The following is a 270,121-nucleotide window of genomic DNA, read 5'->3' on the forward strand; positions in this document are numbered from 1 at the left end:
CCACTTTATTAGTTTCCCTTTAGCAGCAAACCTAGGCACTCTTAAACAATGTTAATTTAATATATTAATTGAAAAATCAATCCAGGCAAATGGAAATTCGCTTAGTCAACAGGATTGCTGCACCCGGGGTATTTATATAGTGGGAACATTCCTATGGACTAATTACATTGATTTGTTGTGCTTTTATTTGCATAAAGTGGGGTAAAGGTCTTACTTTAAGTAAAATAGTTGGTGAAATCGTAACATGTAACAATTTTAAAGACATCATAACCGGAAACTGCAGAGGGTCCAGACCTGACACCCGAGTTAAAAACACTTCTATAGACACATACATCAACATTGAATGGTAAAACTGTCTATATATGACTTGTACACAGCCATCGGTGTCGGATTTATATGAGTTTTTGCGCCAAATTAGGTTGTTTTGTACGATTTTTCTAGTTTCTTGACGTGATCCTTTGAGTAAAGCATATCGAATTCGGTATTTTTGTAAAGCCCTTTTAACGTGCTCCAACCTTCTCTTTAAGTTATTTCTGATATATTGTATCAATAAAACTTAATCAACAAAAATATCACAAAAATATTTAAAAATATAGGTTTTTGCAAAATTACGAAAAATGCACTAACCATACAACAAAAGTGTAAATGTATGAAAGATAGCATGTAAACTTATCTTTCAAACAAAAAAAAGTTCATTCCGATCCGATACATGGTATGTAAAATATAGTTATTTTTAATATAGCCCTTTCCGCCATTTTGATGACGTCATAACCGGAAACTGCAGTGGGTGCAGAAGTGACACCCGAGTTGAAAACACTTATTTAGACACATACATCAACATTGAATGGTAAAACTGTCTATATAAGACTTGTGCACTGCCCTAGATGCCGGACTAATAGGCGTTTTTGCGCCAAAATAGGTGTTTTTATGAGATCTATCTAGTTTCCTGACGTAATATTTTAAGTAAAACATATCGAATTTGGTATTTTTGTAAAGCTTTTTAAATGTTCTACAACTTTTTCTATTGGTGGTTTTTGATATACTGTATCAATAAAACGTTACAAACAAAAATAACACAAAAATATTAAAAAATACAGGTTTTTGCAAAATTACGAAAAATTTACTAAACATACAACAAATGTGTAAATGTAAAACAGATAGCATTTAAACTCATCTTTCAAATAAAAAAAAGTTCATTCCGATCCGACAAATAGTTTGCGAAATATACGCTTTAAAAAAATCAATGGCCGCCATTTTGATTACGTCATAGCCGGAAAACGTGGGGGGTAGGAGGTAAACACCCAGGTTTTTTAAACTCCCTAGACATCAAACTAAAACGTTATGCAAGAATATTGAGTATACGCAAGTTTGCACACTAAAGTATAGCTAGCTGCAGGACTATATGTAGTTAATCTATCTTTCAAACAAAAAATCCAAAATTCTAATAAACTAGGATAATCAAAGAATCTAACCTAAAATTAACTTGGAAATAACTTTTACTTTATACGGCTTAGAATAACTACTTAAAGAAACGTATGGAAAGCTTAGGATTTTAAGTAAAGAAAATATACTACAATTTTTATCCGTTGACACAGGTTTGATTATCCCAAGGTTTAAAGATTTCCAAAGCAAATATTTTTTGTTTACTCCTTTGACGTACTTCTCAATGTTGTTTTCAACAACCGTTGAACAAGATTTCAACAAACATTAACTTATTTTTAAATTTTCCTAAAACTAACTTTGCACACAGCATCAAAATAAATCAAGATTTGCCTACAGAAGGTACCTAATACATCGAATTAATCAATAGCAACAATAGAATACAACAATACAAATGTTTACACGATTTTTAATGTTTCAATAATGTTTTACCCAGCCAAACAGCTGACTGAACAAATCGATCGAATATTTTGTGAAACTGTTTAATCAGCTTGGTATACTTTGGCAAACCCATAGATTGTATGAAAATATACATGTTTTGTATATTAATGTTCTACATTAATGTTGATAGCGGTTTTAAACAATAACTTAAGGGGCCAAGGGGGTTTTCAAATCGTGTTCCATCCATTGCAAGACACGGTTAAAAATACTGTACAATGAAGTAATTATTGTCTAGTATTGCTTTAGGCGAGATGATTTAGCAACAAACCATACATTAAACTACGTACATCAAATGGCAACGTGTCTACCTCGTGTAGATAGCGAAAGAATATTTCATATGCGTTGGATTTCGATTATTATCAAACTTATTAAATTTTGACAAATTATCTTTATTCGTAGAGAAGTTGGTACATATACAAGCTGACATTGTATGAGTGAGTCTAATTTTGTTGTTGTTCTATTGGTTACTTTGTTTGAAAAGTGGTTGTTGACGTAAATTTTTTAAGTCAATGAATACTGTATTATCTCTTCTATGGTTCGTTATTTTTTTCTTTGGAGGTATATTATTATTGTCCACTTTTGTCAATTCGAAAATAATCAGATGTAAGAAGATGGACACTGGAATATAAGAGATCGTTTACCATCTCACTGGTCTCGATTGTCAACGATTTTAATGACGTGAGTTTATTTTATTTTTTTTTATTTATTAGACCAACTAATATTGGTATTATTCAATTTTTACGTATTACCAACATGTTGTCGTAGGGTATAATTTTAACTGAAACATAATTATACTCGGGGAATTACAAAGATAAGTTTATAAATTAAGATTTGTATTTCAATAATTTTTCAATTCTACTCGAATTGTTAAACCATTCTGTCTAAAAACACACTATAAAACAACATATATTTAATTTTTGCAAGTATAACTCGCGAAGACCGTTGCAACTATTTCATCAGCTGATAGATTTATTGTTGTTCCGGAAATTTCTCGCGTTGCATCATGTGGAATTTCATCAGAACAATTTATTACCTCGATTCGTATAAAAATCAGCTGACTTTAACATTCTAATTCTTTCAAGTGTTAGCTTTCCGACACAAACCGCAAACCGCGCCGTGCTCTTAGATAGTTAAACACTTAGCTTTAGCTTTTCTTTACTTATATTGTGAAGATTGCTAGTCGTATTTTCGGCATTTTTGAGTGAAAAATCATCGAGTGAAAACCTTTTAAGCTTTTAACTTTCTCAAACTGGAGCAACGAACAAGATCAAAACTGGCGTCCGCTCTTCACACTAGAATCATGGGTGTTTTGGTAAGATTGTCAAATAAATGTAATACATTTTGTAGTAATTGCAATCATATATTTTATCATAATATGATCATAGTTCAACTGAAATTTCAATCATATTGCATCTGTATTCGTATGACTTGATGGATATAGTGCTCGCCTAACAATCAAAAGGTCGCCGGTTCAATACTGAGAAAAGTCAGCAGCGTTTTGATGGTTCGAAACTAGACCCAGCTGTTCCTGATTATTGGGCAAATAAATGATCGTGACTAATGAAACAGCTGATCTTAGTCAGTAACAAAGCTACACAGATCATCTCACTTCACTCTTATACACTCATTCTTCACTCATATTGGGAAAATACTCCTCTGGTGGCGTCCCCATCCCAATGATTGATAATTGAATTGATAACTGAGAGTGTTAGACTTTGAATTGGTAAACGATTCCCGATTGCCATTTTATGGTCCTTCCTCTCCTTGTGGATTGCCTAGTCTTTATAATATGAGTAAAGATGGACTTCAATAGCTGGAATACAACTAAATTAGCTATAGTTAGCGCTTTGTATTTAGTCTTGGGAAGAGGAGGTTTTCTTTTAGTTTAATTTATATTCTATTTAAAGAACAATTAACAAAAGTGCATTCTACAAAAGGAATACAACAGTTTGAATTATCTTTGGCGACCGGTTGGTTTTGGTGACCGGTTGTTTGTAGGCTATACGAATGAAAAATCTTTAACTTAAATTTGTTTTCTATGGTTTTTGGAAACAAAAATAATAGACTGATGAAGAGAATCTTGGAAATTTGGGATTTATTCAAACAAATGATTTAGAACTTTTAAAATGTCAGAAAAAGTATAAAGGGAAAGTTAAGGTTTTTAGCAAAATATATTAATACATCACAACAATGCAACTATGAAAACAGCTGATTTTGTGTGACTGAGTTGTAGCGATTTTATGGACACAACAAAATTACTTTGATAATACTAATTCTACCACATGAATTAAATATTTACTTAAGTCTGATTGTAAAACTTTTAAGGTTATGTTACAATAGTTTTAGAGGTTCCTGTTAATTTTTGTTTAATAACTCTGAATTATTTGAAAACACAAACGAAATTAATTCTTATCGGCTCTTTGACATTGGAATATATTACAAAATCGTTGTTAGTTCAAATTGAAAAATTACTTTCCGTAAATTTAATAACACGTACAATGCTGATCAAGAAGTTAAAAAATAATTGTGTTTCATTGTGAAACTCGACTTTACACTTTAAATAAAATAAAGTATTCAACCTAAACAACTCGTGAACTTAATTATGTAATTAACTTAAACTTTGTGAAATAAAAGGCACACAATAAATACGCCCTCTCAAGAATATAATTTATATTTGCATTGTTAATTTTTATCCAAACGACATGAAAAATGAAATGAAATAGACTCATGTTTTCTGCTATAAGGAACAGACAAAATAAATCCAACCAACAGAAAAAAATTAACATTTACAGAGTAACGACGCATATCTATGTCAAACAGTGGCTTTTTAGTATCTTTTAGTAGAAATGTCAATGCAAATTAAGATAAGATGGTCTAAATCGAAGCTGATCTCTAAGTTTCCAATATAGATACAGAGGTTATCGCTGGGTTAGCATTTACGTTAGATAGTTTTTCGATCTTACATAACCGAACACGAGTTGAATAACTGGACCCCTGCGAAGCTGATTATTTTTTTCTGGGGACAAAATCCTTACATATTATCATAGATTAAACATACTCCTAAGGGAGTATGTTTAATCTATGATATTATTCTGGGTCTTACCTGATTGATTTTACTTTAATTCGTTTACTGAGTATTTTAAAGTTATTGCAAAAGGGCTCCATAAAGAAACTTGGTTTTATATGAATGGTTTTTTATGAATTGGATTTTAATAATCTTTAATAGTGAGTATGGGGTACTAAAATATTTTCGAATGAGTAAAATAGTGTTATGGCGTATTTAATTTTTTTAGGAACCGCACTCACCGATTTTTAGTTGTAGAATGTGTGTTTTCTAGTTGTAACGTTGTCATTATTTGTGGATATTCTTCATGAATGAGGTCATAGATTTTACATACTGTATAAGTAAACATCTATTTTATATAAGTAATCATCTAACTGAAGCCTGCCTTGACATGATATAGTATGTCCGTTACGTTACGTTTTGGGTGTGATGATATTGGCTGAAACATAATTAATTGAATCATAGAGTTCATCAAACATAATCAAACATTACATTTTCCTTTACCCCATAAGGATAATTATAAGGATGACGTATAAGGATCATAAATACGAATGATAAGGATGATAAAGCAACAAGGGAGTGCATTTATTCCATGGGACAGAAAGACTATGCATTCCATCACGCAACTAAAACTAAATAAATACTAACAATACATAGGACGATCCAAGAAGAACGGATCCTACGGATGCCTAATCGTACCATCGTTCCGGTAGTCTTTGGCAATTACTCGATGTGAAAATTGTACATGTACAAAAGTTGACACCATTTTAAAATAAACGGTATCAGCATTCTGACACATACTTTCTCCCATAAGTTTGTCAACAACCTTTATCATGGGTAAGCGGTGAGAGTAAATATAAGGATATGGGATTTGTACAGTTTTGTTCAGAATTTAAAGGATTATAACATACTAAATTTTTAAAAAAATCTTTCTGGCCATTTTTAGAAAATCATTTTCTTCCGTTATTTTATGGGGTTTTATGAGAAATCCCCATTAAAAATCAAAATTCCTAAAAAAAACAATCAAAATTGTAAGGACCATAACTATGTTAAATCAAACCGGATTATTTTCTAAAATCCTACTTTTCGTTATTTTATGGGGGTTTTATGGGAAAATAACATAATTTACAACTACTTTTGAACCGTAATTGTTATAGAAATGGGATTTGATTTGTACCATTTTGTTCAGGATTTAAAGAGATGGCTAATTCGTTAAATCGCATCATCACTACATTAATCAATCATCAAACCTGTTGTAATATAATTTAAAACACAGCAAAATCAAAATAGGTACTTTATCCACTAAGTAAACCCATCATGATGTAAAAAAGTATACTGCACTAGTAAAATCATTTCGCAAGATTCAATTATTTCAATATTTCTCATAGCTTATATGCTGCTGTTGAATCATTTACAACTCTTATCAGTTATGATTTGAATATACTGTACAGTGAAAATAGTAATTTATCCTCAATAGGTGAATTTCAACCTACCTACATGAAAGATTACCCTGTGCTTGTGTCTTAGCAGACATTGTATTCCCTGGGTTACGAAGTTTTGTAGGTCTAGTGAATCATTTTTTATTGCGTAGCGTTTTTTTTAATGACTTAATAAAAAATATAGACCAAATTAGGTTATAAAAATCAAAAGGCTTAGAGCTATAGTAAAGGGATAAGCATTTAATCTGATCTATCGACGTCTCTTCCTACTCAACACAAAAGTATTAGGATATGAAAGTCAATAAAAAATTGAAAGAAATGTTCATCTGAACCTTTCGCCACAGTTAAAAAAATTGATCTGCAAGTCAAAATGCTGTATATATAAACACAATCAACCTATGCTAATTGGGCTACGGCACACGCCATGTGATTATGTCAAATGTCAACAAACAAAGCATCAACAATCAAATCAACCCCTTTCACCGCAAGCGACGTAGTGGTGGGGGGATCACTCACTGTTCACGTGCAAACGTCTCGACCAATCAGAGGAAAGTAGGAGGGGGAGACATGTGGAAGAAACTAAACAAACGTCACCGACGCCGACCGGGTCAGTTCAGTTCAGTTCAGTTTGAGTTCAGGATCGCTCTAGCTCAGAAGCGAACACGGCTTTCTCAATCAAATTGATTCCTGAAGATTACATTTTCAACAATATTGTTACTGATCCTATATCCCAGTTAGAGTTGTTCGTTATTCCTCAAGATCGCTTAGATTTGGTAATTATTTAGCTTTGCGAAAACCGGCCGATCAATACGTTCCAACCCTGACGTTTTACGATCAGCTGGTCCTTCGAGGCAGGCGCAAAGGAAACCAGGCCGAACATTCTAGAAGCGACGACAGCGCTGTGTATAGAAGATGGAGACAACTTCAGAACAGCTGGTCCCAGACACGATCACACCCTTGGCGTTGCAGCGATTGTGGGCGCGAAGATTGAACGGGTCTACGGTTCATGAGGAGAGCGACATCATTGCAGAATTGTTGGAAGATCGCGATGTTTTCCCTTCAGCACAATTTGAGGTATGTGGATCCCTGGTCCCTGGTTGGAAATTTCTTTTTTTGGGGGTGAAAATCGGATAAATAACGTAAAAGTTTTTTTTTATTACTAGCAGAGCACCCGTCCTTCGTACGGGGGTTGGCATATAAGTATAAAATGCTTATTGCAGTTAGTTATACTCAAGCTTTGCGTTTGCAATGGGGGGAGGACACAGTTTGATAAAATTTGGTTCATAAATTTACAGTATGATATAGTATAACACATCTACCATTGCCATAATGTTCTACCATTGCACCTAAACAATAGAAAAAAATAAATGATCAAACATTCGCACAATATTACAAATTATTCATTAAATTAAAAACTCAAACCTAACTGTAAACAATCCTACTTTGACTTTTTATTATTGTGAATAGAAATTTAATCGGATTTTAACATTAACTGGATTATTTTCAGTACACACTGTACTGAAAATATTTTTAAGGCAGCAAATATTTAAGCTCCAAGCGATTATGTCCAATCTGATGATGGATGAGTAGGTATAATCCTAGTTTTTACCTGAATTCGAATTCTGTATAACAGTAAAATGCCTGTTTATTTGCTATTTTTATAGATTTACCATGTTTTTGTGATCAGCTGTTCACATTAAATTTAAATCAAAAGTGTAGTTATCTCTACAGGATGTAAAATTAAACATCTGGTGATTCATTCTTACTGTGTTATCAGCTGGTTAATTAGCCAATAAGGGTTAATCATTTCATTTGAAACAGTCCTCATATGTTGCATTGTCAAACATATGATTAGTAAATGTAAATGGGAAACTAAAAGGAGGTGGGAAATGTTGTAGGAGATGTTATTTGGTTTAATTGTTAACATCAACAAAGATTACCAGTGTAAATCATATAGAAAACCTTTTCATTATTATTATCAGTTGTATGGTTTCCATATATAATTCTTTTCACATTTTCTTCAACAGGCTAACAACTAAAAGTGTTACTTAAAATGAAAGAAGGTGCAAATACTTTTGTTATATGGTACTCGTTTCTTTGAGGTGTTCATATCTGATTGCCACTGAAGGTATTTTTAACTAAACTTTGGTAAAAAATTCAAAATTTTGAATTTAAATCCTGAAAATTAGAATGAAAGATCCTGATTTTTAGTAACCAACAACAAATTTTCACAATGACTTATTTTATCAAGACAAATCTCATCGAAATTTTAAACACATTGGACATACATTTTAATGGTTTGCAACAGACACAAACATTTATCCAGTTAAAAAAAACCTCAACATTTCAGGAACAATTTAACACATTTGATTGTGCAAATGACCAAATACAATTTGACACACACATTTAAATTCACAGAAGGTTTATAATACAGTAATTTATGGCATCATTTTAATAAACACAAGATTTACAGCTATACATTTAAACATTACCTAATATAACTGAATTTTCACTATTTCTCATTGTAAGGAAAAAACTAATTTCAACAGCTAAAAATCCTTTAGAAACAAATCTAATTAAAACAAGCTGTAATTAAGATTAGTTAATCTTTAACTGTGCTTTAATTAACGAGTACCGTACCAGAACTACAAAAATTGTGGACATCACTGTAACTAATCTATTTGGCCATTGTTGGGCTACCCATATAATATTTTTTATGAAACTTTTTAAATGGTAATACACATTAGCGTTGAAACTAGTTTAACCTGCTGAACAAGGGAGAAAGGTAGATAATCGCAATACCAGGGGCAGAGTCGCGAAGTTGGCGCCACAACCAGAGGCGTAGTGGTCTGGGGTATATATAGAATTCCAGTTTTCTCCTTGAACTAATTATGCATGATGCATCCAATGCACTCTGGTACAGTTAATGTTGAGTGTCTCCTAGAGTATTTTGTCTAAGGACTCGGGGAGTTTCCTCAGAGATTTAGAACTATTTAGAAACATTTTGAAGTGAAAATAATATTATTTGGCACATGACAAAATATTTCCAAAGAAAAATTTATTTTAATATGGTAATGCAGGCTGCATAATTACTGGAAAATTGTTGTAGGTAAGTTAACTTACCTTAGTTATGTGCCTTGAAAGATTCATGGAGGTAAAACAGAATTCTAAACCTTGTATGGAATTCTTGAATGATTAATTTTTATTACCATGACCTTTTTGTTATAAAAGTGCAAACACTCTCATAACTGTCCTCATATCCTGGCATAGTTTAATAAAATTTCCATTTGGCTTTGTATTAGACTTTCAAAATCTGAAGTTATGTAATCATATCATGGTGTAACCTTTGTGAGTCTTTTGTGATTATACAAACAACTCCATGATCAAATCTCTTCAGTTTAACCTCTATTTAAATTTTTTGAACAATATTTAGAACAAAGGTGCCGGTTAGTAAATACTTTATAGCTTGATTCAATTAATTTCAACTATAATTTTTTAAGAATTACCGGTACATAATATTAGGTATTGTGATGATTGTAAATTGTGTATGTGCAAGTTGCAACATAAAAAAATCTAAACAACTAATGTATTTTTGACCCACATAACCTCTTTTTAAGTAAGAGATAAAAGCAAAGAAAGGTCTCTGGTCCATTGGGACAAAAAAATCAAAGAAAAAGTGGAACAAAGAAGTTATCCAAACCGGTTTTGAAGGGAAGGTCCTAATTCAAAGGATGAATAAAGGTGGCTTCCAAGGGCATTGCCCCAAGGTCAGGACTCCTAACAGAATACTGATAAGGTTGACCACCCTTGACTACAGACCCAGACAGTGCAGCCAGTGAATCATAGACTTTGAGGTTAGATTGACAAGACACACTCTTTATGAGGAGAAAGTACTGGAAGAATGCCATAGGAATTTGTTCAGTTTCAAAGCTTAGTGTAATATCTGCGAATTCGTAGTATTTTAAATATCAAACTAAGGCATTGCCTGTAAAAAGTGTATGTGTCTAATATTTTTTCCTCTCTTATTTTAGGGTCAACATTTGTGCTTTACTCTTGTGTTTTGCTTACAAAATTTATTTCTTGTGTATGAGCACATTATGGAGGCTTGGACAAAAATATTGAAAAGTAAAAAAACTGTAACATTGCGGGTTTGCTCAAACATGCGGCGCTCAACATAATATTTAGATACGTGATTTTTAGTAAGGATATCAGCAGGCTCACCTGAATGGGAAAGAGTCCAAACAGGCACAAGAAACACAAAACTCTACTTTATATACACAATATTTCACCATTACTGGCACCATTTTCAACTAAAGAAGAGAGAAACAAACAAAAATTGTAAACAAAAACATGTTTTTATATGAACTTTACATTTTAACATTAAAATCGCCTCCAGCTGATTCATAAGAAAAATAAATCTGGGAAAGTGGATATATTTAATCCATGGTTAATGTTAACACCAAAAATACATATCTCTACTATGGAAGACCGAAATTGCATAGTTGACAATTGTTTTTATAACTAGAGAAGGCAAGTATTAAAATTATTTAAATAATAAACTGATATCATTATTTAATTTAAAAGTTGGTTTTCAACAATATTTTTACAATATGATTTTCAATTAACAGAAAAAATAAGAAAAAGCTACAGGTCTGTTTCAGAGGGTTGAATTTGTTTTGGAAGAAAAATTAAGATTGGTTTGATTTTAAAATGTGTTAAAGTGTGCTATAAACTGTATTTATAAGCTAAGACCTAGTTGTTTATAATGTGCGTAAACTTTCGAAATGTACTGTGTTGCTAGTTTTTTTACTTGTTTCATTTCCAAGCATTTAATAACATCCTATTTTAAGATAACCATTCTTCTAATTAATTGGGTTTAACAGCATGTTGTTTTTTAACTGTATGTATTAGCATAGTAATTTAAATCCTTTAGAATTCACATTGTTTTTACCAAGTTCAAAACATATCGCTAAGGTAAAGTAGGAACAATATTGTACTGTATAGTTTCTGTTATTAGACAAGTTTCAGTGATTCAAGGGAAATTCAAACTCCACTTTACCTTAATCACCTTAGCAGAAATCTGTCAGCGAAGGTGAACTTCATTTAATAATTTCATGAAATTAAACACTTCCCATAATGTTAATTCTTCCTGTATCAGTAATCACTTTTAGAGCTATTTTGAATATTTAGTTTTTTAAACATCATATCCATTCTGAAATTTGTTATTTATTTATTATAAAAATGTTGTGCAGAACAGAACTTATGATTTCATTCAGTGATTGTAATACCAGTAGACCATGCCATTTCAATCTAGAGTAGAAGAGTAAAAGAGGAAAATAATTTTAAAGCATTTTACACTTTTCACTATAGAAATTAAATTGGAATATACAGTATTTAGAGATTTCATTTGAGAAATAATTTAAATAATCAGGCAATACAAAACTAAACTACCTTAATAAATGTTCTTGTCTTTATTACGTATGTAGCCTCACACACAGTGTTGGCAATTGACTAAATTAATAGTAGGGGGCATATACTGGAAGTCATGGGGTTATACGAATAAACATTAATTTATTTATCAATAAACCTGTCTAAAAGTTAGGGTGGTCTGTCCCCCCTAACAAAGACATAAGGCATGCAATTTATGATTTCTTTATTTTAAAGCCTACAGCAAGCTAAATCATTGTGTTTCACCAAACCAATTCCAAATGACACGGCCATTTATTGATCGCATACAAAATTAAATGCTTTTAGATTTATGAATATAATTACAATTTTCCATCACACCTTTCAATCTATCAAACATAGAATAATTTGGTACCAACAGTACCAGTGAAGTTATAGTATTAACACATTGTAAAACAACTAAAAAAATCTTGTAAAATGAAACAATGAAAGATGTCTCTCAATGGAGTTAACATAAAAATTGCAAATAGGAAATGAACATACCATCTGTTATCAGTGTAGTAATTGTTCATACTGTTATCATCAAGTGCAGTTGACTCGAGGTTAATTGTATCTGGAGGTTTGTTGTCAAACAATTACGAAAGAGATCTTTAACCATGCCATATCTACACAGAGCTAACACACAGCAGCTGTAATTGTTTGAAAGATAACCCATATTGGTCATGCATGTTTTGACTCACTAATGTGTATGCTCGTATGCTACCAACCACACAGCAGATTTAATTGTTTAGAAGATAACCATGTTTTACTTGCAATTATTGTGTGCTAACAACCACACAGCAGCTTTAATTGTTTAGAAGATAACCATGTTTTACTTGCAATTATTGTGTATGCTAACAACCACACAGCAGCTTTAATTGTTTAGAAGATAACCATGTTTTACTTGTGATTATTGTGTATGAAGATATCCATCTTTTTACTTGTGATTATTGTGTATGCTAACAACCACACAGCAGCTTTAATTGTTTAGAATATAACTTATTAAACATGTTTTTACTTGCAATCATTGTGTTCACAGTGTGTGTGATGTGTATATAGGGTACCATAACTTTGATTATTATTGATTGTTACATGTAGATCTAATTTGTTTAGAGTCGGGACCACGTAAGTTTGCAGTTGAGGGAGGAGCCTATTTACCATATGGGTTTGTATGAACCAATGAGAACCGTGCGGTGTTGCCAAATCTAATAATACCAGCTGATTTGAAAATATTGCTTAGTATATTTTATTAGTGCAATGTGGCAACGTTGCACTAGCCTTGTCTTGTGATTGGCTGCCACCAACTGCAAACTTACGTGGTCCCGACTCTAAATTACTTCAAGTTCTGGGAAAATGTACCATATGCAGGTTTAGCAATCGTCCTTCTTTGATCTTTACCTTAAAACATGCAACGCTGTCACCGTAAAAGCTATAATCTATTCTACATTGTTTTATGTCGATAGTTTACTGAAATCGGTCATTGATTGTTTATCAATGTTCTCCATGTGTTTGTTAATAGTTTGTCTAATGTTCTCCATTGATTGATTATTGATAGTTTTTGTTTACCAAGTTTCCCTTTATGTTCCAGAGTGATGAGACCGTGTCCAAGAGCAGAGCTTGCAGTCCGGCTCCCACCGGCTGCTTCCAGGACGCCTTCCTCTTCACGGAGCAGGTCAGTCAATATCTCACTCGGGGGAGGAGAGCTTAGAGTAAAAAATTTCCAAAAGGTTTTACCAGAGAAATTCTATACAAAAAAGTATCCTAATCTATTAGAACGTTATCTAACTTAAATCGTGGATTCTGGAATGAAAAAAATGTTATTTATACCACAGATAAGCATAATAATATTTTATTATTTTGTCTGTATACTGTCACGTCTTTTCTTCGATTCATCCTTACGAGGACATATCCTGTATAAACCGATAATTTTTTTAATTGTCATTCTCTTACCCTACCCCATCAAAAATGACAAGGAAAGATATTAAGTATTTTAATCATTTTAGTCCTTAATAACCCTGAAACACAGCAAAAAATAATCAATTTAAGAATTTAAAAAAGGTTTTTTGCAATTTCTAATATTTAAGACAAAGACTTGCTAAAGTAGAACAAACCCCTCAAGTCATGAGTATTTTAGAAATCAATGCTCCTGCAACACCTAATTAAAAACGAATTACTAAAGAAATGTTTAAATAAATCACTAACCATAATTCCAATACATTTATTTGAATTTATAAAGTAGGTAAAATTTGTTAGAAATGTATTAGAGTTTTTCAAAGAGGAATCAGTGTTGATTAAATGAAGTGATTGCAAATAGGTACCAAAGAAATTTTGTTTTACATTGTAATCATTCATAGCGAATTTATTTGCTCTACCAAACTCTTTTGCTACAAAACCAACTATTAAAAAATATTTCATCAAAATCTCAAACCCCTAAGAATGATAATTCGGTGATTTGCATAAATCCATTGATCAGTGTAAACACTCCAAAGGTTAGTTTGAGAAATGACTGTGCCAGAAGATGGTGCGAAACTGGGGGAGACGCCAAAGCTATAAATAGGATGCAATGTAAGGCAACCCGGAGTGACATGTGATTAAAGACTTGCTTAGACAGCAGACAACTGCGCAGCGGGGCGGGGCATGGGGGGGGGGGCAAGGGGGTACAGTCGAGGCGCCACATCGTGATTGCTTTGGCTTTCACCTCTAGTACACACAGAATATATTTCTTCACACTGAAATTTTTTGCAAAACTATAAATCAAAATTTCCGATAAAAATGGTTAATACAACACAATAACCTTTATATATATTCTGAAAATTTTAAAGTACTTCATAATTAACAGTACACATTCAAATGAAGCGAATCCCTCGTTTTGTCACCGTAGTCTTCACGATCTAATGTTAACTGAGATCCTTATACGATGGTAATAATTTTGTTATGCTTATAAAACATGATTGTTCTTCTAGAGGCTATGATAGATCACTGGTTTGTTTTTGAATAGCCATTCATATACTTTTGTCCATTTATTCAATCAAGTTAAAATGTTTAGATATAACTTTAAAAAAATGTTAATATTGTTACTTATTGTTTTTAAGAAGAAACAAGAATCAATGTTTGAAATTTAAAAATCAATCAATTAATGATTTAAGTGTACAGTTTAGGCGACAAGTCCTATGGTGGCGTAAATTTCAAAAACATAATTTTAAGGTATTCCAGGAGGCTAATTGTAATAAAATCTTTTAAACTCATGAAACTTATAATTCTGCTTGAAATAGTTAAAGGGGTTAACTTTTGTTTTGTAAATTTTTGGCACCAAATTTTGTAAACATTACACTCATTGGTTAATAAATTGTGCTCAATAAATAACTCTAACAGATGGAAAAGTCAGGTTTGCATAAATTACGCTAATTAGTGCTGATTTTGTAGCCAATAAGTAGGGTAGTTCTAAATGTTGTTGGGACAAGTTTGCATAAAGACGCTAATATTAGCTTTGTTAGTGCTGATTCGTGAATTTAGTGAGCAGCCTTCACATTGGCCGTGTGAAGCTATAATTGTTGGACTGAAAATACATTCTGCGCTAAGAGCTGCTTAAAATATTCTCTCACTCTTCACCAGTTATAGCACTAATGTGTATCTAATTCTGTTTACTGCCATTAAGGGTTTGGACTGTTTAACAAAAGGTAAAAAATTCCAAAGGCGTAGATATTTACAAAATAAAAAAATTAAAGAAAGAAACTTTTATAACTAGTTTACCTTTGACTATAGAAACTGTCAAAAAATAATCTATTTCAGACATATTAATTATGTATTCATATTCATAAAAAAATTTAACGGTGTGCCATACGTTTACAGTAATTAATTGCTTAATCTAAAGAAACCCAATAATAAACTCCCTGTAGTTAAAAACTATTTAGAAGAATACAGGTGAAATATTTATAGTCAAAGGATAAAGAATCATTGAACTAGATTTTTTTATGAAGCCATAAAAAGTTCATTCAAGCATTCAACAACACTACAAGATAAAGCGTAGAAAACTGATTCATTAGTCCAAGGACTTGTGATGCATTTTAGGAAGCCGCCAAGTTCTGATTGAGTCTCTGAAGCCTTTTTGAAACTAGCGAAACGAGCAAATGAAGCGTAACAAAGTGGTTGGAACCCTGGGGACTTTAATTAAAAATGGTAGCTTTATCGTACGTTAAAAAAGTATAGTATATAGTATGATTTTTGTTGTAAAAAGATTTGAATGATTAAAATTGTTGTGCTGTAAAACTGTTAAATTAAGAAAAAAATATTAGAATAATTGCATCCTTGTTTGTATAAACACAAATTATGTATGGGTAGCAAAAATTATAAAGAAACGACACCATAAAATTGTGCAGTCAATTAACTGAACCCCTACTCATAAAATCAGTTCCCCTTGGCAAAGGTAACCATTCACGCTAGTACATAATGTTCAAGCGACATTGAGTAGGTGTGCGTCTAACCTTCCCAAAATAAACCTCGTTGTACTTAGTGCAAAAGACTAATAGCTAACTTGCGCTGCCAAAAAATAAGTGCGCCAAACGTTAGTCTGGGTTCAAACGTAAACACAATGAGTTGCGTCGCCGTTCTTCTCATAAGAGCTGTACGTGCACTTTTGTTCACGTAGATAGTTTCCCTTTCCTTTAGTTGCTGGGATTGTCTAAGCTTACGGCTAATTTAGAAAAATCTAGTTTGAATACTAATGAACAGAATATTTTAATGGCTTTTTTAATGGTTCAGGCGTTTTATGAAGAATAATTCTTAAATATTAAGGTTAGAGAGTTTATTGTTAATATCTTTGTATTTACCTCATAGTCGTTTCTAGAGTTTTAACATGAATACACTATATTATGAGAAGTTTATAACTCAGAGAAAAGTCGTTACCAACCATTTGGTTATTCTAAATATGACCAAGAAAAAAGTTAAGAAACTGTAAGTGATTAGAAAGCAAAACCATTCCACAAATTAACTATGAATCAACTGATATTTTGAATGTTAAGTTTCTGGAAATATGATTCAATTTTACTCTACAAAACAAATTACCTCATACAGACTTTGATCATCGAGCATAAATTTTTTTTCTTGTTTCAAGTAGGTTTTATAAAACCAATTCTCTCTGTGTAGGACCAGAATGCAGAAGTGCCAGGACTCTGCTGTCTTGGGCCGGTTGCTGTCTGCAAGGCAGAACCGGCGCGGGTTGTGTTGGATGGAGCCAGCTTGAAGGACATCCCGGCGCTGTACCGTGTCCCGGCGCCGGCGCTCCATGAGCAGCTGGTCGTTGGAGTCTGGGTGGATCCCAGAGTCACCACCGGGTACAAGTACCGTGTCCGCCCTCTGGACCAACAGGTGCGTACGGGTTCAAGCCGTTTACTAAAATTTAAGTTTTGTTAGTAAAAAAAATATTGGAATCTTAGGAACAAGTTTTAAATTTGCCTCAGAATAAAGTTTAAGGATTGCGGTCGGAATAGTTGAGTCACATGAAATGCTTTGTTTATCCTGGCACGAGAAATGAAAAACTTTAAAAAAACAATGTTCTAAAATAGAATATTTCATTTTCAATTAACACTAACAGTGAAATATTCTAATATTTGTTTATTGATTTATTGTGCCAGGGTGAGCTCTTTACCATTGAGTTACACCTACTGTCCCAATCAAATTTGTAAAATCTTGAGTCTTTAGGACCATCAAATTCAAAAAGTAAAATTGTAGGTTTAATTTTCTTGTTAAGTTACATGAAACTTGCCAGGAATGCTAGTGTTTTTAGCCCTGTGTTCCTTTATAGATTAAGGCCAATTTCTATGTTGTATTGGGTACAGAACCCAAAAATTGGATTAAAGTTGAGCACCATACGTGTGACGAAACACTTGTTTCTTAGACACAACCATACAACCTAGATTTGATCTATGGATTCATCGAGTCTTGAATCCGTCTGAGTTAAGTTTTATGTTTTACAGAGAGGACACTACATGTTCGGAGGCCGAGCGCTCGCGTTGCAGAACATTGGTCGCGGCTACGCTCGTCGGTTTACTTTCCAACCTGATGAAGGCAAACTGAACGACAACGAGAACTACTTCTGGTCCGACTCTCGACCCGACGGGTTTGCGTTTGAGATCGAGGTTATCTCTCTCGGGGACAAGTTCACTGTGTTTGATGCGAACAACGTCGCCGTCGCCATCTTGGAAGTGGTGGATGCCAAGGTAATTGGATATACTTCGTCTTTATTTGATAAATGGTCAAGATAGTTGTAGGAAATAACTTCGTTGAAGTAATCCCAAAATGGATGTATTTCAAATTCTCGTTGGTTTTGTTTTCAAACATATGGTAACTTGGTAAAGTAATAATAACAAAAAATATTTGTATAAATATATATAATATTAGTAGGATACCGTACTATAAGACATAACCATCTTAGTAAAAAATAAGAGGTATATTCTTTAACAAATGTTGGTATTATTCTATTAATTTACATTTAACTATCAGACACCTTGAAATTGCAAAATGCAGCCACAGTTTAAGTAAATTTTTGCTGATTGCATAAACATCTCCAAAGTTTATAAAGATAAGGAATATGACGATTTAATCCAAGTTTGTTACTTTCTCTTGGACATTTGCATAAAATAAAACACTGTAAATATAAACATTTTGTGTCTCTTAGTAAGCATATGTAACAAAAGGAATTAAAAGTCCAGACAGTTTGCAAAACAAAGTACAAAAGAGACATTTCAGTATGGAGAGATAAATTTTTCGATTTGATTGTTGCAGACCTCCCAAGAAGAGTTGGACCACAAGGTTCTCAAAGACGGAACCATCCAGAAGATGGTGAGGGTTCGGCTGTTGGTCAAGGTGGAGTGGTTTGAAGACTGCGGAGCTGTTGTGGTTCCGGTAAGTTTATTTTACAGTTTATTGTTCTTAAAAGAGGAGCAATTGTTTTTATTTCAGTAAGATTCCTTTACAATATGTTGTTCTTGAAAGCAGACTAGTCATTTTAGACATAATAGTCATCAAAAGATAAATTTTTATATTTTAGCTTGTTAGTTTTAGTACATGTTTATTTTGTTTGTGGAAATAAAGCTACTTTGCTTCAATGGCTTCAAATTGAGCTTCCTATTGACAAAATTAATTGTCTTTAACCAGATTTATTTTTGAAAGACAAAACTATACTAAATCATCATCTATAAGAATTTTCAGTTACTTCAATAATATATTGAAAAAAACCCTTGTACATTAATTTTATAAACACAAAATATGTGTACAAAATTATATTAATGGTTCTAATTGCTGATGTCCACTTATACTTTTCATCTTCATTATTTGTTACAAAGTCCAAAAAAATCAATCATCCAGAAGTACAAACTTGAAATCATTGTGTATTTCGCATTAAAAAAAAATTAAATGACTTAAGCTAATCTATTCTACAGATGAGCGGAACTGCCACAGCTATTCGGGACAAGAAGGGAGGAGTTGCTCGGGTGACGGGTGTCTCCCGGGTGATGATCGGGTCCCACCCAAGGAAGGGTTTCACCCTGACACCCGGAATCAACAACAAGGAGAGATCCACTGTTGTTCACGGAGTCAGTATCGGAGACGTTCCTACGAGATACACTGTCTTCGGACTTCAGCCCTACGAGATGCCTGTCATTGGTGAGTTGACTTAATCAGTCTTATCAATAGTCCTGGATAGTATAACGATTCCGTTGATGTACATGGACCATTACAGTTTTGAAGTCAAACAACTACTAAGTGAATATTTTGAAGTGGTCTGACTAAATAATATCCCTTGGATATGAAATGCACAACTTCTGCATTTGACCCACGGTGTCAAATTGACTTTCTGAAAAAAAAACATAGCCTACAGATTACCATTTACAAGTATTTTGTATTGAAAGAACGTTGGAGTAACTTTTCTCAAAAGCGATATTAGTACAGCTGAAAAATTTACCTATAGCTCTGTTTAATGAAGTCAACTTGTTAAATTCCCTCTATTTCTCTATAACAAAGGCATATTACGAGTACATTATTTTGGTTTCCTTGATAATCTATTTCATGTCATATTTAAATTAACAACATTTCCTCAATTTACTTCCCATATACATTTTAACACTAATAACTTTCTCTCCCCACAGGAACATACATCGATCCTAGGATCATGCCTGGTTTCGAGTACCGCGTCCGCATGGCAGGACCTCCTCGCAAACACTTCTTCCAAGGCAGAGCGCTGAGGCTTGTCAGTGTTGGGGCAGGTTACGGAAAACGCATCACTTTCGCTCCTGACGTTCTCAACGAACCCGAGAACTACTTCTGGAGCGACACACACCCAGATGGTTTAGGCTTTGAGATTAGAGCGGTCCACGTAGGCCAGAGGTTCCACATCTCGGCCGGAGGTCTGTACCTCGGAGAAGCTCACGTGTTTAGAGCCGATGCCGCTCAGTACGAGGAGAAACAAGAAGTGGTGAGTGTCCTTTAGTCATCTGATAAAAAAATTGTGATAATGTAATAATGTAATTAGGTTTTAAGTATTGTTGTTGATATAGCAGGATTAACTGAATTGGAAAGAGAGTTTAATAAAGAATCATTAAATTGCAAACACTTTAAACTTATTTTGGTATTGATTGAACATAAATTTTGTTTGTTATGTACAGCAGCATTATTCTAGTTTTTTTTTTCACTTTTGTAACTATCTCCTTGTTACTATTATTTCACACTAGTTTTGTTTTCCATATTGTTTTATTGTAATGGCATTTTTAAAAGATTAATGAATATAACAGTTATTCACTTACTGCTCCATAATACAATATCAAATCAGCATTTCACATTAACTTGGTAATATTTAACTTGGACACCTTTTAACTCACAAAAAATTTCAGATCCGCCAAAAAGACGGCACGACCATCGTGAAGTATGTCCACGTCGATGTGACCTGCCACGTCAAGATGGATACGACACGCGCCGGTGTGCCCACCACATGCGATTCCCACACCATGCGAGTGTCTGGCACGGCAGTTGTGGCGCGCAGGCCACGCCAGTCTCGCGCAGACCTCCTTAGAGTAGAGAATATCGGTCTCGATTCTCAACTCAACTTACTTTTCGTCATCCAACAAGCCGAGCTGACCTTCCACCCTGTCTCTCGTTAATCGTTGTCCGAGAGCTTCTCGTAGCTGTTCAAGTCGATGTCTACCACTACGGCTGACTCAACCGTAATTGCAGTAAGATCGCGGAAATTACAAAAAATAAGACTGAATCGCTTTTGTTACGTTGAATCCTTTTGTTATGAAGTAAAAATATTTATTCTTTTATTTGGAAAATGTAACTTGTCGATAACCTCGATTGTTTCAATCTTGGGGCCTTACACCTTGGAGCTATTGCGAGTAATCAGTATTTTATAGTGGTAAGAGTTAAGCTGATGACAGTATTGATTTTTTTTCAGAATACTGTGGTAATGGGCTCAGCTTTTGATTTATGCTTAGATTTCGTTCCGTAATTGGACGACACTTTTACATTCAAGCTGGTATTGTATTGTTACTCGATTTCAGTGATTTCTACATTTTATTCCATATATACCTGATTTGTTAGTACACATAATACTGAATAAACTAATACCATACTGACGATTGTGTGATTTTTATCCTTTCACTTGCCAACTTTTACTTATTTATAGTAGAAGTTATGGGTAAAACACATGTACAATTATGACATTCACAGGTAATCAATCACCTTGTGGATTTATCTGTACTATCATTGTCATTGGCCACTGTTGACAACTTTAACATGGGGATGGAACGTCTACAGTCGAGACCACGAGAGTGCAGTTGATGGAGGAGCCTATTTACCACGTGACTTTGAAGGAGCCAATGATGACAGTGCAGTGTTGCCAAATCTAATAATACCAGCTACTTTGAAAATATTGTTTAGTATTTTAATTAGTGTCGTCTACAAGCGATATGGCAACGTCGCCCTAGTCTTGTCTTGTGATTGGTTGCCGCCAACTGCAGACTCTCGTGGTCCCAACTTTAGTTATATCATAGATAAAACATACTCCCTTAGATTTCTCATCCTTATGGAACAGCTGAAGACAATTTTATTGTTAGTTCTGTACGGTTTATGTAGAGGCCATGTTTTGTTTAGAATTTGTTTCCCGTTATTACAGTAATTTAAAACCTCGTTTAACCAAATAATACGATATAATCATAAACAATAACTTGTGCAAATCAAGAAATTAACCCTAAAATAATAGGATAAAATTTCGTTGACACTAGCGCCAATTGTCACCGTACATGAACTAGACATGAAAAACGTGCTTCAAAATTTACATTGCAATGGGATGAGAAGTCTACTTGTATTGGTTAGTCTATGGTTATATCAATAGTCAAAGCCAAAAATCAATACTAATACCTTCTCAAGTGAATAAATCAAATCAGCTGAATAAAAAGAAAGAAAAAAAATTACAGCCTGTTGTTTTTTTAGTCCCATGAAACTTTTTTTTAAACTTTAACTTTGATCACCATATTATTTTTACATTTTACACTAAAATGAGTGTTAGTCGTTATTTCCAATCTTCGTTGGACCAATATAGTTAGTTTCTTTTGGCGTTCATCCACTTTGTCAGATCATTATTTCTTAATTTATGAATTTAAAATAATTTCTCCTACTTGGTTGTTCTTCAAATCCTTAAATTTAGTTTTATGTGTAATTTTCCTATACTATGAGATCTGAAATCCACCTCAAAACGTGTGTTCTGTAGTTCTATAACTCTTTTTAATATTAATTGTTGGTTGTGTCTGTTTTTGCTTAGGTAAACCTCACTAAGGAACTAAAAAAATGTTTCTCTTCCGATTGTCAGGTTTTAATTTCTTATAGTGGGAGCGAATTCCGAAGTACCGTTTTCTACATAATTTTGGTTGAAATTACAATATCGATTAATCATCAAAATTTCCACCAACACTTATTAATGTGTTCACATTTTAATCCAAGCCCGAGTGGTACTTGAGTTTCTAATAATGTGTTAATCCTCGAATGACTACAAGTAATTAGCATTATGTTAAGTTGTTATTCATCATGAGAACTTCCGTGGTTGTACTTCTACTGTTGCTGACGCTTACGGCTTCTCAAGCCCAACGGAGCTGTTTGGCACACAATCAACCAGTAAGTTTTAAATATTTGAATTGTTATGCATTCCTAAAATTTACCTTTTCTATTCATTATTTTGCATTTATTTGTTATGCATATACTTTCCTGATAGCGAAAATCTCTAAATGACAGGTACAAAGTATGTGAGAAATATTAACTGTTGTTTTTCCTTATTTTTTACCAACCTTTCATTTTATTTTACTTACAACTATACTTGTAAACAAGGACTACTAAAAAAAAAACTTTAAGATTTGATTAACACATTTTCTACCGTTTAAGACAAACTGTGACTAAAACAATGGTTTGATCTATGTGGGTAATTCAGTTTTTTTAAACTAATTGTTGAAAAGCTTTCTAAAAAGAAACTTGCAAGGCTGCTTTTTTACCGATAAATAAATTTGTTTCCCAACTTGTACGGTTGAGGAAAAAATTCTAAATTAAAAAGAAATATTTTTTTACTCAATCAGTTTTTTTTTAATAAATGGACTTGTTGGTTTCACTCTAGGCAAGCTAGGCTTAATTTGGCAGAATTGAAATATAACCTCAAATGCTTGTCACCTACTGGTATTTGCAATAATTCAAAGACAGTTAAGTTCTTGTTGTTATTGTGTAAATACTTTTATACTTTTATTTTGAAATGGTGACCAAAACCATATGGGCTTATCAATGCAAGAAGCTACCACTAAGATATGTCCGATTGGTGTTTCAAAACTATTAAGAATGGTTATACATTTCAAGTTAAGATTTGTTAGTTGTTAAACTCTAATTGCAAAACGGTTACAGTGTACTGGTGACCCGCCGTGTTGTCATGGTTACGCCTGTATCCACCAGGATGCCGGATGGAAATGTGGCTACGCGCAAGACTCAAACAGGCTTACTTAGATGTAACCGGAAGAAAACAAAAAATCATTACCATTCATGCTGTAGATATTATGTAAGATGTAAATAAAAAAATAAAATTCCATAACAATGAATACATATTGCTTTGTTATTCTTATATTAAAACAGAACAATGAATTTATTAGTTTATAAGGACAAAATATGGATGCAAAAATTGCCCAAAACCCTTCCCCTTGTCATTCAGTCCCCTCAGGATTGTTTGATATTTCATACAAAGAAATTTTGGTTTACACATTATTGTATTGATACAAATAGAATCAACCTCAAAGAGTTTTTAGAGTGATATTATGAAGGCAAATACAAAATGTATTTGCAAAAAATGTACAGTGTGGGGTTGGATCTAGATCTTTCAAGGTTTATGCTTCCCCTAATATGGTGGCATAATTTTAATTAAATTGAATTATTTAATGTAACAGAATATAACAGTTACTCTGATTTTAGCAGATCACATAAAAGACATTTTTTATTTCCAAACACCTGGATTATCACACTTATGATTTTATTTAGGTATTTCTCACAAACTCACACAACTACGGGTTCTGTACATGGATTTATTGATACAAATACAAATTGTTATAATCTTAGATAGCTAGTTAAAACAATAAGTTATAGAAAACTTTCCATTGCAGTGTAATATCACCAAGATGGACGACCACCTTGTACCTCCCATCACAGCCTTCTACAACAATGAAGAACAAAAAACATTACAGTTTGTCAGCTGTTGTTTCAGATGTACAATTGAATCAGCTGTTTTTCTAGCTGTGCAGAAAGCTAAGAAATGGTCTCTTTTCAACCCAGGAACTGCCTGTTAATTTCCATGAAATTCCACCACATTTTGCCACAGTTAACATAGGCTATGCAATTTCAAAAAGGAATAAAAATATTATTGTTTAGAAAGTTATACTATATTGTATGGAATATAGCATGGAACTGTTACAGAACAATACCTGTCTCACAAGACAGTTCTATTAATTCACGCACATTTAAAAAAATATACATATATGAATTATTGTAAAAGTATGTAATTCACATGAATACAATGTTTTTTTTTTCTTACCAGAATCAGTCTTAGAGGAATATCTGTTATCCGTCTATCAGTTAACCATCGTAGTCTCGTTTTTGAGGTTGACAATCAGAGGATTTGCACTTTACTTAACATTACTTACTAGCATCAATTACACTCACCAAAAATTCACCGGGTACCCTGGGAGTTCATTTCGCCGCTTCCGCCAGCTCTCTCTCTACGATCTTGCGGTACTCGTCGAAGCCTCCCTCCACGCTGCGTACAGAGCCTTGCCCGCAAACCCACAATTCTCGACACACCATGCGAATCAACCTCTCGTCGTGAGACACAAGGATCACTCCTCCCTGCGACACACAAAGAATATCCTTTATCCTTGCAATAACGTTTCTACTTAATATTGCCTTACCAATGTAAACGCATGGGATGAATGAAAGCGTAATGAACTTAGCATTAGTAAACTCCAAGAATTTGTAATCTCAAACTCGATTTATAATTTAAAAATTGATTCTCAAATCACCAGAGGTATAGTTTTTATAACTTATCAATAGAATATAAGTTGATATTTTCAATCAATCCTAAACGAACTGATTTTTTAAAACAAAGAGTTCTTACCGTATACTTGTTGATAGCTTTGCCGAGTGCCTCAATTGTCTCAATGTCGAGATGGTTGGTAGGCTCGTCTAGCACTAGGAAGTTAGGTACGGCCATGCACATCCTGGCGAACGCCACCCGAGACTTCTGTCCTCCCGATAGACTGGCTACTGTTTGTAGTGCAAGATCGCCCGAGATGCCGAAGGAACCCAACTGTCGTCTGTACTCCTCTACTGACTTGCCTGGGGAGTAAAACAGCTGATTAGATGTAAATTTGTAATTTTCAGAGCCAGAAAAACTCAGTTGACACTGAGTCAAATGGAAAAGTTTAAAATTTATAGGTTAGGATAGGGCTACGGAAGGTAGGAATAGGAATTAATAAAAGAGTTATCACCAACCTCGGATCTATTGTCCGACTTGAGCGTAAATCTGAGTAATGAGAAAAAGGATTAACCATTAACCAGCCAGCTTAAGTTCAAATTATTGATTGTTCAAGTAGAAAGGGTGACAATATGTTCTAAATAGACCAGGAGGGACAATAGTAAAAGAAAAATGGTTCATGTAGAAATTGGATATCAAAAGTACATTAATATGACAGTTTCTTTTCCTTGTACCTAATGATGGTTATAAAAAAAAAAAAAACTAAAAGTTATACATAGTGCCTAGGAGCCGGCCGGGAGGGTAAAATATGAATCCAACATTTAACATTTCTAAATTTGGTTAAATTCGGTTGGAATTTGAAAATGTTTGGTTTAAATTAAGTTGATTGACCCAAAAATACTCTTTACCTGAAAATTCAAAGGGATTCCAATGGAAATGCAGCCAGGAAACTTGGAGTTTGCTGCAATGCAGGAAATGTGAATAGTCTTTCAGTAAATTAAACTCCAAGCAAGAAAGGTATATTTTATCATATACTGGCCTAATTTAATATATTACTCGCTTTTCCGTGGTTTAACCAATGAAATGACCTCATACTCCCTAGTGATGTATTTTTTCTGTCCATTAGTTGTTGAATAATTAGTACAAATTGAATAATTAGAAACAGTTTTTCATGGCCGTATATTTAATAGCAACACTGTTTAATCTATCATCCTAAATTGATAATCGTCCTCAGATAATTGGTCAAGGGTTCAGCATGTGGAAAATCACCCTGACTAATTAATTAGTAGCCTACATTTTGTTGACTTTATGTATCTTTCCAGAGAACTCATTAGAAACTAAAAATTTCTCCTCAGAATATACCTTAACCTTAAATTCTTTGTTGAAAAGGTATGTGGTTTTCATCCTACTTCCTACTAATATTATAAATGAGAAAGTTTGGATGTATGGATGTATGGATGTATGGATGTATGTTTGTGACAAGTGAACGCGAAAAATACTTGTCGGATTGGGCTGAAATTTGGCATGATGATAGCTCACATTCCCGATTAACATATAGGTATATTCTTATTTCAAAAATCCTTTCGGGCTCCCCCCCAGTGGCTCTGGAGTTTCCCATGTTAACCTTATGAGAAATGGAATTATTGAATCTTAACAGCTGTTTCAATTAAACGAGTTGGTTCTGTTCTATGATGTTCAATAGCATTAAAGTTACAAGGATTACCAACAGGGTGCAGCACTATTATTTCTTTTACATTTATGACAACAGCTAATTTGCAACCAAAAGGTGAGTTAGCGTAGCGAACGAGCTAACCTGAAGGCAAGTGAGCGTAGCGAACGAGCTCCAACCTAAAGGTGAGTGAGCGTAGCGAACAAACTTCAACCAGGACGTGATTGAGCCATGCGAACGAGATAATCTTGAAAATTAAGAAGTTAAACGGGGCAAAGCCCGCGGGTTACAGCTAGTTTATTAATATATTATTGATTAATTTTACAATGAAAAATAAAAGTCAAAAATATTTTAAAACTTGAAATTAATAGATGTGTAATAAAATATTTTATCTCTAAAATACTTTCTTTTTAACAAAAAATACATTAAGATACTAAATGTGTAAAAGAAGCAATTATATGTGTTACAAATGTGAAGCGCAATTCCTGGTTATCAATGAACGATAAAATTGTCAACAAACTTTTACAATTCAAAGCCATTGTGCAAAAGTTGTGTGATAAACTCAAAGAGAGGTAGAAACATAAATAAGTCAGCTGATATTTTTTTTTAAGTCTAATGAGCCGGTTTAGATTGGTCGATGGTTATGATTGGTCGATGGTTATGATTGGTCGTTGGTTATGATTGGTCGTTGGTTATGATTGGTCGTTGGTTATGATTGGTCGATTGTTATGATTGGTCGATGGTTATGATTGGTCGATGGTTATGATTGGTCGATGGTTATGATTGGTCGATGGTTGTGATTGGTCGAGGGTTGTGATTGGTCGATGGTTATGATTGGTCGATGGTTATGATTGGTCGATGCTTATGATTGGTCGATGGTTATGATTGGTTAATGGTTATGATTGGTCGATGGTTATGATTGGTTAATGGTTATGATTGGTCGATGCTTATGATTGGTTAATGGTTATGATTGGTCGATGGTTATGATTGGTCGATGGTTATGATTGGTCGATGCTTATGATTGGTTAATGGTTATGATTGGTCGATGCTTATGATTGGTTAATGGTTATGATTGGTCGATGCTTATGATTGGTTAATGGTTATGATTGGTCGATGCTTATGATTGGTCAATGGTTATGATTGGTCGATGGTTATAATTGGTCGATGGTTATGATTGGTCGATGCTTATGATTGGTCAATGGTTATGATTGGTCAATGGTTATGATTGGTCGATGGTTATGATTGGTCGATGGTTATGATTAGTCGATGGTTATGATTGGTCAATGGTTATGATTGGTCGATGGTTATGATTCGTCGATGGTTATAATTGGTTGATGGTTATGATTGGTCGATGGTTATGATTGGTCGATGGTTATGATTGGTCGATGGTTATGATTGGTCGATGGTTATGATTAGTCGATGGTTATGATTGGTCGATGGTTATGATTGGTCGATGCTTATGATTGGCGATGGTTATGATTGGTTGATGGTTATGATTGGTCGATGGTTATGATTGGTCAATGATTATGGGTCGATGCTTATGATTTGTCGATAGTTATGATTGGTCGATGGTTATGATTAGTCGATGGTTATGATTGCTCGATTGTTATGATTAGTCGATGGTTATGATTAGTAGACTAAGCACATCACTACTCACCAGGAAAGCTTGTCTGAAGTAGTTCCACGGACGTCGTGTTCATCTCCAGCTGGTCTACGTGATGTTGGCTGAAGTAGCCGAACTTGAGGTTACGGTGAACATGTCTGCTGCCACTCGTAGGACTGAGGATACCCATGATGATCTTGAGCAGGGTTGTCTTACCAGCACCGTTGTCTCCAACCTAAATAATGCACTTTATTTACATGTTCATGGACCAATGAACAATGAATACAAGTTATTTATTCCGTCTTTAAACAATGTGATTGATTTTGTCAACAATAGAATTCACCCTGATAAATAGTCTTATCTAATTAAGTAGTTGGATAAGAGGCAAAATGGCAGGCGTCTAATTTTCTAATTTTTAAGTTCAGTGAGGTCTCTATCCAAGAGTGATCTTATTTAAGTTTTTCAGACTTCTTAAAATAATATCACAAAAGGATAATAGTATCAAAGCTAGAGATTTAACTGTATTCAATTAAAATTGTAAACAAACTTAGAAAACAATAATCATCAGACATACACATTGCAAAATTATTAATAATAGGAATAGAATTTGAAATAAACTAACAGTTGGCCATGAAAAACAGTCATAAAACATTTTTATTTGGGTACTTTCTACAAACATAGGAAAATGAACACAGTTTTCTTCCGCAAATCGTGTTTGGGTAGACTGTATTACCGCCTACAGAGTCATCATTCTATACTCACCCTTCGCTTTTTTGGTTAAAATACAAAAGGCAAGGTATTCAACTTCACTGGCTAAATATATTACAAAATGTGTAAATGAAGGGTTACTTACAATACATATCCTAGACTCTAACGTGGCTCCTAAGTTGACATTGGCCAGGATTGGTCGACCCTGGACGTAGGAGAAGCTGACCTCGTTGAGCTGCAGGATCGGAGGCGACAACGACTCAACCTCGGGAAACTTTAACGTGACGTCCACTTCCTTCTCTATGGGCTTCAATTCGGGCCTGGGGAGAAACATGATTTTATTAGGGAAAACATTTTTTGAACCTTTTACGTTTATTCACCATCACGTTTTACCTTGAAATGTTCATCTACAAATTCCTTACTGAAGATCGGGTTACGTTAAGTTAGAACCAAAAGATAACTTTTGTTTACACCCAGCTGAATTAAGTTATGGTACATTAGGTTTGAACTAGGGATGGTCAAGTCTCGAAATTTCAGGAAATTTTCAGGAAATTTTAAATCTCGTTACACGAGACGAGATTTCTTTTTTTTATTGAGACGAGAATATAAAAAAAAATATATAAAAAAATAAAAACTCCTGCAGAAAGTCAATGCAATACCCGCAATACAGGAGCGTGTTGTAGTTGCGTTTCCTTTGCGAAGGCGTTCTTATTTAGTAAATATTACTTTAACTATTTTAATAATATTACTTTAATAACATTTGAGAAGTTTTGTTAAGTGTAAAAAGTGTGAGGAATGTTTTATTACTATAAAAAATCAAAACAAGTACCTAACTATTTTATAAAAATTAATATTGCTTTTATTTTATGATTTATTTTATTTTAGGATAAGTTTAACTCTATCCTGCCTGATATCACTATGTTTCCTAATCGTAGGCATTTTTAATAAGTTAGGCGTGATTAATAAAAAAATGTTATGCTGATGTTTTTAAATAAAAGATTGTAAATATTCTTGCCTATTATCATTATTTTTGTATTTAAACAGTCATCTAACAATGTTACAAAATCAGGTAAAAATCTTGAACGTGCATTTCTTGTTGTGTATGAGAAGGGAAATCCCGTCTCGATCTCGTCTCGAAATTTTATGAGAAATAAAACATCTTGTCTCGTCTCGTCTCGAACTAAAAATCCAATCTCGTCCATCCCTAGTTTGAAAACATAAGGGTACATTAAATTAGGTTAAGTTATACTAGGTTAGTTTTGTTAGGTTACAAATTAGATTGAGTTTAGTTTGGTTATACATTAAAAGATTAGGTAACCTAGCCTATCTGATCACTGAAGCACACTGTCACAGCTGTTAGGCCATCAAATACTCACAGCTTCTCCAGCATCTTGATCTTGCTCTGTACGCTTGACGCTCGGTTTGCGTTGTATCGGAATCGGTCGATGAACTCCTGTACGTGAGCCCTGTGTTGCTGTTGAGCCTCAAACTCTCGCTGTTGATTGCGGTGCTTTTCCGTTTTCGTCTTCTCAAAAACATCGTAGTTACCTCTGTACGGATCTATCCTCTGCAATTACGTAAGGCCAGGTCAATACAGAAAACCGTTCTGTTGTTCATCCAACTACGAGATCTGTGTCGACGAACAGTTTTTGAACTGTGGAAAGCAGTCCTTCCCTAAAAGCGTCTGTGTTATTTGATACTTAATTTTATTTGGTAAAAAATAACACCATACATAGTTATCATTTCTCCCTCAGTGTTACATTCCCCTATGGTAGTTATTGTGACTAACTATAGGCCATAGTTTACACAAATTTTCTTTTAGTTTGGCTTGATAAAAATTCTGCATTTGCAAGAAATTAATAACTGACTTTGGCACACCCTGTTCACCTGAACACCTGTTCATTAAGCTAGTTTCATTAATATTACAAAAAAACTGGCTGTATGGGCGCGAGGGTACTCTGACGATGAGCTTAGTTAGTTCCCCAAATTCGCCACATATGCTGCCACATTTAGCTCGGTGATTAGTGGGGTATAGTGTAGACTGCCTATTGACTGCAGAAGGTGATTTCCAAAGATAAATGTACAAATCTTACATATCAAAGTAAATAACATAACTATGAAACAGTTGCAGCAAGTAAATAGTGTTTAAGTACGTCACAATGACTTACTTTAAATGGATTAAAATTGTGTCTTAGTATTCTTAATTCTATTTTAAAGTGACAAGTTAATCACCATTTTTTTAATTCCAGGATGAAATTTATTTCAAGAATCTTCCTCAACATATTTATTAGGTACTCACAGATTTTTAATTTTGTAATGTCAGTGGTTCAGCCTCTGTTTGTACAAGAATTTGACAAAATGACCATTTTCAAGCCCCGCAAGTCAAAAATTTCTAATTCAATACCTTTAATCTAATGAAAATCTAATTTTGATAATTATTTTTTGACCAAACACCCTTAACGTGAGATGTATTGCAGTAATCAAAGGCTACCTGAGAATGTAGATGTAGGATATCCGTGGGGACGGTATCCAGGAAGTGCCTGTCGTGAGAGACTACCAGGAGAGTGGTAGGCCAGTTCTGGAGGTAGTTCTCTAGCCAGATGATGGCCTTGATGTCCAACATGTTGGTCGGCTCGTCCAGAAGTAGCAGGTCTGGCCTGAAGAAGAAATTTAAGAAATTATCTCAAGATTAGAAGATATTTTTCCAGGTCTCTTTTCTTCTCAAGTATATTTCTACAGTTTGTTAAGACTTAATTGATCACTACCTAGTTCTTTTTGGTGTTAAGTTACCACACATTTGGTATTCCACTGACATAGCAATTGCAATGTTCAAAACTCTAGAAATATGCTTACATTACATATACAAACAACATTGAAAAATGTTCAGTTTTGACTACTGTACATACTATAGGCTACAAGCTGTGTGGTCTTTCTTTTATAATTCTTCACTTCTTCAGCTTTTGTTGGCTTTTGTAGTAATATTGTTAGGTTTCAGCATTGACTTTTTTGCATACTGAAGAATATATCCCATCTTTATGAACGGATTCCAGCTGTCGCCATTTTTTATTAAAGAAGAACACAGTTGAGTCAGGCAGGCACATATTGCTCTTGTGTTTAATTATACAGTACTTTCTAACTTATTTGTTGTAACTGAGATAGTTTACGTGAATGAAGCTACAGCTTACAATATGTCACCCTATCAGGTTTACTTGGCTAAAAAGTCTGCGTATGCGACAGAAATCAGTAATTTACATCAACACAATCTGTTGGTGACTCACTTCAACTAGACGTAAAACTGGCAAAAACTTAAACAAGGAGACGTATTATTGTAAGAGAAGGTTTATACCTAGAGAACAGAGCTCGAGCGAGTGCCAGACGCATACGCCAACCACCACTGAACTCCTTGGTTTTCTTGAGCTGCATTTCCGCACTGAACCCGAGACCTGCCAAGATAACGGATGCTCTCGCCGGAGCTTTGTCTGCTTCCATGGACGTCAGCTGAGTGTACACTTCCGTCAGCTCCGAGGGTAGTGTTGGATCCGTGTTCCTACATACAGTCATCACATGTCAAATTACAACAGATGGATGCATTCAATGACGTGTTTTGTCATAACAGTTTACAATAAACATTTTTACAATAAAAATGTCAATGTCAAACTAATCTAGCAATTCCATTCAGTATTCAGGTTAAAGACTAGGGAAAATATAGATTTTGTGCAAACAGAAATATAGCCTTTTAAGCCTTAGAGACTCAAACAGATTTGATGACCTTGATAATTGAATTCAAATGTGTTACTCTAGTTCTAGTTATTGTGCCAACGTACACATTTATGTTGGTATACATATACAGATATTTTAATACTATTAATTTGAACATATGGTGTTTTCGGTCTCTGAGGACATAAAACAAACAAAAATCGATCCTGCGTCTTACAATGAGACCTACGGTAATAGCTTATTCCCTTTAGTGGAAAAGTTACTAAAAAGGTCAATATATAACTAATACATGTAATTCAGTATTCACTATTTCGCAGTATTCCCATTTCTACCATATAAGTTTTAACCTATTTTGTTATACTTAAATCATTTTACTTCCAGCTGTGACTTCTTGTTGATTATTTTCAACTGTGTTAATAATTATTCAAAATCTGGAAATTTAAAATGATCTATTTATAATAGTCTCTTGGACCTTATGACTTTCACAACTTAGTAAAGTCAACTCTATGCCTCAAGATGTTTATACTAGTTTTGTTGAAATAAATTCTTGATTTGATCTGACAATCCAAGAAACATCGCAAGAATTGTAATGATTCTGTTACCTAAAATATTGAAGCTCATGTTGGAAGTTTACTTAATACTTTACTTGACTTTAATTCTTTATTCCTTACCGGAATGCAGCCTAATTTTACAATGAAGGTGAAACATCTGACAGTTAATCTCATCTGACGATTCAGTCAACACCACAAAAACTGTACGGGTTCTGGAGGCCACAGTTAGTTTACTTACCCTGCGTTTATTTCCGCTGTGATCTCCTTCTCGCGCTGTAGCAGCCGTTCCCTAGCAAAGTCACACTGCAGGACGGACTCCAGCGCCGGAGTGTCGTCCCCCACCACCTCTTGCTCCACGTGCAGCACGGATATGTGAGCGGGTATCCGTAACTGACCACTGGACAAGCAAGTACATTTAGGTGTCACAAGTAATGGAAGTATTGAATATGTAATGAACCATATAACTGTGTTGAGTTTTACACAAATAGAGTTATAGACATAGATTTATATCTGCCAACACACCACAGTCCGTTTTTTAAGGCGAAGATGGTTGAAGGATAAATTAAAAGCATTGTTACTGAATACTGACTAAGATAAGTTGGTTTTAAGTCAGGACCATTTATTAAATGCCATATCGAATCGAGCATAGTTGCGATACCATTGTGAGGACCAACCACATTAAAAAACTTGTATGCATATAGCTCAAAATGAGGAATATCTCAAGTCAGCAAATTCTTTTCAAAATTTGTCTTAAGATTCTTTTTAACAGTAAACAATATCAAACTTACAAAAATTAGTAGAAGAATCAAGAATTTCACTTATAATAAAAAAACTACAATGGCAAATGAAATAAGTATATATTTGTTTTAAAAACATTCAAAACATATTGCTGGTATTTAGGTCACCAGTAGTTTAATCCTGAGAAAAGTGTTTATCTTTTAGATGGTTCAAAACTGGACCCAGCTGTACTTGATCATTGGGCTTGCAATGAATGACCCTGGCTAATGAAACAGCTGATCTTAGTCAGTAACAAAGCTACACAGATCGTTTCACTTCATACCACACTCATCCTTCACTCATATTTTGGTTAAAATACATATCTAGGTGACGTCTCATTTTGATCGCAATGATAATAGGCCTAACTGTGACTAACCCACAAAAAAGTTTATTTTACCTTTCAACTACTGCTAAAAATAACTGCTAACTAAAATCACAGGAACAATTTACAAAGTAATATTATTAGTTAGAAAAAGAGTTAATCTACAATAAACACATTGCATATAAGGTACATGAAAAATCAAAATCAAAATTGTGTCTAATTTACCTTGAAAGCATCCTAAGTAGCGTCGTTTTCCCTAGACCGTTCCTCCCACAGAGACCGTACCTTCGTCCAAACGCCAACACAACATCTGCTCCTTGTAATAAAACTCTGCAAACAATTTCATTTATTAAATATCTTGTGATTTTGATTTTTAGGACATCAGGTTTACGTGAAAGGTAAAAAGTCTACCTTGGTACAAGAAACAGGGCTTTTCGTTTGTACAGTATTCTCTCTGAAGAAGCCCTACACTAGAAGGAAAGGTCAGTTTCATTGTCATATCCCTAGTTATTCAATAAATAAATGTTTTCCAGTGCATTTATCAATACAAAATATACTAGGCCACCAAGTCGAGATACAATAGTCATTCTCTTTGTGTATGTATGAATCCATGGATTATCTAGGTTTAAACTAGTTGAACCAAATAACCTCCAACAAGCGTTGGAGAAATCTTACAATATTCTGACAGGAAATCAAAAGGGTGAGCGTAAAAACCAATCACAATCGGTTTCCTTACTTGGAACTAGACCAATGCCAGTTGTACAGCTATGAAAACTAAATTTGCATTACAGTAGCCTTAAGTATCAACTAACCTGTCACCATAGGCAATGTCAAAGTTCTCTATACGAATGTCCTGCGCACGGTTGTTCCCCTTAGCCTCTAGTTTCGCCTCTTTCTTGCTGGTTACCTGAGAAGCCGTCGCTGTTTGTAGCTGTACAGGAGCTGGGGGTGGTCTGTTATGTACCTGGACAGCCAAAAACCTCAACAGTTCTTCTAAAAACTATAGTTTCGATGTAGGTAGCCTCGTTGACAAATAATTCTGTCTTCCACAAAGGTAACAAAAATAACCTATACATTATATCGATTTTCAAACATAAGAATAGAAATAATAAAAACAATTCAAGAGGCAAATGATATGAACAAATGGCTAAGAAACTCTGAGGGGAAGGTCATTTGGTAAGAATAGAAAAGGACACGGTTAGCTTAAAAAAATTATGAGGAAACCTCATGAAGGTTTTGGGACATTCTTATCGAAAAGTAATATAAGAAATCAGAAGATCATAGAAATAGACAAGATGAAGGGAGCAACAAGTTTTTATTAGTTAGGCTAAACACCTTTTTGAGTGGTCTATTAGACGTGGTAGTCAAGTTCTGTTTAAGTATTAGATAGAAGTACTCATGATAAGTACTAGAAAGAAAGTTTAGGATTTTAAAAACTAAACAATTTTATAACTTTTAAAATTGGCTACCGGTATGCCAATCCATTTTATAGCACAAACCTCAAGAGAAATAAGCTAATTTTTTGACAGCTACTGGACGTAAATACGAGAAACATTTGACGTAAGGTAGAAAGTATAAAAGTCCTGTATTTGGAAAAACGAAAAAGCTTGCGAAAAATTGTAAGGTAAAAAGATAAAGTTCACTTACCAAATCGGCCCTTGCAGCTTGTTTTTGTTGAAGTTTGGCTTCAGCTTTCTCCAATTTTTTAGCATCCACTTTCTGAAAAAAGAAGATATTATAAAAGACTTTATTGAAATAAATTCAATTAAATACATTGGTGAGTCGGTGGCTCAGTTGGTAGCGTCGCGGACTTCGGGCCCAAGACAGTGGGTTCGGATCCTGGTCACTGCCACAAACTTTTATCAGTACAGTTCACCTTTGTACTGTTCCGGCTCACCCCTTGCTTTGCTGGATACGTTCCACGCGTAGTCTATGTGGACGGGCAAATGCAAGGTTAAAAGAGGCCGCTAATCTCTTTAAAAAAAAAATAAATAAATAAAAAAATAAAAAACATTCTAAAGCTCTGTTATAAGGTAACTATGCCTTTAAGAGTCCTTGGAGGCTAGCGGCCATCTTGGATAATTTCAAACAGCTGCTGAAGAGTTATTTATCGTACAAACCTTCATAATATTTGCAGGATAGTAATACTATTAAGTAGAAACTACTAACTATTAAATTAATTCAATATTTTAACAGGAAAAAACTGGGATTTTTGTAACAAGAAATAATTTAAATATTTCTACAATTAAGTTAGCCTACTGTAGCAAACTAACACAGAAAAACACAGAACACTATCACAGAAAACAACACAGAAAAAATATCTGACTTGTTTCATTACACGGCTATAAACAAAGCAAAGTGTATGTGTGTACAGTAATGCCAGTAGAACATTGTCCATACTTTCCAGTCTCAAAAAAAATATATAGACGAGATTATGTTTACTGTAGGCCTACATGTTTAGTGATTGTATGCTTTGAATTAGGAAACACAGTAGGTATTTTGGTATTATCCGGAGGCCACCCTCATACAGCGGGCTGTGGCGATTATGTTAGATTGGGTTATTATAAATATGTTTGTAAGACTTTCATCGTTTCATTATGAATCAAACAATACCAGTGATGAGTAATACTTTCACTCACCAAATCCCCTCCAAGTAGGCCAAGGTGAGGTCTTTGACCAGAGCGCGCGCATCACCTGTCACCGCCTGTATCTGGTGTGGCAGCTAGAGGCGGCGACGCATTCAACTCAATCCTTGCTGACATCGCTGCCTTCTGGGAGGCAGAACTCAAACTCAAATGCCAAGGCCACTAATTGTAATCATGTCAAATATGGACATTAAGTCCATTAGAGTGTGTTCTTTCCATTTATGATAACCCAACCTAGCATAACCGCCACAGCGCGCTGTATAAGGGTGGCCTTCTGATAATACCAAAGTACCACGCACAATTCAGTAAGAAGAAAACAAGAGCATGTCTACGAACCAGACCGTCATCACGTTGCATAACCCAGATGCTCTTGATCTCATCAACTTCAGTTTCAAGGTTGGCAGCCATTGAAGCTAGATGCACTGGTGCGTCTAATACTTTGTTGCTGGCCGTTCCATTAGGAATGGCCTTATCTCCTTTCATTAGACACATCAGCTTATTGCAGATATCCCTGTCAAAAAAAAACCGTAGCATAAAAAGATTATGATTAAATTACTTACAATAATTGTTACTAATGTTAACAGATCAATCAACAGAAATAACAGATTGTTAAGAGTCTCGGATTTCGGTGCGAGAAGAACGGATTTGATTCCAAAACACACAGGCCTATGGGTTTGGACCGCTATCCCTAAAAACAAAATTTCAATTCACTGTTAATTGTTTCTAGCCTAGTGTAAAATGTCACTGACATCAACGTTAAAAAGAGAGACAGTCTAGAAGAAAAAATGTTGCATAAATTGAGTTTAATAAATTTAGTTCATTTTAAGGTTAATCCATAATATTGTCACACTTCTAAAAAGTTAGTGTGAAATTTATTGGTAATTATTTAAATTGCACTTTTAAAACACATGTAGGCTATTAAAATATCTATCTAAAAGTATGCATAAATTTTACCAGTGATACACAAGAGCTGAGAAAAATTGTTTTTGAGAAACATGATTGCCGATTAATATATAGGATACTCTCAATATCTTGGTTAATACTTTACCTAATATCTTCCTCCGTTTTGTCACAAGCAACTTGATGGAGTAGGCCACCGATGGCTTCATAGACTTCTTCACTATCTTCAAAGTCTTCAGCGCCATTAGACAGTACTCCTAGTTGAATAATAACCAAAAAGTTGATTTAGCCAAGGCTTTAGTTAAACAGAAACTGTTTTGAGATTGTGGAATGGGATAGGTAAGTTACATAGCTTAATATATACCTTAATATATACTTTATATATATAGGTACCGGTACATAATATAACGTACTAACTTACTTGGCTAATATTTTAATACCTACTTTGTATGGTCGCCATTTAATAAGAAAGTATTAAGTATTAAGTTTAAATAGATTATATCAAGTTTAAAGTTTAATCCCACAAAAGTAGCGTACCGGTACCTAAAATGTTGGGTAAAACTTTGATAGGTTATCCAACTCTATCGTATATCAAACATAAAATATCGATTTGATCAATAAACAAAACATAGCCTATAAGTTAGTCCTCGCCATCCTAAGTTGAGGCAGCCCTAGCCCGCACTAGATATAGTGCGACCTTGGGCTGCCTCAACTTAGGGTGGCGAGGACTATAGCCAAAAACCAAACTTCAAACTTTAGATTGTAACAATTGATAACCACAATGGAGTCAGAGAACAAAGTTTTGCCAAACTTTGTAACAATATTAAGTAATTAAATTACTCATTATTCTTTAAACGCAGGCCTGTCCACTAGGCCTAGTTAACTATTATTTTACGATTAAGGCCTATATAGCCTAAGTTAATGCTGGTTGACCAAAAGTAATGTCATAAATAGGCCTACTTAAACTTCTGATCCTCTCAAAAGCTTAAGGGCGCGTTTTACTGTACCGTACCTAACTAAACTTTTAACTTGTGTTTCGTAGCTCTTGAAAAACTGAATTCAATCAAACGCCAAACATAAATAGATCAAACTTGGCTTAATCTTTGTATGGAAAAGTTAAAAATTATTTAAAAATCTTATATTAGGCCTCACATAATTTTATTACAGTGCACAAAAGACATAAAAAAAGTCAATTTAAATAAAGTTTACTTTACAATCTGTAAGTAAGTAACCTATCCGGGTTTGGCAATGATTCAAAAGATTTATTCACCATTCAGTACAAAAAAACAATTAGCTTGTCTCACGTCCCTAGCAATATCTTAAAATTTAGAAACAAAATCCAACAAAAATATAGCAATGTGGCTAAGGTATTATATAAAATCGCCAATGCCCCGTTCTATAGGTTAGGATAGTCCATAACTAACCTAGTGTAATAATTCAGATAGAAGGATTATGTTTGAAATAATCTTATATCCTAATCACATTACCTTCAACGTAGCCATAAAGGTCATCGTCTATTTTGGGAAATTCAGATTTAATTAGTTCCCCGAAATTCGACATTTTCATTTGAATGAAATTTAATCAACAACCGAGAAGTCAACAATTTGCTTGGCGTTGACAGACTTTGGAGGCAGCTGGCTGGCAGACATCAAGCACTCGGCCGACGGCCTCATCATCAAGCTATCAGCTGGCGGTAAATTCCCCTCCATTATAATAAAATCCCACCAGACTTTAAGGAAAATATTTCAAAGAGGCAAGTGGAAAATTATGTTGTTGAGTAAGTACACAATTTAGACGTTACAATTAATATCAATTTATTATATAATGAATTTAATCGTTGTTTTCAATAAACTCAATAGTAAGTTATAGTTCGGCCGCTTAGAAAACGACCTGCACGCTAATGCTAAACCAATGCTGGAGGAGGTCCTTTCTAAGCGGCCGAACTATAGTAAGTATTCAAGTAATAAGCTTATACCATCGATAAAACATACAAGGGAGTATGTTTTATCTATGCTTATACTTATTGGTAAAGTGTTGTATGTTCATGATAGGGTCGCCACGCTTAAAAATCGTAGTGTATGCAAGATATTGAATAAAAGCGTATAAATTACATGGGTTGTACTGCTTAGAGCGGATTTAAATCAGATTACTACTAACCATCTCTCTTCCATTCCCATGTTACATTTTACTTTCTCCCCCTATACATAGTTATGGAGAAAGTATTGTTTTCATCTAAAGTTTAGGAGTGATGTTTGTGTTTTTTGTTTGCGTATGTGACCACATCTGTAGCCGATTTTGATGGAATTTGGTATGTGGGTACTAATCCATATGGGTGTTTATTTTAATTTTAAAGGTGATCTTCCCATAACTAACGGAAAACCGAATTTTCTCTAAAATGACCCAAATGATTTTAATAACATTTTTTTAATGTTATAGATAGGCCCAGGCCCAATCAGAAGTTTCTTCAGCTCTGAACAAAATGGTCTAACCACCATTGCTGTAAAAATTACGGTTCAAATTACTTGTGTTATTAGAAAAAAAAATTTAAATAGCTGGAAATCTAATTTTTTTAAAGTTAGTTTTGATTGAAATTATTAATATGTTTATGGTCCTTATAATTCTAAACCAAATATGTAGTGCAACCCCCCATTGCTGATCAAAAGCTATTGTAACTGTTGTGATTTTTCCTTTAAAATATAAGTTACTCGTTACCAAAGGTCATTTACAAGCGAATGGGAGAAGGTATTTGCCAGATTGCTGATACAGTTTATTTTATCCAAAGATTGCAGCTTGTAGCATAGGTTTAATAGAATCTCTCATATATTGATCATCCTTGGAGCAGCTGAAGATGACTTGTCATTCTATGTTTGAGATATATAGCGGGCGTACTATTATGTGCTTGCTTAATGTATAAATTAATTTGAACATAATAGTGTCTTTGTTCTTAGGGACCTCAAAACAAAAAAGTAAGTTAAAAATTGAACTGGCCCAGGATTTACTATCAGACCTACCTTATTCCCTATAGGCTATGGGAAATTCACTAAAAATATATAGAACTACACAACTTACCAGCACATTTATCAATAGACATGGTTTAGCCCCTGAGCTGAATTTATGACTATAATTTAATTGTAAAATTACCTCATCACAGCTCCGTAGTTTTCGTATATATTACGGCCGTATTGGCATCAAAATGCCATCCTCCGTAATATATATGGAAACTACGGAGCTGTGACGAGGTAATTTTACAATTGTATTATAGCACATTTATTCTAATTTTATTTGCTCAAGTATTTCTTTAGCTTATTCAAATCTTTTCATAAACAAATGTGACATTATTAACATTGAGGATTCACAAAAACCATTGAAAAGCTATAGCCTGTCTGTAAGACCGCAAATGAAATTACAGTGGTTTGTAAAAAAATGTAGCGATCAGTGATGTAGATATTCATTTCTTACCACTTTCCAGAAGCTTTTGGTTCTCTTAGTCACATATTCTATCTATATATATAAAATCCAATGTATGTTTGTTTGTCCTTTATGGACTCCGAAACCGCTCCACAGATTGTAAGGAAACTTTCAGGCATTATTAAGCGTTATTCAAGGATGGTTTGTGTGAAGTTTGGTGCAGATCCATCAAAAGGGCTCCGCCCCAGTGGCTCTGAAGTTTCCCATGTTAACCTTACGAGTACTCGTATTTAAATGGAACTAACAAATCTTAACAGCTGGTTCAACTAAACAATTTGGTTCTGTGATGTTCAATAGCATTAAAAAGTTAATAGGTTTACCAACAGGGTGCAGCACTATTATTATTTTAAATTTATGACAACAGCTAATTTGCAACCAAAAGGTGAGTGAGCGTAACAAACAAACTTCAACCAGGACGTGATTGAGCCATGCGAACGAGCTCATCTTGAAAATGAACGAGCATTTGACATAAAACCCCATTAGGACAGGACGACGTCTGTCGGGCCAGCTAGTTCTGTAAAAGGAGACATGACTTAAAATGGCAGTTTGCCGAATGAGTGGAAGTGCAATGATGCTTCTTGGGGAAAAAGTTCTGCAGCTTAAATTGTATCAAAGAGTGATAATTTAGCCTAGATTGTATCATTTGTTTGGTGGCCTCTGTAAAACAAAACATCTATAATTTAATGTGGTCAGAAACACAAGTGAGTCAAACAATGGTAAGCCTGCAGAACAGCACAGAGTGTCAAGAGGATAAATAAAAATATATTCAAATTATGTAACAAAAAATTATTTATTTAATTAAATTAATGACTAATATCTTGGGCTCTCGTTTGGAGACTATGCTAAATATTAGCAAAAACTAAATATAAACATTTGGATTTGATCAACTCATTCTGCTATAAATTAGCTTCCATTATGTAAACTAAATGCAATGATTGTTTTATTAAGGTGTCTCAATAGCTATAGGGGTTCAATCAAATTGTACAAAATCATTGAAAATGGTTAAATTAAAAACACTGATTCAAAAATAATGCAACTGAAATTAAGTAAAGATACGTTCACAGATATTGGCTAGGTTAAGTCCATCTTCACACTATAGCTGGCATGACTTCAACACCTTTAAACTCTTTTGCTATTGCGATTCCAAGAAGGAAACACCCAAAGCTCTTGACCAGACTCCTAGAAAAAAAAACATGAGAAAATGTTAGCTAGATTAAAAAGCCACATGTCAATGTGTCTATTAGGGATGAGCATCGATAGTCGATGTTCTTGAAAAATCGATGTTTGATGTTTTTACATCTATGGTAGGTTACCTATGTTTTTGTTACATCGATGTTTTTTCCCAATTATTGAGCTATCAATGTTTTCCATTACTGGAGAGTACAAAAAGCAGATGCAAAACTGAAAAAAATGTAAAAACATTGATGTTTAAGTAAAAAACAAAACATCGATGTTTTCACAATGTTAATCATTGACTTATCGATGCTCATCCCTAGCTGTAGTGTCCATGTAACTTAAATTTTTTTTTTTAAATTTAAAACCCATTGCGTGTTTCTTTGCTTGGATGAATATTTTAAGTTGAATCAAATAATTTATTGAGCTATTGAACACAACAGATAATAATGTCAAATGGCCTTTTACGGCCCTGATGACAACAACATCGGTGCAAAATCATAAACATCACCCACACTCATATTGAATAAAGCTTTAACACGCTAAATATTAACAATGACGAATATTAAGGGCAAATTTTTGACTGCAACGATGGTCAACATAGTAATTAAAAATAGTAAAACATGACCAGCCGTGGTGTAGTGCAGCAGGAACAGCATTCCTACTCCTGCTTTATACAAAGAATCTATATATTGATTAGCGACCCAAATTGTTCTACAAAAATGGTTTGTTCCCACACTGGAAAAGATTTACAACTAACTTACGTTCACACTACTGATGGCTATTAACAAAATTTATTCTGTGGTACTGTTTTGTGAATAGCGCAGGCACCTTAGTATGCATCTGTGATGCTTATAACTTAGGCCTACTTAAACCAGCCTCCGGTCAATAGGTTGAAATAAAAATAATTTTGCAAAATTAGATCAAAGTATCCATAAAGAACCAAACCTAATTCAGTTAAGTTATCCTCCATAAATACTCAAAGGTAATTTAAAATTTCAGTTTGGAGAGTTTTTTCTGTCAACATAAAGTGCACATAACAGTACCCCACAAAATCCTGCTCCCATAGTCCAATCATGCTGATTCACAAACTAGTTTTAATTTAATGCAAGATTAAGTTGATTGTTTATAGAGAATTTTATAAAAATCCGAATTTACACGATTTTGACCTTTGAGGACATTAGAACAAATAATTAGTGACAATCTTTAATTGAGAAACTAAAAGATAAATATTGAACTAGCCAATCTTTTATTATAATGTAACCTTAGTTATGTTCGAGCCAGTCACAGAATACACACCTAAGTTACCTGCTAAGGTTGGTGTCTAAAGTTCTATTTTTACTTTATCTTTTTTGCTGACCAGGTTGGGCACTGTTTCTTAGCTTGTCTTCACACTAACTTACTATCGACTAAAAATATCAATTCAATTAGTAAGCCTTTAAAATTTGATTTTTCAATTAAAAGTAAGTTAATAATTAATATTATTATTAACTTAATTAAATCAATCTTAAAATAAAACTGTTAAAACAAACAAACTTGATTAAAAAACTTGAATGAAGGTCTACTAATCGAATCAATATTTTCAATCAATAGTAGCGTAGCTCAGTTAAGAAACTGTAAGTTAACCACCAGGTTGATGAGACGTAACAGTTGCTAGGCCTACAGCTAACCACAACGTAAGTCATTCCATTTAGTTAGTCTCTATTTCAAACAAATTTTGAGTAAGTATTCTACAGAATTTAACTTAGTAATTTTCAACTTAGTTTTTTTTTTGGTTATTCACCTATTTGTGGTTTGGACGAGCCCAAGTTCTAGTGGAAACAGCTAGTTCTTTACATTGTTATTACATTAGCCTATGTTTCCCCCACTATTTAATTGCGCAAAAACAGTCTGGAAGTTGCATAATTTAATGAGTCAGTTCATTGTAACCTAACCTTTACCAGTCCCAATCTAACCTTACTTCAAAACACTAAGAGTCACGAATCCGCATAAAACCCAACCTACCTTCCTCACATGCCTAAATAAGAACTGATTACATATTTGGTTTCAAAACTAATTGATTTAATTCCACATTAAGTTTAGTATACATTTAACAGCTGTTTGCTCTCCTCCTCGCTCTGTCCTCAGACCACGCCATAGTACCATCAGTGTAAGTTACCGCTCAATGAACTTTAGATTCATAATTTTAACCTTCATTTTACGGCCACTTAGGAATCTCTTCAACAACAACTGATTGCATTTTTGGATTCAGCGTGAGAAAAACTGTAAGTAACTTAGACATCTAAAAACTACACGATATCGCGTTGTGGACATATTAAATAATTGCCAGTAATTTAGATCAGAGAATCTGTCGGTGGCCCCGGTAGCTCACACCAGCTTACAATTTTTGGTAATTATTCCGTACAGGTGCCTCCAAACGAATTTTTAATTTTGATATCTCACTTTATAGTTTTTTACCTCCTGAATCCAAATATACCATTAATTTTCACCGCTGATGAATATTTCTCAAGATATCGCCGTAAAAACATACTTAACATTACAATAAACAAGGTAGGATGGATGACGTTACAAGTGGAATTTACTATGGGATGGGTTAAGTAAACCAACCAGCTGATTGTTTTCAATCATGGTCAAGCAAATGGAAGTGACAATTTTTATTAACTAACTCGATTCTGCAATATGAAAATCACCTGATTAAGTTACACTTTTCACTTTCTAAGACCAATAAGTTAAAAATGTATTATTGTTACCAGTATTTTATCCTTATTAATGATTTATTGATTTATATTTCGCCGTTTAGAAATTACACATTAAAATAGTGCTATTCTAACATAACCTAACCTAACCAAACCTCTAGAATGTCTAAGCAAACTCCTTTTGATGTCAGAAAAGGCATGTCAGGGTGATAGGTCGTGCTTTATGTGAATTGGTGACTGCATTAAGTCCTTTGAAGGTAGGTTAGATTAGGTAAGTTAAAGTTTATGTTATAATATATCGAGTTGTTAGTTTATGTCGTCTGCAGACTGTTTTTGTAAAATTAAAATCCTGAGAAAAACACTTCAAATTACTATTTCAAAAATGCTTGCATATAATTAAGTCAGTGCAAGCATTTATGAAATAGTAATTTGAAGTGTTTTTCTCAGGATTTTAGTTTTACAAAAACAGTCTGCAGACGACATAAACTAACAACTCGATACATTATAACCTAAACTTTACCTTCCTAATCTAACCTAACTTCAAAACACTTAACGCAGTCACCAATTCACATATAGCACGACCTACCACCCTGACATGCCTAAATTAGAACTACGAGTAATTAGTCCATTATTCCATCTATATCTCCATAATGTGTCGAAATTCCTATTGTAGTAAACATTAAGTTATTGACTATAGAATCACTTTATATGTTTCTACAAAGTTAAAGCACGGCCGCTAAAGGCGGCCGTGTCTACAACGATGTTATTATCTTTAGTCAACGATGGTATTCTTCTCATCAACCATGTTACTCTCTTCACTTAACTTGGAACTTGTGATGGCGACGGCGTAGCAGACAGAATAACACTTAGCTAGCACTACGCAACACGTATGAGTAGGTACGAATGAGTATTTTGTTTTGTATTTTATTTGTAGTGAAGTAAAATGTCGTCAATAGGCATATTGCCGGTGACAGAATCAGAGTGAGTTAATGAAGTTCAAAAGTTGTTACTTCCAGTTGTTCTTGTGTGTGGTTGAAAACAATCAGCTGTTAAGCACGGGTCACACTAGGCTGGCATCAGCGGCGAATTGAAAGAAGCCGCGACTGTCAGCTTAATGTGACCACAAAATTCGCAGCTGACACTGAGCTGACTCAGCCTGGATTGGTGAACCGGTGATGCTGGTGCCAGCAGCTGATCACCAGCGGCTGGCGTACAGCCTAGTGTGACCCGTGCTTAAGAGTTAACCTAAAGTTCATTCCACTTGTAAATGTCATCCATCCTATCTTGTTTATTGTAATGTTAGGTATGTTTTTACGGCGATATCTTGAGAAATATTCATCAGCGGGGAAAATTAATGGTATATTTGGATTCAGGAGGTAAAAAACTATAAAGTAAGATATCAAAATTAACCCTCCCAGTGTTACTTGACGAAAATTCGGCAAGCACCACACTTTGTATAGTGTTACTTGCCGATTTTTCGACAAGCAGACATCGTTTACGGCGAAGGCTCTATAACTGACTGAATCGGATTGAACTGGATCGAGTTAGGTATCGTTCTTTCCGTTATATTCTAAGCTGTCTCCAGATGTCTGTCTCTAAGCGCTATTCATTTTAGTTCTGAAAATATTGTAGCAGACAGCTGACGTGCGTGTATTTGTAAACAGCTAGGTTCCCCCGGACCGATGACTGATGTGTTTTATTACGTTTATCATTGTTTTAGTGTTAAAAATCAAAAGTAGTGATATACGTGGTGCATTATAAGAAGATTTAAGTGGTTTTGAAGTGCTGGTTGATGATCCTGAAGAAGTAGGTAGTGATATTGATGTAAATTATCAGCCAGATTCCTAGCTATGGTTAGGCTATGCATTCTTAGCTAAACGCTATGTACTGAAATCAGTTTTTTGCCCATAACTTATTTATTTGCAAATATACTTCCTTATATTATTATATATTTGTAATCCTCATAAAATTTAGAACAAAGTGGCTATTTTCAAATATTTATAGGCCTATAATTTATACAATTTCATTAGGCGCGAACTTATTTTTTTTTTGAAAATTTTCGAAATTATATTTTACCTAAAAAATTTTTTTTTTTTTTTTAATGTTCCTTATGTTTTATATATAATATTGAAGCCCATGATTTTCCAAACAAAATGGTATATAGAACATTAGAATTAACATTGTTTTAAGCTTCTCAGATCCGTTTTAATAAAACCTTGCAAATGCGCCAAAAATAGGTGGACATTAAGGCCTAAACTATGGACACTTGGAGGGTTAAAAATTCGTTTGGAGGCACCTGTACGGAATAAATACCCAATTTTTTTATTAATCTGGCAACAAATTTAACATGGGGATGGATAATGGAATGTCTAGTTACATCAATAGTGAACGATAGAAGACAATCATTTGATAAAATGCAATGTTAAACTAGGCCTAAATATTGTTAGCTTACAAAACCTTGCATAGATATTATAGATATTAAGATAGTTGAACCAGTACTACATTAATGCTATTCATTCATCACTGTGGTACCTAATTTACTTAGGGTAAAGGTATAACAGACTAAAACCTTACCATTTAAAGGGGTCATAATATAACGACTTCACAAAGCTGACGGAGGATGATCCAGCCATTTTCTTTGGTTTTTGAGGAGGTCTAGCCTATTTAAGAATTTAAATTATAAAACGACAATGCTTCAGCGCAGCGAAAAAAAACTTTTTTTACTTGTTATCTTCTATAACCTAAAACCTGAGCCCTAGTGAAGATGAATGATGATGATGAATCGGCCTAGTGTAGTGTACTCTGAAAGTCTGAAACTGAACTGAGATTGAGTGAGTGTCGAGTGAGTATACAGGATCTCAATCCAAATTCGATCCAATTCCAGTGTTCCTGATGTTCTTAAAGAAATTTTTTTCTGTTTTCTTTGCTAATATACCATGTAAAGTCTGATTCATCCCATGAGACTCCGAGGTTAACTTTCCTTTTTAAGCTTTTGATTATCTAATAAATTGACAAGTTTCCAAATTCTTAATTCTTGTTAACTTTTTCCAAACTGTACCTTATCCCTACTAATTGATATACACACTTATGTCTTTATAACAAATTGAAAATACTGTAGTGTATTAATAAACTTAATATTTATCTTAATTACTCGTAATTTTATGGTGATTAAGGAATATACATTTTTTAGATTAATACATTCTTATAAAATTAGTTTAAGTAAAATATTGAACAATCGTAAAGCATACGAGTGGTTTGAACTAAATTTTAGTGTGTATTTGAAAATTAATAACAAAGTGTTTTTGAGACGCATACAACTACAAAGGAATTAAATAAATATTATCTTAATTCCCGAAGATGTCTTATTATGGTTAGTTTATACTAACTCTAGGCCGCGGCCTTCAAAGTGGCAACGTCGCAAGTAGTGTTGTAACAGTTGTTTTATTTGGAGGCAGCTACGGTTTTTGTGTATTTTTTTAATGCGAAAGCTTAGTTACTGGGATATTACAAATTGACTCAAATTATGTTATAAATATTAACTGGCTGCGTGGCTGAATGGCTATAGTGCTCGCTTAGTAATCAAAAGTTTGCCGGTTCGTTCCAGAGAAAAGTCAGTAGCTTTATTTTGATGATTCGAAACTGGACCCAGCTTTTCCTGATCATTGGGCTTTAAATAAATTATTCTGTCTAATGAAACCATTGATAGTAGTTAGTAGTTACAAAGCTACACAGATCATCACACACCATTTTACACTCATCCTTCGCTCATATTTGGGTTAAAATACGCAAAAAGGCGGCCGTGGTATGGCCTGGCACTAAACAACACTACTTGTTACGTTGCCAATTATACCAGGCCGCAGCCTGGAGTTAAAGGTGGCCGTGTATATACACGATTTACTTTTCCTTCCACCATGGTATACACCCATAGATCAATAATAGGGGCAATGTTATTAAGTAGTAGTGATTATTCTATAATCAACAATACTAGTAAATTAGCAGTTGAGGTAGACTACATGAGAACCATTTTACCACACCTATCAGAATTTTTAGTTTGAGAAAAATTGAAAAATACTGATCAGGCAGCACAATTTTTATTTCAGCTGCAGTTATTTTAATAAGAACAAAATGAGAGCATTCTATTGGCTGAGGGAACACCATTAGCGCAATGAAACGGGTTGAAGCCATCGGCCTCGGTGGTCTAATGGATAGCGTGCCGGGCTACGAAACTTATGGTACCGGGTTCGAAACCCATCGGGTGCACAAACTTTTTGTCCAAGATTTTTGCATTATCAGCAAGTTTGGTTAGTTTTGTTAGGTTATAACAGTAAATTTTATAATTAAAACCTTATAAAATTAAATTTGAGCTATTTATAGTTTCATTTTATGAACAGAACCATTTTTTCGATTAGTAAACCTTTATTGAATTTTTTCATTATCAGCAAGTTTGGTTAGTTTGGTTAGGTTATGACAGTTTAATTTTAAAAAATTAAAAAAAATAAAATTTAATTTGGGGGACAGCTCACTTACTCTACAGATCATAGACTATACGAGCTTTTTAAATAATATTGAAGGTTCACTTGCACTACAGGCTCGTATACTATACGAGCCTATCGAAAATAAAAAATAAATGAAGAGGGTTCACTTACTCTACGAATCATTGTGCCTATGAGCCTCGTGTATTATATTTAAAAATACAGTAGGAAGGTTCGCTTACTCTACAGATCATAGTGACTATGAGCCAAGCTTACGAATTATTTGATAATTTAGGAATCGGCTCGTATAGTATACGAGCCAAAATAATGAATAATATAAATTATAGGAATAGGCTCGTATACTATACGAGCCTGCAGAAAAATATTAGATGGCTCACTTACTCTACAGTTCATTGGCACTATGATCCGTAGAGTAAGTGAACCCTCTTCAAAATATTAGATGGCTCACTTACTCTACGGCTCATTTAGCTACTCGTTGCGCGGTTTGCGTTCGTGAAACTTTAGGCGCTATGCCCGGATTCGACTGCTGCGACTGCCTACTAGTTGATGAAAATCTTTCATGGAACTCCCATGTTGACCATGTTGTCAGCAAAATCACATCTGGAATTTATGCAATTTATAGAATGTCTAAATTTTGTTCAACAGATATTTTGAAAAAGCTTTATTTTGCTTTCATTGAATCCGCAATATCATTTGGCATAAGTGTTTATGGTGGAACATCAAAGAAAAATTTGGACAGAATTTTAATTTTGCAGAAAAGAGCATTAAGACTAATGTTGAATTTAAACTGGGATGTTTCCGTACGTGATCATTTCTTAGCCATGGGTATAATGACTGTGTACGGCATTTATGTTTTCCATACCGTTCTTTTGACTAAAAATCTTTTGTCTGAAAGTATGTTACCTAAACTAGGGGATAATCACGAATATGGCACCCGGCATAGAAACAAAATTGCTGTTGATGCCCATAGATTGGAATTTTATAACAAAAAACCGTCATGTGCTGGAAGAAAATTTTTGGAAGGGCTTCCAGAGGGGTTGAGGAAAATTGATGATAGTAAAAAATTTAAATCACAGCTTAAAATATACTTAACAGAAAAAGTACTGTATAATTTTGATGAACTGTACAGCTGATATTATGTTGTAAGTTTAAGTAGTTTTAAGAATTTTGACGCCATTTACATACTTGTATGATTTATGAATAAAGTTATTTTCAATTCAATTCAATTCAATTCAATTCAATGACCTATTGACGTTTTCTGAAGATGGACTTATTTTCAAGTCCGAAACTATAGTAGTGTGATACTGAAGAAGGATCACTTGACGAAGCCAGGTAACTTAAACCATTTAGCTTAAAGTTATACAAGTTGGTTTCACACCAACATTTCATGCACATATGAAATCTATATAATTAATACGCGAACACGAAGTTTGTCGGTTGAATCCTCCACCATTTCTTAACCGATTTTATCCACTGACGTCTCATTGGAAAGAGCGTGTTGCGTAGATTTGCAAACTGGCCTAAATTTTTTGAAAAAGTCCCTTGGCCTCTGCCACAGTGGCTTTTTAAGTTCCCATGTTATCCTTTCGAAGAACATAATATTGTTTACATCAGCTGTTTAATTTAATTGTGTTCTTTGTTTTTCAATTCAACGAAACGCATTGGTTACATTAACTGATTTTGTGGAAATTAAATATCTATCTATATATTAATTACGAAAGCCGATTCTTTGCGTCAAAATTGTGGGCGACTGGGTAGTCGTAGAACGACGGGAGAGGGTTCAAATTAAAGGTCTCGATCCCGGAAAAATAGTGAAATTCCCCAAATTTTAACACAAAATTAGATAAAACCTTTGACTTAGTCAATAATATAACGTAAAATGTTCTCCATAAGAATAGCATTAGAAGCCATTTGTCTGTTGATTTTTGTTTACCTCAATACTATACAGTATACAATAGTATACAGCTGATCGTGATTCATCTAAGCCAGTAAGCAATATTACATTTGGATTTATTTAACTCATTTGCCAGTAAATTCTGCAATGTACTGTATACTATATAAAACCAGGGATGACGTTACCTACAATTGAGACTTTTGTCGTTATGTCTTAGAATGTTGAAATTAATTTTACTGTGCAATTTGCAAATTTGTGTATTTGTATGTAAATTAGCCAAGCGCATGAAATTTAGTAGAATCGTGGGAGATGGTTAAAATCAAAGTAAATGGAAGTAGAATGGCTGAAACATTTAAGATTTGGTTTCTTTAAACATATGTTCACGAAGTTTACAAAATTATTTTACTTTGGTTACATTTCTTCACATTAGTAGGTTATTGTTGTGCTGAAGGAATGTTTAACATGAAATAGCCCCATTGACTAAATAATCAACGATGCAAGATTAGTTAGAAAACTTCTGTTTTGTTTTTATTTCAAAACATATGTTGAAAATTTATTCAAAACTTTTGTTTTAAATTTCATAACATTTAATTTGACACGTAATTGTAGTGTTTAATCTATGATTTTATCGAGTGGAATAACCTTAAGGGGATCCAGGCTTCAGAAAATACATTTTTTAAATTTTTTATGTTTATCATTTTTTTAAGATATTTATTATATCAAATGGGCCTAAAAACTGTTATTTTATTTGTTGTAGCCACTCTATGTACCACAGTACCATTTTATGTATTTTTATGTATCATAACGTAACACATTTTTATTTTTGATATAACTCATAAAATAGTTGATCAATTTTGTTCAACTAGGTGTCTTTTTGTAGCTATGTACACTTACTGAAATCCTGGGTATTACTTTGTTTGTAGGATAATTAGTTTTTATTTTATAAAGGTTGAAAAACAAAAAAATTCTTATACTATATTTCAAATAAAAATTTTTTTATTATTTTAACTATTTGACTTATATTAATAATTATACCCAAAAGTTTGTAAATACTATAAAGAACATCTGGTAAAAATTTCAACATGATAGGACAAAAATTGGCTGAGATATATCAAATTTTCTGTTACAAAACACTAAAAACCACAACTTTCGGGGAATCGCGATCGAAGTCCTAGAAAATACTAAGACGCGCGCATGTAGTATCTGGGGAAAATATATTTTTTGTTATGAAAAACGTGTAGGATACCTATAAAACTTATATTTTCTTGTACATAAATAACCAAATAACAATAAAATACTATAAAAAAAAGAAGTGAATTTTGGCAATTTTTTCACTTTCTGAAGCCTGGATCCCCTTAACAGTTACTCTAGAGAATAACCTGGGAATAAAATTTGAAATAGGTTTGTACAGGCAATACATATATTCCTTTCATTAATTACTATAACAAATTCCAATGGGCGGAAAAATAAAATTGTTTGGAGTAGATTTTAACCAGGTATCTACTGTCTGTTGCTCCAAGGAAAAAAGGTTAAAATAATATAGCCCAACATGCATTGTATATATATACAATCTATATAGATAGTAAAGATAGAATATATAACAGTAAACCCTGGAGGTAGTTTCCGATTCTTTATGTTTCACTAACCAAAAATATGTACCTATATCAATGCTGATGAATTTGTTTTCTTGATTGGTTTCATTAACATGATAATGGAACCCTAACCAATGGCAAGTAATCAGTCGATGATTCGCTTTTTTAACTGTAGGCTAAATAAATAATATAAACGGTAAAATGTTTTCAAACAAAATTTACATCCATTGAATGAAAAATAATATACTATTAACATGACTATAGCTGATATGGCTTAGCTGTCGGCTATCTGTACATTGCATCATAACATCAGACAGCGCTGTGTTATTAACTTAAAAATTATAACGGATTAACAAATAAATACTTTACTATGGTCTTAACAAACTATGAACCCATTGAACGTTTAAATTGGCCTATTTTAAAGAGTGTATAAAATCAACCACAGCTTTAGGAGGAATACCACCACATAAGCTGACACAGAGAGTAGTTTATATTTTATGTTGATCAGAAACGAAACTATAATCAACTATAACTTATAGGGCAGCCTTTACACTAATTCAGTTGTGCCTTTACAAAAGGAGTAGAGCTATAATATTAGAAATAATAACTGGGCCAGGGTACTAATATGAGTACATGTAGTATTGTAGCACTGTATCGATTCTGACACATAGATAATTTTATTCTGAGTTTGTTTAAATATTACAATAGTTTGTTTTACATTTGAGCTTTTTAGGGACTTATGTCCCTACAAGCCACTAGTTTATCAATATAAAGCCCAAAGTACACATGAAATTTTGTGAAAACTACAAGTCATACCCCCATAAACCATATACTTAAAATGTTCGTCATGACGAGAAAACTAGCGCAAAACTATCCATTATTTCATAAACTGCCCTTAAAGGTCGTAATTGCTTTCCAAGGAAACATAGGAAAGTCATAGAACGCCACCAAGTAGCAGAAATCGAGATTTTTTAAAAATATTATCGTTATCATCCTATATAAAAGAAGAACACCTACAATACGAAGATTCCCACAAACAATGAACAAGGATGTTATCGGAAGTGCTACTATTTTGTAGGAAACACGGACTTAACTTTATGATGATTTGCAAAGGAAACCCCTCTAAGGCTGAATTAAACTGGTACGGCAAGGACATTATATATGTTTTCATAAAAGTCAAGTGATTTTAAAATAATATGACTACATCCAAGAAACCTTATTAAAACTTGCATTGAAGGATTCGCATTATTCACATTCAAGGGAAACAAAAACCCATCTGAACAACAGTAGGCCTTACAATTCTGCATATTTTCAGGTAAATATAACTTACGTTGTAACAGTAACTAGCCAAATTAATGCCAATTGAGGCAAATACAATTGTGACAGAGAGGTTATGCAGAAAATCAGGCAGTTCTTAAGTACCTATTGTAAACAAAATTGTATCTCTATAAAAAAATTACTGAAATTTGTACTGGTGACAATGGGTAGTACCATGCTGACTACGTTATCATTGACGAAGATCAACATGGACTACCTATGTGGCTATAAGTGGGAAATATTTGTAGAATACACTAAAAACCAGATCAGCTTTTGAAAAATGGTAAAATATTTACAAGAAATGTTTAGGCTATTATATGGAAATGTTAGGTACGTTCCATCTATGAGTTTAGTCTTTTAAACTCATCGGAAATTATTACTTTTATTCGTTTTTAAATAAGTTAATAATTGTTTTTAAATAACTACTTTACTTCTTTGCAATTGCTTGATTTAGAGCAACATGTACACTAGTCGTTAATTATACTAGCACATTTTTGACGTGAGATAATAGCACGTTTGAAAAACAATGCTAATGACATCAATACACACAGTAGGAATTTATTCGATAAGAAAACTCCTTAAACGATCTATTTTTAGCCTTTAAATACTACCCTGTGTACGCCACTATCTGCCCTGTATTTTGCTCATTTTCTTTACGCTGCCTCTACCCTAATCACTAATTCAACTGAACAAAGGAAAAATATGTGTGTTATAACATTTTGGATCTATGGTATTGCGTTTTAAACCATAATAAAAGCTAAAATACAATTTAAGAGTGTTACTGAGAGAAAGTCACGTGACCCTGTAATTTTTCTACCTTTTTTCTATCCCACCAACACATCTTACGCTAGTTCTAGCCCGTAACAGTTGAACACAATATTTCAGGCAAGTCCTAGATCGTACTAAGAAATAATGTACGGACAAAACTCTAATTTTATTTATATAGAAGATGTCTCGTGTTCACATAATCTCTCAGTGAACTGATAATTTGTCACTTAGTAATGCTATCATACTTCATTTAAATATTGATATCAGTAAACCAAACTATGAACATCGGTTTTTATATGTAATTGTTTTGGCAGAGCTTTGCTACTGCTAAAAAAAAGAAGTTTCCCTACTTCTATTTATTTCAAACTAATTAATAAAACAAATAATAAATAAACATGCCTTTATTTATCAAGCCGTTCTCTCAAATTAGTTGAGACAAAGTTTGACATTAAACATTTCGAATCCTCCATGTTAAACTTGGTGTGTAATAATATCAAATGTTAATAAAAATATCTTATGGTACTCCTTATATACTGTATAATACGTGAAGGTGATTTCTACGAAACACCACTCCTCCGTTAATAATGGATGGATTTTTAAAAACGATGTGTCAAAATGAATCGACATCATTCAGTTAGTCTATATAACTTTAAGTACTCGGACTACTTTTACAATCGGCACAGAAAACATACTACTATCTGATTGGACCGTTAATACCCTCTAACATTGAACCAAAGTATGCCCAACTTTATGTATACGACTTAAACACAGCTGTTACTTACAGAATGGGCCACAATCCGTGAAATGCGAACAACTGCAGATGCTTGATCTAAGTGAATCTATATAAGGCAAGCAGAAATCTATATATAAAGCCAAAAGTACCCATGAACTTTTGAGAAAACTACAAGTCACACCCCCATAAACCATAAACTTAAAATGTTCGTCATGACGAGAAAAACCTTGCGCAAAACTATCCATTATTTCATAAATCACCCTTTAAGGTCGTAATTTCTTTCCAAAGGGAACTTTCCTTATACATAATGTTAAAAAAAACCTCAGCTGTCCTTATTTGTATGTTATTCTTTCAATGTATTTCCTTATTAAAATCAGGTGTAATTATTTGTTTGTATTTCTGTATTCTGTTTTGTTTATTCAAGTTTAACTTAACCAATCAATAATTTTATTAATACTTATGAATTAAAACGGGGTGGGTGAAGCCCGTGGGTAACAGCTAGTATGCTTTAAAACCTTTTATCTCAGCTTATGTGCATCGCAGGGAAAATCTACGCATACTGTTAGAAAGATAGTTTCCTGTGGATGTGCAGAATGCCTTTATAAATTAAAATACAAAAATAAGCACAAAATTATAAGTGCTTCGCTCAATAATATAAATGGGGTATTTGCATTTTTGTGACGCTTAACATCACGCACAAACTGCGCCTCTGCGATGAAATCAAGCAGTAGTGAGTAGACAGACACAGCAAAAAACCGCCAACCGGGCGCTCGAAGGCTTGTACAATAGGAAACAATGCCATTGTTTGCGCTTCCGTTGGTAACGCAAATATTTAGAGCTCGATATACTAGGAGCAGCACACTACTATAGCAGGGTTTATTGAAATCGTATTGGTGGATCTTTTGCAGTTAAACACTTTACCTGCTCTGGTTTAAAAAAAAATGCTAAATTTTTATAATTTTTTAGTAGTGATTTCTATATGTCCGCTATTTTACCAGTGTAAAGCAGATTAATCTATGATTTTATATAAGAAAAAATATCTGTTTGTTGAGAAGGCACGTTGTAACTTCAAAGGGATGTATATCCGTTTTTGATTTTTCCTTCGTCTTGTCGCGTCAGTTCATATCGTACATATGTACTTCTGTGCCAATGAATAACCCTCTATCATAGTTTTGAGAAATTGGTTGTGGGGTTACTGTTAAAGCTAAAATTCATTGACATGGGGGATGTCAGTTAGTTGTCTCAGCCTTATACATAGGCTACATAAAGTTGTCAATTAATCTCTCTACGTAATGTTAGGGGCTTACTCGTTTATATGGTCATGTGGCTTCTTTTGCAACAAATGATGCAAATAAAATAGCAATGTGGCATTTCCAAAAAGCAAAATAAATACTGTAAATTGTTTGTTACGTAAATATTAATTTGTCTGTATACGTAACTAGCCAAATTAATGCCAATCTATCTATCAAATATGACAATATGTATAATTTTACACTACTTTTTAATGAAACAGTATGTATTTCTTGTAATTTCAAGAAATACATAATGGTAATTTGTAGGAAATGTTATTCTCTTTCAGAATATCACGCTCCACTTTGGTCGATTTCCTCGCCATTTCAAAGTTATTTGCAAAAACGTTAAGCAACCTCCAAATGTATAGTAGTGAGAAAATACTGAATTAAAGATGTTGTTCTTAAGCTTTGTACAATTAAATCTACAGTTCTACTGAACCGATTTTATTAATTAATAGGTCATTGGATAACCTAATTTGTGAATACACTGTATTTGCAAATAATTATGAAAGTACTGTTGAGGTTGCAAGCAAGATCGTTTGGATATAAATCGATGATAAAAATAGAGTTACGTATCATTGATTGCAGATAGGTAATTATCGTTGATTCGTGATTCAGCAGTGTGCTTTAGGTAGTCCGATCTCAATAAACAATACAGTAGCTCAAATAAATCTGCGGTACGTCCTTAGTTGGCCAAAATTATGAAAATCGGTCGGGTAGAAGAGCTAACCCGACTCGGAAAAGAAAAACCAATTATTTTTATAGATGGTAATAATTGGTTTACCAGTATGTATAATCTAATCATACGAAACATGTGTTAATAATTCAACAGCTTATTGTTATCTAATTAATTTTTCTTTGATTAAATTTTCTACATTCTAAACATTGTAATGTTATGTGCTTAAACTGTACCATCTATATAATTAATACGCTACATGAAACTTTGTCGGTTGAACTCCTCCGCCATTTCTTAACCGATTTTATCCATTGACGTCTCATTGAAAAGATCGTGTCGCGTAGATTTGCAAACTGGCCTTACATTTTTTTTAAAGACCCTTGGGCTCTGCCCCAGTGGCTTTGAAAGTTCCCATGTTATCCTTATGAAGAACATAATTGTTTACATTTTGATCAGCTGTATAATTTAATTGCTGTTATTTATTTTTCAATTCAATGAAACGCATTGAGTTCATTTATTTACTATTTGAGTCTGTGTAAACATAACCCATAAGACGGATCGTGTTAGTATGGTTGTATGTTGTTGTATTAATAGTCAAAGGTTGTATCTTAAATTTGTGTATTTATCGTTGTTTTTTTTTGTGTCGCTATGAAGGATCGGGTTAGCATGATTGTAACTAAAATTTTTGCATTTATCGTTGTTTTGTGTAGCTATAATTTGTTTATTTGTCGTTTTTTATCTTTTAAATGCCACCGACACGACGACAACGAAACATAGACAGGAGGCGTAATCGTGATAACGACCGCAGCTACAGAACAGTGGCGCGTAAAAGGCTTAACTCATCACAGTCAGCACCTGACCCTGGACAATCTCAACTATTAGGTTACAAATGCACCCCAAAACGACTTTTCGTTCTCAATTGATCCCCTATCAATGACCTGTGTTGCTTGTACAGCGAGGCATTTTGAGAAGGAGAAAACCGGCCGTAATGCTTTAGGTTTATCAATAACAAAGATAAACATGGACAACCTTATATGGCTATTTACACAGAAAATATTAGTATGTTTTCTGTGCTATAAGTCAAGAAATGATTGTCGAAAACATTAAAAAGCAACTCCAGGGTATGAAATATGATGCAATATTTACAGGAAACGTTGATAAATGTTATATAAATCGTGAATAGCTTTTTTTGTTACACGTTGATAATCTTTGAGTTGACTCTTTTAAACTCATTTTAAATATGACTGTTATTCGTTTTGAAATAACTCCTGTATTACTTTGCAATTGCTCGAATTCGAGCAACATGTGCACTAGTTAATATTAGTGAGTAAAGTGGTGTATGGATTTCATAACCATTATTTTACTAGAGACCGTTGTGTTTAACCATAACGGGCACTGTTGCTAGTAGATCTATAAAGCAGTTCCTTTGCTTCCTTCATTAGATATAAAATATGGACTAACAAGATTGGGTAACATTTAATTGCGAAGCATTCGTTTTGGCTTGAAACTGTCAGATATTGTATTTGCGAAGGTTTATATGTATTCCTATACAGTAATAGTTTTCCCAGCATATCTGGAAAAGTGCACACTAAATATGGAAACCAACTCCTGTTCTGAATTTAAGAAATTTCTACTAAGATTCCCGTACGTAGAATGGGCACCAGCTACCTAATTCCAAATCAACTAATTATTATTTATTATTTAATTATCGTCTTCAAATTAAGTGATGGTTGCTCTTAAAATAATAAATTTAACATAAGCAAATCCATATATCTATACTTATTTAATACGCAAGCAGGTTTTTTGTGACAATTACTCCTCAGAAACTACTGAACCGATTGACATGTTTTTGGTGTCATTGGAAAGACCGTAACGTGAAGTTGTGCAGGAAACTTTCTTTTAGGGAAATAATTAGAGAGTGAGGCCCTGGAGCCCTTTAAAGTTTCGTATTTCTCCATAAGATTAACATGGTAATAAACACAAAAAACCACCATGCTCATGTAGGGTGTGTTTTGTTGACATTGTTATGCAACTCCAACTGTTGTCAGAAATTAAAAGTGAGAAAAAGAAAATATGTGAATTGAAAACAGTCAATAAGTTTGCTAATTTAACAGTTTACTACAAACATTTACTGACTTTGTTGAAATGAAATATCTAGAGTCGATTTGCAAACTATGTAAACATAGGAAAGTAGTAAAACACCACCAAGGAGTAGAAATAGAAATAATGTTTTTTTTTCGTTTATAATCGTTATTATAGACAACCTAATGCGGCTATGAGTAAGTCTATTTGTAGAAAACTCTAAAAAACAAGATCATCTTTTGAAAAATGATAAGATATTTACAAGAAATGTTGATTATATCGACCTGTTATGTACATATTGAGTATTTCCATAATCTTTGAGTCGAATCTTTTAAAGTCATCAGAAATTATGAATGTTATTCGTTTTAAAATAACGCCTGTAATACTTAGCAATTGCTCGAATTCGAGCAAGAGGGACACTAGTACTTATTTAATACGCAAGCAGGATTTTTGTGACAATTACTCCTCCGAAACTACTGAACCGATTGACATGTTTTTGGTCTCATTGGAAAGAGCGTAACGTGAAGTTGTGCAGGAGACTTTCATTTTAGGGGAATAATACCTTTTTATTGTTATCTTGCAAATACTGTCATGGCATCCACTTAACCCATAAGGCCCATGTTAAATTTCTAAAAGTTTAAATTCACATAGGGAAAACCCCCGTGGTCCGATTTGTTCCATTTCAGATTTATACCTTCCCGTGGTTGGGTACTATGACTGTGCTAAATTTCATGCAGATCGCTTCAGCCGTTCATGAGGAGTATTTGTAAAACTAAAGCAGGAGTGTAGTATAAGAGCTTCGCTCCGTTCAAAAAGGTAAACAAAAGTTGTAACATGTGTTTACAAATAAATCATCTAAACTAGCACATTGCAAAATAGAGAACAAAAGGGGAGAACAATCGGATTGATACCGTTGAGCATTATTTGCTACAAAATGTATAACCAATAAGGATTATGCACCATTGGCTTTTGATGATACAAGTAGACATTTTTCATTTACGTGAACCAGACGTACAATTTACTTTGAATACTGCACATAGGGATTCCAAATTATGTGAACCAAATATATCATTAACTTTGGATACAGCAATTAGACATTACATTAACGTGAACCAGATGCATTATTGACTTTAGATACTGGAAGTATAGATATCCCATTTACAAGAAACAGAGACATTGACTTTGATACTACAAGTAGACATCCGATTTACGTGAACCAAATGTATCATTAACTTTGGATAGGTACTGCAAGTAGACATTCCATTAACTTGAACCAGACGTGCCATTGACTTTAGATACTGCAAGTAGACATGTAATTTATGAGAACCAGATGAACCATCGACTTTAAATACTGCAAGTATACATTTCATTTGCGTGAACCAAATGTGCCATTGACATTAGATACTTCAAGTAGACATTTAATTTATTAGAACCGGATAGACCATTGACTTCGGATACTGTAAGAAGACATCCCCTTTACATATAACACATTTGGGTTCTGCAAGTAGACATTCCATTATTTATGTGAATCATACGTACCATTGACTTAGGATTCGTTAAGGAGACATCTCATTACGTGAACCAAATGTACCATTGACTTTGGATACTGCAAGTAGACATTCCATTATTTATGTGAATCATACGTACCATTGACTTAGGATTCGTTAAGGAGACATCTCATTACGTGAACCAAATGTACCATTGACTTTGGATACTGCAAGTAGACATTCCATTTACTTGAACCAAAATGTGCCATTTGCATTGGATACATCAATAGACATTTAATTTATAAAAAACAGAAAGACCATTGGATTTAGATAGGTACTGCAAGTATACATCTCATTAACGTGAACCAATTGTACCATTGACTTGGGATACTGCAAGTAGACTAGACATCCCGTTTACGTGATATAAATGCACCATTGACACTGGATACTGCAAAGAGACATCTCATTTACGTTAACCAAAAGGAGCATTGACTTTGGATACTGTAAGTATACTTCCCATTTACGTATAACAAATGTAGCATTACCTTTGGGTTCTGCAAGTAGACATTCCATTGTTTATGTGAACCAAACGTACCACTGAATAAGAGGATTCAACCAGGAGATGTCTCAATTACGTGAACTAGATTTAGCATTGACTTTGGATACAGCAAGTAGACATTCCATTTACAGATAACAGACGTAGCATTGACTTAAAAAATTATTAATATACTTGCTCCGCTCAATATTGCAAGCATACAACTGCATTGCACACCTAGTATATATAGATGATGATGATGATGATATTTTGTTCTGCATCATCTGATGTTTTGCAATATAACGATCAATTACGAAATCTTTGGAAAATCTGAATACTACAATAACTCTTAAAATAATTTCTTATCGAATTATCTTATATCTATTGTACGTGTTGGTACAATAGATATAATTGTACTGAGATATAATTACCAGGATTACTATATATTTAGCTAAGTAAATTCCCTCACCTCATCACATCAGTAAGCCTCTCTATGAGTGATTTTGATCTTTTTAAACCATGGATCTTTCATATAACGTAACACACTAAAGAAATTTACACAGTTAGTTCTTGAGGGTGTAAAACTCTCTAGCCTCTACTCCTCTGTAGAGGTAAAAGAAACTTACGAAAACCTTGACCAAACAAAATTTACTTCAAAGGGGGGAATGTAACTAGGGTAGAGTACTCACTAGGTGGAGGACCTCTAGGATCGTGGAATAAGTGAACACCAGTTCCAGTATAATAATTATGATTTAATAAAAATAACTAAATGTGCACACATAAAATAAGTACATAAAATGAAGATAATTGTTATACAGTGATATTATTATTATTCAGAATAGAAAAATTACAAATAAAATTGAAATAATATAAATGACTATTTAGAGCCTATTTTGTTTTTATACTCTGTTTCTTGTATAAGGATATTTAAAGAAAATTTCCCTTAACACTTAAATTGTATTTAAAATTTCTTTATACAAAATGATAAGAAATAAAATATTTCCCTTGAGACTTAAATGTTATTAGTTATATGAATCGTAAACACTTAAAACATTCTAAGCTAAATTAAACCCAATATTTACATACAAGTTAGTTCATCCCTCTGATAATATATATTAACTAAACATACATTTAAAATACGTGCTTACGTGGTTAACACCCTAATTTTCAATTATTTACTCATATTTGAAATTGCCTCTATTATTATATACACGTCTATATTAATAGTCTAACTAACAGGTTTATTTATTTGGATTCGTTTTGAATCCTGTTTTATTCAAACTTCAAAATTGCTCTTGTTTAGGTTGACCCCTTTTAGTTTAATTGAGGGATGAAGTTTATAGGAATTTTAAAGTAACTCTACTTCGTCTGCCCTATTTTTATATATTTACTTTATCTTTCTTATAGTTTATTTATTTCATTTATATATAGATTTTGTTATATCTTATGGAGTTTCTCCTTAACATTTAAGTTGTGCACGCTACCAATTGAGTGAAGATATTTGGACATACCACAAGACGAGGCAGTTGGGCAACGATTGGAAGGTTCCCCGGGGCGTTCCTTTGGTCACAGAAAACGTACTACTATGACCTACTACTACGTACCTATAACCCTATGGTTATAGTAGTACGTTTTCTGTGCTTTGGTGCGGGCGTAGACTCCGGGGTTGTTCGCTCGAGACTCAAGGGTTGATCCAAGCGTAGTCCTTCCTCTCGTCGTCGGTCGCTCGTCCTATGGGCCGTCCTCTTCGGGTTGCTTTGGTCCTTGGTAGCGTGGTAGTGTAGTGGTGCCTTTGGTCTTGAAGAATAGCCGTGGTTGTGTCCTCGTGATCTTGAGTCTGGTCGGGATCTTAATAGGTGCTTCAAACTACCCTGTTAAGTCACTGTCCCTACTCGATCCGGGACTCCCGACGGTTTCTTCTTTGAAGTGCTACTTCTTGAGACCTCTCCAAGACTGATTAACACTTTTCTTCCCCAAGACCTCCTTTCCCCTCCTGGATTATCGGTTCTTCCCCCCGATGTCTTCGGGAAACGCCTACCCTCCAATCATCGGTGGAATATCTTCGATCATCGTCCTCATTGGCTTCTCCCCTCATGACCAGCCTCCAGATGGCGTGGTGCTGACCGTAAGTAAAATTATATCTTTATGCATGTAAAATTTCTCGGAATCGATGGGAACAATATTGTTTCTCGTCGATTGTTCCCATCGGTTACAATTTCTTCTACGATGCATTCCAGATCGAAATTCAATCTATGCCTGGCTTGTTCTCAGCCAGGTCTTTGCCCATGAGAACGTGACTTGAACTTGAGATCTTGCGATCATCTTTACTTTTCATTCCTATGAGGGGTCAGCGAACGTTTTGTATTGTTCATGAGTATGTAAAGAAAATGATTTAATAATTTAAATTTTTAATTTCCATATGTTTATAAGGGCATTTAACAACCGCGCAATTAATAAGTACTGTAAACCATATTACTGTAAAAGGCCGGTCTTTGTCACAAAAACATACTTCTTTGTATAAGGATTGTTATGTAAATGCAGTTGTCATCGTAATTTACAATTATTGATCTGTCTAAGTGTTATTTTTTCAATAAATGTAAATATCTTGTTTGGTAAACAAAGGATGTAATTGAATCTGTAAGTTAAGACAAGTATGCGAAAACTACAGTTTTCCATTAGCTCAAGCCTAAATTATATTGTATGTAATGTAGCTTGTTATATTTCGTTATTTTTGTCACGTAAAAACATTTAAATTCTGTATGATGTATAAACATAAAAAAATTTAACAACAAATTCATTTGAAAGTAAAGTTTAGACATTGGTACGGTCGACATTGGTACATTATCATTGGCGAAAATGCACATGCACATTAACATTAATGCGGCTATGTTCAGTTCAGTTCAGTTCAAAAATCTTTATTCACATAAAAAACATTTTTTTATACAAATATTCAACCATGTGTTGTAAAACACGTGTGGTTGAAAAACTTAACACTGTCTTGAGTAGGTTCATTTTATTTTAACTGTCTTTTTTATGTTTAACTTTAAATTCACTGTCACTGATACCTTATATCTAATTAGATTTTTCTCAAACACTTATGGTTCATCCCTTCACTGGCTATTCACTCTTACATACTATTTTATATTTACAAATCGTTTAACGGTATATGCTACATTCGATAATTAATTATTTCACTTTGTTTGATTGAGTTATTCTTTATCAATTCCTTTAATTTATTTTTATATAATTCAATTTTCAAATCCTGCATATTTTTGAGTACTCTAAAATTAAAGTTAAAACATTTTACTACTTTATGGTAACACTGTAACCTGCTTGTGTCTTTCATAACAGGTGGTATCATAAGCATACCCTCAGTATAGTTTCTCGTACTCCTATTAATAACAACTGTTTGAAATAAACTAGTAAACTTTTTATCCTACTAATATTATAAATGAGAAAGTTTGGATGTATGGATGTATGGATGGATGTATGGATGTATGTTTGTGACAAGTGAACGCGAAAAATACTGGTCGGATTGGGCTGAAATTTGGCATGATGATAGCTCACATTCCCGATTAACATATAGGCATATTCTTAGTTCAAAAATCCTTTCGGGCTCCGCCCCAGTGGCTCTGGAGTTTCCCATGTTAACCTTATGAGAAATGGAATTATTGAATCTTAACAGCTGTTTCAATTAAACAAGTTGGTTCTGTTCTATGATGTTCAATGGCATTAAAGTTACAAGGATTACCAACAGGGTGCAGCACTATTATTTCTTTTACATTTATGACAACAGCTAATTTGCAACCAAAAGGTGAGTGAGAGTAGCGAACGAACTTCAACCTGGAGGCGAGTTAGCGTAGCGAACGAGCTAACCTGAAGGCAAGTGAGTGCAGCGAACGAGCTCCAACCTAAAGGTGAGTGAGCGTAGCGAACAAACTTCAACCAGGACGTGATTGAGCCATGCGAACGAGATAATCTTGAAAATTAAGAAGTTAAACGGGACAGAGCCCGCGGGTTACAGCTATTTGAATATAAATATATCTTCTCTAGCTGCATTACGTCCAAGTACTGAAACAGTGGTGCAGCTGAGTCAAATTTCTTTACACCACAAATAGTTTTTAATGTAAGCTTTTGCATTATTACAATTGGTTTAAGTATTGTTGAAAACGTCCCTCCCCAATGAATTAAACCATACTTAAGAGTAGATTCAAACCAGGATAAATAGCGTTCTAAGAAGTTTAGGAGTAATAAACTGTCTCAAATGAAAGAAATTATAGTTAATTTTTCTACGTTTTTTACATAGTTGATTAACATGTGTATGCCATTTTAAATCTGAATCTATATGAAGGCCAAGATACTTGACCGAATCAACAAAATTTATTTTTGTACAGCAACAATCACGAAAACAAGTAACTAAATGACAACGTAGATCGATCTCTTCTTTCAACGACTCTGTCAAATGAGGTTTGTAAGTAAATATCATTGCATTAGATTTAAAAGTATTGACGATTAATTTGTTTCTTATCACCCAATTTGATATTACGTCCAAATCATTATTAATTTTCATCCTCAGTAAATCATAATTGTTAGCACTGCATACTAAAGATGTATCATCAGCAAAAGCATATATCTTCGATTTTAAATCCATTGATAACATGTCATTAATATAAATTGTGAATAAAATTGGTCCAAGCACTCCCCCTTAAGGGACGCCAAGCCTTTGAGAACATACATCTGAGTAAACGTTTTTTATCTTAACCATCCGTTTTCTTTCATTTAAAAAAGTCTCAAACCACTTAAAACTATTTCCCTGAATTCCATATAACTTTAGTTTATGTAATAATATGTCTTGATTAACTGAGTGAAATGCCTTAGTAAAGTCAAGATAAACTCCTATTGTTGGTTTACGCTCATCAACATGATTAACTATCTCGCTTATATGTCTTTCAACTGCTAGGTCAGTATTTTTACCTTTCATGAACCCAAATTGATTATTTGAAAATAAATTGTTATCTGAAAAATATTTAACTAATTGGCTTTTCACACAAGTTTCTAACAGCTTAGCAAAGGTATTTAAAAGTGATCGATCGGTAATTATTCATTTGCAATGGATCAGCTGCCTTATATACTGGAACAATGAGTGCTGTTTTTAGACTAGAAGGAAAGTAACCTAGCTTTATACATAAATTTAAAATGTGACGTAATATTGGGACAAAAATCTTAACATTTTCTTTTATAGTATTTATGGAAATACCATCAAAGCCAACAGACTGTTTATTTGGTTTGCTTAAGATTAAACTTTCTAATTCTACCTCAGTAATTTCAGATAAACGTAACCTTGAGCTGCACGCTAGACCGATATCCGGCATGGCGGGGAATCCCGGCCCATACAATTCTCTAATCAGCTTATCCGGCATACCAGTAAAATTGTTATTGAATGAGTCAGCAACTATTTTTTCATTACCCTCAACCTGTACAATTTCATCATCTATATTAATCGATGTTAGTTCATTTTTTGACTTTCTCATAATAGATTTGCATATATTCCAATAAGACTTTGATGCAGCCCTTTACTGCTTCAATTTTAGATGAGTAATAATTAATTTTTTCCCGTCTTTTCAAATTAGAACATTCTCTAGAGAGTTCTTTATATCTATTAAACAAATGTATGTCATAGTGCTTTTTCAATCGAGAGTGAAGTCTGTTTTTTCATTTATCTTTTTAATTAGTGTGTCCGATATCCATGGAGTTCGATGCCTATTTTTACTGTTAATAGGCCTTAAAAAACTTGATTGCTCAATACATTTATTATAAATATCGTAAAAAACTGTTAGAGATTTATCAACATCCTCACAATCAAACACTGGCATCCAGCTCACTTCAGCCAACCTTCTTTTTAAAATTGAATGATCTACAGCCTTGACAAACTCCTCTTTCAAAGCACTATCACAACTTGTTACGCAATTTACATTAACTCCAGCATGATCAGTAAAGTCATAGTTTTCTAAATTACTATGAAAAATTAAATTAGTCTTACTTCTGATGAATACATGGTCTAAACACTTTACCCAATTTTCTCTCCCCCAAGTTGGCTCATTTATAAACGACTCAAAACCAAATGAGTTCATTATACTTAAATAATCAATGACACTGTTATTTTGTTCTAAAATGCATAAATTTATATCTCCTAACATAATAGCTGTGTTTTTACAATTACTCAAAATACGTTGCAAATCATTGCGGAAAAAATAAAAATCATATTTATAGTTTCTATACAAAGCTATTAAGTCAATTTCAAAAGGTTTATCATTTATGGTAAAAACTAATGTCAGTTTAATTAATTCAACTTCACGTGACTGAAAGCGTTCATAATTTAAAGTTAAATGATTAGAAATATAAATTACCACTCCACCAGTCTATGTGTATAAGTTGAGACACGTTTGTAGAAAACACTAAAAAGGCAATCTTCTAAACAATTTTAAAATATTTACAACTTTAATTATATAGAAATGTTCATAACACAGTAAGTAATTCCATTAGTTGCATAAGCTTTTACGTGAGTCTTTTTAATTAATTGAAAATTAAGTCTGTAATAACTCTTAAAATAGCTCCTGTACCGGTACTTGATAATTGCTTGATTTCTAGCAACGAGTACACAAGTTAAAAATTCAACAATGCATTAACATAACAAGCTCTCTTTCACGCTGCAAGACTAGTAAACGGCAGAAGTAAGGCAGAACGGCAGAACTGCGGTATTGGTTTACCATACACGCCTGCAACGATGCGCTGCAAACCGCGCGACGAGTAGCTAAATGAACCGTAGAGTAAGTGAGCCTTCTAATATTTGTAGAGGGTTCACTTACTCTACAGATCATTGTGCCAATGAACTGTAGAGTAAGTGAGCCGTCTTCTATTTGTGTAATAGTTATCATGAAATAGGCTCGTATAGTATACGAGCCTACTCCTGTAATTTATTTAAATTCAGTATTTTGGCTCGTATACTATACGAGCTTATTCCTGAATTATTCAAGAATTCATACGCTTGGCTCATAGGCACAATGATCTGTAGAGTAAGTGAACCCTCTTAATTTATTTGATATTTTTGATCGGCTCGTATAGTATACGAGCCTGTAGTGCAAGTGAACCTTCAATATTATTTACGAAGCTCGTATAGACTATGATTTGTAGAGTAAGTGAGCCATGTGTTTTAAGAATTACATATTTGGAGGCTCATTGTGTCAATGATTCGTAGAGTAAGTGAACCCTAACCTTAATTTGGGGCGTTTATAGTTTTATTTTATGAACAGAACTATTTTTTCTATTAGTAAACCATTATTCAATTTTTTCATTATCAGCAAGTTTGGTTAGTTAGGTTAGGTTATGACAGTTTAATTAAACAATTAATTATATATTTTTTTTAGTTTTAGGCCTATAATAATTTTTTTTGAAAATTTCTAATTTTTAAACTCTTATTTTGTCCGTATAAAAAAACTGCAGCTGAAATAAAAATCGTGCGATTAGGCAGGCAAGCGGAGGGAAAACTAAAACAAACAAACAACAAACACATCACTAAACACAATCGACCAATTAATTAATCGCAACTCGCAACACAACACAAACTGGACTGGAAATTTGGTTGGTGGTTAGGAATACTACTCACAATTTAATTTATGTTTTATAATTTACCTAATTTATGTTTCACGTGGTAGTCAATTTTACTATGGTGTAGGCCTAAATGAAAAGTTGCAAAATCAACTGTTTACCTTGAAGTAAGTTACATGAACTGGACAATTAATTCATACTAGATAGCCTCTAGGCCTAGGCCTAGCATACTAACATACAGTAAAAAATCTATTTAGTTAAGATCCTTTGGTTCTTACACAGATGGAGTAGAATGTCAAGTTGAAGGATGAGTAAGAGGGGGAATGTTTTAGCTTCTCTCTAGTTTTAATCTGTATTTAGGGCCTAGGCCTACATGGGAGTGAAATGTCCAATAATCTAACCTAACTTAACCCAACCCAACCCAACCTTAACTCAATAATTAAATCACATTTTATGCCAGAAAAGGCATGTGAGGAAAATAGGTTGGACTTTATGTGGATTCGTGACTGTATTAAGCTTAAGTGTTTTGAATTAACCCTCCGAGTGTCCCTTGTTTTGGCTTTAATGTCTACCTATTTTTTGCTCATTTGCAAGGTTTTATTAAAACGGATCTGAGAAGCTTGAAAACAATGTTAATTATACTGTTCTATATAACATTTTGTTTGGAAAATCACGGGCTTCAATATTATACATAGAACATAAGGAACATTAAATTCAAAAAAATTTTTAGGTAAAAAAAATAGGCTATTTGAAAATTTTCAAAAAAAAAATAAGTTTGCGCTCAATGAAATTGTATAAATTATAGGCCTATAAATATTTGAAAATAGCCACTTTGTTCTAAATTTTATGAGGATTACAAATATATAATTATATAAGGAAGTAGATTTGCAAATAAATAAGTTATGGGCAAAAAACAGATTTCAGTACATAGCGTTTAGCTAAGAATGCATAGCCTAACCATAGCTAGGATTCTGGCTGATAATTTACATCAATATCACTACCTACTTCTTCAGGATCATCAACCAGCCCTTCAAAATCACTTAAATCTTCTTATAATGCACCACGTATATCACTACTTTTGATTTTTAACACTAAAACACTGATAAACGTAACAAAACACATCAGTCATCGGTCCGAGGATAACCAAGCTGTTTACAAATACGCACGTCAGCTGTCTGCTAAAATATTTTTGGAACTAAAATGAATAGCGCTTAGAGACAGACCTCCGGAGAAAGCTCTGAATCTGTAAAATAAAACGATACCTAACTCGATCCAGTTCAATCCGATTTTGTCAGTCATAGAGCCTTCGCCGTAAACAGTGTTTGTGAGTCGCTGCAGCGACAAATAACACTCGGAGGGTTAACTTAGGTAGGTAAGTTAAAGGTTAGGCTATATAGAAACAACTCATTAATTTATACTAGGCCGTAGGTTTACTTGTTTGTACCAAATTTCATCAAAATCGGATCATTTTTGCTTGAGTTATCGTGCTAACGGACATATATATATATATAAATATATATATACTGTTATACCTATATATATTTATACATGAATTTGAACGGATGGTGTTTTTGGCCTCTAAGGACCTCAAAATGAAAAATTAAATCTGTCGCGGGTCCAGGTCTTACCATGAGTAGGCTACTACGGTAATAGCTTATTCCCTAGCCTAATGGAAAATTGGCTAAAATACACCAAAAATTCAATAATATTGAAAATACACTTCTAGTCATGATCACTTACCGGTAACTTTAAAGTTACTATTTGTTTAAAAGCTCGAACATCACATGGCTAGGTCTATTTTCAGGTTATGGATCTTACAAATAAATCTACTGCTGAAATCATTCAACGACTGGAAGATTCTTTGACGGATTGTGATGCGTTACAGTGTTTACTGAAACCACTACTCATATCCTTTCAAAACCTATTAAAAATAGTTTTATAATTTTTAGGTGCTACTGGTAAGTTATAGTTTTTGTTTTCTTTATATATTTGAAGTTGTAGCTTCCATTAAAGACTTTTATAAAATGCATTCATCTTAAACTGTGCTACAGTATAAGAAGGTACCTGTGTAAGCATTGCATAAGTTTTCTCCTAAATTATTTGACATGTTTTTAATCATTAAAAATACCTGGAGACACTAAAACGTGACTAGCTTAACTTAGAAGGTATTTAACTTAGGGTGAAATCCAAGATCAATAAGACTAAATATAAAGCTAAACAAGTTATTTAAAATAAGGTCATCATGTCCAATAGCATTCTGTAATGTTCAAATGAATTGGGTTGTTACATAAGTAACTTATTGAGTACTTTTCCCTTGGATTAAACTCAGGATATCTTATTCTTTAGGTTTTTGTGGTTGTATATTATATATAGTTTTTGGCTAGTATAATTGTATAAGAGTTTCCTTAACCTGACAATACAACAGCTTGCAAGGCGGAGGGGTTGATGAACTACTTCCTCATGCGATTTCGCAGATTTATAGATCAGGGGTGCAAGTTTTACCTGCGGATGAAGTAGATAGCACGCTTTTGGTACAATTCCTACCGATAACAAAGAATTTCCTGTCTAAGGTTTGTACTAAGTTACCAACAGCAGTTGCTTTCATATACTTTTACTTGTACTAGCTATCATGTACTTATACAATCGTGCACTTTTCCAAGTTCATTATCATCAGTTGGGCTTTAGTGTCCCAGTTGTGCTAAAAAGCCTCTTACAATCATTGTTTTTTTTCCCTTTGGTGCCAGAAAAAGATGGTAATGTTTATGATAAACATCCTCCAATGGCGAATCTCCCAAATTTGAGAGTTGTCTGTAAATTAAGGTCTCCTAGCTGTGGTTCAAATCCGGAACCAAAGTCGATTTTTTACTTTGCCAACTACAATTCTAGCTTGTTCCCACACTTATACAATGATTTAATCTCACCTTAGTCAAGTGGTAAACTTTTGTGAGAGAAAATTGACGCTACCACCAACTATCAATCGTGTTCTGTGATTAAGTTTCTGTTGGAAGGAGGTTAATACTTGTTGAAATCTGTTACCATTTGACTATAATTGTTAAATACAAAAAGTATGTAGATGTTTAAAATTAGCATGCCTAAGAGGCTTAGCGAGTTCTCAGAAGGCCATAGCCTACAAATTTGCTCATCAGGGCTGGCAACAAGTGTTCATCAGTTTCCATTACGACAGAGATTAAATTTGTGGAAACTTTGCATACTGATCGGATTGTTTAAGAATTCCAGGACTTATCCCGTGACATTATCCCGTACATTATCCCGTGACAGTGATTTTGAGACGTCTCATATCAGTTTGGGAATCTCTAATGCTCAGTAATACCACGATCTGCATGCAAAAGTCCTCCAACTTTAATAACTGCCTCATATACGAGACTGATGAACGACTTAGTCAGCGTAACCGATTGACCATCTCACTCTTTGCATCCCTTGCGCACATTTTCTTTGTCCAAAGACTATTCTTTGACTTCAGTCTCGATTGATTGAGACCAGAAAGATCTAATCATAGAACGTAATACTTGTCAGAATTGTAAATTTACCTTCACGTTTTTGAATACTATTGTCAAGACTAATCGTCCTTAATGGGTGAGAAGTGGCTAAAATCGTAATGGATGAAGTAAAGAATTTATTACAGATTTCAACTAACTCTCTTCGCTACGACAGGAGCATGATGGAGACCTTAATGTAAGGACGACCCTCTTACATTAATGGTTTGAGAATTTGATTGGCCTCATAGAGTGTGTAAGGGGTATTTTTGGAGTATTGCTTAATTATTGTGAATGGTTAGATCCAAGAGGACATTAAATCCTAGTTGTATTTGGTATCGGAAGTGATCTTTTATCAACTTTAGAGACAATGTTTTATCAACTTCAATCTAAAAATTCTCTCAGATGACGCCAGATTTTATTTTAAAATGAAAAACAGTTTTGATTAGGTATCATAACAATCTACTAAAGCAATTATTTTGTTTGGATTAATATAATTAGCCTATACCCTATACTATAGGCTATTGTTTAACAATTTGTCTTGTTTTGTTTTTAGAAACTAAACATGAACCATCGGATGATTGACGAAGCAGATATTTTTGAAGACGACTCTTTGATACCAAATGTACTGAAGAACATTGAGGTTTGTATAAAGGAATTCCCCTATAGGGAAGTAGACAAAAAAATGTACTAGACTATCATTAGCAAAATGTACGTTACTTGAAAAAACAATCAATGGGAAAATAATTCTACCAAATACGTCTGTTGTCATTTTTAATCATATGATCATTTCCTTGTCATTCTATTTTTTCGATTTCCCCCAGTTATAAATATAATTTTCTTAAGTTTAAAAAACTAGCCTACAAAACTCATAAATTCAGTTTGGGTATGGCAATTTTTTTACTTTTGCAAGTTGGGAAGCATTGGTTACAAACTGACAGTGCAATTAGTAAATGGTGATCATGTTTCCTTCAGCAGCACCACAAAAAAGTTTTGGTAATAATTCTTCATAGATTGAAGCTGCTTTCTTTTCAGAGCTGTTGTACCTCCCCAAGTGTTGATTGTGTTAAATAATTTACTTAGTCCTGAGCACTATAATTTTTCCAAGTGCATTCCAACATCACCAGTCCAGGGCCTTTCTCTTCTATTCCCTGGACTGAGTCTTTTCTTCTTCACTGAGTCCAGATCGGGATCCATCGCCGCAACTCTTTCTCGCTTATTGGGGGTGGTGGTGGGGGAGGATTCCGGGTGACGAACCACCAAGTCGTTACAGCGCCTAAACCAAACATTAAGTTTTTTACCTTGAACATTGCAAATTGATCTGTTTCTGTCAAATGTTCAAAAGAAAATGATTTTGTTTCTAGGAGACAGAAATAGTTGAATTTGTTGTCTCCATGGAACCAAAACTAACCTTGTGTTAAAAGGTGGTTTGGATCCAGTAGTAGGTTGCTGTATTGTATTTGGTTATAGTTTTTACTGGATCTTTCAATATTATAAACTATTTTTTAATATTTTATTTTATATATGGATTTTTTTATACAGTAAACTAATCTGTTAAGATAGATGTACTCTTTTACATACCTTGCTTGGATTGTTATGATTTTTTCTTAGCCTGCAAATGATGAGTTTAAGTTGAATTGTAGACCTGATACTGGAATTATTTACTGAAATATTTTCTAAATTCAACAATAAGTGTTTGGAATGATTTTAAATTTTTTAAAAGACATTTTGAGGTCAGAAAATGAACCAGTATCAAACAGTTCTTTGATCTAAAAAAATGTATACTATTTACTTTGTGGATTTTTGAGATTTTTCTGGTCAGGCATTACTTCAAAGTCAGTTTTTTAATCACTTAAAAGTATGGTAAAGTAGGCTATTCACTCAAGTAAACGTTTGACAAATGAAATTTGAAATCCTTAAAGTTGACTAACAATATTTTGGGGCGTTTAAGCTATGATAATGGCAATTATTGTCGATTGATTGACTGTTACGGCAAAACCGTTCGTGTAGGAAACAACAACTGAACCACTTAATTTAACCAGAGGAGACAATTTACCGTGGATCACAGGCCCAAAGAGCCAGCTTTGATGATTAATAATATTAATTGAAACAAACTACAAAAATAGATTGTCTTGAGGCAGTAATTACTAATCAGACAACTGGACACAACGTGAACATAGTATTGAGCAAATTATTGATATTAAAAGGTGACACTGGAAAATACATTAAAGTAGTTGATAGGTGATATCTGAAACTAATTATTTACTGAAATAATTTAGTCTAACACCATACCTCTCAAGGGGCCTTACCCTCATGTCCCAGCAACTTATGCAGCCATGTTCCTGCCCTGGTGACGACACGGCAACCCGGGAGTCGCTCGCTTCTAATGTGCCCGCTCTTTGATGAGCACTTTGTCTTTGAAACAGTGTCTACAAATATTATCAAATTGAATCTGAATATTTTTTGTTTTAGATATGCATTCAAGTGTTAAGCGACATGGATAATATGTTGGCTTATCTAATAAGTTTTGACCAACTGTCTGGTTCTGATTTTCCAAGTGCTCCGAAGAACGTAGCCGAAGTCGTTTACTTGGTTTTCAGCCATTGTCAGAAAAGGTGAGCAATCAATGAACAAAATTGGTTATATTTTTAAGATATTTTTTTTACTTTTATGCTAGCGACCATTAACTGTTTTGGCTTAAAATCAACTAAGAGCAATATCAGAGTTCATGTATGAAGAATTAACAAGAATATTTACACTCAGTTCCTTAAAATATTAACTTTATAAAAATTATTATGTCTTTGTAGTACACCTAATCACGAAAACTTATTTAAGAATTCGGGCAAGTAGATAAAAGTCATTGGTTATTACGAATTATTTTAAAAATTGTTTAATAGGCCCTAAGTGAATTTGTACAAAGAAATCATGACAGGATAATTGAAATTGCGTTTTTTTTCAGCAAAACCGAGTACAAAGATGTGTTTTCTACTGTGAGAAGCGAGCTGATGTCTTTGTTTCAACATTGTTACCAAGTGCAGGTTAAACTGTTCACTTTACTGAATGAAAAACTTGTCTTCAACTGTGCGTTTGAAGAGGAAATTCAATCGCTAGTAGAGAGTAAGTGTTTAAGCTAGCATGTAATTTCTTAAGTAATAAGTTTTAAAAGATTTTAACACAGTTTATCTTCAAATATTCTTTAGTCATAAGAAGTTTTATCCTAGCCTATTACATTTGAACTCCTTAAAAACTCTCCTTTTTTAAGAAAGAAAGCCACAAACAGGCCCAAAACTTGATGCGTTTGTACTGTGGTATATATTTTATTTTAGATCAATACATACATACATGGTTTATTTATTGCTTCAAGGCCATGTGAATTATACATAAATATTAGTAAGTTTAGAATTAGAATATAGTTTAATTATTGACAATTTATCCATTACATTGTTGATCAATACCTACCTTAAATTCATATTCCGGTTTTTTTTTTTTCATTTATTCATACACCTAATAATTGATCTATCGTCAATTTAATATGTTTAGTGAACTCTTGGATTGTGAGCCAAGCTTAAGGGGTTTGCAACAAAATAAATAGTTAATTAATACTAACGATTTTCATAGTTAATACTAATATTTATGTCCTTTTGACATTTTCGGTCATAGGCAATTGAGAATTAAGAATCATTAGGTGGGTCTCTAGGTGGGTTGAGTTTTTAAACTGTGTCATTTGTAACACAAAAAAAAATTGATACACTATTGGTAGCACAGCACCTCTCTTTAATCTTTCAATAATACAAATCTATGTATTGTTACAGTTATTGACACGTTAAACTTAATGTCAGAAGTGGTGGCCGAGCTCGACACAATGAGTCTGGTCGCTCACTGGAAGGGGTTTGCTCAGCTGACGCAGACGTATTCGGCCCATCTTTGCTCCAGGCTTGATGTCTCCCGGCCAATCATCTATCTCTCGGCCAACATTGCTCATCAATTAGACAACCTAAAAGTCTACGTAAATGCTGGTTAGTAAGCCGTTAGCTGACATTGAGTTGAAAAATTATTGAAAAACATATTCAGTCGAACATCTATAAGACATTTCAGGGGGTAGGGAAAAAATTTGTATTATCGAGGTATTCTTAATAAAGAGGTTAATTTTATCGAGGTTTAAAACTGCCATTATTCGTATGAAGTTTTCTCCTCTGCTCAGGCACGTGCCAAACAATGACTGAAGAAGGAAGAGGGATGGGTGGGGGTTTCATGTTGAGACAAGCTTCTGTTTGTTTTGAAAACTACGTACTATGAAGGTTAAGATAATGAGAAATTTGTTTTATAGAGGTTGATTTCGTCTTGTAGAGGTTTTGTGCTAAGAATATTCGTTGCATATGGGTTAATTAGTCCAGCCCAGTTAATATATCACAAATAAGTTTGTCTTATGGAGGTTTTGAACCTAATTACTATTTTATATAGAGGTGTTTTTAGCATTGACCTTTTTGAAAGTTTCAAGGGGATTAAAATTTAAAAAACAATGTCGTATAGAGGAATTTGTTTTACCGAGGGTCGTACAAACAAGGTTCGACTCTACATAAGGGTGAATTGAGTAAGGTGTCCAGTATACATTATTTTTAATTGTTTCAAAATGGCTCTTTTTGTGATTTTTTTAATATCCAGGATTTATTTTTCAAAGTGCAAATATCTCTCCCATTTAAATTTCACATTCCTTATGAGCTAAGCTTTAATTTGATGTTCAATATGACAATATTATGACAAAACCAAATATAAAAAAAAACAATAACCGGTGAATAGCCGAAACTAAACAATTTCAAATAGCATATAATTTTACAGGTATTGCGATTTCAAGCAGCTTACAAATCTAATTGTTATCCATAACTCTTTTAGTTTTTGAGTTATCAACTTAAACGATCTTCCCCCATAATACATGGGTTAATTGTGTACAATTCCATTCTTACCTCTTTAGGACTTTTGACGCAGGATGTTACATTACCATGCATTTTAAATGTCGCGTTTACTATTTCACGCTTTTCATCACTTGAAACTTAAACTCTAATTTCAAATTGCAACAGAGTTCGATTTAAAGGTTAATAATACTTTGTGTAAGTGAATTCAATGTTTTTCAGATAAAAAGGTTGTCCTAAGGGCTTTGAAAATCTCCAGTTTGCAGTTAAAGGTTCTGATCAAACTGTGTGAACAATACAAGCATCATTTGGGCGACTGTCACTCTCAGCTGTTGTCTTGTCTTATCTCACTCACCAGGTTGGCTTGTTTTGAAATTTTTATTTGTGATTAAGATATTTTACGTATTTTTGAAGAAAATTAAGAATGAGGTTTTGTTACATATTGCATGCACATTAGTTGACAATCACATTAAGTTACAATTTAAATAACTGTTCATCTGTGTGAAGTTTCCAAGGCAATTTTTGAACTGGAAGAGATATCTAAAAAATCGCCAAATGTTAGGTTAGGTTTGAAAAAAAGTAACCTCTCCATTACAAACATAAGCTAACCAAACCAACATGTCTCTAATTCATTTTTGGCTTAAAATACCTATTGGTTGCCATTTAAATGAAAAGTATTAAAAGTATAAACAATCATTGAGCAAGCAGACCGTAAAAAATTAAACAGTGACCATACCATCTAAAACCGGAAATGTGACTTAACAATAAGAATGTTGAAACTCATGAATGGCATATTACCAGTAACATGCCTATGATAAGTGAAGTGTAGGCCTACTTAACAAGAGCACTTATTAATGTTCTATGTATTTTTTTTTACTTTTTTTAAATTTATTTTCTAAGTTCTAGCCTGGAACTGTTCTTACAGATTATTTAAGTTTAGTCCTAGAGGGTCGCGGCATTATCACATAGATAAAATCCTTAGTGATTGGCGGGATTTGAACCTGAGACCTTTGGAACTCATGCCTTACGCTCTACCACTAGACCTAATATATATTGTAAGTATTGTCCAAATAATAATTTATTTATTCTTTCGTACAGCCGCACCCAGCAGTCTCTGAGCGTGGAAGGGTTGACAGAAGATATTGCTGCTCAAGTTACAACACATCTATCAGCAGGAGCAGCCCCCCTACTCTCTCACCTTTTGGCCGACCCGGTGTTCGTCAAGGTATGTGGCTATTTAGCCAAGTATATTTATAGGTTAGCCCATTGACAACGACTTACGTTTGTATTGCGTGACAGCATTTTGCAAGCTGTCTTGACTTTGGTTGTATGAGTGTGGAAAAAAATATTTTTGTATAGAGGAAACTCACTTATGGGACGTGCGCTTTCAGCTCTAAAATGTTGTGCCGGAAATATACTTTTGTCAGGTAAGGAAGAGCCTGAGCGGCAAGCACTGTGCGGATATTTCTATTGCACAGGGCACAGGGTCTTCCTCCGCCGTGAGCATTGTAGTACATGAGGGCGAGGGGCGTGTTGTTGAACTTTTCCCTAGACACCAGCAACTAGTGCTAGGTAGATATCACTTAGGTGTACCATTGAATGGTTCCTCTGTACCTTACCTCTGTTTTTTTTTAACTATTCACATAGGCTATATGTTTCAGAACTATCTTCAACATGCTGATGAGCTGCAGTCTGGCACAGTTGCAACAAAGTTCGGCTTCTGCAATCTGACGAGCATGATTCTGAAGAAGTTCACCAATCCAGCCTCAGCCGACGATGAAGCTAAAGTGCTTTGGATCAAATCAACGATGCCACTTGTTGAAACTACCTTCAAAATACTCAATACTTGTGAGTATGATTGGATTTTGTGCAGTTTAGGTCAGAAAGAGGATGTGATTCGCTGAATTTATTAATTTGCTACTTCTTCCGGTCGGTCTTTGACTTCTGTCAAAGCATGACGAGTTAATATCCTGCCAAACACTAGTGGCTCTTAGCAATGAGATATTGAACTGATCCAGTAGTATAACCCCACTCTAAGCTGCAGTCATCTTGTAGAAATCTAAAATGGCCAGTCCCTCTGGGGAGGTTATAGGCTATCGGGGGTTTCTTCCAAATCAGGTAACACCCTCCAAAAAGCTTAAAATTTATATTTAGTTGGGGTGAAATTGTTTTGTAGATGATTATGATTTCTTATTCTTTGTTTTTGTCCTAACAATTTTTATTGATTCATGATTTTATAGATTCACGAAGTGGTAGTTTTTGGAATGCAATTACAGTACAGTAGAACGTCGATTATCCGAAGCCCGGTCATCCGAAACGTCGGTTAACCGAAAGGAAGAAAGAAGCAAAAATCAATAAAATCGCGCGCCAATCACGACTGGCCGTAGCGCTACGCCGCCGCACGGCTGCTAAGTGGTGAAAGTCTAAATATAGCTCAAAGGTCTGACCCTCCCCCTTCCCCCCAAACCCCTACTTCATTCAGTGTTACGCCCGCTCCCTTCGAGGTCATTGCACAACCCCTCCCTCCCTTCTATTGTTTTTCATTGCCAGTCACCAGTCACTAGTCAGTCGCCGGCGACTGCTTTGAGTTGACATATTCTGTTGTAACAGCTAAAAAAATAGGTTAGGACAACTACCTCTTGCTTATTTCTACAATGTAAAAATATTTGTATTACTGTAGAATCTACAGTAGTAAATATTATCCAGTATTTCACATAAACACAAGTTACATTTTAACAAATATTGATTTTTTACCATTTTAAACCAAACTCAACTCGAAACTGCCGAGTTAAAAAATAAGCTCGAGTTTTAAGGCCGTACTCGACTCGAATTTTAAATCTCAAGTACTCGCACATCTCTATAATTAATCAAATTTATATTATTGTACAGTATCCACAGACGCGAAATCGGCAAATCGCCGCCGGCCGCTATCCCTTCCCGTCATTTCCCGTTCCCCGTATTTTTTCCGTCAACGACCGATTATCCGAAAAATCAGTTATCCGAACAACCCCAATCCCCAATTAATTCGGATAATCGACGTTCTACTGTAGAACCTCTTTAATCCGAACCCCCGTAATCCGAACGTCCACTAATCCGAACCCCTCATTGCTGTACTCTATACACAGTACAGCAGTTCTTTATTGTATACTGTATTTAATGTACAGTACTGTTTATTCACCATGTTTACTACTGTATTAAATAAACACTGTATTTTAATTTATAAAACATTTTTTTCACTTTTCCCAAAATAATTTAGATCAATTTTAGCCATGTTTTAGCTATTGTTATGTAAAAACAACAATATGTTCTGTAATCCGAACTATTCACTAGTCCGAACTACCCCTGGTTCCAATTAGTTCGGATTAAAGAGGTTCTACTGTACCTTAGGTTACGTTGTTTTGAAGCTTTTTGATTTTGCAGAATGTTCTTTAATTAATTTCTTATATTTTACTACGGAGTGTGGCATCTTTTTTTAAGAACTTGCTACACTCCCTGAATATTTATGCATTCTTCAAAAACAAAGGCTTCAAAACAAAGTAACTTAAAATAATATTTCTAGTTCTTGCCTCTGGTAAAATAAGTAAAAGTAAAATTACTGTATTTTCTTTTTAGCGGATTTCCTATGTTGGGAATAAGCTATTAGGCCTCCATAGGTATCATGGTAAGGCCTATTTCGATCAAACTTGCAAAATGAATTTGATTTTATACTTAGCTATGATCATTTTACTAAAAAAACACGTTATTACCCTCCCTGTAAGACCAAACCTAACTACTCGTGAAATATAGTGGTATTTAAATAGGGAATTTAATCTGACTTGTTGAAGAAAATATTTAAGTGAAAATCCAATCAGGCATATGGGAATTTGCTTAGTCTGCAGGTTTGCTGTGACGGAGGTATCTTATAAAAATATTAAGTCACCATGTGTTTTCAGGTGAAGATGTGTTTTTCTCGTATGAGGAAGACGTGTACCAGACGCTACTGACTCACACCGCAGCATTCATCATTGCTACAACTTCCGTCGAAATGTTTTCTGACTTGGAGTCTATGCTGGTCAAACATCTGCTTCAACCATCCTTGTGGCCGGCTTTCTTTACCTCCGACTTGTTATGTCTCATCGCGAGGTTAGTATTGACCTCTCATAACTCTTTGCATTCAGTTGGCCAACCGTACTAGCCACGTTGACAAAAACAGCGTTTATTATAGATTTAGAGTTTGTCTCTACATATCACCCCTCAGTGGACGTTAAAAAATCGTGCCAGTGCTGCTAGCCTTTGAGCATTTGATGGTTTTACTTTGGCCCGTACCACTAGCAATTCGAATGACAGGAACAACCATAAATTTATGAGAGCAGCAGTGAAAAAGACAGCAACCTAAACTGATTAAGACAGTCTCTATGTGGAAAGGGTTAACTAACACAGATTGCTAAGAAAAACCTTACAAGCTGCAATCAATGAATTATTAGATTTTTTATAAAAGGAAATGACTATTGTTCTAGTTGTTTTATTGCCAAAATCTAGCCTTCTCTAATTTAAGGCCGCGTTGGTGTGTGGCAAAGTTGCACCTGGCCTATTGCCACAGTAATAACAGTAAAAACAAACAAGTAAACATAAATACTGTGTAGACGCTCTAATGAGTTAGAGCAACAGCTGTTTCAGTGGCTGAGACTGCGGTGTTGCCAAACTTTGGTCTTGCCAAGGCCTTGAGTTAGTGGTGGCTATGAAACTATGCTTACAATGTCTACAATGTTTGGATTAATCTGAAGGTCGCTGGTTCGATTCCAAGCGAGATTGTTACCGGACCCAGATGCCATTTTTCATTGGCCTAACTAACAGATGATATCTAACAGAAATTTCGACGTTAGATAGTAGTAACAAGAGTAGGGTTTGGACCGTTCCCTTCTGGATAACACAAAAAAAGTATCACACCAAGTAAATGGCCAGAAAATTTTAAAATGAATATCAATTATAAAATCTGTAAAACAGTAAAACACACTGTCTACCATATAAATAGTTAAAAACCTTACATAACCTACTCATTTTATGTTCTTCTTATGTACCTATTAGCTCAATCTTTATCTGGCTTTGGATCAACATTTTTAAAACCAACAAAATACTAAAGAGTGATTTTTTTTACTCGTCCCATTTTTCTGTTTGTTTGCAGGGTAGGTTCAGACAAGTTATGCCTCCAGTTGGTATCACTGTTGAGAGATTTGTGCTCGTGTTGGCCAACCTGGGACAGATGTCGGCCTGAGTGGTGTTACGTCACCTGGACAACGAGTCGCCTCACTCAGTTTCTCGCTGAAGATGATCGTAAAAGCTTCTCGTCACAGCTACCACACGTGACTGGAATTGCAACTGACTTGAACAACCTGCTCAACAAACCGTTTAGTAATGAATCTATCCAGCTGTATAATGCATTGGTGAGTTTAATTTCCCCCTGTTTTATTTCTATTTTTAAGGCTTTTTCCTGCTCTTCCGTGGGGAAACTTAACATTTTATATTAAAAATTACAAAAACGTAAAGAATTTAATTTATGCAATTTTTGGTGTCTAACACCTACTATAAATAATTCACAAATCACATTTCTTCACTTGACTTGTTTCAGACGAACAATTTGACCACTCTAAGAGACCACATAGACTTGTATCCTGATGTTGGAGCTACACTAGCTCAGCCTATCTGCCAGATGTGGAGTCACATGATGTTTCCAGAAGATCTCGAGAGTTCTGAGACTTGTGATTGGTTCTCTTCTCTCTTTTCTCTGTTGGTTTCCGTCTCATCTCACGTTGTCGTCAGTCTTGATACATCTCAGATTGTGAATGTAAGGAAACAGTTTTTTTAGATTCCAGTTTAAAAAAAATTAAACTTACTACAAAACAAATGTATTAAAAAAAAAACCAAAAAAGACACTACTTTAGTCTACATTATTGATTATAGTTTGTTATTCGGTAGGTATGAATTATTGTCTTTTTAATAGGTCGGTTTGTCCGGCCAATCAGTTATCAAGCCAGTCAGGGCTTGGTCCCGTGGTGGCCGGATACAACGGGGTTCTACTACACAAACTGTGTTAGACTCCAATGACGATAAGGTAATTTTAATCTCAAACAAAATCATAACCAATTATTTTCGTTTACCGTAGTATACGTTTTATCTAACTTTTATTTTTTCCAGATCCTCAATGTTTTGGACGACCTTTGTTCGTCATCCACCATTTTCAAGTGTGGTTCTTGCACATTTTTGAGAAGCCTCGCCAGCAAACTCCTCCCCAGTGATTCTAACCAGAATCTCGTTTACAACGAAATATCATCTCTATTTGTCAAGTTGTTGTTGGACAGTAACCCTTTAGTGAAACAATTCGCTTTAGAAACCTTTTCCTATTTTGCCTATGTAACCAAACATGAAGAAATAGTCGCTTTGACTGTGGCCAAAGACGTAAAGCTGCAAAACATCATTGCCCAGTATTTAGAGGGTATTCCGATCGTAAAGTCTGATACTGAACTTCTCAAGTATCTTAGTAGTATAAAAGTTCCTTTTGTTCATAAGTGTAGAATTAATAATTCCAACATTGAGAAAGATAATGTAGAACTCAATCCGAGTAAAAAGTTCAAAAGTTCTGAGAATGTATTAGTTTCCGTGTTGGAGAAGATTGAAAAAGATTTAAGTGCAATCGAAGAGTTCAAAAAGTGCTCAGAAGAAACACGTAGGTTAGTTTTAGGTTGTATTGCTAAAAGGTTGGACGAGATGGTGTAAATGTTTTTAATCTTTTAGATGTATAGTTGTATATATTACATTTTAAGAACAACATTGTTTTAATACAAAATGTATAAGAGCTTGTGTTGTTTTTCTTCCTGACTTTGATTGTCTTTTTTAAACTTCTCACATTTGATTGAGAATCGAAATTGGTCTTAGGGAGTATGAGAGATAATCTTTTTAAAAATATGACTGAGCTACCATAACAATGTGTAGCCAACTTATAAAAAAAAAAATTAAAACTAAATATTTTACAAAAATCTTTTTAAGAAGAACACTTTAATCATTGGTTTTAAGCATTCCAGTAGTCATTTAAATTTTAGAGTTACAATTTGATTTTAAATTAAGACAATGAGGATTAAGTTTAAATCGTGTAGAGCAGAAATTAAGTTGCTAGTAAAAACTGCATTGTGTATGGAAACATTTTTTGTGCATTGGCGTTAGACCAATACAATATTAAAATTTCTAATGAAATGCTTGTAAATGTGGATATGTGATGATAATTATCACTTTTTAAGGAACAGTCCAAAAAACTTAGTTTTTGTAAGCAGAATGAAATCACTGAAAGGGTATTCCATTTACGTCTTGAACAACTTCTAATTCAGTTAAAACAATTAGATTATAAGGAAAACAGACAACTGATGAATTTGGAGATAAGGAAATTGCTAAAGAATTTGGACTTTCCTCCCAGTTCTGATTGGTATAACCAAAAGTTAGTTTGTTGTGTCCCTTTTTGTAGCATCAACACACAGTTCTAGTCAGAAAGTGAGTGAATTGGCACAGCGTAACAACTCTTTAAGAAAGGTTTGTACTCTTGCTTTTTAAGTTACTTTTCTGCCCTGGTAATTCTTTTTTTTTACTGTGTTTCTTTAATATTGTAAATTAGTAAAATAAGGAGTAGACAAATACCAATGTGGATCTCCATTCCACATTGCACGTTGTTTTTATCTCTCTGTTTTTCTTATGCTATATCAGTTTGTTTATCACCGAGTGAAATTAATCATTAATTAATTTATGAGGTCAAGGTTGGAAGAAATTTTAACCTAGAATCAAAAGCACAGCCATGTCTTGTAATACAGTATTTTGAATTGTTGTCAATAAAAGTTTATGGATGTACAGGATGTGTGTATGACAAGGCTTAAAGTATTTGTTAACCATATCAGAATAAGAATCGGAGACAATAACAACTTTATATATTACATACTCCCTCTCCTACCACAAATACAATTAGGTAGTAAAAGTAAACCAAATTTAGGCTCTTTCGAGAAGCCTTAGACACAAAATATTAAAAATTAAGTTTCTCATGGCAGTTAATATTCTAAAATCATCTTTGGTTAACTTAAAAAAGTAAAAAGCGTTGATAATGCAAAAATTATGTGGATAATTTAAAATAATAAAAATTATACAGATTTACGGCGTAAAAACTATACAGATGTGTACTTTTGTTAGTGTTATCATTTAAATATTTATGTAGTAGCATCTTAACAATAAAAGGCACTGAAACAACAAACAATGTCAATATTGAAAATGATTATACTCGCCAAATAATTATCTGAAGTTTGCCTGTAGCTGACAAATTGTCAGTGCAATAGCATTTGATGGTCTAAAAGTAGATCAGCTGTCTTCGAACATTGGTCTTTTGATGACTCTTTCTGAAATGTTTAGAAAGTTAGCAAACTCAACACAAATCAGTAATTTATACCTGCACAATCTGCTTAGTTATACTATTTTGTACATCAATTTTAATTATAAAACTGGCAAAAAATTTAGCATTGGAATCACATGCCTATCAATAATTAAATTTATAAAGGAATGAGAAGCCTTGTATAGCTTTTTCACCGATTAAGTTCGGCTATTTTTTAGTCTGGACTATTCATTAAAAGCTAAGCATAATTGAGCCCAGTTTCAAATCATCATAGATACATTTTTGTCTTCAACCACTCTTGAGTTCTATAAGTATATAATAACTTATTTACAGATCAACCTTTGCACGATGGACTCAATCAACTTTGTAGTGCTAAGCTTCGTGGCAGCAGGTCTCTGCTATGAAGTTCGGCCCGTAACTTATCAACCTGGAAGCGTTTCACAACTTGAAACCGACAATCCATCTACGACACCTTACTCAGGCAGCCAAGTTGAAGACTGTAACTGTGTTCCGTACTATCTTTGCAGCGATGAACAGATCAAAGAAGCTGAGATACGAGAAGGAACTGGAGACATTAAGTAAGTCATGTAAACCAGTTGAGTATGGATAAATCAATCTTTGCCTATCCGAGCCTCCATATTATCCAATCCTCACTTTGGACGATAGATTACTAGAAATCGCATGCCGTAGTGGTCCCAGAATACCCCTTTTGCCCGCACCAGCCCTGTTTCTATTAGACAGGGGCGGCCAAAAGGGGAATTCAAATCCATTTGTAATTGGTGGGATTTGAATCCTGGACCTCAGGACCTTTTTTCAGGCCCTACATTTTCTTGAGAAGTAAAAACATCAACTGTAGTTTCCAAGCAGAAAACTCAATACAATTAGTAATAATTTAAAATATGCACTTCATCACTTATAAAACCACTATGATAACCCTTCTAATTCTGCAAACGAAGTTGAAAACTGCTAAAAATATGTTACTTATTCTAGGTTTCCAAACGACCAGTGTGAAAATGAATATGAGATTTGTTGCGAACTAGAGGTAATGAAACCAGTAAACAATCTTCTCAACATCTCAACTGCTGTGGGAAACAGTTCCAATAATAATAGCAGTGAGGTAAAAACAACGCGTTATTTAAGTCCATATGAAAGCTAAGTTTAGTGTGTCAAGTACTACCCTATTTCAGAGGTGCCCATTCCTTAAGGTTGGGAGTGCTAATCTCCATTTAATACTTTGATCTTTTTATCACTCCTCCCCATAACTTAGCCAACCCTTTCCACACCGAAAAAATTTCAACGATTTACTTTAGTCGTAAAAAACAGCTTACTGACAATATTAAACGTTTATTAGGAACATCCGTTTCCCAATACGTACTGAATTAAGGGGACAACTAAACGATGGTAGTCATCTATCTCCCACATCATAATGTCGTCATGACAACGATATGTGGTTTCTTGGCCCTATACAGACATTTCCCACAATCGCGGCAACATTTTAACATAGTCTTGGTTGCAAAGACTTCACGTAGTCACTTCCCGTGGTATAAATCTAATCTAACGCTCAACCGATGAGCATCTCATGTCTGAAGAGACTGTTTAGCCATTGATCAATCCAACAGCACTATCATCACTGATAAACAGAAAACAGTAGCATAGTAGTTTTACGTAGTGTAGTATTCCAGATTGCAGCAAGTGTCAGGTAAAGTTGTTGTTAATATTTGATAGGTTATCAAAGCAATGCTTGATATTTTACTTATGACGTCTGATTTGAATTTGCCTTAAGAAAGATCTAAACTTCAAATATAAAGGACAATATGGCGTCTTGTAAGTATAAACTTGTGCATTAATACTTACAACTAATAAGACATAGCTTTGAAGCTGAGTGATTACAGTGCTCGCCTTACAATCAAAAGGTTGTCGGTTCGATCCTGAGAAAAGATAGTAGCTTTTTGATGGTTTGAAACTGAGCCCAGCTGTCCTTGATCGTTTAATAAAAATGATTCTAAACAATGAAACAGCTGATCCTAGTCAGTAATAAAGCTACAAAAGGCATCTCACATCATCCTTTACTAAGGGGTGCCCATTTGGTTTTTTGAAAAAGATTTTATGACAGAAAAAATTGACCAGAAAATTACAAAAAAGAATTTTTCAGAATCATACACCACTCTCTTTACTCACATTTGGGTTAAATACGCACCTAGGTGGCGTCCTCATATCTATTAGCAATGTAAGGTAATTAAATACCGTATTATTTTCAGAACAACAGAAAAGTGTGAAGGAATTGATGTGTGCTGCAAAACTATCAACGGAAATAACATTGCTTTACCTGTTCAGAACACAACTATGTAATTGATGTATAAGCATACTTAGCTTATGTGTAATTTGTATAACTAATTATTAAATGTACAAATTATTAATAATGTTATGTGTATATTGTGTTACGTGTGTATATACTATTTTATCACTCATTAATAAAATTTGTATCTTTGTCATTGTACCAGCTTTGCTACTTTGTAGTTATTGCCCTAGTTCATGTTAATCTACTTGTGTGTTCTATTCATAAAGTTTTACTTCTATTTTAGAATTACTGTGATATAAAGATACATTCATTAATAATAGACACGTTTTAGCCTACTACCTTCTCTATCCAATAGTCAATGCTACTACTTTGTAACAAATTATTTTTAAACAACTGATCACACATCTAACTATTTTAGAAAAAAATATTCCTCGGTAAAAGTTGTAACGTAGTCTACTTTAAAAATATTTCAACAGTAGTTTATTTTTCAGATCAATATTATAGACCATATATTATTGGTGAGTTGGTGGTTCAGTTGGTAGCGTTATGGGCAAGGGTAAGAGTAACTATATTTTCTGGGGAAATCACCAAAGGTGAAGACGAAAACACATTAGAAACAGCAAGCTTTTTACAGCATTGTACCAATTAGTTTGGATCTAAAAGAACCCTAACATATAATTTTTTGTTATTTTACAAGTTTTTATGGGCAAATCAACATTAAAAAATCTAATTTTCCTGGAGATATTATAGATTTGTACCCACATACCAATAGGAGTAGTCTGTAGCTCTGTACATATCCACAAATACATACACACACGCAAACTCAAAACTTTTGATGGAAAGAATACTTTGTCCATGTACCATGAATTTTCTTATAGGGGGTTGAAGTAAAAAAAAAACATAAGAATTGGTTATCTTCATCTGGTACTAAAGATTAGTAAATCTATAAGAGCTGGTTTCTGTTTAAGCTATGGTATGAGTCTCCAAAATATGGAAACTGCATCATATTTGAAGTGGTTTCCCCACTTAAAGCCAAGCCATTTAAATATTTAAATACCTTAATTTATCCACATTACCTGTTTACTTATTTGGAACACTATATTGATTATTGTTATTCAAAGCCAATAAATACATTATGCATTTGCCACAAATGATTCACCACATAACTGATTGACTTTAACATGTCAACAGATCTTAGATAGATGTGTCTATGTACACTAAGTACTTAAACACAACAATTAGATTAATGGCTGGGCCTACTAATAGTAACCTACAGAAAGGGAATGAGGAAAATACTGAATTAATGAGATATATTTTGAACTGATCAACACTCAACAGTCGATTCTTGCACTCTATCAGTTGCCCTTTGGTTTTTATTGTCCATACCATCACCATGGTATTAGTATTACTCCGCTGCACTTCAGAATTCAACCAAACAACACAAAAGTAAACACTGAAATGCCTTCCTTACAGGTTACGTTCTTGTCAAATCAAGTCTGCAACACTGACTTAAAATTAAAATTAATAGATCAGCTGTTGCACTGTTCGCGTTCATTGTTGCCGGGTGTTTTAAAAACAACAATGTCAAATATTAATTTGACTTGTAAAGTAACCTATTTTAACGAATATAATAAAATTCGCCTTCCAGTACTTTTGAATACCTGAAATTGTACTTTAAACGCTGTAGGGAACATCGTAAACATTTATAATACGGTAAATAAGTATAGATAATATTTTAGATTTTACAACAACGGGCGATTTCGTTAAGTTGCATCAGTCATCAATCAATCGAGAACAATAGTATATTTCGTACCTAGGGCCGAAAATGAGAGTTTGGTGACTCGAGATAGTTTTTAAGTTCGAGAGGAAGTCTAGTACTTAAAACGATCGAAAGCTGCAAAACCATTTTGGTCCGTGGTACGAACGCTATTTTTCACCACACCCTATCACCACTATTCATAATGCTCAGTACCAGTCAATACAACTACACCCTAAAGAAAGGGATTCTGCACATCTACAGGAAAATATCTTTCTACCAGTATGCGTAGATTTTCCCTACGATGCACACGAGCTGGGAGGTATTAATGTTTTAAGAACTCTGATTTTCAGCATTTGCCCATTTATTTTACGTGCGCTAGTATTTGTTTACACTTAATCTACTGTTTAGATCAGCTGTTCTCATTGTTTAACAATAATGTGGACAGAATTATGCGTTACCTAGTTTCTAGTTTTGATGTGTTTTAGCTTGTACTACAGTACTTGATTGTTTACTCCGGCTCTTGATCCAATTATTCCCGTCCTCGGGTTCGCCTCGCACGTGAAATTTGATGTTTTGTTCGGGTTTGCCTCACACAAGAGCGCGCACCAGAAAATGCCACTTTCAGTACTACAACTGTAATTAATTTTAGGCCTATTATTCCGATAGTGTACCGCGGTACTCTTCCATTTTTAAGGTACGGTAAGTAGGACAAATTCAATGCACATTTCGTGCGCAAAAGCATCTTTATTACTCAAACTATCAACAAAATACTACTAAGTAACTAACTAAAATACTAAAATGCAGTACAGTGTCAGTTTGCACACTAGTTACACAAATAGCTAAAATGTGCATAGTGACCGTACATGATAACGGTAACCCCGTAGATGATAACTAGTTCAAAAAAACAATTTTAACGAAGACATTGTAGCTATAGTCTGTATAATGGAACCTGTCTCCGGATCCTCCATCTACCTGGGACTGACACGGGCCTTAACCCTTTATCCAACCCCAGGTCCGGGGACAGGTTCCATCATACAGACTATATGGCTATTGGATTACTTCTTTAGGTGTCATTGTCATGGACACTCTAGACAAACTTCAGGTTCGAAAACTTCCGCCATATTGGTGTAACCCAATAAGTTTTTGCATCCAATAAAAAGCTAGATGTTGACCTTGGGGCCAATATTTGGTGTTTCACCAAATACTGTACATAAGAACACTGAGATGGGGTTTTATTGTGTATTTACGCAAGTGGCATTTATTAATGTTTTATTACCTTTTTGTAAGAGGTCCAAATCCTGGTCTTTATACTATCCATCGACCTGTTGTTCTCCCAATGCTTACCACATACGTCATTATTCATGAAATACTAATACAGTAATCTGTTTGGAGAATACAACATCTATGAAATAACGAACAGCTGTTGGGTTAAAGATTATTTTTTCTAGCTGTCACTGGATGTTTACATTAAATGTTGTTTACAAATACTGCAACCATTTGCGACCACATTTTGTAAGAAAATCCAAAACCAAGTGAGATTAAAAACGTTGTGCCATACATAACGGATTTAATTAATTGCAAGTGCAATAATAATGTGTAACTGTAAATTAAATAGCATTTCTAGCCATCATTCAGGTCTTAACCGGAGATTCTCTGTGTGTGTGTGTGTGTGTATCAAACTGTAGTTGAGTTTTGATAACCGGAAAAAAGACCCTGAAACATTGCTGTATACGGAGCTTTTCATGCATACCTGGAAAAATGCAAACTAAATATGCAAACCAACTGCAGTTCTGATTATAAGAAGGTTTCGACTGACTACATGATCCTTCCGTAGAACGGGTACACAGCTAGTCCATATATAAATCCCAAAGTACCCATGAACTTTTGAGAAAACTACAAGTCACACCCCCATAAACCCGGAAATCACATACTTAAAATGTTCGTCATGACGACAAACCTTGCGCAAAACTGTCCATTATTTCATAAATTGCCCTTTAAGTTCGTAATTCCTTTCCATATACCTAAGGCTAAAAATACCTCAGCTGTACTTATTTTTTGTTATTCTTTCCATGTATTACCTTATTGAAATCGTGTTATTATTCGTTTGTATTTCTGTATTCTGTTTTGTTTATTTCATCTTAACTTAACCAATCGATAGTTTTATTAATACCTTATGAAGTCAAACGGGGTGAAGCCCGTGGGTAACAGCTAGTTACAATTAATAATGGCTTTTAATAGAAAATAAATCTGGCAATTAAGGGAATATTGTAGTGAAAATCCAACCATTCACCCAGTCTACAGATTTGCGTCGGTATATTTTGCTTCTACAGGCAAACCTACAATACAAGCAACATCAATTAAAGCAACTCTGGAAAAAATCCTAAGTCCTAAAATCCTAAAGTGGCCTAAAATAAACGGAACCACTGCATCCTAATGGGCCAATGCGATACAGAAATTAGGAAGAGGAAGCTGGTATAAACACAGATGTAGTTAAAGGATCTCAAGGCTTGTGGTGGGGTAAAAAACTATCAGTTTCAGCGCTTGTCTTCACTCAGTCAGCTTCTGGTCGGTGCGAAGCGAGGAAGAGAAGAAGAATATACCTCTCTCCCTTACACCTGTCACTAACACGTGAGTTTAGTTATTTTAAAAATATACAGTATATATATATATTTATATTTTTTCGTATTGGTAATTTGGACTTTATATAGTCATTGTATACAGGTAAAATATTTATTTTAATTAGGCACAGTTCTTTTGAGGTTATACAATTTGTACTGGTATTTTTATTTTGTCTACATTAGAAATACTGTTAAAAAACAAAGACATAACTAAAGTATTAAAAATGTAATAAACTTATAAATTTTCTACTAGTAAAAATCCTGATGGGTAATAGCAATTCGAACAATAAAAATAGTGGAATCCAAGAAACATGAACGATATTAGCTTATTATTATTAATATAATATTTTTAACGGCAGTAGAACATGATTTTGTACGGAGATACTTAATTAATTGTTTTGAGTTAAAATATCTTATATTTGTAAACAGTGCTATAGTTAAATTTTGTAATATGATTATTCAATTTTGTTGATACAGTTTTTTCTTTAAAACACGTAAAAACATATATACCGATATTTCTAGTTTTCGCTAGTCTTTTACTAGTTCAAACATACATAGAACATACACATGTACATACATATAAGTTAAATCCTACAATACATTACTTTTTTGGATTTTATTCAGAACTTTACCAGAAGATGTTCCACAAACAGCTGTAAGTAAACTATGACGTTGTCAACCATGTAGACAACAATGTATATCAGCTGATCGGGAATAAAAAGAAACAGGGCTGCCAAATTATTAGCTTGTTTTGCACCTTAACGCATGTCTACTAGTAGTTTTGGTTACGTTTTTATAAAATTAAACCACTGTACAACGCGTTTTGTGTGGATTGTACTGCATTCATAAACAAAATGACGCTCTTAATTAAATAGTAAGAGAAATAACTATCAGTGGGTATAAGCATTGAAAGGGGATAGAAAAGTCCACAATAAAAGCTCAAACTCCCTAAACACGAAGTTCTTTAGAAGATTGTATGACTTTCCTGACTGATGTGCTTCAATAGGTTTGACTATTTAAAACATTATGTATAGTGTTAACTCTTGGCAGGAATTTAATTTGTATTTTTTTACTAATTTTGTAGCCTCCAGAACTGCTGAATTATAAAAGTTATCAAGGTTAAACTACGTGTTTTTACGTGTTATCAATACGGCTCAAGCAATCCCTGTTTTTAGTACAATTAATATGCATACATTTTGGGAGTGGGAATATATGAGTGATACCATAAGCTGGTCTTCAAAAACACGAAACATCATCTTCGCAGGTTAAAGTTAACTATTGCATATGTTGATCGAATTCGAGCAATTACAAAGTATTTCAGGCGTTATTTCAAAACGAATAACAGTCATAATTTCCGACGACTTAAAAGAGTCAACTCAAAGATAATGTAATCAATCACTCCACTCCAGTTATCGAAACTGAAAACGAACGCTCCTGTGTGTGTATCATGAACAGCTGTAATAATTAATACAAATTATTCGTCTGTAGTCAACGGTTTAATTAAACAAAATCTGTTCTTCATAAGAAATACATTGGGATTTTGATGGCCTATGGGGCAAAGCCCGAGGACTTTTATTACAGGAATTTGTGAAAGGGGCGTATACACCAAAAATACTTAATTTTGACACATCGTTTGTAAAAAATCCGTCCATTATTAACGGAGGAGTAGTGTTTCGTAGAAATCGCCTTCACGTATTATATATAAGGTTTGCCGTAGTAACAGTTTTTTAATTTTCATAGATCCTCATGAGCAACAATGGTTAAAAGAAATACGTAACAGACAACTTTATGTGCCAAACATGATAAAATCATCATTCGGAACAATTCTATGCGTTATTTAACTTCTTTGACTTATAAATCAGGTAAATTAAAAGTCAAATATTGATAAAATCACAGAATTTGAAATCCCCGACTTCAGATTGATTCCATTATTTGAAAAAGGGAGTGAATATTCAACACGAGTCAACTTTTTTCACCCAAGGTTGATTTTTGCATTTATTTTCGCATTTTTGAAATCAAATGCAGACAGAAAAAGTAGTCAGCTTAGGGTGATCAAGGGTTTTCTTCAATCCAAAAACGTGAACCCAGTTTCAATCTCGTGCTGGAAAAGAATAAAAAGTTCTTTAGAATAAAATCAATTCCTAAAAAGGCATAAACATCCGACACGACTTTTGACAATTTAAAGCACAATGTAAATTGTGTTATTTGTTTCCTTAATAACGTGGGAAATTTAAATTTCCTTTTTTTGGAATCCTCCAATAGGCTATATTCAATTATTTGTTTTAAGCTCTACAAAATGGTTTAGATAGGAATTGGAAAATTTTATGTTTTGAGGATGATAATTGGGAAACCCCTATTTTCATCCCATAAACCCTCGTTTCCACAGTCCGATCAAATATTTGAACGGATGGCATTTTCGGCCTCTAGGGACATCAAAACGAAAAAGTAAATCGGTCTCGGATCCAGCTTTTACAATGATACCTACAAATACCATATTCTTTGGGAAATTCGCTAAAAGAATATTTTTTAAGTGACAAAATAAAACCGTAATTAATAACAGTGGAAATCATTAACCTTTATTCCACTTTTGGACCTGCAGACTGGAACTTCCGCATTTCGTCCTAATCCAGGAAACCCTATTTAGATGTATTTGCTTCGGGAGGATAATTTCCGAAAGATTGGACAAACAACTCATTATCACACCAGGACCATGTGTTTATAGTCGTTGGGTGTTGGACATTAATGCGGGGCGTTTGAGGCGGTACAGTCGGGGGCAAACATACTGTAGTGTCAACTCCGTCAACTTGGCCTGTCAAGTGTAAACTATCCCTGTCAACTTTGATTCTCAACCACTGTCAACTACCAGCGTGAGTCAACAGAGGGATTCGTCCATAAACTTGAGGTATTGATTTAATTTGATTTTACCAAAGTTGGTTATGCATTTAAAAACACTCAGTGGTCGAAAACTCAGCAAAAAATTTGACTTTTTTATTTTAACTCCACGCTATAGACATGTGATTGAAATTTCTTCCATTTGTTTTGATTTTCAGTATATATTTCGTTGTTTCGTCACCAACATGGCAACCCATAAGACCCATGTTATTTTTTTTGTTTTAAATGAATTGTTTGTGCTTATATTGAGCCTATTTTAATGTATAAAGTATTCTGCACATCTACAGGAAAATATATTTCTAACAGTATGCGTCGATTTTTTCTTCGATGCACACGAGCTGAGAAAAAAGGTTTTCAAAAAACATGCCTATTAATCTATAGGATTTTGGTATAGTAGGTTAGTAGATTTTTCTATTTGTCGTAGCCGTGTATTTATTTTATTCTAAGTTGTCTCTTTATCTCCTTTCGTTGGCTTTTCCAACGGAATTCTATGTCTTTACGGTATGAGTGAATTTCGACTTCTTGTGTACTTAACTTTTTTTAAAGCTACAAACGTAAATACATTGTATTTAAAATTATTTCCCAATTTCAGAGGTAAAGTAAATTAATTGTTTTTAATAGAGGATTATAGCTTTAGTTAACAACTACAAGAATCTTACATAGGGGGTTTTAAAGATTATCGTTTGTAAATTTTAGAAAACTAATTTATAAGTTAGACCTGCGAGGGTGTCAAATAAAACATCAAGGGCGGTTTATACTTCAAAACCCCAACAACGACACCCAAACATTAATTTATCCCTTACCGTAACATGTTTAAGCTTAAGGAATCAGTTTATTTTTGCAATCTTACATGCCAAATTCAATTTCGAAAGGGGTTATCTTCGGGGACTCAAATTTAATGTTCATTTAAGATAATTTCTCAGATATTTTCAGTTTGCAAGCTATATTTATCTTAGTGTGTTGAAGATAATAAACTCAGTAGTTTATGTTTCACACCTAAATTTAATATATGACTAGAAGTTAATAAATTCGAACAAGGGGTTGGGGAGCGTGGCTTTTGTCCTGATGTTTTGGTTTTAAATCATGCTATAATGAGTTAATTTTACTTACTAAATTAATTGAATGTGTTAATCACTTTTGACTGCGGCAATTCCTGGGCTCTAGTCTAAGGTTCTAGGAAAAAACAAGACAGTTCTTTTAAGCTGTAATTGGTTATTATTGGAGAAATAAATGACACTATTAAAAGTCATAAAACGCATAAAAATACCGATAGTTTATATACAAAATCTAGTTCCTGAGGCCTTCGCAACATGGTGAAAATGCAGAAGAGATTAGAATCAAGAATCAAGAATTTTTGTTTCCATAAAATGCAGTTACATTACTGGAAAACGTCAGTACAACTACAGCTAAAATAAAAACTGAAATAAGAAAATGGTACAAGGTTTCTTATCAATATAAAGAATTAAATCCCTGAAACTCTCCATGCCGAGAAAAAAAAACAGCACACAATACTCGGTTAAAAAACTAAAATAAACTACTTACGTATTCTTCTTTCAGATCAAAAAATTCTTTATTTTTGTACAAAAGGTTTGCCAAAAGGAGCCCCTCAACCCCTTTTCTGAATTTTGGGTCTGGCAGGTTCCGAGCTACAAAAGGAAGTTTATTAAAAAACTTATAACTAAGAATATCATTCAACATCTGAACTTTACTTAATCTAACATGTGGTAAATTGAGATCATTTTTCCTACGTGTATTATAGGGATGGATGTCGCCTCTCAGCTCAAGAGAATCCCATTCCTTCTTGATTTTGATCAAAGACTGAAAAATATATTTTAAATGTGGTTTAATACTTACGGAACAGCTGAAACCAATTTTATTGTTGTACGTCGCACTGTTGAGATCGTTTTTGTTTACAATTTGTTTCTTGTTATTTTAGTAATTTTTAACCTCGTTTGGCTAAATAAAATAATCTGATCATAAACAATAACTCGTCCCCTAGTTATATGACCAAACAGTAAATCACAAAATCATTAAATTACCCCTAAAATAATACAAACAAAATCTTGTCGGCACCAGCGATCAGTGTCACGGGAAATGAACTAGACACAAAAACGAGCTTCAAAATTTACAATGGGATGAGAAATCTACTTGTTTTGGTTAGTCTATGGTCTTAGTAACAAAATACCACAATGTATCCATGCATAAAATATCATAATTTATGTTTTCAACTTCTTAAAATGCCATCGAAAGATAATATGTAATTTTCTTCAAAATGTCACCTTCCCTTTAAAAGTATTTAAATTAATTTGGAAAGACTCCCCAAATTCAACAGGAATTTTAATTATTTGTTTTCGTAAATTAACTATCCAGATAGTTTGTTGTTCATAGGGTTAAGTGTTTGAAGATACCGTACGTCAAATCAGACCGTTTGCTAATCGCAACCGTTTTAAGTGTGCCATGAATGAATAGGCAGTTTCCTAAATTTATCAGTTAAAAACAAAAATAATCAAGCCTTTCCCCAAAACCTTTACGTCAGCTGAAATTACATTGTTGTTCAGCAATGTATTTTGACACTCAGGGAAACCTAAACGCTTATCTTTTTATTTTTACTTGATCTGGGACATCACAAACGTGCGCAAAACAGCTGATTTTAGAAAGAGTAAACATAACTATTAGTTGGGTATTGGCGACAACATGTCAACAAATTGTAGTTTACGTGAATTTGTAGAACATCCCAAATTACGTACATCAATTAAGTTATAAATTTGATGGATTTAGATGTGGGAAATATCTTAAGGGTTGGCACGACTGTCGGTAACACCTTTGACTGTAAATCAGTCAATTACAAGGCGAAATTAATGGAAATCATGTCTTTCCTAAGGTTCCTTCTTAGCTTCGAATCGTTTTTGTTTACATTAAGCTATAAATGGGTTAAGTTTATTAATATTATTATTTTATTTTACTCTGAACACAAGACGTAATAGGCTCTATGATTTGCTTACACAATAGTTTTTACTATTTTAATTTATTTAAACTAGCTGTTACCCACGGGCTTCATCCCGTTTTACTTCATAAGTGTCAATAAAACTATTGGTTGGTTAAGTTAACATGAAATTAACAAAATACAGTAAAACAAACAAATAATCGCACCTGATTTTAATAAGGTTGAAAGAATACACAAACAAATAAGTACAGCTGAGGTAATTTTAACATTAGGTATATGAAAAGTTCCCTTTAGAAAGGAATTACGACCTTAGAGGGCAATTTATGAAATAATGGATAATTTTGCGCAAGGTTTCTCGTCATGACGAACATTTTAAGTATATGGTTTATGGGGGTGTGACTTGTAGTTTTCTTAAAAGTTCATGGGTACTTTTGGCGTTATATATAGATAATCTAGAAATTTTCTTTTATGGCAAAACATGCTGCGATTCGTAAAAATGCATTTACTTTCGCTATAATTTTAACAATTTGAATTAGGTAAATAAACATGTATATTTAAAAAGACGCAACATGCAATTTGTAAACTCTATAAACGTCTTATGTTGGTTTAGATACTATAATTATTTAGTTCAAAATAAATGTTTAATAAAACAAATACCGTAGAAATTTAATCAGAGTAAATTTATTCCAAGCTCATTGTAAAAAAAAAATAATAAATAATCAGGAAATATTAGTTTAAAGTAAAAGTCAATGGTCAAATGCGAACACCGGATGTACCAAAATCGGCAACATCCATTTGCTACTTACCTGCGCAACTGGTTTCCGCTTCGGTCAAGTTCAAGTTCAATAAACAACTGGTCCTGTCCTTGAACACATTCCTGAACGAATTGGTTGCGTTTCGTTAATTGCTAAACTAAGTAGTGCAGAAGGTTCAATCATGTTTACATTTACATTTCTGAGAAGTCTTTGCGTTCGACTTCTGTTGAGGTTTCCGTACAAATCCTGCATTGCGTTTTTGAAAATGAAATCTTGAACGATTCACAACGAACGACACACATCGTTACAAACGAAAGGTAAACAAAATTGAATCATTTGCAAGTCTTTCAGAAAACAGCTGTTTCCTAAGTAAAGGTAGTCAATTAGTCATTGTGAAGTGTGTTGTGCAATTGAAAATAACTTATGTTTGTAAACACACTGTCAGATACATTTAGTAGTAAGCAGCTGACACTTGGAAAGGACACCTGCTGATCTTCATACTTACTTGTAGTTTATAGTAGTTTCCGTCCGTAGTCCAGAGGCAGGAATTGAACAGGTCAATAGGGTAACAATAATAATAATAAAAAAAAAAATAACTTAAAAATAACATTCCAGGCCAAAGGGTTTTGTGAAATTTAGTAAATCTTCCATATCATAGAAACCATTTTTGGTCAGTAAAGATTTTATTTCTGTTTTGAATTTTGAGATTTTTGGATGTTTTGGCAGTGCCTGGAAAAGTTTTAATCCGGAATTGTGGGGTTTTTGTTCAAACAATTTTAGTCTGTGTTGTTGAGCATGAAAGAGATTGACATGATTTGACGTTCTCCTACAAATTATACTGGCCACAGGCTGAGTTTTAGTCATCTATTAGAATTTGGGTGAATCCTAAATGCGTATTTAAACCCAAATGTGAGGGAGAAGTGTGTGTAAGAATGAAATGATCTGTGTAGCTTTATTACTGACTAAAATCAGCTGTTTTCATTAGCCAGGATCATTACCCAATGATTGGGGACAGCTGAGTGCCATGGTGGAAGGAAAAAACATAGGTGTGCTATTCCCACATATTCTGACGTCACTCGGATGGCTGAGTGCAGTTTCAAAACACCAAAAAGCTACCGACTATTTTCAGGATCGATATGTCAACCTTTATTTATGTCACCCACTGATTTCGTTATAGTAATTCATTTAGTTATGAATACTTTTCAAAGCACATGTCACTCTCAAATGTCCAAAATACAAAATAAAAATCTACCTCTGTAAGATGTATTGCCTCCTCTTGACACTGGTCCAGTGATCGTCGTAATGTCCTAGACGTGATTTGATGGTAGAATCACGTTTTACACGTAACAGTTCCGATCACGTCGCTACAATCAAGGGTTTCTGATGTTCTTTAAATGCCGTAACATAGTAAACATTGGAACAGTTATGTCTTTGAGGGGAATCGTACCGCAGTGCTTTGTAAACTGTTGGAATGTGAAGCGATTTGGCCGATTGTGGTTTTGGGTTTGTGGGTGAGACCATAGAGAATAAATGTGTTTTTAGATTAAGTAAGGTATTAAGCAATAATTAAACGTTTTAACTTTTACGATTCACTAAGAATTTAGCACTTAATTTTGATGTTGGTACTATAAAAGCCGATAACCTTGATTTAGGTACCTAAGCTTATACGGTAATAGTCTACTAACAAGTGTTATTATATTGAACAACAATGTATTCCACAAAAAAATAGTTAAAAAAGCAGATTAAATTACCAACTTCATTAAAACATTACATTTATCTTCAGCTGTTTTAATTTTTTTCACAACACCAAACATAGAACCGCCACCATGTCGATACGATAAATAAGGTTGACGGATAAAAAGTTAATCAAACCTTGAGGTTTCTGGCAACAAAAGAAATAGTGCCATGTAAATCAGAGCGGATGGATACTAATAAGTCAGGAACTGTTTACTCAGCAAAAAGTAAACCTGTTACTCCCACGACCTCCAGATTCAGTTCTTATAGACCAAATAATACATCCAGCGTTAAGTGTAAGGTTTGACATAATGCCAACAAATAGAGGAACCTCCTTGAGATAGGCTTAAGCCCACAGTTGGAGTTGTATTTCTTATATTTAATTCTACAAGTCACACCCTCTAGTATATGAGTTAACTATGGAAAGCCTCCAGTAATAAGTCATCAATACCCCCGCCGCAGCTAACCTGCAGACTAAGCGAATTTCCATTTGCCTGATTGAATTTACACTAAAATGTCTACTCATTTATTCCCTATTTAAATAGAATTAGTTTTTTTAACAAGTACTTAGGTTTGCTGCATCAGGGAGGGTAAAAACAGTTTTTTTTTGTAAAATGTTAATAGTTAGTAAGAAATAAAAACATTTTCCAAATTTGATCAAAATATGTTTATAAACAAGCAAACTAAAACAGTTTACTTATTCTCCATAAGAATAACATGGGAATTTTAAATTTACAATTTTTTGGAATTTTCTCCGTAACCATTAGGCGCATAATAACGCTTCAATATACTAAATTATTTGTTTTTTAAGCTCTACAAAATGGTTTGGAAAGAAATTGCTATATTTTATGTTTTTTGGGTCAAAAACGGGAAAAACCTATTTTTACCCCATAAAACCCCCCTTAAACCCCCGTTCCCATAGTCCGATCATGCTGGTTCGCGAACTCGTTCGAATAAATGTAGGTTTACACGTTTATACAAAATTTCATCTAAATCGGATAATTTTTGCTCGAGTTATCGTGCTAACGGACTATATAAATATATATATATATATAAATATATATATATATATATATATATATATATATATATATATATATAGATGAATTTGAACGGATGGTGTTTTTGGCCTCTAGGAACCTCAAAACGAAAAAAAATCGGTCCCGCGTCCAGGTCTTACCATGAGTACTACGGTAATTGCTTATTCCCTATATGGGAAATTCGCTAAAAAGTATCTTTGTATTTTATTATGCTATGTTAGATGAAATTCAATTTATTTGACAAGTGAATAGTGAGTATGAGTGATGACAGTTGGGTAACTAAGACAATTTGTCATTAGGTTGCCAATAAATAATACTGTCTAACAAAAAATCGATGTCAGATGGTAAAAGACCAAATTTTGGACGATTCTCTTAGCATAAAACTACTACTATTGAGAAATTGGTTGGTCAATTATTATAGACAGTCTAAACGTACTATGATCAAGGGCAGCTGGGTCAAGTTTCGTGCAATCAAAAACTAACTGGCCTTTCTTAGGATCGAACCGGCGACCTATTGATTACTGCAGGCAAGCATTGTATCCATTCAGCTACTACTTAAGCAAAATAACCACTGAAGAAACAACTAGGTCCAACAAATAGTTACACAAATCATTAGACACTGACCCTTTTGAAGATTCAAATTTGTATACGATCAAGAGAGTTCAAGTTCTAGAACTTATTTTGAAATTTATTCAGACCAGTCACAAACACAGAGCCTTTCAATAGACCTCAATAGTTTTCCACAGAATGAGGTAAAACCAGATAACCTTGCTTCAGCGTTGCCATGGCGACCACGACAGTTTCAAAATCCAAAGTTCGTGCGAGCGCGGAGAATGCTATTTGAAATTACATCACTCGCTTCCTAGGAAGTGGCTGCGATACGAACAAATGCAGCAAGTAAACAGAAGTAAAAATCTGAAACTCCAATTATATTTCATTCTTCTGCATTAATTGTTTATGTTTTCATTCAATAAAGACACGTATTGCGTACAGTCTTGGAAGAAAGAACGATATTATAACACACTCAGGACTATATTCAGAAAGAATATCTGCACGGCAGAGTCTTCAAAATGGCCTGATGAAAATCAAGGAGATATTTATTTTGCCAGTTAGTTAGTTCAAAGTTATATTATTGATCTATATCCATAACATTGGGGGTTTTTGTTCATGTAAACAGTTTTGGAGGATTAAAAATTAAAAATAACTTTATCTAAGGGGCGAAGCTAGGACTTGCAAGTCATCTCCTTAACCCCTAAAACATAATCAGACCAATTCATTTTAACATAAAATACAAGTAACAGATTAGAAAAATTATGAAATTAATATTGCTAAGCCAAAACGTGTAGGCCTACGTATTCTTACACTATATAAAATGTAGTGTATTGAATCTTAGTGGTTATCGGACTTCGATGTGAGAGGGTTCGTTTCCGTGATATCCAAAAACATTTTTGGTTTGGATGATTTTTCCTTTAAAGCATTTGAGATGCCAATATCGTAGACACTGACAAAGAAAAACATACTTATGTACTTATAATTATAAAGCCATGAATTAACAAAGTAGATATATTTTTATACAGGTCTGACAACCATTAAGTAAAAATTTCGTTAAATAAAGCATTTAGGTACCGTATTTTTGTATTTTATTATTAATCCGTTAGGTTTGCTTCTTGAAACATAAGAATGAAATATCTGCGCTGAATCATAGTTGGTTTTATAACAGGTTAAAATTTACGTTATAGTAATTGTGTTTCATGATAAATTCACAAAATTGCATAATTGACCTAATTAAATCGCAAACCCATTATTTGCAGACAATAGCAAAAGAAACAAACAATTAAGTAAATCATTAAACAAACCGACAAGCTAGGAGCTGGAACGTGAAACCAGTTTTCCATCAACAACCAACTCCGTCCTTCAATCTGAACTTCCGATGCTCCAGATTAGAATATGACGCGATATTTCCTACCTCAATCCAAAGTATCCATTTTTACGAAAAGGTTTTTATGGTTTTTATACTTATTTCAACAAGTGACTTTGAGTGCCATCTTCAACTTTATTTTCATTATCAGAGGTTTGAGTAATAAGTTGGGGCATCTGATTGTTGATAGTTGATTTTTTCAAACTAGACTCTAGCCTGAGATTTTTTTTACATTACTTCAGACTAGGCCTTGTGGTTGCTGTACTATCACTTAGACAAACATCCATTGGTGTTTGGCGGGATTCGAACCTGAGACCTCGGGTACGGAAGCCTTGCGCTCTACCATTAGACCAGCTCCTTTGAGCGTTGAATATCCACAAGTAACCAAAAATGATGAAACAAATAAAAAAATATTTGAATGTGATTTGGTCTTAAATGTTACTTATAAGTCTATATGACAAGATTCTAAATAAAGAGTACATATTATCCACCGATATGACATTCTTACATTCTTGAATATTCTTTTAACGTACCAACGTCATTCAACAAAGTTTTTGATCTTCCAAGCTTAGAACATTTTCTTTCAATGGTTAATCCATGTTACCATTGTCCTTCGTTAACACTTAGCCCAAGGTCAACCACTCCAAATCTACAAGTTGCGTATTTACGTAAAAGACAAAGTCAAAAGTCCTTGAGAAAGTATTAGCTTTTTGTTTAGGGTTTTTATACTAAACTAAATCCTGCAGTTCAAATATCTGTTTTGGCAAAATTCCCTATAGGGATTAAGATTGCTCCCTTCGAAAATCGAAGAAATTTAATTGAAAGATATTGTATATTTTGAGGTTTATCTTTCTTACGTCTTGTTCTTTTTTTCTTAGTTTTTGCCACATTTGTATGGTCGCCATTTCAATAAAAGAATTAAAGTATTTACCACAAAAGCCAGAATGATAAGCAGGGGAGAAATATTCACTAGGTATTTTGGCAGTCAATAATAAATCAATAATTAATTGCCCAATAGTTACCAATGATCGTGTCGGCTTGGCCAATTGTATATCGTTTTTATAAACACCCTGCTTAACATTTTTGACGGTAAACCTGTCGGTTGACAAATACCTTATTATGCATTAAACAATTTAGTTGAGAATTATTAGGGATTATTTTAAAATTTTATCAACAATGGTTTAATTTAATCCTTTATTGAGTAGGCCTACATCCATTTAACCAACCTAACACTTATTTACTGTTTTACCACTTATACCCATGTTTAATGGTAGCGTAATCAAGGGATGAAAATATAATCTGAAGGTCATCATGTTTTTCTTCCGGGCTGCATCTTTGGAATGTATGAAATGTTAGAATGCAATTGAAAATGCGTTGCTAACCTGTTATGGTAATACTGTATACTAACAGTAGGCGATGTTGCATAAGGAAAGAATGTTGATTTTATTTCAATGATACAAGAAGTACACGAATAACTTAATCATCTAACGTAATCTGTAGATGGACGATAATTTTCTTCTACAAGTTTAACGTTTTGTTTTAAATTTGAGTCAGGGCCGTAAAACAAGAATAATATATGTTTTCAGTGAAAAAATGTTTTCCTGTCATATTATTTTTCTCTTATGTTATTGTAATTTTATTTTATACAATGCCAATTTATAATTAGTGACTTTATTTCCTTCACCTACGATCGTTTTTTAACTAGCCTTTTCAGTTCAGTTCTTAGAATTGAAAATGTTCTCTTAACAGTATTGTTTACCTACTTTACAGCATTGTTTTGTTTACGGTACAAGCCTGGACCAATGAGGTTCAAGGATTAAGAGAAAATAAGTAAAATTTTAATTCGTTTAACGTCAACTTATCAGCTGTTGGTATTGTACAATGAGAACAACGAGTCGTTGCATCAAAATCAGTGGCAATAAGTGGTTGAAAACGAAAACAACCCTTCATGTCGTAATGAGAAGTGATTGTTATAAAAAAAAAAAAAAAAAAAAAAAAAACTGTCGTAGGGTAAGTAGTGTACACAACTCGAGTAATTAGCCCTTGAGACACTCGTAGAAGTTTTAAAAGCACTCGCCAAGGCTCTTACCTTAAATTTGCGTAAACTACTATTTTCATATATTCATATTGTTTTAACAGTTTTTTTACCATGTTTAAACCGTAAAAAGTGTTTGATACACTGTTTCCATATTAACTAAATCTTTCAGTTTGAACGGGTGAAAATGTTGCTCATGTAAACAGAGTTTGTTCTAATTAATATTCATTTGTAGTTTATGTTGCAGATTTTTATATCTGGAAAATTTGTTTCAGATTGTAATACGAAGCTCCAAAATGGATATGATGACGGAAAACGTCACTTTCAACGAAACTTTTCCTCATTTGAAGGCCCTCATCTATGAAGGTAATTATTGTAATAAGCTGTTATAGTTATATTATTGAATTATTCTAATGTGTATAAAATATACTAGCTAAGAGTTTGGAAGCAGTTCATCTTTATTCTCAACAGTACAAATGTTTTAAGTACCATGGTAAAATAAAAGTTGCTATAGGAGGTAAAAGATCGTGTCTAAAGTTTTCACGAACGCTATCCCACTTGTATATTCAAATATAAATTCTGTAAACTGTTATAGGCGACCCCACATTATTATTTAAACAAAGGAGTACAAGTATTGTTAAACCATGGTTACTTTCCAAATTGTAGAAATTCGTGACTTTGTAGAAATCACAACGTACACTTTCCTTTACAACATTTTCTATCTAGTTATTTTTATTTTGCTGGCTTAAGTAAGAATATATTTAAAAAAAAATAAATAAAGTACATATTTTAAACTACTTTTTGCCCTAATGTGTTGTAAGTTAACTATAGAGTCAGTAATAAACAATAAATAGAAAACTACAATAAAACTCTCCAGTATATTTACCGTATTATGAATACAATGACACAATATTTACTTTACTATGTTTAAAGTTCATTTTTATGGCGAGTTGACGTTTTTCGAGAAATTATTGCATCAAAACCAGTAAAAACCAAAGTTTTTATGACGTTTCAAGATCTGGGATCTGATTCTGTCATCAGGTGAAAAAGTAATTAAAATAACAAGAATAGTTCTCAACACACAATCAAAGCTGGAAAACAATTCAAAACCTGTCACACAGAGAACAGTAAAAGTCAATGTTTAAAGGCGTTTGTATTTAATGAATTGATTATTATTTTGATCGACAACTAAAGTGTAAAGTGTACTATAGGTAGGTACACACACAGTATTAAAACATGACTAGAATAGTCTATAAACCAAACAGAAGAAGGATAAACACAATTAATAACCACAATTTTACTATTAGTCCAGCTTATGCTGCAGTTTATGTACAATAATTATTTCCAGCTTTGGCTGAATTTACTAACTATCTTATTTATCACCTGAATACGGGATCAGATATCAGATTACAGGTCCCGAAACGTAATTAAAATTGGGTTTTCAATCGTGATGGATAAAGATATACACAATTTCAGCAAACACTCTCGGTCGATGACGTAATATTTCAAAATGATGTCACCACACCAGGTGTTATGACACGTCGTGATAAAACTGTCACTGACACACAACAATCAACAGACCGCGAAAACTCATTAAAAATGCTCAAATGGCTCAATTAAACCCGCTAAATCCCAGTCTGGGAAAAGTACGCTACATCGTGTCACTCGTGTCACAGAGTATCCTTGACTTAGCCTTGGCTGGTGTGATGTCGTGGTACTTTACAGTGTAAAGCCATTTAGCCAACTTTGTAGTGTAAAAATATGTATTACATTGATCTCACTGTTTGGCTTACATGTGTCTTGCATCATATTGTTGGGCTTTAAAACTCTGCAGTTGGGCAGTTTCGAAGCATTAAAATCATTCTCCCCATTCTACAACACCCTTTTCACTTGCATTTGTTTCCAGGTTGTATTTTATAATTTTACATTTGATCAAGTATATTCAAAGTACGTTGCGATCTCACTGAAGAGGTTATATGATTACTGTAATTTACACCCTTAACAAAATGAAGTCCCCCTAAATGTCAGGCAAAATACATATGTTCAGAGACACTTTCATTGCTAAAGATATACAGTAATAGTTACAGTGTACTTATAACATGAGGTTTCTGTTTCGATCCTGACAAAGTCAGTAGCTTTTGATTGCTCAATTAGGCCCAGCTGTGCTTGATATTGAGCTTTCAATAAATAGTCCTCTATATATTATCGTAGTCAGTAACAAGCTAAAGATTACCTCACCCTATTCTACACCAAATTGCTTTCATTTTTACAGTAAAATACACCTAGGTTATTATTTTGATTCGTCACCTCAAAATAATAATCATAAATAGTGAATGTATCTGATAGGTGAGCGTTTGTTGCACTTACCTAACAAATTGGAATCAGTTGGTTAGGAAATAAGGAAATTTGGTGAAGCACACTTCTTTTGCTAATTCTCATCTTAATTAAACTACACGAACACAAACACACCCTGGTGTTGATGACGTAATTTACCTAACACATGTTAAACATTTCTTCATGCAGACAACAAGCTCACATTTTGTGAATATAATGCACTCCATCGGTTCAAAGTACGGTTACGTCATGGGGGTGCTTCAGGGCATGCTATTAGGAGGTTTTACGTACGCTACGATTTGAAGTAGTGAGTATTGTATTAGCCTATCATTCTCCTCGGGCCAGCTATTAGTTATCTGAGTTTTAAAATGATCTTTGGTACGATTGTGTTCAAAAAGTAATGTTCAGTTCCATTAAAACTCTATGTAAAGGATGTTTACTGAATCGTGATTATCATTACATAACAATTTCGTAGTACAGTGCTAATGACTTCAAACTTGGGACTTCAAGCTTGACGTCGGTGTTCAAATCCTTCCAATTACCAACGCATTTTTGCTATGTGACAATGCTTTGATTCTGCGATTCAGAGCCTAAAAGTACGTCTGATAAAGGAAATAGTTTCCTCAGAGGATTTATTTGTTTTAAAATCATTAAAAAATATATCTACGAGACATAACAAATACGTAGCGTTAAGAATTGGTACTTGAAAAGATTGGAAGAGTTTTTGACATGTTCTAGATTGCAAGAAGAGAAAATCAATTTGAATTGGTGAAGTAATTTAATTCAATTCAATGTTTTATAACTTTGTTTTTCAGCACACGTTTTATACAGCTGAATGCAAATTAATGGCGAGTGTGAAATTGAGTGAGATGATCCGTGTAGCTTTGTTTGTTATTGTTAGGACCAACTTTTTTCTTGACCAGGACCATTTACTTAAAGCCCAATTATCAAGGAGAACTGGGCCCAGTTTCGAACCATCAAAGAGTTTCTTTACACAGGATCGAACCGGCGACCTTTTGACTACCAGGCGAGTGCACCACTCAGCTACAAGTTGAGCTACGGTTCACGTATATGTTTCTACTTACTTCACGTAATCGTTACTCTATGTATCATGCACTATGTCTGATGTCTACTTTTCCTGTGTAGATGCTATGGTAGACTCCTGGATGCTGATGTCCAGCCCAGTGTCCATAGTCGGTCTTGTGGCCGCCTACCTCGGTTTCGTCCTCTACCTCGGACCCAAGATGATGGAGACCAGGAAACCTTACGACCTCAAAATAGCCATGATGCCGTATAACCTCATTCAGGTCGTGTGGAACTTCTACCTAGTTGCTATGGTGAGTAAAATGTATTTATTTATTTATTTACGGCAAACCCCATTTTACATTGTACATTGCAATTTTTTTACAGATGGCCAAAGGTAAAGAAATATGACGTAATAATAACATGCGTGTGACCATTAAAGCTATCTACTACCCACACTACCTACACTTAGAATTAACGAAACAAAGTTGAGAAAATAAATATATGATAAATATAACAGCAAGTGCCAATAATGACTAGTTACACACGCAGAAACAATAATAACAATAAATATTAACAAAGTAGAGATTAACAATAAGCAAACCCAAAATTTTGAAACACTACAAAATAAATACATAGTAAGCATGCAAAAAACAGCAAATTTACAGAAGAGAACAATGTGCAAAAGGTACGGTAAACTCTCAAAAAACCTTAACAATAAAGGTAACAACAAGATAGACCATAAAAATTAAGGTTAGATTTTCCCTGCTATGCACACAAGCTGAGAAAAAGGGTTTTAAAGAAACATGCTTGCTTATTAATATATAGATAGCGCAAGTTTTTTTTTAATTATTTACTTAAAAAGTTGGTGTTAAGTCGTATCGTATCCTTCGACAAACGAAGGCCTCGTAGACCAAGGTCAAACTGTAATTTATGTTTCTGGCTAGAATTAAATATGAATCTCTTCCGAATGAATAACTCTGTAGAAAATATATATGATGCATGAATTTATTTCCGAGATACTCATACAAGATTTATTAGATTTAAGAGTTATTGTATATACATTGTTGATTAATTCTTGAAAAATACCACGCACCCCTGCATTGTAAATGGACATTATAAACATATATTTTTGCTGTCTTTAAAAATAATATTTTTTGTTTCAGCTCTTTACAACAGACGGTGCTTTGTCCTACCTATTGAAACATTATTGTCAACCCCTGGATATGCGGCTTAACCCTCTTAGACTTGTGGTGAGTTAATTATGTTATATTTTCGACGATTCGAACACCAGCAACCCCTGTAAACAGTCTCACCTCCCTGGAATCACGTAGTTTTTACTAAGCAGTTTAAACAAGGTTTGGAGGATTAAATGGTTTTGGTTAAGTTTAGTTTTTGAGCTTATAGTTTTCCAACTAAGACTTAGTTGGAAAAATCGTTCAAATTATTTATTCTAAAATAATTGTTTTTATTCTCGTAAATGAGGTAAAAATGAATAGGTGATGTGTTGCTGTCGTCCTCATTATATTTTAACAATAATCTATCAGCTGTTTTGTTTCTATTGTTGCATTGTTTGTTTACATATATGATAACACTAATTATTACATTTAACACATTTGAACACCGGACAGTTGTACATAATTGTCTATATAGCCGGGTGGTTTTAGTAATCGCCTTCATGTCTGAAGTTTGGTTAGATCCTAAGCAATGTCAATTTTGGACCCTAATTTGCCATTTTTCATTGTTCTATTTATATTTAATTAACAGTGCTACCTAACAAAAGGTAGATTTTAAAAACTAGAATATGGTTCGGATATTTAGGCCTACTTTAAAAGAAAAACTTATCCTCCACTCAGACCAATTAAAGATATAGTTGCACTCGAAACGTGTGGACCTAGTATTGGAAAGTAACAGGTATTTCTTCGACGCTGCGACTTGTAGCAGTTACTCCTTCGATGAAGCAATCCAGTCAGAATTTCCATCGTCTTTGACCTTGAAGTAAAGTTCTAGAAGACCAGAACAATGACCTCCCGAACTGGAAACTGGAATCTCGGTCAATTTTCGCGCTCAATCAATATCTCATCAATATCAAGTTCAAATACAGCAGCTCGATTAAGGACGAAGCGTTTGTAGTTGACAAAATAATATTAATCTGATCAAAATGTTTATGTGATAAATAATAAAAAAAGATAAACATGTTATATTATTATTATTATTGACGGGTATGGTTTTGGGAAAATTTAGAAAACAATATTTATTCTGTTCTGCCCATTACTGCGCTCAGGAGGGTCAACCAATAACATAAATTTCTGTAAAATATCTTGGCCTATTAATAACCAAGTGAGAATAACTTTACATCCTGCTAAATATCTCTAGTGTAATTTTTTATTAGTTAAAAAGCGCAGTTTAACAATTCCACAATATATTTTGAAGCACGTGAAACTGAGTAATAAAATGGACCTACTTAAAAAATATACATTTTTACAAACGATGTGTCATAATGAAGTATTGTTTGTGTAGATGCCCCCTTTCACTAATTCCTGTAATAAAAGTCCTCGGGTTTTGCCCCACAGGCCATCAAAATCCCAATGTATTTCTTATGGATAAAAGATTTTGTTTACTTAAACGGACGAATAATTTTTATTAATTACCGGTACAGTTGTTCATAGTAAACACATGATACACACAAGAGCGTTCATTTTCAGTTTCGATAACTGGAGTGGAGTGATTGATTAGGTACATTATCTTTGAGTTGACTCCTTTAAGTCATCGGAAATAATGACTGTTAATCGTTTTGAAATAACGCCTGTAATACTTTGCAATTGCTCGAACTCGAGCAACAGGTGCACTAGTTAATTATAATTTGAAGAGCTTTCTAATATTTGTCCCCGTAAACTGTTTTGACGTCTTAAAACGGTTTACACGACTCCTAAATATCCAGTCTATACGCTCTACGCTCTAATCTAATTACAGTATTATGGAACTATCGTTAGCATGCGCTAACGTTATATTTGGTCTAAAACTGCTTCATTTGGAAAGTTTTAGCACGATAAATGCCCTTAGTTTTGACTAAAATGACATTTTACATAATTGGTCTCATTTTCTGTTCAGGCCTATTTGATTTTGAAAATCCGATAGTACGGTATCTGAAATAAACTTTCCACAACGTTTGCTACGTCCAGCCTAAGCAAAATTTTCATATGTCCATATAGTTAAAGACAATTCAAATATAGATTTGTAAGGTTAATTTTGTTCGATTAAAATAGTTTATTGATTTTGATCTTTATAGTCTTATCTATTTGACTAAATCAATAACTTAAATTAGAGTTAAAATCGAGCTACTTATTAATTTCTTAATCACTGTATTTTAAAGTAATTTTTATATCAATGGTGAAACAATAAAATATGTTCGTACAATTGTAACGATGCTTTTAATTAATATCGTAAAATGGTTTGTAATCTAATAAACCATAAATCTTGCAGATAACCATAAATTTGGATTTGATAATAATAACAACAAACAATAGTATAATTATTATCATAATAAATTATAACAACCAAAAGTGTATATAACAGTTCCCATCTTAAATGATCCACAAATTAATTTCCCTATATAAATTGATTATCTCATGTACAGTTATTAGGAAGTAACCTTAATTAATTTTCAAATAGAATCGATTTTTCAATGACCAGAAAGCGCTCTTCGAACCTCATAGAGTTATATCACGGTTATATGATAGGTTCCGTTTAAGGGTGACTAGATTCGGGTCAGACCCATTCCCTTGACTATATTAAGGACTGGAGACGGAATAAAAAGGTACGTAACCTATCATATCAATTGTACATCAGTCCTGTGGCCCATCTATATAAATAAAATTAGAGTTTTGTCTGTACATTGCTTAGAATAATGAACTTTTTGGTTATTTTTACATTTCATAGGTCAGAGAAACCGAATCAAACCTTATCTCAATTTCTGTCTGTCTGTCTGTCTGTCTGTCTGTCTGTCTATCTGTCATTATCTTGGTAACGCTAAAATACGCACTTTATTACAACTACTCCTCAATAACTATAGCACTGTCCCGCCTGAAACTTATTTTCCAAATACTATACATATATGAGATGGTTTTAGACGTATTTCATCGAATATGAGACAGTTAGATATTTAACAGTAAACCCTTGAAAATCAAGTTTTTGTCGATTTTTGACGTGGAATTTCTGGAAGAATGTTGCTTTGTTTACAACTAATCATATGCACATGGTTTTAATTGAAATACAATCTTAATTTTGACATTGGCATACAGCTGTGATTAGAAAACGTTAGCCTATTTGAACTCAAGGTTAACCATAGCCTTATCGATTCACACAACTTAAAAACCATACGAAATGTATACTATATTATATAACTGAACACCAGTTCTGCTAATTATAACAATGGGTTTTGTACATTTCATCCATTACCGTACAAATAATTAAAATAATAATACATTAATTGGTTAGAAGTAAATTTAATTCAAATTACAGATTCAATACAAAGTATTCAATATAAAAGTTAAACATTTTAGATAACAAAATTACGATCAGCTGATTGTTATTCTTTAATATCTGTGCGCTACTAACCAGCAAACAAACTTGACCAGTTTATTATTGTTCATTACTCTTTACACCAAAATAAAAGTTATAATAGTTAATAATGTCCTAAATTATTTCACGTTTATAAATAAAAGAAAATCTACTCTTCTTTTAATTTATTTTTTTTTGAGGTAATGTTTTTAAAAAAGTTCATATTCCCATATGAATTTGCATCAATCAGATGTTTCATACTGTACAGTAGAGATATTCGTTGACATAGTGTCAAACACAAATTAAATTTGTTTACAACTAAACATATGGACAATATTTTTGTTGCTTTAGTTGAGAGGTTACAAGTTAATCTTTAATACATTATTTGTTGAAATATTTTCTATTGTTTCTAAATAAATATGTCCTGAAGAGTATGCCTCGCAAGAGAAAAAGCAATTTGGGTAGAAAAACAAATAATGCCAAGAGACAAAAATTGTGTGTATCCACGGAATCAGTTGATTATGATGATTCGGACTCTGATGATGGTGTACATAGCAATAATGAGTCGACAATTTTAAGTTCCGTTGTGGTTGAAGATTATGCACGACCTTCAACCAGTCGAGAGCGTGTCGCCCTATTTAGGTCTCAGCAGAATGAAAAAGAACGTGAAAGCAGGCGAGACACTGAACGTTTAAGATTTAGCCAAAGAATACAAAATGAGACGGAAGAGGAGCGAGAAGCTCGACGGAACAGGGACCGAATACGGCACGTCCAGAGAAAAGAAAATGAGACAGAAGAGGAGCGAGATGCACGTCGGTGCAGCAACCGAATACAGCAAGTTCAGAAGAGGGGAAACGAGACAGAGGTTGAGCGAGAAGCACGTCGGAACAGTGACCGAATACTACACGTTCGGGGGAGGGAAAACGAAACAGAGGAGGAGCAAGAAGCACGTCGGGAGAGTGACCGAATACTACATGTTCAGAGGAGGGAAAACGAGACAGATGAGAAGCGAGAAGCACGTCGGAACAGTGACCGAATAATACACGTAAGGAAGAGGGAAAATGAAACAGAGGAGGAGCAAGAAGCACGTCGGGAGAGTGACCGAAAACTACATGTTCAGAGGAGGGAAAACGAGACAGATGAGGAGCGAGAAGCACGTCGGAACAGTGACCGAATACGACACGTACGGAAGAGGGAAAACGAAACAGAGGAGGAGCAAGAAGCACGTCGGAACAATGACCGAATATTACACGTCCAGAGAAGGGAAAACGAAACAGAGGAGGAGCAAGAAGCACGTCGGGAGAGTGACCGAATACTACATGTTCAAAGGAGGGAAAACGAGACAGTGGAGGAGGGAGGAGCACGTCGAAACAGTGACCGAATCCTACACGTTCGCAGGAGGGAAAATGAAACAAGAGAAGAGAGAGAAAGTAGGCAAGAACGAGATAGAGTTCGGCAAAACCAACGTAGGAATAATGAAACTCCTGAAGAGCGGGAAGCTAGACATATAATCGACAATGATAGGTACCGTCGCACTGTTGAAGAGCAAACTCTACTTTTGCATGACGAGGCGACCCGAGTGGAGGAACTTCGAGCAAGCCAGGACATTGCTGACAGAAATGCCCGTGTTGCCGCTGATTCTGAAAGACATAGGGTGAACAGAGTCGTTGAGAGCGACGCAGAAAGACAAACTAGGATCGCGCGGGAAAGAACTCGGCATGTCGAAAGAAATTTAACAGAATGGCGAGACACACACAACAGTGGATTCCAATATGATCCTTTTACACGTTACAGTGAAGCTGCCAATATTGGAGATTTTGATAAAGTTTGTAGGTTTTGTCACGCTTTGAGTTGGTCAAAGGAACCACGTGGAATATGTTGTGCTTCTGGTAAAGTGTCCATACCGTCTATTTTGGAAGCACCTGAGCCGCTACGTACATGGATATCGGACGAATCACCTCAATCGCGAAATTTTCTTAGACATATCAGGGCCTACAATAGTGCGTTCCAAATGACTTCTTTTGGAGGTAATGAAATCCGTGAAGGACCATATATGCCTACATTTAAGGTTCAAGGACAAGTGTACCATTTGATCGGCTCTCTTTTGCCACCCCCTGGACTTCCGCCGTCTTACCTTCAGATTTACTTTGTTGGGGATGACCAAGTCCAGCTTCAAAGAAGGCAAAGTTTATTTCAAGACCTTGATCATGACATGTTGGCCGCTTTGCAAAACATGCTTCAGAATAATAACGCCTACTTGCTCAGCTTCAAAACTACTTTAGAAACATTTCCTGTAGATTCACCTGATTTCAAAATTGTTATTAGAGCCGACAGACGCCCTGCAGGGGACCACCCAGGTAGATACAATGAACCAACAGTCAATGAGGTTGCTATTTTGATGATTGGGGATCCAAGTGACCATCGAGACATCATTTTAAATTCAAGAGAACAGGGTTTGAAACGAATATATGAAACCCACCGATCTTATGATGCCCTACAATATCCCCTTATGTTTTGTAGAGGCGAAGATGGATATAGTTTCAATTTATATCGTGTAAACCCGGTTACTAAACAACCAACCACAAAGAAAACTAGCTCACGAGAGTTTTACGCCTATCGCATTATGGTTAGAGAAGGTGAAGCAAATCACATTCATAAATTCAAACAGCTTTTGAACCAGTACTTGGTGGACATGTACGCTAAAGTTGAGAGTGAAAGGCTGCTGTATCTTCGTACGCACCAAAAGGAACTGAGAGCAGAGAATTACATACACCTTCAAGACGCTTTAAGACGAGACGACAACGTAGAAGAAATGGGGCAAAAGATAATTTTACCTGCCACCTTCACTGGAGGTCCTAGATATATGCATTCTCGCACACAGGACGCCTTTTGCTATGTTCGGAAGTTTGGTCGTCCAGAACTTTTCATAACAATGACAACAAATCCAAAATGGATAGAAATCACGAGTGTAATTGGAGAAAGGCAGTCTGCTCACGACCGGTATGATGTGGTATCACGAGTTTTTCATTTGAAGCTTAACTGTATGATTGCTGTTCTTATGAAAGGCCAGATTTATGGCTCAGTTCGCTGCTACATGTACTCTGTTGAATGGCAGAAACGTGGTCTTCCACACGCTCATATCCTGATTTGGCTTGAAGAATCCATTCCTCCAAATAGAATAGATCAAGTCATTTCTGCAGAGCTTCCAAATCCTGAAACTGATCCTGAACTTGCAGATATAGTCAAGACTCACATGCTGCACGGACCATGCGGAGCTTTTAATGTGCGACAGCGCAAGCTTCCCTGTATGAAGGATGGTCACTGTAGCAAAAGATACCCTAGACCATTTGTCAATGAAACGGCAACAGGAGACAATGGATACCCAACATACAGAAGGCGCTCCCCAGATGATGGAGGCCATCATGTCCTAATCAGAGTAGGTAACGATGAAATCCCTATGGACAACCGATGGGTAGTACCTTACTCGCCTGTATTGTCCCGAACATTTCTAACACATGTTAACGTTGAGTACTGTAGCAGTGTAAAATCTATAAAGTACATCTGCAAGTACATAAACAAGGGCAGTGACCAGGCCACATTTGCAGTAAGTAATGACACAGACGAAATTAAAATGTACCAAAGTGGTCGGTATATATGCACATCTGAGGCGGTATAGAGAATTTTATCATTTCCTATACATGAGAGGTTTCCCGCTGTGTTGCATTTAGAGGTCCACCTTCCAAATGAGCAAAGAGTATATTTCCAGCCAGGCAATGTTCGGGAAAGAATGGACCAAAGTACAACTCTTTTGGCCTTCTTCAATCTCTGCCAGACGGACGCCTTTTCAAGAACCCTCCTCTACAACGAGTTGCCCTATTATTACACATACTCTAAACAAAGAGGTTGGTCCAGGAGGCGGAGAGGACAACCAGTACCAGGACATCCTGACGTGAGACAAGATCCGTGCATCGGTAGGGTGTACACTGTCCATCCAAGCTGCAGTGAGCGTTACCATCTCCGACTCCTCCTACACACTGTTCGAGGTCCAACATCTTTTGAGGATCTCAAGACTGTTGATGGTGTGCTCCATCCAAATTTCCAATCCGCATGCCGTGCCCTTGGTTTACTAGAGGATGATGCGTGCTGGGAGGGCACTCTTGCAGAAGCTGCTGTTTCTGACAGTCCCACCAAGTTGAGGGATCTCTTCAGTGTCTTATTAGTATTTTGCAATGTGAGCAACCCTCTTGAGCTCTGGATCAGATTCAGAGATTCCCTCTCAGAGGACTTTTTGAGATCTGCACATCAAGTCGACATTAACACCACCTTTGAAAACAATCCTATCATATATGACCAGTGCCTAGCAAGCATTCAAGAGACAATCACTCGCATGGGAGGACTTGGGCTCGAAAGCTACAACTTACCAGTACCAGCCATAGATGTCAATCAGTTAAACCATGATTATATCAGAGAGACAAGTTACGACCATCCCGAACTCATTAGGTTTATTGAACAGTGTACGCCAACTCTCAATGAGGAGCAGCGCCAAGTGTATGAGCAAGTTTTGACGAGCATAAATGGACAAAGAAACAAGATGTTTTTTCTTGATGCTCCTGGAGGTACTGGAAAGACCTACCTCATAAAGCTGATTCTCGCAAAGGTTAGATCAAACAGTAAGATTGCTCTTGCTGTGGCCTCTTCTGGCATTGCAGCAACCCTTCTGCCAGGTGGAAGAACTGCCCATTCCATGTTCAAAATCCCAATAAATGTAGAGCATATGGACATCCCGATTTGTTCTATATCGAAGAGCGCTCCCATGGCACGAGTTCTACAAGCAGCCTCCTTAATAGTCTGGGACGAGTGTACGATGTCCAATAAACTGACAATCGAGGCCCTCGACAGAACACTCAAAGATATGAGGAACAGTAATAAGATCATGGGTGGAGTGACGGTATTGTTCTCTGGTGACTTCCGCCAAACTCTGCCAGTTGTAGTGAGAGGCACAAGGGCGGATGAAATTAACGCCTCTATGAAAAGATCTACCCTATGGCCAATAATGAACAAACTGGCGTTAACAAAGAACATGCGGGCCAATATTGGAAATGAGGTGGAAGAATTCTCCAATGTTCTGTTAAAGTTGGGAGATGGAAAGCTGGGTAACGTTGATGGAACTATCGATATACCACCTTCTCTTGGTGTTATTGTTCAAACCCAAGATGAACTCATCGAGAAAGTCTATCCAGGAATTGAAGACCTCCCAAACAAGAGCAGTGCCTGGTTATGCAATAGGGCTATTCTCACTCCAAAAAATGAAGTTTCAACAAAGATAAATAAGAAAGTGATGTCCCTATTCCTAAGCGAGGACAAGACATATTTGTCGGTGAACACAGTTCTAAGAAATGATGACGCAGTGCACTACCCGGCAGAGTTTCTTGACTCGGTGACAGCACCTGGACTACCCGCCCACGAACTTAATCTTAAAATTGGTATTCCCGTTATGCTTCTAAGAAATTTAAACCCTCCTAAATTATGCAATGGGACTCGGCTTCGAATTCGAAGTCTCCAGCGAAATGTCATAGAAGCCGAAATTCTAACAGGCTGTGGTGCGGGAGAAGTGGTGTTTGTCCCCCGGATCCCCCTCATCCCAAGCAACTATCCCTTTGAGTTTAAGCGCCTGCAATTTCCCTTAAATCCATGTTTTTCCATGACGATCAACAAATCGCAAGGTCAGACACTGTCAACAGCAGGGATTGAACTAGGTGACGCGCAATGTTTTTCACACGGACAGCTGTACGTGGCGTGCAGCCGAGTGCGATCGCCAACCAACCTTTACATACATGCCCCAGGCGGTCGAACCACTAATATAGTATATGAAGAGGCATTAAGTTAGGCAACCTTTTAATTTTTTGTGTTTTTTGTTTTTCTTCACTATTTAATATTTATTTTCAATGTATGTCATTTGTTGTTTTTGAAATTTTGATATTGTAATTTCGCTGTGACAAATGTTAAGCGCTTCAACTCTGCTATCTTTGCCAACTTTGTTATTTAAAACTTTCGAATATTTTTTAAGATTTAAGTTTTTTAATGTATTTTTATGTACTAAATTATGTTAAAATAAATTAATCATTGTTATTACAAAAAGTTTGTAACCTTATTCTTGAATAAACCCGTACGAAGAACGGGTACTCACAGCTAGTTTCATAATAAAGTACAAACTAATATTATTAGTAAATCAGCTGATCGCCCAATGCAAATCTAATGGAAATTACAAGTTACAAGTTGTAACTTGTAACTTGTAGTTTATTATGAAATGGGCCCCTGGTGGCAATAATGTTAAAATAATAGAGTAACGCAAATACTAGAAAATTACTAGGCTACTTCTAGATCAATTTCTGTATTAAAACGTCTATATGCGAATCAAATCAGCATTATTTCTAGAGAAAGGCTGAGATTCTATTTGAGACGCAAAAGGAAGTCAACTGTTGTAGCTAGGAGCTGAGGGGGCGGGGCCCGTACGTTCTAGAAGGTACTTAATAAACGATCGGTTTAGAAATTGTGAGTAGTGACCCGCCTACGAAATAACACAATCGTCCATACTACGCCACAACATACGTGATGCTTATTGCTGAAATAATCGAAGGGTTTAAAAGTGTTTTTAAAATATCGTAGTACGGTTTTTGGGGATAAGATAAGCTGTAAAATGTTTTTTACTGCTGTGTAAATATTTTTACTGTCGGTGAAAATAATGTCAGAAATTACAGTGTTTACAGAAACAAATGAAACATGAATTATATTTATGTTCTTTCCTGGGTTATACTTACGAATATAAGAACAGAAACTGTATGGATCTTAAACATAAGCTAATGGCGTCACTGGCCCGAAAGTAAACATGATTTTACTAATGTTCAAATGGAGCTGTCAATACTGTTACTATTCAATGAAATGGCGACCATACAAAGTAGGTATTTTGCCAAGTATGAATGGAGATGAGTGTAGGATGAGTGGCGCGATCTTGTATAGTCTTGTTAGTGACTAAGGCCGACATTCCTTAGACACAGCTGTTAATTAATAGCCCATACAGCTAATGGCAACTAAGGGACCTACAGTTTATAGTGGAATCCGAACCATAATTTTCCTTGGTTTTTACGAATTGGTCTAATTATCAGGATAGTACTGCGGATAGTCGTAGTACTCACTCGTGCGGACGTAATCCACACCAGGGAGTATCGCATCCACAGTGTATTCCTATAAATATCCACAATATGTCCAAACCAGCTTTTACTGCTATATATAGTCATTTCCATTTGGGTCAGTTACGTCATTTGATTATGTTTATGATCCATACCGTTATAACAATAACGTGTCTGTTATAATATTCATTGGATTAAATTTTGTTACAAATTATGTTGTACTCCATCTAGAAATGTTATTTGTAAAAAAGTACAAAGGTTAATTATAACAGAATCGACTACAATTCTGGTAAAAAATCTAAAGATACGAATTTCAAATAACATGATACACTTGTTTTAAAACACAACAAGAAAATAAAATTAATAGTGATAAATCATTTTAATTTCTCATAATTACAGTATTACAGGGGCACCAGCAAAAGACCGGTTTCACTCAGATATTCCCTTTGAGTTTTAGCTCATTAGGCACATCCAAGATCCCTCAGCCGTCAATAAGTATCAGACCCATCCAACACTTGGCCTTATATTGGGACGGTGGAACTCATCTTCATAGCGAGAACCTAATTGTTTCTCTTCGAGTTAATGAAAACATACGTTTCCTACATTGTTTGATTTGTTAAATTCCAATTATTGATCACATTTTCTTAACCTCTGTAGGACTAGTTAGAATGGTAGACGTTTATTTCATATTCTTCATTCTTAAACGCACCTAAATATTCAATCTACGCTACCGACACTTAGTTCTAACGAAATCTGCTAGGTCGTGTTGCTGAACAAAGTGCAGTTACAGAACAATAGGAATAAGCGGGTAGTTTAAAATAGCAAGTACAGTAGCTCTGACGATAGATAAAGCAATTGACTTAAAACAGTATTACTATGTTTGAATCTATAAACACGCACTATTATTTTGATATTAATAAATATATTTTTTTTTTATTTATCCATTTTTCCAATTATTTAGACCAAATAAAACCTACTCAGTTAATGTATGATATATGATTTCAGACACAATTGTGTGCTAGGCCTATGAAAATGTTAGTTTTATTCAAAACTAATTAATCCCACCGATGAATCTACACTTAGAGATAAGCAAAAGTGTTACTGGTAACCTAAAAGAAAAATAGTTAGTAAAAACTGCAAATAAAGACTCCGAATACTCAAAGATGTGTTTTGCCATAAATCAAGTTTCAAAGGCTGAATTAAGGGATACTTGATGCTCTTGAGTCTAGATTTATACGACTACGAGTGTGAAGAGGTTAGTTTTAAACTGAAACACAATAACTATATGTATAAATAAAAATCATGTTAGTATAAAACCATTAATTTTTTAACTATAAACAACCTATAAAAACATGGTAGACGTCCCCATTTCATTCACAATTTAATTAACAATCATTTCCATACAAAGATTAATCATTATTGAAAATATCTATCTACTTATATATAATTCAGTTTAAAAAATCTCTGTACAACTACATCTAGAGTTCTACTGGACCGATTTTATTAATTAATGGAAAGCTTAATTCGTGTAAGAATAATCTAAGAAATGCAGCACAGTGTTAATTCAGTTTTCTTTTTGGTATATAAAATCGTCCAGGCTCTCTCGCTTTTTTTCCATTGTAATATACTTACGCAAACCCAAATTCAAATTGTAAATATTTCATTTCAACCAAGTCAGTAAATGTAGCAAACTGTTAAGTTAGCAAACTTATTGCCAGTTTACAATTAACATATGTTCTTCTTCTCACTTTTAATTTCTGACAACAGCTGGAGTTTCATAACAATGTTTGTTTCCCATGTTAAGCTCATAGATAAATATTAAATACAAAACTTAAAGGGCCTCAGGGGCTCACTCTCTAATTATTTCCCTAAAAAGAAAGTTTCCTGCACAGCTTCACGTTACGCTCTTTCCAATGATACCAAATACATGTCAATCGGTTCAGTAGTTTCGGAGTAGTAATTGTCACAAAAAAACTGTTTGTGTATTAAAAGTACCTATATATAGAATTCATTTATAAGTAAACTGGATGCATTTGAACATTTTATATCATGTTTTGGGCTGTGTCAGGCTTAATATTTTACAAAGTAAAAGCTTCATAACGATTTTGTGTAGCCTTAATTCCAAAAGTCTACAAACTGTGCTACCTTTTTATTCACTAGCTGTTACTGTCCCAATCATACCGTGTTACAAGATTTGTTATGCATTTGACCTTACATTTTCGTACACAATTACACGCTAAACGCTCCACACCCACGGCTTGATCCAAGCTTGATGCATTATGGATGCAATTTAAATACGTAACAACCGTACCGCATACATTTGCGTGTGTATTTGTCTATGATTGTATTGTTTGTATTTCCGTTTACGTGGGTAACTTCGAATGAAGGACCAGGGATTGACCTTGAACCTAACTCCTTTTGAGGACTTTTCTGTTTTAAATTAGAAATATGGTGGTCATAGGTGGTTTTTGCTTATAAGTTTGTAAACTATTAAAAAAACTTACGACCCACTCCAGCTTAACCGATGTCACATCAAAAAAGCTTCCAATTTTACAATAGGAAGAGATGTCGGCTGCAGTATCTAAAGTCAATGACTTTACTTACATTATTTAGTCAGGATATAACAAATAATTTTCTTTTGTTTCAGCTATGCAATGCAATGTGGCACTACACAGTGTTGAAAATCATGGACCTTGCCGACACTGTAAGTATCAAATTGTTTTTTATAAATAAATGTGTCCACTTAAAATGCATACTATAGTTTGGCCGCTAGGAAAACGACCTATGCGCTAATGCTAAACCAATGCTGGAGGAGGTCGCTTTCTAAGCGGCCGAACTATAATATGATAATCTAAATAAAAATCCCTGAAGTTCTTTTCTAATGTTAACATTATTAATTTTTTGACTGGAGGAAATTGAACAAATTTTCTAAATAGAATATAATTTTAAATTTATGTTTTTCATGTTTTTACTTTTAGAAGACTATCATAGAGAATCATAGCACATGCACATGAGTAACAAGATTCAATCTCTCACTGATTTAAATGGCAGCAAAAATTACAACTTTTGTTTTGTAGATAAGGTTTATACATCCATGTAGATATTATTATATTCCAACCAACAGTACAGATTGTTAAATTCTAACGTTGTGTGATCTTTTGGGTTGATCGCTTCTATAATGTTCCCTATTAAAAATTAAAATTGACGCTCTAGTAAGTAAATCACAGAACACACTTATACCCTGAACTTATCTGACACGCTAGAGCTCTATGATTAAATCCAGCCATAATGGCTGGTAAATTTGGTAAAGGATTTACCAAAGGCTTTTTCATACATTTTATGATGTCACACACGATTGATCCGTCTCAAAGAGTAAGTTCCAGACTAATCTTCTGTGTCATAAAATAATGTGAATGTTGGACTTTATAAATCAATTCCCAAACTTTCCACACGCTGTAGTAGTCTTTGTTGTGTGCTTAACATTTTAACATTCTTGTCCCCCAGGTATTCTTTGTGCTGAGGAAGAAGCAGGATCATGTAACGTTCCTGCACGTTTACCACCACTCAGCTATGGCGCTGTTCTCTTGGGCAACTCTCAAATATCTCCGAGGTAACATAAGAAATCTTCTTTATCATAACAAAGATCTTCAAGAAGTTTTACTGAACTCATTTATCACAAGACTTTTATATTCTAGCATTGCAAATGCAATGCAGGAAGTATGGATATGGTTATAGTGTTGAAGATTGGCCAAGGATTGGGTTTTGAAGTGGTTAGCATCTCATACTTAAATTTCAGAGGCGCAATTTGGCAGGTTCTGAAACAAAAGGTTTTGACTGCTGAATTCCCCTCCCCCCCCCAAAAAAAGTTGGCTTCAACTGCACCACAGTTGTGCCAAATTGATCTGAATTAATCTTTATTTCATTTTAAAATTTCTGAAAAGAGTTTAGAGATATTGTTGAGTATTGTGTTAAAATATGTTCTGAAAATAGAAAATGAGTGAAAACTTTACTCACATCTTTTGATACTTGAAAGTGAAATATTTTTAAAAAATCTTATAAAATGCCCTATACATCTTACAAGATAATCTTTCTGGATGATCAAGACTATTTTAAGTTCTAACTTTGTCTGGATAGTTATTTAAAGAGCCTTAGCTGGGGGGAGTTAATGAGTGGATTTAATGTAATCAGAAATAAACCAGAATAAAACAATCCTGAGAAAATGCAGTACCTTATGGGTTGAAACTAGACCCAGTTGTACTTTATTGGGCTTTAAATAGTCTTGGTTTAAGAAACAGCTGATGCTAGTCATTTACAAAGCTATCATCTCATCCATTTTCAATTCAATTCATCCTTAAAAACTTCGCCTTAAAATAAGTGCACTGGTAGAATGATGGTATTAGACATGTGAGAAACTAATATCTAATCTATTTTCGTAGGAGAGCAAGCAGTTCTGCTAGGCTTCATGAATGCTTTGGTTCATGTTGTCATGTATACTTACTACTTCCTAGCTGCTCTCGGAGAGAGAGTACGCAGATACCTGTGGTGGAAACGCTACCTCACCACCATGCAGATCGTAAGTATAACGTCTGTGCAAACGTTTTCAGAATGTTGAAAAAATCACAGGCCATTGAAAGATTGATTCCCTAAAAGATTTAAAAGCTGAACTAAAAGTTTCACACAAAATATTTTATTCTCTGGGAAATCCCTAACCTTGGTCAAATGAAAATCGAGTATAAAACGTTATAAAGCAAGATATAAGCCAGAGTTACAAAAAAAAAAAAAAAAAAAACAAAAAAAAAACTTGGAGCTTTGAGACATTGTATGTGAGTTCATTTAGATCTTAAATGATTTTTTCAAAGTAGTAATTATAGCGTATAGTCAATGTTAGTGGCTCCACAGAGAAGTAAGGTAGGGAGGAAATTTGCTTATGGGACGACTCGGAACTTTATATGTCGTATCGGAAATATAATTGTGACGAGAAAGGAAGAGTCCGGGTGTCGAACACTGAGCGGAAATTCCTATCACATAGGGCACAGGGTCTTCCTCCACCTTGAGTGCTGTAGTACATGAGAAGGTGTTGGATATTGCCCTAGACACCAACTACTTGAGCTAGACACCACTGAAATATACCATAATTTTTCCTCTGTACCTTACTTCTCTGTGGCGTCTCGGGCTTCTGTGCAGGAAATCTCTGCATGTAGCATCCACAATCATTTGGATTGGAACTTTCTCTTAGAATTTCTTCTACTGATGATTTAAAAATACATTTTATAGCCAATATTCAGCAGTATTCCCTACTATTTAGTTTTTACCACAATTTTTAACATTCTTTTGGTCTCCAGGGCCAATTTATCATCGGCGTGTTGTATCTCTCCACGTTGATCCTGATGAGATGCGATCTTCCCAGACTCTTCACATACATCTGGGCCTCACAGATCCTAGTGTTCCTCGCTCTCTTCATCAACTTCTACATCAAGACGTATACCAGCAGGCCACGGACGACGGTGAAGAACAAGAAGCAATAGAGGAGGTCGTTACCAAAAGGCTTTAACTTTGTAAAGTACTCGAGAAAGGAGTGTGACAAAATACTCTTGTAAAAATGTAAAGATGTGTTGTTTTTCAGTTTGTCGATTGCACGTCAAAGGGGGGGGTGTAAGCAGCAAACCTAAGTACTCGTTAAATCTAATGGTATTTAAATTGGGGAGTAAAATATTTATTGTTTATTTTAGTAAAAATTCAATAGGACAGATTTAAATTTGCTTAGAATGCAGGTTTGCTGCAGCGGGGGTATTTCAGATTGCTGCTACAGCTAGTCATGATACTAAATATTATCTTTGACTATGTTAGTACAACTTCAGTATCTAATAGCATTGACTTGTTGTATTAATAGTCAAAGCTAATAGTCAAGGATATTATATTACGTACCTCCATAAAAAAAAACATTCTCATGTGGTTTTTATAGTGTTTGAGGTACTGTAAAAGCTCCTTTTAAATGTGTGAGCAAATTGTGCTGTAAACCCCCTTATTCTGTCAAAATTGCTTGTCATGTCATTTCGTGTTCATCGTCATGTGCCACATCCCTAAGTGGTCAATAATGTATATTTATTGATAAAAATAAGTTGAAAAGTTGTTAACTTAGTTTTATACTGTGATTAGAATATTTATATCTTAGGGTTAACTGCCTTTTTGTTTTATGTATTATATTATACGTATTACTTTAGTTATAATAAAACATTATTTATTTTAATTTATTTCTAATTCCCTTTTGTAATTTTCGTTCTTTAAAAGTCTAAAGCCGTTATCAAATAAAACAGCAAAAAATAAGACTACGACGGTGGCGTCGTCCTGTACAGTAATCCAACTACTTTACGAATTGTGGATATTTATAGGCATGCACTCATTGCACGGTGGATGCAATACTCCCTGGTGTGGATTAACGTCAGCACTAGTGAGTACTACGACTATCAGCAGTACTATCCTGATAATTAGGTTAAATACCACGAATACTAGAAAAATATTTTTCTAGTATTCGTGGTTAATACCAAGGCAAAAATGTGGTTCAGATTCCACTATAAACTCTAGGTCCCTTAGTTGCCATTATATAGTTTAGTGACTTTCTACAGCAATTTTTAACGCCTAAAACTGTCTCCAATTCTAAAAAAAAACTCCCATTTAACCTGTTGTTTGTCATAAGCAGGTAGACATTTACAAATTTTAACTATGACAATTGCCTTCATAAATTTATAACCATACTGTAGGCTACGGCCGTCGGCCATATCCTCCTAAACACCATTTGGTACTTTCTTCAGCCCCTTGTAGCCCCCTCCCCTTGGAACCACCACTGGGTCAGGTCATGACTGAACTGTCTCTAACAGATTTAAGCACTTTCATTGAAATACTTATTGAAATACCCAATTCCCATTCTTATTTCTAAAATGTTGATATAGCTGCATATGTAAAATATTACAGGATGATAAATCTGTTTTGTTTGAGAAAAGTATTTTTGTTGAACCTGTATAGTTTTATTACCTCTTAAATAGATCAGATTTATTAATAGAATTAATTATTATATAAAATATGAATGGTTACTGCAAAACATAATAAAACATCAAATATAATCCTCCGTTGGGTGGTTTCTATTCTATAATTTAACTTGCACTTTTTAAACCCAGTGTTAATTTTTACTACTAAATTTTGGGATTTCGGGTGATGGGGGGGGGGGGTTGACCGCCTAACCCCCCCTGGCTACGGCTTTGAGAGGGAGTGACTTTGTGTCCTTGTCAAGATGGTTTTATAGCCTAATGCCAGGGACTGGATGCACGATTTTTATTTCAACTGCAGTTTTTTAATACGGACAAAATGAGAGTTTAAAAATTAGAAATTAAAAAAAAATTATTATAGGCCTAAAACTAAAAAAAATATATAATTATTTTTTTAATTAAACTGTCATAACCTAACTTAACTAACCAAACTTGCTGATACTGACAAAACTGAATGAAGGTTTACTAATAGAAAACATATTTCTGTTCATAAGATAAAACTATAAATGCCTCAAATTAAATTTTATATTTTTTAATTATAAAATTAAACTGTCATAACCTAACCAAACTAACCAAACTTGCTGATAATGAAAAAATTGAATGAAGGTTTACTAATCGAAAAAAATAGTTCTGTCCATAAAATAAAACTATAAATAGCTCAAATTCAATTTTATAATGTTTTAATTATAAAATTTAACTGTTATAACCTAACAAAACTAACCAAACTTGCTGATAATGCAAAAATCTTAGACAAAAAGTTTGTGCCCCCAATGAGTTTCGAACCTGGTACCTCAAGATTCGTAGCCCGGCACGCTTACCACTGGACTACCGAGAACGATGGCTTCGTATTGTTTCATTGCGCTAATGGTGTTCCCTCAGCAAATAGAATGCTCTCATTTTAGCGAATTTCCCATATAGGGAATAAGCTATTACCGTAGTACTCATGGTAAGACCTGGACCCGGGACCGATTTTTTTTTCGTTTTGAGGTCCCTAGAGGCCAAAAACACCATCCGTTCAAATTCATATATATATATATATATATATATATATATATATATATATATATATTTATATATATATGTGTCCGTTAGCGCGATAACTCGAGCAAAAATGATCCGATTTTGATTAAATTTGGTACAAACGTGTAAACCTACGTTTATTCGAACGAGTTCGCGAACCAGCATGATCGGACCATGGGAACGGGGGTTTATGGGGGGTTTTATGGGGTAAAAATGGGTTTTTCCCATTTTTGACCCAAAAAACATCAAATTTTGCAATTTCTTTTTAAACTATTTTGTAGAGTTTAAAAAAACAAATAATTTAGTATATTGAAGCGTTATAATGCGCCTAATGGTTACGGAGAAAATTCCAAAAAATTGCAAATTTAAAATTCCCATGTTATTCTTATGGAGAATAAGTAAACTGTTGTAGTTTGCTTGTTTATTAACATATTTTGCCCAAATTTGGAACATGTTTTTATTTCTTACTAACAATTAACATTTTACATAAAAAACACTTTTACCCTCCCTGTTGCAGCAAACCTAAGTATGTTAAACTGATTCTATTTAAATAGGGATAAATGTGATATTTTTAAGGAGACATTTTAGTGTAAATCCAATCAGGCAAATGGAAATTCGCTTAGTCTGCAGGTTTGCTGCGGCGGGGGTATTATTGTTATTAAAATAACTGCAGCTGAAATAAAAATTGTGCGGACTGCACAGCAGTATTTTTTTCAGTCTGCAGAAAAGGGGTGTTAACAATTTCTCCTCTTCTTGTATTGTGATTGTGAAGTTGGTTTCTACAGCTGAGGTTGTCTATGTTTTCCTTAACATGTACCAGACAGTTGGAAATTAATTTAGGCTACTGTAAACAGTCATCACTCCCAAGTCACGGAACAGTGGTCTACAATGTTCATGCCTTGCGCTAGACGTTATGGCCCTAATAGCAGCCTCTTGAGTTTTCAGAATATTCTTTGTCTCCGAAGCGTGTCCCCAGACGATGACACCGTAGCTCACTGTGGCAGAGGCCATAATAGGCTAATTTTAAGTAGGTGTCTGACTAAGTTTTTTAGATTCCTTAGGAGGAAAACCTTTCTGGAAAGTCTGGCATCTAACTCATCACCTATGTGTTTATCCCATAGGTAATGTTCTATGATAATCATTTTTACAATCAATAAAGTATTTTATTCGTCACATATAGAATACTAAAAAAAATTAGCGAAGGGTTGCCGGGGTGACACCTTGTCGCTGGCGTGCGTTGTGGCGTGTAGACGACAGCGTACCACATGGACACAGAAAACATACATAGTAGATCTGATAGTAGTATGTTTTCTGTGCACATGGAGCTGAACCACGGCCGCCTGCTGAACCCACCACTTCTGATAACATCCTGGGGCCTGTTTCATAATAAACTAAGCTGTAACTTGTAATTTGTAATTTCCATTATATTTGCATTGGGCAATCAGCTGATTTTACTAATAATATTAGTTTGTAGATTATTATGAAATAGGCCCCTGGTGGCGGGTTGTCGTGGTCGTGTTGCAAGTTGTCGGAATTGCAGGTGGTGGGTTGTCTTTTGTCACATCAGACCGATACATCAATCGAAACATGCCTTTTGCAGGAGAAATGTTGTACATTTACATTGTTATAGAAACCACTCATCAATTAAGTGTATCTAGAAGTATTAACTTAATAATACTAAAGATTGTACAATTAACATTGATTATATTAACTGTATGTCGTATTGTAAATGGCATTTCCGGGGAATAAATAAATAAATAAACATGAAGGGGGCGGGTTGTGGTGGTGTCACCTTTGCGGTGACCGGGTGACCTAATTATTTTAAGAGCGAGCAACATCTGAGCAACCTTTAAATTGTTGTTCTAAGTCTGTGCAAAAAAAACAAATTATTCACTTGGGCATTAGCATTGACTTTAAAACACTAGTGAGACTTGAGACGCCTTGAGATTATATAACTATAGTGTTATATAGTCGATGGCATTAGGGAGAAGTATAACCAGTGCCTTGGTGCTAGGAAAAAGTGTTCACGAAAGAAAAATCATAGACTAAATAAAGTTGGCTGTTGGCTAGTTAAATGCCAAAGTCATAACAAAGCAGTAGAACCTAAAAAAAATCATACCGCCATTTGAACTAACCAACCCTAACCCAACCTTACAAACAAAAACAATACAATAAAGATACCTGGAATTAGAAAGAAACTAGAAAAAAAAGAGAAGAGATACAGGATACAGGTACAGAGAAACCAACAAACATCACAACTCACATCACATGCACAAGCCATCGCATTGTCTTGTCAAACAAAAAGGCTCGAAACCGGTCTGAAGTAAGCAAAAAGGTAAATTATACTTAAATAATTGTATGTTATTATTTTAGTTTTAACAAAACAACTTAACATAAATTTGATTTTTGTGGTGAGGTAGTTTCTAATAACAAGAATAATAGGCCTAACCTAAACGTTATAGGCTACCTACATATGGTTACATATTTTATAACAAGTTAAAAATTCGGTGTCTTTACCTAAATAATGCTGGGCATGGGTACAGTTTCTTAACTGGGCTATGCTAATATTGATTGAAACTAACGATTCGATAAGTAAACCTTAATGAGATTTTTTCACCATCAGCAAGTTTGGTTGGTTAGGTTAGGTTATGATAGTTTAATTTTACAATAGATATATTTAAAAATAACTTATTGATTATTAATCAATATTTTCAATTCGATAGTTTCAATTGATATTAGCATAGCCCAGTTAACACGTTCGTGGCGGCATGGGAGCGATCGCTCCCATACGGAACCTTAATGCCATCCTGATGGGTGCGATTGCTCCCAAGCTGCAATGCGGTACGATATGATTTTATTTTTAAGCCAGGATTAGAGCTAGAAACTTGAAACCTCACACAGCACTGCTCAATAGTAGGCTATACTGTATTTTGTTGTGGTGTAGGTTGGTAGTAAATTTCCCCGTAAAATCCCCGTTTGGCAATTTTAAAATCTACTTTTTGTACCGTCTTTTTCCCTCCATTTGGCAATACAACTCCAATGGGACCGGCTACGTTCCACGCAGAGCTGCTATCTGTGGATGTTTAGCGAACTACGTCGACTCTCGTTGAAAAGCAGGATATCCTCGCACGTTATTTATTTATTGATGGCAAAATCGCCATTTGTACAATCAATTACATGGACAATAACAATTTGTGGATCAATAAATACTATTAACATGCTATAAGATTTACATCTTGCTATTTGGTTGTGCTTTATGAGTACATGCTAACACCACTAAACACTAATGATTCGCAACTGAGTAATGAAAAATGAAAAACAAATATATATTCTATGAACAAACAACATCGGCAAACAAAAGAGAGAAAAAAAAAACATGCAATGGTCTTAAAATTATTGAACTAACATTAACAGCCTGCTTCACTAAATACAGGATCAAAAAGGAAAATATAAAAATTTGAATATTTGACAGTGCAATAAAATATAAAAACTTAACAATAACAAGTATGAACAATGAGAGTGTGACAATGATTGATTTGTGACTTAAGTGCTAATGGTGAATGTAACAACATTGGGAGGAACATGAACCGAGATGAAAGGTTATCAAAAATGAATTGAAAATTTAACAGTGCAATTATAAATTATTAAAGAAAACTTAACAATAACAAGAAGGCAAAAAAAGGTGATCTTTTGACAATGATTGGACTACAATAAAAAGATGGCTTATATAATGAAACTAGGAGAACATGCGGTAATGGAGGAAAACAAGTGGTTGAAGAGCACGACACTAACCCCAGTTATTTGCTATTCGTCAGACCGAAATTGGAAAGCCAATCACACGCGGCAATCGGGTTTGTTCGGCGCTGCGCCGCACTGGGGATACGCCCGCCATTTGACGTGCCGCCGCGAACGTGTTAAGAAACTGTACCTCTGAGCATTTTGTAATTGTAAAAATAAGTTAGGCCAGGCCTCGATACAAATTTATGTAGAAAAGTTTCTAAGGTAAACCCTTCTAGCCCCACATAACTTATTTTTCATTGTTCAAGTCAACTTCCACATAAAGCCTCTGTTTCTTTTTAAGCAGGCCTCTACCACCAAGCTTTCCAGATAACTTAGCCTATTTGTGAACTTCTCATGAGTTGTCTTTTCTAAAGCAAAGCCACGGCAAAAGAATTGTGGCAACACCGCAATCCCGGCCATACCGAGGGACAGCTATAGCACTAATTTATATGGAGCATTTGCACAGTACTAATGTTAAACACTGTTATTATCATGGCGAGTGCAAAGTTGCCACATTGTTGGGGTTGCACACTGTGACCGAGACAGTATTCAAACTCTTGATATATCTCCTGGCTGGGCAGAAAACATCTTAACCTTATTTATCAGATCCAATTGCGTAAAGCATTAAGTTAGTGTCATTGGTCAACTCAAAGTTGGTCATGTACCGGTAACGGTGGTTCTAAATTTCAAGGGTATCAAGTTGCAGCACATGCAATAGGCCTAGTTTTTGGAACTGATGTTTCATCCGATAATATATCGTACTCTGTGGAACGTACTCTAGTTTTAAGCCGAGTTGGTACAGTTGCAACTCTGCTTGGTATTTTTGCAACATGTCCACTTTTTGACATGTCCATATGCATGTACTGTAAGTGTCTAATGGAATAAAACATTGATTCCTGATTCTTGTACAGGCATATAGATGCGACAAAAGTTTCTCAACTGTATATTTCAGCCTTGGAGCTCAAGGGTTCAGCCATGTATTTTCTTCCGATTGAAATAGTTTCTTCTCCATCCTACACCAAATAGTTTCCCTTAGGATAGGCGCACACAAGCGATTATTTTGTGGCGATTATTTTACCGGCCAGTCTGTGCATCATGTATAAAGTGGAAGCGTGCACACAGGAGATAAAAAATTGTGATGCAGATTTGTAGGCGAAACGATTGTCGGCCGGAAATCTGTACCGTAACGTACAGGTTGTTACCTGTCCTCGCACACTGTCAAATAAAAAATTGGCCAGTCACTTGTTGTTCTTCACAGGAGTCAGTGAACTTCAGTGTGAGTTATCTGTCGTCATGTGTGTCAGTGTATCGTATTCTTTGCTATTTTTTCTTGTTTTTTACAGTACCATGACAGTGACAGATTTTGATACAGAACTGTTTATAACTGAAATAGAAAAAGGCCAAAGCTGAACAGTAAAAATTTGAAAGAATATAGTGAAAAAAATTTGATGGAAAAGTTGTGCAATGAACTTTGTGTCATGTCACAGTTTATAAAACTGTCCATTTAAAAAAGTCTCTGACTTACTATTGGATGAACCCCAATATTTACATTGTCTTCTTTTTTTCTTTGATCTAATTAGAAGAGCACAAACATAGGTTAATTTAACAAAGTTCATTTTAGGACAGCTTAACACACTCAAAAATCAATTTTTCTTTTTGACAAAAAAATCGCCACAAGTGCGCCTAGACATAAATTAAGGGCGATTTATTTTTGGCCAATTTTTTAATTGACCGATCAAAACATTTACCATGCGCTAGCTTAGCCTTAATAACCTCAGAGAAGTATTCTGTTGGTTAAGAATTAAGATCAATTTTTGCTGTGAGATCAACTTTGTCACATCTGGGAGTTGTGATTCAGTCCAATTTGTATTGCAATTTTTCAAAAGTAACACTGAGCCTTGCAAGTTTTGCCCTGCACTTAATCTTCACTGAAGCTACATTGTTGTAAATTGCATGTCTTTCCTAAAAATTGATTTTAAAATGTGTCCAATGTAGCCTTTTATAGACCGTCAATGTTCTTTCAGGCATGATTTCTTTGGAAGTATCTAACTCAATTTGTATACGGTACAACTTTATAAGTACAAATGTCTTTTAAGTTTAACTACTCTGGTGATGAGTGGCTCTGACTAACTAGGGCGATTTGTCAACTGTTTTGAATAAAGTCTATGTCTGTGACGTCGTTGGACCCTACAGATCGTGGAAGCCTTTTAGTTAATTTATCAAAATTTATTTTTTAGATGTTGGCTTGTACTTCAATATGTTGTTTGTGCAACTATTACATCCATATTTTAAGCAAAATTCTTGTTTCTGGCCCCTGGACTATATTGTTACGACGATAATAGGTTTTTGACGTACCTCCATCAAATAGTCCAATGATTAATATTGCTCATCAGCTTACATGTTTTGTTGCGAAGACAACATTTTCAAAGCTTGCAACTCGTCAAAAACACATTTAAAACACAGACGACACGAACACAAAAAACATTCAAATGGTACGAATACACAATAAACATTTAGATAGTGCTATCATGATACTGATTTGGTCCGATGTGGCGCGGGGTTGGTAGCAGACTCTTTGAGGTGATTATTGAAGTAGACAATGACTGAGGAAAGGTTTTTTTTTTGTTTTAGACGCAAATAATGGCAGAACCAGGACCAGACGGATTATACAGTGTGTGTGTGCAAAATGCTGAAGACTGTTCGGATGATGAGGTAAGCTAAGGAATAATGGAATAAATATATATTTCTCGATAGGCTAGATTAAATTAATTAAAGTCTAGATTTAAACTAACCAATGTTGCAATAAAATATATATATTTTTTAAATATTAGTAGACACCTAAAATAATAAACAGACCCTAATTTGGTTAAGATTAACTTTTTGGTTTTATCAAAGCAAACTAAAAATCTCGTATGCATAATTTTTGTGATAAATATGTGGGCAATTTTTTATTTACCTACAGCTCTGCACATCCAATATTTCTTAGAATCACATTAGATTTGTTACATCCCCTTATAACTTGGCTTTTAAAGGTGTTTACTGGTTTGATTTTAATATGTAAATAATTCTTCATCCCAAACTCATTTAATATAGCTAGTGGAAGGAAACCAAACTAATGCCCATTGTAGCGGTACCGAGCTCAAACTCCATAGAGACTCTGTGGCCCTAACATAGGCTAAGTTGAAAAAAATTCAATCCAAATAATAGGCACAACAGACATGACTGTGGACAACAATCAAATCAAATTAGTCAATGAAGATTGGTGTCATATATTGTTCCATTGCTATATTGTTGGGGTGTGTTGCTTTGTTCTACAGCAGACTACAATGTGTAGTAAGGTGTCAATTTTTAAAATAAATTTGAATTGATATAATATTTAACTATATATAATGAAACAAATTATTTTCAGCTCCATGAAATATTCGAGGAGTTTGGTTGTGTTGCGAGACTCCATAGAGTAAACGCCTTAGTTTTTGTGCGCTACTCTACTGCTGATGAAGCTAATAACTGTGTAGAGTCAATGAGAAACCAGCAACGGTTCAGAGTAAACTATGGGAAAAAGAAGAGGAACGATGGAAATTATGGAAGGTAGGATTAGCCATTTAAAATTTTCCTCAAATGAGCATAAACATTTCCATACATGCCATTTTAATATGCCATACAGTAGACTCCCTCTTATCTGGACACTTTTTAACCGTACTACGCTCGGAGGAAGTGACATCTCTTTAACCGGCAATTTTTATCAGCACATCAGTATATCCGGAGTAAATTAAATTCCATTTTTTAGCCCCTGAACAGCTTAGTATAGACTAAAATAAAACATAGGCCTACCTCGTCTTGCAGTTCAAATAGTGTGTTTTTGTTAATCCACTACATCAGTACCGTCAGTGCCGTGATCGGGTTGCAATAAGTGTTGTAGGCCTACATGAAAATGTTTTGTTCGTGCGTGTTAAATGTATATACAGTTTTATGTGTAAATGTAAATTTCTACAACTTGACAAGTCCAATTCGGATGGTATAAAGTTTCAAAGTTTCTGTGTACCACTTGAAAATGCCAACATGGCGAAACATGTAGTGGATTAACAAAAACACACTGTTTGAACTGCAAGACGAGGTATGTTTTATTTTAGTCTATCCGGAGTAGATCGGCAGGAAGTGGGTGGTACTGAAACGACTGTTCTCGTGGGTTAGATTCGAGACCAGTGATGACATGTTTAAATACAATATCTTACGTAATTTAACCATTATTGGCTTACACAGTATGCATTTAAATGGTCCGTTTTAACGAGTTTTTGGGGAAGTCAATTTAACCGGAAAAACCGTTATCCGGACTGACCTCGGTCCCGAGGAGTCCGGATTTAAGAGACAGTCTACTGTACATTATATGGCTATGTGTTTTCTGTAATTTGACGCTAGGATTAAAAAATACCCCCGCCGCAGCAAACCTGCAGACTAAGCGAATTTCCATTGGCTGATTGGATTTACACTAAAATATCTCCTTAAAAATATCAGATTTATTCCCTACCTATTTAAATATAGCCTAATTAGTTTAACAAGTTTAAACCTCGGGTCCAGGTCTTACCATGAGACCTGCGGTAATAGCTTATTCCCTATATGGAAAATTCACTAATATTCAGTGCCGGATTTAGGGTACTTGCGGCCCTAGGCCAAATTACTTGCGCGGCCCCCCCTGTGGTGGAAATTCCTTGCGATCGCGGAAGTAATAGTGAATATCTCCTGTGAATCAAGGGGACATCATCATCAATACCGGTGATCATGGATGAAATCGTGGACATCTCTCCTAAACCAAGTCAAAGCCATCATAGGTATCCGTGACCACGGCAAAATCGTAAACATCCTCCGCGGGCTGCAAAAAAGGGACATCGTCCTCGACACTCGTGACTGCGGCGAAATCATGATCATATCCGCGACCGCAGTAAAATCGTGAACATCTCCCGCGGGCTGCAATCACGGGGACATCATCATCAACACTTGCGATCGTGGCAACGTTTTGTTAAAAACTTCTCCCGTGGACTGCGATCATGAGGACATCATCATTGTCTCCAACAGCCGTGCCGAAATCGGAAACGTCCCCTCGGGAAGCCATCATAGGGACATCCTCATGACACCTTTAGCTGTGGCGAAATCGTTAACATCTCCCGTGAGCCACAATCACAGGGACATCATCATCGACACTCGCGACCGTGGCAGAATCGTAAATATTTCCCGCGATGCAGCAATCACGGGGACATCATCATTGACACTTGTGATCGCGGCAAAGTCGTGTTAAAAACATCTCCCGTGGACAGCGATCATGAGGACTTCATCATTGTTACCCACGGCCGCGGTGAAATCGTTAACATCTCCCGTGAGTCGCAATCACAGGGACATCATCATCAACACTCGCGGCCGCGGTAAATCATGAACATCTGCCTCGGGCCGCAATCACGGGGACATCATCATCGATACTTGCGACCGCGGCGAAATCGTGAACATCTCCTTGCGGGTCGCAATCACGGGGACATGATCATCGACACTCGTGACAGCGGCTAATTATTGAACGTCTTCCGCGGGCTGCGATCCTGAGGACACATCACCGTCGGATGCGGCTAAATCGTGAGCATATCCCTTGGTTTACGGAGACATCATTATGGTCATCTTTGATCGCGGTAAATTAGTGGTTTAAATTAAATTATTTTTTTATCTAAAAAAAGTTTTTCTCTATCCTCTGCGGCCCCCTCTTGCTTAGTGGTAAATCCATTCATGGCTAATATTCCCTATATGGGAAATTCGCTAAAAGTGTGAATTTAGCAAAACATAATGTACAAAACAATGTGAAATATGTGTGCAAAGTGTTTTTAGCGAATTTCCCATATAGGGAATAAGCTATTACCGTAGGTCTCATGGTAAGACCTAGACCCGGGACCGATTTACTTTTTCGTTTTGAGGTCCCCAGAGGGCAAAAACACCATCCGTTCAAATTCATATATATATATATATTTATCTATATAAATAAAATTAGAGTTTTGTCTGTACATTGCTTAGAATAATGAACTTTTTGGTTATTTTTACATTTCATAGGTCAGAGAAACCGAATCAAACCTTATCTCAATTTCTGTCTGTCTGTCTGTCTGTCTGTCTGTCTGTCTATCTGTCATTCTCTTGGTAACGCTAAAATACGCACTTTATTACAACTACTCCTCAATAACTATAGCACTGTCCCGCCTGAAACTTATTTTCCAAATACTATACATATATGAGATGGTTTTAGACGTATTTCATCGAATATGAGACAGTTAGATATTTAACAGTAAACCCTTGAAAATCAAGTTTTTGTCGATTTTTGACGTGGAATTTCTGGAAGCCCATGTTAACCTTATGAGAAATGAAATTATTGAATCTTAACAGCTGTTTCAATTAAACAAGTTGGTTCTGTTCTGTGATGTTCAATAGCATTAAAGTTACAAGGATTACCAACAGGGTGCAGCACTAGCACTATTATTTCTTTTACATTTATGACAACAGCTAATTTGCAACCTGGAGGCGAGTGAGCGTAGCGAACGAGCTAACCTGAAGGCAAGTGAGCGTAGCGAACGAGCTAACCTGAAGGAAAGTGAGCGCAGCGAACGAGCTCCAACATACAGGTGAGTGAGCGTAGCGAACGAACTTCAACCAGGACGTGATTGAGCCATGCAAACGAGATCAGATAGTAAAAATAAAAGTAAGCCTACCGTTATAGGATCGACCGGCAGACACAGAGGTAATTTAACCTTTTATTGATTGTCATACCGATCCGGAACAACAAAAAACAACATAAAATGAAGCTATGTATAATAGTTTGGCCAGCATATCTTAAAATATGCAAACCAACTGCTGTTCGTTATATAAGAAGGTTTCAACTGAATATTATAAGATCCCCGTGCGTAGAACGGGTACACAGCTAGTATACATATATATTTATATATAAAAGCATTATTAAAAACTAAGTACCCTTTTTTTAGTTCATTTTATTTAAAATATAAAATGAATTAAAAAAAGGGTACTTAGTTTTTAATAATGCTTTTATATATCAAAATAGTAGCCCTAATCACTACAGTTTTCTTAATATTTATATATATATATTTATATATGTGTCCGTTAGCGCGATAACTCGAGCAAAATTGATCCGATTTTGATGAAATTTGGCACAAACGTGTAAACCTACGTTTATTCGAACGAGTTCGCGAACCAGCATAATCGGACCATGGGATCAGGGGTTTATGGGGGGTTTTATGGGGTAAAAATGGGTTTTTCTCATTTTTGACCCTAAAAACTTTAAATTTCTAAATTTCTCTCTAGACCATTTTGAAGAGCTTTAAAAAAACAAATAATTTAGTATATTGAAGTGTTTTTGAATGTTCATTGACTACGGAGAAAATTAAAAAAAATGTAAATTTAAAATTCCCATGTTATTCTTATGGAGAATAAATAAACTGTTCTAGTTTGCTTGTTTATGGATATATTTTAATCAAATTTGGCAATTTGGTTTATTTCATACTAAGCTATCAATATTTCAATTGAAAAAACACACCTCAACATCTTCCCCGTAGCAGCAAACCTAACTACTCACTAAAATTAATGTTATTTAAATAGGAAATAAATCTGAAAATTTATAGGGAATATTTTAGTAGAAATCAAGCCGGGTAAATGGAAATTCGCTTAGTATGCAGGTTTGCTGCGACGGGGGTATTTTTACTCATTACATTTTTTTTTATTTAACAGCAATTTTCCCATAAGTTTGATGAGTATTTATTCTACATTGTAGTGCTTCCAGGCTTTCCGAAGCTCTCCGGGCAGTAAAGTTTTGTTGAATGGTGTCAGGTTACTCGTAAGGTTGCAAATTATTGTAATGGCTATGATAGCTATCATGCATTCTAGGCAGTTCCCTTTGTGAATTCTCTCGTAAAATCTAGATTAATCAGAGTTCCACATCATGTGGATTGTGCCTTGGGCATTAACAGATAAAAAATGAATGGTGCCACCTGTTTGCAATTACGTGCTAACTCCAGTTAGTTATAAGGATGACATCTCATTGTCCTCTAGTCATAAATCATAAACCTCTTTGGAGGTGTGTTTGTAATCAGCTGTTATGCTTATTTCTTTTCTTGTTTACGATTTTCATTGTTATTTTGTTGCCAAAGTAGTATTTCATAAGGCTCACTGTTAAAAATCATTGACTTTCAATTAAAATTTTTTTACGTAGGCCTAATTAGATTTTTTTGGCAGTTTTAACTGCATGAAACATGTTTTAAGGCTAGAAATAATTGATTTTTTACATCATATGAAGGAAATGGTCTTTGTGCAAAGAAGCATACATACGGGCAAACATTGCTCATATTAAGAGTATAGAACTAGATTTTACGTTTATAATTTATTAATTTCCTGATGAAGAACTCCGATCCTGTTTGTCTCGGTTCCACTCAGACAAAATGTTGTGAGAGACAAAGTGAATGGAAATAAGTGTAATATGTAGTAATCTCCTTCACTACTAGCCTGCACTGTCAATGGAAATGTCCAATCAGCTGTTACACAGAAGTGATTATTGCAGCTGTTTCTTGCTAGAACATTGGTTAAATAGGTTGTGTTTGGCTAAACTATTATCAACTCTTCTGGAATTAGTTTTTGAAGAGTTGGGAGGTAAAGGAGGACTTCCCAATTTCCAATATATGAATACTGGTTTGTCTAAAGTGCATACAGGATCAGTATTTACTGTATTGTTTCTAACAGTTCCTTCCATAGCAATCCACAGAAAGGGTTTCTTCACTAGGCAAATGTTATTTTTGTTTTGCTTGAGCATGCTTAGAGTTTAAGAAAATGATATGAACATTAAGTTGTTGGACAAAATATTTATTCTTGAGCATTTGCTTTAAATTTTGTACGAAAAGTATCTCTATCTAGATGATTGATACATAAACATGGATAAAACATACTCCCTTAGTAGATTTGTCATCCTTATGGATCAGCTGGAGACAATTTTATTGTTAGTTCTGTCCGGTGCCCCCTTGATCGTGTATTTGTTTCTTTCGGTTACGGTATTTCACTTATTTTGAACCTCGTTTGGCTAAATAATCTTAACAATAACAATAAATTTTCCTGTAAAACACTTTTTGTTAACAATAAAATTCTTACTTTTCCGTCCATCTGTATCTTCAACAAAACTGTATTGTTTTTGTTAAGAAAAATATTGACCTTTTTACAAAATCTGTCTCACCCTATCTCCTATGGTTTGAGAAGCCAGTCCGATTTAGACATAGCAAAACACAAAACCGCTTTTTTAAAATCATTTATTTTACAATGGCATTAAACTCTTCAATGCACTGTCCACTCCCCTGAAGATGGAAAATAGTGTGGACAAATTTGGCAAAGGGGTTAAGAGTTTTCTTTTGTTTGTCACGCTGTTGTTACAGTGTTGATTGTTGAAGACTTTTTAAGAGAACAATGACCTTAAGTTTTTAAATTGTATCTATAAGAAAATATCGTTTTGATTTGTTTAAGATGATTTTGTCAACGCTAATTATGCAGTTTGTAACAACAGTCAAAAATAAAGATATTTCAGTTTGAGTTTACAATTTTAAATAAATAACGTTACAATATTAAATAAATTCCCTAAAACATCAATAAAACATACTATGAAAACACAAAATCCTATGTAAGTCATTTTCTTCTTTACATTTGATACAAATAGCATTACAATATTTTACTTAAATTCATCGAAACATCACCAACTACTTACAGATAACCCCATTTTCGTACGGTTGTGAACAAAATTGTACTATGAGGGTGTAAACCATAAAAAAATTATGAGTAAAAAAAAATCCAAGTTGTTCAGTTTGTACTTTTTATACTAAAATTTCCAAAGTGTTTTGCGCCAACTCCCGCAATGCTGTTTTAGCACTAACACAGCTCGCTATTTCAGTTATCGGAAAGAGCATTCTCAGTCAAAGAAACAAAATTTATGATTACTGTAATATTGCCTGTCACAATTATTCAATTTCTATATATTACTGATTAAATAATCCGAAAATTAAAAACTAATCCTTAAACCTACAATTTATCAATAACATCTTAAAAATAGTGATATGTCGATAACAAAATTTGTCGAATCTCTGTACAGACACCTGAAAAATAGATTCTTCATAGAGATAATTTCAATTGTACAAAATTTTCTGTAAGGTTTACTACACCAACCCCTGTCTTTGTGTACTTTCATATAGTATGTAATTTTGGAGCTATGGGTTGTTTTTCAAGTGACCTGCAGAAATTTCAATAATTTCAAAATTTTCATGTAGCCAATTTAAGTTTTAAGCCCTTCTAAACACATTAAATAAATACCACGTTAAAGGTAAATGAAGATATTACAAAAAATATAAAAATAAAACTTTCTAGAAGTGTGCCATTTTGAAATTTTTGGTCAAGCCAAACTCGAGGTTATATCGTTATCATCTAACACTGTCGTAGAGACACCATCATAATTTTGTGTGATAACTGAAAAATCCTGAATATCCTTCAGTAACAGAAACATCACCACTGTCTTCCGTGGTTGTGACAAAATCCTGATATTTTTCAGCGGTAACAGAATCATTATACAGGGTTAGGCAAAAGTCTGGAACCCCCCAGTTAACTTTTTAATGCTTTGCAGTAGGAAAACCAAACTCAGCACACATTTACAACACAAGAAATTTAAATTTTTCATTAAAGTTACAACCTTGCCCCAGCCCCCGAAACGGGGTATTTTGGTGGCAGCCCCAAATTTTCAAATGTAAACACCCCTCATTTTAAAGTGTTTATCAAGAGAAATTGAATGGCGCAAACCAGAGGTCCTTATCGCACCCCTAATCAAAATGGCAGCCATTTTAATATAAGATGAGTAAGCAAGATAAAGTCTGGACACCCCCACTTCTGGAAAGTCTGGAAAATACCCCATTTTGGGGGCCGGGGCAAAGTTGTAACTTTGATGAAAAAGTGAAATTTCTTATGTTGTAAATATGTGCCGAGTTTGGTTTTCCTACTGCAATGCGTTAAAAAGTTAACTGGGGGGTTCCAGACTATTGCCTAACTCTGTAATCCTCTCCCACGATCACAGTAAAGTTATCATCTTCCTCGATCGTAGTTTAATTTCCTGGGGTCGTCATCGTCAAGCTATATTTTTTGGACATAATCATCATCGTTTCCCGCGGTCACGGAAACGTTATCGTCTGCTCCCGCGGTCACGGAAACGTTATCATCGTCTCCCGCAGTCACGGAAACGTTATCGTCTGCTCCCGCGGTCACGGAAACGCTATCATCGTCTCCCGCGGTCACGGAAACGTTATCGTCTGCTCCCGCAGTCACGGAAACGTTATCATCGTCTCCCGCAGTCACGGAAACGCCATCGGCATGTGCGATCGCAGCAAATTGAAAATTCCCGGTAAAATACGAAATTCACACATAATTCCCGGGTTTCCCGGTTCAAAAAAATCACACATAATTCCCGTTTTCCCGGTCGGTGGACATCCTGATTATGGCCAACTGTTTTTATGCAAACAAATGTTAACTTGAATAATCAATGAATAGTCCTCATCTTAAATAATTGATTGATTGATTGATCGTTGCGGGTAAACAAGATGCGAGTGCACTGGCGCAGGGCGTCAGACTTTTAGTATTCGTGGGCGTCAGCAGGCCGCGGCCTGGTAGAATTGGCAACGTCGCAAGTGGTGTTGTTCCGTGACAGACGTCCCATACGATAGCATGGCAGACAGGTGACATCAGCCCATTAATTCTCACTTTATTGATTTAAATTTAAATTTATAAACATAAATTTATCAAAATATTGAAAATAAAACATACAGAATTGAAAACCGAAACAATACGAATTAAAAATCTGTACATTTTAAGCGGATACAATATTACCTTAGTCCAGTATCCAATCTTTTGTAAATACACAAATACCATTAGCTGCTTCCAAACAAAACAGCTGTTACAACACCACTTGCGACGTTGCCAGTTCGTAGGCCACGACCACTGAAGTTAAAGGCGGCCGTGGCGTCAGACGGCAATCTCGACAGTGCTGTTGCCATGTGGTTTTGGGGAAGCCAGAGGCGGTGGAGTGTCGTATACGCAAACACATCCAAACAAACTAACACTTGACTTTTTACTCTCTGTTACTTCTGGCCCCCACCCTATCTATCACATAATATTTTGACGAGTTTTGTTTGACATTGGAACAAACAGTACGTTTTTTTTCTATATAAATAATCATTAGACAAATATATAGTTTAACGTCTAGGCGTTTAGTCGATCAGATAAAGTTCAATTCAATTAACTCCCCTTTCAAATCTCAGTTCACAACCAAACCAAGTTTTAAGTAATCGGATTGGGTTCAGGAGTTAGGACTGCGGTGAATCAAAACAAGTGAGTGATAAAAAAATACTAAAAAAAAAAATCATCAGTTCCGGCGTTCCGCATAGCTTTACTTTTTTGCTCTCACTTCCGGTTCCGGTTTTTAATCATTTATGTTCAGTCAGTTCAGTTTCAGTTCGTTTGTTGTTGTCTGACTGAACCCTGAACTAGAATAAATTCAAGACAAGATTGGTAAAGCATAAATAAAGCGTTGGTGTTATTGCATTAACCTACATTTAACTTAAGTTTGTGTATCTTTTTGGAGTGTTTGATTTTTATTTCCAATTAGGCCTATTATTGGTACCGCTACACGATTGCTGAAAGCAATTCATTGATAAACTTGCAGGTAATATTATCACTTACTTGTTACAAACTAGGTCTAACCGTGTTTTTGGAATATCGCATTTTAGGTTTTATCACAACAGATACCCTAGGGTTAAGGTGATAAGCCTAATTAAATCAGACTGATAAGGCCTACATGCAGCAACATGCTGTTGTGCAATTCTTCAGAAGTGATAAGGGACAAACATTTAAGTTAAATTTAGACGGCCTACCCAGGATGTAAAAAGAATCTCACCATTAAATTTTTATGATTACAATTAGACTTGGACACCTTATGGTAGGCCTAAGACTAACTACTTATTTACACTTGAACATTATCTTATTTTAAAGTAAAATAATAGGCTATGGTAGGTTGGTCATATGTTACATAAGTTAACTTAAGTTAAAGGCTAAGTTAACAGACTTATTTTTATTGGAAACTAGCTGTACCCGCGGGCTTTGCCCCGTTTTACTTCATAAGTGAGCGTGAGCTAGTTCGCATGGCTCAATCACGTCCTGGTTGAAGTTCGTTCGCTACGCTCACTCTGGAGCTCATTCGCTGCGCTCACTTGCCTTCAAGTTAGCCCGTTCGCTACGCTAACTCGCCTCCAGGTTGAAGTTTGTTCGCTACGCTCACTCAGCTGTACCCGCGGGCTTTGCCCCGTTTTACTTCATAAGTGAGCTCGTTCGCATGGCTCAATCACGTCCTGGTTGAAGTTCGTTTGCTACGCTCACTCACCTTTAAGTTGGAGCTCGTTAGCTGCGCTCACTTGCCTTCAGGTTAGGTCGTTCGCTACGCTAACTCGCCTCCAGGGTGAAATTCCGTTAGCTACGCTCCCTCACCTTTTGGTTGCAAATTAGCTGCTGTCATAAATTGAAAAAAAATAATAGTGCTGCACCCTGTTGGTAATCCTTGTAAGTTTTTAACCCTCCGAGTGTTATTTGTCGCTGCAGCGACTCACAAACACTGTTTACGGCGAAGGCTCTATGACTGACAAAATCGGATTGAACTGGATCGAGTTAGGTATCGTTTTATTTTACAGATTCAGAGCTTTCTCCGGAGGTCTGTCTCTAAGCGCTATTCATTTTAGTTCCGAAAATATTGTAGCAGGCAGCTGACGTGCGTATTTGTAAACAGCTTGGTTATCCTCGGACCGATGACTGATGTGTTTTATTACGTTTATCATTGTTTTAGTGTTAAAAATCAAAAGTAGTGATAAGTTATACGTGGTGCATTACAAGAAGATTTTAAGTGATTTTGAAGGGCTGGTTGATGATCCTGAAGAAGTAGGTACCGGTAGTGATATTGATGTAAATTATCAGCCAGATTCCTAGCTATGGTTAGGCTATGCATTCTTAGCTAAACGCTATGTACTGAAATCTGTTTTTTGCCCATAACTTATTTATTTGCAGATCTACTTCCTTATATTATTATATATTTGTAATCCTCATAAAATTTAGAACAAAGTGGCTATTTTCAAATATTTATAGGCCTATAATTTATACAATTTCATTGAGCGGGAACTTATTTTTTTTTGGAAATTTTCCAAAATATTTTTTTTACCTAAAAAATTTTTTGGAAACAAATGTTCCTTATGTTCTATGTATAATATTGAAGCCCATGATTTTCCAAACAAAATGGTATATAGAAAAGTATAATTAACATTGTTTTCAAGCTTCTCAGATCCGTTTTTATAAAACCTTGCAAATGAGCAAAAAATAGGCAGACATTAAGGCCAAAACAAGGGACACTCGGAGGGTTAATGCTTTTGCATATCATAGAACCAACTTTTTAGTTGAAACAGCTGACTAAATTCTTTAATTCCCTTTTAATATGAATACTCATAAGGTTAACATGGGGAACTATAGAGCCACTGGGGCGGAGCCCGAAAGGATTTTTGAGATAAGAATATGCCTATATGTTAATCGGGAATGTGAGCTATCATCATGCCAAATTTCAGCAAAATCCGTCCAGTGGTTAATGCGTTTACTTGTCACAAACATACATCCATACATCCAAACTTTCTCATTTATAATATTAGTAGGATTAGCCTAGGCTTCATTATAATCGTAAGGACTAAGTTAAGTTAGATACTAAGTTAGCTGACTTTGGGCCTACCCCATTGATTTTTAAAGTTACCGTCAGCTGTGCTGTGGTTACCATAGGTTCTGGCGCACACCGCTGGAAGCACCGTGTATAGTTACGTCATATATATATAACTTGGCTAGGCCTAACCTATTTTTAAACGTACTTAATTTAGTAGCCTAAATGAGATACATTTCTCTGGGTACGTTAGGTGTAAGTTGGCTCTGGAGAGTGGGAATTTTTGACAGGACTTTTCTCCCTAATCTTTGCATTTCACCTATTTTTAGGGAAGGCCTTAGACATGCCAGACCTTGTAACTTACACCCTCTATTTTTGGGGCGAGGAATTCAATTGAACCATCACCGTACCTCTATAGACCCCCTTATTTTAGTTTTAAGGGGGGGGGGGGAAATGCCCCCCTAACTTAATAAAATTTGGAATGTAAAATTGGCCCCAAAAATAGGGGGTGTACGAGGTTTGGAATGTTTTACCCCAAAAATGGTAAGTAGGAAATAGGAAATAACCAGAATTAGGGAGAAAGTCCCTGTCAAAAATGCCCACCCCCTGGAGCCAAACAGCTACGGTACCGGATTCTGTTAGACTTAACTTGAAGTTAGGCTAGCCTACATGCTAAGTATAGGCCTAATGGGCTTCTAACATTATAAAAATTGTAAGGGTTCAACCGGAACAAACTCTGGTAAAGTGAAACTGTATGCCTGAACAAAAGCAGCCCAGTTAGGCCCTTCATGTAGGCCTAACCAAGACCACTGAATGTTTTGCATTAATTTTGACTTTGGACTAGGGGCTATTTTAACAAGTTAGGCTAGTATTTTTTTTTTTTTTTTTTTTTTTTGCAGCCTAAGCTAGTTTGATCTAAGTACTCCCTTCAATGAGCAATAGGTTCTACCAATGAGCCAGGAATGAATTTTGGCCTTGAGACTGTTGTTATCCAGGCATTTTATTCCAGCTGGCAGCCTATTGAACATCTTGAGGTCGATCAGCTTTGAGGGCACGATGAAAGACATTAACTTAACTACTACCGAAAAGGTCTTAGTCACTAAGAATTGACGATAAGATCGCGCCAATTATCCCACACTCTATCTCCATTCATACTTGGCTTAAAATGCCTACTTTGTATTATTGCCATTTCATTGAAAAGTATTAAAGGGGGTAGGCAAGGCTATCACATCTGCAATTTATTGAGCACAATTACATTTAATACCATAGACATCTGGGCTAAGTGAGTTCTTAAAAGATTTGATGACCGTCATTAGATGAGATAACATGTCTCCATTTGGTGAACCAATTGTTTGCATTAAATGCTTCCCCAAAGTTCAGATAGTAATTACTATCAACTAATGGTGTAGAATTAACAATCCGATCCACTTCTCCGAAAATGAACTGCTTGAAGACATCTGGACTGGACTCACTGGTCACTTCATAATTGTGCGGGCCTTACTAGTCCTAATTACAATGTCCCAAGCTGCCTTACATTTGTTTGGAGCCTGTTGGATTCGTTTAGTATTAGCCTGCCTTTTTGTATGATCATATTGCTGCCTATTAAATTCTCTGCTCTCGCAGAGTACAATATCTTATTACGTCCACAGCAGACTTGTGTACCCTTCATGCAAAGTCACAACAGATTTCCTTGTATTGTAGGCCTATGGTAAATACTTACAGGATATGTTACGAGATTTTGGCATTTAATAAATACCAAAGCCCCCAGCTATGTTTTTCAGTTTTAGCTAAATTCCCATGGGGGGATAGCTAGTTTTTGATAGGCCCCCCCCCCTATTATAGGTCTCATGGTAAGACCAATACCCGGGACCGATTAACTTTTTGGTTTTGATGTAGGCCTATCCAGGTCGCCGGTTCGATCCTGAGAAAAGTCAGTAGCTTTTTGATGGCTCGAAACTGGACCCAGCTGTTCCTGATCATTGGGCTTTATAAATAAATGATCCTGACTAATGAAACCGCTCATCTTCGTCAGTAACAAAGCTACACGGGTCATCACACACCATTCTACACTCATCCTTCACTCATATTTGGGTTAAAATACGCACCTAGGTGGTGTCCCCATCTCAATAATTGATAATTGGCCATAAATACCAACCGTTCAAATCCATATAGGCTACAGTATATACAAGGAAAATCTACGTTTATGGACAAAGCTTTTAAATGCTTTTATGTCACAAAGATTCATGTGAGAGGTTGGCTGCTGACAAACAATTTGGGATTTAGCCTAATTTCACAGGTTCACCTAGTCATAATCAGACCTGGACTGGTCAGAACGCCAGCATAAAAGTTGATGTCTTGTTAGAAGTTATTCTGCGTTTGTGAAAGGCTGTCTTAACTGGTATTTTATCTAAGTAGCCTAACTTATGTTTGGCCTATTAATTTTACAGTATTCTAATTATTGTTGTGTTCTCTCAGACATGTGCAACGAGGCTCATATCAGCAATACTCTAATGGGTATGTTCAAAATAATTCATGCGTAAAAAGTGTTGCAACTTTTGCTTGTACAGTTCACTCCCGATTATTCGAGCCTCGGTTATAATCCCCTGAGGTTCTTATGCCTTGTCATAGGGCACTCTTGTTATCTGAGGTCGTTATAGACCTAAATAAGTTATATATCTTTAATTTTTAGTCGGAAACAATAATTAATTACTTTATTATGGTAGATTCCAATCTAAACAATCTCTGTGTTATCAGAGATCTTGGTAAATGAGGTAGTCTCTGTCTCAACAACCTCGGTTAATTGGGAGTGTTCTGTTCTGTGAGTGTTCAGAGCTTTTTATTTCTTCTCAGCACCATTTTTTTTTTATTTATTATTAATGCGTAAAGTTATTTACTGTTTTGCTTTAATGGCTGTTGTATAGTCTGTTAATAGCTAGTTATATTTCCTATCGTACACAAAAGCACCACTGTCACACGCTTGGTTAGTTTATCTAGTGATGCAGCTTTGTAATGTAAGAAAAGCAATTTCACATGTTGCATGGTATCCGTCACAAATTACATCACTAAAAATACATTGCATAACTAAACTAATACCCATTACATGAATGACTAATAATTATCATAAAATCAATGATTAAATGGATCCAGAAACCCAGAGCAGCCAAACACGCTTCCTGTTCACTGGTATTAAGGAACTCGCCCACAATGTAAATTTTGTTGACAGGGCTGTATTTAGCACTTTGGCGTCTGTAGGCCTAAACATCTGCCCCTTAGTCTGGCTTAGGTTACTTAAGGCTGCTCGGGATTTCTTTTGAGCCAACCTGTACAGTTCTCTGCCCTGAGTGTTGTCCTGGCATGGGTTGAGGCTGCATTTAAGTTTGGAAAACTTAACTACTTTCAGGAGATACAGGCAAGGGTAAGTAGACCCAACACCCTGAAGGTGGCACTACAAGACTCATCCGCTCATTGCTTCAAGACGGAACACCCCTTGGAAGTCCATTTTTGCATATTCACCCCCACATACCATGGGTTTTATTTTAACTGTACATCTTGTATTGTGGATTAGGCCCCCTAACTATTTATTTTATTATAAATAATTCTTACAACAAATTTTAGTTGGATAGAGTCAAGTGATTTCTGAATAAACCAGATCCAACCTAAATTAACTTCACAAAATATTAAATATCAAAATCAAGCAGGACTGACCTACTCTTAGTTCTTATTGACATTGTGTAGGCCTAAGTGTAATGCTGGTGCAGAAAAAATGTAAACACTCAAATTACTGCAAACAAGAACTACCTAAAGTTTTACGAGTAAGTAAGTTTTACAGTTGTGCTCCATGTAGGCTGCATGTGTTGTCTTTGGTTCCACTATTATTGTTATATATTATTACCTATAAGTTGTCATATGGCTTGATTTATGTTTTAACCATCTCACCCACTCCAACCTTGTTTATTTACAACTGGAACACATTTTATTAGCCAATCACCCCCCTCTCCAAAACTTCTCTACCCCACCAAACAGTTTTTGTTTTTTTTTTTCTTTCTTGTTGGTTCTTCTACCAAAATTGAACATTTTTATTGAAACTGGATTTTAATGTGTTAACTTTGTAAAAACATTTAGTTTAGTAATTCTAGTAAGGTGCCTATAAGTAGCTGTCAATAATTTTTGTTATTTAGAGACCAGGATACTGACGCACCTAAATCAAGGTTCGGAGAGATGAACAGGAACGACAGCGGGAGCGGGTTTGGCAGGAGACCCAACAACTTCAACCAGCAGAGACCAGACCGCAGAAATGATGGCGGCGGAGACGGAGGTTTTGCTGGTGCGAGTAGGCCTTCAGCTAGAAGACCTCCTAAACTGGTACCATGTAAGGACATCTTTTTTTGGTGTATGGTACCATAGTAGACTAACAAACACAAGTAGACTTCTCATCCCAATGTAAATTTTGAAGCTTGTTTTTCGTGTCTAGTTCATGTACGGTGGGTGACATTAGGCGCTAGTGTCGACGAAATTCTGTTTCTAGTATTTTAAGGTTGATTTCATGATAGAGCTTTAATGTTTGGTGATATAACTAGGGGACAAATTATTTTTTAAGATTAGATTTAATGACTGAAATAACAACAAATTGTAAACAAAACTCAACCTCTACAGTGCACCGTACAGAACTAACAATAAAATTGGCTTCAGCTGTTCCATAAGGATGAGAAATCTACTAAGGGAGTATGTTTTATCTTTTATCTTTGGCGGTACTGATATTAGATGTTAGAAATCATTATCTGCTACCGATAAATAAACAATTAATATATTTTGTAAAATTCTAATTCTGTTTTAAATACTCCCTGGTGTGGATTAAAGTTTGCACTAGTGAGTACTACTATCCGTAGTACTATCCTGCTAATTAGACCTATGTGTTAATATCAAGGTGAAAATGGGCTATTAATTAACAGCTGTGTCTAAGGAATAAGTTGGCCTTAGTCACTAACAAGGCTACAAAATTGTGCCACTCATCCTATACTCATCTCCATTCATCCTTGGCTTGAAATACCTACTTTGTATGGTCGCAATTTCATTGAAAAGTATAAAAATACTCACGAACGTGTTTCAGTCCCAGCACCACAGCCTGCTGAAAATGCTCCTCCCACATCAGCGAAGGTAGCAGTAATCGGGAACCATCACCCTAAGTTCGGTCAGAACAACATCTATGATCTTTGCAAGTTGGCGAAAGTTAACCCGCTACATGTAGCCATGAAAAACTATGATAGGCCACCGTACCCAAAGCTGTGAGTATAAGTCGCTAAACAAATTATGATTGAGAATATTTCAGTTTGTACTGCATCTTATAACTGGTTAAAATTTAAGTTTTTCAACGTACATTAGAACATGGCTGGTTTTTATACAGTACTAGTGCACCTGTTGCTCTATTTCGAGCAACTGCATTGTATTAGGCATACAGCATTATTTCAATACGAATAACGGTCATAATTTCCGATGACTTAAAAGAGACAACTCAAAGATAATGTATCAATCACTCCACTCCAGTTATCAAATATGAAAACGAACACTCTTGTGTTTATCATGTGTTTACTATGAACAGCTGTTTTAGTATGCAATTAATACAAATTATTTGTCTGTTTATGTAAACAGAATATTTTCTTTATAAAAAATACATTGAGATTTTGGTGACCTGTGGGGCAAAGCCCGAGGACTTTTATTACAGGAATTGGTGAAAGGGGGCGTCTACACAAAAAATACTTAATTTTGACTCATTGTTTGTAAAGATCCGTCCAATATTAATGGAGGAGTAGTGTTTTGTAGAAATTACCTTCACGTATTATATATATAAGGATAACCTCAATAACAAGTCCCTCGTGGGAGCCTCATTAGTAAATGGGCCAAATGTTTAAGATTTGTTAGGAGTGCAAGGAAGATGAAAATCCCTCACAAGTAAGCGGAAGAGGGCACAAATCTCTAAATATAAATAAATATCTAAATATATAACCAAATATAATTTTATTTGTCATGAGTGCATTGCAAACATTTGTTGCAGGCATTTCGCTGTGGTGTACGTAAGGAACCAAGAAGAGGTCGATAACATAGTCAGCTCACTAAAAGGCTTACAACTGAATGGTTATACGCTGATTGTGGGATCAGCAGACGAGTTGTTGGAAGAAGGAAAATTGTTAAAACGAAGTAATTAAGTCATAAGTACAAAAAAACTGATGGTGTTTTCCCAGTTTTCGGTTTTCGTAAATACCAAACAGGGTTCCTAATCAAACAAAGTGATTGTTTCAAAGTATGATGTTTCAAATTAGAATATACACCTTGATTTGAAAATGCATTTGTTAAAATCAGATTCCTTTGCAAAAATATGTAGGTATTAGTGATGGTCGAAAACCAGAAATCTCGAATCTCAAAACGTAAACGCAAAACTTGTTTGCTTAGCTTTTACAAAAGCCGAAGTTACAAAAAATACAGGTAATCATTAAATTTACAGGCAATAACTAAATTTTAATTATGTAATCAAAACTGAAAGAGATTGACTCCTTACCCTGACATAATAACATATAAATGTGACTGATAAACTTGCAACCCAAAACAACATATTTTTTAAAAAACAACCAACATACAAATAAATTAAAATCCTGACACCAACATAAACATGCAAATTAAATCAATTAAAACATTTAGTGGTCAATATTTCTTTGTGTTTCTGTCTAGTTAATATTGTTATGAAACTGAATTGTATGTCATTCCAGTTATAGTATTTAAAATGCCTTTTGAAGTTCAGAATATAATTAACTTGTTTCATTACTGTGGTGATCTGTTTGCTCTATTGCTACCATCTTGCGTGAAAATACTGCCAAAATCCTCAATTTCAAAACTTTTGATTGAATCTCGAAACTGAAACTTTTCCAAAGTTTTTATGGTTTTGAGATTTGAGATTCGGTTTTGACACATCACTTAGTAGGTATTCTGCTTTCACAACTTGCCTACTTCAATGATTGTACAAGTGTTCTCTCGTTGTTTGTTATTACTTATTGTAAGATAATTTAGTGTTATTTTTAAGAACTGAGTAATATTAGCCCTTATTGCAGTATTTTTAGGTTTCTACCTCTATAAAAGTAAGGTATATTTGATTTATTTGACTAAACTCTGTTAAACTACAAAGTTAACAAACTCTTTTTAAGTAAAATTACTTCTTGTATATCTTAAATTTTCATTTCATATGGTCATTTAAATATTAAACTGTATTAGTGATGAAAGAAACCATCGATTTAAGTTACAGGTGCAGTTTTGAATTTTTATAGAATAGTGAAAATAGATTAAACTGTTTTTTGCCGTTTAAGAAAAAACATTATCTATGGATGATATAAGCTACAGGTGCTGATGTGTGTTTTATAACAGTGTTAAACTTTTCCCTGTTAAATATAAAATTTTCTACGTTTATTTACTCTTGTGTTTCAATGTTTCCCTCCTTTTAATTTTTTTTTGTTCAAAATTTGATTACCAAGTAAAAAAAATCATAATATTCACCAAAAATAGTTAGACGACAAAAATATTCACCTCATTAGTTGGAGGACGGTTATCAGTTTCATCTAAACAGAAATGGGTGACACTACACAGTTGGTATACAAAGCTGCATAAAACATTTCACTTCATTCTACACCCACCCTTCAATCGTGTTCAGGTTTAACACGCTCAGTTGCGCTTCCATCCCCTCATCTCAATTTGAAAACAAACCTTAAACACAAAATAAATATCACAAAGTCAATTTGATTAGCAATTTTTTTTATTTATAATGGTTAAAGTACCTGCATTCAGTAATCCAAACTGCTGCTTGTGGCAACTAGTTTCGGTTCAGGTAGGAACCATCTTCAGGCCCTACAAGGTGTCGTTCAGGTTATTTAACTCTGTATATGAAAGTCGTCATTGATAATAAAAGTACATAAAAAACACACTAACCCCCACATTGATAGACAAACGTTTCACATTGAAAAACAACTGAGTACTCAGGGACAATTTCCTGCATTTTACTGTCTAAGGTCGGCACCACACTATCCCGTATGGCACGGGATGTGTTTTTACCGCATTGACTTTACCTTGTCACACCATCCTGCTCTACCGCAATATACTTCGAGCAGCAATTAGTGGATCCCGTCGACACACTACAACTGCAACAATGTGACCGCTCCCTAAAAACCAATGCGTTTGAATCATCCCGCCAAACGGGTGCCGTTTAACCGGACCGGCGAAATGGGATAGTGTGGCGCCGGCCTAAAACTTTGTGATTGTTTATTTGGCCATTATTTTTTTCAATTTCTAATTTGATATAATACATCTGTAACTAGGCCTTTTGATGAAACTAGACATTCCATCCCCATGTTAAAGTTGTCACCAGTTGATCTAAATGGACATAGTGCAGTGAGCCAACGATGGATTGCACTTGTTAGAACTTGTGTGAGATTATAAGAACTTTTATGATATTATATATATATATATTATAACTAAAAAAAATTATTCTGATACATTAAGAAATATTTAAAGATTTCTCCTTAGCAAAATTGTTGTGTTCCTTCTAACTTAAAATCCTTACTACTACTCGCTCTTCTCATTGTTTTAAATAAATTAAAAATATAAAACACCTGTTAATAAAAAACAAAAACTAACAAATTAAAATTATGATATCTGGTGTTGATAAATCTTGAATGAGTGCTATAGAAACAAATGAATTTCCAACAGTGCTATTGAAAATTACTGATTTTTTTATCATAGTTGAAATGATAAGATGACTAGGCCTACTTATTGAGTTAAAATTATAGAATCCTTTATGTTGGGCCAACTTTATCATTAACAAAAAATAATGTATTAGTGAATTTTTAACTCTGGTGCAATCTGTGACCCGCTCACAAAACTAAGTATTATTTTTTGATAAAAAAAAACACTGTGACAGCTTGGATGTATAATTCAATATCCTAGAGTCAATGAATAAAATAAATGTGTAATAATAATCATAACATCTGCCATTAGTCAAATGGCCTCTTAAAAAGAAGCAGTTTCCATCATAGACAATTCATACTTTTATTTCCTTGTCTAATTGTTTCTCAACTTTTTACACATTGAGCAGCAAAAATGTTTCACCGTGAGTGTAAGGGCAGCCAGTTATCAAGGCTCTTATATATACACATCGCTATCAGTTGTAAATCACACTATTGCAATTATCTGCGGAAATGAAATACCAGGCTAGTCGGCCAGGTTCTGTCCCAATAACTATGTGGTTCTGATTAGTTTAAAACTTTATCATGATTAAACGTGCTGTGATAATGATATATGCTTTCTTATCGATAGTTTTACTGGTAAGCTCTTCGTAATAGGTGATTTAGTGGGTGATTTTTTAAATCATAGATTAGTGGACCGCTTGATTTTGGCGGAGGGTTTTTTAAAGGATTAACAGGACTTCCGATAAGTGGTAAAATTTGTATTTCTGTAATCTAATGTTTGAGGAAAATGTCTCTAAATTAAAATGTCCATCATTAGGATTTTTTACAGCTAGCGTTTTTTTGCTTTAGTTGTGGGCGATTTCTGTTGAAGAACACATCAATCAAGAAATGTTTTTGGGTTAAGAGAAAGGTTTTGGTTAAAAGAAAGAAGAATATTTGGGAATTGGGTGCTGAAATAGTGACGTATACATTACCCAAAACATCCGACTCAACCATTTTCTTTTTTTTTCTGACACCAAATCTTCTTTAATTATTTCAGAAATTACCTTACCTAGACACCGAACTGTAAATATATTTTATACATTTTAGAATTAGTTCAATACACCTTGGCAAAAATTTAATGCTACGCATCCTCCCGTCCTAGTCCTAATTTTTAACTTTAGATAAATAATTGAAAATGTAACAATGCTCTTGAAGACAAAGAAATTCTGCTATCAGTAAAGCTACACATAATTTTAAATGTTTCTTATATTTGGATAAAGATAAACACCTGCAGAATTAACTTAATTTCTGCTGAATAACACGTTGATGCTAACACTAATAACGACCAAACACAGCTTGTCATGTATTGTAAATATTATTATCGATTTTTAAAAGTGGACCCGTGTGCAAATTGTGCAGCTGGATATTGCTCAAAATTCATAAATAACAACTAGGGGACCTGTGCGCTATTGAGCAGTTTAATATAGTCCAAACTGAATCAAGTGCCCATGTCCATTTAATTTGCCTTTTCAAGGCATTCTACTCTACTTAAAAAAAAGAACTAGGAGTAGCAAAACAATCTCTTAATTGGTTTACGTCATATCTCACTGAAAGATCTCAATACCTAGGAATCACTTGCCGAATTACAATAGAATTATTAAATCATGCTCAACATATAAACCAATAGTTTTAGGAGGGCTCAACAAAAAGATGTAAAAATGTGTATTTTTAGATGGACTTCATTTTGTATATTTAGCTTTTTCCTGTATCTCTAATAATAAAGTCACTATAGCCAAAAATATAGAAATATGCCGCCATTTTCCTATATGGCGGCCGTAGCACAGCTTCAATTTTAGGGGACTTTTAGTATGTTCAAAAGGAAGGTAAACCCAACATTTGTACCAAATTCACCGGTTGTGCTAATTTTTTTTAGGTTTATGGAATTTTTGCTTATTTTTACTGCACTACTAGGAAATTACCTTTTTTTGTATCATAAGCTTTAAAATGACACCTCAATTAATGAAGATCGGTTTAGTAGGACAGCTAGAAAAGGGATGTAACAGAGAAAACCTTTTTTGTTTTAAGTATAATTATAGAATATTGTTTGTAAATTATTTTTCATTACAGCAAATACACTTGTCAGAATCCACAGCTGACCCCGATGCTCTACCGGACCCCGACCCAGATCCAGCGTTCCGGTTGATCCAGTTAGGGAACGGACCAGTACTGTCTAGGATACTATCCGGAGTGTTAGCTCTGGTATTGAACCTGGTGATCGGGTTGGTACTACTGCTGCTCAGGACGCTCGGTTTGATCAACATTGATGTCGACAAATGCCTCAAATGTTTTACATGCGGCCTTAACATTTGGGATGGATGCTGTTTTTAAGACAAGCTTGGTATGTTTATACGAGTATTTATGCTAAATATATATTTTAAGTACACATTTTTGTTATATTTATATCCTATATGTTGTTTAAGTTTGACTAAGCAAGTTCATTTAAAGGTTTAATAAAAACTAAATTAAAGATAAAAGTTCATGATTCTGTACATATTTACAAATAATTATTAACAATAAATGTGGACTATTTTTTAATTTTTTTTTGTAGATGGCCCTATAATGTATGTCTGGGATACCAATGTATGTAATTATCAGGATACCAATAGTATTTTTAGCCAATTCATTTCATATTTAGAACCGTTTTTTAGCCTTAAATGTTCAAAAGGATTGGAGTTACATGTGTTGCATTTTGGTTTGAAGAAAAATATTTCAAATTGTAGTCTGCTATCAAGCTGATGAAATTTTATACTTTCTCAAATAACTCAATACATTAAACATTAAACAACCCAACCAACTATTACATGTTCTTATGCAACAAGGAAGAAACAATATACACCATATACTTGTAAATATTTACACATTTTTATTATAAAAACATGAATCAACGCATCCATACATTGTCATAATAAAGCCTAAGGATATAATAAATAACTCTTACCTTGGACCCCCTAAACTATTCGTTCTTTACAAAAATGTCTATGCTACACATTCACTTCATACACTCTTTAGAGCACTGTAAAGCCAACTTGAGTCTAGAGAAAATGCAATCCTTATAAATAACTTAAAGCAATAAAAATTTGGTTTTGATTAATAAATGTCTGTCACAGCCAGATTTTGTTGAGTATTCTTTGTGTTGAAGATACTTAATTTCACTAAGATTAGTAGAAATAAACTGCATGTCTACATTAATTGACAGTATTGAATATAAAAAAAATATTGTAAGAAATTACCGTTTTAAGGAAAAAATTAACTATTTTCTAAAATTTTACAGAATTGAACTTTCCAGTAAATTGAGTTTTTAAGTATCTTGAACACTTTGAACTGTGAACATCCTAGTTTTATTTGGATAGTCTACTAGTCAGACATAAACCTTTAACATAGATTTAATTGAAATAAAACAAATTGAATTACAATTAACAAGCGTTGTCTGCTGCATGTGTAATTTTATTATAACTTGAGTAACAACTTTAATATAAAGGATAAAAGAGACAGAATTTTGGATGTAAATTTACAAGCATGGGTAAAATTTGTGTTTAGAATCATAATATCAAGTGACAAAACAAATTATTTGTGGTAGGCTTGTTTATGGTTTCGTTAGAATAAAAATAAGTCAGTATTCTGTTTTTCCCTGATTAACACTTAGCGTTAAAAATTCCAACCAGTGTTTTGTCAACCGTGTAAATAGAATACAACCCACAACGATGAGTAATAAATTTAAATCGGTATTTTAGTTCATAAAAGCTTTAATATTGGTCCGTTCACAACTGGCACAATACCTTCTTTACCATATTAGTGTGAACACCAAAGTAATGGGTGCAGCAGATAATGCTCTTAATTCAAACTGACACTACCGACACAGTTTAACCAAAAATCAACAATTTTTAAACTGCAAACAAAACAAGGCCGAACAAAACATCACATTCTATTTTGAGACTAAATACTTGAACACATGTTATTCACTATACTTAAGATATACGAGTTCTTATACAATCGTAAGAAACCGAAGCTCAAAACCAGATTGGAAATATTTGTTCAAATCGGAACGTGCAAGGTAAGTATATAGAGTAAGGTAAAAATATTCCATACTGCTAGATAAAAGCTTAAACGACCGAGAGATTTAAAAAATTACAAAGTAACTATAAAACGCTAGGATGACAAGATGCAAGCGACAGCTTGAAAATGCTACAAAGTAATAATAAATAATACTAAATACGTAACTATAGGTTATACATGTGATTGTACATGTTTGATAACGTATTTGAAAAATACAAGGCAGAAGAATTTTATTGTAACTTAATAATGAGTAGAATACATTACTTGATTCAGTAACCTCAAGATCGGTAAATTCAGAGGCCATTTTAGGAATAAATAACTGTACAGAAAATCAAACAATGTCTATTGTTTTAAAATTAACAATGGCATAGGTAAAAATGTAAGTAATAAACACTAGTTTCTTAGGAGGAAAGAGCACTGAGCTTACATTAAAGAGGAAAACATTAAGAAAGAGGTAGATATTTGTCACATCCTAAAAATAGTTTTCAACCAGAGATAGCTCTCAAAACAATCACAATACTATACTTGATATGTTGGAATTTCCAAGAGGCTTCATAAAGTATGAAGCCTTCCAATATTTTAGTCCATTACTGACTTCTCTATGAACTCCCTGAGATAAATATTATGTACAAACTGTAGTGAACTTTTTGTGTCCTAACAAATGCCTGAATCCCATTTCTCAATGGTCAATCTGGTTTCTTGTTGGAAAAACTTTGAATCTTATATGAGTTAGAACTAAAACAGACATACAACAAACAATTTAAATTTGCAAAATACTACAAGTTAACGTCAAATTCTTCTGCCTTGCATATTCAATGTACTTTGGGCCGAAGCCCCGGCAACAAACAAGAGTAAAAAAAGAAACAGGCACGTTTGTGTGACGTTACTGTCCACCAAACTCGAGTCCCAACTCGGCAGAACACAATCCACTCACTTTTCTTTACAAAATCGTGCATTTTAATTTCTTCCGCTTGCTCTTGTCCTTGCCTTTGCCGTTGCTCAATTTGTTGTCTTCCATTTTTCTCGATCTGATTTCCCTCATCAGATCGAAAAACACCTGGAACAAGTTACCAGTGGTTGTATTAAAAGGCACAACCAGTACAACAACTAAATAGAAATCAAACATGTCATGTAGTCACTATATCATCAGTAGGAGCTTAAGTTTTTGAAACAACCTTTAGTTAAATGAACGAGGTGTAATCTAGGCTAGGAAATGAGCGAGTCAAAAAGTAATTTATGCCCAAATGGAAAGACTATATTGTTTTCTAACTGCACTATTTGTATAGCTAATAAATTCATTAAACAAAAAATATTTTACATTGTTTACCTTTATGAACAATTCTCTTAATAGTTTCTAGATGTGTAGTTTTTCTGTTAAATATGAACACTAATATTGCTATTTTGATGCACTATGTATTAATCCACCAACACATAATATAGTAATTAATCATTAAAATTACTGAAATATTTTTATTTCCTAATTTATTCTTATGTAAATAAATAAGAGGTAACATGAAAAGTAAAAAAAAAAAAAAAAAAACTATAGGCATACGGGGATATTTTTGTTTGTTGAATCTTTTTTCATCAGCAAAATCAGTGAACAAATTTTTAATTCATAAAGGGTTCTGCCTATATGTGGTCTGTAGTTTTCGCGTTGCAATAGACCCCTGAACTCAATAAACAAAAAATTACCTTATAGGCCTAAGATTAGAATAAGGGTTCAAATACACTGGGTAATTTATTTTTGTTTTGACAAATGCTATAATTTATCATTTTGCTATAGTTTATTTTTGTATCGAAATCAGTTACCTTTTGCGACCCTTAGTACAATCAACTAATTTTTATCTTATAAAAAGATAGGGCATTTGCCAGGAATTATTAAGGAAATTGACAGGAAAGCAGGCTTACCTTTAAATAAGTCCATAGAGACACATAAAACATCACAAAATTAAAAGTAGAAATTTTCGTGGTCACTGACCACTTTTTCAACCACTGGAGATTGGAGAAAAAACTTTTTCTCCAATCTCCAGTGGAAAATTTCAACTAATTTTTAGTGATATCTGTTATTCTGCAGTAAAATTTAAGCGATTCCTGTGGCTCCTGTTAAAACAATTTACACTGAAAAAAGGTTATGAATTAGCAAGTTTTACTGCTAAAAAAGTGCTACCTTGTCCACGTTGTCTCTAGTCTTGGCCGAGGTTTCCACATAAGGCACCCCCCACTCCTGCGCTCTGCCTAGTGCGTCCTGCAGCGAAACTTTCCTCTTCTCGTCCAAATCCCCCTTGTTGCCAACCAACAGGAATGGAATATTCTCATCGTTCTTCACGCGGAGAATCTGCTCTCTGAAATATTTATGTTAAGGTTAGAATTACAGTAATTAGAAAAGATGAAAAATTTCTAATTACCGGTAATGACCTGGTTTTCTTCCCATCATATTACAAGAAAGTGTAAGTTAAAGACTAGAATTTGAGAATAACAATTTAGGATCATATAATCAGTTTAAGAGAAACCCACAATCATTATTGGTAGTTTGATGTAGGCCTAACTAAAACGTTTCCAGCTAACTTCAGGCTAAGATTTGATGACGTTTTGGAACTTTTTGAAACTAACGTTTTGAGAGACTAGCTGAAAATCAGCTGTTAACGTTTTGTAACTGAAAGATAAGCTGAAAATCAGCTGTAAACTAAATTTGATAATGCTTTACCTGAATTCTTGTGTAGCTTGAAAGCTCTCATCTTCTGTGATTGAGAACACACACAAAAATCCTTCCCCACTTCTGAAATAGTTATCTCTGAAACAAAGACATTACATTGAATCAAAAACCTAATGTTAGAGCTTCATGTTAGGTTTTGGTGTGCCCACTCTAAAGCACTTTTATTTAGTTATCAAGAGTTTCCAACCAAACTAAAAACTATCAGCATGTTTGTGTTATTCTAACAACTAATATTTCCATCTAGATTTACAACATTTTTACATACTTATTTACTAATATATACACTAAAACGACCGTTCATAAAAAAACCTTCAGCACTTTTAAAACAAAAGTAACGAACAATTGGTTGAGGCATTAACCTTGAACAGCACAAACAAAGGCATCTGTTTCTTGTTCGTTATTGGTAAACAAATTGTACTGTTTATACCACCAGATGTTTGTTTGAAACTCATTCATACCAACATTAAACATTGTACTTTTTTGAAACACTGCTGAAGTTGTTCAGTTTTAAAGGGAGTGGTTAAATATTTGATTATGATAATCATTGAGATTATTTATACCTAATCTAAAATTATTGGCATTAGAAATTAGGCAATACCAAGAAATATTACAGATCTGACTTACTTGTCAACTTCTCAGAAACAGGCTTAGTATCTGAGTACCATGGACTTATTTGACAACTTAAAACTTACCGTTTGAATCATGGTATTATCTAAACAAACTTCTACGTTACTTTTAAAATTTGAATGAGAGTTTAAATAGCGTATTGAAGGGCATTTGTCTACCTTGGATGTTTATGAAAACCACCTAAATGTTGGACATATGCGATGTAAATTCGCTAAAAACTGAGACATGGTTAAATCTGTAAATTTAGGATAATTTACATAGGTATATTGACAAAATAGGCAAAAATTAAGAAACAAGAGCCAAGGTGCAAAGGGTCTATAATAAAAACTTTTTTACAACATTTAACATCATTCATTTAAACTTCCTCCTCAAATTAGACTAAAAACATACAAAAATTATTGATCATATCCAAACACTTTGACATTGGACAGAGATGCTTAACTGGGTATCCTAGCGATTAGAGAGCTTGTTATCTAATGGGAAAGTAGGTTTAACAATCAGTTTTCATGGTTTGTTGGGTAATCATTGAATTATCAGTTAGATGCAGTCTAACAACTGTTCTTATTAGTTGGAATAAATTACAAACTACTCTCTTGCGAAAAAGCTAAAATACCTAAAGCATAAAATACTGCTAACTTTTATTCTTTTAACAAAAAAATTTTAAGGTACCTTTTTACTATATCCTCTTAAAAATATTAAAAACTTTTTAAAAGTTTCCAATCGTCTATAACCCATAAGTAGGGCTATTTAGCCAATTTAAAAACAGCAGGCTACACTCAACGATAATACTTGCAATTTGGGCCAGATCTCTATTTATTGGCTGAATGCCAAAGACTCAACTATCCAATTCACATTTAACATTGTAACAGATTAGCCTACATTGTTTCTTCTTGGTTTGGACAATCTTAACGGCCGCATTCAAACCAAATGCTTCCGTCTTATACAAATGGTTTGCTTTAACCGTTTTCTTAGCTAAAAACTGTTTAATAAAATCAAATACAGTAATAGTCAAGTTTTATTTTCTTTTAATGTATATAATTTAAATGGTTTTTGTATTTTCATCCAAGTGGGAAAGCCAATAGGCTAATAGTATAGAAAAAGGAAATAAATAGGAGCTCTCAAACTACATTTTAAATAATTACGTTAACCTTTTGGTCAATTCCTAGGACAAACCAGCTGTATTTGAGTTAAATTTTTTCAAGTAAAAATGTATAGTCCAGTCAAGGAATGAGGTGTAGAGTGCGTGAGCAGGTAACTAAGCGATTCCTTCAGAAACTTGTTCAGGGGGCTTAGGGTGTTAACATACCAAAAGTCCTGACTCCTAGGTAGTGAGCCAGGGGGTGGAGAGGGGAAAAAGGTACGCATTTTGGGTTTTTTTTATTATATCTCAAAAACTATCAACTTTTTGTATACTATAGTAAATTATAAAATTGAAGAAGATTAAATTTTCTACAAGAAAAGTATATAGTGTGTTTATTTTGGTTCAACAGATTACGAGTTATAACTTATTTAATTGATATCTTATTAAAATCTCCTTCCATAAGAAATACATGTAAATTAGTATGCGAAATGGGGCGAATCCTATCCGCCCAAAGGAAATATAAATGATATTCTGGAAATCTTGACAAAATTTCCAGTAATTTGACACTTTAATCATTAAAATTGATCCAAAATTAAAGCGAGGGCGAGGTAACAAAATGTCGAGTTTTTTTATTGGAAATATAAAAAAAAAAACCTTAAATCATCCCATTTTTAAACGCTCACCCTCGCTTTAATTTTTGACAAAATTTCATGATTAAAGTGTCAAATTACTGGAAATTTTGTCAAGATTTCCAGAATATCATTTATATTTCCTTTGGGCGGATAGGATTCGCCCCATTTCGCATACTAATTTACATGTATTTCTTATGGAAGGAGATTTTAAAAAGATATCAATTAAATAAGTTATAACTCGTAATCTGTTGAACCAAAATAAACACATTATATACTTTTCTTGTAGAAAATTTAATCTTCTTCAATTTTATAATTTACTATAGTATACAAAAAGTTGATAGTTTTCGAGATATAATCAAAAAACCTAAAATGCGTACCTTTTTCCCCCCTCCACCCCCTGGCTCACCACCTAGGAGTCAGGACTTTTGGTATGTTAACACCCTAAGCCCCCTGAACAAGTTTCTGAAGGAATCGCTTAGTTACCTGCTCACGAATAATGAAACTTTTGTGATTTTACCTAATTAAATATCATAGTTACTCTCATTGCTTACCCATGATAAAGGTTGTTGACAAGCTAATGGGAGAAAGTATGTGTCAGATTGCTAATACCGTTTATTTATTTATTTCATAGCTTTGACAATGTCTATTGCACAATTGGATGTAAAAGGATTCTTATTCTTAAAACTATTAATATCACCACCTATTTGTTCTTGATTGCTGGTGATATTAATAGTTTTAAGAATAAGAATCCTTTTACATCCAGTAAAAAAAATCTTTTTTCCTTGTTTAAAAACTGAATCTATTCAGTTTTTAAACAAGGAGGCCCTTAAAATCTTTTGATTGAACCATTAATCTAACTGAGTTTTTTAATGACTACACCAAATTTTGTTGGAATAACAATTAGTTTCAACCCGGCATTACCTGATGGCGGCGTAGTCCTCCTGGCCGGCAGTATCTAGAATGTCAATCTGCACCTCTTCTCCGTCCAGAACTACTTTTTTTCTGTACGAGTCAGCTTTGGTTGGCTCGTAGTCCTCAACAAACTGAAAACAAGCAGTTAATCTAACACAAATTGTCTACTAATTCATCAAAAAAGGAAGACAGTTTTGTTTGTAATACAAGTCAAAATTTACTAAACACTCAATGTGAGATTGATTAAACTGTAAAAAATATATTTGAGCAAGATTCTTAGTAAAATGTAACATCTTTAAATAAGATAGGCCTATATCAAAAACAAACCTTTTTCAATTTTAGCTTGCAACTTTTAAAACTCACATTTCAACATAAAAATGCTGAATATAATTATTTGTTAAAAAACCTCTATTATTACTAAAAATATAATACTAGAGGTTATTAATACGTATAATACTAGGCTTAAGTGTATTCTGTCCAGCCTAAGTTTATGCAGAATAAAACCACATCAAAATTTTCTGGTTTAAATAAACTTTTTCTAACAATTAATATAAAAAGAGATACAAAATAAAGAAACCAAAATACTAAAATACATAATTTTTCAGCTTTTTAACATGAACAAGATTCAAAGATTTTTTCACAATGATTGAAAAAATGAAAATCTTAGTGTTAAGCCTAGTCTTAAGTTGAGTCATAATTGCACTACAACAAGTCACGTTGATTCACCAATGACAAATGGTATCAGCTGACAGCCAATGAGTTATGACTCATTCGCTTGTGGATAGGTTTACCATCAATCTCAAAATACAAGGAGGTTTGTTTAGATCCTTATTTTTATGTCCACACTATAATTTTCTTTTAAGAATTCAGTAAAGAATAAACTTTGACATAAGATACATTATAATCTGTTAGTTTATATTTAGGCAGGAATTTAAAAAACAACAGAATGAATCTAGAAAGCCGACACAATCACAGGAAAACATTCTTCACAAGATTATTTCAAGGCTGGAAGAGTTGTTGACAACATATTCCTTCTAATGCCTAGTCTACCTTCCTTCTAATACTAGGAACTTGAAATTGAGACTTTCCAATTTAATATATTTACCCAGTCAAGTATCGCCTTTTGTTTTGACACAACAGAGAAAATATTACTACTTTAATTTTAGTACACCTATCAGTTTCCCTTGTACCATTGGGTATATTAATTTATAATTCTTTTTAAAATTTACACTTAAACTTAAAAATGAAACTACTTGTTCAACATTGTATTGCAGCATAACATTTGTAAAATTAAGCAGGCAAATAACACGTAAGCCATGAAAAGCTTTACAGTTAAAACAGTTGGAGTGAAGAGCCCAACATCGAATAGGTTATAATAGCCTACTTGGTTTGTTATCCTAATTGAAATTAAATGAAATGTTTATTTGCCATGCACAGAATTTACATTAATAATTGTGACACATCACCAGAAAACATATGACACATTCGGGTTTTTTTTTACATAAACACATCATATTATACATTTGATTTATTAGTACATACAGTAAGTAGACTCCCTCTTATCCGGACACCTTTTAACCGGACATCGGTTTAACCGGACTACATTCGGCGGAAATGACATCTCTTTAACCGGACAATTTTTATCAGCACATTGGTTTAACCGGACTAGATCAGCAGGAAGTGGGCGGTACTGAAACGACTATTCTCATGGGAAAGAATTGAGACCAGGGATCACGTGTCTAAGTACAATGCTGTCCTAAATTTAAGTTGAATATCACAGTAAACGGTCTGTTTTAACGAGTTTTTGGGGACGTCGGTTTATCCGGACTGGCCTCGGTCCCGAGGAGTCCGGATAAGAGGGAGTCTACTGTAATTAGTAATTGAACTAAAAAATGAGGTCAGAAGTTAATAATGAAGAATTTATTACACACTGAAAGGGGTGTAGCTCAAGATTATTTGAATGCACATTAAATTTATTTGGTCCCTGCGCTATTAATCCATGTAACAAACCAAACAAAAAGTCGCAAACAAGAAAAAAATATTTTTGTGGAAAAATTAACATGGCATTTGAAAATTTTTAATGTGATAGCCTATTTTATATCTTTAGTTCAGGAATGATAATTTAAAGGACATTAGATAGTTCAGGCACACCATGTATAATTCCTTTACAACACAGGACAGATTCCATTTGAACACTTAAAAATTCAAATGAGCAACAGAAAGAGTCACACACTTCAGTGAAGCTATTCACCATTGTCTTCTAGCCTTGGGTATTCAACACACCCAGCTGACTTTGGTAATCAAAAATCGTTTTTGGTTGGTCGATAAAGTAGGTTAAAATTACACTTCATGATGTTCAAACTAACAATTTTGTCCTAGCAAACCATATTTTTTAAATGAAAGCAATTTTGACCTATTTCCAGGTTTTTTTGTTTTGTTTTAAGTTACTTAAGCATGTAAAAGAAGCTTAGTGGTATTATATTGTGGAATTTAAAAAGTACTGTAGTTAATTTATTGATAGGTGACAGCTAGATGTCAACAGTAAATTTACAATTACTAGGTGGGGCATACCATGTTTTTGATAAAATGTTCATCAAAGGCACTTAGTTTTAAACTAAAACCACGTGTGCTTATTTAAGATTATAGTGATTTAGAACAAATGGTATTTTTTGTTTTGTTTCACTAAGCTCAATTCAACAGTGGAATATTGTATCCTGTAGATTAATAAAGACTTTACAAGATTAAATCTCGAAAGCTGATGATGGTGGTTTTAAGTTACTGACTCTAAAACTAATTAACTAGGCTAATGATATTATTAGTTATTTAAGCGTAACAAATCAAGCTTAGTAGAAAAAGATAGTATGGAATAGTTTGTGAGATAGAAAAGAAGATAAATTGTCAAAACAAACCTAAACGAGGGTGATAGCTACTATTAGACTATTTCTAAACTATTAGTTCTGTCGTTTAAAAATTTTTATTATGATGCCTTTGAAATCGTACTGGACTTAGGTGTTTACCAATAAGACTGCATAGCTACTTTACAATAAGATACCTTAATAATTAGGAAACTATTTTACTGATGACAGATAATTTTTAAGGAACTGGATAGTCAAAATGCTAACGACAGTACATTGTCTCTAATTTAATTTTTACAGAAATCAACCTAGGCCTAATAGCTAATAGCTGTTACCCTAGTGCGTCACCCCGTTTTACTTCATAAGTATTAATAAAACTATTGATTGGTCAAGTTAAGCTGAAATAAACAAACCAGAATACAGTAGCCTAATAAAAACAAATAACTGTTAAAATGGAAACTGCTTCAGACACACATTAAGTTGAAACAAAACATGTTGTGTCTAGAAATTATGTGTCTCATTCATCAGTTTAACTTTCAATTAAAGAGTAAGAATATCAAATATATCAACCAACTAACCTCATCGTACATGAATTGTAGAGTAAGTGCAGATTTGCCAACACCTCCACTTCCCACCATGATCACCTTGTGAAGGGCTGGTTGTGTGCTTGGCTTCTTTGACATCTTTGAACCTGCAATAGATCAAGTAATAAATTACACTTTTTTTAATGTCAATTAGCTTAGGTACCTACTAAAATTCTAGAACCAATTTGCGGCAGACGTGGTGAATTGGTACTTTCGTATTAAGGCCACATTATTTTAGAGGGAATTGTTTACCGGAGACCAATATTAACTACATAATTGGAAAGAACATAGGTACTTTAATTGACTTACTGTCCAAATTTGACATGATTGCGATTAGTGGCCTTTGGGTTCTTCCTCCCAGAAGGCAACGATGTCGGCGAGGATTGAGTTGAATGCGTCGCCGCAACTATAGCTGCCACATGTACTCCAGCAAGTAGGTATACAGTGCGCTGCGGCGGAAATGTTAGGTTGCGTTATAATAAATATCTTTGTAGGACTTTCCTCGTTTTGTTATGAACCAAACGAAACCAGATGAGTCATAACTCAGGACACTGACGCAGATATACAGGCAGTGATGGATGATGTGTGCGCTCCGGTCAACAACCTGTCCTTGGCCTACTTGGAGGGGATTTGTTGGGCAAAAGTATGACTCATCTCATCTGGTATCGTTTCGATTCACGAAACGAGGAAAGCTCTACAAACATATTTATGATAACCCAACCTAACATAATCTCCGCAGCGTGCTGTATAAGAGCGGCCTCCATATACTACGTAAGTACCTATATATAATAAAGCTGTTGGGGTTACAACTGCAGATTTAATCATTAAACTGTTTAACGATATCATGAGAAAACTTAAGGGAAATTTCTATATCTTGGTAGAAAGATTATTTGAATAGCCTATTAATGAGTTTAAATGCTTTACTCTCAGCCACACAAGGAATAATGAGAAACTTGTAGCTTTCTATTGGATTCAAGACAACGAACATGAGTGCTCACGGGGCATTTCTAGTTAAGCTACATCTGGTTATAGTTCAAGCGACAATGTTGTACGTAGTCAAAGTACTAGAAGACAAAAACCTACCAGCTCCAAAAGGGTGAAAAAAGGGACTAAAGGGGAGGTTATTTCACATTTGGATAGATAAACTAACAACTGGATTGTAAGTTCTACAAACCAATAAGAAAATATCGATATAGACCAATTTGTATATACCAAGGCAAAAATGTGGTTCGGATTCCACTATTAACTGTAGGTCCCTTAGTTGCCATTAGCTGTATGGGCTATTAATTAATAGCTGTGTCTAAGGAATGTCGGCCTTAGTCACTAACAAGACTAGGGCCTATAGTCCTCGCCACCCTAAGTTGAGGCAGCCAAAGGCCGCTCTAGATATACGCCAAGCGGCCTTGGGCTGCCTCAACTTAGGGTGGCGAGGACTATACACAAGATCGAGTCACTCATCCTACACTCATCTCCATTCATACTTTGCCTTAAAATACCTACTTTGTATGGTCGCCATTTAATAAGGAAGAAAGAAAGAAAGAAAGAAATACTAAGTTAGTTACTGATAGCCTACTGGGCTGGTTTTCAAATTAACTGGATATTTTACAGATGAAGATCTAAACTCAAGCCTAGAGTTAACTTAAAAGGGGTATCAGGAACATCAGGCCGAGTGCAATTTTCTGAGAATAAGTTATTAGGATTACATTATTGTTATTTATATGCACGTTTATGTTCATCTTTAGGTTTTATTACATCAGTTACCGCTCTTATGATCTATATAATAGTAGTAATGCAGTAGCATTCTGGTTAGGTGCCCATTGAACTGGTGGCAAGGCAAAAGAGGCGTTGCCACTTATGACTGCAAGAGCCACTCCCTAAACAAAAACGAAATAGATCCAAGCTAACCACCAATTTATTATATTTTAAATAAGGGTGAATCAAACTTTGATGAGATAAATATCATACATACCTTATGTAAAATATCTCAAAATACAAGCTACAAACACTTTTCAACTAGCAGAACGCCAGAACAACTGGCCAACCAATAAACAAAATTTGTCACTAATAAACAGGGTGGCCACTCACTCCGCAAAGTTATAAGAAAATCGGCCTTCTAAGCATTGAGTAGATACGTATGTTTCAACGCTGTAGTTATAGTTTAAGCTTAAAATAATTATTCGCACATAGAGTTAGATTTATTGTAATAAAATCTTCCCAGGATTTCCAATTATCGGAGCCATATCGGATGAGAACCAAATTCTGGTGTTTGCAAACTTGATGTTTTGCTTTCACTTATTCAATGTAAATAATTATCCTTTTGATTTATTTATTTTATACGCGGCAATACACATTGACGAAAATGCATTTCGCTTAGTTTTACAATATTTGGATACTACAAAAATACCCCAAATTCTCAATTTGTTTTAATCTTTCTTTACTTTATTTACATAGATAAATAGTGACATAGGGTATATTTTAAACCAGTTAGCAACAACATCAAACAACGTAGTAATATTCGCAGTTATGAGATAATTTAAAAGTTAAGTTATGTGATTTTGAAGTTATTACCATGCAAACATGGAAACATGTAAGGGAAACTATCATAGACGGGAGTAATACATTTTATTATATGCTATTACCCTCATTATAAGCTACAAGATATTTTGTAGCAACTACATGGATAAATTTTATTTAGGCCGTAAAGCATATGTATTTGGACACATTATAATGAAAAAAATACATTCACAACAACAAAAACAAAACAATAAAAATACCTAACTAACCTACAAACAAATAAGTTGGATGGACACTACATTAATTTATTTAATTTGTCGTTTATTTTCAAAGAAGAAATATTTTTGGATAACCATAAGCTAAGCCACCAACTCTGGAAAGAAATAATGACTGTTACATTATTATAATCCTGCTTAACCGTGAAAATGGATGTTTTCCTAAGCAAAGTCTTTCTTTCATTGGAAACATTTTTACAGAAGGTAAGTAATAATTTATTATTATTATTTACCGGGGCGAGAGAGATGTGTATTTTACTTATCAATGTCAAAATATGTTGTCCATCTACATTCCTAATTAGCTGCTATTTTAAGTTAGTGTAGTTTCTAGCTGCTGTAGGATTCATAGACCCTGCACAGAAGGGCCAACAAATGATTGAATTTGGGGTTTATTAATAGCAGGTTAATTAATAGCAGAGCTACACAAGGTCAAATTAGGCTACCATTCAAGTGATACAGGAAGCTATACCAAAGGTATACAAGTTCCAGCTGCCAAGTACGGCCGAATCCCGAGAAAAGTTGGGAGATTTAAAGTAGTGGGGTTGGCCCTGTAAAGAGAAATACCGTATTGGTAATTTTTGCCCTAAACACACTTAGAGGTAGCTTAGACTTTTATAAGCGGTATTTCAAACAAGCTTGATTTAAAATATCAAACTTAAATAAGTTATGGCCTACATGGATTATATCAAACTTAAATATCAATCGTTATTTCTGTATAGGCCTAGGCCTAATGATCGATACCTAATAATAAAACATGGGTATGTTAGCCTATACCTATAGATGAATATTTATAAAATTAACAATATTGTTTCGTTTGCAAAATGTCGTTAGCCTAAGTGAAACTTTTGGAAATTAAATTAAATTAGGCTACCTTAAAAGACGATATTATTTGTGTTAAAATACCGGTACCTCCAAGAACTGGAATTGATTCCCAAACAATCTAATTGCGATATTTGCTTAGATGCTATGAAAGTGATAACTTAATTAAAGGAACTTTCATGCATTTCGTTAATGCAACAAAGTGTGTTGTACCATGAATGTGAATGTAGGGGAATCAAATCAAATGTAGGCCTAAATAAATTCAAGGTTTTTTCGTGTTAGTTTCTTTATAATTATAACCCACGATATAAAATAACAAAAAACTTAAAGTGATTGATGTATCGATATATTTAATTTTGATATTTTCATTCGGTTGTTTGGGATGCCGCTTATGAAAGTCTACCCCACACTTAGTTAAGAGAAAATATCAGATTTTTTTCTTATGCAATTAAAACATGTGTATCTGGGGTAATGTATGTGGCACTAGAACTGCCGTTTCTTCATAAGGAGATATTCTGTTCTGGAAAGCGCAGATTTGGTTCAAACTGTTAAAGATATCCTGGACATGGACTTCTTGTAGGCAATGATTTAAGTAACTAATCAGGCGTAGGCAATTTAAATATGTTTTACTTTATTATAACATTATTATTTTAAAACTAAATATTTTCTTTGTTTCAGACAACAACATTGAACATATTTGAAGCATTAATATTTAACTATAAGATAAAAATAAATTCAGTAGAACAATGTTCGCCACAGTTTGTTGGTTTTGTCGTTGATTTATGCAACGAGTTACAGGTAAATTATTTCACCTATATGATTGAGATTTATTTACCAAAAAAACTAAGAACAAATTATTTAAATCAGAGATAGGTCTTCCTAAAAAGGTCTTAAAGCTCTCATGTTTATATGTTTAGTTTCAAACCTATGCAATAAGGTGGGTAGAATTTAACTAAACTATTGGAGGTTGAAATGGAAGTAGCGTGTAACAATCAGTTGCTATGTGTTTATTTATTTATTTATAACTTAAGTTTATTTTAGCAAAATAAATATTTATCTCTTGTGATAGAGTTTCTTTATGGTAAGTTAGTTGTGTTGAGACTAATATTTATTGTACCACTTCCAGTTGAGTCTACGGGATTGTGTTGTCGAAGTGACTGACAAGCAAGATGTCATAAATCCTTCGGACACAACCTTCTGTGAGTTGCCCGATAATACCGATATAGCACCCGCTGAGTTTGTCACCTTCGCTACCACAACTACTACTGACCTAGGTATGTTTTCCTTTTGAAATAACCTATGTTTTCAAAACCATTATGCCATTATCACTGATTAATTTAAACTCTTTTGAAACATACTGAGTTTTTTTATACAAGCATATCCAAGCATATCTTTGCAATTTTTAACATTGAAAATTTTTTTTGTAAATAGCTCATTTCAGAATTGACGATTCATTTTACATGAATTTTTAACAAACTTTTCAGAGCCAAACACAGAAGAAGGCTTTGTCCCAAAAGAGATTGAAGCTGTAGTGGAAGAACCGCTACCCATCGTCGTAGACGTTGAAAAACAAAAGGTCCACACTTGTGAATTTTGCAACAGGTAAATTTTTAAAAGTTTATTTTGTGTTAGTTTTTGCAAGAACAGACAAATAGGTTACTAAAAGTTATGCCTACATGTAAACTATTGTAGATATTGAATAAGAATGATTTGATATTTTTGTAAGTCATTTTTAGTTAATTTAGATCGTGAAAAGTTGGATGCATTGCACGACGTCCAAGTGCCACGACGTCCAATAATATTTTTTCAGTGCCACGACGTCCAAAACATAATTTTTGAGTTGTTGCACGACGTCCAAGTGCCACGACGTCCAAAAGTACAGTAACTGCCAAAAATATAGTCTTTCTACAAGCTTTGGACGTCATGGCACTTGGACGTCGTGAAACAGCGCACTATAGAATTGTAAAAAAGTAACATTTGCACGACATCCAAAGTCGCAGCCAGTTGCACGACGTCCAAGTGCCACGACGTCCAATAAATATTTGACTGTTGCACGACGTCCAATATAGCTCAGCGCTGTTGCACGACGTCCAAGCTCCTTCATGATGACCGGTTACGATGACCGGCTACTTGCCGAACAGTGTTCTCTCGTGTAAAATGCTTATGGAACCTTTATTAGTTATATATACATGGGTATATGTTCTTGTTCAGAAATATATATACTATGAATATTTGTACCATTAATTGAAACATCATAAAGTAAAAAAAAAACATAAAAGAAAAAAATAAACAAGGCAACAGTTGGAAAACTATAAGGTTTACATGGTTTGAAAAATGATGACATTTTGTTAACAACCGATAAACTTCATTATGTTTGGAGTAACCTTTTAAATACTTATTTTTTCAAGATTAGATGAATGTACATTGATCAACATGATCTCTGAAAACTATTTTTTATACCCTCATTTTAATTTTTACTAGTATAAAGAATAGAATGCCTTTTTCGAACTGTTTTTTAGGCTTCAATTAAATGTTCTTATGTCGCAAATATGTTTATTAATAGTATTCACTTTTAACATTGACTTAATTTTATTTCAATAAATTTTGTGTTTGTGTTTTGCTACACCATTGCAACAAAAAAAACCCAAAATTTAAATTTATTTAATTTAAATTGCAACCAATGAGAATATCATATAAATAAGTGGTACACAGGTTTTTTTGTTTCCCCAACTCTAAAATACAACGCACATGAATTGAAAATGTTATAGGTTTTAATAGTACTGTAGCAAATCGAATATCAATAAAGTTAACTTATAACAATAAATTTACATATTCCTAGATTATAATTGAATGTGTTTACGAAGGAACACCACAGCCTCAAAATTCAACATTGCAGTATATTTACTCAAGATTTATTGTTTTCATATAGCACAGTTGATGTTGCCAACTAGCGTGGGAGCGGAAGTCCTGATAAAGGCTGGTTCTCGGAAAAGTAATAAACTTGTAGTTTGAATGAAACATTTTTTTATTTTGTACAGGATTCATGGGATCCTCAGCATAAAGTACAAACCACATACAAACTACAAAATGTGTGTCGAAGGTCTGATTAGACCTTCAGCAACTGATCCGTTTTTTACCTTCCTTTAATTTATTCTTTTTCATGTTGTGCTTCATGTAACATACATAGACTAGAGGGCCGCTCATGCCCTTGACAAATAAATTAAAATTTTCACACAAATACAAATCAATATCGTCATTAGACAAGAATTAAGAAATACAATTTATAAACAAAACCTACCACGGCATATTCTTGAACAAGTATGCCTACAAACCTACGATAAGCATGTTTGTTATTATTATACTTAACCTACAAATGCTATGACTTAGGGCATACCTGCTTTCCTAGATAAAATATCCGAACTAATTGCGAGTGCAACGTGAACTTAGAAAAAGACTAGTAAGAATTTACAACTGTGAATTTCTCAGAATTGATTGACAGTTCAGACGAACCTATGGCCACAGACTACGGAAACCTACAGTATTATTGTATTAGTATACTGTATTTGTATTATTGTGTTACTAGCAGAGTACCTGTCCTTCGTACGGGATTGGCATATAAGTATAAATGCTTATTACAGTTATGGGAGAGGACACGATTTAAAAAAAATGGTCTTTTAATTTATACGGTATCCTATAGTGTAGCACACATCTACCATAGTCCTGATGTTCTACCACTGTACCTAAACCATGGAAAAAGTAAAGTTCTCATTGTGTACCACACCTTTTTTTTGCTAGTTGGTTCAAATTAGCTGTGGTCATTAATGCAAACAAACAACATAATAGTGCTGCACCCTGTTTGGCAAGCCTTATAACTTTTTAATGCTTTTTAATATCATAGAACCAACTTGTACAGTTGAAACGGCTGACAAAATTCTTTAATTTCTTTTAATATGAATACTCATAAGGTTAACATGAGAAAGTCCAGAGCCAGAGCCACCGGGGCGGAGACTGAAAGAATTTTTGAGGTAAGAATATGTTAATCGGGGATGTCATCTATCATCATACCAAATTTCAACCTTGTCGGTTTAGTATTTTTCGCGTTTGCTTGTCACAAACATCCATCCATCCATCCATACATCCATACATCCATGGTTTGCACTGTAAACAAAAAGCTATCACAATAGTTCCAAGCCGACAAATAGAAAAATAGGAAAATATAAATAAATATGGAAAATAGGGTAATTTTCTAACATATTTTAGTGAAATTATATAATCAGGCAAATGGAAATTCAGTCTACAGATTTGCTGTGGCAGGGGGATTATATTACGGTTTACACAAAAATAAATAAAAACATAAACCTCATAACACTCAGGAAAAGGGCCTAGGTTGATAGGGCAACGATTATAGAATCTTAATTATTTCCTATATCCATGATGAATGATTTCTTTTAAAACGAATTATTCCCAGTAAAATATTATTACAGCATTCCACAAAAATAGAACAGACTCAGTATGATAGATCATAAACATAAACAAATGAAGTATCTGAAAGAATCATATACTAATTAAATTACATTAACATATGGTTTGACAAATAATGTTTTCATCACTCCTTAACGAAAGTAACTATTTTCGACAACAGCTGACATCAATGAAAGTAGTCGTTTCCCAAGCTCTAATTTAGGGCGAGGGAAAATCGATCAGCTGATTTTCCCTCGCTCTAAATTTACTTTCCCTCGCTCTCAATTAGTTATCCATTTACTCACTACGCGCGCTAGTGTTTTGTTACGATATAATTTAATGATTTGAATCAGCTGTATGTATAGTCAAAAGTTCTTTTATTGTTTTATTTTACTATTTATCCAAATTCATTGAAAAAATACGTAAGTTTCTTTTAGAGTATTTACTTTTATTTTTTAGTTCTAAAATTAATCGAAAATATACGTACGTATCCTTTTAGAAGATTTAATTTTATTTTGATGCTAATCAAATTAATTGAGAAATAAATTAGTTGTAATATTTCTGAGGTCTGCTATTCTGTGTTTGTGTATTTTTGCGTCGTGATGAAAAGTACCGTTCATAACTCGTACCGAAAGTTATTATCCGGCACTTGCTCCAACAAATTATTGTTGCGGCAACTTGCTTGTTGTTATTCCCGTCCTCGGCTTCGCCTCGTACGTGAAAATAGCTCTCACTCGGCTTCGCCTCGCACGTGAAATTGGGGTTCCCTGTGTTCGGCTTCGCCTCACACAAAAACTTGAGCGCGCCCCGGAAAATGCCACTTTCGGTCCTAGTAATGAAATATACTATTACATTCGGGCTAGTAACATCATTATTTTAAATTTATAATCCTTACCCTCTCTGTTCTAATATTCGTGCATTATTTAATATGTTTGAACCAGCTGTGTGGAATTGTGAAATCAAAATTAATTTGACAGTTAGTTCTGGTTGTTTACATTTATTAATTTAAATTAGGTGAACCGACATATTGGCCCTCTGATCGTAAAAAAATACCAGACCTTCTTGATTTTTTCGTTACGAATGGTGTATCCCGAGATTGTGTGACAATCGAGCAATCTCTGGACCTTTCCTCAGACCACTCACCTGTAATTTTAACGATCGCTTCAACTGTTATATTCAAACCTATTCCTCCACATTTATGTAACAAAAACACAGATTGGAATTATTTTCGTGAATTAATGGATCAAAATTTAAAGATTTCTGTGTGTTTGAAGAGCGAAGAAAATTTGAATCTTGCTGTTGAACATTTCAACAAAACAGTTCAAGACTCCGCTTGGAGAGCAACTCCGGAATAAGCTATCCAATTGAAATTAATAGGAAAATTGCCGAAAAACGCCGACTCCGTAGAATATGACAAAACTCTAGAGATCAGACGGATAAAAGAAATCTAAACAGGGCTACTCAACAACTAAAAAGGTTACTGTTTAAATTAAACAATGACAGATTTCAAGATTTCACATCAAAATTTTCTCCATCTGAAGCTAGTGACTACTCCCTTTGGAAAGTTACAAAAACTTAAAACGTCCACAAATTTGCATTCCACCTATTCTAAAAGAAGACGGTTCTTGGGCCAAAAACAACATCGAGAAAGCAGATGTCTTTGCTTCATACTTCAAAGAATAATATAAATTCAAACGTTGAACAAGAAATTTTGGAATTCCTCGATTCTCCAAATCAACTTGATTTACCGATAAAATAGTTTACACCATCCGAAGTAGCTAAAGTAATAAAAGACGATTTAAACGGCAAAAAAGCCCCCGGTTATGATCTGATAACAGGTAAAGTGTTGAAAGAGCTGCCTAGAAAAGGAATAGTATTCCTTACAGTACTTTTCAATGCAGTTTTTTGCCTCGAATACTTCCCACTGTATTGGAAGGTATCACAAATTTTGTTATTCCGAAACCTGGTAAACCTTTAAATCAAGCATCCTCGTATCGGCCTACATCTCTTCTTCCCGTGGTTTCAAAAGTTTTTGAAAAACTTTTTTTTAAAAGACTCCAAATTATAATTGACGAAAAAGAATTGTTGCCTTCTCATCAGTTTGGATTCCGCCGAAAGCATTCCACCATTGAGCAAGTGCATAGAATAGTGAATGTAATCAAGGAAGATCTTGAAAATAAACGTTTTTGTTCATCTGCTTTTTGGACGTAGCCCAGGCGTTTGATAAAGTCTGACACACAGGACTATTGTTCAAAATTAAAACTTTGTTGCCCCATACACACTATGGAGTGTTGAAATCGTATTTTACCTACGACCGTTTTTTAAAGTAGCCATTTCAGTCCAGTTCTTAGAATTGAAAAGTTTCACTTTACAGCTGTTTACTTTCATATCCGCATAGTTTCATTTCATATTCGCATAGTTTTCTCATATCCACACAGGTAACGGACCAATGAGGTTCAAGTATTGAGAGAAAAGAATTAAAATTGTAATGCTTCGAACGTCAACTAATCAGCTGATCAGCTGATCAGTTGACCAATTTAATTGTTGTTCCGACTTGTTCATGTTGATACTCGCGTATTCTTAATTACTGTAAGTTGGTGGAAGTCCAAAAATAAATTAAATATTTGCTGAATTGTACCTGATACAATATTATTTATGGTAAGAATGCTGCTAGCAATGTAATATTTAACGAAGTTTAACAAACACGTAATTACAGGAAATCAGCTGATTATACAACAAGTCGTTGCATCACTTTCAGTGGCAATGACAATACACGAAAACATAACCTCTCTAAAAAGTTATCATTAGTGATTGTTAGTAATTAAATCCAGATTGATAGTAATTAAAAAACGGTCGTAGGTAAAGTAGTGTACGCAACTCGCGTTAATAGTCTTTACGACACTCGTAGAAGCTTTTAAGGCACTCGCCAAGGCTCGTGCCTTAAATTTTCTACTCGTGTCGTAAAGACTCACTTAACGCAATCGTTGCGTAAACTACTATTACCAAACGCTTTTTTCAAATTAAATATCAAGATGTAGTTACAGATGTGCATGAAATTGAATCAGTTGTACCACAAGGCAGTGTTTTCGGACCTATTTTGTATATTTTGTTCACGTATGACCTTCCAAGTACTCAGGGTATTACAGTTGCAACATTTGCAGACGACACTGTTTTTTTGTCATCAAATCAGGATCCTATTCTAGCATCATCAAACCTTCAGGCTGCGTTAGACGATTTGTCTCAGTGGCTACAGAATTGGAAAATTAAAGTAAATGAAAAAAATCCGTTCTAAGTTACATTTACTATGTCTACAAGAACTTGCCCCCCAGTAACATTGAATAATGTGATGCTTCCACAATCCAACGAAGTTAAGTAACTTGGTATGCATCTCGACAGACGGCTTACATGGCATTCACACATTTGGAACAAACGACTTCATTTAAATTTTAAAACAAACAAACTAAATTGGCTTATTGGTCGAAATTCAAAATTATCTGTTGAAAATAAATTACTTTTATACAAAATTAATTGAAACCTATTTGGACCTACGGTATCCAACTCTGGGGAACCACTTCAAACTCGAACATAGAAATAGTTCAACGATTTCAATCTAAAACACTAAGAAAGATTTTACAAGCCTCTTGGTTTGTCACAAATAAAGTTATTCATCAAGATACAAAATTTCCCTATGTTAGAGAAGAAATAAAAAAACGAAGTGAAAAATATCAAAGAAAATTATAAATCCATCCAAATTTCCTGGCAGTTAACCTCCTCGATAATAGTGGAGCTAAAGCTCTTTTGAGCTGATAGGCTCAAAAGAGTTAATTCAATAGACCTTCCAAATCGTTTTTAGTTAAATTTTTTAAAATTTTTTGTATGTTAGTACACTTGATGGAGTGTATCTAACCCATGTTAAAATGGTCATGAAATTTACTTATTGTTCTAGTATAGAATAGATTGTAAATAAATACTTGTTAAAAAAAAATTAAATTTTGTAGGTTTGCTCTTGTTACCATGGATACCATCAATCAATATTTTAAAATCTCTCACCTCAAATTTTTGAAAGCCCACGGGGCAGAGCCCTAGGACAATAACGAAGAGGGAATAGTTGTATAATATATATCCTCGGAGCTGTAGCTTCATTTGCGTGCAATTTGAGCCCAGTCGGTTCAGTACTTTTTGAGATTATCTCATACAAACACACATACACACAGACACCACCTCTTCTTTATAATAGTATAGATAGATAGATAGATAGATTACTATTATAGTATTACTAGCTGTAACCCGCGGGCTTTGCCCCGTTTAACTTCTTAATTTTCAAGATTATCTCGTTCGCATGGCTCAATCACGTCCTGGTTGAAGTTTGTTCGCTACGCTCACTCACCTTTAGGTTGGAGCTCGTTCGCTGCGCTTACTTGCCTTCAGGTTAGCTCGTTCGCTACGCTAACTCGCCTCCAAGTTGAAGTTCGTTCGCTACGCTTACTCACCTTTTGGTTGCAAATTAGCTGTTGTCAGAAATGTAAAAGAAATAATAGTGCTGCACCCTGTTGGTAATCCTTGTAACTTTAATGCTATTGAACATCTTAGAACAGAACCAACTTGTTTAATTGAAACAGCTATTAAGATTCAATAATTCCATTTCTCATAAGGTTAACATGGGAAACTCCAGAGCCACTGGGGCGGAGCCCGAAAGGATTTTTGAAATAAGAATATGCCTATATGTTAATCGGGAATGTGAGCTATCATCATGTCAAATTTCAGCCCAATCCGACCAGTATTTTTCACGTTCACTTGTCACAAACATACATCCATACATACATCCAAACTTTCTCATTTATAATATTATAGTAGGATATATTGTCTATGCTATGGCTAAAATACGTTTTTATTACTGCATCAGCTGGACACTCTCTGAATATCTGCTTCAACCATTTGTTGTCAAACATTGATCTCGTAAAATAGTGAAATTATTTTTCGTATACACTAATAGAGCAAGGTTTGTACTAAAAGAAAACCTTCTTTTAGTTTAAAAAATACATGTTTCACAGGAAACAATTTTAACCATTGTAGTAACACCATTATAGCTTAAAAAGTTGATAAGTGATAGTTCACATAATATTTAGCACATTTGACGGATAAACCTTTTTTGAATTCGTCATATTATGAGTGTATGAAAATTCATATATCTGTGTATCAATATCTACTTATCTCATTTCTGTTCAATGGAAGTTATGCAATTTCAACGATACCGGTACTTAAATAGGAAGTCTTACAGCTGTTATAAAACTGTGCATACATTTTATCTTACGAGTAAATTCGCTACCAAATTGATATAGTACGACAATTAATTCTACCCTACTGCAGTACTTAGAAATCTACCACTACTCACATTAAACTTACCATATTTACTTTTGGGCTAGTGATTAATTTATTGTATTAATCATACAATATAGTGAATAGTGTAGTCATTTATTTATCTCTTTTCTATGACATAGCTCTATTTTGTAGAAATCAATTATGCAATCATAACAACAGAAATACTGCATCATTACATTTTACGGTGACATAGTATTTATTTTACATATAAAAAATTTAAGCTAATGCAATAATTAGTTCAATTAGAACCATTGAATATTAAATAATTTAAACATTAATCGAAGACGAAGCGGTTGACAACTTTCAAACAGTTGACTAGGCCTAGTTGCCTTCAATAATTGCAATGCGAACTGTATGCACTGAGGTCGGCAAAGAGTGTTCACAGTGTGCAGGCACTTTGGACGTCGTGGCACTTGGACGTCATGCAACAGTCAAATATTGATTGGACGTCGTGGCACTTGGACGTCGTGCAACTGGCAGAGGCTTTGGACGTGGTGCAAATGATACTTTTTTACAATCCTATAGTGCGCTGTTTCACGACGTCCAAGTGCCACGACGTCCAAAGCTTGTAGAAAGACTATATTTTTGGCAGTTACTGTACTTTTGGACGTCGTGGCACTTGGACGTCGTGCAACAACTCAAAAATTATGTTTTGGACGTCGTGGCACTGAAAAAATATTATTGGACGTCGTGGCACTTGGACGTCGTGCAACACTCCCGAAAAGTTGGGCTATTATTAAGTTAAAAGCTTTATTGGTTCTAAATACAAATTTATTTTGTAAAATGTATTTGTATCTTATATATTTGCAATCTAACAAAAGTTTTGACGTTAGATAGGCCTAGTACTTAACAAGACCAAGGTTTGGGCGATCCCTCATGAAAAGCGTAAGAAAATGTCAAAAAGTATTTATACTGAATCAATGACAAATTACATCTTGAGCAGAATCCCTACGGTACTGCTTGAAATGTCTCAAATCAAAGGTGAGCATAGCTACGTATAGACAGTTAAACTGTAACTTTCGTTATTTCTTTCTTAATCAGGAAGTACAGGACCAATGAGAAACTGTTGAGACACGTATGCAAGTCTGCGCCTGTGCTTGATTGTCAGGACGACGAGTTGGAAGACGATCCAGAACCTTCAGACCTACCACAGGTTTGTTGGTGTTGTAATTTTCAATTCCCTTCCGCATTCTTAGAGCATTGATTAACGTTTCTCAAAACTCGATTGAAGGAATGAAATATGTCTCCTTCCTCTATGAATCTTGGAGCCTGTTTTTTCCCCAAAGGGGGAAAAATATTGTTTGATGCCTTTAAAAATGCTATAGTAGGCAAGCCAAAAAAATTTTACCATCAATTTGTTACTATTCTACCTTTTAACAACTAATTTAGTAGATGCAGACCTTATCTCTTGGTACATTAGCCAACATTGTAGCCTTTTTGCACCCTTCAGAGTCTGTCAATATTCAGATATGCCACAAACTGTGCATCATGCTGGTGAAATCTGCAGGCAAGTGTCTGTCCAATACCATGGCTTTCTGTAACCTCAGTTAGTTATGTCATTGACTTTCTAACATGAGAATATTTTACCCAATCATGTGAGACAGAGACAAAAGATTGAGCTTGTTTTTCTTGAGATTTGGAGATCCCTACCCATCTCTGGTGTTCCTCATGATCCCATAAAATGACCACATGCATCACTACTATTTATTATAAGTTAGTTATTTTTGTTTTCAGATATCACATAGACCTGAGTCGAGCACGGATTTGTTCGTTTGCGCCGTTTGTTTTGCCAGTTTCTCTCAACAAGATCTGTTCGACCAACACACACACACAGACGAATCTCTGGTAAGAGTGAAGTGAGAAGAGAAAGTTGTGCCTAGTAAAATTGTGTAAAACATTTGTTTGTTAAATTTACAATTCTTCAGTGTTAGTTTTACATTTACTAGGCTCCTCAGGTTTCTTTTTGATGTTTGGTGAACAATGCAATCATTTAGGAAATCAAGGAATAATAACACTGCAGTTCTCTAACCAAGGATAGAAATTAATCAGTTGGATTTTCCACTGCAGTACATATATACAACTGAAGACTAAGATAGTTTTAGTTTACTGGTTTAGGTATTTTAACATTGATTGTTCTCTATTTGATTTGTCTAATTCATCTCCTCTGACATATCATGGATTATCAAAATTTTCAACCTACATTCAATTTAATATTTGCAAATAGTAAAAATTCAACAGATTTTTTCACTGACAGAAGAATATTTATTGTAAATTTCATTTTTTTATACTGAACATTAAAAACGTATCTATTAAGTGTTGTGAATTTTTTTGTGCACCAGGAACTGTTTTTATTAGGTATTATTTATCCATTCCTTATCGCTTATATTTCTAAGCTAACTTTTTTCAAAAACCATCTCAATTGTGAACTTTGATGTTTTTTAGGGAGTGGAGTTGCTGACGGACGTGTCAAGGCTACAGGCACAGCGCAAGTTCACGTGTGGCGTGTGTAGTGAGGTTTACCGCAGCTTGGCGCGCATCTCATACCATGTCGCTCATTGTAGTCAAGGCCCCTACCATTGCGAGCTGTGCCCATACATGGCACATACCAAGCAGCTGCTTAACCGGCACAAGAAGAAACAACACAAGTCAGTAGACTAACTGTAGTCTGGTTTTGTAAACGATAGACAATATTATTACTACAAACTTGGTCTTCTAGTAGAGTGTTAATTTTTTTATGTAGCCTGAATTACAAGTATAGAGTATTCACACTGTTTAGGATCAAAACAAGTTGATAAGTTGACAACCCTGTTTCTTTTACTTCATTACTGGTCAGCTGATGTGAATTGTTGCATTTTTGTCTACACAGTTTAGTGAAGTTTAAAATTTGTTGTAAATAAGATTCAACATGGTTTCCTTTAAAATGCAACATATTTTTAGATTGATTAAAGCATGTATATGGAAACTATAATCATTGTATTATCGGATTAATTTCATGTAGTTATACGTTTAATGTGTTCTTCTGCAATATACAATCTTTGAGCTTGTAAAAATACGATGTTGAGTCAATTGACAAGAAATTCCTTATAAAACTTAACCATGTTAATATCAATTCAACCACTTTGTAGTTTTATGCATCCTTTGTTGCCTGATGGCTCCATATAGGATCGGAAACTAGTTTGCTTGCCAATTTTAATGGGTTGCCTAATAGCAGGTATTCAAACAGCTTTAATATTATTCAGAAATTTGGTAGCTAACATCAACAATTAACATACTGATGTAACCTCTTCTCGATATTTTTCTCTGTTTTACCCCTATCATTTCCAGACCGATTTTCCCTCAGAGGGATCGCCGGAAGACATATTAAACTCACAGTCAAAAGTCAAATAAAATGAACTCTAATTTTTCTCTCCAGGGGTGTGGAGAGTTTCTTCTGCACAGAGTGCGGACTAGGCTTCAAGTTGCGCACTTCACTACAGAAACATCTGGTAAACAGACACGAGAGTGTACAAGATCACTTCCCCTGCGACGCAGACGGCTGCGGACTCGTGTTCAGTAAGAAGGTGCAACTGACCAATCATAGGATAGAAGTGCACGGCGCACAGCGCAAGTTCTTATGCCAGGTGAGAGACGAATGATAAGATTCATACTGTAGGGTACAAGTAAAACAGTTGATTATTTATTTACATGTTTAATGTTAAGGCATGGATATAAAAGAGATATCCAGAAAGTAAATTATTGTTTTGTCTGTAAAAGAAAGGAGCGAGTTGCGGTAGTGGCTATAAAATTGTCGAAATGGCTGAACAAATGTTCACGATAAAAAGTATAGTGGAAGATTGAGCATAGTGGCTGCGAACTTTGTTAAAATAGTCAGAGAAAACCATGAGTTAACAATAACAGAACTGTCTCGTAGGTTTTAAGGATTTTGTTGATAGCAGACTTGCCGGAGTGGAATAGAGTCCAATCGAACACAAAAAACACAAAATACTTATACTAGAACTATACACAAAAGTCAGATAATTTCACTGTCACTGACAGCATTTTCAACCAAAGAGGGTGTGAGTTGCATATTTGCTAGATTATTTTATTTATGACAAAACCAAAGGTTATCAGAGGTTATGGCAAATGATTTGATAATAAGGCATCTTAAGCCCTGGAACTAAAGTAATCGGGAACTACTATATGGATTGATGATGGTAAAGGTAATGTAACTCATTTATTTTGCATAGGGAATTCTACCGTATCTCAACCTATTGATGTTTTGGATATTCCTGATCAACAAATTCAGCAAACTGAAGTTTACATATTCACAGTCTTAGTCAACTTCGTGGTAGAGGTCTAAATGCGAGTGGAAACCCATACCCTATGTTTTATGCTAATATACATTAACATATATTTGAGTACCTAGTAAAATATTTTGACGGAAGCGAGCTGTTTTAGTGGTAGGGCGGACTTTGGTCATTGAGGTCCCAGGTTCAAATCCCACCAATCACCAATGGATTTATAAATGATAGTGCTGCAATCCTCTAGCCCTTGAAGCAATGTGTAAAGCAGTTCCAGTTCCGGACTAGAGCCTTTATGTGCTTTAATGTACTTTGTCAGACAATCGTTGATTAAAGTTGTAAGACTACTAGTGACTACTTCTAGAAAGGTGCGTTTTACTCATTATTCGTCATCACCCATCGGAGCTATAAAAGTTAATTTTAAATATAAAATATTTACTCAGTATATTGTTTAATGATTACAAATATACATTACAGGTTTGTGGTAACAAATTCATGACCCAAGACAGTCTTTCAAGCCACCTCGAGTGCCACTCAAACAAGAGAAGATTCGAGTGCCAATATTGCGCGAAACTTTTTAACACCAAGGAAAAACTCACACTCCACGTCCGCACTCATACAGGTATGTATTTCCTATATGTATTATTAGTGAACATAAAAGTAGTTGTAAACTTAAAAGTTAGTGTTTCTACGTTGAATCACTAGGTTGCAAGAATACAGCCTAGTTGTTGATGGTTGACTATTATAGTTTACATTGTTACGTTGATGACATTTTTGGTGACATGAACTATTTCAAATCCTTTATACCTGTACTTAATAATAGAAAATAAAAACTTCCTAAAGGGTTTTATATGCATTTAAAGAATTGAATGATGTGCTACTTTTCTAACTCCCCATCATTTTAGTTAAAAACTTCAGATAATGTAAACTTATAGCTATTCTAATTAGTGACACACCAAGGATTCTGGTTTGAGTCGAAACTCCTAAGTATTCAAGTATCATTGGAAAAAAAAATTACTATTTGAATTTACCATAGATTAAACAAACTCCCTTATTGGTTTCCATATCATCCTTAAGGATCAACTTAAGAAAATTTAAGGGTAGTTCTATTCAGTTAATTTAGAGAGTGCTTTGTTTCTTATCATTTAACTAACATTGAAACTATTTTAAGTTATTAGCACTCTATGTGTACTCTATATTGCTAATCATATAGTGTTAATAAAAGAGACAAGCATCAAATTGTTAAATCTAGGCTACCTGAAAATATGAGAAAAAACATTGACACCACTAGCACACTTAGTGGTCACCAAAATAAAACACTCATAAAAACATTCAGATTTTACGATGATAAATCTACTTAGACCAATTAAAGTCAATTTATTTATGCAAAATTAATTTCGCTTCTAGGTGAAAAGCCTTACGTCTGCGACAGAAGCGCTTGTAGCAAATCTTTCATTTCCAAGTCCAAACTTGTGGAGCACATACAGCGGCACAACGGGGAGAAAAGGCACAAATGCTCAGTTTGTGGCAAACAATACGCTAACAAGCCGGACCTACGAGCACACATGCGCAAGCTGCATGGGGAACACAAGCAGACGACGGACGTGTACACTCAACAGCTGGTACCTTCACTACAGCTGTTTCCTGTTAGTGTGCCACAGAATATGGTCATTACTAGTTTTGAGACAGTGGTTACGATATAGTCCTTGGTGAGTACAGTATGTTCCATGTGTTTTGTTGAGGTATTTGAGTGTACTATGCTAGTAAAGGTCCAAATCAGAAATTTAAAATCTCAAAACTGAAACCAAAACTTAACATTATTGGATATGGCACAACATTTTGAGAGCGGAAAGGAGAAAGGAAATGAATAGTTTTGTATCTAGATCACCATTAAAGATAAAAAAAGGAGGCTTTTGGCATATTTTCTTTTAAATAATGAGGAAAAAAAATATCTGCGGTTTCTGTTCTGGGTTTTTAATCTCAAAACTTGCTAATTGAATCTTGAAACAAAACCGATACTTTTTTCAAAATTGTGGTAGTTTTGAGATTTGGTTTTGACACATCGCTACCTTTCATGTTAATTTGGTAAGCTAATTTTGAGTTGTCTAAGCCATTGGCATTTTAACCAATAAAAATCTAGCTGCCTTTTAAAAATAAAATTATTTTAAGAACAGGTTTTAAGATTTCTGTTACTATGAAATGTTACTTTTTATAAGTAATTTATATAATTAGGCATACTTGCCAGAGCACCTGTGCTTATAAATTTTAAACTCAAGTTAATAAGGGAACATGTATGAAATATCTATCTATATATTAATAGGCAAGCATGTTTCTTTAAAACCTTTTTTCTCAGCTCGTGTGCATCGTAGGGAAAATCTACGCATACCGTTAGAAAGCTATTTTCCTGTAGGTGTGCAGAATCCCTTTATAAATTTAAATAGGCTCAAAGATAAGCGCAAAAAATGAGTTTAAAAATTTGAAAAAATTTACATGGATCTTATGCGTTGCCATGCTGGTGACGAAATAACAACGAAATATAAACAGAAAATCAAAACAAATGGAAGAAACTCCAATCACATGTTTTATTTACAGTGTGGGGTGAAACATAAGTGAGTGTAGGAACATATAGGTATAAGTGAGTACATTACATATTTTTGGTCGAGTTTCGACCACTGGACATTACTCGTCTTTATTTATAACGCTACAACATGTAACCTTCAATTACCTAACCTAGACAATAGACAATAGACAATTTTCTTTATTTGTGATTTCTTTAAGAAATACAATGGCGTCAGAAAGATTCAGAATGTTTAACATTTAGATTGTTTTAACAGTTTACATTTTCTTTTGTGTTGAAAGTTCATCACCTAATCATTCACCTAACCAATCCTTTAAGATAAATATTGTAAGGAGGAATATAATAGAATAATATAGATTCTCAATTATCAGACTTAAACTGGCCTCACAGCATATTTAAGCAGAAAGGTTCAATATCAAAAAATATTTTTGTTTAATTAGACCAATTGTAAACATGTTAAAAATCATTAAGTTAATTCGGGTTTCCTGTGTACAATCTATTCAAAGCAAAATATAATATAACACACACTACACAGAGAAGTAAAATACAAAGGAAACTTGCTTATGGGACGACCTTGCTTACAGCTCTGGTATGTTGTACTGGAAATATACTTGTGATGAGCAAGGAGGAGTATGAGCAGCGAGCATTGTGCAGAAATTCCTTTTACACAGGGCACAGGGTCTTCCTCCATCTTGAGCGTTGTTGTACGTGAGGGGGTATTGGACTGTGCCCTAGACACCAGCGACTAGTGCTAGACACCTCTTAAGTGTGCTATTGAATGTTTCTTTCTGTACTTTACTTCTCTGTAGATAAAACGATACTCAACTGCAATTCTGCGTTTTCCAAATGCTTGGGGTCGCAAAGGGATGCAGGTATGAGGGTTGACGGACTGTTAATGTGAAAAATAATTTGAAAGTACAGTCAAGTGCAAAAGTCTGAAGTCTAGCTTATATCTATGAGTAGGCCTACTGACAGGTGCGGCAAAAAAGTCTCAATGTATACACTATGGTGTATAGTCTTATCACAATGAAATATAACACAATTTAACAGTACTAGGTCGTTCTTAGGGAGGGTCATATAGCACAGAAGGTTGTATAATCGAGACTATGGACGTCATGGTCTATATTTTAAGACTGCTATAGTGCAACTTTGTGTGTACCTTATTAGTATTTCAAATTTTTCATGTTTTACAGTTTTCATACTCAATGTTATTAAATTTTTAAATATTTATGAATAAGTTGTGCAAAAAAGAATCTTATATAATAAAAAAATTTGGGTTTTCTTTTCCGAGTTCATTTGGCTCTTCTACTCGACCAATTTTCATGATTAATGTCTCAAATTGAAGGTATGCAAGCACAGATTTGCCATCAAGCATCGGCATATATTTATCTATAACCCCCCCTCGGCTTGTATGTAAATGAAATTTGCCCCCCATGTATTTCTTATGGGAGATAAATTTGGTTTCTTTTCCCCGAGTTCATTTGGCTCTTCTACCAGACCGATTTTCATGATTGACGTCTCAAATTGAAGGTATTCATGCTCAGACTTCCCATCAAGCATCGGCATATATTTGTCTATAATCCCACTTGGCTTTTACGTAAACGAAATTTGCTCCCCATGTATTTCTTATGGGAGTTAAATTTGGTTTCTTTTCCCCGAGTTCATTTGGCTCTTCTACTCGACCAATTTTCATGATTAAGGTCTCAAATTGAAGGTATGCACGCACAGATTTGCCATCAAGCATCGGCATATATTTATCTATAACCCCCCTGTAAATGAAATTTGCCCCCCCATACATTTCTTATGGGAGTTAAATTTGGTTTTTCTTTTCCGAGTTCGTTTGGCTCTTCTACCCGACCGATTTTCATGATTGAGGTCCAAAATTGAAGGTATGCACACAATCATTTCACATCAAGCATCGGCATATATTTACCTTCTGCATTACTCGACCTAAAAAGATAATTTGATTCATTTTCGAATTCTTAATTAAATTCAAAATGTATTTTACCAGTTATAATTATATAATCCTATGTTTTGTTCTAATTCAGTGAAAATTAGTTATTCAAATCGGACGATTTTCAAGCAAACGTAAGGTGAACAACCAACATAAAACTATGATTAAAAATCAATAGCTCCAGTATAAAGGCCTTTTCACACCGGCGTACTGGACGTACTGTACGTTTGGTACGGCCAGTTCGTACAGTACGCGGTCCTTTCACACCGCACAGAAACTTCCAAAACGTACACTTGTTCGTTTGCAGTCAGACAAGTAACACTGGCTGAGCACGTGGTTTTGGTGTGACCACTGCGCATGCGCGAGCTCGCGTACGCCTCGTACGATTTAGAAAAATCGCTCTCCGAGCGATTCTCACAAATCCATCGCGTACGTACTGTACGTACAGTACGTTCTGTACGCGCGGTGTGAACGAGCCCATATGATAACATGGACAGCGATTTGTTGAAAAAAAAACGTACCAAACGTACAGTACGTCCAGTACGCCGGTGTGAAAAGGCCTTAAGTTAATGGTTTTTTATATGTTTTAAACTCAAAATTATCAGTAAATTATAGATTCAAATAATTTGAGCTATTGATAGTTTTAATCAGTTAAGCTCAAGATACTGTATTACTCAATCAATAATCATAAATTTGATTATTTCTCGGATATTATATTTATATATTTATTTTAACGCTGCGGAGCAGCATGGGTCCTCTAGTTAAGTTTGAATGTGTAAATTTGAATTTGTATTTTTATAATAAAAACTTATGTACCATAATAATTCTAAGTGTATTGTTTCATCCTTTACATAATTCCTTAAAATTAATTACAATGCATTTAGCTAAAAACTGATACAAAAAGAAAGATCGTTACCAGGAAAACCTCATGTTGTAATTTAATTTCTTTCAGCCAAGTCACATTAGGCATTCAGTTCTTTGCAAACTGAATTTATCTTCTCTGTTGAATTCTGGTTTAATTGTACTTTTGGCTTCTTATATTACTTGAATTCAGTGTAAAATAATTATTACAATATAATGAACATAAGATGGTCTGCAATGCGATACATACTTGACAAATGCCTGTGGAGAGATATTCCTCTTGATTTTCCCTACGCTTATTGGAGGAGGTAGGCATGAAATAATAAATTACAAGTGTTTATGATTTTATCCCCTTGTACCCTTTGAAGAAGTAAAAAAATTGAGTGATTGTAACATTTAATGTGTAGCAATTGCCTCCTCTACAGACAAAAGCAGCAGGCGTTGTAGGCTGCAGTGAGACAAAAGTGACAACGTCTGTCTCAGCCTACTAAAACAGCTGTTGTACTAATTCATAATGGAGCGTCTGCGCAATATGTTTTGACATTTGTTTTTACTTTTATTGTCATGGCAATAGGTGAGCCAACGTAACATTGCCACTCGCCAACTAGAGGAGGCTATGGAATACCTCCAATAGCTAATCTAATCTTAGCAATCGATAATCATATGAATTTTCTCAGTTTAACTTAATAATTTGGAAACAATTGTTAAATTGTACACAAATAAACTTGTATGTATACGCTTCCATTGAGGTGTAGGTGTCTCTAATCTAACTAAAATGTTTTTTTAGTACTCCAACATTTTACTCCACTAACATTACGCTTTACAAAGCATATCTTCACCTTCACAACTTCCACACTACTGCAATCTGAAACTGGAAAAGTGGGAAATCAAACGACACATCTGTTTTTAAATTTTTTTGAAAATGAAATATAATTTGCTTTATAATAACGAACAAATATAATTAGTCGTCATAGTGTTAAACCACAATGCATGTTCGCATTGGATTAACTTTACTTAAAATCTACCTATTTGTATTAATATTAATCAAGTATGACTTGCCCCTCTGGCCAATAAAAACATTCTCACACTTACAGAACGAACAAACGGTTGAACGATACGATCGCTGTTGGTACTGGCAGTGGAGATTAGCATGGGCGTCGCTACCTCGTACGAAGTCCGTTCGTCCGCCAAGCTGTCCCGCACCAGACCCGTGAACCCGCAGTCACCCGCCAATATCGCCGTAGTCGAGGGATATAGAACTTATTGTTGTACGCTTTGAACGTGGTTCAAAAACTAGTTCATTGGAAAATTTTTGCCGATCTTTAGAATATTAAAAAACTATCGCCGATGACTATGCGGTCCACTGTTCTGGTACGTCTGAATACAAATTTAGAAAGAGAATAATATATTACATGAGCCCAGCGCGGGCCGAGTCGAGTAACAACTAAAACACTTGTCAACCACAACGAAAAAACACGGTTGAGCTTCACATTCGGTCCGACACACTGTAACAAAACTATTTTACATGTGGTTCAAAACTCATCATGAGCAAGAGAACTTAACAACAGGTAAATAGAGTACTTTAGGATAACATAATTAATTCAACAAAATGTATTACGCATTTTCTAATAATTTACAATAATTTCTACACATCTTTCACGGGAAAACATCTCAATTTTTAGTGGTGTTTTTTAGTGTACATTTTGATTTTTATAGAACTAAAATCATGAATGATTTATAAACTTTAAGTTTAGTTTTTATCATTTAATTGAACTATTTAAGTATTAAATAATTGCCAGGTAAAGCTTAAAAATAACAGTAAAAACATTATTTAATTGCAAATCATTGGAATATTGATTTGTGGACATTATTCTGGTACTCTATATTCATTTTAACTTGCATTAACACAAAATCTCTTCTATCTTTAATGCAATATAGTAAATACAAATTAATCATATATTTGTTAATTTACTGCACAGAAAACCAATATTTAGCTTTAGAATATAAAAAACTTCACACAGCTGAAATAAAACGATCAAGTTGAATTCCCAAGATGTTTTCCCTCAGTCTGCTGTACAGACAACATTAACAGATGGCCGTAGCTGGCCGTCCACACAAATAAACTTACGACTTCTATAAATATTTACAGAACATTTCAATAAAGGTGCCCAAGATCTGAGCGATTGTCAGATTATGAGACTTATTACACTGTTTTGAGCTTAACAATTTACAGGCCTTAATGTAAAATAACACCATCTGTAAACCAAGTGTAAACCTTTATTTGATAAAGTACTTTAGGTAAAACTTAACAAATCGAAACATGGCTCAATACCATCACAATCTGTTTATTGATGCTGTCGAATCAACGGAAACTCCATAGATCACTGAACGAAACGTCGTAAAAGCCCGCATTCATACATGCATTCACGCCATACAGAAATTATAACCGGGGTATTGTAATTCTTTCGGGGATCTCATAATAAACCCGTAATTTCCAAGAGCTAACTTTCACAATGAAATTCAGCGGAAGCTAAAGGCTGTTGGTTCTACTTTTATAAGATGTTTGAGGTAATCGGTAAAATGAATGTCGGGTCTTGAGTGAAGCGCCTGCGCTCACACTTGCAATAGTATGATGGACAGCTAAGAATGTTTGAAAATTTACCGTTTTTCGCATCGTTCTTCATGTTTCAATATTAATTTGGTCTATTGCATTTATTGGGTGATTTTGAATCGACTAGTATAGCAAAGGTTATCTCGAATACTCTGAAAGTAGCTAAATTAGTTACTGTTTCGGCTTGCCATTGCTCTATAATTCTATAGAGCTGGCAAATTAAAATTCAGTTGAATTTATAAATTTTATTTGCTTTTGTTCACAAATTGAACAAGTTGTTAATCATTGGACTCTTTAATTTTAAGAGTGTACTTATATCTTTTGTCTTTTTTACAATTTTGGAAAACATCTTGTTTGTTGCACAAATAGATTAAAACAAAGTAAAACTTATTAGTGTGCAATAGATTGAATACACTTATTTCTGTAAAAATAGTTTTGACACTTTTTCTAGTTTATTTATCAAAATATTGTTTGTGAAAGGAACTGAATATTAACAATTGCATGTCATAAAGTCTCAAAATCCTTCTTTTTTGCTGCCAAACCTCTTTCAAAGTGTTAATACGCTTTAATAAGTTTTACAATTGTCTATTATACTAGTTTACAAAATCTGCTCTAATTATGATAAAATCAACCTTTTACTGAATTATTTTACAGGCTGACTTACTGAATCTGTGATATATAATACATATGATTACGTTTTGCTTTCCCACACCTTAAGCTTGATTTTGAAACTTCTTATTTACACTTTAACAGAAACCCTATTCGATACATTTGTACTTATTAACTCTTCGTCAGATAACATTTTACCATTGCAGTCAATGTGGACAAACAGAACATTAACATATAAAACGTTTTAAAATCACTTTTGCTTAACACTGTACCAAATACTATACATATTTATATTTTAATAAAACTATTAATACATCGAAGTTGCATAGTCTTGGCACAAAAGTAATTTGGCACGAATAGCGTAAAGTAGGAAAATGATTGAGCTATAACATCCAGTCACTCACACGAAATTAAATGAAGCTGGTGACACTTCAACCTCTTCACTACACAAGACGATATCAACATTTATAAATTGAGTCCTTCCGTACGCTAACTAGGTTATTATTTTAGAGCACTATCAAACAAATTCACGTTAACACTCAATTTTTGTGCTTTAAGACTTGTTCTATGCTATTCCATGACTTGTTGGAAAGGTAATGGTGGAAATAATTTGAAATCGATCACAACCAAGTATCTGCCATGTAATCCAGTAAACAATGCTTATAAATAATTCAAATGGTTCGTCTGAGTGATGCTTTTAAAAAGTACTATTATCGCAGCTTTAAAATTATTTCAGTGATAGACTTTTAAGTAAACAATGATTTTACTATTTTAAATCACACATTTTGTTTTAGCACCACCTGAAAGTTTACAAACAGAACATTTTTATGTAATCATTATTTGAGTTACCTTATTTCACAAGAGATGTATGTAGGAATCAGTTTTATAACAATGTACAGTATAACTAATTTAGTTTTTTATCAATTCATATTTTTAAGTTTTATCAGCTTAGTTCGTCGATTCTTTAAATTACAATTCAACATTTGTTGCATAATTTGATAGGGAAAATTTCATAAGAATCCTTGGGGTCTTATACAACTCAAAACCTTATGACTACATACATGGCTACGTTTAGTTTGCTGAAGATAATTTTGTACATTGCGGTCTTATAGAACCAATACAAAATTTTAATACTGTAGCTTACACAGATTTCCATATAATTTGTGTATTGTTCGTAGTACAGTAATGGATGTAATTTTATGATGATGAAAATTTTACAAGAAAGTTTACACCAAAGAACAGGGTTACTTGGGATGATAAATGATACGAGTAAAAAAATATTACAAAAACTAAAAAATGCTCACAACTGCAATATACGGCAGTGTTAAATGTTTGAGCCTACTTACTTGTTTTAGAATGATTCGCCTTCAATGCTCGTAAGTTTGTGGGAAGGAGACCTCTTCTTATGATATGACTTTGGCATTTCAAGGTCAATAAAATACGGAATTGAGACAATGAGTCGGAAAAAATAATCTCAAATGGATATGAAAATCAGCTGACTTGCTAGAAGTATTTTGAGTTATGGGGGTGATTTACTAGGTTTGGATTTGATATGGGTTGACTTACTTTTGTGTGATTTACTGTATTTTATAGGGGCAATGCTATACAGAATAAGCGAAAACTGTTAAGAAAAAAATTTTTTAGGAAAATAAATCTTTCTCAACAGTTTGTAAAGTTAGCTAGCATTTTTAATTGGTTATTTGAAGAATACTGCTCTTGTTCCAACACAAATGTCAAACATAATTCAAAGTTAAAATAACTGAAATGTAGGTCTGGTTATTTTTAAATACAACAAAATCTGTAAACTTTGTTTGCCGAGAATCATGCAGATAACTTTTTTGTTAAGTTGTTGAGTTGAGGTTTAATTCCGAACTAAGAGGAAATATCACTTGTATTTGTATGTAGTTGTTTTATGGTAACTTTTTAGAAATGCAAACACATTTTTTGATATGTATGGATTATTTAGACTGTGACCTGTTTTACCTGATAACGTTAAAGATAAAACATATCACTCTTCAACCAACCCATCTACAGTATTATTGAAATAAAAAAAACTATATTTATTAAATTGGATTAAAACTTTTTGGTTTTACATTTTTGATCTTTCAGTTTCTCATTTCAGGTGGGTATTTTGTACTTAAATTGCGAAGCTGAACATTTTTGCACTATTCTCAATCAAACATTTAGTTTGCTCAAATTATAGTGCCAATTTAAATTGTTATGTGTAGTTAAAGGTAAGATAAACTATTTAAATTTTACATTTTTTCCTTAGTAGTGTCAATGATATTTAAAAAATGTTTCTCAGTAGTGTCTGATATTAAAATAACATTTCTTCTATCATACAAAATCTAATTGGATATTTATACAATATTTTAGTTCAAAATTTTTTTCTGTGATAGTAGAATCAATGTCTTAGTTAAAGTGGTGGATATTTTTATCAAATTACTTCTTATGATGTTTTAAGTACCTGTTGAAATAATTGTAAATTCTAACAGCAAATAAAAGTACAAAATTCTATAGAAAACACTAGTAATGGTTTGGCACACGCCTCACAGCCATAGGCCTTGACCAAGCTATTCAGAAGAACTCTCCACCCCAGTAGAGCACAACCTTAATACTGATTACCAACTAATTATCAACGTATAATAAAACAACTATTTATAGTATACTATTGCTCAAATGTATCTAAAGTTGTAATAAATGGAGGAGAGTTGTAAAAACACAGTCGACTCACTAAATGGAAAAAGGTGAATAATGGAAAGTCCCAGCGGTGGAGACGGTGGACACTGCACAACCAACGCCCATAGTAGTTCTGCCGTAAAAATATTGAGTTTACATAACCGCGTCACTCGGAGGTTCGAGTCGTACACGCACGATAACAACGAAACGTTTTTATACACGACGCACGTAATTAAAAAAACTAGTATACAGTGGAGTTTTTGGTTTAAAACACGTGATTGCCTTCGTTCATCTAGTTTAGGGAGTACGGTAACGGGGTGTGGAAGAAATACGCGGGCGTTTCACCACCGAGTAACACAATAAATTTTCAACAGGGGTTATGAGCACCCTTTAGACACTAAAAATCTATAAAAATCCTATGTTTTAATATATTAAACCACTGGAAATTTAACTTTGTTATTTAAACAAACTAAACTAAACACGCCGCCTAGTTACAGTCTGTCGTCCTCTTCCTCCTCCTCCTCGACATCCTCTCGTGTTTCCTCTGACTCCTCCTTGTACCCAGGGTGTTCGGAGATGGCGTAGTAGTTACCATTGTAGATGACGCCCAACTCTCGAAGAACGTCCCCTCGGATCGTCGCTTTGATCGTCCAGTTGTAGCAATCGTCGCTCTCACTCTCTCTGTCCAACCTCTCCACGTCGAGGATTTTGGAACTCAACCTTTCCAATATTATACCGATATCTTTAATCGTCAGGTGTCTCTTCTGATCTACCGACAGCTGGTCTATCAAAAGTAAAAACTTCTCGGTGGTGACAGCTTCGTCTTCTACGACAGTGTTTTCCGTTTCGGACTCGGAACTCTCGTGGTCGACGGGGGCATGTCGGTGACCGCCCTCGACATCTAAAAAACGAACATGACCTTTAGGCACTCCGGCAGCCCTGCGCGAGCCGTCTGACATAGACGACGGGTGCTGTTGGGGCGACGTTGACAGCGAGTCTTGAATCGGGGAGGTCGCCACCGACTTGTGCACCGCGATCTTGCGTCCCTCCTCATGCAGCGCGCAGCAATGGAAGTCGCACTCGCTGTTGTTGTTGTTAGGGGAGCCACTCCTAGAGACGGAGGGCTGGTGAGCGTGGTTGGCGCACTCCGGTGTGTGGACGTGGATCGTCGAGCTCTCGAACGACGACCCTTGCTTGGTGAGGCGCGGGTGGTGGTAGGAACTGGACGCGGAAATGTCGTCGTGGTTGATGACCGTGATCTGCGGACTGGCCGTGTAGCGAGGCGGATACACATCGTTGATCAGCGTCTCCTTCTTCCCGCTCGAGTCCACACTCGTCTGTATCACCAGACTAGATTGTTTCTTGGGTGTCGCTGTCCCGCTCGACGCTGCCGTTCCTGGCTCGCTCCTGCTACTGCCTTGCTGCCGCTGGTCCCAATGTAGGACGACCGTGACTCGACCTTTGTTGTCCATGATCTTCCAAGAGGGAGTTTCATTCTGCAGTTCAAGCGCATGTATTGTTTCACATACGATCTTCGGGATCGCTGAGATTGCTAAAACAGAAAAAAGGTGTGTCAGAAAAGTGCTTGAAAAGTAAGATAAGCTTAGAAAAGTAATACTGGTAAGTGTGATATTCTCAAGATTCTGTTGTACATGAGTGTGTTACAATCCTATTAAATCAAATCCAATAGGCTCTAGATAACAATTTTAGCACGAAGGGTCAATCAAATCTATTAAGTACACTACCCAGACTGTTTTAAGCCTCAATACACCAAGAGGAATCAAATTTCAATTATTAAGCTGATCGCAGTGAATATCCAGACTCACACAAAAAGATCTTTCACCTGTACACACCATTCATTAGAACAGATAAATAATTTCTTATTTAGAACATAGTGCATGTTATATAACCAAAAGTAAATAAAAATATGTCTAGTAAAAAAATAGTGAAAAAAATATTTAGAATCATACTGTTTTAATTAGACGGTATACATGAAAGATGGTAGGATGTGGTGATTGGTGTTGATTGGCGCTAATTAAAATCGATCATTACTTATTTGTGTAAAGATTGTGTCAATTATAATGGCATGAAGGGATGAGGGAAACTTTCCCAACAAAATGGAGAGTCACACCACTAGATGCTAGTAATTAAATTAATCCGACAGCAATTAATTGTTGAGTACAAAATAACAAAAGCGACGGTGGAGGGAGAAGGGTTCTTGTGTGCATGCGTATCCCTCTTGCAACTCTATTGACACAATTAGACGTACCTGTACGTATGACGTCCACACCAGTCGGATACCAGCGCTCGCCTTGCCGCAACAGCAGAATCACAGTGTTGTTGGGGAGAGTGCGGAAATACTCCCCATCCTCAACCTGTGTACCGTCCGACTCTAGCACTAGTCTCACTGGCTCATTGGGAGGAACGTTCAGCTTCTCTTTACCTGTCAAACATTCCATTGTTATAAGGAAGACTCATTATTTGGTTGGAATTGAAATTTTCTTAAAGTTAACCTTTGAACCAAAGATGATTAGTCACTTACGCTACCCCCAAAATTGGAGTTCCATAGATGCTCCTGTAGCTCTAATATGCTGTGGCGATTCAAAAGCGGCAACACCGTGGCCACGGCCTATGTGCCTGATCATTGGGCTTTAAATAAATGATCCGGACTGATGATGCAGCTAATCTTAGTCAGTAAGCTACACAGATCGCCTACATCATCCTACACTCATCCTTCACCCATTTGGGTTCAAATACGCACCTAGGTGGCATCCCCATCTCAGTAATTGATGATAGATATGAAAATAGCGGTAGAGAAGATTTCACATTCACTATCACAGCATCAAAATTCAAGGGAAATATCATTCTAGGCTGCAGCTCTCCATAGTTAATTCAACTATGAGCTTTTTTCTAATTTGGCTGGTCCACAATACAGGGTGATTGATATAAGTGTGCCAGCCGTTTTATTCGAAAACTATAAGAGATATCAAAAAAAGTTAAATGGTAAGTGCCTTGGATTTTTCATTTAAAAAATTATAGTCAAGTCGAAAAGATTATTTTAGCCGCCATTTTTCCAATATGGCCGCCAACCTTGATTTTTCTTACGGAACACCCTGTATTTTATTATGTATTCTGGTAGAAAAATTAATTTTAAGACGATTTTATTCTTGTGATTTTTTTCATAAACCTAACCGTTTCAAAGATAATAATGGTTTAAGTTGTGAAATTTTGAATTGTTTTCTAACAAAACAGCTGGCATGCTTGCTTAGGCCTTTATCGAAACTCTTTCTCATGCAGAAATTTCAAAACTTTAACCATTATTATCTTTGAAACGGTTAGGTTTATGAAAAAAATCACAAGAATAAAATCATCTTAAAATTACTTTTTCTACCAGTATACATAATAAAATACAGGGTGTTCCGTAAGAAAAATCAAAGTTGGCGGCCATATTGGAAAAATGGCGGCTAAAATAATTTTTTTGACTTGACTACAATTTTTTAAATAAAAAATCCAAGGCACTTACCATTTAACTTTTTTCGATATCTCTTATAGTTTTCGAATAAAACGGCTGGCACACTTATATCAATCACCCTGTATAGAAGTAATGCCTACTTCAATGTCCAAAAGTCAATGGTTTAGGCTTTAATTATTTTTATCCTCTTTGTCGCTTATGTGTTTCTTATTATTTTGTCAGCTGTTCTAGTACAACCTTCTTTATTTGTCAGCTGTTCTAGTACAACCTTCTTTATTTGTCAGCTGTTCTAGTACAACAATAACTTGAAGAAACATTGGAAACAGTTAATGTTTGTGATGGATTTATTTTCTGAATTAATTAAACATACATAAAAGATGATTTTTTAAATTGAGATGGAAATATTTTTTGGAAAATTTGAAATTATTATAACATTATAACACACTTTACTGCCTATACATTTTTTACTGTATGTTAAAATTTTGTTCACTAGGGATGTGTCCTCATTTGATACAAGTTCATTCTCTGGTGTATCTTATGTTAACTTTTAAAACTGTTGGTCCAGTATGAATTAATTTTATTTTGAGGTTATATCATTGCCATCCAGAAATATCAGCTGTTATCAATCTCGATTACATCAGGTGTTTGCTTTGCATTGAGAATCTGTTTGCATTTTTAAGTTGAGAATGTTGTGAATGAATGAGAGTTGAGTTGTCCAGGCTTAGCTACACCTCTCATAATGTATGTCCCAATTAGTAAATATAAAATAGAGATAATGAAGGAAAGTTACCTCGAAATTCAAGATCTTTAAGACTGTTGACTACCAAACTTTTCCTTATGTTTCTCCAACTGTCCCATATCTTGAAGGGCCTCTTTCCTCTAGGATCCTGAAATAAGAAAAATGTAAATTTAGCAAAATCATTAACCGTGGGCTTAGTTGCTATGAGTTGTATAGGCTATATTATGAATTTGAACAAATCGTTTTTTTTGGCCCCCGGGGACATAAAGTAAATCGGTCCCCAACAGTCCAGGTCTTACCATGAGACCTACAGTTTTTCCCTATATATGCAAAAACTCTTTAAACCAGCTAGAACAAGATTAAAGGTAAAAAGTAAAAAATATGGGTTTTAGCATCTACATTTTATAAATAAAACTGTTTTAAATGTGAAACTTGAAGATGATTAACACACAATGATAGGTACTGTAGGCCCACAGTTTTCTGTTGCACTGTTTGCTTGAATTCGTTAAATTATACATAATTTATTTGATATACAAACCAAGCAATGTATATGTTACCTTACTTCCAATATTTACAAAACGGGACCTGAATGGCATCCTGATGTACAGGAACATCAAAATAATATGAACCTAATATTAGAAAAATATAAACAACTAACCTATAACTTTGAGCAGGTAATTGTTTGGAGAAATTAATAGTTTAGTTTTTAGAATGTTCCCAAATGTGAGTACCTATTTTATACATAAACTGTTCGTCTTTAAGAACTATATACTGGATGGGTTTTTTATTTCCGAGCACTGGTAACCCTGGGTGTTTCAGTCCCCAATTCCGGCCAATTTCAGCACATAATAACACCACAACCTCAAAACCTGGGTCATTCTAGTAGGCTAAGATAAGTTAGCTTGACCTAATCCATTCTATCGACATGTTTTTAAAACAACCCAAATTACAAGTACCAAGACACATTGTTAAAGTAAAAGAAAAGTTGAGTTGGCAGTCCTGTATCTACTTCGCCGATCAGCTGATTTACTTCGCCGATTGTTGCTTCATTTACTACAGGTTCAGTGCCACAGGGAGTTTATTGTAAGACTTGACATGGTGTTTTCGCAAGCTCAAAGAGTATGCATATGACATATACATTGTATTGTAAGCCTACGTTTTAGGACGAGAATTTTTAACTTTGTCAAATATCTGGTGTCCGTCAGTTTTACCAATGTAGGATAAATAATTGCAATACATGTTTTTGCATCAGTTATATTTTAATATAGTGGTCAGGTACGATTTTTCGAACATCTACTCTTGCAAAGATTCAAAAACATAAGATGAAAGGTGTAATAATGTTTAATTGAGATTTTAACCTTATCTGTCAAACGAAAACATAAAAAATGTAATTAACAACACTTACGCACATTGTTTGCCAAAACAGTAGACAAATTTAAAAAAATAAATCGACTACTTAGTGTTATAAAAATATGTCCAAATTACACATTATAGGATGTTCAATAAATAATAAGTAACACATTTTAAATGCTGTTCATACCTGAAGAACGCAAATCGAAGAGGGAAAAAGAGACGCTTGCAAATGAACCAGCACCGCTAGCATACCGCTCTACACTGACACTGACTACTGAGCTTGTATCTGACGTGCTACCCTTCAAAAGGGCAAAATATCCCACGTACTGTCGTGAAAATCCCTCTTTATCCCACACCGTGCCTTTTGAAATCCCAATTCGTCCCAAACCTTCCAAAAAACCACCTTTATGTCATAACTATTTTTCTACTTTACACAAGCTGCTAAAACTGGATTTTTCAACATCATCTCAAATTTATCTCGCTGTCACCGAAAATCCCATTTTAGGCTAAAATTCCCACAATATCTGTGGTCCCACGCTGTGAACTTTGACCTCCCACCTACATCCCCTCCCCCTATTTTGCCCACTCTCTCCCCCACTCAAACACGGATATTCGAATACTTTTGATTTATAGAGGTCATATAAGTGTAGGTAGCCGTCAGACATTTTAATTGGCCGGACCAGTGGGCTTAACAGTGGGATTTTTGAATGGCCTTTAACTTGTCAATAAAGGTTAAGAGTATCGCTCGAACGGTTCAAATCGTGAATATATGAAGGTTTATGAAATTCTGCGGATGCGCTGGGTCTTTGGGTAAAGAGCTCCTCGTAAAGCTAAAGACGTTTTAAGCTGTTTTTTTTTTTTTTGCTGTCCTTGGTCATTAGGCTTTTAATCAAATTATTTAAATGATATTTATAGAGATTAGGTCATTCAAGTTTAAATCTACTCGTGTAAATTTAATTCCACGAACAAATTTATATCGCTGTTACAAAGATTCGAATATAATTTATTTCTATTTACTTGTATCCACGAATACTAGAACAGACACGAGACCATTAACCTATGATGTTACTGGCCCACAAGTAATCATTTATTGCTTTTTGGAACTGTCTAAACCATGTTTATGCTAACGATCACGAGCCACAACAAGGCCACGGTGTTGGTGTGTGGCAACGTCGCACCGGCCTACTGCCATGGTAATGGCAGTAAGGCAGTACAGTAATAATAAACGTGTAAACGTCGACATTGCGCATACTCCACTAATTAGAGCAACAGCTGTTTGTTCAGGCCGGGGCGGCGGTGTTGCCACTTTTGTCTCACCACGTCCTCCGTATTAAGCTGGCCATTCACGAGAGCTCCAAACGGAGCGGCGCCAAATGGAGCCGCTCCGTTTGGACTATCCGTTTTTTGGGGTGACATTCACGAGCACGCCATCGCTCCGCGCCAGATTGTTTGCAATATAATAATATATGTTAATATATTATATGCACTATATGTTATATAAAATGTTATATGTTAATATATAATATTGCTATATATTAACAATTCACTAGTTATATAAATTTTGTTTTTTTGTGTTTCCTCACTTTAAAGTAATACGTCAAAAACAAGAGAAATAAATTAATAATAATTTATATTTTATTATATCGTGGGACGTCTTCAGAATTATAGCCAAGTATGTAAATGAATAAACGAATAGTCACAAGTAAAACATCTTTATTTATTCAGAGAGAACGTATAATGTATAAAAATGGAACACAACATGAGACTGGGTTCACCAGCATATAAAAGTAGAAAAATCATCAATTGATTATTTGTAGATGCACAAATAGATGTACTGTAACGGATAACATTACGTAGGACTCCTAACAATGACGACTACAATTTATATAAATGTTATAGTACCTGGCCTACACAAAAACTAATATAAGTGAAATAATACTGTACTGAATAATATTAAAGAAATAGATAGTAAATGGTCATCTAAATCAAAAATGTAACAGAAATATAAATAGACAATTAATTCATAATACTACTTCAAAAGCAACCAATACTAAATTTTGAAGCCACATTTTAACAGCTGTTCTGTTTGTTAGGTATGTTCGTACCTGGGCTAGTGTTTGGTGCTAGTGTACCTTCTTCCATTTATACTTAGTTCGAGTGCAGTGCTCCCAAGCCCTATCTGGTATGAACACACATATTATCAGAACCGCTGTTGAAAACTGGTTTCAAAATTTAGTACTGGTTGGCTTATCTATTTGTGCATCTATAATCAATTATTGTAGACATAAAGACACAATTATTGATAGTCGTACTGCTCAATCGTATGAACTGCATTCAAATACGCTTCCATAACAGGGTTGGAAGGGTTCAAAGTAGAGGGTGTTGGTGCTGGTTGTTTGGAAACAGCTGGAGTAAAAACAGGAACTGGGTCATTCACGATTCTAGAGGTCACAGACAAGGTGTTTGTTTCAGCCAAAAAAATAGCATCATTTATCATTTTCTGGCAATAGCACGCCATTTCTTTTGCCTGGTTTCGTTTGTTCTTATCATGATAGTGGGGATCAGTCACCTTCCACAAACAGGTATGCTCCTTGTACAGCTCTATCACTTCCACGACAAACTCGCGATTTGAAGACATCGTCATATATAATACTATATAATCAATTAGCCTACAACGGGCCACCCGAGATAAGCCGACGACAAACAAAAAATGGCAATTCCTTGCATGCAATTCAACACTCCATCGCTCCAACCTCTCCGTGAATGGGAAAACCCGACGGGGTGTCAGATTGGCGCGGCGCGATGGCGTGTCGGGTTTCCCCATTCACGAAGAAATGGAGCGATGGAGTGTTGGCGCGGCGGGATGGATTTTGGTCGAGTTGGATTTCCAAACGCTCCGACCGCGCCAAAATATCTGGTTGGATTTCCCCATTCACGATGCGATTTTTGCATCGCTCCACGCCAAATGGACGAATGGAGCTCTCGTGAATGGCCAGCTTTAGAGAAGGCCATGGACACGTCCTTGTCTTTTATAATAATTCATTGTTCATTTATTTATTTTGGTAACAACCGTTTACAATAATGTCTTAAATTGGGGACCGAGCTTTGCTCGGGGGAAATCATTAGTTTACTCTGAGGGCAGTCTTAGTATTGCAGATACATTAATCCATTCCCATACACTCCACACTGCTCGCCTTTACTACTTCCTTCACCACTTCCTACGTCGTGGGCCTGTTTCTTTCCCTTCTCATAGCATTTTATGATTGCAGAGATACATTAATCTAACTGACACAGACGGTTCACACACTCTGCAATGCCAGCCTTTACTACTTCCTTCACCACTTCCTACGTCGTGGACCTGTTTTTTCCCTTCTCATAGCATTTTATGATTGCAGAGATACATTAATCTAACTGACACAGACGGTTCACACACTCTGCAATGCCAGCCTTTACTACTTCCTTCACCACTTCCTACGTCGTGGACCTGTTTTTTCCCTTCTCATAGCATTTTATGATTGCAGAGATACATTAATCTAACTGACACAGACGGTTCACACACTCTGCAATGCCAGCCTTTACTACTTCCTTCACCACTTCCTACGTCGTGGACCTGTTTTCCTCTCTTTCCATAGCATTTTAGGATTGCAGATACATTAATCTAATTTCCACAAACAGTTCCCACACTCCGCACTGCTAGCCTTTACTACTTCCTTCATCATTTCCTACGCCGTGGACCTGTTTCCTTCCCCCAGAGACTGCTCTCAGAGTAAACTAACGATTTTCCCCGAGCATTTAATTATTGCAGATACAGTACATTAATCTAACTGCCATAGACGGTTCCCACACTCTGCAATGCTAACCTTTACTACTACCTACACCACTTCCTACGTTTTGGACCTCTTCCTCTCCCTTCCCATGGTATTTTAGATACGTTAATCCAACTGCCACAGACGCTTCCCACATTCCGCACTGCTAGCCTTTACTACAATGTATACAGTAATCTTCAGTGTAATCTTTGCTTAATAGATACAACTGAAGTTTTCCCTTTGTACTGTATTTTGTAATTTACTATTTTACTGTGGATGGCTTATTATACTACACATGTTACAAGTATTTTGTTTACCTTGTCCTTGTTATTTTGTTCAACCAACATAGCAACCCGTAAGGCCAATGTTAAAAAATTTAGACTTTAATTCTCATTTTTCTACGTTATTATATTTTCACCCCACTATGATGTTTTTGGCTGTATTACATAGGTTAATTGGTGGCTGAAAGTTACGTTTTGCTGGCCATGCCAGCTGTCATCGTAATTTGGGGACCGAGCAGGTTTTTACAGGCCGGGGCCGCAAAATCAGCTGTCCGCTTACTTACTTAGAACATGAATGCATTTAAAATACACAATCAAAATCCATAGCATTGCAATAGAATTGTGTTATTGTCACCGTTGCCTAGCAACTATTTATTTTTATTTTTGCTGATTCCTCAAATTATTTCATCACATAACCTTAAAGTTGTAGTTGTGTTGACTATCAGTGTGCATTATTATAGTGGTGAATAGTGGTAATAGGGTATAGTGTGGTGAAAAATAGCGTTCGTACCACGGACCGAAATGGTTTTACAGCTCTCGATCGATTTAAGTTCTCGACTTCGTCTCGAACTTAAAAACTATCTCGAGCCGGCAAAACCTCATTTTCGGCCCTAGGTACGAAATATACTATTTTGTTGGCAGTTCTAACTGCAGTAAACACGTTTTTAGGCCAGAAATAAACTATTTACAACACTTGAAGAAAATCGTCTAAGCCGTAAGGAAAAAATAGGCTTATGGCTTTACATTAGGCGTTGTAAATTAAATATTTGTTGTAATAGTATATTTCGTACCGAGGGCCGAAATTGAGGTTTTGCCGGCTCGAGATAGTTTTTAAGTTCGAGACGAAGTCGAGAACTTAAAACGATCGAGAGCTGCAAAACCATTTCGGTCCGTGGTACGAACTGTATTTTTCACCACACTATACCCTATTACCACTTACTATTCACTACAATAATAATGCAAACTGATAGTAAACACAACTACAACTTTAAGGTTATGCGAAGAAATTATTTGAGGAATCAGCAAATATAATAATAAATAGTTGCTAGGCAGCGGTGACAATAAAACAATTCTATTGCAATGCTATGGATACTGTTTGGGTATTTAATATGCATTCATGTTTTGAGGAATAAGCGTGCAGCTGATTTTGCGGCCCTAGGGATGTAAAAACCTGCTCGGTCCAAAATAACGATGACAGCTGGTATGGCCAGCAAAACGTAGGTAACTTTCAGCCACCAATTATGTAAAACAGCTAAAAAAATCATAGTGTGTTGAAAATATATGTATTTTCGATTCGTCGACAATACATTTAGCTTAAAAGGTTAGAAAAATTAATTTCTGCGCTTCTCTCGTATGTAGGTATATGTTTACTATTTGTTCTTGAAACGTTCTCAAAAATTGTGTTTAGTAAAACATTCATTTAGCTACCACTTTATAAAAAAAAATAGCCCCGACACAGCAAACCTGCAGAATAAGCGAATATCCGTTAGCCTGATTGAATTTTCACTCAAATATTCCCTTAAAAATATCAATAGCTTATAATTTTAAGCTATTAATATTTTAGTATAAAATAAACTAATATTCCAAGTTTGATCAAAATAAATCAATAAACAAGCAAACTACAACAATTTACTTATTCCATAAGAATAGTATGTGAATTTTAAATTTTACAATTTACAAACTTATATTTACCAATTTGAGGTTGTGTTTACGAAAAAAGATGGTGATCCACTGTCGCGATTCAAATAATAACCGAAGGGGTTTTCAAAAGGAGATTTAACAGTTTATTTAGGCAATATTAACATCCCATTGTAAATTTTGAAGGTCGTTTTTCGTGTCTAATTCATGTTGGTGACACTAATCGCTAGTGACAACGATATTTTGTTTCTATTATTTTAGCGGTAATTTCATGATTTGTGCTTTACTCTTTAGCTATATAACTAGTTATTAACGAGGTTTTAAATGACTGAAATAACAAGAAACAAATTGTAAACAAAACACGACTTCTACCGTACACCGGACGGAACTTACAATAAACTTGTCTTCGGCTGATCCATAAGGATGAGAAATATAATAAGAAAGTATGTTTTATCCATGATAACACTCTACTAACTGAGTGGGATGAATTAGCGCAAACCTTGAATGTAACCGTCAATTTCGATGGGTTTCGCCTATTTTTGATTAAAAAACTAACTATACCTAATCGCAAATTTGGGGATATATGTCTTTAACCAAAGACAAATAAAAAAATAATGTTAAATGAAGGTCCATGACTCATTTTAAATTTGTCATATTTTATTTAGTGCTTAATAAAATTAAAGCCAAACATTTAATAAGTAATTTGAGACCAGAAGAACTTTGTGATGTATTACCAACCCGAGATATAAATCTTTTAATAAGAACTGATTTCTTAAACGTTAAATTTATTATTGTGATAGGGTTAGAAGCTCGTCTCCGATTTAAATTTAATTTTCACTTACAGGTTATATTCCTAGACTGCGATTTAAGGAACGTTACCGATGTAGACTGCAATTTAAGGAACGTTACATTTCTAGACTGTAATTTAAGGACCGTTACATATCTAGACTGCGATCTAAGGAACGTTACATATCTAGACTGCAATTTAAGGATAAGGAACGTTACAAATCTAGACTGCAATTTAAGGAACGTTACATATCTAGACTGCAATTTAAGGAACGTTACATATCTAGACTGCACTTTAACGAACGTTACATATCTATACTGCAATTTAAGGAACGTTACATATCTATACTGCAATTTAACGAACGTTACATATCTATACTGCAATTTAAGGAACGTTACATAATTAGACTGCAATTTAACGAACGTTACATATCTATACTGCAATTTAACGAACGTTACATATCTATACTGCAATTTAACGAACGTTACATTTCTATACTGCAATTTAAGGAACGTTACATATCTAGACTGCACTTTAACGAACGTTACATATCTAGACTGCACTTTAACGAACGTTACATATCTATACTGCAATTTAACGAACGTTACATATCTATACTGCAATTTAACGAACGTTACATATCTATACTGCAATTTAAGGAACGTTACATATCTAGACTGCACTTTAACGAACGTTACATATCTAGACTGCACTTTAACGAACGTTACATATCTAGACTGCACTTTAAGGAACGTTACATATCTATACTGCAATTTAACGAACGTTACATATCTATACTGCAATTTAAGGAACGTTACATATCTAGACTGCACTTTAACGAACGTTACATATCTAGACTGCACTTTAAGGAACGTTACAGATCTATTAATTTCTATCAGCCAATTAATGGACGTGTCAGTAGTTTGAAGCCATTTAAGGACCTTTACAAAGCTGTCATTTAAGAATTGATATAGAAGAACACGAACATTGGAAGGGTGTATACACACATATCATTGACCTGCTCAGTGGACCAAATAAATGTGTACAGCTAGCATTGCGAGTGTACACGGATATCATTTAAGAATTAATGATAGCTTCGGAGGTACCGTACACAACTAATCCTGTAATTTAAATATATCTTCAGGGCTACAACGACTTTAAAGTCAGTACTGTATCTTATAGACGAAAATAGTAATGTTTTTTAAGAATCCTTGCAGAGATGTGCAACAGCCGTTTAAGCATGAACTAAAGGTACACAGATAGGCCTGACATTTCAGATAACTTTTCTTAACCTCTTTCAAGCATTTTGCAGATATCAACTACTGTGATATCATTTCAGGATCTAAATATATAGATAAAAAAAAGAAACACATCTTTTGAGTTAAGTGGATATGGTGATATTATCGGTCTTAAATTCCGTTCTGTGCGATCTTGTCGTTTTATGTAATTGAATATCTAAAACAAAATCAGGATGTTTCAAAACACGAGTTAAGGACAAATAATTTAAGTTAGCAAATGATTTAGGTTATACATAAAAAAATACATATCTACGGATATATCTATTTTTAAATTTTAATTTTCCCATAAAAGCTATAGGCCTACAACATTTTGTTTGGGGTGGAAATAAGAAAAACGTTTATTACGAAAGACAGCGTTTTGGGGTAGATACACGCTTTAAGGATTTGAAAAAGGAAGTTGATCTCTCACTGAAAATTTCGGCTGATTCAGTGCAATCATCTATCAAATCTTATACAGGAAAATCTTACAAAAACTGTCAACTTGGATTATTATAAAAATAGTAGTGTTTTCAATACGGTAGTGATACGTCTTCAATACCCAACTGAAGTTCATTACAACTTGGAAGTTTCGATCTAAAATTAAAACTGTCCAAGAAAACATTACCACAATCAAACTGATCGGAAACCCCAAGGTTTTTCCCCTTTTCTTATCAAGACCGAAATAAAAATTCGCCAATTGCATACAAGAAAAGTATGAATCCTGTATTATATCCGAAACCCTACACAACAAAAACTCATTTAAAAATTTCCGCTTTCCAACAACAAAATGTTTTAGAGTTTAATTTTCAACGTACTCCTAGCAAACCTAAACATTTCGTAAAATTCAATTCGTAAAAAATTATCCTATTTAAATATAACACCGCAACCTATCGACATTTCCTTAGCGAAGTAAAAACGAATTACCAATACTAACGAACACTGTCTGGAAAAACCGAAGAAGTAAAATAGACGAATATGAAAGCAGTCTGAGCTGTGAGGTTACAAATATGGCGGCTCTGCGACTCCCTTTTGGCAGGAAATTATCTTCCTTTCGCTTTTGACTGGAAAGATTTTCTGGTCGAAACCAAATCGCTGGGAAGCCAATGGGGCGAAGCCCGAGTACCCTGGAACACCTGGTCCACACAGAGTCTCATTCAGTATTTATCTGGTTGTGGTAAATATTTGACCTGTTTTGTACGGAAGTAGGTCAGCCTAATGGCACAGCGGGCTCGTCCATTCGCTTATTTTTATGGCACATTCTTGAATAGATCCACTCCTATATCGATATTTATTTGTAGTATCGTATCGACGTGTTAAATTGTAGTGAAATTAAAATTGCTTACGTTTCCATGTGTGTTTATGCAGTAATTTAAAGTGTTACTTAAAATAAATAGAAAATTAAAGGAGTAAATTTGGTATGATTTAAAAAAGTATACCTAATAAAAATTATAAATAAAAATTTAATAATTTAAATAATATACTTTTTAAATTGATTACCCTTCTAATGGTTTAAACACGTTATACGTTTACGGGGTTTTAAGCCCTTTAAATCCCGTATTGTGGTAAAATACATTATAAATTGTACACACGTTTTTGTAAGGAACCCCGTAGATATGGGTATCAGACCAGGAGGATACAAGGTGCAGGATACACAACACTGCGGTTCCACAGGTTCACGGGTTCACCTACCTCTCTTGCCATCACTCCATAATCTTGGGATCCATCCTAGACTGCGCTAGAGACACTGAATGAGGCAAAGCCCCGGACTGACACTCGCGACAGAAGACATATCCAGAACACTCATAGGTCCGCCCCACCTCGGGCCCCGGACTCCGCGGTGGTCCGCTTCCTCGTCGCCATCCTTGGTCACCTCCCCGAGCCTCGACGTGACACCCCGGGCCTCGCCCCCGCGGTTATCCGTGAAAATCCAGAGATTTGCTCGGAGCTGGGTGTAGAACGGCTACGGCGCGCGCCACTGTCGTGGATCGATCGCCACAACCGCCCCTCCGCCCACACGCGCTAATACGGTATATCGTATCGCATCGTATCGCATCGGGTCGCGAGGTCGGAGGTGTGGGGTATCGATTACGAAGGGGTGGGCGAAAAGTGAAGACGTGCGGTTATTTGTTAGACAACATACTCACCTGTTGTTTTGAAAAACACTAGCGTCCTAATTATTTTTTACTGGCGATACATAAGTTTTCAGTCAATGCACATTGCACAGTGTCAGTGCGGGAAAGTACAGTGAGCAGAGCGAGCTAGTAGAGTGCGGGACTTCGGCCGCATAGGTCCAGGGCTCAAATCTCGAAAATCCCCAATGGATATCTAAGTGTTATTACCGTGACCCTCTAGACCTATCCTGAAGTAATGCGAACAGTTTCGAACTATAGCCTAGTGTCAGGATGTGTGGTGACAGAGAAAACCGTTAGTAATATTACTCTCAACTGAACAATGAAATGAATGACTGAGATACTTTGTGCTTTGTACGGATTTTTGTATTACTGACTATACCCCGTTCACAAAACTTATGCGGTTTAAGGGGAAGTGATTTCTTCCCCTTCTAAGGCTAAAAAATGTGATGATGGAACCCATGAAACCTTTCCCTTAAACCGACTAAAGTTTGTGAATGGACTTTAGATCAGTTTATGCATACTGGTACTATTAATTACGTATAATAAAGATGACAATGAAGAATTCAATCCTACGCAGCCGTTGATCTGGTACAAAGGTTTTGTATGGGATTTTGAAAGAGATCGCCGGTGCAAATCTATTCATCACATGTTAATCCATTTTTTGTTTTCTGCGTCAATGATTTCAGTCCACTGCTAGTTGCAGGTCTTGCAGTTTGAAAACTTCGTCCATTGATGAAATCAGTAATCCAAAATAAACAGATTCCTTGGTTATTTACATTGGCTGTTAAAAGTTACAATAAAATACTTTGAAAACTTAACAAAAGAATTTAGAAGAAGTTTTAGTTTTAAATTCAAGAATATGCTTACATTATTGTAAACCCTACTAACTTTTTTTAAATTTATACACCTACCTGTAATTTATTATATTACACATTAGGAAGAAAGATTAAATAACTAAAATTGTTCCATATGATGATTTTAATTTATTTTCAAAACATTATATTACCCTTAAGCGCAATTTAGTAGATACGGACTATGACTGATAGTTATTTTATCGATATCGAAACATCCTATCACGATATCCCGATGCGATATATCGCATCACCACCACTCTCAAACACAAACACACACACATACGCACACGCACACAGTCCTCCACTGGTGACTATATCGTGTTCACCACTCCGTTTATACACTATTGTGGAGGCAGCGTAAGTTGATTCATGTCCTACCCGTAGTCAGTGCGGTCCTACTATGACAGACGCACCATTTCGTCACGGTCAAGTTAAGGGATTTTGGGTAAATATTCCGATAAAATGATCTATTTACCAAATCAGAGTCAAGTTTACAAGGTGTATTTGATTTTGGGAAAGTGTAAAATTCCGATTTCGAATCGATACTTGAGATTCTTGGGTATTTTTGGAAAGCGTATTTTTATGGAAGTAACTTGTTACAGTGAGAAATTAACTAGACGAGCGGTGGTTTACTAATAGGTCGTTAGATTTCGTCAAGTTAGAAGGAATAAAAATTAAAAGATCAATTTTTTTTTTCAAAAAATACATATACCGTACCGTACAGAATCAATGTTCGAGTTTGTGTTCAGCATATTCCTGAGGATCTTAAGTATAGGGTTAAATGAGTGGTTTTAGTGTCTAACAAAGTTCATATTTAACTATTATTTGCTTTCGTGTATCTTTATGCACTTGCTGGTAAAATAATCATTAACTATAGCAAGGTGTACAATGAATAGTGAGCAACATTTTGGTTAAAAAACTAAAACTCTAATTTTCGCGGCACCAAATCCCACTCACTGCTCATGATCATAATATAGTGCTGGTTTGCGGACTCATTCAAATTATAATAATTTTACAAGAGTTAAAATTGTAAATCTGGGAAGTCTAAAATCACAATAAGTGGTGTCAGGCTAATACATTGAAATCACTTGAATACCATAATGATACCATCACACATCAACATCTCTAATAAGTTATACAAATTGTATTAAAAATAGTCTTTCCTGATATTTTGTCTAAGAAAACTATCGTTGCAAACATAATACATTAAATGTATGTCTGAAGCATCGAAAAATCAGAAAAAGAATTAAAATTAATGGCGTCTGTATTTATAGGAAGATTTATAACAATGGTTTTTATGCCTTTACGTAACACATTTTGGGTAGAGAAACAATAGATTCAACCAACACAAATTCAAAATATGTAAACCATTCAACAACTATACGAAGGTACAAACACAGTTTTCTGTATTGCAGTATTTACTGTATTGTAACACTAAATACAGTATTGTCTACGTCATGAGTAGTTGTATTGCTGCGTAGTTATTGCAGGCGGCACGGCCTGTAGCTATATCACGTCAGAGGGTTTGCAGGCGTTGTGCTTGGTGCAAGACCCCACTACACTCATAGACAAAAAGAATTGCTACACTGTAGTGGGGTCTTGCTTGGTAGCTGGTATAGTTTTTACGGTTATGTAAGAATTCAATTATATTAAAGAATTTGTAACGATTTTTGACCGGTTTAGGGCGATGATTGGTCAATATTTTTATTATAGCGCTAAATAATAAACTATAATAACACTAACTCATTATAAAACAGAAATAAATATTTAAAAGAGAAAATATGTAAGCCAAAATACATTTAATTGTAAAAGACTAAGGAATTAATTACCCTCGACATAACATCGGATTTTGATTGGTTAATTAGTAAACAGTTTGTGTAAATAATTCAATTTTTTATGGTGTTTTAAAGTATAAAATCTGGAATTATGTATTAAGTTCAATATGAATTATTGTTCTTCCAGAGTACCCGTCCTTCATACGGGCATAGAAGTATAAAATTCTTATTGCAGTTACTCATGCAATGGGAGAGGACACGGTTTGAGAACATTTTTTGGTTGGTTATTTGAATTTACCGTATACTGTGTATTTTACCAGTGCACCTAAACAATAGACAAAATTAAATTATGAAACATTTGCACAACATCACAAATTATTTCAAAAATATTACTGAAAACATTAACATAACTGTAAACAATCCTACTTTGATAGTTCTCATTGTGTATCACAGCTTTTTGTTGCTGCAATGAATTGTATTCATTGGTAGCTGTTGTCATAAATGCAAAATAAATTGTATCAGCAATCCGACACATACTTTCAGATTTATTGTTATTTCATGGGAAAATAACATAAGTTACAATAACTTTTGAACCGTAATTTGTACATAAATGGGATTTGTACCAATTTGTTTGGAATTCAAAGGACTATAATACTAAACTTTTGTCAAAATCGTTCAGGCCGTTTTTGAGAAAATCTGATTTTTCCGTTACTTTATGGGAAAATTACCATTAAAAATAAAAATTTCAAAATGCTTTCACATTATAATATTTAATAGTAGAATAGTGGGTCCAAATGTGTATTTTTGTGGTAATATGGTGTAATTGTGGATTGTGATTTATAAAATTAGTTGTTTCAAATTCATACCACTTTTGTTGTACGTTGATCAGCTAGTTTTAACAAATATTTTACTTTGTAACTTTTGTATTATTTTTTAAGATCTTGACACTTCTAAAATCACGCCTTTACCAAATAAAATGTTGCCCAGTAGCCTATAAAGAAAACAGAATATTAAAGGAATAATCAATAACCGTGGTACTTTGCTTATGGCCAATGTGTTTAAAATAGCACACTTTATAACTCTCGATTGAAAAGATTTTTATCCTATTTTGATTTCGTCACCCATCCGTCACAAATTACAGATTGAAGCAAACTTAAGTTGCCACATTAAAACTAAAAAAAAATAATGTGTAAAATAAAAATAAATTAGAACACAAATTCACACCCTCTTTACTAGTTGTCAAATACTACAAATTAGCGAAATTAAGTTATCTTAGTGCTAACTTCTGTATTTTGCACAATCTTATCAATTGTTAGTGAAAAAGTTAAAGGAAAAAGTTTATAAATTAATTTTTCAAGCTAAATTTACTTTTACTTTCAACAGAAACAATTTATTACTGAACACATACCACTTTTCTGTTCTCCTCTATTGCTTACTTTATTGTGTCGATTCTTCTTATGAAAAATGGACTCTGAGCAAATTTCTCAATAGAAAAGAAGCTATTACCGTAGGTGGCACAATAAGACCTACACCCGGGACCAATTTCTTGATCTTTTTGATGTCCGCAGAGGCTAAACACACTATTTGTTAAAAATTTATATACATATGTGTGTAAACAACTCGGGTAATTTTGGTCCGATTTTGATGACACTTGACATGAATGTGAAAGGCTCATCACGAGGGACACCATAGATTGAGTGTTCAATTCCTGTCTTAGGTCTGGTGGGAAGCTCGCCATGAGTCCATCTCTCTGTTGATTAAAGTATTAAAGTAGTAGACCTAGGTGGGAGAGGCCCAAATAAAATACACTATGGTGGCACAGGGGTAAATTCCTTGAAAATTACACATATTATCAGGTATTTGGTGCTTGACTTATTCTTACTTTGGGTGTGTCCATTAAAAACATGATTTTAAAATATATTTGTTTACTTTAATATAAGGGGTACAAAAAACATGATTTGATCAATCAATAATTCATACAAATAGTCATGGTTCGATCAATGAACAGTCCATACAAATAGACATGATTTGATCAATCAATAATTCATACAAATAGGCATGATTTGATCAATGAATAATCCATACAAATAGGCATGATTTGATCAATGAATAATCCATACAAATAGACATGATTTGATCAATGAATGATCCATACAAATAGGCATGATTTGATCAATGAATAATCCATACAAATAGGCATGATTTGATCAATGAATAATCCATACAAATAGGCATGATTTGATCAATGAATAATCCATACAAATAGACATGATTTGATCAATGAATGATCCATACAAATAGGCATGATTTGATTAACACGTTCGCTGCTACGGACGTTCCGGAACGTCAGCCGGGCCACGGCGCCAGGAGCTAAGAACGTTCCAGAACGTCACCGTTCATTGTTGTTTAACGTTGCTATGGATAAGCCAGCACGTCACAAGCGTTCTATATTTCTTTGCAGCTCGTACGGACGTACTTTTCTGACAATAAAAAATATAGTTTCCCAAATCACCACCAGGGTCGTTTGGAACAGGGCTTTGTTTTACCTCTTTCCTGCTAGATAGCGACACTACTTTACTGACTGTAACCTGGATAGTGCTGCTATCTATCAGAATCACTTAGTACTATATCCAAAGCCAGTTTTATTGCAGAACATTGCCATCCAGTATAACTACTGTTGTTTTTACTGTAATTCAGTGTATCGGTGGCAATGTCACGCAGCGGCCGAGCGTTAGTTCAGCAACTGGCGCCGTCCCGGCATCTAGCGCTCAGCAGCGAACGTGTTAATGAATAATCAATACAAATAGGCATGATTTGATCAATGAATAATCCATACAAATAGGCATGATTTGATCAATGACTAATCCATACAAATAGGCTTCATTGGATTGATGAAAAACCCATACAAATAGGCTTATTTTGATTAAAATTATTCGATTAATGAATCATGGTTTAAAAAAGTTTGACAATCCTGGCTCCATCACAAAAGGTAAAGACTTGCAATGAAGAAAATTGTTTCAGCTGTATTCAAATCTGCGCAAAAACCATAAAATACACAAACACACACCAATTTAAATGGTAAAATAAAAACAACATTTAAAAATTTATTAACATCAATTTATTTACAATATAATAAAATATACATTCTATATCACGATGGTATATTCTATACATAAATACAACACTTTGTGGTTCGGTCTCGCTCAAGAGTACCGAGATGTTATTGCATTTATTTATAAGGTTATTGTACTACTTACGATTAGGCAGTAACAATTTGTCAATATCTTACTCCTTACAGATTAAGGGCTATCAGCTCATGATGTGAACGAACAACTGATGGTGTTAACGAACAACTCATGGCGTGAACGAACAACTAAGTACAAAGAAATACAACACAGAGTGACCCATATACCCTATGGATTAATTTTTAGTATAATTTTCATGTAAATAAGAACATCAATTTACTAAAGCAAGGCACAAATCTTACATAACACATTATGGCAAGTTTTAGATAGTTGTTAATACAAATTGTTTTAGGTTAGTTAAAATATTTAGCTTGATGATGACTGTGGATATTATTTTGATACAAACTAAATTAAGTTACAGTTTACAAACTGTTTGATTTAACCTTAAGCCATTTTGTTAGCTGTTATTATTTTATATTCACATATAGATATTAAATTCACACTCTTATTTTAAAATAAAATTGCCACACTCATTACAAAACCATGCCTAATATTACCTCCATACCCCAAATTTATCCATGTGTCAATTCAAAGACCTAACATGTCAAATTTAAATTTACTATTGGTTTTAAAACTCATTTTCAATTTAAGTGTCTATATGTTTGCTCTGTAATAAAATGTAGTTTTCGTCATACTGCAGCAAAAACGGTCGTTATAAATACATGCGTTGCGGATCTAAGTAGCAATTTGACTCCCTAGGAAGTAAAAAGCATTTTTAGCCCCTAGGGAATAAAAGTAAGATGTTCTCAAATTAGTTGTAAATTTTGATTCTAAGCAATTTTTGCAAATTTTACATGCATCGATTGTTTAATCGCTTATTGTTGCCTTATTGTAAATAGTTTGACATAATAGTATAATGTACAATAACACAATCATAATAGACAAAACAATTGAATCACTTACTAAATAGCTGCTTGTTTCCATTAGCAAATTAAATTGAAAACAAATTAGAAATCCTTTTAGGAGGTTATCCTTAAATGATAACTATTTTAGTTTTGACACTTAGTTTGTTTAAATAATGGTGCAATATGATGAAAAATATAGTTCAACACACAGGCAAATGAGCTCAGATTGAAAAGAGTCATTTTAGTCCCTAGTGATGAAAAAAAATAGTATTTAATTATTGTTTGAAATTAAATATGTTCCTATCTAGTATAGTAAGAAATATTAGATTAAAAGTAGTAATAATGTAAATATTTATTGAAATATAGTAAAAATGTATTATTTTATCAAGCAGTTGAACACCCAAATTTGACAAGTATAATCATAAAATTGAATTATTGGATTTTTAACTTTACTTATACTTTAGTGTAATTCAAACTTTTAATTCAGTATTAAATTTGACTGAAACAGTCTATGGCTTTTAATTTTTATAACACTTTTTGCAAAAGTAATGTTCACTCTACAACCTAAAATGGTATTCCACTTAACCTATACAATTTGGTAATATAAATCTACTATTTACAAAACGTTATATAATGCAACAGTTTTCAAGATTACAGTAAATTCATTATATACACAATTTTACAAATAACTCAATTTACATATAAATATAAATATAAACATGATAAATGTAAACATTTAAACTCTTTAACACAATGATTAAGCAACAAAAACATCTTTCTGTCTGCCTTATATTAAATAATCAAAAGGAATCCTCACTACGGTAACATTAGAACTACAAAAGCCATTTCAAACGATTTTTACAGGTGTAGTTTTCAATTGTTAAGACACGGAAAGTAAAAAAAAAAACAAAAAAAAAACGTCCTATAACACTTAAAACATATATTTACGCTTATACTGTTTCTCACAAGACGTGTACTTTCCGTAAATATACATAAAAGATGGTAAGTGGTGATCGATTTTGATTGGACACTCCAATCATCCTCAGACCCAATAGGCGAATGACAAGAATCTTGAATGGTGTCCCTACTTATATCCTATTGGCTACCAGATGCACCGACCAATGCATTTTTATAAGTACAACTGGAGTTGAAATTTACTTGTCTACTATTCAGCTTATTTCTATTTTAAAATTTTTCCTTATAAATATTCAATTCATCCCAAGCATTCATTACATATCATTTTTTACAATTCTTTAAAATACATAGACTAAAAAAGCTAATTAATGAAAATAAGCTAATTACATAGAAATAAGCTGATTAATGAACAAGTAAATTTTGACTACAGTTGTACTTATAAAAATGTATTGGCCGCATGGCTGGTGCTTCCGGTAGCCAATAGGATATAATTAGGGATGCCATTCAAGATTCTTGTCATTCACCTATTGGGTCTGAGGATGATTGGAGTGTCCAATAGACATCGATCACCACTTACCATCTTCTATGTATATTTACCGTCTTGTGAGTAACAGTATAAACGTAAATATATGTTTCAAGTGTTATAAGACGTTCCTTTTATTTACTTTCTGTAAATTTAACAACACGTACAATGCTGATCAAGAAGTTATTTAATTGTAAAGTCGACAGAGCTTCAAAAAAACTCTGTGACTTGTTTGTTTGATCGAACACACACAAACAGAAATGAACCTAACACAAAGCGCTCGAATTTCACTAAACTTTGATTTAAAAAATAGTCAAAACGGGTGCAGGGATTAAAAAGCTTGATCATGCTTTGTCAGTAATTGAGAAAACGATTCGTCCAAGAGATGGTTTAAAGCCTGACATTCTAATCAGTCCAACAGATAAAACTAAATCATATTACACGCCTGTCACACAGGGTTATATACAAATTCTCTATATAGAATATACAACTATTTAAAACTGCAATCGACGAGGACTAGTGCGGTGACTTCTCTAGTCTGAAACAAAAGTAATTGTTTAAATAATAGAATAATATCGGAACCAGGAGTTTGCTAGATTCCCAACAGGACAAAACTGAGGCCAGGAATTAAGAAATAATTTTGGTATTTATAATAAAAAAAGTTTCAATACCACAATTTATCAACACACCAGAACTAATCGTGTGCAACATAAGATGTGGCCACTGCGACAACAATACTGGTTACTTGTTAAATGTCTTTGTTTTTTTTTTTTGTCTAAATCTACTCTGACTGTTTTATGTTGATATTTATGGCGAAGCTATAGTGTATACCTGAAGATGTCAGTGTGTTGAGGAAACACATTGCAGCTTCGTAGCAAATAGGAACACCAGAAGGTAAAGAAAAATTAATATTTGATAATCTAATTTTGTTGCTTACTGTTCCCAAACTTGTTTTGGCTTATCAAGAAGTCATTTTCGGGCGTTGATTAATATTAGGTGTTTCATTCTTCGATATCGTTTACTGTAACATGCCAAATGTACTGCATCTGAATCTACCAATTGCTGATGAAGCGATTATGACATCCTTCGGTACTTTCCTGTTAAAGGGAACATTCATTATTATCGATGATTTTTTCTCGATATATCGATATTAACAAATTGAAACATATCAGCTGACAACTACGCGATAAATATTGTTCGGTATCAACAAACAATAATGAAATGAAACTGTTCTAAAAAAAATAACCTAACATAACTAACCAAACTTGTTATAACATTTAAAATTCCGTGTTTAACTTGCCTTTTCTATTATCAAACCCAAACGGAATTTTTAAATGGTCCAGCAAGTTTGGTTGGTTATGTTAGGTTAGCTTAGAATATGTTAGTCTAAACAAGATCAGTTAGTTGTTGTCAATTTGCAATGGATCGGAAAATAAAAATATCGATACATCGAGAAAAAATCATTGATAATAAAATAATGAATGTTCCCTTTAACAGGAAAGTACCCATCCTTCAATGCAAAAATGACTTTTTTATGAGTTTAAACTAGTTGCGATACAATACATTGATGTTAGAAAGTAGTAAAACCAGATTTTGGACCGTTCCCTAACAAAAAACGCAAAAAATGCCACAGTGTACACAAAAATACACAACTTAAAAAAGCAATATTAGATCCACACAAACCGAGGTGTTTAGATCAATTTTGATCAAATGGAATTTAAATCAATGAATACAAACCTTATAAGAAACGAAATGCCCGTGTTAAAAATTCAGCCTGACATTTTTTAATTTTGGCAAGTTCCCGCGGCATCGCTCGGTAAGATAGCAGCTGCTATTGGGACCCCACAGCAGTGTGAGTGAGATAGAGAGAGAAGGAGGGAGAGGGAGAGAGAGAGGCTAACGCTTACCTAGTGGCGGCTGCGCAAAACTCATTTTGGCGGCAAAATCCAGTCTGTCTATTCCACATAGGCATTTTGATTTTTCAGGTTTGTATTCATTAAAAAAAATTCTAGTTTGTCTTTAAATGGACTCACCTAGCGAGCTCATATACCGAGCTGCGTGGAGGTGGAGGGCGGATTGGTGGCCAGGAGAGGGAAGCTACCCTCCAGCCAGAAGATGAGGTTGTGTTCGGCCATCTGTGACGACTGGAAGTGGTCCTTCAACAGCATCTGGGAGAAGTTGCAATGCATCTGGTAGGCCTCGTTCTCTCTCACTGGGTCTCCACACATTCGGTACAAGTCTGCGGGAAAATATAAATAGACGTTCATAGCATTTAGTTTCTTAAATATAAACAGTTTACTACTTTTAGTCAATCCACTTTTCACCCTAGTAAACAGGTATAGTTATTTAGTAGGCTCTGGCCTATTCTATAAACTAAAATTAATGGGGCTCAGTTTGAAGTGTCTTTTAAGGCGAAGATGAGTGAACAATGAGAGTTGAATAAATGAGATGACAGCATTGTTACTAACAGCTGGTTTTTAAAACAAGATAATTAATTAAAAGCCCACATACCGAGGACAGCTGGGTTAAATTTCAAGCCGATAAAATGAATTCTGGGTGTTTAAAAATTAAAATTCAAGGTCTATTCCAGATTTTCCGGGTTCAAAATTCAAAATTTCCAAAACCGATCAAATTACTTTATACCTTTCAGACTGTTAAAAGTCATTATTTTATTTTTTTTAAACCCCATGAAAAAAAGTTTAATTTTCTTTTAATACAACACATTACAAAAGAAGAAAATATTTTAAGTTAATACACATTCAAATTTCCCGCCTACTCCCCACTGCTCAAGACGATGCTTGCTCCAAGGAGATGAAGCCGCCATCTTTGACCTTCACTTCAGTCTAGTATTTCAAGGTTGGTGCACAAATAGAATTTCTCTTTTTAAAATCAAATTTTTAACTTTAAATTTTACATTTTCCTTTTGCTACTACGCCACAACACAGACATTACTCACTAACTTATAACCTACCATGGTCTTCAGGTAAATGTTTGAAACAGTTACATATCAAATTGGGACAATATTTTTCACCTTGCAACCACTGAGATTATGTCAACACTTACAAAAGATCTAAAACAAATATTCGCCTCAAGAACTCAAAGGTACCGGCTGACATTCTATATACCCATGAATTGTTGCTTAACATCACAGACTAAAACGTTAATCCTTATGCCGACAGTACTAACACACCTTTCAATATTGCTGACGCCCATAGCTGCACATGCACGTCAGGTATCTTACTGGCCAACTGCATGGCTGGAGTCACCATGTTCATACTCTCCTGACTATTGCCCAATGATAAGAATATGTGTCCCAGCAACACCAGAGTACACGAGGTTAGGCGATTCGAGTCCTCAGCATTCGCCATCTTCAACGTTTCTCTCAAGTACCTCCTGCAAAAAGGTACGTGTTATCAACAATTTCTGTCTTTTCGTAAAAGTTTTAAATACTTTACTACTAAATAAATATGTCAACTGAATCTTTTAAGTAGATACACAGATTTAAAAGGTACTTAAATAAAAGATAGTAAACAATAATTATTATTCTGTATTGATAGAATTCAATATTTGGTGTGTTGCTAGCTTAGTTCTTAGCATCTTTGACTTTGGTGTGAGAGGCACACGTTCGATTCCCGATACACCCACAAATCATATGGGTTTGAACCGATTTCCTGAAAAATGTTTGTGTATCTCCTTGAAAAATGCAAAAAGTAACATATTAAAAGTAATACATAAACTTACAGGACAACATAATTTAGAGTTTTCTTTTTACTTTACATTAAAAAACATTCAGTGTAAAAGTGGTGGTCTCCAAGTCAACACAAATTTTTTCTTGAATGAATCCACTATAAGATTCTCCATTACACGATCTTCAACAGAACAAACGTATCTGATAGGGGTGTGCGATGCAGCATATTTTTTTCGATTCGATGCATCGATGCGATTCAAAGAATTTCGATTCGAATCGATGCGATTCGATTCGATGCAGCACGGCATAATTTTCTTAAAAAATTAAATACAACATGTGTTTCTGTAATGGATCCATTACCTTAAAAAAGTTAAAGTAAAAAATGTACTAAATAAAATTATGAACAAGAGGATAGTTGCTGACCTAACCTCATTAATGGACACTGCTAATTTTATGGTTTGCCTAAGGAAATTCACCCTTCACTAACAATTAGAATAAGCCTATATCAATAAAGCAATCGTTAAGTTTATTATTATTGACCTGTATTAAATAAAATAGAGTTTATTTTATGATGTGCAGGTAGTATTGTTACTTAGTTTTCACATTTATATTTGTTGGCTTTCAATACTTTTGGTTCATTCTTAAATCAGCATGAACCAAAAAAGTTGATAATCAGTATTTACTACTACAATCGGATCTTAGGCTGGATCCGGTTTTATTTATACTAGGGATGGACGAGATTGGATTTTTAGTTCGAGACGAGACGAGACGAGATTTTTTATTTCTCATAAAATTTCGAGACGAGATAGAGACGGGATTTCCCTTCTCATACACAACGGGAAATGCACATTCAAAAATTTTACCTGATTTTGTAACATTGTTAGATGACTGTTTAAATAAAAAAATAATGATAATAGGCAAGAATATTTACAATCTTTTATTAAAAAACATCAGAATAACTGCCTACGATTAGGAAACATAGGTAGTGATATCAGTTAGGATAGAGTTAAACTTATCCTAAAATAAAATAAATCATAAAATAAAAGCAATATTAATTTTTATAAAATAGTTGGTACTGTACTTGTTTTGACTTTTTATAGTAATAAAACATTCCTCACGCTGCTTACACAACAAAACTTCTCAAATGTTATTAAAGTAATATTATTAAAATAATTAAAGCAATATTTACATTTAAAGAATTAATTCATTAAGAACGCCTTCGCAAAGGAAACGCAACTACAACACGCTCCTGTATTGCGGGTATTGCATTGACTTTCTGCAGGCGTTTTTAATTTTTTTTTATTTTTTTTTTATTCTCGTCTTGATAAAAATCTCGGCCAAAAAGAAATCTCATCTCGTGTAACGAGATTTAAAATTTCCCGAAATTTCGAGACTTGACCATCCCTAATTTATACAATTAACACTAAATGGGCGAGTATTCGAGATTTTGAGTTCGAGTAGAGTACGGCCTTGAAACTCGAGCTTATATTTGAACTCGCTAGTTTGGTATAAAATTGTAAGATCAATATTTGTTGAAATGTAACTTGTGTTAGAATAAAATGATGGATAATTTGTATTACTGTAGATTCTACAGTCATACAAACAAATATAGAAATAAGCAAGAGGTAGTTGTCTTGTCCTAACATATTTTTATAGCTGTCACGACAGAATAGGTCAACTCAAAGCAGTCGCCGGCGACTGACTGGCAATGGTATACTGACTTGACACAGAATAGAATGACATGATCGTAGTGTTTAGAGTAGGCCTAGGCCTAGTGTTTCACAATAGAAAATTTCACTACTGAACTGTTACGTAAGCAATAAATTTATGTTTATAAAAGTCAGAATAGAAACACTATAAAGGCAAAACAATAGAAGGGAGGCAGGCGTTGTGCAATGACCTCGAAATGAGCTGAATAGTAACATTGAGTAGGGGGTTGGAAGGGGGGGAAGGGAAGGGTGAGACCTTTGAGCTATATTTAGACTAGACTTTCACCACTTCCCAAATGGCTGGGTATGGGGATTACAATAGCAGGTTATTTCCTTGCCTGGTTTGACTTTTGTCTTTTTGTGTAGGAGATTTGAATAATCAAAAATATAATTTGAATTGACCACAATTATTTAGCATTGATAATACAATTTGCAAGGGAGGACCAGGAGGAAATAGAACAAAACACTAAAATTAATAGAATAACACACAAAGTAAACAAGAAATTAAATACAGAACATGGTGATTTAACACTGTCACTGTCACTCAATTTTGTTGTCTAGAAGGGTCGGTGAACTAATCAATAAATAGCCAAAACCAGTTTCCTCCCCCTCTTCTCTCTCAGTCTCACCACCACCCCTCCCCCCCTGAGCCGGGAGGCCCAGCACTTTGTCCTTGAAACACCCTAGCCTCTGAAACAATAAACCCTTACACCTGCGTTGCTGTTTTGAACAGGTTTATGAATGTGTTCACTATTTTTCATTTTCCAGAATTAACTATCAATTATTATTATTTGCAAGTTACAAATAGGAAACTACATGACATTATGGTATTCAATTACCCATGTATTATAAAAAATGTATAATTCATTACTTATTTTGATAATAAAAAGCATTCATTACAGCACGCAGCACTTATTGATATATATATATATATATATATATATATATATATATATATAATCATCAAAGTATCTGTTACTTTATACAAAATAAAATAGGTACAAAATTGTGTGGCCAGTCAAACTTTATAAACAAACATTTTATTCTATAAAATACAGATGGTAAATAGGGGTTGGTTTAAAGGAAATAAAATACAAAACAGATTAATTAATTATTTTGATAAACGATAGAAAGGTTATGGGATTGATTGAACTAAAATAACCACAGGGAATCTTAATTAGAAAAGTCGTCAACCACAATCTGTTCAGTACATCGCTAGAGAGAGAGGGGGAGAGAGAGAGATAGCAGATAAGGGCGTTTGATAGGGAATATGAAAAAGTAAACAAACAAGGAACAACGACGCGACAATACTCGTTTATAGCCTTATTGTCTCGACCACTACATTTGCACACGTGACCACTTTTTGTTTCTTCCTTATCTTTCATCCGTCCCAAAATGGAATTCCTGAAATAGTTTGTTGGTATAATCTTCCCTCACACACAAGGCGCAGAGCTCAGTGCGCACTGTAGGTTGCCACGGCAACCGTGTGTCGTCATTAGCGACTTAGCCAATCACGCACGCGCACTGCGTTGTAGATTACGATACGAATAACCCTCTGACTTCGATGTTGTAATTGAATCGAATTTTTCTAATGATGCGTAATGCAGGGATGAAACTGAACATCTAGACAAGTTTAGGTTATTTATTTTGTTCTAAAAATAAAAATAATACATTTAAAGGTCTGACTTATTGATACAGACATTTTTTAGTATAATTTCGTGTTGAGGACACTCGCACGCCGGTTGTCTGAGACTGAATTCTGACCGTCTGACATCTTGAAATGTAGATTGTATTGTGTTGTGCAATATCATCTGCCTGCAGAGAGAACAGCTGAAAATAACCTTTAGCTGTTTTGAACTAAATAGTGTACTAAGTTGGTTACTAAAGTTGTTAGCGTGATTACTAAACCAATAGATATCAAATAAATAAATGTTAAATAAAATATCTATCCATCCCTGTCGGCTGTCGGTATCGGCGGAATCGGGCGAAATCGATGTTTGGCAATCGATTCTTGATACCGATATTCCTAGTATCGGCAATGTCCGAGTATCGGTGGTAGCGATAATTGACACTTCCCTATCTAAAACTCATTTTAGAGTCCTAAATTAGTTTTAAATATGCATCGGGATGTAATCGTTGCATCGGGAGTTAACCGCTGCATCGGTCTTTTTCGATGCATCGAGGCCAAATCGATGCATCGTGATTTCGATGCATGCTGAATCGAATCGCGATTCGATGCATCGAATCGAATCGAATCGAAATTTCGATGCATTTTCGATGCATCGCACACCCCTAGTATCTGAGGATGATTGAGAACCAAGATACTTCTTGCTATATCTGTGTGGTACAACTGTAGACTTAACATAAAAACCTGCTACATTTCCAATAATCAGTTGAATACAGTTGAAAGAACTCTTTTTTCTTGTTCATATGGTATTTTCTGACCGCTACTCACTTGGCCTCATTGTATCTGGCCAGGAAGAACGACTGTAGTCCCTGCACGTAGTATGCGGCCGCCCGCAAACTGTGTGAGTGAGAAGGCAACGTCTCTGGGTTTATCCTCTCAAGCAGGTTGGAAAACTCCATCTCACGTTTGCCTCGGAGATACACAATGCCCAAGTTGAGGTTGGCAAACGTCCACAGATCTCGCTCTTGTGATAACTGTTGGAAGAAAAGTTTAAATTAATGGGTGAATCAAAATGTCTTTATTTGCTAGCGCTCCTCTGGTACTTAGAGAACAATTGCTCTGATTTTCTTTATTAATGTAGGCTATAATAAAGAAAATCTTACTTTAACCCATTTCCGGTATCTGTTGAAGATGTTTCAGAAAGTTATTCATTAGCTTTAAAGTTCCAGTTCCAATTAAAGTTTTGGTCTGTCTGTATTGTCAGGTCTAAGAATTTAGTTTGGTTTATTTTATTTTACTTATTTCTTGGTTTGGCAATATTTTTTAGACTACCAGATGGACATTTTGCAGAATGAGGAGTTTTAATGCCAATGAATATGGTTTTGTTTGTTGCTAGACTATCCTGAGTAATAGTTATTTGTGCAACTAGTGAGAAAAGTGAACAATTGACTCACTCGAGAGAAATCCGTATTTACTCACGAGCCGTAGGCGAGTGAGGAATGGTTTCTCGAGTGAGGCAATTGTACTTTGAACTCGAGTTGCACATTATACTTTTCCTACAGTTACCATAAAACAAATAAATTTGTGAAGAAACATAAGCTATTTTTACACAGAAGTGAACTTTTAATATAACATTTAATGTGAAGTGACAAATACAACCGTACAACAGCTGACCAGCTGATTTACAGCCAGTGCTGCCAACGTATTTCGCGCGCACACGACGTTGCCTGCATGCACGCACTCACTAATTTCGTGCCTTCACGTTGCAAATCTGGAGTGAGACAAAGTAATTAGAGTGAGACAATGTTAACATTGTCTCACTGATGAGCGAATTGGCCACTTTGCTTTCTCAAATCAGTGAGAGAACATGTACATTGTTAGGTAACTGTAGGAAAAGTTACTTGTCACAGTGGTTATATTATTCTAGACTGAGAGCTCTGCCTCTTTAAACGTTTTATCTGTTATTTTTAAGTGGCTTCATAAACATAGAACGCCAATTTACTTGTGCCAGTGGGTGTTTGTGTTGTTGCCAGGAAATAGTTGATAAATAAAGTTAAGAGTATTTCTCCCTGTGGTATGCAGTTTTGGATTTTAAAAAGTTGTGATTTTTAGTAACGTTAAATATTTATTTGAGAATCACTAGTGAATTTTCTTGTGATATTAGAGACCTCAAAAGAAAACTTGTGTAATTTTAAATAACTTTCCTGAACTCCTAACAAAATCAATGATAGTTTTGCAACCTCCATGTAAAATTAGTGACTTTTGTGACCCCTAGTCAAATAAGTAACATTTTAGTGACATTTGTGGACAAGTCAAATCAATACTGTAATGATTTAGTGATTTTTTTTAGCCTCTTGTAAAATTAATGACTTGCATGACCTCTTAGAAAACCAGCGACCTTTGTGACCTAGTGAAATCAAAAACTTTTACTACCCCTGGTAAAACCAGTATCTCTAGCAACATTATAACACACTTACCCTGAGTGCGGCCATGAACTGTCCCTCGGCTGCCTCCATACAGTTCATGCTCATGGCGTACAGTCCCAGCAGAGTGTGCAGCTGCGGCCGATGACTCTGGAGCAGTTTGGGTTGTGACTCGCACAGTGAGCACGCCTGCGCCATCTCCTGGAGCGCCAGCGTCTTGTTGCCCATCACCAGTCGACACATCACTATATGCTCCAGCAGCATCAGTTGGAACACGGAGAGGATCGGCTTGTTGTCCACAACTATAACATGGTTACTGTTATAGTCCTCGCCACCCTAAGTTGAGGCAGCCCAAGGCCGCACGGCGTATATCTAGTGCGGCCTTTGGCTGCCTCAACTTAGGGTGGCGAGGACTATAGTATTGCATATACAATAGGGGAGCAAGCTGGTCTAGTGGTAGAACGCAGGACTTTGGTCCTTGAGGACGCCGGTTCAAATCCCACCAAATCACCAAATTGTCTTTTTCTAAGTGAGTAATGTCTTAACCCCTAGGCCTAACCTGAAATAATGTAAAAAACGATCCCGGGATAGAGCCTAGGGTCCTAGGAAAAAAATCACATCAGAGTACTGCCAATCTTAACCACCTGTTAGTGGATAGTGTGAAAAATTACAGTAACTAAACTAAAACAAAGCTATGCGTTCTGAAATAGCTTTCTATCAACGGGTGTCTTTAGACCAAGCAAAAACACAATTTTTGTATAGAACCAGGAAATTTTCAATTAATTCTTATCATAAATGGCAGGACATCCACTCATTTGCAGCATTTCGTTGATTCCCTTTTATGGTCGTCTTGTAGTGAAAAGAACACGATCAAGGCGAACAATAACAATTTTTCTGCGGTCGCGAACCTTCTATAGCCTACTTTTACTTCTTCAAAGGTAAGTCGGCTGCTGTCCTTTTTTCTACAAAATAAATAGTAAATGTAAAATAAATGGCTATTGTAGTTTGAATAACATTAACATGTACCAAGATAGCATTTTACATAAATATTTTTAATACGTTTAGTCATGATTAGGAAGAAGACTCCCAATCTTTTGGTGTTAGGAGATAACGACCAAAACTATATTGTGGTATCATTTCATATAACGTTCGTTGAGGTACAATTTACATGATTTTTTACTCCTTATAAACATCTAAGTGATTTAACCAAATTGAAACAAGTTGTCACAAGAGCAACCACCGATAACGCTATGCAGATTTTTAAAACTTCACAAACAAAACAGACACACTACTTACTCTTGAGTTTCTCGATCTGCATGAGTGCCTTTTCCGTGTACTTCTGCGCCTTGTCCATGTAGCCAGCCTGCATGCTGTGCATCACTGTCACCAAGTAGACGAGCACATACAGATGTTCCTTGGGCATCCATATAAACATGTCCCCTGGGTTGGCACCACTCACAACTGCAAACACACCACATTACCTCAGACAAACTTACAAAGAAACTAGAATGAAAAACTACCAAGTCAAACTGATGGAACAACTTATGGTTAGCTAGCAAATGTTATGACCCATCAACTAGGTCAGCAAAAGAAGGGAAGTAAATAGAATTTTAGACACAATAACAAATCTCTCCCACTTGTATGGACATATCTTCATCATCCGCAATCACGTCAAAATTCTGATTGTCTTCCACGGTCACTAAAACATAACCGTCATCGCCCGCGGACCTGGGAAAAACAGTAATTTTCAGTCAAACGATCTTCACAGCTATGTCCAAATATCGGTATCGATACCAATTCTTGTTATTGAGATTTACACATCCCTACTTAAAATATGTAGTTTCAGGCATCAGTTAATGGACATTTTCATCAGATTTTACTTGGCCAATAAAAATCCTGATTATGACAACAAAATACAGACTAAATCTCGACTTTTCAATAGTATTTTGAAATTCAATAAACTGATTCCTAACATTCCCGTTTTACCCGACACCCTGGTTGTGTTTTTTTTAATCGCGATGTAAAATACCTACAATAACACTAGTGATGGGTCGGTTTGCTGCTGAGTTTGAGTTTCGAGTTGTACATTCAGCTCAGCGCTAATTATGTTGCTTCTGTATTTCCACAGTTCGTACAAAACAAAGTCAAATAAAGAACTGTATGAATTAAATTAAATAATCTTGTAACTATTATTAATGTTATTAATAATCAACTTCAGATAAAGGAAGGGTGGTTCAAGGTTTTAAGGTAGTGTAATAATTTTGTTGAGTCCAAATAAATCATTGAATTGATCCAGTCTTTATTAAGCTTGCCTTCTGGTTCTGTCTTCTGCTTGAAGGTGGAGCAGTTGGTATCGATGTTTGCACCAACCAACACTGAAATCATCATCCTATAGCATAGGCCTACTATTGATAATATTTCATGATATACGTGCCCTTTCTAATAGCCTTAAGTGAAAAATTATCATCATGGTTGACAATTTGAATTTTTTAAATGAGTAAATAAAAATATAACCAATTAACTCGGTATACTGACATTTCACCATAGATTCTTGGTCCCGATACTTTTCCAAAGAACCGGTGTAACCAACATTTGACGTAAAGTATCGACCCATCACTAAATAACGCCATAAACAACCTAAGACTTTCACTTGTTCTAGCCAATTGGTTACTTTGCTACTTACCATCGTCCGTGGGCCAGGAAGGCATCATGATAGTCTGGATGCTCTGCTGTAGCTGCTTTAGACATGGCTTTACACTCTTGACCTGGCCTGCCATCAAGTAGTGGCATACCTGCAATTAGACAGCTTTATAATCACAAAGCAAAACAGTTATTAGCAAATCTTAGTTATTAGAATGGTATCAAACTCTTCAATACAATTCCATATAAGTTGAATAAAGCCCTGCAAACTAATGACAAGACAAACAATTTCCACCTATACAAATTTACCAGAGTGGAATGTGGTCAATGAATTGAACTCCATGTATTATTCAGCCCCACCATTCTATCATGTTTTATCTCTCACAGCACACGGAACTCCAATTGCCAAAATATTACATTTTTACAGATTTCGGAGGGCACACAGGTTACCGATAAGCAGTAGCAATATGCCTGATCTGAGATGTAAGTACGAGGGTGTATTTTTAAGTATTGGCTGTTTTTGCGTATGGATCCGAAGTTTGCTTGTAATTCACTTTACTTGTTAATCTTGCCTCCAAAATATCAACCTTCAGAGGTAAAAAGGGCTCAACTAAATGAATGAAAACAATTAATTGCTGTATTCCTTAGATTAACAAATACAGCGATAAAATCTATATATTTAATACGCGACATGAAACTTTGTGAACAATAAGGCTTTTTTGTTTTAAGATTTAATCCCACATATTATATACCAAAATGTTCGTCTAGGTGTGTAGATGTGCAAACTGGCTTTAGATTTTCGAAATATATCTTTTTAAGGGCGTGGGTTGCCCTCAAAGTTCCTTCCATAAGGATAACATTGTGATTGATTTGAATGTTATTACATTCTGAAACAGATGTCAATACATTAGTTTTGTATAAAAAATAAATCCCAGCTGTTTTGTTTGGAATTGAATTGTAAACATTTTGCATGTTTTTAGAACCCGGCAAAGAAATGTTACCTATAGGACACATTGAGAGAAAAGTTTTACATTTTATTTTCATTTAAACATTCCAAGGACCTGACGACAAAGAAATATTGCCTACTATTTGAATTATGGTTGGCCTAAATATTACAATGGAATAGTAAAAATAAAACCGGACCAACACTATGCTGCATTTCTTGATCAATCATTTAAAGAGCCAATTTGCAAACTATGGAAACATGGGAAAGTCATAGAACACCATCAAGTAGAAGAAATAGAAATAATGTGTTTTTGTAGAATTAATAATCATTATTATGGACAACCTAATGCGGCTATGAGTGGGAAACATTTGTTGAAGACACTTAAAAACATGATCATCAGCTTTTGAAAAGTGATAAGATATTTACAAGAAATGTTGATAATATCGAGCTGTTATGTACATTGTGAGTATTTCCATAATCTTTGAGACGACTCTGTTAAAGTAATCAGAAATTATGACTGTTTTTCATATTTTGAAATAACGCCTGTAATACTTACCAATTGCTCGAATTCGAGCAACAGGTACACTAATAATATTTTAATTTAAATGTTTAAGGTGAGTTGGTGGATCAGTCGGTAGCGTCTAGAACTTCAGGCCCAAGGCAGCGATGTCGTGGGTTCAGATCCTGTTCACTGCCGCAAACATTTTATCAGTACAGCTCACCTTAGTACTATACCGGCTCACCCCTTGCTTTACTGGATATGTTCCACGCACGGGCAGTTAGTCTACGTGGATGAGCAAGGTTAAAAGAGGCCGCCAACCTCTTGAAAAGAAATTGTATATTGTACCAAACACTACTAAATAGACGAACACCTGCGTGGCAGAGATTGTAAGCACTGATGAACAACGTATTCTTTCTAATCTCACCTGCAGAACAAGGAAGTAAACTTTGAGGTATTCCTTCTGATGCTGGTTGCCAGTCCAGTTGTCAACCAAGTGTCCGGCTTGGTTCAGCAATGGCAAAACTTCGAGAAATTTCTTGTCAATCAACATCAGCTGTTAAACATTGAAACATATTACAAGACTATCAGTGAGGATAGACATTTTATTATCCGTTAATAGCAATTTCATAACATCTAGGCCTACTCGTATGCCGGTACTTAAGTTATGTTCTAAGGGAAAGCCAAGTGCCTGATTTTGTAAAGGGGGTAGAGTTCAGGTAGCTTACTTGATAAAATTAGGATCTAATAGGTACGGTACACAAATAAGTAAAACAAAAACACTAATTCTCTCCGACATAGAGACAATGTTGAGCTTGGCACAAAATAACAGTAAAGAAATGCACAGCACCAAGATTAATCAGACAAAATTTCAAAAAATCCAGAATTTTTTTTTATAGGCCTACCTGTATCAGTTATTCCATGGACTATTATTTTCTAAGGGAAGTTTTTGCTAGGAGGGATTGAGGTATAAGCAGTTGACAAACTGTGTACCGGTAGATTATAACATAAATTAAAATATAAAAAGGGCAGTCAACTTTTTATCTTTTCGAGTGTACAGTCAGAGTTGATAAAAGCGGTTTACTTGACGCAGAGACTATAGAGTAATGCTATGGCACATAGAAATAGCACACCTAACGATACTTAACTGTCAATAGGGAGGACAGCTAAAAGTTGGATTGTAAGTAACAAAACTTTTACGTCATTCTACACAAATTCGCCCTGCTCACTGTGGCGAGATCTAGTTCAAAATCAATAAAATAAGAAAAATTCCATTTGCACACTCACCATACACCTGCTGAGTAGGAACAAAACTCTGGTATAATGTGCCTGAGAGATGTGAGCGTAGTCGACGCCAACACCCAATAGACTGCTCGCCAGCTCATAGTCCTTCTCAGTAGCGTGAATTTGCTGAAAAGTAGTTATATATAACTAAATACTGTAACTCTGAAGTATACACACAATTTCTACCATTAATAGCTTAATCTCTATAGAGCGTTGATTATCTGAAAGGCAAAACCCTGTCATGTTCCGATGGCGACTGGTAGGAGTGTGTGTGTGTCATCGATCTGTCGGTTGTGTCGAAAGCGTCACCAACTTGTCTCATTGTTAATAGCAATGCTGTCTGAATTTGTCAATGAATCGGATTGACTTTAAAGTGGACAAAACACAAATATGTTGTTCTTAATATTTCAGACAAACTTAGGAGTCTTTTTCACCCCTACAAAAACAATAAAAACATGCCTTGGACGTCCCCTAATTCCGGCATGGAATGTGTAAAGATATAATGTTAAAACTTTTTTTCCCAAGATTAATGTTTGTTGCCTCATACATGATATCCAAGAAAATGTATGTAAATTGAGTCACTTGATCACATTGATAAAACTATTTTTTTTCATTTTCAATTTTTTGAGGTATAATTGCTCTAATATAACTATAATCTCTAATACTCTATTATTCAAATACTATGACTATGTAGGTATAAAATATACCAAAAACAGGAGTATGCACAAAACTTTGTGTCCACACACTAATTTACTAGGAACAAAAAAAGCAAATACATTTCATAAAATAGGCTAGGACGTATAGAATATTGAATGTATGTTACTTGTAAATAATTATGAACACTAAGTAGATTGATAACTTACAGCTAGTTGAAATATTAATCGACAATGCCAGTATATACTATGTTGCGACAGTTCGATGGCTTTCCTCAATATTGGTTTCGATAGGTTTGATTGATTCTGTTGCTCGTACAGTTCTGCTAAAACACTCGCTGCTTCAAATTTAACATCGTCAAAGGCATTTATAATCTGCGAGAGAAGCCACTGAAACAGAAAAATTGAACATACCAAATGTAAATTACATTGTTATAAATTACTCCACTTCACTTAACCTAGGCCTACTAACTTCATTTACTAAATAAAATGGGTCACCAGGATTTTATCCCCCTGGAATTTTACCCCTTGAGCAGAGCTGACGTCGAACTATGACGTAGTTATCTGAGTGCTCTCAAGTTTGTTCACGGGGGAATTTTACCTTCGTGATTTGGGAGTCTATTGAAAATATGCAGAGCGTCATAAATTAGATTAGCAATAAAAGCCAGACTTTTACCCCCTGTCTATATAGGCCTAACTAGGGTTTAGGCAATTGAAGATAGATTTTTTTGCTGATTTATGTCTTTCTAAAAAAAAACAGTTATTAGTGTTAATAGTGTGCAAAGTGGCACTTTGCTGTACATGAGGGAAATGTTTACGGACGAGCCGCAGGCGAGTGTGGAAAGTTTCTCGAGTGCAGCAAAGCCACTTTGCACTCACGTTATGTACATTATTTTCCCTACAGTTACTATAAAGCATATAAATAATTAGTCTTTCAAACACTATAGGCCCTACAAGACGTTTTTAGGTTAGGTTAAATCCAAAAGTTAAAATGGGAAACACCGCTGATTGTAGTCATTGTATCTTTAAGTGTTGCCAACTTTTCAAGCATACACGTATTACAAGGAAGCCCACTTTGTCAGGTAACTGTAGAAAAATTAATTATTTATCACCAAATTCTATATATGGACAGAGGGTAAAATTATGGGAGTAAAAACCCGGCCTGAACACTCTAGGTTTTATAATTGAATTTGTTCTGATTAAATTCACAACCGTGACAAGATAGCCCACCTTAAATTCCAACATTAATTTCTTCAACTCAGGCTGTTCGTCAACTCAAAAGTTTGCGGCCGTAATTTTACCCACTAGGCTGGGACGTCAGTTTTGCTCAGGGGGTAAAATTCCAGGGGGATAAAATTCCGCTACCCCAAAAAAATTAGCTACGGTAATAATTAAATCAATTTGGAAGACCTAGGATATATTAAGTTATATAACTTAACTTAAATGCTTTTTAAGAAGCATGCTGTAGCAAATAGGATATAATTTCAAAATTATTAAGCATAAAAAAGAGATATTTAAACAAAAATCATCATACATTGGAATAGGCTACAATTTTTTAATCAATTAGGTGCCAAGAATCAACCAATAAAAATCCAAAATGAAGCAGATGACAACAGATTTTAAAACGCTCTAAAATTACATTTGACACAAAATGCTCTTTATAAATACAAAGATTTCTGGGCTAAGCAATAACAGCATTGACTTGAAATGTTTTTAGGCCTAATTGCTGTTTCACTGAAGTGTATTTTTGTTTTCACTGAAGTACCGGTACCTACCTAAGTTATATTTTTGTTTTATACCTGAGAGATGACTGTATTATTTTGATGTTTTGTTTTTAAGTTATTTGTCTTTTAAGTAGGTTTTGTGTTTATTTATGTTATGCTGAATTTGACACCATTCTTATATAGGCCTAGATATACAATAATTGAACAATGAATAAAGATGTTTTGAATTGAATTAAAAAAGGCCTAAATCCTAATCTAAACTAGCCTAACTTGGTGTAGCAGGCAGTCAAAACTGGATTCAACAAAAAACCAGGATTTCCCGAATTCCATCACAGTCATAAGGAGTTGTGGCAAGAGGGATCTAAGTTTAGTAGATCGGTAGGCCTAGTCCGTGTATCAGTCATACTAATAAATCTTCTTACTCTTGACTTTACACTTTGATTTTTACCAATATAAGACAGTCAATGCACTTTGGCCTACTGTTAGAGTATTACGACAATAAAAGATTTGTATTTGTACTAATTTATCGCTGCTGTGACATGCTTCAACAACTCAACACTTTAAAAATAAAAGTATTATTAGGCCTATTAAAAAAAGTTCTTAATTGTCCTACGAGATCTTATCTTTCCTAGGCCTAAATTTATCAAGGTAGGTAAGTTTAATTGCTAAACAATTTTACATGTAACATTGTAAGTTAAGTTAGTTCTTAGGTTTCATTCATCCTATTTAAGTTATTGTCAGATTTATTATTGCAAGATTCCTTTTATCATTTAAAATGAACTTATTTATTAGTAATAGTTCATAGTTAGAAGAATTACATTTACAACTTTCAGTCTCAGTCAGCTTGAAGCCTGAATACAGTTTTAGACGAAATTGTATCTAGCCTTTAAGTTAGTGGAGAAACCGTAGGAATAAATAAATAAAACATAAAAGTTAAACTTGAATCACTTTCAAAAAGTTCAATTATATAAGCTTTAGTTACAAATTTGGAACAAGCTTGTCAATTAATTTGAGAACTTAAGTTTAGGGCACAAGTTAGGCCTCTACCCATGATTGGAAGACTAGGCTACCACCCACGCTTAAAATAGGAGGCCGCATAGGCCTAGGCTATTGTAGTCATTTTCATATGTAATTTAACATAGCCTAAATGATATTAAGTCGATACCAAGTGGAACTACTCAGAAAGTTACACAGGGCTAAAATTTTATTTTGGTGGGAAGATTGAGACTTCAAAACATTTTAAGGTTAAGACTATAAAGCAAGTTAACCCTGGCTAAACGGATATTAAATGCATAAAAATAAATCACTCTTGATCAAAAAGATGTTCGACTATGTATATTACATTTCACATACTTGACTAATTAATTACGATGTCTGATTGCCTATTGCCTTCAATGACTAACAGAAGTAGCAGAACAGAAGTAGTAAGATAACCAGAAGTCTAAAGCTCAAGTTTAGGGTCAAATTTCTTTTTATAATATTACGTTGAGAAATTATTAAATAATTACTTATCGAAGAACAAGAAACAATTATTTTTACAACGTTATAGTAGTAAATTGAATTAAATATATATAAAAACTTACAGCTTGTTCTAAATGGCTCCTTGCCAAATCAACATTTTTGGTATGGGTTAAAAGTATATTTCCAAGTTGTAAATGTGTTCTAGCTTCAACTCTAGGTGGAGGTTTAAAATGAAATACTGCTTGTAAACACTGAATGCACAATTTGATGTTCGGAGGACTTGAAGTTCTAAAATTTTCGGCTAACCCTAATAATGATAAATACCAAGCATCCTGCGAGGAAGCCATTTTCAGAGTTTACTAACAAGAAGAACTGCCAACATTCCAAAAAACTTTGAAACACAACAGGCAGTGCCGCCAACAAAGAATTTAAATCAAAATGAAAAATAAATTTTGATTTCATTCGGTACAGTAAGAAATAGATTATTAAATTTAAGCAATTTAATTTACCTAAGTCATGGGCTAATTTCATGGTGGGAGTTCCACCATGGGTAAATTTCTTAAATCGTTAAAAGAAATTTTCGAATAAATTACCATTCTGATGTTTGTTTATACGTCATATTAACCAATAGTGGCTTCAAAGATTGAATCTTGATACTCGAATCTCAAAATTAAAAACCTTTTCGATTAGTTGATGTTACAGATAAATTAAGATGGGCTACTTTTAATAAAATGTTCACTAATAAATTAAAACTGAATGAAGATACTTAACCATTCTCACTAATATATCTGGCCAGGTGGTAAAAATACGGAGGTTAAAATCCAGGGTAAAATCCGGAATATAAAATTCCGGGGGTAAAAATCCGGGCTGTACATTTTGAGCTTACCTCATGAAGGGGGTAAAATTCCATCCCGTACACTTATAGATTTTTATATAATTTGATGTGTTCTTATTAAATTCACAACCGTGAAAATATACGTTTAAATCCCCGTTTAATCCATCGAACTGATGTCGCGAAACTCAAAAGTTTGCGGCCGGAATTTTACCCCCTGGTTTGTGACGTCACGTTCACCCAGGGGGTAAAATTCCAGGGGGATAAAAATCCCCTACCCCATCTAAGGATGGCTTTGAACACGTCAGCCAGGAGTGGCAGAGGCGCTGGAACAAGTGTGTGGCATTGAATGGCAACTACCGGTACTTAGAAGAAGAAAGCAGTGTTAAAATCCAAACTTTTATGTGAAAGGTCTTGAAAGAGTACTATCAGTCTTTCTTTATTGAACACCCCCTCGTATTTCACCAGTCATAAATATATAAATCCTATATATTTTGGTCTAAGAATCTTCAGTGAAATACCGGCTTTCATTTAAGTTATTAATTATTCAAATCGGACGAGTTTCAAGCAAACGCAAGGTGAACAACCAACATAAAAATTATTTTTTATATAAGGCTTTCCTATGTTTAAAATTCAATAGCTCCAGTAATGTTCATGTTTTTTATATGTTTTAGACTCATGCATATTAATCAGTAAATCATAGACTATAATTTGAAATATTGATAGTTTGAATCAGTTAAGTTCAAGATACTGTATTACTCTATCAAAAATCATAAATTTGATCATTTCTCGGATAAGCGGAGCAGCATTGGTCGTCATCTAGTAAATCATAAGGATGTCAAGTATTTTGTTAATTTCTTATATGTGTGTTCCAAATAATAAAAATATGTTTATCAATTTTTGTTGGGTCAGACTTATTACATAGAGCAGAGTCAATGAATAAAATGTAGAATTGACTGTTAGATTAGTACGGTGAATTTTAATACTTTTCACTGTAATTTTGACCATACGAAGGTAGGTATTTTAAGCCAAGTATGAATGGAGATGAGTGTAGGATGATCTTGTAGTCTTGATACTGACTAAGTTGACTGTAGTCAACTTTAAAGTTTCTATCTATATAGAAAAAGTTTTAATGGACAGGAAACTGTATTGAATAACACAATGGTAAGGTAATATATTATTTTCTTTATATAACACATCCATCTAAATAACAAAATGTCCACTTTTTGTTTTGAGACTTAAAATTAAATACCTTATCAATAAACATTACAACAACATAGTTTTTAAGAATCACAGTAGAAACAGTAAAAGTAATTCACAACCTTTACACTTTATTTAACAATCTTATGATACTTTAAGCATCTAGGTAACCTATAACTTCTAAAGTCAGAGTATAACTATTTCATATTCTCACTTAGGTAACTTAAATGTAGGCTATCATCCACTATCTGCGGCAATAAACTTAAAATTTACCTATAATAAACTTGATGTTAATACAATAATACTTGTTTACAGGAAATGGAAAAACTTCGTTTCGTTTTATTAGTAACCACTTTTTACCTATGTTACTTATATTCTTCAAATCAATATAGAATATTAAATATACTGTATTTGGAAGACATTTAAATAGACAAACTTATCAACTTTGGCATACGTATTCAACAAAGTTACGTATCAACTACTATTAAATCACAGTTAAATGAGTGTTAACACAATTTTTAAACAACAAAAACATTGCTGGATATAGCAATTCATACTATATATCCTACTGTATACAATCTGTGTATGTTAATGTATTGTTTAGTGTATTTAACTGTTTGCAAGTTTCTTACAATGATATATCCTAAAAAATCTAACAAAAAACACTACTTTCTAAAGGGTATATTGATCTTTGAAGCTATTAAACTTAAAGGTTGGCTTATAATGACAAATCTCAAAAGCAAGGACTCCTTACAATAGCATTTTTGAAACCCCATTCCAGCAATAAATTGCTGGGGGTTCTAGAATTGACTATATAATACTACAGTAAGGTTGTATAGTCAATGGTTCTAGATATCAACAACTCTCTAATATACGTTATCGAATGTTGAATTCTGTTATTCTGAAAGTGTTGCTTTTGAGGTTACGGTACATCTTATTCTTACAGAGGTAAATTACTTTTCTCTTATAAATCAAATGGCCATCACGCCTCCTTAGAATACACCAGTGTAATGAATCTGCACAAACTCGTCCGGTAGATGAAGATTGTTTTTGCGGAACGGAATCTCCGAGAGTTGCTGATCTATTGGTAATCGAGTATCGTAGAGTGACGGAGCCTGGAAGATGATGCCACAAGTTCCGCCGATACAAGCTAGGGTGAAAACCCACAAGAAAAACCGATCGAGCACCATCGAAATGTACTTCCAGTCTTCCACAATCTGTAATATGGAAATAGGATTATATTCAAATTAAATCAAAACTATGTTTATCCATTATGTATGAAAACTATGTATAACAGCTACAACGAAGTGTGATATTTCGTAAAACACTAAAAGTCTTTACACATTTTGTCTATGCCAAACAATGTTTGGTATGCCATAAGTAGAATGTGTTAATACAATTTTTATTATAGATAGTCTTTGTTGCTGTTGCCTGTGTTATTGAGTATAGCTTTTAGGTTACTCTATGCATTTTTCCAGCTTGCGTGGCATTTTTAGGGGCATCTTCTTATCACTAACACTATAGTCTATGTCTATATATTTACAAAACAATAGATTCCCTGGCTGAAGAGGACTAAGTCCTAAAACAGCCTCAGTCCAGTAGGGTTTCAGCTCTCTGGATTGGAACGTCACGAAGAAAAACAATAAACTACTAACAGTATAGTGTTAGTGGGTTTGTTCAACCCAACAGCAATACCAGTTAGTGTAAATATTTTTGTAAATCAAATCAAATCAAAATTTACTTTATTTCGTATTAAATAATAGTCAATTTTTACAAAATAAATAGACTATGATGCGTAAGTGATGAGAAGATATCTTAAAGGAAATTGCTCCAATGAAAATTGCCCACAAGCTGGTGAAATGTGCTGTAATACTTTGATGAGTTATTTGTTGATATCGATTGAATAATGCAAGGATAAAGTCTGAGCTTTTTTGTTGTGATACCTGAGGACCAATAGATGGTTTTATTTTGTAAATAGTTTTAAATTAAGTGAACTGACAATAAAACAATTATTAACATACACTTTGAACCTGGGATGACAAAAAATATATTAGTATGGACAATGGTCATGAAACACGCCAAAAAAGGTTAGATTTAAATGTAGGACGAGAGTCTAATGACGTCTAAGGACAAGTGTCAGTATCCAAGGTAAACTTTAGTTAGAAATAGAATATTTGCCAAAATTAAAAAAAAAGAAAGCTATAGACATTTAGGTATTGATATTCACAAACAAAAAATAATGTTAATATATATTTTGATAAAAAAAGATAACTTATATAAATCTCACCTCATTATCTTTATCAGCGTCTTTGATATGCTGAGCAATAAACCGGACTCCTTGTAAAGCTGACAACACATCGGGTGACATTTGCCGAGGCAGCGTGTTCTCAGACTCAGTCACTGTAAAATCGTCTCTATTAGTTTGACTATTTTGTTGTAGTTAACAGTTTTATGATGAACTGAGTTGACAAAAACCCAACTTATTTGGTAAGTTGAAACAAGTCAATATTCTTTGATTATTTTTGAATGTCCACAAGGTAAACATGGGAAACACGTACTGGGGCGGATTCCAATAGGAATTTTGAGACAAGAACATGCCTCTATGATAATGGGAAATATGAGCTATCATCATGCTAAATTTCAGCCCAATCCAACCAAGTAGTTAATGAGTAATTCAGGCCCAAACAACCAAAATAAAATGTTGTAGAAAAACATGTGCCACAAAATCCCTAGGGGAAAAAACCTTAATCGTAGAAAAAAATCTGTAGAAAAGTTTTAATTTAGAGTCCAAGTATCCATAACTCACTTGAGGAATGTGGTTGATGTCGACTGTCGTCATTCAGTGCTGAGCGGTAAGCGGTGGCGACGGACTCAAAACCTCGGGGTTCATGAGGATCCTTGGAGTCTCCTGGGTAAGGATCACTGATACTGTCTCTGAAATAACATTGACTTTTTTGAAAAAAAAAAACAAATATTGTGTCGTGGTTGTTGCTATACACTCTCAGAAAAGTGCCAATTCTTATACTGTTTCTGGTTTAACATAATAGTCAAATTAATGGGTAAATAATTCCAGGTAATTTTAGAGAATAGCTATAATGTTTGATTGGAAAATAATATTAACTTTATGGGATCAAGGTATTAATCTTGCCTAATGAAGTAAATATATGCCAAAGCTTTGTATTGTATTGATGTTTAGTTGATTTAAAAGTGACCAAATAAACTGAGTAGTTTTAAGCATTTTGTTCCATGTTATCTGCAAACACATATTTCTCGGATAAAAAAAAACCAATAAATACCTGAAGTCGCCGTCATTGATGTATCCCCCATCAGAGAAAGATTCATCGTAAGAGTCTCGTAAAGAGTACGGAGGTCGTCTCATCATGAGAATCCTTGGCATTATGTGCAAGAATACTTTCTTAACCCAAGGAGACATCTTGTGTGTAGATGGAGACCTATGGTGAAAATAACAAGAAGGTAGGTAGTTAATTTTAACACAAAGTTTTCATTGACAGTAGCTGACAATGAGATAAAATTGTTGTATAGGCCTATAGCTTGCAGCTTAGATATTTAGTAAACTTGTTGAATGTAAAGTTTGATTTGCTATAACACTGAATGCCTATACACAACTTCAAACTAATGATCCACAAATAGCCTCGAGATGAAAATTTTTCTCTTAAAAATAAAACCTAAACAGTAAACTATCTAAACAAATATTTAAACTGTTTACATAAATCATGTATTAAGTTTATTTATTCACCCATCAATCAATGTATCTATTCATCAATTTACTTTTTCATTCACTTATCAATTCCACTGATTCAGTCACCAGTACTAATTCCACTAAAAGAACCGTTTGGTAGCGCTCAAGGTAATTTACCCTTTCAAATAATATTTACCAACTCTTTTCTAACATTGGACAGCATTCAGGAGACAGAACGATACCTGAAGTGTACGTTCAAGACGCATACAGTGACACAGATAGAGAGAGTGACCAAGATCATGGTGAACAGCAAGTATTTGCCGAGTAGAGGCACGGCGAGTGAGGTAGGGGGGATGATCTCGGCAAGCAGCAAGAAAAACACAGTCAGCGACACGAGGATTGAACTGCACAATGTCACCTGCAGGAAAGAAAACATTAATAACCTCATGAAGTATTTCACCTGGCAAATTTTGAAAATTCCTACCATCCTGTTAAAAACCGATTCACATTTCGTGCATAGGCTACTTTTATGTGATGGAAAATGTCCAATATTCTTTTGGATAATGTAAACATCACAATCGCTAAACTACAGCAGCCTAAACTTCTCAATGTAAGTAATCTATTAAGAGGTTAAGGACTAATAATTTGAATCTCCCACGCAGGGGCGTCATTTGGGGGGGGGCAAGGAGGGGGCATTTGCCCCCCCCCTAGTTCCTGGGCTAGAGAAAAAAAAATGCTGTACTAGCTAAATATACAAATATTTTCTCCTGTCAAATCTTAAAAAGCACGGCAGACAAAAATCTTGCCTATTCTTCTACAGTAATTTGAAACAAAAATATTATTTTTTAGTGTCTCAGTAGCACATTCAAATTAATTGTGTCAAATTATTTTATTGATAATTAAATTTGATTTGCTTTTAAGTACTTAAAATACTTATGTTTCATTTAAAAACCAAATTAAACTGTTTTGAACTATAGGCTATGAATACAACCGTATTCATTGCTATATAGGTCTAAATGTTGTAGAAGAGAATTTGGTCATAAATCTAATAACAAAAATAATATTAATACACCATGAAACTATTGATCACGTTTCTTAGATGACTAACTTACCAACATATTATTATGTTTTTCTGTCTGTTACCAATAATTGTTAGTTTCATTAATTTTCTGCCTGGATTCAAATAAATTTGACTCATAATTTAGTTTTTATTCAAAGTGATTTTGACAATTAAAATAAGCTTAAACCCCTCTTTTTTTGTTTAAAAACTGCAAAATTTTCGGGGGGTATTCCGTACCCCCCCCAGTGTTTGCCCCTCCCAAGGATTTGGTGAAATGACGCCACTGCTCCCACGTGAAGATTCATTGAGATTAACCTTCCAGAGCTACTAAGAAAAATAACTCTGTCCACAAACAATGTCTGCAATAATCTTTTAACATTAAAACTCACCATCACCAAAATTTAACTTTTTAGCAAAGAATACAGTTTTATCTGTTGCATTTCATTAATATTTCTGAATAACAAAATTGAACCGTCTGTACTTTAACCAGGAAAGGAATTACCTCATGATGAAAATAATGGTACCTTTTCTCCTGAATCTGAAGGCAAGTAGAAGACCAGGACAGTAAGGAATGTGATTCCTACACATGGAATGATGAGGTTGACAGTGTAAAAGAGAGTCTTCCGCCGCATTGTGAGGTTGAAAGTTATGTCTGAAAAACATAAATACAAAAATATTATTTGCTTGTGTTCACGCCAGTGGCATTTTTTAATTGAAATTCAATAGTTAGTTCAAACGCTTTTAAGTGAAAGCCCGTTAAATGGCTATGGATGCGCCAGGGTGCGCTGGGTGGAACGATCCTTTAATTGTTATTATAGGTTTAAGAACTTGATTATTAGATTACCTTGCTTAGTCCAAACCCCTGAAACTTTTGTGCTGTCCGAATTGTTGAGTTTTGTAGATCAAACCCTTCAACCCATTCCTCTTGCACCAGAGTCCAAAAAACACTAAGCTAGCAAATTAGCAACACGACCAAAACCTGAGCATCGTCATCTTATAGATTTCTCAATAGAGCATGCATATCTGAGGACTTTAAGTTAAGATTTACCAGAGTACGGTTCTTGACAACAAGGGTAGTACTCCTCGTTTCTGCTGGCCGGAACCTCGAGAATATCCCATTCCACGGAGAGGTAGAACTCGCTGAGATCAATACCAACAGGCACCAGGTTAGATCCGGTTTGTTGCTGCATGTGCCTCAAATCGACCTGTCACAACATGAATACATCTGGATCAACAGAGATTCAAATAATGTAGGGTTGTCTAAAAAACAATGGAGCAAACGTTAATAAACGTGTCTTACTCTACTTTTCCTGGAAAATGCTTTGGTCTATATGTGAGGCAGTTTTATGGCTTATTTTGGAATTTGCTTTGTGAAGTGTGATAATTTTTCATAAATAAACTTGCATTAAATAATTTATCATTGCTTTTCTTACCTGACACACATTGCTTTTTTTAGTACACTCCGTGGCTCTAATATGAAGCAGTGCTGAATCAGCTCTCCTGGGTCTTTTTAATTTCATTCATTAAACATTGAATAATCTTATAGATATCACTAGTGCTCGATTTGTAAAAATGAGGTGCCGGAACTGTAACATTTAATGTGATTTGTACCTATTTATTCCAATATTTTTATCTTTCCGAAAGAGAGGTACCGGAACTCCGTTCCGCTGCGTTCCCCCACAAATCGAGCACTGGATATCACTAAAAGACATTGATATTTCTCAGAGTCAGTTTTGTAACTAGAGCTAAAAGCAGTTAGATGGGGTACTGCACCTGATACCCATTGTAGGTCCAGGATCCAAACTTCATGATGCAACTTTGTTGGTCGAAAGGGAAATACAACACATTAATCTCGCAAGAAGACTTGTAAATTGCTGGTGGCTTCCAGATCACTTCACCAGTGTACTTGAGTGTGGCTTTAGTCATCAGAGTAACTTCGTAGTTGCCATCTGCACTGCAATTACAGAAATTTGGTCAACAACTTTGGTCTATTTATTGGAAGTCTTTGGTTGTACAACCCGGAGGAAAACAGTGGGAGAGTGAAGATAAAAGGCAAGAAAGAAAAAAAGAGAAAATAGGGTTATGCAATCTTAAACTGCGTCATCTATGAAGGCAGTTACTAAAATGTCAAAACGTAAATTTTCTAAACAAGTTACTATCACATAATAGTGTGTGACTTACCGATCTATTTCATAGCAAATACTCAACTAGGTAATTAACTTTTAGCTTTAAAAACAAATAATTTTGCAATATCCTTAGTTTCCTAGCTTGGTACCAATATGGTCTGTTGTAGGCTTTAATTTGTAGCATTTATGATTTATGGTGTTAAGTAGGCAACATCAATGTCCTTCCTCTTGCTCACCTGCCCATGTATTTATTTAAAAGCATTTTCTGCCTCATAAACAGTTCAGAGTAAATGTGCTAATATTGGACTAAAACAGACTTATTTGTTAGATGTATCTGGATCAAATTCCAAACTGTAATGGTAGGAGTAAATAGCCCAATAAGGTAAGAAGTTCAACAAGACAGTAATCTTGATGGTTAGGCAAATACCGAAAGACTTACTTGTTATAGAGCACAATGTCTGGAAGCCAAATGTGTTCAGAAGGAACGTACAACATCTCAACTCCTCCATACTCCTCTGGGTCCCAGCGCAACTTGTAGTCAACCCATTTCTGACCCGGAAAAGAACAAAAGTCAATAAGAAAGAAATAATGAGCCATCAGTTATTGACTGAAAAATGTATTCATGTTTCCTTAAGTTATCTTGTAAATCAATTAATAAATTTGGTGAGTTAGTGGCTCAGTTTTGGTTACGCAACAAGTGTTGAATCAAGGGAGCAATATCGAGAGTTTATCCTACTTACAATTTAACAGTGGAGTAATTCTTGAATTTTATCGACCTTGTTTTGCAGGAAACTTTCATGCACATTTCCTGAGGTACATGTGAATGGATTAATTTAAAGTTAAAAGATTCGCTGTTAGCCTCTATAAAAATACTTACGGTAATTTAACTGTTTTCATTAATTACAAATTTTAAATCTTCAACAATTAAGAAAAGTAATACACTGTATATTACAACAATAACTAACAAGAAAATAGATTATGAGTTTAAATAAACGGTATCAGCATTCTGACACATACTTTCTCCCATAAGTTTGTCAACAACCTTTATCATATGTAAGCGGTGAAAGTAAATATACAGAAGTAATTTGTCCGATTTTGTTCAGAATTTAAAGGACTACATACTAATTTTTTTCAAAATCGTTCAGGCCATTTTTGTGAAATCTGACTTTTCCGTTATTTTATGGGGTTTTTATGGGGAAATAACATAATTTACAATAACTTTTGAACCATAATTTTTACAGAAATGGGATTTGTACCATTTTGTTCAGAATATAAAGGACTAAAACATACAATTTTTTTATCAAAATCGTTCGGGCCTTTTTTGGGAAAATCCTATTTTTCTGTTATTTTATGGGGTTTTATGGGAAAATTCCCATTAAAAATTAAAATTTTTAAAAATGAAAAAACTATCAAAACTTTAAGGACCATAACATACTATGTTAAAATATAACCGGATTTTTTTCTAAAATCCTATTTTTCGTTACCTATTTTATTGGGTTTTTATGGGAAAATAACATAATTTACCATAACTTTTGAACCGTAATTTTTACAGAAATGGGATTTGTACCATTTTGTTCAGAATTTAAAGGGCTACAACATACTAAATTTTTATCAAAATCGTTCGGGCCATTTTCGAGAAAATCCGATTTTTCAGGTTTTTTATGGGTTTTTATAGGAAAATCCCCATTAAAAATCAAAATTTCAAAAAAATGAAAAAAACGCCTGGAGATACCATGGATTAGAACCTACATACCAAATTTCATCGAAATCGGACCACAGGTGTAGTCCCTAGCTCTGTACACATCCAGACACACAGACACACAGACACACAGACACACACACACACACACACACAGACATCACTTCGAAAACCACTTTTTTGGGTCCAGGGGGACCCAAAACGAATATATCCACTCAAAACTCAAACTCGAAAATTTTGACGAAAACAATACTTTCTCCATATACTATGGTATAGGGGGAGAAAGTAAAAGTCACTCACCTGTTCCACCCATACATTTGTAGTTAGAACTTGGTTCTTTAAATTCTGAAAAAAAATAATATATTTAAAAAATCATATTGTAGGAATTACTTGCTACCATATCCAAAATGTGATTTTTGGTAAGATAACAATGACAAGTGAAATCTATCATTGCTTTGTTTACATTGATTAGTTCTTGGAACTAAACATAGCCCATTGATAGTCTTTCTTCTTAGTTCTTTGGTACAGTAGTATCTTGTGGCTGATCAAATGATAAAAATGTTTAATTTGGTAAAAATGCTTGCCCCACACTCACACTGCAGAAATTGAATGGGGTCCACTTGATCATACACAATATCTGAGTCAAATCAAATCTCACCTCACCATTTAGTTTATTTTTATCAAAATTATAGTAGATGAGGACTAAGGTTGTAGAAAAAGAAGAATACATATCAAATCTCTTTAGAATAGAAAGCTCTCAGTAAATTTAACACACACTTCTTCATAATAACAAAGAAATATATGTGTTAAATATTGTGCAAATTGTATGTTTTAAAAGGGTACAGTACAATACAAAGTGTTATTTAAACCCAACCTTCAAATGACACTAGGCTGTAGCCCAAAATAGTTTTATTTAAAACGATTTTGTATATTTCTACAAAATACATTGATGATTGGATGGACTTGAACACGTGACCTCAGGGAACCGAACCTGAAGCTCCGCCACTAGGCCTAGGCCTGCTCAGTGCTCATTTAATGAAGTGTGTAGCAAGATCAGTTAGATAGTGTCCGACTTGGTGTTGGACTGATAAGGCTAACAACGAAGAGGAAGAGAGGAGGGAATGAGATGGAAGGAAGGAAGAAGAATATCAAGGGCTGAGGAGGAGAATAATATGAATAAGGAAGTAGGTGGTGGAAAAGGGGAGGAAAGAAGAGAACTTGGCAAAGAGTTACCTGACCAACGAAGGGGAAGGAGATTGATGGAGGGTGGAAGATAAAAGATAAAAATGAACTAAAAGAGGAAGGGTAAGAAGGAGGAAGAGAATAAGAAAGACAAAGATAATAACATCTATAAGAAACTTCTCATAATTTTTTTTCTGGAGAGAAAGCAAAAGCAGTTCACAGTTGTTACGTGCACCAACACAACACTTACCATTTCGATCAATTGAGTCAGTTTGAGTCCTAACCAGACAGTGACAGATTCAGTGTTGTTGATGACAGGTCGTATCAGACGGTTGTAGTTACTCAGCAGATCGTCATAGAGTCGTTTAGCGTCAGGAATAGCTTCTATCTGTTTCATACCTGTTGATAATCATCAGCATACTCAGGTCATCAAGATTCAGTGCCAGGAAAATCGAGCACTATACACGACGTTTTATTTTTGTATTTTTTTTACAAACAAACATTTAATGAATTTTGTTATTTATTATAGTGTTTCATCCTAAGAATATATTTTTTTAAGTTTCAGAAATTGAATCGAAATCAAGGCTACATGTTGAAAAAATTGCGCCTTTGTTCCCCCAAAAATATGTGCTTGATACTGTAATGACAGCAGTTTACGATCAGAATAGTACGCACATCAGACTATAAGACTATAATATATATAGAGCAGAAGAGGCTGTTTTAGTACGATGAATTCAGATAATTATCCATAGTGGAATGAATCTGAATCCGTTCTAAGTACGGCTGCTTTGGATAAATTTATTCAAAAGCAGTTATCATTTTATCTATTAATTTATACCAACGATCTCATTTTTCAAGGATAAAACAAGATACAATTTACGGTGTGTTCAAGTTCAAAGGTCAAGTATTTGCAAGAGGACTTTAGAGAATTCCTAAGACAAAGGCTCTTGCCTAAGGGCAGAAGATAACAACGCTCTTGTAGAATTTGTTAACGCCTCTTGAAGTATACAGAAGTAAATTGAATTCCTTTATGTCTTTTTATCACGTAAGTGTTCTACACCGGTAACGTTTTCCATTTTACATATATTTTTATTTCGTTCAGTAACCCAAATGTTCAAACGGACTAATTTATTCGTTTTATCATATCGTTCCATAGAAAAATGGTCTTCATGATCAACCTAGGTCCCGAAACATCGAAGAGTGGAAGCAAAAACATATTATATGTATATCGTAACACAATAATTTCCGTACAAATTGTTAAATTTTGATACAATTTATACGTGTCTGTAACTACTTATGGATAGCATTTCAGAGTCGGTCTAATAGTTTTTTACCTCCACGACAACAACAAATGACAAAACGAAAGACGAACAACAACAAACGACAAAACGAACGACGAACAACAACAAACGATAAAACGAACGACGAACAACAACAAACAAATAAAAACAATCACGGACAGAAATGACCACCATTATATCCGTTAATTACTACATTTGGCTTTGTTTATATCTTAATCCATTTAATAAATAATCTATGCACAGTAAGCCACTAAAGTTACAAGATAAAAATTAACTAGACAATTTTCAGGGCCTCTCATCGTAGCAGAAAACCTACACACATTGATTCAACCTCAATCAATGGTGTACATGCTGAGCATGGAATTTGATAATAAGTATTGTTTCATAATAAATTATTTTAATAAAAATATAAACTCGCAATAAGAAATCATAAATTTGCGTAATGTCCAGGTTAAAAAAAACCTTTTCTCACGTTGCCCCTGTGAAAAATACTATAGGTGTGGAAAAAGTTTGATTGTGTGTCTAGAATGTTTGAAAACGTAGTTTTAATGCTGGGTTTATTTTACTCCTTACATTTAAAAACTTGCTATGCTTATACGTTTTGTATTTTTTAAATTATTTAAATTAGAGCAAACATTAAAAATATTTGTTTCGCTGAGATATAAAAAAAATAAAGTTGACTTAATTTCTTAGTTGTAAATTATTATCGTTACCATCTAACGTAAAAAATAGTTTAAAATATTAATTTAAGTATTAAATTAAAATATTTCCGAACAAAGAGGAATAATAGAAAAGTTAATAAATCGTCAACGATTGTAGGAATTAGTTACTAAACATAATCTCATTCCTGAGACCGAAATAAACCACCAAAAGTGATAATTTCCAATGATAAAAAGTAATAGCTTAAAACATTTATACCTCAGATAACACTTTAATTTCTTATCTACGGGTTTCAAAATATAAAAAGAGGAAGCATGCTATAGCCCAATTTTCATGTACATACACAAATAAAAACAATAACTTACCATTTGCTGAAGACGTGAGAAAATATAAGTAGCACAGAAAAAAGAACAGTCGGTAAATCATGTTCATATTTTTAATTGAAATTTAGATGGGAAATTAAATTGATAACATTAAGACCCTAATAAAATCGCTGACAAACATTGAGACCTAGATGCTGTCTGCTGTAGCTTAGGTTCCCACCCAAAACACAAGTTTCCCAGTTTGTCCGGTAATAATACCATTTATCCCGCTTTTGTTAGCTTTAAACACCTTTGTATCCCATACAGTCCTTGCATTTATAGCACCATTTAAACGTCTCAAATTAAAAATGTATACAATATATCTATTAATGCATTTATACACTCTTATGGAGAAAATAACTTAAACTATAACGTTGTACTGAGTCCCATGAAATGAAATATTAACCTACAATGCCACTTTATCCCTAGTATAAAAAATATCCCATTTTAGGGATAAAATCCCACTAGGATAAATGCTTAAAGAGGCAGAATCCACCCATGGACCAGATCGATAGCGAGCAGAGCTGTCTGGCGACAAAATCGGCAAATGTTCAACCCCCTTCCCACCCCCTTTTTTAAAAACCTTCCGAATTTACTCACTCTCAATTTACTTAGTCTCAGATATGTTCTCCAGACTGTATGGCTGCTCGGATTTACTTTAATTTTACTTCATTCTTCATATATGTTTTTCTTAAGTCACATTCCAGAGCTATGCTATATAATACACATTATATGATTACGAATACAGTATTACGTGCTGGTGGATCAGTTCAAAATATTCATGTTATGTTCAGTTTGATATGCGTGAGGACACCTTAAGAACCAAACTAGGCGTGGGGGAAATCAGGACTTCGAATAATTTACTGGATGTGACTTTACCTTAGTATAGTTTCAGAGGACACATTCATTGTGTATATTACCAATAGTTATCTTATATATTATTACCAATCTGAATACTGAATATTCCAGTGTTGAATTATATACAAATAGCTAAATTATGGCTTAAAAATTGTCCCTATTTTGCAATTTTGTGAGAAAGCTAAGTTTGCCAGGTTCACCCGTTCATCACATTTTCCTCTTTTTATAGTCTGGTGTTGTATACAAAGTAATGAGTTAATGTTTAAATTCATCAGCCGGATCAGCCATTATTCTTATACCATACTGCACAATACCCCTGGAACCCTGGAACACTACATGTTCTACATTTAGTATATTATTTTATATAGTGTACATTCTTTTATATCCAATCATGCTCGAAAACCTCTATGGCATTTCTGGCCAATGGAAATGACGCAAGTGTATGGTTTAAAAACATCTGACTTCTGTTGAAAACATGTTTTTCTATTTTCTGTCTCGCTCTTTTGATGACGTGTGACGTCAAAACTTACACGTTGGAAGTCTGTAGTTCAAATTGTTTTTGTTTTTATTAATTTAAAATGATCAAATATTTGAAAGTGGTGTTTTTTAAATTGTAGAAATTACCGTATCGTGTAATTTTAGTGCGGATGTATTGGTTGTGTTTGTGAGTGTTAAAATCATAAGTGTGACAGTGTCCGGTTAGAGCTAGGTCTAGCCTCAGAAGGCGAGGCCCACCTCCCAGCGTTGTGTACATTAAGGTCAAACTAACGGTACATTTTAAAACAGAAGCCGAATTCAATTTTAGCCCAAGACTTACCCTACCCATATTACCAGACCTAGGAGCTAAAACATAAGTTAACTTCTTATGGAACTATGACTTTACCCACTGACATGAGTTTCATGGATTTACTCCTTGATAAGGAGGATAATCTGTTAAACTTTGAAAAGGATCTGATTGATGATGGCATGAAATTCAGTCTAGATCACAAAAATATAAATGTAAGTGGGTTAAAATCTTACTTGATACCTAACTTGGTGACAATATGGGACTACAGGCCTAGGCTACATTAGCTGATGTAATTTACACAATGGCTGAATGGTTACATCACATTATGAACATATGAACAATATGCCAATGCGCATAGCATAATACCGGTACTCAAATATTAAGTTAGGGACCTCAAGTTATGAGTCAGCAGATCTCTTATCCGGTTCACTCTATGAACTCCTTTGGCTTTGCGCCTTTCCATTAACTTAACTTAGGCCTATTTTCTCAGATTCAACTAAAGTTTAATCTACCTAGTTAATATTTGTAGAGGTCCTACCTAAGCCTAAACTTAACTTAATTTCAAAATCTTGGTTACGGTACACTTCCGCAGAGAACCTACGATAGGAATATGTTACCGGATGAATTAGATAACCCTACCGTGTATCGAAACTTGTTGGGTTCGATACATCTATTACTTATATAATTTTTTTCCTATTGTAGGCTAAACATTGATTTCAAAATTGGTTTGTTTACGTTTTTAGGCATAAATAACTAATAGGCCTACCTAAACTTAAATATAAAAAAAACTTACATTATCACCTAAAAATAGGCCAATAACTTAAAAAAATTAAAACAAAACAATAACAACCAAAACGTAAGAAAATCAACGCAATTTTCAATATACCAGTGTTGATGAGGTAAGAACATCAATAAGTTCAATAAAAAATTCACAATTTCTTTCATTTTTAACATTAACTTAAATATTCAAGTGGAAACAAGGGATAAAATGAATAACCAGATTCATCAATGTTATTGTTGTTTTTATTTAGGCCTATAAACTAGAATAGAATAGAATGTTTGTTTATTTTCTCTTTCAACACAGGTCACAATTATTGCATAATAAATTCACATTAATAAAAAGATACAAAACAAATTAAGCTGATTACGACTATAAAAATTATGCTATTTTCAGTCCGTTGCTCTCACCAGGCTGACATAGGGGCCTATGACAAATTCAGAAAACAAAAATAAATCATCTTAAACATGAAAAGAACATCTGCTATGTACAATAAGCGTGACCTACAAATTTTAACGTAGAGAAAATAAATAGGGCCTCAATAGGCTAAGCCTGTAGCCTAATTGAGGTTCCGTTAATTATAGCCTAAATTTTGCATTAACAAAGAGCGTTCAGAAAGATATAAATAACTTCTGGCAGACAGTATCACATGGTACCGGTACCTAAGTTTAGGTACAATTAGGCCTAATTATATCATTCAATATTATTATCGAACCGGATAAAAATTGGTATAGGCTAACTTATTTCTATGTAGGCTAGGCCTATATCGTTACACCCATAACATATCGTAGGTTCTCTGCAAAAGTGTACACAAAATCGCAAATAAGTTAGGCTAGGCTAAGTTAATTAATTGATAATAACAATAATAACTTATACTATGAGCCATTGATAAAATAAATAAATGAGGTTAGGCTGTCCAATTAATTTACATGTTAGAAAACATTACAGTATTTTAACTTCCGGTAGCTTATGCCTATGCTTTCCTTGTCTAATTTTATTTTCCTGGCCGTTTAGAGGAAAATAGACTAGGCTGCAGCCTCAAATTTAACTCTTTAAATAAATAACACGACTATATAACTAAAATGATGCGGACAAACAACTTCTCTTGTTCACAAGAAAAAGAAATAAAATGTTGCGTCCTGGAAGCAATTGTCATTCAACTTTTAAGTGATACAGCAAACTTTGTAGGTAGGGTAGGTATTTCACTGGTTTTCAAACAATTGGAAACAAAAATTCTGCCAAGACATTTTTATCTTGAGATAAAGATTGTTAATATTAGTATCAAGAACTTTTGACCAAAAGGAAGACTAGTAAAAAAAATAGCATAACTTAAATGGAGTGTAGACTATGCGGCTGGACGCTAAGTTAGCCTATCTAAAGTTAAACTCTCAAATTTGAAAATTATAAGATGAATTTAATTTACAATAATACAGCTAAGTTACCTGAAATTCCATTTAAAATTTCAGAATGACGACTGGTCAAATGATGTTGATTTTTTGGACTCGCTCCTGGAAATGGAAGATGTTAGCCAGTCTTTTGACCATGTCCAGGATAAGAGTTCGTCAGAATCCGATAGCCTTGTAACACCAGCAGGATCCGTGGTTGAGAGCAGCTCTTGCTCCGACAGTGGTAAGAAGCTAAATAACTTATTAGATTAGGCTACTGGTTACTTACAGTGTACCTACATAGTAACAAATAATTTGACTTGTAGGCTAACATATTGTAAGGGGTTTCCATCTTGCATCTTAGGCCTACGGTACTATTTTTGTAGTAGTTAGTAGGTAACCATTTACCAGTAAGTCAGGCTAAGCCTAATCTATGCATCTTAACAGCCAATGCTATTATAATGAGATAGATTAGGCCTATATAATTTAAAATCTATGCTCCAGAAGGCACAATCTCGTAGTTTTATTGCCTGATGTCATTGAAACAAACATACCAAAACTGTTACATCATCTGTTGTAGTGTGGAAAGTAGCACTTTTCTCTGTGTATCAGCTTGGCAGCTAGTTCCGCTTAAGAATATTGCCCTATGTTGCTTATAACTCAGTAGGTAGCTATAAGGCGGGATCTTTCCTGAGAAGAATTAATAAATAGCTAGGTAGTAGGCCTGCCTACCTCCCTAACTTAGTCATCACAGGTTTTTGTGTGTTAAACCTTAAACCCCTGGCTTTTGGTCAGAGCTGCTAGTATTCTGAGGGGCAGGGCAATAGGTGTGAAATTTATCCTTGCTGGCAGTGAAAGTAATTGCAACGTAACCAGTAAAATAACTAGCTCTCAATTCCTCGGTTGAAAGTACTGTCTGTGACATTGAAATATTGTAATTTTGTGTTTCTTGTGCCAAATTGGACTCCCATCTCATTCAACCTGAATTCAATGTTGCAAGTTGAGCCTACTATCCTCACAATATTGTTTAAAACCCAGGCGGCCCTTGATCTAGGTTTGATCGGTTGCAGGTGTGTCATGTGACCAGCAGATGTCTCCGAGGGTGCAGGATATGGACGATGTTGAGGAAGTAGAGGAAGTAGTGATTGAGGAGGAAGTCTACACTGATCCCGTGATCAAGGAGGAAGTGGTGGAGATAGACGATGACTCCAACCTGGAGATGCCGATGGAGACTGTAGATGATGTAAAGCAAGAGGAAGACCAACATGTCGTCACACTGAGTAGGCATATGTTTTATCATTTAGTTTAGTTAGTATTTCAACCTAGAAGAAATCTTTCCGAATTAAAAACTTGAGAATTTACCTAATGTTTGTACACCTCATCTCCACGACTCTAAACGTTTACTAACATAACATTGTGTTGACCCTAGAAACTTTTTACAACTATTTGAGTACATTGTGTTGACACTAGGAAACTTTTTACAACTATTTGAGTACAGTTGAGAAATAACTATTAACCTATTTAACCACCTACCTACCATACCTACTACCACCACCTATACCATACCTACTATTTAGGTATTTAACCTATTATTATTAAATAACTATTAGCTTGTACTCAAGAAAATATATCATCAGAATATTAAAATTTGCTGGTTCTAAATAACATGTGGCTTCTTTTTGCTCAATAGAAAAACAATAAGGACAGTTTTGTGCAAGGCACTAAAATGTTGCTCTTTCTGAAGATTGTTGAAATTACATAAATTAATTTCCATAGTCTCCCACAGTTACACTTACCTACACAACTAAGGTCTTTGGAGTGGTTCGTGTCATATTATTGATGTGCCCCACCAATACTTGATTTTTAGAATTTGAAGTAGGGTGAGTGCACCAGTGAATGACCACCCCCCAGTGAATGACCGTTTTGTATAAAAAACCTCATATCAGGCTTTCTGTATTCCCTAGTCCATTACAAACGTGTTTAAAAGTAACTTTGGGGCCTTATTAAAATTCACTCTTTGACTGATTCAAAAAGAAAGTGTCAATCGTCCTTTTGTAACATAAACAAAATTAGATGTTTCAAGCAGTTCGTTTCTAAGCTTCCCACTATGGCGTCTCGCACAAACATGGTTGGTTGTAATTTGTCACGGCTCCTTAATTATTGATTGGAACTCTAATATATTACATGCAATTCATAGTTAACATGTTAAGGTACAAATCTGTACTCATTTTAAGATAAAAATCCAAACCAATTGTATATTTAAACTGCCGGTCAATTACTGGTTCAGAAATTAGGGAATAACCAGTGAATGACCGTTTCGGTTAATTGACCGATTTGGGTTTATTTTCTTTATTGATATTGATGACAATGTTTTCTGATTGAGTAAGCGATTGCTAGGAAACAAAAATTTTTGTTAGAAATTATGTGGATACACTATAACCAAAGTTTGAATGCGAGTTAAATCTTACGGTCATTTCCTAGATAAAAAGTGATCTTTCACTGGAACCTATATTTTAATAACCCTGATATCGTTATTTTTCACTACAGGGTTTTCAGCTTCCATGCAAAAATCTTGAACGGGGGTTATTCGATAAAAAGGAGGAGGTTTAATACAATTTTAAAATTGTTATGTAATATGCGGTCATTCACTGGTGCAGTGATTTATGTGCAAATAAATTGTATTTTCGATACTTTTTTTGAACATAATACATTAAGTAGTATCATCGGGAAGTACAGGGAAATATGGGCAATATATTTAGACGATTTCGAACAATGTAGCTTAGTAGTATATTTTCCCATGTCGTTTACAAGTAGAAAGTCAACCTTAAACGGTCATTCACTGGTGCACTCACCCTACATTACCCTACCTGATTTTCAGAAAGAATAAGTTTTGTCTGATTTTTAGATATACCCAAAATGCAATCAGTTGTCAACCCGCCTCCTATGGTCCGTGTGAAGCCTGTAGCTGCCCCAGCTCCTCGCAGGGTGATCCGAGTGACACCTCTACAGTCCAACAACCCACGGTCAATCCTCATACCAGTGAACGGCGTGGCTGGTGTCCGGACCATCAAGATCATCAACGCAGGCTCCAAAACTCAAGCCAGCCTGAACGCTCGGGCCAAGCAACTGCTCAACAACTCCGCGGTCATCACATCCATCAGTGACGAGAAGGAAACTGCTTCCGAGGCTGGCGATGACGAGAGGGAAACCGTCTACCCCAGGCTGCAGCTGTCTGGTGAGGGTTTAACGTTTAGTGGTTTGTAGGTGATGAACCTTTAAAAGCTTGAAAAGTCACGAGATGTCTACTAGCCTATACCATTTGCAGACACTTGTTGTTAAAGGCATTCTAAGTAGCCTAATGAGTTTTTAGGGCACAGTTTTTTTCCCTTCAAAATCAGAAAAAAGGATAGGCTTTAAAACTAGATAAATTACCAGTATGTATTTGTTAAAATTAAAAAATAAATTGTAGAGGCTATTCCACACAGTGGATTATTAAATTATTATGAAACATTGACACAACATTCTGTTGAGTTTTAAGGCGAAGTTGAGTATTAAATGAATGAGATAGTGGTGTTGTTAGTGACTAAAATCAGATGTTTCTTTAACCAACAGAAAGCTCAACAATGAAGAACAGCTGGTCCAGTTTTGAACCATAAAAAAACTTACTACTTTCTTTACTTTTCTGTAATCTACCTCTAAACCACCTACTACAAGTAGAGTTTTTTATGGCCAAAGATCACTATTTCAGCTGCTAATATCTTACAAACATTTTCTTACTAGCCCCACTTATAAACAAGATATGTTAGCATACAAATTGTTAATCCTGTGAAAAAGTGTATTTTTACGTGATATTTTGATGTGTGACTGCGTTTTAAGCAAACATTGTTTTGACATAACTCTCGTTGAAAAATATTAGAGATTGAATCTGTTTCTTCAAAATCATCAGTTATTTTCTAAGAATCAAAAATTGTTCACTATAAGTGAATGGGAATGAATTTATTAAGTTATTTTTAAATTACTACTGATAATATGGAATGCTTGATCAATGTTTGAACTGAAAAGTTGTAAGCTATAATGAGCTTAGTCAGGTGTTTGGAGAAACAGTTCACTAATCATCAGTGATTAGATAGTGACACAGCTGTAGTTTGACCTTGACTTGTTTGATAACTGGTTTGTTGACTTAGCTTTTTCTGCTCTTTTGAAACCGAAATCTCTTCTTTTTCTTCATGTTTGAGATGAGTTATCTCAATAGAGTTTAAAAAACTAATAGACTTTTTTGACCTTCAAATAGTCCGTCTGGGGCAGCACAAAGATTAAATAGAACTTCGTAGAATGGGATAGTAAGATTATTTATGTTTTCTTTTAGGCTTTAAAGTTTGCGTAGTGAAATGAAAGTATTAAAATATGTAAAAATGAGTAGGTAAAGATATTGAGATTATATTTTTGTTAGAACCCTGAAAGGTCTCTACTTAAATCTGGCATATTTCAAGATAGAATTTCCTTTTCTAGCACTTAATTGTGAGTATAAAACTGCTTGCAAAAAACCTAACATGATAACAACCAAATTAAAACAAGATTGTGCCCATTTAATCAATAATAAAGGAGCAAATGCCTTTTTTTCAATGATTTTCCTCGTCCTGATAAATACAGACATCCAAATTATTTTACAAGTTTTTTGGTGGACACACACAGTTTGATAAGAAAAATATCACAAATCCTGTTTTGAGGTTCAACTCATGAAAAATTCACTCATCTTGTCAACCATCCACATCACCACCATTATCATGTTAGGCCACTCCGACCAAGGTCTACTACAGACCGGTGGACACATGAGTCGCAAATCAGATGGGACTTAGATGGGATTAGAACTCTCTTCTAGGATGTTGTCTCCTAGATGACAAGACCTAAGTCTTAGACAACTTCGCCAGAAATCAGACTAGCTGAAACCGCACCAACAAATCTTATTTCTCAGAAACCTCGCAGCGGATGTAAATTCGTCAAAAGATAGTAAGATCTTTATTTATGTTTTTTGGGGCTTTAAAGTTTGCGTAGTGAAATGAAAGTATTAAAATATGTAAAAATTACTAGATAAAAATATTGAGGTTATATTTTTGTTAGACTCCTGAAAGGTCTCTACATACATTCCAAATTCCAAGAGTTACTAAAAGTAAACGAATGATAACAAATTTTCTTGCAGCGGAAGAAAAACGACTGATGGTCAAGGAAGGCATAACTCTTCCGACGCATTATCCTCTGACCAAGCACGAGGAACGGGAGTTGAAGAGGATCAGGAGGAAAATCCGCAACAAGATCTCTGCCCAAGACTCAAGGAAGAGGAAGAAGGAGTACGTGGACGGGCTGGAAGAAAGGTGAGGCTAAGCTCTTTGACAGTTTGTCATAATAGTTGACTAAGTAAATCATTATTCAATAGCCATTGTTTAGTAACGCTAAGTTTTTCAATAACTTTCATCCTCTACAAGAGCTTAAAAAGTTGAAGACATTTAAGAGGACTGTTGATTGATTTTTCTAAAATAATAATTTACTACTTTAAAGAGTTTAATATAGATTTGACTCTTTAAGCTATTCCTTCTGAGGTCAGCTATGTTTTATGTTGGAATCGTCTAGTGCATCTAAAATTCTTTGGTAATTTGTGAGCTTTACAAAACAAATTAGACTTAATTACCTTTTACGTCGCCAATCCTTACAGTTCCTTTGATGACCATTAGTGTCAATAATTAGATTGCCTTGTTATCAAACCATTGTTAATTTTTGAACACTTTTTCACCATCTTAAATCAAATAAAAACGCACATACAAACTATTTACGCACATGGAACATTTAAACAATATTAACAAAGTATTTAAAATGTCGTCTGTTGTGCAGAGTGAAGCAGTGCACTGAGGAGAACCTGTCGCTGCTACGCAGACTAAAGGTGCTGCAAACGCAGAACCAGTCACTGTGCACGCAGCTGCGCAGACTACAAGCTGCTGTGGTGCGTGGCTCTGCGCAAACGACACAGCCAGCCACTTGTCTCATGGTGTTGGTGCTGAGTCTGGCCCTGGTCATGGCTCCAAACCTACGCAACTCTCAGTCCAGACCTGCGACTGATAACGACCTTGACTTGCCATCCAATACTCACACTCCACTAGCAGGTGGGTTGGTGTAATAGTATTATGTATTAGTACTTTTATTATCGTCTATGATGCAAACAGATGATTTACGTTGAAATATGTCTAAGGGAAAGCAGCTGGAATCTATAATTTTTGTAACACCACTATGACAGGGATTAAACGTGTAACTTGCCCCAAAGTTCAAAACATTAACATATATGCTAGTCCTAACCATGAAAACCTTATGCCTTATGTAAATGAGCCGTGAAGTTTGCACTTTATACAATAATAATGGAGGATTGTCCAATCCTCAACACCATGAAAATCAGATGGTCGAGAAACTGTTGATGATATGAAATATTCTGTCCAAAAGAGTTTAACAAATACCACCTTTATTCATTAGTCAAAAGCTCTAATTAATATTACCTTAGAAATGTAATGAACCGACTTCTTTCAGGTCGTTCAAGAACGTTACTTTTTTCAAAACCGGCAGATCAGACGCCTGTGGATCAGGGTCCGTCTGGAGGGGAAGAAGTTGACAATAAGAAATTACTGGCTGACTTGGAGGAGCTTTTGCAGTTCAACAAACCGCAACAAGACGACCACGATTACTCTCAGGCTTACACTGTCGGCAGGAAACGCACCAAATCCTACATTGTACCGGACATCGACGACACGTGGCCCCCTCCAAAGATCCCGCGTCAGGAAGCAGCGACTCAACCTATCATCGCGTCGCATAACAAGACTCGAAACCCTCCGGAGGAGCGGAAATTCATCGTGGAACTCCCTGAGTGATTCTCTTCTCTTCTTTGCTGCTGTTGGTTTTTTTGGGTCCGGTTAGCTTGTTCGGGTTAGTTGTCACCTTCCAAATCTTCGGGAAATCATCGAGCTTTATTTTATGTTACAGATATATATTTTTTTATATTTTTATATGTATATTTCGATTAAGTTAAGACATCCTCGATCGTTTGCCAACCTGGGTCTTTATCCACGGTGAAGAACGTGAGGTACAATGAGAAATTGCAGATTATTTGTAACATGTTTGATGGGAGGCATGGATGGAGCCAGCAGCGCAAATTGGAATAAACCCACAGTGGCTGTTGTTTGGAAGCAACAGTTGACAAATTACACAGCTTCAGAGCGAGAACTGCTTCAAAGACGATGCAAGAAATTTGGTAATAAGTAAAAAATGACAGCCTAAAGACACATGTGCTGGAGCTTCTTAAAATGATTATCATCTATGAACAAGAAACATTGTATAGTTCCCTGTTTGATTGAGAACCAAGGTGTTTTTTTTTTAACAAAACAAGAAAAATACAACTCAAATGAAAAGTAAAAAATAATTGATGTATTTTTTTTTTATTAATGAAACACCGGTTATCAGTTTTACAAAACTGTACTTTCTTGACAATTTCTTGTTATGAGATTGAAGTTGACCTTTCGATAATTTGTTTTCAGATTTAAAGCAAGAATGAAAATAAATTATTCATATAGGCTTGATATATCATTAAAACAATAATCATCTTATTAAAACTTTTGAAAAGTGATCTGTGAATATTATGAAAATTTAAAATCAACTGAGTAAAGTTTGGTTATTGTTAAAAATTATTCAATTGTTATTTTGTACAAAATAAAAATTTGATGACAAGTTGTTACAATTATTATGTATCAGAAAATGAATCTGTTAAACAGGCCCAATAAAATAGTCAAAGATGTAACTTAAACTTTGAATATTGAGGAATATTTAAGAACAGATTAGTCTACATGATACAATAAGGGTTTTTTTTTGTAACATCCTTTTTTCACCTGTCCTACCTGTTTTTACAATTGAGGTGTCATTGCAAAACTTGATCTAGTGGAGTGACTATATCAAGAATTGTAACTTAAAAGGTCCTTTAGGTCTTCGCCCCCCTAGCATTTGGTTTATTTCTATAGTTCGCTAACTGTCTGAAACGAGCATAATCTTTGATAGGTAAAAGGATATTGTACTTTTGTTTTGCAATGCAAAACTCTATTGGAATATGCAATTTGCACACAGATAATTTCAATTTTTTAAAAATGTTCAATAACAAATTTTTAGCGTGAAGAAATAAATATTATGCAACTATTTTTCTGTAATTTACTCTGTTTTTGTAGAATCATGATATGATGTATATTGTTTTAGGCCTACTGTATATTTTTATTATGTTCAGATTATCTATATTATTGTAATCACTGAAATGATATTCTTACAATTGCATTTGTTAGTTTTAATTGCACTAGGATTGGTAAATATGTTCTGATTGAATAAATAATATCATACCTTCTGTAATGGAAATATAAGTTTTTTTTAAATAATTAATTAACTTACCATGCATGATTTTAGTATTGTTGTCCATACATTTATATACACTTTTTAATCTATCGAAAGATGCATCAAATGCCACTCACCGATTTTATTTTTTGATTATTTTAATTGGACTCGTAAGAGTATAAACAAGTTTTAATTCACTGTATTTTAATCTCTTCATTCCACTAGTTTTATGATCTTATTTTAAGTATTTTATAGGTTAGTTTAAATTAGCAATGCAATCTGTGTATTATATGTAGAATTTAAGAAATGTTTTGTCTACTTTCTACGGAATGTTTTGTTGATTATCTTGTTGTTTATGTAACTTATACGTTACAGGTTAATGATTTTAGATATTTATTGTGCTAATTTTGGAAATAGTAATATATTAAAAATATATATTTAGTTTTAAGATTTAAGAGATTTGCTTTTGTTTGAAAATGTTGTGGAGTTTGAAGTAGAATGAGTTTAATTAAGTTATATACTGCACTGTTTTAAATTAAATTAGAACAGGGGTCTTTGAAGGATTGTGGAATCGATACAATTTCTTAAACATATTTACTTAGTTCTTGGAGACCACATGAAGGCTTTTGTGTTCAATCAAGCGTTTGTCTATGTTGCGCTTTTGTAAATTTGTTGAATAAACAGCAGCATGGAGGATTGAATTGTGATTTATTTTCTGTCCAAGATTGTAATATACTTTCCTTTACTAACAAACACATTTTTTATCATAGTGCATATGTATTGGGATTAATACATAAGGGAAGGAGGTTAACCAAGGTTATTAAATGCCTTTGAATAATAAACCACAATTTACAGAAGAATAAAGTATATTTGAAAGAGATATATCACATATATATTTATATAGAGGGAAATACAAAATTCAAACTTCAATCTCGTTAAAGCTCTATGGTACAGGATCCTCAGAAGAACCCGATATGTACAACATGAGAAGGAAATCCCTGTTCAAATGTGACATCATATCAAGGCATCAACTATCGAATCAATGCTAATAGAATCTAACCGTTATTCTATTTAAGATTGTCACATTTGTCGTTCGAGAAGAATATGTCTCCGAGAGAAACGTAAGCGTATGACGATAACACATAGGAACGCCCGACTAACTAGGCGGGGCCTGTTGCTCTTAGCCTAGAGATTCGAAAATAAGTTGCGATCACTAAAAAACTAGAAAATCTCACTTTGTACATAGTGCAATAAAAAACTCTTGTTTCTACAGTTGTACAGCCCGATGATGCTTAATCATGGTTTTATACCTAAAACTCTCTTTAAAACTACGAGAATGATAAGTTTCTACTGGTAACCTTAACAGATTTACAAATAAATATGTGAGTAGTTTACATATACACTCAATTTCACACAGTTCAAAATATAAACCATTGGAAATATTCAATACCTAAAATAATTTTAATTTTACTACACATTTAGGAACTTAGCAGTACGAAGGATTCCAGAATTTTTTTAATATGCCTTGTTTTCGATTTTGTCCAAGGCCTATTTTAAACAATTATTGCAAATATACACAATCGACACCGAGTAATTCAGAGTAACCCTCACGCACACCAAACACCCAGTAAAAACTTATACAAAATAATAATTCACATATTTTCAGTA

General features: G+C 34.4%; 15 protein-coding genes and 1 long non-coding RNA gene across 19 annotated transcripts; 10 read left to right on the forward strand and 6 right to left on the reverse strand.

Moving 5' to 3' along the window:
- The first annotated feature begins 3,064 nt into the window (after positions 1-3,064).
- On the forward strand, positions 3,065-21,452 carry LOC129004313 (uncharacterized). 3 transcript variants are annotated; one of them, XM_054432847.1, is made up of 8 exons: positions 3,065-3,193; positions 13,418-13,501; positions 16,972-17,193; positions 17,802-18,044; positions 18,610-18,729; positions 19,266-19,488; positions 19,971-20,296; positions 20,712-21,452. In XM_054432847.1, exons 1-8 carry the CDS (start codon positions 3,182-3,184, stop codon positions 20,976-20,978), a joined length of 1,497 nt encoding a protein of 498 aa, XP_054288822.1. In that variant the 5' UTR covers positions 3,065-3,181; the 3' UTR covers positions 20,979-21,452. The 3 variants fall into 3 exon arrangements, with proteins under 3 accessions (XP_054288822.1, XP_054288821.1, XP_054288823.1); XM_054432846.1 differs by lacking the exon at positions 3,065-3,193 and adding an exon at positions 6,994-7,458; XM_054432848.1 differs by lacking the exons at positions 3,065-3,193; positions 13,418-13,501 and adding an exon at positions 16,414-16,450.
- Positions 21,453-22,887: 1,435 nt separating this feature from the next.
- On the forward strand, positions 22,888-23,945 carry LOC129002287 (uncharacterized). The gene is made up of 2 exons (XR_008491561.1): positions 22,888-22,986; positions 23,755-23,945. It is a non-coding gene; the product is annotated as an uncharacterized LOC129002287 (long non-coding RNA).
- A 461-nt stretch (positions 23,946-24,406) lies between these two features.
- On the reverse strand, positions 24,407-39,887 carry LOC129002561 (ATP-binding cassette sub-family F member 3-like). Its single transcript, XM_054430454.1, has 15 exons — positions 39,746-39,887; positions 38,407-38,515; positions 37,695-37,869; positions 36,361-36,432; positions 35,526-35,677; positions 34,939-35,043; positions 33,853-34,011; positions 32,693-32,893; positions 31,838-32,003; positions 30,723-30,913; positions 29,492-29,666; positions 28,693-28,873; positions 25,508-25,728; positions 25,057-25,239; positions 24,407-24,550 (listed from the first exon to the last, which is right to left on the reverse strand). The coding sequence occupies exons 1-14, from the start codon at positions 39,822-39,824 to the stop codon at positions 25,084-25,086; spliced, it is 2,142 nt and encodes a 713-aa protein (XP_054286429.1). The 5' UTR covers positions 39,825-39,887; the 3' UTR covers positions 24,407-24,550; positions 25,057-25,083.
- A 2,610-nt stretch (positions 39,888-42,497) lies between these two features.
- On the reverse strand, positions 42,498-48,393 carry LOC129003893 (uncharacterized). Its single transcript, XM_054432230.1, has 2 exons — positions 48,170-48,393; positions 42,498-42,905 (listed from the first exon to the last, which is right to left on the reverse strand). The coding sequence occupies exons 1-2, from the start codon at positions 48,226-48,228 to the stop codon at positions 42,815-42,817; spliced, it is 150 nt and encodes a 49-aa protein (XP_054288205.1). The 5' UTR covers positions 48,229-48,393; the 3' UTR covers positions 42,498-42,814.
- A 24,101-nt stretch (positions 48,394-72,494) lies between these two features.
- LOC129003022 (uncharacterized protein C1orf112 homolog) lies at positions 72,495-85,272 on the forward strand. Its single transcript, XM_054431219.1, has 12 exons — positions 72,495-72,639; positions 74,120-74,206; positions 76,036-76,178; positions 76,523-76,680; positions 77,376-77,579; positions 78,693-78,828; positions 79,569-79,695; positions 80,132-80,318; positions 82,403-82,592; positions 83,632-83,890; positions 84,076-84,291; positions 84,642-85,272. Exons 2-12 carry the CDS (start codon positions 74,129-74,131, stop codon positions 85,218-85,220), a joined length of 2,277 nt encoding a protein of 758 aa, XP_054287194.1. The 5' UTR covers positions 72,495-72,639; positions 74,120-74,128; the 3' UTR covers positions 85,221-85,272.
- A 679-nt stretch (positions 85,273-85,951) lies between these two features.
- On the forward strand, positions 85,952-89,246 carry LOC129002022 (uncharacterized). Its single transcript, XM_054429515.1, has 4 exons — positions 85,952-86,024; positions 87,199-87,443; positions 87,856-87,982; positions 89,124-89,246. The coding sequence occupies exons 2-4, from the start codon at positions 87,214-87,216 to the stop codon at positions 89,139-89,141; spliced, it is 375 nt and encodes a 124-aa protein (XP_054285490.1). The 5' UTR covers positions 85,952-86,024; positions 87,199-87,213; the 3' UTR covers positions 89,142-89,246.
- Positions 89,247-93,488: 4,242 nt separating this feature from the next.
- LOC129003240 (elongation of very long chain fatty acids protein 7-like) lies at positions 93,489-128,103 on the forward strand. Its single transcript, XM_054431533.1, has 8 exons — positions 93,489-93,551; positions 107,135-107,225; positions 110,340-110,530; positions 111,383-111,469; positions 124,611-124,667; positions 125,468-125,573; positions 126,400-126,536; positions 127,306-128,103. Exons 2-8 carry the CDS (start codon positions 107,156-107,158, stop codon positions 127,486-127,488), a joined length of 831 nt encoding a protein of 276 aa, XP_054287508.1. The 5' UTR covers positions 93,489-93,551; positions 107,135-107,155; the 3' UTR covers positions 127,489-128,103.
- On the forward strand, positions 119,338-120,944 carry LOC129003239 (ATP-dependent DNA helicase pif1-like). The gene has a single exon (XM_054431532.1). The coding sequence runs from the start codon at positions 119,368-119,370 to the stop codon at positions 120,661-120,663; it is 1,296 nt and encodes a 431-aa protein (XP_054287507.1). The 5' UTR covers positions 119,338-119,367; the 3' UTR covers positions 120,664-120,944.
- Positions 128,104-132,176: 4,073 nt separating the features above from the next.
- Positions 132,177-156,038, forward strand: LOC129004314 (uncharacterized). Of its 2 annotated transcripts, XM_054432849.1 has the most exons (7): positions 132,177-132,358; positions 136,435-136,515; positions 137,213-137,391; positions 151,061-151,099; positions 152,764-152,954; positions 153,693-153,867; positions 154,635-156,038. In XM_054432849.1, the coding sequence occupies exons 2-7, from the start codon at positions 136,444-136,446 to the stop codon at positions 154,783-154,785; spliced, it is 807 nt and encodes a 268-aa protein (XP_054288824.1). In that variant the 5' UTR covers positions 132,177-132,358; positions 136,435-136,443; the 3' UTR covers positions 154,786-156,038. The 2 variants fall into 2 exon arrangements, with proteins under 2 accessions (XP_054288824.1, XP_054288825.1); XM_054432850.1 differs by lacking the exon at positions 151,061-151,099 and having other exon boundaries at positions 132,178-132,358.
- Positions 156,039-157,822: 1,784 nt separating this feature from the next.
- On the forward strand, positions 157,823-159,730 carry LOC129001928 (uncharacterized). The gene is made up of 2 exons (XM_054429364.1): positions 157,823-157,941; positions 159,415-159,730. Exons 1-2 carry the CDS (start codon positions 157,888-157,890, stop codon positions 159,673-159,675), a joined length of 315 nt encoding a protein of 104 aa, XP_054285339.1. The 5' UTR covers positions 157,823-157,887; the 3' UTR covers positions 159,676-159,730.
- Positions 159,731-160,187: 457 nt separating this feature from the next.
- On the reverse strand, positions 160,188-172,839 carry LOC129004062 (ras-related protein Ral-a). Its single transcript, XM_054432441.1, has 6 exons — positions 172,774-172,839; positions 170,799-170,911; positions 167,375-167,496; positions 164,105-164,191; positions 163,568-163,742; positions 160,188-162,457 (listed from the first exon to the last, which is right to left on the reverse strand). Exons 2-6 carry the CDS (start codon positions 170,901-170,903, stop codon positions 162,341-162,343), a joined length of 606 nt encoding a protein of 201 aa, XP_054288416.1. The 5' UTR covers positions 170,904-170,911; positions 172,774-172,839; the 3' UTR covers positions 160,188-162,340.
- Positions 172,840-173,666: 827 nt separating this feature from the next.
- Positions 173,667-192,449, forward strand: LOC129002159 (gastrula zinc finger protein XlCGF26.1-like). The gene is made up of 11 exons (XM_054429760.1): positions 173,667-173,797; positions 175,091-175,210; positions 175,539-175,686; positions 175,897-176,014; positions 185,294-185,405; positions 185,987-186,097; positions 186,695-186,897; positions 187,665-187,872; positions 189,010-189,154; positions 189,940-190,241; positions 191,695-192,449. Exons 1-10 carry the CDS (start codon positions 173,744-173,746, stop codon positions 190,233-190,235), a joined length of 1,515 nt encoding a protein of 504 aa, XP_054285735.1. The 5' UTR covers positions 173,667-173,743; the 3' UTR covers positions 190,236-190,241; positions 191,695-192,449.
- Positions 192,450-199,523: 7,074 nt separating this feature from the next.
- LOC129002160 (uncharacterized) lies at positions 199,524-215,131 on the reverse strand. Its single transcript, XM_054429761.1, has 4 exons — positions 214,867-215,131; positions 204,087-204,183; positions 202,094-202,267; positions 199,524-201,376 (listed from the first exon to the last, which is right to left on the reverse strand). Exons 1-4 carry the CDS (start codon positions 214,876-214,878, stop codon positions 200,316-200,318), a joined length of 1,344 nt encoding a protein of 447 aa, XP_054285736.1. The 5' UTR covers positions 214,879-215,131; the 3' UTR covers positions 199,524-200,315.
- An 8,317-nt stretch (positions 215,132-223,448) lies between these two features.
- Positions 223,449-242,467, reverse strand: LOC129002404 (MAU2 chromatid cohesion factor homolog). Its single transcript, XM_054430183.1, has 11 exons — positions 242,243-242,467; positions 239,146-239,325; positions 238,286-238,408; positions 237,426-237,554; positions 235,597-235,705; positions 234,210-234,374; positions 232,968-233,215; positions 231,319-231,524; positions 226,657-226,859; positions 225,500-225,705; positions 223,449-224,004 (listed from the first exon to the last, which is right to left on the reverse strand). Exons 1-10 carry the CDS (start codon positions 242,465-242,467, stop codon positions 225,509-225,511), a joined length of 1,785 nt encoding a protein of 594 aa, XP_054286158.1. The 3' UTR covers positions 223,449-224,004; positions 225,500-225,508.
- A 1,660-nt stretch (positions 242,468-244,127) lies between these two features.
- On the reverse strand, positions 244,128-256,415 carry LOC129002406 (acetylcholine receptor subunit beta-like 2). The gene is made up of 12 exons (XM_054430184.1): positions 256,246-256,415; positions 254,170-254,318; positions 253,038-253,082; positions 251,478-251,587; positions 250,686-250,866; positions 249,961-250,117; positions 249,437-249,564; positions 248,095-248,270; positions 247,449-247,604; positions 246,959-247,086; positions 246,440-246,552; positions 244,128-245,369 (listed from the first exon to the last, which is right to left on the reverse strand). The coding sequence occupies exons 1-12, from the start codon at positions 256,310-256,312 to the stop codon at positions 245,145-245,147; spliced, it is 1,635 nt and encodes a 544-aa protein (XP_054286159.1). The 5' UTR covers positions 256,313-256,415; the 3' UTR covers positions 244,128-245,144.
- Positions 256,416-257,617: 1,202 nt separating this feature from the next.
- Positions 257,618-269,154, forward strand: LOC129002407 (CREB-H transcription factor homolog let-607-like). Its single transcript, XM_054430185.1, has 7 exons — positions 257,618-258,099; positions 260,132-260,294; positions 261,121-261,330; positions 262,956-263,285; positions 265,248-265,419; positions 265,934-266,202; positions 266,618-269,154. Exons 1-7 carry the CDS (start codon positions 257,974-257,976, stop codon positions 266,953-266,955), a joined length of 1,608 nt encoding a protein of 535 aa, XP_054286160.1. The 5' UTR covers positions 257,618-257,973; the 3' UTR covers positions 266,956-269,154.
- The last annotated feature ends 967 nt before the right edge of the window (positions 269,155-270,121 follow it).

The sequence above is a fragment of the Macrosteles quadrilineatus genome, unplaced genomic scaffold (assembly GCF_028750875.1).
Source record: "Macrosteles quadrilineatus isolate MER2022 unplaced genomic scaffold, UCM_ALF_1.0 Scaffold_9__3_contigs__length_116548681, whole genome shotgun sequence".
In the NCBI taxonomy this organism is placed as follows: Eukaryota; Metazoa; Arthropoda; class Insecta; order Hemiptera; family Cicadellidae; genus Macrosteles; species Macrosteles quadrilineatus.

What these genes read in the sequence shown, in the direction of transcription:
- LOC129002022 (XM_054429515.1), top strand. Translation starts at nt 87,214, where the DNA reads ATGGACTCAATCAACTTTGTAGTGCTAAGCTTCGTGGCAGCAGGTCTC. An exon ending in GAAGGAACTGGAGACATTAA is followed by an intron (nt 87,444 to 87,855) that starts GTAAGTCATGTA and finishes TACTTATTCTAG; the next exon opens with GTTTCCAAACGACCAGTGTG.
- LOC129002160 (XM_054429761.1), bottom strand. An exon ending in TAAAGATCTTGAATTTCGAG is followed by an intron (nt 202,268 to 204,086) that starts GTAACTTTCCTT and finishes AATGTTTGACAG; the next exon opens with GTAAAGAGAAGCTGAACGTT. An exon ending in TGTGGACGTCATACGTACAG is followed by an intron (nt 201,377 to 202,093) that starts GTACGTCTAATT and finishes TTTCTGTTTTAG; the next exon opens with CAATCTCAGCGATCCCGAAG.
- LOC129001928 (XM_054429364.1), top strand. Translation starts at nt 157,888, where the DNA reads ATGATTAAACGTGCTGTGATAATGATATATGCTTTCTTATCGATAGTT. An exon ending in TCTTATCGATAGTTTTACTG is followed by an intron (nt 157,942 to 159,414) that starts GTAAGCTCTTCG and finishes TTTTCATTACAG; the next exon opens with CAAATACACTTGTCAGAATC.
- LOC129004313 (XM_054432846.1), top strand. Translation starts at nt 7,297, where the DNA reads ATGGAGACAACTTCAGAACAGCTGGTCCCAGACACGATCACACCCTTG. An exon ending in TCCGCCCTCTGGACCAACAG is followed by an intron (nt 17,194 to 17,801) that starts GTGCGTACGGGT and finishes TATGTTTTACAG; the next exon opens with AGAGGACACTACATGTTCGG. An exon ending in GCGGAGCTGTTGTGGTTCCG is followed by an intron (nt 18,730 to 19,265) that starts GTAAGTTTATTT and finishes TCTATTCTACAG; the next exon opens with ATGAGCGGAACTGCCACAGC.
- LOC129004062 (XM_054432441.1), bottom strand. Translation starts at nt 170,903, where the DNA reads ATGTCAAAGAAGCCAAGCACACAACCAGCCCTTCACAAGGTGATCATG. An exon ending in GAGGACTACGCCGCCATCAG is followed by an intron (nt 164,192 to 167,374) that starts GTAATGCCGGGT and finishes TCTTTGTTTCAG; the next exon opens with AGATAACTATTTCAGAAGTG. An exon ending in CAAGCTACACAAGAATTCAG is followed by an intron (nt 163,743 to 164,104) that starts GTAAAGCATTAT and finishes TAAATATTTCAG; the next exon opens with AGAGCAGATTCTCCGCGTGA.
- LOC129002406 (XM_054430184.1), bottom strand. Translation starts at nt 256,312, where the DNA reads ATGAACATGATTTACCGACTGTTCTTTTTTCTGTGCTACTTATATTTT. An exon ending in TGACTCAATTGATCGAAATG is followed by an intron (nt 253,083 to 254,169) that starts GTAAGTGTTGTG and finishes ATTTTTTTTCAG; the next exon opens with AATTTAAAGAACCAAGTTCT. An exon ending in CAAATGTATGGGTGGAACAG is followed by an intron (nt 251,588 to 253,037) that starts GTGAGTGACTTT and finishes TTTCCGGGTCAG; the next exon opens with AAATGGGTTGACTACAAGTT.
- LOC129002159 (XM_054429760.1), top strand. Translation starts at nt 173,744, where the DNA reads ATGGATGTTTTCCTAAGCAAAGTCTTTCTTTCATTGGAAACATTTTTA. An exon ending in ACTTGTGAATTTTGCAACAG is followed by an intron (nt 176,015 to 185,293) that starts GTAAATTTTTAA and finishes TTTCTTAATCAG; the next exon opens with GAAGTACAGGACCAATGAGA. An exon ending in AGCGCAAGTTCTTATGCCAG is followed by an intron (nt 187,873 to 189,009) that starts GTGAGAGACGAA and finishes TATACATTACAG; the next exon opens with GTTTGTGGTAACAAATTCAT.
- LOC129004314 (XM_054432849.1), top strand. Translation starts at nt 136,444, where the DNA reads ATGGCAGAACCAGGACCAGACGGATTATACAGTGTGTGTGTGCAAAAT. An exon ending in ACCTCCTAAACTGGTACCAT is followed by an intron (nt 152,955 to 153,692) that starts GTAAGGACATCT and finishes AACGTGTTTCAG; the next exon opens with TCCCAGCACCACAGCCTGCT. An exon ending in AGGCCACCGTACCCAAAGCT is followed by an intron (nt 153,868 to 154,634) that starts GTGAGTATAAGT and finishes CATTTGTTGCAG; the next exon opens with GCATTTCGCTGTGGTGTACG.
- LOC129003022 (XM_054431219.1), top strand. Translation starts at nt 74,129, where the DNA reads ATGAACCATCGGATGATTGACGAAGCAGATATTTTTGAAGACGACTCT. An exon ending in ATGTACTGAAGAACATTGAG is followed by an intron (nt 74,207 to 76,035) that starts GTTTGTATAAAG and finishes TTTTTGTTTTAG; the next exon opens with ATATGCATTCAAGTGTTAAG. An exon ending in TTGTTATGTCTCATCGCGAG is followed by an intron (nt 82,593 to 83,631) that starts GTTAGTATTGAC and finishes GTTTGTTTGCAG; the next exon opens with GGTAGGTTCAGACAAGTTAT.
- LOC129003239 (XM_054431532.1), top strand. Translation starts at nt 119,368, where the DNA reads ATGTTTTTTCTTGATGCTCCTGGAGGTACTGGAAAGACCTACCTCATA.
- LOC129002561 (XM_054430454.1), bottom strand. Translation starts at nt 39,824, where the DNA reads ATGAAAATGTCGAATTTCGGGGAACTAATTAAATCTGAATTTCCCAAA. An exon ending in TGCAACGTGATGACGGTCTG is followed by an intron (nt 36,433 to 37,694) that starts GTTCGTAGACAT and finishes TTCTTTTTTCAG; the next exon opens with AAAGTGGATGCTAAAAAATT. An exon ending in ATCAAGATGCTGGAGAAGCT is followed by an intron (nt 29,667 to 30,722) that starts GTGAGTATTTGA and finishes GTTTCTCCCCAG; the next exon opens with GCCCGAATTGAAGCCCATAG.
- LOC129003893 (XM_054432230.1), bottom strand. Translation starts at nt 48,228, where the DNA reads ATGGCTGGATCATCCTCCGTCAGCTTTGTGAAGTCGTTATATTATGAC. An exon ending in TATTATGACCCCTTTAAATG is followed by an intron (nt 42,906 to 48,169) that starts GTAAGGTTTTAG and finishes TTTTTTTTCTAG; the next exon opens with GAGTCTGGTCAAGAGCTTTG.
- LOC129002407 (XM_054430185.1), top strand. Translation starts at nt 257,974, where the DNA reads ATGACTTTACCCACTGACATGAGTTTCATGGATTTACTCCTTGATAAG. An exon ending in TAGATCACAAAAATATAAAT is followed by an intron (nt 258,100 to 260,131) that starts GTAAGTGGGTTA and finishes TTAAAATTTCAG; the next exon opens with AATGACGACTGGTCAAATGA. An exon ending in GTGGACGGGCTGGAAGAAAG is followed by an intron (nt 265,420 to 265,933) that starts GTGAGGCTAAGC and finishes TCTGTTGTGCAG; the next exon opens with AGTGAAGCAGTGCACTGAGG.
- LOC129002404 (XM_054430183.1), bottom strand. Translation starts at nt 242,467, where the DNA reads ATGGCTTCCTCGCAGGATGCTTGGTATTTATCATTATTAGGGTTAGCC. An exon ending in TTCCTGGCCCACGGACGATG is followed by an intron (nt 234,375 to 235,596) that starts GTAAGTAGCAAA and finishes GTGTGTTTGCAG; the next exon opens with TTGTGAGTGGTGCCAACCCA. An exon ending in GGCGTCAGCAATATTGAAAG is followed by an intron (nt 225,706 to 226,656) that starts GTGTGTTAGTAC and finishes ATTTTCCCGCAG; the next exon opens with ACTTGTACCGAATGTGTGGA.
- LOC129003240 (XM_054431533.1), top strand. Translation starts at nt 107,156, where the DNA reads ATGGATATGATGACGGAAAACGTCACTTTCAACGAAACTTTTCCTCAT. An exon ending in GAAGGCCCTCATCTATGAAG is followed by an intron (nt 107,226 to 110,339) that starts GTAATTATTGTA and finishes TTTCCTGTGTAG; the next exon opens with ATGCTATGGTAGACTCCTGG. An exon ending in TCATGGACCTTGCCGACACT is followed by an intron (nt 124,668 to 125,467) that starts GTAAGTATCAAA and finishes CTTGTCCCCCAG; the next exon opens with GTATTCTTTGTGCTGAGGAA.